This window comes from Manis pentadactyla, chromosome 2, assembly GCF_030020395.1.
Source record: "Manis pentadactyla isolate mManPen7 chromosome 2, mManPen7.hap1, whole genome shotgun sequence".
NCBI lineage: Eukaryota > Metazoa > Chordata > Mammalia > Pholidota > Manidae > Manis > Manis pentadactyla.
Window position 1 is genome coordinate 71,990,397 of NC_080020.1, and position 239,316 is coordinate 72,229,712.

General features: G+C 37.3%; 1 protein-coding gene and 1 long non-coding RNA gene across 19 annotated transcripts; both read left to right on the top strand.

Moving 5' to 3' along the window:
• The first annotated feature begins 45,592 nt into the window (after positions 1–45,592).
• On the top strand, positions 45,593–206,495 carry MEF2C (myocyte enhancer factor 2C). Of its 17 annotated transcripts, none has more exons than XM_057493577.1 (13): positions 45,597–45,789; positions 61,580–61,666; positions 91,188–91,277; positions 116,493–116,688; positions 134,210–134,413; positions 165,438–165,581; positions 174,894–175,080; positions 176,969–177,016; positions 192,927–193,099; positions 194,624–194,647; positions 195,522–195,651; positions 196,249–196,384; positions 201,797–206,495. In XM_057493577.1, the coding sequence occupies exons 4-13, from the start codon at positions 116,635–116,637 to the stop codon at positions 202,116–202,118; spliced, it is 1,422 nt and encodes a 473-aa protein (XP_057349560.1). In that variant the 5' UTR covers positions 45,597–45,789; positions 61,580–61,666; positions 91,188–91,277; positions 116,493–116,634; the 3' UTR covers positions 202,119–206,495. The 17 variants fall into 17 exon arrangements, with proteins under 17 accessions (XP_036781559.1, XP_057349586.1, XP_036781561.1 ...); XM_057493579.1 differs by having other exon boundaries at positions 116,496–116,688; XM_036925664.2 differs by lacking the exons at positions 91,188–91,277; positions 165,438–165,581 and adding an exon at positions 165,641–165,778 and having other exon boundaries at positions 45,593–45,789.
• A 21,936-nt stretch (positions 206,496–228,431) lies between these two features.
• On the top strand, positions 228,432–232,065 carry LOC130681185 (uncharacterized). Of its 2 annotated transcripts, none has more exons than XR_008994240.1 (4): positions 228,432–229,219; positions 229,436–229,622; positions 231,136–231,288; positions 231,736–232,065. It is a non-coding gene; the product is annotated as an uncharacterized LOC130681185 (long non-coding RNA). The 2 variants fall into 2 exon arrangements; XR_008994241.1 differs by having other exon boundaries at positions 228,432–229,141.
• The last annotated feature ends 7,251 nt before the right edge of the window (positions 232,066–239,316 follow it).

The window sequence follows — 239,316 nt, forward strand, 5'->3', positions numbered from 1 at the left end:
TGCCGCATCAGCTGTGAGTGCCAGCAAGACAACAAGAGAGGAGTGCCATCCTGAAAACCAGAGGTCCGGCAGGACAGCACACTCGGAGGCATCAGCTCCTGGCACCACTGCTAGGCTGTGAGAGCCTTACCCCTCTGCCTCACACCCAGACACTGCCTGGAATTGGTGCCTGGGCATGAACAGAAGGTTGAGAAATCTGGGAGCAAAGCATGTTTTCCTAAGCAGCAGCATTACCTGAAAGGATGGTTTCAGTTATTGCAGTAAACTGAATTTTAAACTGTATAGGACTTGAAGTTTGTAAGAGAACCAGAGTACTTACAGGTAAACTAATGCAGCTACATTTTCCAGACACATCCACATTGCTGTGTGAGTGAAGTCGATGTTATATAACCAACACAAAGAACAAAGTTTCTATAGTAAAAACAATTCCTTCTCCAAACACACATTCTTACATGCATACATGAACACAACATGGCATTTCGTGAGGAAAGACAGGTGGCTTTTTTGACTTGAACTGTCCACACTGCATGACTTGTTAATCAAACTGACCAAATAGACACTTGGGTTTCCTTTTTGTTATTTTTTGTGTATGTATTAGTCAGAATTACCAGTTTAAAAAACAAACACAAAACAAAACACTTGCTCTTTCTTGTTTACTCTTCTGTAAAAAGGGAATGCTAATACCTAGTAGAGTTACTGGGAAATTAAATGAGATGATTTATGTGAAGTTAAGTGTCCATTAGTGTCATGTCCGTCCCCTCCCCCAGGCCATCCTCATACCTTTGCTGAGATCAGCCAAGTGCAAACGTTTATTCAGCATCATTGACATTCTACGTTCCATCACCACCATTTCAGAACAGTGACCACTGAGCGGCCAAGTCTTCTTTGCTCTCCACCTGAAATAGTTCTTAACTTGCCCCCAGCTCCTTTCTCACTGCCATGACTTTCAATCCTGATCTGATTTCTTCCCTTTGGCACCTATGCATTCTAATCAGGCACTACCTTTGATCTGATTCCCTCTCACTTGCAAACTCCTGCTCAGCTCTGAGCTGGTCATCCTTTCTCCAAGATCTTCTCTATTTTCCTCTCTTCCTTCTTTTCTTCCTCCCTCCTTCTCCTTCTCTTTCTTTTTTGTAACTTCCATAAAGAATATAACACTTGAAATGTTGAACTACATAACATGAATCAATTAAAAATAAAGTTGAATAAAGATGAATCAAAAGGAACAGAGAGATAAATATTAGAAAAGCCTGAAACAGACCATTTCTGAGTTAAGGTCTAAATTTATCACTGAGCTTCATAGCAGCTCAAGTAAAAAGGGGGGTATTGTTATTGATGGTAATGAACCCAAAATTTTTAAACACTAAACTTTTTACTTAATATTCATATTTTAAAAATTTGAAATTTGTTACAGAATAAGTTTTTCTAAGGAAGTGCTGAAAATTTTTAATTTTTTGAAAAGTTGATGTCTTAGTAATATATATTGCAACATTGTAAAAAAATAATTAGCATACAAATTTCTTAACGTAATATATATATATATACACAAGAAACACCATTAATTTGAATCTAGTTGACTTAAATTCTTAAGTTAACCAAATTTTCCTTTTTCAACTCAAATGAGATAAGAGAAAATAAAAGGGGAAAAAGTCAAACAAATATAAGGTATTTCCTCAAGGAGAGAAAGTGACTTTTTCTAGGTGTGCCCTGGAAGATGCAACTCAATTTCCTGTATCATCTTATATTAGTTTTCTCTTTAGAGAAAATTAATATGCAAATTTATTAAACACTACATTCCTAACACATCTAGCACAGTATCTTACCCATTTAAAATTGTCCATACAATTTTGTTTTTGAATGGATGTAGACTCTCATAATGCTACAAACCCTTTTAAGACAAACCTCTTAAAATGAAGATTAGTCTCCTTATTTTATTTAAAACAGGAATAATAATAATAATAATAACAATAATAATAATACCTGGCATTCGGAGAACATAGACGTTATCAGGGTGCTTTTACAAGCATCTCCTTTGAACTTCTCAAGAAAACTGGGTTTCTGAGAGGTGAAATAAATTCACTGGGGTTACACATCTAGTAAATAGCAATGCCAGAGCTTGAACACAGCTTCACTAAACTCTTCACAATCTCAATCAGCTTCAATTGATTGATTAAGTGAGAGTGATTAATTGCAAGCAGCTGGAGCCTATATCACTGAGAGTGCATCTTCATTGCTGTCTCAGCCAGGCCCATTTTGATATGCTATATTGTCCTCATTCCTTTGTATCTATTTTAATCAGATAGATGGTAGAGGTGATAAATGAAGGAGTAGGTGGAGGATAACATGTTGCATGTGTATGATGTGTTTCAAAACTGGACAGATCCAACCTAACAGAGTATTCGCTGAGGGCTTCTGGGGAAAGATGTTGCTTAGTGTCCCCCGTGTCTCTGCAGGACGTGAATAGGGGAACCAGCAGCCCTGGTGTCAGCAGCTGTGGTCACCTTGTGACCATGGGAAGGCTCTGGAAGGCAGAGTGGGGAGACAGGATAAAAACAAGTTTTCTTGACAAAACAGAGCCACCTACATGACAACGCCTTTCAGTTGAGAGGCCTTTATGCTCCCGTGAAGCCAGTCTGAATTGGGTTTTCCACTACTAGTAACCAAAAATATACAAATTGATATACCAAAGAAATAGGAGTGGAGAGCAGTTTATTCTTGCTCACATATTTCAGATTCATGTGTAAATGGCATCAAAATGACACTGGAACTTCATGTATTAAAGTTTAAAAGTGCTTGAGAAGCTTTTGGATCCCACAGACATGACATACAAGACATGGATACTGAGGTCTGACCTGGGCGCGAGGGGAACGACAGATGCCTTTATAAGGGCCGGAGGAAGAAACCCAACAGCTCCCCTCATCCTCCACAACTCGGAATGTCAGTGGAAAGCCCATCTGGTTTACAGGTGCCAGAAACAAACAAACGAAAAGAAAGAAGTGGAGGAAAAATTAGACCAGAAGGGAATGTATAAGTGGCATATCCTCTGAACGGATCTCCTCTACTCACAAGGGATAGGAGAGGCTTTCCACCCACGCTGGGCATTCTGTTTCTATTTTCAGCTCTGCCCTATCCCAGGCCCCTCTCCCCACTGAAGAGCTGCGGAGAAAATAGACCTCACCAAAGCATGGGACAGAATGACCCACAGGGCAGTTCTGGAGGCCAGCCAGTTCCCCAGCATTGATGTGGCCCCACTCAGCTCCTCTGGGGTGGGCGCAGGCAGAGGTTTAGTGACAGCGAGCTGTCGCAGCAGCTGGCGTACAAGGCACTGCGTGGAATCACTGCGAGTAGGGTGGGCAGCAGAATGCTCCAGAAAACACTGCAGTGTAATTTCAGGCAATGCCGCATTGTTTGGGAATTCGGGAAACCACAGGAGTAAACAGGCCAAGCTGGCATGCAGCAGGCAAAGAAGAAGACAGGACTTTTTTTTCTGATCCAACAGAGAAACCAGATCAAAGATCTGCCAGTTGGCACGTAACTCCGGCTCTGCTGTATTGATTCATTTTGTCACCAGTTGTTTATCGTGTGCCTACTACGTGTCACATGCTCCTTGACACAAGAATACGGCAACAAGAAGGGCAGAATTCCTGCCTTTGATGCACACAAACCAGGAGCCACCAAACTCAGATGTGCAAAACTGTCATTTTATGATTTTTCCATAACAATTCATTTTTAATTTGAAGCAGATTCAAGGCCTTCTCCAGCCCCTTCTCCCCTGGGTTGCTTCTAAATTCCCGGGAGCTTTAAAAGTGCCAGGGCATGTGGAGAGCAGGGTGGGGTGAAGAATCCAGTCCTCCCGCAGCTTCGCTCCTCACTGGCGCTATGAGGGAGCCTGTCTGGTCCTCCGGGGCCTCCCCATCTCCTCAGCCCTGCCCAGACCCCACCGCCCCACTGTCTCACAGCTACTGGCTCACTCCTCTGCGGGATTCTCCTCTGCTTCTTTCCCCCTACGGGTGCTGCCTACACCCCTTCTCAGGGACCCACCAGCACCTGAGCTCTCTTCTCTCTTCTTCCCTTTTCAACTCACTTCCCTTTCCTGGACCTATGAAATCTTTACCTTGGGCTGAAGAGGGCATGACAGAAACCGACCCCTTATTCATTCAACTCAATTTTTTAAATTGAGACCTTCATTTTGAGTTACAAAAACAAAAAAGGTTGAGTCCTTTATTGCCATTTACTTTGTTTTTTGTCACTTCCCTAAAGCGGCCTAACTTCCTGGATGCAGAGAAAGGGTAGAGGTTATAGGAAATACTAGGACAGAAGCGCTGGTTAATATCTGAAAAGATTATCCACTACCATGGAGCTACATTCTTTGAGAAGATGAGGCATTTTTCACTGAAGACGCAATATATGAGCTAAGTCTCAAAAATAAGTGTTCACCAAAAGAAGAAAGTAAAAGAGGATCAAAGAAGTGAGTAAGACTACTTGTATTTTTAGATCATGAAATGGAACAGCATAGATTTAAGAACAACATGTGGCACCTCATAGAAAATGAAGGTTCAGTATCATTAACTGTATGAAGTTCCACCATGAGTAGAAAAATTGACCATACATCACTTCATTTTATGTAGTTTGATGTCAATTTGAAATTTACATCCGTTCCCTTGCTTTGAAAGTTAAAAAATTGAAATGCATTAAGAAAAATATAACTTGGTTAAGGCCCCAAAGCAGAGGTCAGAAACAAGATCAAGAACTTCATTTTCCTTTCCTTCTGTGGCAAGTGCATATGTGGCCAGAGGCTTTCATTAGAGGACCTGAGAAATGGAGCGCTGCCGTGTGTATGAAAAGAGATCCTAATCCCACTGCCACTTTTGAATGAGAAATTTGTAGATGCATGCTACATAACTGATTTGACCAACTCAACTGTCAAAGAAATACAAGAATACAATAGGCAGACGCAATTATTTTTAATTGTTCATCAACATAGAGTTCCCTACCAGTAATTTGTATCACAAATTTTATCAGCACACGTGTAATCTCCCTTTACTTCAGTAAGAGTTGTGTGAATGTTCCTGCACTGAAGAGAAGAATCCCACAAACACACATGGCTCTCCCCAATTTACATCTTCAGTATCCTGAATGTAAGCATGCTCAATGAATCTGACAGGGAGTGCTACTGAAGTCTCAACTCTAAATAAATAGTTTAAAATAAAGAGTTGTATAAATATCAGTCTGTGCCAATGATGCGGTTTGAGAGGGAGTGCTATAAACACAAAGTAAATTAAATGGGATCTACTTTTGTGGGGCAAAGGGCTACTTAGCCTGGTTATTATAGAGAAAATTTTGTTGTGTGGTGCGACAGCACGTACCCATGTGGCTAACCTACAACGGGTAGAAGAAATAAATCCCACCCATACCTAGGAGCCATGCCACAGCCAGACCACAACTCCTATGAGGGATGAACTTAATTTGCTGAAAATGAAGGCCAGGCTCTGTTGCAGCTCATTAGCTGGTTACAGACACACTGCAAGAGAAGAAAGTGGAATTTAGTAGATGTTCCAACTTCTACATGTGCTGTGAATAAAACAGACTATTGTTTTTTTGATAAAGAAGTATTGTTTTGAGTGTGCAGAGTGGCTAAGTAAAGCCAGCAGAATTTTTTGGCCAAATATAGTCTCTTGCTCACTCCTAAAAATCCTAGCTTTCAAATTAGGAGCTGAAGTCATTGAAAAAAAAAAAAGTTTACATTCCTGCAGCCTGCTGCAGCACAGCCAAACAAATGTTTGGCTTACAGCTCACTTACATCTCTTTCATGAGCCTTTTCTTTAACATGGGAGTTTGAAAAACACCATTTCTTTTATCAAGTCATTTAATGCTGAGTGTTTTGCGCACGCGCGTGCACATCTGTGTCTGTGTGTGTGTGTGTGTGTGTGTGTGTCAGCGACAGTACTATAGGGTCAGTGTAGTGGTTTTAATGCATGGGGGTCATATTTGAATGTAAAGCAACCAGGGTTTTACAGCTTCTGGCATAATTTAGGTCACAGTCACAAACTGTGATTTTTTTTTATTTTAAGCATCATTAACCACTGAATGGACAAGGAATGTGTTATTTTCAAGGAGTTTCTTTGGTGCCAGTTCAGGCAATAAAAACCTAAGGACAGGGTCAAACTGGGAGGGTAACCCAGTATGTAGTTGCCCTCCTGATGCACTTTTTTTACCAAAAAAAATCAACATGCTTTTTGGCCTTCAGTCTCTAAGGCCAAGCTGGATAACACAGAGTAACAACATCAGTTTGTTGGGCGCAGGCATCTGGATGGCAAGTTTCCAGACAGTCAGTTGGATTGGCAATTTGGCACTCTGAAGAGCCTGTTAAGGTTACAAAATTGTGGAACTGAATATGCAGTGGTCTAGTACTTTACAGGCTCATGGGTAGATTCTCCTCAGAATATTCTACATGGATCAGCCAAGTTTTTGCTATTATACAGTTGAGTTGTGTTATAATGATAACCCCCATAGAAAACAAATTCCAAGTCTGAAAGCAGAAAATGAAATGGTTTAAATCAATCTTCTTTACAACTAATTGGCAACTGACAATCCATGCCCACACCCGAGGCAAGGGGAAGCGGAGGAAGCTACCTGTCCATCATTCTTATCTCTTCCTTCCTCACTGTCTCTATGTTCTGCATGTTGGTGGCACTATTCTTTTTTCAAAAGTAACGTAGCATTGAAACTATATTTCCCAAGTGCAAATGATTGGTGTGTCAGAGTGAAGAGAGCAGAGAGGAAGTGTGCCTTCATGGTCAGACAACAGCATGTTGAGCAGCGGGGGCTTCCTTAGACCGGTTCTAGTTCAACAAGTAGTTAGATTGAAAAAAAGCAGTTTTTAGATGGAAAGGCAGTTGTTAGATGGAAAAAATAAATGAAGCACTTACTAGAAGACTTTGTTTAGAAATTGAATTCTCTATCAATATAATATCAAAAACACTAGCGTTTTTCTGGTCACATCCACAGGATCCCAAACTCTCTCTGTGGATACCATTTTTGTAGTGGCATTGGCTTTAAGAGAATTTTACCTGCGTAGATTTACCCACATAGTTTACAACATCAGTATAATAGTGAATATATCAACATCAAAGTAAGAGCAGAAGAAATGTTCTTTTTACTGTACATTTTTCCAGATAACCCAGATATCAATTCTTGTGCTTTTGATGAGTGTTTTAAGATATTACTATTTATCTACCAAAGAATATTTTTTATTTATGTCCAAACCTCTGAGAATTAAGTCTGGAGAGGTTATAACAGAAACAAAGAAGGTCACCTTTTGAGAGGATAGGTGGGGACTGCCTTCAATTCAAAACACAGTATCATATCATTAATGATATGGCCCCAGACTTGCATTTTTCAAATAAATGTTTGTTAAGTATATAAACAAATTAAACGCTTTAATTTCAGCCATTTTTATTAAATAGCTTCTATAATGTTTTCTAAATGCCCTTGCCTCCATTAAAAAAAAAAAAAAGGTTTTAGAACACAAATTTAAAATGTTTTGGCTCAAGTCATCTTGTGAGCCTCCATTACTGTATTACTTATTTGCATCCTGTTTGCCCTTAAAGTTGGCTGCTTTCCCTCCCAGTTCCAGGTTTCCAGTGAAGACTTTTCTACTGCTATGCCTGTGTCTACTATTAGTTCACCTTCTTCCTTCCAATCTGTTCTGAGATGGAAAAAGAGATCTAAATATGTTAACAATTAATGCTAAATAATAATCAATATGACTATTATTTAAATTCCCTAGAAGTTTTGCAACTGCATTTTCTGCCAAAAAACTTAAGTTGCCAAAAGATCAGTGATCAGGTAAGTAAGGAGGTATGGTAACACACAAGTCCTGAATATCTCTACACTACTTCAAAAAGTCAAGAAACCCATACATAACAACTGAAATTCAAATTGACCACCAAATGAATTTTTCCATAAGCATTTAAGTTTTGAGACTAATTTATATCCTAAGCATCTCCAATCCCACCTTACACCTGAACACTAGTTTATAGTTTATAATTTACACATAATGTACTATTCCATTTTATCTTCATAACATGAGTATATTTAGCTTTTTCAGGTAACAAAGAAATGAAACATATTCAAGCTATCTTAAGTTAGCATAAGGTATTATAGAAAAGTAAGGGATACAAGCATCTTTCAAACAAGGCAAACAGACACTGGATATTACTTAGGGACAAGAAGATTATTCAGAGTACAGTGAATCCACACAATCTGGTTATCATACTGCCACCTCAGCAACAGGAGCCAATTTCTCTCTTTGCTGTGGCTTCACCACTGCTCTCACCTATTTTCTTATTTTTGGTAAATTCTTAGTCATTTTTAAAGCAACAGAATATTTTAAAAATATTTTTTAGTGTTTAAAAATATTTTAATTAAATAAAATATTGCATTAATATTAAGTATTTAAAAACTATAAAAGTATTTTAAATATTTTCAGTACTATATGAAGGATTAAATGTTGCATACTTTAAATAACCCAAAATAAAGATGGTACATAACACTCACACACACACATGCAGAACGATTCACTAGTGAAAAGAAAAGTATTGAGCCTATGGGTGTGAAACATTTCTGGTAAACCACAAATAACTTTACTAATTCTATCTGAGTTTCCTTGTATGGTTGGTGTTCGATTAAAGATATAGACTTGAGATGTTATTGCTTTTATTTGGTCTAGAGAAAAGAGGAATCACTTAGTGAAACTCTTGGAATGTCAGAGTTCCTAGTCTGCTTGCTGACTTGTCAGCAAAACTGAGCATTCTCTTATATGAGGTGCTTTTACTTAGGAGAGACCACTTTTCAAGAAGAAAGACCCAGAAAATCTCAACCAAATATAGATTTGTCAGAGACATAAAAGTCAGCCAAGAAGTATTAACACCAGTCTCCTCAGGGGGACAAGTGAATGTAGAGCCATCACTACCAGTTTCTTGACCAAACCTACTTTTACAAAACTTTAAGTCTTGGTATCTTGAGAAAAGAAGCAACTCCAAAGGAAGTGTGGTGGAAATTTCCAAAATACAGAGCGTCTGTTTGGATAAAAACAGTGAAGACGGGTTTCTATATTTAATGATGGGGCCTGGGCTGCCTGTCTTCTGTGATCACTGGCTCTGTGTGGTACACTTTGGTGAGTTTATGATGGTGTAATCCTCCAACGAGTGAAGCACTCCCTTCCCTTTAGTGCTGTTTATTCTTAGCTTATGCACACAAAGAGCAAAGAAAGTTGTCAACAACACATCCAGTTTATACACTGAACACTGCGAAGAGCCAGATGACTCAGGTGAGCCAAGAAACGCTTGTATCCTGAACGTCCTTCATTCATTCATTCACACACAAAAATATTTACTCTGCACCTACTATGTGCCAGACACAACAACAGAAGAGGTTAGTTGAGGAAAAGTGAAGAACAGGGACATGGCAGTGGTAGAGAGGGAGGAAAGAGTAAAAAAATAGTTTGTGTTTGTATAAATAAAAGGGGAGATTGTTTTCCTGACATGCTGTAAAAATCTGTGGCTCTCAGTATAACTTGTCGCTCACACTAATTAAGCATTCATTTCTAATTTGAACCATAATATTCTGAGGATAGGACCCATGCTGATGAGCCCTCTACCCTTCTTACCGAAATTCTCATAGTCATTGAAAAAATAACATCAATACTAGTTCTCTAAAAGAATTTAAGCCTAAAGAATATATAATTCCATATATTTCAAGAGCAGAGAAGAAAGGAGATAATAAAATGGTTGTTTTTTATGAAAAAAAATAAATTTCATAATTATAAATACTACTGACTCCATTTTATAGTTAGAAAATAGACAAAGTGAATACTGTCACAGAACCTAAATTCTAATACTTTTTTATATAATCATTTGAAAGAACAACTGGAAGAGAATGGAAGACTAGTGTTTTTTGAGCTGGAGTTTACAGGAGTTATAGATCACTTCATATCTTATCTGTAAAAATAAAGTCTTGCCCTTAGGAGGAAAAAATTGGTAATTCTAGCCAATGGCAGGGTATTTTAATATCATCCTGTGAACTGGGACAGCAAAGATCACACTTGTTCAGAAAATGTTTTCAAGTAATGTTTCTAGAAGTCATCTCACTTATCCCTAAGTCAGAATATTTTCCTCCAGTCCATTAGAAGCAGGTTTTGCCTTTATGCTGTTTTCAAGGATTCCAAAGGTTCACTCACAATGTCAGACTACAATAAAATTCACCATAATGTGAACCACTCTATGATACTGCCTTTCAGTTATGCTGTTCTAAATGCAATAAAGGAGAAGTTGTTCTGAATGGGACAGATAGAGAAATGAGCATCAGTCGCAGAGTTGAAAAGTCACAGACTATAATATGCTAACAGCTTAGAGGTGAATTTTTTGTACTGATGGTTGGTTATGCCTGTTTGAACATCTGAGTAACTTAAAAAACACATAGGATTGCCTATTGAAAATTGTAGTGGTTTCTATTTGGTATGCATTCCACAACTGGCAATAAAGCGGTGCCCCTACCAGCTGCAAACGTATCCATGTGTTTTTCTGGAGAGCAAACCCCAGCAGCACGGTGGTCACAGGAAAGAACTCTGCCACTTGCTCTGCAGAGCAGCCCCAGTGAAATGAGGTGCTTCTTTTTACATAGTAGCTTGACTCTTAGCAACAGGTCAGAGCTAGGGAAACAAGCGCTGCCCAAGATATTCTGGGGGCTATAAACCCAGGAATGCTCTTAGAGCTGCCAGTAGGGCCCCAAATGATCCTGAGCCATTTGCATGCAACCTTGGCACCATACAGACCAGTCTCTGCATTCATTAGCCAAAGATAAGTTTCTTAACAAGAAGGCAGGAGCACATGATGAAGCTTAGTTTTCTATGCCTTTCTCGGACCCTCAAATAAAGCAGAAACTTGCAGATAGCAGCACTGATCTTTGTAAGTGAAGTCAGGAGCATTCCGAACAGGAGAGTCAGGTTTACAATATTCAGAGTATATAATGGATATTTTACATATAGTCGTCACCTGTTTATTTGAAGATGAAAAAAGGAACCGCCAGACAATTCTGGCCTATAAATACCACTAAATCCCATCATTATTCTAAGTGTTTCCTTCACTCTCTAAGAAAAACAAAGTAAAAAGGAAACTTAAAAAAAAAAAACACTGAAAAATAACATTTCAAAGTAATTATACTCATATTTTGAAGTAACTTATCTTAAGAATATGAATGATTCCTGTCCAGCTCACATCTTGGGTCATTTTGTGCAGAATTCCCACTAACAATCCCTTTGCCCAGTCCTTAAAATAAACCCGTCTATTCCTTCTCCCAGAAAGAAAATAACAAAAATCTCAATGGTCGCAGTGAAATTATCCCCTGTGACAGAGTGAGTCATCTAAGCCACTGCAGGCAAAAGCTCACTTACTTTGAAACGTCTTCCCCGTCTTCCTTCTAGGGAACCTGCCGCAATGCACAGGACTGGCAAACACAAAGCTTTACTGCACTCTGTGCACCAGACACAGTCTGCAGAAGGTTTGTTTAAAGTTAATGTTTTCGTATAAATTATATTTTCTTACTAACTTTCACCATAGAGGTAAAGCAATAGACCCACAGAACAATTTCTCATATCTTTGACAGTTTTCCTTTATTATGTAAGAAGTCACATTGACTATACCAATTTTATAGTCACTTAGTAAATGTTCATTGCTGGAAAATCATTCTGAAGATTTTACTGACTCGAGTTCACCAGTCTTACCTATTATTTCACACATAACAAATTCATTCACTAGCACCTTTTTCTCTTCCATACTACTCCAATTATTTAATTGTTAAGATATGCAAGTGTTATAATTTCTATTTGTGGGGTATCTCAAATATGATGGATTGATATCTTAAACCATATCCTTTTAATTTAAATCAATAAAAAAGCATAACAAAGTATCTGCTATTTATGACACACTTTACTTCATGTCAACAAAATTAACTTTCATAAAGCCAATCCATTTTTTTCTGGATATTGTTCAAAATTTTTTTCCAAAAGAGTCATTCATCTTAAATATTGAGTTTCTATTTTTCTAAATGCTTATTGGGAGTTGCACAGGCATTAAAAAAATTCTGAGTTATTCTAATATAAAATAAATGTATATAGCTACCAATATTCAAAGGGTCTTTAAAATTAAGAATTTTCAATCTGTCTAATTCTAAGCAGTGTATTTTCTGACACAGGTTTTAAGAAATACAACAGGACATATGAGTGAATATATTGTAGATCCCCCTTAAAGGTGTCAGTGCATCCCATTATCTCTGAAAATTCAGAAAGAAAGAGAATGAAAATCTAGGTTCAAAACCATGTGCTGAGCCAAATATAACTAAGAAATCTTAGATTCATGCCAAAAAAATAAAACGTACTGTACGGTCATCTTGGTGCAATCAGCTTCCTCCATCAAGACTTCACCCAAACTGATGCCCTCAGGGAGCTAAGCCACTGCCTCAGTACCACTGCCCAAATGAGACCCAGAACCCAACATCCTGAGAAATTTCTAAGGGAAGGAGCATAGGAAGGAGGGCTGAAAGGAATAGATATCACTGGTGATGAACTCACCTGTTTTCATGGAATAAAAGTTGGAGAAGACATAACATTTTATAATTTTAAAAATTAATAAATATTTAAGTTCAAATAAAGTCCCCTGAAATACAGGTCCTTTTAAGAACTTAGAGATAGCTCCAGCATGATTCAGCAATACACAACTAGTGTTTAGCAATTTCTATAACTTAGATAAAATGGACAGTAGACCAATTTAGAGCTTCCAGTTTTTCAGAATCTCTCTCTGCACCTTCTGCTGTCTCTTCCAGGCAACACTCTGTATCCTATTTCCTTAGGCCTATCTTCACCACACTGGCCTGCAATTTCAATTCAAGTATTAGCCTTAGCAGTTTAGCATGTTAATCCTGCAATTGGTATTTTCATGAAAGACTACAAGTTCAAGACCCCAAGAAATGAAGAGAAGAATTTCGAATAGTTGACAAATAATGAAAATAATGTTTAGTTCACAAAGGGCTGCAAACTTGTCCTCAGAGCTGGCCACTAGTCACATACTTGTGAAGTCCTGAGGGTGGAAGTTACTGGATTATGGAGATGATGTCTGCAACCAAGAGGAATAAGAGAGTTTTGCCAGAATTACTCAATTATGAATTGACCACTTCATAGAACTGGTAAACAATAATAAACACCACTCAGGGAATGGCACCATTCCTTCTCCAAAAGAGTTTCATGATGCAATGTGCTAGGAATTGGGGACAAGATCAGGGGAAAGTGTGCCTTCCCTCTTGAACATCCACATCTTATGAATTAAGCCATGTGTTGCAATTTCATCTAAGCAAGCAGGAATGCAAAGAAAAGTGCCTAAATTGTACCATAAGAACTTGATCTAAAACACAGGCATGGAACAGAGTAAGAATAGTAAATTATCACTAAGTAGAAGGTGGTAACCCTAGTGGTTCAAAATTCATAGTCAGCAAAGCAGCACTACACAAATTAAAGCCCCAGGCATACTCTTCCCTGGGGGGCAGAGCAGCACAGAGCCACACACCCAAGCTGAAGAATTCTGTCTGTGGAGGTTTGTGGCAGCCAGTGAGACAAGCAAAGAAACTCACAACATGGCATCTTTTAGGGAAGAGTCACTCTTTAGCGGGAGGAGATTGTCTCCATTGTAGTCCATGTCCTAAAGGACAATACCGTTGTGAAAATGCCATGATTTCTATAACAATCTTCACTGCTCCCCTGAGCTTCTCAAGCCACCTTTCATTGGAGATTTCCAGCAAGTCAGCTACAAAATCCAGAGTTGCTTACAAGTTATCATGTCAAGTTTCCCTAGTCACGTTGTCCAGAATTGGTCGGCAGTGGGCCATGCCCTGAGACCGGCGGCCCCACTGGTCTGGCAGGACAGGTGTTGGAGGCATCTGAGCAGCACCCACACTGAAAACCGCGGGCAAGCTGGAAATTCCACAAGGAACGAGTGGGGGCTACAGGGATCCAGCAGCACAGTTTACATGGTGCACGTGTGTACCCACATGTTTAGTTTGTATGTTAATAGCATGCTTGAATCTTCATGTGTGTTCACCACTAAATGTCTGCACTAAGGTTTTGGGAAATCAGATGGTGTGTATTTTAACAGAAAGGATCTTTTGAGAAGAGAATGGGAGAGACAGGTAGGTGTGTGAGAGAGGAGAGGAGGAGAGAAAATGCCTAGCAAGATGGGCTCTTAATGCGGAGATGAAGCTAGGTTGGCTAGAACTCCCACAATTAAGCCTTTTTATCTTCTACTTTTTTTAACATTATCTGACATTTCGGATCAGATTACCAACTGGCTCTTTGCTTTTCGTTCATTTGCCTGAATCTAGATATCCCAAATTTGAGTAATTTGCCCCTTTTAGTCTCTTCAAGGTAGGGAAACAAAAAAAAACCTTGTTAGAATTACAGAACAGGAATGTGAAGGTTCTATCTCAGCAGAGGAATGAAGGGCATTTGTACCATTATCGACACCGTGGACTTTTTTCCTTTCATTTTTATCCCCTTTTGATTCTTCCTTAATTCCTAGCTATGGTCTGAATGTTTGGAATATCGAACAGTTGTTGTGTGAGGTATTACTATTTCAGTCTTTATAGTTAAATTTCTCTACCAGCTTTACTTCTGAACAGCAATAAATACCTTTAAATAAAAACGGTGGGCAACTGGTTCTGCTACATCTTCATGAGTTGCAATGTATCCAAATTAGTGATATACTAAAAGCGATGATGCTGGCTCCAGAAAATGAACTGCACATGAAAATAAACACATCATTTAAGGTAAAGGAATCTTGTAAGGGCTCTGGAATGCCTGTGATATGCATGGAGGGTCTTTTATTTGTAGATAGATTTCCCAAATTTCTGGTATGGAAGAGTGACAACAGGTGAACTCTTACTAATGATCAGAGGCAGAAGCACAGATATTGTACAAAGCTACATCTCCATCAACAAATATTTACGTAGCACCTATCAGAGGCAGGTACTATGCAACATTCAAGGAACACAAAAATGGATATGGTATAATCTCCATGCTCAAAGGGCTCACAGTCTAGCGTGGGGGATGAACTTACCTTCCTGTACTCCACAATGAATGTATTTTTATACTGCAAGTGATGCAGGGTGAATAAATGCCAAAAATAAGCATAAAACAAGAGAACCTACCGACTTCCTTGGATGGTCAGGGGATGTCTCACCAAGAAGACATTGTTTGAACTCTGTCTTGGAAGAGTGAGTACACGTTCCATAGGCAGATAAAACTGAAATGCTTTCCTGACAGAAGACATTTCAGCTATGGTCAGAACACAGCTAATACTAATATACAGCTTGGTATAGCTATGAAGAAGTTAGTGTAGAAGAGTCTGAAAAGTTAACAATGCATGCAGTCTTTCTTCTGCATCACACTGAGAAATCTAGACTGTATTCTGTAGGTGCAAGCAGGCCATGGTAGCCTCTTAGTCATATTTGATAATCCGTCAAAAGAACAAAACACGATTTAAAAATTTTTGTGACGTACTTAGTTATTCCCACCCCCTTTACAAGTTGTTGCATATGACCGCTCCCTAGACATACAGCTGAAGCAGAGTGGCTCTGGGCCTGGAGGATTTGGGCCCTGGAGAGGAAGCCTCTCCAGTCCTCATGTGGCCATTTATCTTAGACCTGATTTTATTCCCAAACCCTGGCTAATATTTTGTAGCATACCCAAATGACATAGAATCCAAACCTCAGTGAAATATTTCCAAACACTAGAAATATTCAGTAAAAGGGATTTCATCTTTCACACCCCAGAAAAACATAATAAAACTTTCATATAAGTATTTATAGCATGATTGATAATATCACTTTTGTCTCATGAAATTCCCAGTATCATGAGAAAGTTCAAAAGCAAATGAGAAGCAGCCACAGCCTCCTTCACCCACCAGTAAAACCCAGTCACCTTGCAAACTGGAGTTTTATGGCCCTGAGGAGTGATGGAGTAAAGGGACGTGTAATTGTTTGAGCCACATACATGATACAGTTCTGGTATCTCACAGAAGTCTGTGAAGAACAACCTGCCTTCTTCTCTCCTGACAGCTACTGTATCAGGAGGTGAACTCGAAATGTGCATAGAACATGATTCTAAGTGTTTTCTCAGAGAAAGGAATTTCTTTTTATACTGTATACAAAAGTAGTGTTTTTTATTTTCCTCACATCCTTTGCTGGTGTCTATCAATGACGTATCTATAAGTGGACTGAATCAAAAGCTTGGGAAGATAATGGCAGTGAGATCTGAGTTCCAGACAAATTACGCACTTCTAGAATTAAAAACAAAATCAAAATTAAAGAAAAGACTATCACCAGAATTTCATAAATCTCAAAAAAAGAACATTGTTATCTTATTTCTAGTCCAAAAGCTGTTGTTTTCAAGCACAGAAAGCCATTATCAAAATAATTCTAATGAAAGTTTACAAAACAAAAATTTGTGAAAATGAAAATCATCAGGAAAAAGAAAAAGAACATGTCCATGTTTTTCTTACCTGCATGCTCTTCTCTATTGATACACATTTTTCTTCTCTGTGTTTACTATAGCTCTTCTTTTATAAACCACTCATGTTTTTTTAATCAGTTGCTTAATCAGAGGATCTAAACACTCTATGGGAAATTTCCCATCTTCTCCCTTGGTTACATGAAAATAAAGATGCTAGCTGTGGCAAGTATTTCACAAGGATTCTGCTTCCTAAAATGTTTAATTGACAATGGAAATAATATAGGCACTAAAGTTTATCATAATTATACTGATTTTCATTTTATTTCCATTAGCAACTTTTTGTTAACTTTTCAAATTATGCATTGTTACCTTGACGTATTTTTTTAGATGCCTCAGTGGATCTGAAAGGCAGTAGTTTAGGATTTTAAATTTGAACTTTCAACTGCTATATTTTTAGAACAGTCTAAAGGTGTTCACAGGAAAATGTGGATCTAAACTAGAAAATAAAAAGTTGTTTTAGAAAGTTATTAAACTTCTAGTTCAAACCTCTTTTCATCCCTAATTTTTCCTAAAAGAATATTATTGCTAATATTTTTAGCAAATTACTTGCTTGGGTCATTGGACTAATTTTATTTTATTTGTGGGTTTTCAGACTGTGTCCCTTTGCTAGCTACAAGAATGAAAATATTATAAATTATGTATACTAATTTAACTTTACGGTATAAATGTATACTTTTTCTATTATACTTTATCGCAAGGTTACGACACTGAACATTGTATTCTAATTCCTACAAGAAATTATTGAGATTCAAGAATCATGAACTATGCCTAAGTTCTTGGAAACTATGTGTCTGCTATGGTGGCTGTTGGCTCCTGTGAATGGAAAAAAGTGCCACAGGGAATTTCAAGCAACATGAAGCAACTGTTCCAAAGAATGTGGCTTAAGATTTTCAAAGGCAAGACAGACAGTTCAAGCATGCAGCTGTACTAGAAGGTGACCAAGAATAAGAATAGATGAATCACATAACAAATGCATTACAAGACAGGTCTGAATTGCCAGGACTAACTTAAGTTTTGTATTTTTACTGAATTAAAATAATATAAACATACAGAAAACCAATTTCAAAGCTGAGCAGTGGTAAATAAAATGGTAAATAAATAATGTCCAAAATCAAAAGAATTAGAAGTTATCAAAAGTTACCTTGACAACAAGAAATACCTAAATCCTGTATGTCCTTTTAAGGATAGTACATATGACAATTTTAAATTACACTAAACTTCAACTACAAAATTCTCCCAGAATAAATTAGCTTCTAAAAAATCAAACATTTTCAGAGAGCCTATAAAAAAAAAAGATAAGTGTGAAGTGTAGGCCTTCTGTGGAATCACCAAAATCTCTTAGCTCTTTATTCTTCTTTCTAAAAAGTTGCTCTGCTGAAATATAATTTAGAGAACATGCAGAAAATAAATGTAAGATGGGCCAAAAAATTATGAGGCCTGAAGCTCCAATGACAATTTAGAGAATATAAATGTTATTAAACTTCAGCTCATCTCTTTTTGGCAAATGCAACTCATTATTTCCTAAGGAAATCAGGCTTGACCAATACCATTGTAAATTACTTATATAAATTAAATATGCCACTTCTATAGAAAACTTTAGGTCAGCAGCAGATGTTGGTAAATTCCTACAGAAATGCATGCCCAGAGATTTTTTTTTTTTAAATGGCAGAAATCTGCTAGCTATTCCTGCCTTATCTGCAACAGCTGAGCAATCTTTCAGTGCCACGCGGAGACGGAAAACTTGGCTCAGATATAGCGTGGACAAGCTTGCCTTAATCACATTGCTCTTTTACATGTGCACAAGGACATCAACATTGACAGTACAGAGTAAAGCAGCCATTTGCTGAAAACAACTGTCAACGTTGTCAAGTTTTTGGAACCTCATAATGTGATTTGTATGACAAATCGTGTGGCATTTTGTTTGTCAGCAACAGTAGTGAATTTCCATGTATCTGGGAAGGCAGGAGAACAGTTCAGAAGTAGATTGGGTTTCTTTACAGACTGCGTTAAAGGAAAACAGTTATTAATTTTAAAATGACAAATTTCAAATAGATCTAGAATTTTAAACATGAAACTTCATTTAAAATATCATATAAATGGGGGACTCTCTTGTCCCCTCCTGGCCTGAGCCAGGAGCTCTGTCCTCTGGCTTTATATATATATATTTATATATATATATATATATATATATATATATATATCATATAAATGCATTTCCCCCTTCCGCTCAAAGGTTGAAAAATTGGAATAGTCATTCGATTTTCCTTTGTTGTATCCAGGTTTTGAAAACTATTACTGTAAAAATGTTAATATTTTCTGATACTGGATTCTGTAACAGCATTTATTAGGGTGCCTTCAAGTGCCCACAGTTGACTCGGTCCTTTCCTCAAGAACTAGGTGTGCACTGCCATATAGCTCAAGAAATCAGATGTGACAAGTTAAAAGTAACCTAGTGTACACCAGTGTTATTAAGAGATGATTACAGAGATCCTATGGTTCATTTGTTTTCAACATTTCCTTTATTCCTACTGCAAGCTGCATTTTGCCTCCAGCTAGCTCTTCCTTCATGTGCTTCGCTCTTCTGTGCTCAGCCAAGGTCTTCCTTGGAGTGGTGTGGCAGGCCCCAGGGGAGAATCTTTTGTATGCTTCCTCTCACATGGGTCTGGTTAGAGAATTCCAGAACAGATATTCTCCTCCTTTGTTAGGATCCTTTTCCCCTCTCCTGAAAATATGCTGAACATAATACCTAGAACCACCCTTATAAATATTACGTACTCAATAATTTCTATTGAATTGAACTGAAAGGACAGATAAAACCACCCCTCTACCATTGAAGAATGAATGCTTCAAACTCCATGATATCCAGTTCTCCCTTCTTCACCCCACCTCCTTTATTTTTCTAGAAGAGTACTGGATGAGGTGCCTAGTGTAGCAACAGAAATATAAGGCAAGCCATAACTGTGAGCCACATAAGTAAATTTTTCTAGTAGTCATATTAAAAAGTAAATAGAAACAAAAATTTTAATAACATATTGTATTATTCATAATGTAATATGAAATGCTCCTTTTCCTATGTAGTAAGGTTTTGAAATCTGGTGAGTATTTTAAACTTACATCACATCTCAAATAGGAGTAGGCACATTTCAAATGCTCAGTAGTCCCATGTGGCTAGTGGCTGCCATATACTGGACAGCAGAGTTCTAGAGATCTCAGTTCTAATACTACTTTGTCCACTTGCTTATGTGACTTCAGGTAAGTCCCTTTTTTATTGAGTCTCATTTTTTCCATCTATTAAGAGAACTTTAATAATTCCTGTCCTATTTTATCTGCAGATAGTTGGTAATGAATTCATGGAAAAATCCATTTAAAAATAGTTTGAAAATTAGGATGTTCTCTACAATTTTAACTTTTTGTTGCTGTTGCCTCTTTTATTCCCCAGAATTCCCTTAATTTCCTTTTCTTTTTTTTTCCTTTAGTTATTGGCTTCTAGTTAAAATCTCATGTGAGAAGGTTCAGTGTATTTTATGGGTTAAAAAACAACTGTCAAATACTTAAAGTACCAGTCTTTTTGTCCTCTCCATAGCAGTTTGCCTTCATGACACCCCAGGATTAGGATGATTTCAACAGCTTTCCTTTACTGGGACGGTCACTATTTCTAAGACACTCACATTTCCTACTTTTGGTATCCTCCTTCCATCTTTTAGGTGGGCTTTGATTTTTCTAGGCTAGAACGAGCTTAGCTGAGTGTCAAAGATAATGTAGAGATAAAAAGGCAGGACCTCTATAGAAAATTTATTTTCAACATCTAACTTATTCTCTATAAAAACACTTCAAATTGAAAACTATGCATATGGTTGAACTTTCAGTTACTGTATTTTTAGTTCAACCTAAAGGTGTTCATAGGAAAACTCAGACCTAGATGAGAAAAATGAGTGTGATGAAAGCAATCACCTTTTGTAGCTCAAGTCACTTGTCATCCTGATGTTTTCCTAAAATAATTTTTAGCTCATATTTTTAGCTGATTACTTGCTTGTGGGTAAGAATGGCTGGGCAGGAAACCCTGCCTCATATTCCTATTGTTACACTTTAAATTCTGAAGACCTTTGCCTTACCAAAATTCTTACAGGCTCTTCTCCTCCAGACTGTTTCACATGCATTACCATCCTCTCCCTCCTTCTCTCTTTCCCTGCCTGTCTGTCTCTGTCTCTGTTTTCTTTCTCTTCCCTGCATGAGTGTTTTCAGAGTAAAGCTAACCTGTAACCTTGCCCCTCTCCTTTCTCTACCTTTTCTCGAGACAGCTTGTATTTAGTACCTGGCAAACTGTAATTTGGTTATGGCAAAAGAACTTGGAACTGCTTGTTCATTTGTTTACCAACAACCATGGTCCTGTGTTCTATAAAAATATTCTTTTAAAAAATTATAAATTTACCATATAAAATATATGAAGCTATCAAACATAAATGAATCTAGTGGAATCTGGAAGTATCACTGGCTGCCCATCTCATCTACTGTCCCAGGAAAAACAGCAATCCATCTGAACAGTGATCTAAACATTGTAGGTTTTTTTAAATGCTTCTGAATACGATCTTAATCACCATTTCCAGTGATGTGTCTACATACCAGCTGCAGCCCTGCTGATTAGAACATCAATACCAATTGATTTTCTAACACATACTTGCAATGTCTATTGTATCTCATTGCACACTGTACACTATTGGTATTTAGCCAAAGCTAAGAGAGGAAAAAAGATTTTGTGTACAGAACACATGGGCCCCAGAGAGTTTCATAATTCCCAGGAGAACAGAAGAATCAGGTATTCAATGTCAGAGTAAATGGTTTCTTACGGTTAATGTGTTTGGTGGCCACAGGCTCAAATAATTCTCTTGTCCAGAGCCAGGGTTACTCAGCTGTATAATAACCCCTACAGTCTCTCCTTTATAAAGGTCTCAGGATTCATGGCTTTAATTTTGCCACTGATAATATGAAAAGTATACTCCATATAGTACTGAGCAAGCATTCACTCTCAGCTTCCACTATAATGAAATTCTACTTGTTTCTAAAGTTTAGGAAGGATAAAATGGTTAATCTCCATGATGACAAAAGGAAGCCAGGAAAATAAAGTGACACACTTGAATGAACTGTAAGGAAATAAAGTGCACAACATGCGATAATGCCATGACTCCGTGTTATTGCGCATTTCTGGGCTGAAAAGATATGGCTTGATGGGTAATTTGTCATGCTGTGCAATAGAGAACAACAGTAAAGAGACTTCAGACAGAAGAAAATTACACAAATAGTAGGGTGGAAAGGTATAATTGAAGATGGCAAAAGATTGAAAGAAAGACATTTTAAATTACTGTACTGACCTACTAAATGCACTTGGGCGTGGAATCCTGGCCTCACAAGAAGAGGCATTAAATGCCTGCGGGCTGTGACAGTACTGTAGAGTAATGCCAATCTCCCGAGCTCTTGGAGAAGAAAAATACAATGCACAGCCTAACTGAACAGCCTCGACCTGCTTTCTTTTCGAGAGGAGCCTAGGCTTCTGGCGAACTTAGGAAAAGTTTCCTAAGTAAGTTTGTGTGTGTGTTTGTGTTTTAATGATGAGTAGATTTAATTTAGTATATAGGGGACTTGACTCTTTAATTTTCTGAAGTCAATTAATCTGCACTCTGTAAACTGCAAAACCTGTGTAATATTTTTCTTAACAAATTCATGCAAAAGGATTTTGCTCCTCACATTTGGTTAAGTTTCTTCAAGATTTACAAGTCCAAGAGAGCAGCAAGACATTGTACAAAGCACATCCATAAGTCTAAGAAGCAGGAGAAATGAGCATTAGCCCCATCTCTTCTGCAGGCTCATTAACGATGTACAGCTCAGGACAAGTCTCTTAACCTCACCAAGCTTGAGCCCCCTTCTCTGCAAAAGGAGAAACATGGACCAGGTACATTCTAATGGACCAGGTACTTTCTAAAGATTTCCTCCAGTCCCATGAGTCCACTCCAAACAGCAGAACCTCCATAAAGCTTCCCAGTAAAGTTTATTTCCTTCTCCTTCCCAGGCTCAGAAAGTAGGGAATATCCCAATCTGCCATACTTTGTAATGACTCAAGTCACTATTCTCCTTTGTCCTCTTAAATCAGAGATACATGCCTTCTGCCTGTCATGTAAGATGATTACATGGGAAATCTGTAAAATTATTTGCAGTGTTGATTAATTATAAAGACCTTTATATTTCTTACATATAACTGCATAAACACAACTTACCTTTAAAAAGTTGATTCCTAATGGCAATAAAGAATTTATGTCAGAAATATGACATTTCTTTATATGAAGGGAAGTGTGATCTTTGATTATACTAGATACTAAATTGAAAATAAAGTAGTAGCATTTTTGCAATTTGTATTGTTACTATCACATTTACATTGCCCCATAATTTCTTCTGGGAAGCAGAAATCAGGGTATAATCACTGTGATGCTCCATGAACTCTCAAAAATGTCTTTCAATGGGAGGTATCCCAAATATGTTAGGGGTAGAGTAAAAAAATGAATAAATATAATTTAAATTAATGAAACAGTTATTTGTATTTCTTAAAATAGTTTTTTATAACCTAGAGAAAGCTAAATAATCTTAAAAATGAGATCTTAACAAAACCATTCTGTCTAGATGGCATTATAAAGAATACATTAAGAGATTTCAAACTTGTAAGACATATACATTTAAAACATTCATTTAGAAAGACTGTAAAACAGACTTGTGACACACTGGGAAAACATCTAGATTTGCCTTAGAGATCTTTAGTGGCCTTAGAGATCTTTAGTGGCCCACTAGAAACAGTGCTGCTCCACAAAAGGTCCTTAACATCAAATAGAATTTGGGGTTGGATTTTATCATAAGACATCATTATATTTTCTTACATTCATTTTCAAGTTAAACACTTCAGACTTCAAAATTTGGTATGTTTTATATTTGCAAATTATAATACTGATGATCATGAATAGCAGGTACTATATGCAACTGTATCCAAAAAGATCTATTCATTAAGTCATTTCAATACAGGATGTTTTATTTAAAACTTCAAGAGGAAAACGCTTTGTAGTGGAATCTAGCAAAATCTTTTCCCAACTCCAGTGCTCTATGATTAGTATATTACATATAGCAGAACAAATAGAAAGGTAATTTCTGACTAATGTCAATAAAATCATGTATTAATTAATTAGAAATTTCAAAAGTCATAAAACTAGAAGAAACATCAAAAAGTCATGTAAGCTAGAGCGTTACACAATGTGAGATTAATCTTTTGAATGTGGTAAGCAAAGACTCAGTCTTCTAATAAATGAAGATTTATTCATGCAACAAATAAGAGTCTTGATGACTTTTAAGGTCTCATCTCACTTTGGGATTATACAGTGTAGAAAAAGATAACTACAGTCAAGAAAATTCTATTCAAAATAGAAGTCTAATCAGGGCCATGAAAGTTACTATCATTCTTGCCAATGTGGGAATGAACGGGTCCAAATGCTGTCACTTAGCAGAATAATAAATCACTCATTTGCTAATGCAACTAATGAACATTTACAAACTGTCTGTGATATGCTGGCCACCATGAGTAGAGGGGGCAATTAGACAGACATGGACCCTGCCCTCACAGAGTCTAGTGGTAAAGAGCAGGCAGTTGAATGAGTAACAATAAAGTGTGGCAAGTGTTAAGATGGGAAAGTTCAGGGAATTGGGAGACCACACAGCCTCTGTTAAACCTCCTAGGGAAGACAGGGTGAAGCTGAGACCTGAAAAATGCACTAGAGTAGCTGCTTTTGTACAACGTACACTCTCACTTCTGTGTCTTTGCACCCGTTTTCCTCATGGTCCACACACCCTTCCCACCTCCTCATCCTTCTTATCCTGTTGGGTTTAGTCCGGGCAGAGCTCTTCAAGGACAAGGACTCCTTCCCCTCATCTCCACCAGTCTAGAGTTGATGTTCCCTCAATGCTCTCACTGAAGCCATACCCATCTTCATCCACCTCCTACAATTGCCTGTATAATCTTAGTCTCTTGAGCCAAAAAAATCCAAGAAGTTTCTTTGAAGCTTCTGGAAAAGCTTTCCTAGCTCTTCTAGAAGCTTCTGAAATAGCCCCTTTCACATGAGAACCATTTTGCTACTAGCCTCTGATGAAGCTGATCCACAGACAGGGTAAGGAAAACTGAGCCAAAACTATTGGATTAGAATGTCCCTGAATGTCACCTTACTTCTGACTTTCAGTGGTGTGCCAACTAACTGGGTTTTCCATTACCTATATAAAAAAAGCATAGTAACCAATAAAACACTATGTGTGGGAATCACATCTTTCTTCTATAGCATCCAACACAAGATTTAGCCTGTGGTAATTGTTCAATAAATGTTTCTTAAATAAATGAACTAAGTAACCAAAGAAAATGTCTGATAGCAATGAAATTATGGATTTTATACATACGTAAAACTGAAAACAAATTCAGTTTTCACTCAGGATTTTTAAAAGGTGTTTTAAAACTGTATTTAGAAAGCCTGCCATCTTTAGAGGTCTCCCTACATTGCCAAGAAAATTAATCTTGTCCTCTGCTCTTCTAAGCCTCCTCACTCAGAGCCTTTCATCTTACCCTTACCGTTCCCTTCATGCCCACAAGGCAGTTCCTCTAACTACCCAGTATCCTCTTAGTTCTCTACCCACCCACTTTCAAAACCTGTTCTCCAGAAAGAGTTGGTTAAGTTCACTCACACGGCATTCTATGGATCTGACTTAAACAAAGCATTAACATTTCTAAGGATATTTGCAAAATCCAAAGATTTTAATCTCTAATTATGCAACTTCAGGTACTCAGAGCAGGTAAAAGAGGCATTTGTAGGCCTGATAGCCACTTCTGTGGCCATGAAACAGTAGGATGAGATGCCTGATTTCCTTGCACACAACGGCAACTCCAGACATGGTCATCAATGGCCAGCCCTACAGCTCAACAGGGATCTTCTCTTGTTCCATTTTCTTAGAGCAAATAAATCCAGTAATCGGTGAACCATGTCCACCAAGTGATATTTGTGCCTCAAAGAAGTTCTGGCTATAGACTTTATCCCTGGGATCCAAATGGATACAACACCATCTGGTCTGTATCCCATTTGGAAATGATAAATTTCACAATTATAAGAAGCATCTATATTAGAAATTCCCCTATCTCTAAATCCTACCAGATAATTATAAACCATGTTTGATTTACTCCAATGATAAGCAAACTCAGGATTCTTTGTTACAAACCCCAAACTCAGATGAAAACTAAACTCTCTTTTAAAAAAAGTTATGTCCCTACATAATGTTCCAGTCTAGAGCAATTATAAACTGTTTTGGCTACCTTTTATTTTGCAAATCAGGTACTCCAAAGCCACCTTTATTGCCAAACATAAAAGCATCCCATTGCACACCTAAACAGAACTGCCTGTCTATCCTTAATGTCTTTCCAAGCAATTTTATGCAGTCAGCACCCTAAACATTAGGGAAGGAATGGATGTGTGTTCTATATATGGGTTTCTTATAATAGCGATGAACCTTCATAATCAGACCCATTCTTTAATTTTGCTTACTTTTTTTATGCAGCTGCATTAATACTACATTGCCAGACAAAGACAAGAATGAACATGAGACTTGAGTTAAAAAAAAAAAAAAAACAATACAGCCATCCAAAGAGCAAGTGCTGAGCTTGTGAAAAAAAATGGCTTTTTTTTATTAAATAATAGTGTTCATGCAGAGATGTCTGAAGTACTCTGCAAGGCTAATTAGGACAGATCAATGTACACTTACCTCTCCAGAAGGCTGAAAGGTGTGCAGTGACTATGTGTCATTAAAAATTTACTTGACCATGGGCCTCAGATGTGCATGAGAGAATGACCCTGATGAGCACTCTAAGTTTCCATTTTACTCATATCATCCTTGATGCATCAGAAATGCCATAGACACCATTACTATCATCCAGCCTCATAGCAGGTGATGTGCTATATATGTTTGAGAGGGTGGTATCAATTAACTATACTATCTATAAAACCATACTTGGCAATTACTACCACTTCACAATTTATTATTAACACATTTGGCATGTTTTTTTTCCAAAGTAACGTTTATTTAAAGGTTAATCAAAATTCTTAGAACAGCATTTATTATAACCTGATTTTTGATAATTGACTAAATCAGTGGCTCTTAAGAAAAACACCCTTGTCTCAGTCCTGCTCAGTATACACCATGGTGCCATTGGGGGAAAAGAAATACATATTACAAATGTTCATTTCAGACCTCGTCATGGAAGATCCTATATTAATGTAATCAGGTGGTACATTTACATGCTCATTAGTAATCCATCATTAGTCCAAATGCTCACTATTAGGTATAAATGTACAACGAGTTATTCAGAATACCCAGAAATAGTATTTCTTATTTAAATATTCAGAATAAGCTGACTGAAATAAGCGCACACCTTGAATTTGAACTTTCAAGGCACATCACTAAAGTCAATCAGTTATGTCAGGACACTCTTCTATAATAATCTCAATTATAAAAGGCCTGCCCCTCCCTAACAGGAGGGTTGGAGGGAGTTCCAAAATCTGAATCTCTCTAGCTCACTGTCACTGCAAAAATTTCCAATGAAGTGTGTGTTTAAATTTTATGCCTTAATACATAGCATGCCACTAAAACCACATTAGTTATGCTTTATGCTGTTTAATCATATGTCAAAATCCGTAAAATCTGTTCTCGAATGCTAAGGTAATTTAACTGCAATTAATCAATCAAGGAAATAAATAAATGCCAAATAATGCAACTTCTTTAAAAATAAATGACTTCACATTTATTCTAAAAATACTTACTAGCCAACGCCATTGAAGGAAAAACAGAGTGAAACCTAGAATTATTGAATCTTTTTTCCATTAGTAGCTAGCTTGTTCTAAATTTACAAAGGTTTTAAAGAGCTCTTTGGCATCATCTGACTTTTCCCTTAAAATGTGAGCAACTTGAGGGTCAAAACTTACCATTTTTTAAAATCCTCTGTGCCCAATACAATGTCTTCATCATAACAGGTGTTTAGAAAGTGTTTACTGCATGAAAGAATGAATGATTCAAATATCCACAAACTAGATTCTTGCCTCATAATGTTTAGGAACTAGAACAAAAGTCATCGTTTTTCTTCTGGTAAAAATTGTACATTATCCTTTACTGGTATTTAACTAACAGCAGCAGCACTCTCTTCATTAATCCCTCCCTTTTTTCAGAGTCAGGAACCAGCAAGGGAAGTTGGTGGATGTGTGTGTGTGTATTTCTTCCTCCAAATGAAAAGAGTGATTTTCTTTTCAAGGATGTAATTTAACAGCTTGATGGATATAGTTTTGGACCAAGACTAAGGCAGGCCAATTATAAGTCCTAGGTCCAGTCATCAAGAAGTCATTAAACACCTACTGCATACCCTGCAATAATGCTTGTAACTACAAATACACCAAAGGAGTCAGAAGTATGCCCCTATGTTCTAGACCTTAAATCAGAGGAGAAGACACACATATGTTCCTTCAACAAGCATTACTGACAATACTTTACTCCATGCAAGGCATTAAAGAGGACGACACACAGGAAGTCTGTTTTCAACAAGGGGCTAACAGAACAATGAACCAGTAACTGCATGTCAAGCAGAAAGTTACGAATATCACTGAAAAGCTATAAGCTAATTCCCACTAAAACCCTAGGAGAGAAAACTGGTAAAATCACAGAAATCTTAAGGAAGCAGGTAAAAAACAGATCAAGATAATTTCCCAGATAATATAAATTAGCACAATCACTAGTGATGAGGGAATTGAAAGTAAGGGTCCAAAAGTTTTCAGAGTAACTTACTCACTTTCTTGATAATGACTAAACCTATTTGTTCTTCTCATCAAATTAGTATTTGATGACATAAAGTGATAACTTCTGGATAAATGACTGCCTGGTATAAAGAACATTGAAGAATTTTCCTTTCAAGGTTCCTGATGGTAATTTAAGCTGAGAAGTCTCAAAACTGAAAGTTCTAACTGAATGTTAGAACAAAGGCGAGGTGCCTCTCCCACTGCCACCTCACCCCTCCCACCCACGTGGGGCTATGGAGCCCTTGAAATATGATGAGTACAAATTTGTATTATATGTATAAAATACAAGTTGGACTTCAAAGACTTAGTTAAAAAAGAAAAAAGAATGTAAAATGTATCAGTGATTTTTTTTCTATCGATTACCTGTTGGGATAATATTTTTGGATATATTGAATGGAATATATATATAAAATTATGCTGTGTATCTTTTAACTTTTTACAGTGGATACTAGAAAAAGGTTGGACAGTGCTAGTCCAAAAGCATTTTGAAGAAGAATGGTTTTTTGAAGTGTTTCATGCTAGAAAGGAAGGATAACATTGAGCAATGTGCACTGGTATTGTGATAGGATTCTCTGATATAAAAACTTTATGAAGTGAGCCACCCAATACATTTCTCCCAAAAACTGCACAAGTAGGAAAACAAGAGCACCTCAATGTGAATTCCTCAATAGGAATCCTGCCCCACTCTGGTCTGATAATAAGTGGCATCAGTTTTTATGCATCCCTTTTTCTCTGGCAGAATGCTTGCATCTAAAATTCAAGTTACTCAACTGCAGGTTGTTTTGGGAGGGCCTTGGTTTTCCCATTTAGCTTTATCCCATCCCCTCTTTATTACTTGCCTTGGTTCTGCCTCTTACTATAATGGTCTTATTTTAAGTTATAAAACAAGCTTTTGGGAACTAAAAGCTAAACAGCAAATGAGAAAGTGGGGGAGCTGCTCACGTGTTCTCTCGTCAGTGGGACACCTCTCCCCAGAGCATGGGAAGACTCATGGCATCTGAGGCCTTCTTACCGTTCCAGATAAGGCATGATGGATGCTTAGCAATACCAGGACAGCACTCATATTCGGGATCATACATACAGAGCTGGCCTCATCTATGGCTGGCACTGAAGGGTCAGTGAGATAAAGCACAACAATCGAAGGGAATAGTGAGCTCTGAAGTCATGCCTGCAGTAGTAGGTAATATGGTATCAAATCAGGCAGAGGAAAAGGGGACTATTCTGAACACCTAGAAAATACCTACAAGGCAGGTGGTGGTCATTATCAGATCTGATCATATTCTGTGGGACACCACAGACTGGAGTGAGGACATAGAGACAACATCCAAGAATCCAAGATGTCCTAGCAGAGGCCTGGTACCATAAAGGGGTACTTTTTGTGACTGTGGGGCCACATAGGCCCCTGGGACTAGGCTCAGAGTCACGTCCTCCCAGGTCTCGTGGACTACACCAACTTGAGTTCAGAGTGAGCAGCAATACGGGAGCCCGGCTGTTGTAGCTGGGCCACAAGAGCAACGTGCACTGGTATTGAGGAAGAAAAAGTCAAAGGCTATAAATATGCTTCCTATTATTGTTGGGTTTGGTCCAGAGGACTAGTGGGCTTGGCTGGCGGTGGGAGCATCATCAGTACATTCACCTCAGCGTTCCTTGGGCAGATGAGGGGCAAGGAAGGGAGACTGTGACAGTGCCTTTCTTTATATAAACCGGAGGAATTATATTGGTTCCTGTGCAACTCTCATTCCAAAATTAAAGTTTCAAAAATATTTAGGCAACTTGGAAAAAAAAAAACACTTTAGTTGCTTCTCAAATCTATGAAAAAGCCACTGCATCCTGTTAATCCCTACTCCTCTTCAAAAAATGTTTGTAATATTATTTAATAGTTTTATAGATCCAGACTAACATGATACAATCTTAAGGCTGTAGGAAAAGTTTAGAATATGTGGATTGTTATGTAACCTTAAGAATCCTTACAATAAGCACATTTTAACAAATAAGTAATAATTTTCTCACATATACAGAGATAGGATAGGATACAGAAAAAAATTACTTCCATATAGAAGTCAGGACTACACAATCACCACAGATCACCAGAAGACAGGAGAGAAATATTCTGTCAGTTCCACCATTGACATAGTCTTATATGTTTTCTTAAAAGATTTTAAAGGCTTTAGCATACAAGTAGTAAGTTTTTATTTCAGAAAATCAAAATTAATAAAATGCTAAAATGAAAAGTCATATACAATTGGCCACAAAATTAAAAAATGATGGAAAGTCTTAGGATCCGATCAATGATAAATAACCTGTTAAATCTAAAATACATTATTTCTATATCAGCAAAATTTGGTAAAAATGGATCAAGGCTCCCCATCCAACAATTTTTTTAAAAGAAAAATGAGTTCAAAAGACAGATGCAGGTCATTTCAGACAGGCTACTTTGTTGGTAAAGGTAAATGAAGAAACCAAAGCTGCCTGTATCCACACCTGGATATTCTAGTTCAGGGAGATTCAGATAAGATGAAAACTCTATAAATGTTCTGCCCAGTGACTATTCCAGTGTCACATGCAGGTATAGGCTCAGACATCCTTAGTCCAAAATAAGCACCAAGGAGCTCTTCCTGACACTGAGAAGAGGGGGTGAGCTTCTAGGACAACAAATAAAATCGAAGTACTTCCAGCATATATGTTGTAAGCCCACCTATTTATGAATTTGTAAAACTGAGAGAGAGCCTATAAAAACTCTGAGAGGACTGAGTTGTCACAATGTTACAAGAGCACAAATTCATACTGCATGGCCTTTCTAGTGCTTCCTACTAAATACCAGCAAAACCAGACTGTGTCTCCAACACATCAGAAATAATATATTTTCCACCTAATTCCAAAAGGGGAAGAAGAAACTTTATAACTTTAGAAAACTCAAAATATGTGACAATCTGTCACTGAATTAAAATAAGTTACAGCAAGTGACAATGTATACACAAAACCTATCGCAGCTGTGTGTTGGTCTTCACATACAAAGGCTTTTTCTAAGCAGGTCAGAGTAAAGCTTCGCCTGCTGGCAGTTGGTGACAGGATAAGGACGAAGAGCCAAAGCTGCATGTAATCCAAACTCATTGATACTTAAATTTGGAATGTATCTTTGAGCTTACATTTGAACATGTTGTGAGAACACAGACTCCTCTTACTTTATATATGCTCATTCTGATAAAATGTTTGCCCTTGTATGGTTAAGGTATTTTACTGAGGCCTTAACGAGTAGGCCTGTGTGTAATGGGGGTGGCGGAGGGTGGATAACAAGCATTGTGCAAGTTCATTGCGGCTAAGGCATGCCCTGCAAATAGAGGCAGGACCTGACTGGGAAGTTTTAGGGGACAAGGGAGTAGTAGAGACACTGTCTCTTAACTTGGGAATGAGAACAAGGTATTCTTCCATAGGTACACTCTATAGTACTTTCCCTTAACAGAGTAATAGTACAATGTATCTCAATTGGCTATTTAGTTCTTTGCATCCTCCTTGAAACTACAAGATTTTTAAGAAAAAAAATTTCATTTTGAAATAATTAAATATTCACAAGTGCAAAGAAATGTACTGTGTATCCTTTCCCCAACCCATCTCCTGCCTCATGTTAATAACTTGCACAATTACAATATCAAAACCAGGTAATTGACATTGATCCAATCAATAGAGCTCCTTCATATTTCACCAATTACACATGTACTTGTTTGTGTTTGTGTATGTGTGAACAGCTGTATGCAACTTTATCACATGTCCAGTTTAGAGTAAGGCTGGGTAGTCCTTAAACCTGAGGACTAAGAGGATCTAAACAATGATCAGTATCTGTTAATATCACAAAAAGAGAGAACCAGTAGTCTTGCCCAGCTTCCTCCAAACGAATTTGGTCAACTTCCTAGTCTTAATCACCAATTAACAGGAAAGACATAGGATAGAGGAGCTTATTTAAAAACTCCAAAGGAGGGATCTCTTGTCCCCTCCTGGCCTGAGCCAGGAGCTCTGTCCTCTCGCTTTTTCTCTAAATAAAACTCTCTGCCTTGCTCTCCTAAAAAAAATAAAGAATAAAAAAATTAAAAACTCCAAAGGAATGCATCAGCAAATGCAAACTGTGGAAAGCTCTCCCGCACAAACAATCCAGTTTCCTCAACAAATAAAGAGAAAAATATTAGACAGAAGGGAAGCCTAGTTTAAAAGACAGGAGAAATATCAACCAATTGCAATGTATGGATCTTACTTGTATTCTGTTTCAAACAGTAAAAAATTAATTATAAAAACTTATGAGACAACTGGGGAAATTTGAACAGTGACCCTAATTATTTGATAGCAATAAAAAAACACTGACTTTAAATGTGTGGTTCATTTTTTTGATGTGGTTCATTTTTTACAATTTTTAACAAACAATTTCTAATCTTTTAAAGATACCTATTGAAATATTAAAGGATGAAATGATTCACGTCTGGGATTCAAAATAATTCAAAATAATTTCGGATGGGGATGGGAAGAAGTGGGGATATGATGAAATAGAAATGCCCCTGAGATGACAATTGTCAAAGGTAAGTGTAGTTGTCTGGAGGTTCACTACACCATCCTCTCTGCTTTTTAATATGTTTGGAATTTTCATAATAAATAAACTTATAAATGCATAAATACATAATAAATTGAGATGGTGGTTAAAGACTCAGAGGTCACAGTCCATGTTCCTGAATGAAAATAATTTCTCAGGCATAGATATAGCAGAGATGATATTTTATGAGGACACTGAAGACTGATCTGTAGGGTTCCCACAATGGAGAACCAAGTTCTCCATGGAGAACACTGGCTTTTAAGCAAGAGTAGACTTTTTTTCTAAAGATAGTTTTGGCAATATGCAAGTGGTTGACTAACTGAGGACACCGAAAGACATCAAAGGAGACCAGAAAAACTGGGTCTGTAAATGTGGTTGTTACGTCTTCCTTTTCTTTTAATAAGGCTAGGTTTACGAGAAGCTTCCTAGATATGACTGCTGTACTTCAAACAGCATCCTTGCAATAGAACTCATCCAGTGCAATTTTTCCATTCTCACATTCCCTATTTGCTTATTGCTCTTAATTCCACTTTCCCCCTCACATTTTTCAGTTTTTTCATTTTGAGATGAGAGAGAACAATCTTTGGAGATATCCAAAATTTTTTTCAAGTTAAGTAATTCACTAGAACTTGTGTTTTATCTAGAATCTGGTTGTTTTGCCCTAAGAAGGACACACTGAGTAGCTTGTCCAAGGTTATGCCAAAAGAAATCTCCTCTCTTCATATCTGAATCCTGCCCATCCAAAAGGTTATACCTAAGTCCTAAAAAAAATGGAGTTCCTAAGATGAGTGTTATATATTCCATTTCCACGGTCTCTAGTTCAATATTTCACAAATAACTAATATCCTACCTATAACTCATTTCTTATGTAAGAATTTACTTAAATGTAATTTACTGATGTCAAAAAAATCAATGTAAAATTTAAACCCATTGTTTTAAGTAATTTTTCTGTCTCTAATATTACTGCATTAAGAATATTATTAAAACACCATCATGCATCCTAATGTTCATTTTTACTAAATGCCTAAAAAGGTGATTGGGAACACATCTAAAACCTACTATGTGTTTTGGGAGCAGAATCAGCATTGGGGAATCAAGGCTACTGAGCACTTTTAAAGGCAAGTTACATTTTAGGAATTATTTGCAAGGATGTATTGCAGAAAACGTAACTCAACTTTTCAAAATACTTACACCATAGTTAGAACTTTCATTAGAGTGTTTTTCCTTTTATTTATTTATTTATTTTTATTTTATTTTTTATTTTTTTTTGTGAGGGCATCTCTCATATTTATTGATCAAATGGTTGTTAACAACAATAAAATTCTGTATAGGGGAGTCAATGCTCAATGCACAATCATTAATCCACCCGAAGCATAATTTTAGTCTCCAATCTTCTGAAGCATAACGAACAAGTTCTTACATGGAGAACAAATTCTTACATAGTGAATAAGTTACATGGTGAACAGTACAAGGGCAGTCATCACAGAAACATTAGGTTTTGCTCATGCATTATGAACTATAAACAGTTCAAATATGAATACTCATTTGATTTTCATACTTGATTTATATGTGGATACCACATTTCTCTATTATTATTATTTTTAATAAAATGCTGAAGTGGTAGGTAGATACAAGATAAAGGTAGAAAACATAGTTTAGTGTTGTAAGAGAGCAAATGTAGATGATAAGGTGTGTGCCTGTAGACTATGTGTTAATCCAAGCTAGACAAGGGCAATAAAACATCCACGTAAGCAGAAGATTTCTCTCAGAACGGGGGGGTGAGGTTCTAAGCCTCACCTCTGTTGATCCCCAATTTCTCACCTGATGGCCCCCCTGCGACTGTGCCTGTCTTAGGTTGTTCCTCCCTTGAGGAATCTTACCCGTCTCTGGCTAACCAGTCATCTGCCGGGGCCATACAGGGAAATGTAAAGTTGGTAAGTGAGAGAGAAGCCTTATTGTTTGAAAAGGTTAGCTTTTTACTTCTTTGCATATTTATGCCCTGTGGCTTCTATGCCCAGCATTTGTCTTGAGGTGTCTTTACCACTTGGAAGAATTATGATACTCGGTAAATTCGACATGTGGCATGAGTTCTATTTAAAGGCTGTGATTAGGTAGGAAGAAGAAAAGCTATAGAAGTAGCAGGCAGAAGAAAACCTGGGAAGATTGATTATTTCTTTGACATATCTTCTTGTAGAGTAACTTCAGCATGTATAGGTTTTAAACTACTAATTAAATTGCACACAGACATTAATATAATAGGAGTATAGTTACATAACCAAAGCATACCTGTAATTACCAGCCAGCTCCAGTGAAACCAAGAAAACCAGTTAGGCACCTTAGGCATTTGTGAAAACTTATCTATGATATGGTGGATATTGTCCAACTGAACTTGAACAGTCTGAGAGAAATCAGACAAATTAAAACAACCCATTCCTGGGGAATGTTCACATCCTTTATGTTCTTTTAACAGTAAATAGTCTGTAGTTGTAAGATTTTGGAGCACAACAATTTGCACTTCTCCTAATTCTTGGTTGAGTTCCAACAGTATAGATCCAGTCAAATTTGTTGTTTTACTGTATGCACAGGCCAGCTTAGATATCTCCTTCATTCCGATGGCAAGTCCAGGAACTGGTGGGATAAGTGCATCTACAGCTGTAGCAGTGCGTGGATCTTTGTTGCGATTTTTTGATGATCATCTTCTGGCATGAGTCTTCCAGAGAGTGCTGATGTTGGAAGATCTTTTTCATATCGCATCTTAGTTCATTTTCGGGGTAGCCAAATTAGGCTTTGATCCTCTGTATAAACACAAACAGACCCTTTGCCTACACTTTTATATGCACTTTATACCCTTGTGTAGACCTCATTGGAGGTCGCCACACAGGAACTGCCTTTTTTTTTTTTTTTGGTATCATTAATCTACACTTACATGACTAATATACCAGGTTCCCCCTATAAACCCCTTTACAGTCACTGTCCATCAGCATAGCAATATGTTGTAGAATCAGTACTTGCCTTCTCTGTGTTGTACAGCAATCCCCTTTCTCCCATCCCCCCATTATGCATGCTAATCTTAATATCCCCCTTCTTCTTCCACCCCTTATCCCTTCCTACCAACCCATCCTCCCCAGTCCCTTATCGCTTTGGTACCTGTTAGTCCGTTCTTGAGTTCTGTGATTCTGCTGCTGTTTTGTTCCTTCAGTTTTTCCTTTGTTCTTATATTCCACAGATGAGTGAAATCATTTGGTATTTCTCTTTCTCTGCTTGGCTTGTTTAACTGAGCATAATACCCTCCAGCTCCATCCATGTTGCTGCAAATGGTAGGATTTGCCCTCTTCTTATGGCTGAGTAGTATTCCATTGTGTATATGTACCACCTCTTCTTTATCCATTCAACTACCGATGGATATTTAGGTTGTTTCCAATTCTTGGTTATTGGAAATAGTGCTGCGATAAACACAGGGGTGCATTGGTCTTTCTCAAACTTGATTGCTGCGTTCTTAGGGTAAATTCCTAGGAGTACAATTCCTGGGTCTAATGGTGAGTCTGTTTTGAGCATTTTGATGTACCTCCATACTGCTTTCCACAATGGTTGAACTAACTTACATTCCCACAAGCAGTGTAGGAGGGTTCCCCTTTCTCCACAGCCTTGCCAACATTTGTTGTTGTTTGTCTTTTGGATGGCAGCCATCCTTACTGGTGTGAGGTGATACCTCATTGTAGTTTTAATTTGCATTTCTCTGATAATTAGCGATGTGGAGCATCTTTTCATGTGTCTGTTGGCCATCTGTACTTCTTTTTTGGAGAACTGTCTGTTCAGTTCCTCTGCCCATTTTTTAATTGGGTTATTTGTTTTTTGTTTGTTGAGGCGTGTGAGTTCTTTATATATTCTGGAGTCAAGCCTTTATCGGATGTGTCATTTTCAAATATATTCTCCCATACTGTAGGGTTCCTTTTTGTTCTGTTGATGGTGTCTTTTGCTGTACAGAAGCTTTTCAGCTTAATATAGTCCCACTTACTCATTTTTGCTGTTGTTTTCCTTGCCCGGGGAGATATGTTCAAGAAGAAGTCACTCACGTTTATGTCTAAGAGGTTTTTGCCTATATTTTCTTCCAAGAGTTTAATGGTTTCATGACTTACATTCAGGTCTTTGATCCATTTTGAGTTTACTTTTGTATATGGGGTTAGACAATGGTCCAGTTTCATTCTCCTACACGTAGCTGTCCAGTTTTGCCAGCACCATCTGTTGAAGAGACTGTCGTTTCGCCATTGTATGTCCATGGCTCCTTTATCAAATATTAATTGGCCATATCTACCTGGGTTAATGTCTGGATTCTCTAGTCTGTTCCATTGGTCCGTGGCTCTGTTCTTGTGCCAGTACCAAATTGTCTTGATTACTACGGCTTTATAGTAGAGCTTGAAGTTGGGGAGCGAGATCCCCCCTACTTTATTCTTCTTTCTCAGGATTGCTTTGGATATTCGGGGTCTTTGGTGTTTCCATATGAATTTTTGAATTATTTGTTCCAGTTCATTGAAGAATGTTGCTGGTAGTTTCATAGGGATTGCATCAAATCTGTATATTGCTTTGGGCAGGATGGCCATTTTGACAATATTAATTCTTCCTAGCCACGAGCATGGGATGAGTTTCCATCTGTTAGTGTCCCCTTTAATTTCTCTTAAGAGTGACTTGTAGTTTTCAGAGTATAAGTCTTTCACTTCTTTGGTTAGGTTTATTCCTAGGTATTTTTTTTTTTTATGCAATTGTGAATGGAGTTGTTTTCCTGATTTCTCTTTCTGTTGGTTCATTGTTAGTATACAGGAAAGCCACAGATTTCTGTGTGTTGATTTTGTATCCTGCAACTTTGCTGTATTCCGGTATCAGTTCTAGTAGTTTTGGGGTGGAGTCTTTAGGGTTTTTTATGTACAGTATCATGTCATCTGCAAATAGTGACAGTTTAACTTCTTCTTTACCAATCTGGATTCCTTGTATTTTTTTGTTTTGTCTGATTGCCGTGGCTAGGACCTCCAGTACTATGTTAAATAACAGTGGGGAGAGTGGGCATCCCTGTCTAGTTCCTGATCTCAGAGGAAATGCTTTCAGCTTCTCACTGTTCAGTATAATGTTGGCTGTGGGTTTATCATAGATGGCCTTTATTATGTTGAGGCACTTGCCCTCTATTCCCATTTTGCTGAGAGTTTTTATCATGAATGGATGTTGAACTTTGTCAAATGCTTTTTCAGCATCTATGGAGATGATCATGTGGTTTTTGTCTTTCTTTTTGTTGATGTGGTGGATGATGTTGATGGACTTTCGAATGTTGTACCATCCTTGCATCCCTGGGATGAATCCCACTTGGTCATGGTGTATGATACTTTTGATGTATTTTTGAATTCGGTTTGCTAATATTTTGTTGTATTTTTGCATCTACGTTCATCAGGGATATTGGTCTGTAGTTTTCTTTTTTGGTGGGGTCTTTGATTGGTTTTGGTATTAGGGTGATGTTAGCTTCATCGAATGACTTTGGGAGTATCCCCTCCTCCTCTATTTTTTGGAAAACTTTAAGGAGAATAGGTATTATGTCTTCCCCGTATGTCTGATAAAATTCCGAGGTAAATCCATCTGGCCCGGGGGTTTTGTTCTTTGGTAGTTTTTTGATTACCGCTTCAATTTCATTGCTGGTAACTGGTCTGTTTAGATTTTCTGTTTCTTTCTGGGTCAGTCTTGGAAGGTTGGATTTTTCTAGGAAGTTGTCCATTTCTCCTAGGTTTCCCAGCTTGTTAGCATATAGGTATTCATAGTATTCTCTAATAATTCTTTGTATTTCTGTGGGGTCCGTCGTGATTTTTCCTCTCTCGTTTCTGATACTGTTGATTTGTGAAAAAATCACAAATTTCCTCTTTTCCTCTTTTCCTTTTAATAAGTCTGGCTAGAGGCTTATCTATTTTGTTTATTTTCTCAAAGAACCAGCTCTTGGTTTCATTGATTTTTGCTAGTGTTTTATTCTTCTCAATTTTATTTATTTCTTCTCTGATCTTTATTATGTCCCTCCTTCTGCCTCATTTGCTCTTCTTTTTCCAATTTCGATAATTGTGACATTAGACCATTCATTTGGGATTGTTCTTCCTTTTTTAAATATGCTTGGATTGCTATATACTTTCCTCTTAAGACTGCTTTTGCTGTGTCCCACAGAAGTTGGGGCTTAGTGTTGTTGTCATTTGTTTCCATATATTGCTGGATCTCCATTTTGATTTGGTCATTGATCCACTGATTATTTAGGAGTGTGCTGTTAAGCCTCCATGTGTTTGTGAGCCTTTTTGCTTTCTTTGTACAGTTTATTTCTAGTATTATGCCTTTGTGGTCTGAAAAGTTGGTTGGTAGGATTTCAATCTTTTGGAATTTACTGAGGCTCTTTTTGTGGCCTAGTATGTGGTCTATTCTGGAGAATGTTCCATGTGCACTTGAGAAGAATGTGTATCCTGTTTGTTTTGGATGTAGAGTTCTGTAGATGTCTATTAGGTCCATCTGCTCTACTGTGTTGTTCAGTGCTTCCGTGTCCTTACTTATTTTCTGCCCAGTGGTTCTATCCTTTGGGGTGAGCGGTGTGTTGAAGTCTCCTAGAATGAATGCATTGCAGTCTACTTCCCCCTTTAGTTCTGTTAGTATTTGTTTCACATATGCTGGTGCTCCTGTGTTGGGTGCATATATATTTAGAATGGTTATAACCTCTTGTTGGACTGAGCCCTTTATCATTATGTAGTGTCCTTCTTTATCTCTTGTTACTTTCTTTGTTTTGAAGTCTACTTTGTCTGATATTAGTACTGCAACCCCTGCTTTCTTCTCGCTGTTGTTTGCCTGAAAGATGTTTTTCCATCTCTTGACTTTTAGTCTGTACATGTCTTTGGGTTTGAGGTGAGTTTCTTTTAAGCAGCATATAGATGGGTCTTGCTTTTTTATCCATTCTGTTACTCTGTGTCTTTTGATTGGTGCATTCAGTCCATTAACATTTAGGGTGACTATTGAAAGATATGTACTTATTGCCATTGCAGGCTTTAAATTCATGGTTACCAAAGGTTCAAGGTTAGCCTCTTTAGTATCTTACTGCCTAACTTAGCTCGCTTATTGAGCTGTTATATACACTGTCTGGAGATTCTTTTCTTCTCTCCCTTCTTATTCCTCCTCCTCCATTCTTCATATGTTGGGTGTTTTGTGCTGTGCTCTTTCTAGGAGTGCTCCCATCTACAGCAGTCCCTGTAAGATGTCCTGTAGAGGTGGTTTGTGGGAAGCAAATTCCCTCAGCTTTTGTTTGTCTGGGAATTGTTTAATCCCACCATCATATTTCTGTGATAGCCGTGCTGGATACAGTATCCTTGGTTCAAGGCCTTTCTGTTTCATTGCATTAAATATATCATGCCATTCTCTTCTGGCCTGTAGGTTTTCTGTGGAGAAGTCTGATGTTAGCCTGATGAGTTTTCCTTTATAGGTGACCTTTTTCTCTCTAGCTGCCTTTAAAACTCTTTCCTTGTCCTTGATCTTTGCCATTTTAATTATTATGTGTCTTGGTGTTGTCCTCGTTGGATCCTTTCTGTTGGGGGTTCTGTGTATTTCCGTGGTCTGTTCGATTATTTCCTCCCCAGTTTGGGGAAGTTTCCAGCAATTATTTCTTCCAAGATACTTTCCATCCCTTTTCCTCTCTCTTCTTCTTCTGGTACCCCTATAATACGGATATTGTTCCTTTTGGATTGGTCACACAGTTCTCTTAATATTGTTTCATTCCTGGAGATCCTTTTGTCTCTCTCTATGTCAGCTTCTATGCATTCCTGTTCTCTGGTTTCAATTCCATCAATGGCCTCTTGCATCCTATCCATTCTGCTTATAAACCCTTCCAGAGTTTGTTTCATTTCTGTAATCTCCTTTCTGGCATCTGTGATCTCCCTCCGGACTTCATCCCATATCTCTTGTGTATTTCTCTGCATCTCTGTCAGCATGTTTATGATTTTTATTTTGAATTCTTTGTCAGGAAGACTGGTTAGGTCTGTCTCCTTCTCTGGTGTTGTCTCTGTGATCTTTGCCTGTAGTTTTGCCTTTTCAAGGTGATAGGAATAGTTTGCAGAGCTGGGACGAGTGATGGCTGGAAGAACTTCCCTTCTTGTTGGTTTGTGGCCCTCCTCTCCTGGGAGAACAGCGACCTCTAGTGGCTTGTGCTGGGTAGTTGCGTGCAGACAGGGCTTCTGCTTCCTGCCCGGCTGCTATGGAGTTTATCTCCGCTGTTGCTGTGGGCGTGGCCTGGCTCGGGCAGCTGCTCCAAAGTGGTGGAGTCGCGTTGGAGGGGGAGCGGCAGGGAGGCTATTTATCTCTGTAAGGGACCTCCCTGCTCCCTGCAGCCCAGGGTATTAGGGTGCCCAGAGATCCCCAGATTCCCTACCTCTGGATTAAGTGTCCCACCCTGCCCCTTTAAGACTTCCAAAAAGCACCCGCCAAAACAAAACAACAACCACAAAAATAAATAAATAAATAAATAAATAAATTTTAAAAATTAAAAATATATATAAATAAATAAATAATGGCCACTTGTTTTTCTTTGTTCTCCAGCGCCAGCCTCAGGTATCTGCTCACCAGTCTTGCTGCCGTGTTTCCCTTGTATTGGGGTCCCTATCCCTTTAAGACTTCCAAAAAGCGCTCGCCAAAACAAAACAGAAAAAAAAAAATGGCCGCTAACTTTTCTTATGTCCTCCGGCGCCAGGCCTCTGGTACCCGCTCACCGTTCTTTCTGCCCTGTTTCTCTAGTATCCAGGGCCCTATGCACATACTATGTCTGCACTCTGGTCCGGATGGCTGGGGCTGGGTGTTCAGCAGTCCTGGGCTCCGTCTCCCTCCTGCTCTGCCTACTCTTCTCCCGCCGGGAGCTGGGGCGAGGGGCGCTTGGGTCCCGCTCGGCTGGGACTTGTACCTTACCCCCTTTACGAGGCACTTGGTTCTCGCAGGTGTGGATGTGGTCTGGATGTTGTCCTGTGTCCTCTGGTCTTTATTCTAGGAAGAGGTGTCTTTGTTATATTTTCATAGATATATGTGGTTTTGGGAGGAGATTTCCGCTGCTCTACTCACGCCGCCATCTTGGCTCCACCTCCTGTTTTTCTTTTTAGACACAGTCTTCTTTATAATGGCCAGTTTAAAAGTTGCTACCCCGAGCTTATAAAACAATGTTATAATGTCTTCCTATCAAGCATTAAAACCATTCAACTCTGGGAAAATGTTATAAAGAAATTCCACTGCAGCAATAATTCAAATAAATGCAAAAAATGATATTGTATGATCGAATGCCAAAGGATTACAAATTCTTTGCAAGAGTGTACATGATGAAAGCAAAATACTAGTACAGCAGATACTAGATACACATGGCCTGTATAAATGTAAATCAGTTGAATTTAAATAAAATTCAAAATCCAGTTTCTCCATTGCACTAGGCACTTATCAAGTACTCCCTAGTATACATGGCTACTGGTTTCTGTATTGGACAGAGCAGATATAGAACATGTTTGTCACCACAGAAAGTTATCAAATAATGATGGTCTTTGTTAAAGACACCACTAATGATGAATGGATGTGCACATCTCAGCTCATTTCTATCAGGTCACTTTTTTCCTTTAGTATGGGAGTTCAAATTAAACCTATCAAGTTTAAATGATTTTTCCAGAAAATCTATATTCTAAGGTAAATAGTTAAAATTGGGCCACAGCACTGCAGTATAGATCCTTTTTCTTCAGGCTACAGGGACAGTGAAATTTCAAAAGATTCCATTTCCTCAAGCCAGCAAATTATAACATTAGCCAGTCTTCCCCCTTCAATTCACATTTTCTTTCTTTATAAAGATCTATTCTAACCCTGCTCGGCTTCCAACTTTACCCAGCAATGGACCAACCTTTATTTTGTGGCAAGGAATTCCTATTTTTAGAGGGCAATACTTCAGGCCTCATACTCCACACTTGCAAAGATTGCAACTAGCATTAAAAAACTCACTTTGTAGCCAGATCTACCTACTAGGTGAGAAGGCTCTTACACTCATTCAAAATTCCATCAAATTCCTTAGTCTAACACAACTTCTCATCTGTCAATTCAGAAAGGTGCATTTTGTAACATATATAAAAAGTCAGATACATGGAAATGCACAAACAGTACAACTTGATATAGCCATGTAAGAAAGGGAAAACTCCTGCAGTGAGACATTGAAAATGAAAGGAGAGAATTCAACAGAGAAACTGTGAGTGAGACCATTTATACTTGACAACAAACTATGCTGCAGAAAACAGACAGAAATACAAGAGTAACAAAAGTAAATGAAAGAAATACAGAAAAGCTCACAAACTACTGGACTACACCAGTTGCATTTAAATGCAACCCCTAAAAACCTTGATGGAAAGTAATATATCTGCATTTAAAACCTTAGATCAACCATATAGCTAATCCAGATGGTAAAGAGAGAGATCTATAATTACATGAGTATACAGAGAGTTTAAAGTACATTCATGGAAAAGTAAACAACAATGAGTAATCATTCAGTATTGAAAATAACTTGATTTTAAAAGTAGATAGTTTAAACATGAAAAATTAAAAATGAAGTCCAGGTAATGAGATCCTTAACAGAATACCCCAAATATTTTAGAAATGGATGTTTCTCTAGAATAGCATGTCGTTTGGAAACTAAATTTTCACAGTAGATTCCATAGTTCCTGAAAATTAATTAGAACCTTGAAATAAGCTACAGAAGTGTACTTAGTTTGGCAGCCAGAAAAGAAAAGAAAAATGTCAACCTCCCAAGCCTTTCTGTAAACAGATTTTTGCATCTTGGAAGTTACACTTGCATTTAAGATTCTTTGCATTGTTTAAATAGGTAACTTATCTCTTTGCTCACTTGCTCACTCCCCAAGCAAGTCTAAAACCAAATAAATGGCTACAAATGTTTATGAAATAAATATTATCTTACAAGCAATATTTTATCGATTTTTTAAAATTTAAGAAGTTTTATTACACTGTTAGATAACTACTCCAGGCCCAAGGCCTCTGAAACATTGTTCTCTCTGATACTAATCGGTCTTGGAAAAGTTTGAGACTCTCAACTCATTATGACTTTGAGTAGCTGTTTTGTATCTAAGAATGAGAATTGATGGAGAGGTTGGGACTAAACACATAATTTTATGAAATATGAAAACATAACAGTTTTGTTATGACGTACATAACAATCAAGAACCTGTTTCTTTTTAGCATGCCCTGAAAAAGTACCTCCCATATAATTATTAAATACAAACACTCATTTATTCAGTACTCAGCTAGCTTTTAAACCCTGAATAAGAGAAGTATACAGTGAGAGAGGTACTTACATGGTTTCCTTGGATACTGGATGATGCCATCCAGGCCTATGTTTTTATCTGAAAGTGGTGCCCTGTGGAGAAACAAGGCTCGGTGAGTGGCTGCTTATACATAGTAAGTAAATAGGAACTTTATTTTACAAAGCATTTTTTATTTTGACCCAGATTTCTTTTTCTAATCACAGCCAACCCTTGTAAAACGCAATAATATGGTACAACAGGTACTTTGAATGACTTGTTTTAACACCACTTAAGAAATCGTCATTATTAAAGCAGAAGCTCAGAAGATTTTGGCTGAGCACATTACTCCCTGGGCTGCTTTATGTATCTTCAGTACTACATTTATGTCATACATATCAATGAACACTGCCTGCCTCTCTATTTTCATTCAAAAGGAATTGTTCTCAAACCATCAATAAGGAAATCAATCCAAAATATTCACATAAACGATACCTGTCCTTACCTTAGTCAAAGAGGCAGAGGACTCTAGCTTTGGCCAGCTCCTCAATACCCAGTGTCTCCACGGACATTAGCTGCCATTTTCAGTGTCGTCGTGGGATCCTAGATTCCCAATAGTTCAAGTACTATGAGCACACAATTTTGACATGCAGTCTCTCAGAACTACATGCTTTCTAATTTTGGTAGCATGATTAATCCCTCTTATGTGATAAGTTATTTCTTTGGATCAAAAAGAACAACCGAGCTACAGCAAAAAATGGCAACTAACTTTAATGTTTAACACAGTTTAATAATCTGAAATGGGGTAAGTGTGTGCTGTGTTTCCATTAAAAAGTTTCCAGCCACAATTAATTGAACAAAAACTTGTCTTGTTCCAAGATTATTCTTGGAAATGTAATTTTAAAGTCTGTGTGAAATGAGGAAACTTACTTTTTTACCATATGAAAGCAATCTCATTTTTAGGAATGGTTTTTGGAGAGACCTCAGATTTGGTATTTTCCATTTGAACTCGCAGTGTAGGGGCTTGGGAGGGGGAGGGGAGGGACGCAGCTCTGTGTTCTCGCGCCAGCACTGACAAAGGTCTGGTTGTCAATGATACCTTTACAGCTAAATTTACTCCAGAGTGACAGCAACAGGTGCACCTCGGCCTGCCAGACACTTGTGCACAGGGATCACGCATCTTACGGCTTGACGATCAAGGGGGAAAGCCTGGGTCTTCATAGAAAAGGAGAGGAGGCAAACGCAGCCCAAACTGGGGGGTTTCTCTTCAAAGCCAGCTGGTCTGGCTTTATTCTACAGGAATTTTTTTACCTGTCAGAGTTTGGACAACATAGCCCTCAGCAGGTGCTGACGGGTACAACTTCCTGGAGAAGCAGAAAGGCACTGGTGAGTTTCAATTGCCAAAATATATTTTTTAATCTCTAAAAGTTGATTTTGTTATCTTGGAAGAGCCACTGCTGAGGTACCTACATTCAGAACACTGATGAGACCATGGGAATCAGAGCCAACTAACTCAATATGGGTTTGCCTCCTATAGAGAGTAGAGCTGTTACCATTTGACAGTTTTTTAGGTATTAAAACAAAAAGTTTTTTAAAGGAAATACTTGATATTTTTAATGTTGATCTCTTTCATTATCTTCAACATCTGCAAGATGAAGAATTAATTACATGTATATTAGACTATTTAAATAAACACATAAATATCATTCCTCTCTTCATCTAATTCTGTCATAATCTATTCTGTGTAAAATGTTAATTTTTTATAAATCTCCAAATAAAAAATGTGAAATGGTACATGCTCTTTTCAAATGTTTCAAGTGTTAGTATTTTTTATGCATGCAATGACAATAATATGATTAGAAGAAAATATGAAATTAATTATATTTTAGTACATTTAAAAAAAATACGGATTGCACAGGACATTTAACAATTAAAAGTGGCAACATTTTCTCATTATTTTACAAAGAGTTTCTTTTGAGAAAAAAACTTTGGAATAGACAACCGAGACAGTATTGAAGCATGTTTTTGCGTCACTGATTTCCAAAATTAGTACATGTATGTATTTGGTATTTTTGTTTTGTGAATTCAAACGTTTAGGCAGAAATATTTCTTCACAATAGGGTTTTAATTAATACAAAACATGGACAAATGAGACCACATGTTAGGGCATATTTTTAAAAAGTGATTCTATTTCAAGGACTCATTCTTTTAACTATGCTTCACAGCATTTCTCTACAAATTGTTTTACTATACAAATTGAAAACATTTATTTAAGCAAGTAAGGAGCTCAGAGCTAGGGACTATACATAGTAAACATATGAAACCATTTTAATAACCAAATTCCATATTCACAAGCAACATGGGCTAATGAATGTAAAAGACACACAGCACACATTGATCAAGAATGCTATAAATTATTATGCATAAAATCAATTTTCTGGGCTGTGGGAGGTAGAATTGGTGCTTAAGAAGAGAAAGGTTCCTACCAATATAAATTACTATGAGGCAATTGTTTTATTCTGATGATCCCATAATTTTCAACCTAGATAGTTAATACATAGTTATATAGTGGGAAAATAATATGCTCTGACTTTTTTAATGTCCACTGTATCTAAAATGATTTTCAAATCCATGATGACACAGATATGCCACAAATTTATTAGTATTATACTCTTTTAGACTGTCTTAATTGCTCTTTAAAATTATGAAATACTTGCAGTTTAAAAATTACCAGAAGTGATCTACCCAAACAAAAAAATCTAATGTTTTTAAAACATAATCTTATCTACATTTTAATGAACCTGTATTTTAAAAAATTAAAACCCAAATCTGATTTTCATTATAAATTATTACATGTGAAATATGGGTACATTTTATTTGTTAAAAAGGAATATATTGTGGTTTCAAATTGCTTTTTTTATGTGGTATTTTGTCATTCTTCATTATATTGATTTTGGCACCTGAGTAACCATGGTCATTGAACTTTTTGCTTTTATTGATATACAACCTTGTATTCGTTTCAAGTGTACAACACAATGGTTCACCAGTTACCCACATTATTAAATCCTTACCCCAACTAGTGCAGTTACTGTCAACATAGGAAGATGTTACAGAATCATTGGCTATATTCTCCATGCTGTATACTGTCATCTCGGTGACCAACTTAGATTACGACTGAGAATTTTTATGCCCCTTTATCCCCTTCTGGTCACTGAATTTATTAGATAACTTCATTAGTGTCTCAAAGAATGAATATGTATTACATGCACTTGATAATTTTTTCATTTATCTGTTCTGTTAAATACTATATTCCTAAAATATCAGAGTACTCGCTTTTAAAGATAACTTACCACTGCAAAACAGAACATACAATCTTAAGTCAACTTCAGAATTATATTTGTTTTTTGTGCATTACTGCTGGCTATAATTATTATATTGTTTGTCATTAAGTATAAGCAATATAAAAGCTTCTTCCAAACTATTTTTATGACTCCTGTGAATTATTCAAGTGTGACTAAACCAATGTTAGTTTCATTGTTAGAAGCAATTTAGGTATAGCCCAAATATCTCTAAATAACCAAAACGTATCATTTTAACCATGTCTCGCATTGTGGGCTTAATCTAAAAATCCATGATTTTTTCTTTTAATTATGAGAAGAAAGCTTTAATTCCTATTTTTACAAGCAGCTGCATGTTTGTCCTTTCTGATAAAACTTTAACTTTCATGTCATGCAAATACCTACCTATGCCAACTCCTTCAATATATGAGGATGGCTTCTTTTAATAAGTCTTAATCAGAATTGTGGCTTAAAGTTGCAATGACTCATACATGCCATAAAAGCTTAATTTTAAAAACATACGCATTTTATGCATTATTTGTAATACATCTTCATATCTTAAGGACAGCTTGTTTATAGTGGAGAAAAATTAATTATTCTCCTGTTTCAGAAAGACACTTGAAAAACATTTTGTTTACCTTACATATTCATAGGGAAAATCTTGATTCTTCCAGCAACTACCTTCAGTAAATATATTGTGAATATCAATCATTTTAATTTCAAGACGATGAAGTTTCTAGCTAAAATGGTTTACTTGTATTTAAAGAAACAAAATATTTTGGCAGCTTTATATTTATATCCTCATTGACCAACCACCTGACTGACAGCTGTCAACTGTCTGTGGGCCAAATGCAACCCAGTAAAGATAAAAATTACACATTACTCATCCCTGTTGATAATACCTGGTGCCAGTAGGTTTTCAAATAGGAATAACTAGACTGTAGTTATAAAGAAGTAAAAGGGGAATCATTTTGACTTCTTACCATGCCTCCTTCATAGTTAACTTATTTCCCCTTCCTTTTCTTATTTATCCCCCTTCTATGTCCATATCTCTTACCTACAAAGAATTAATTTCCTTAAAGGAACTTCAGATGCACATAACAGGTGTGTGTCTGTGAAAATACTGGGCAGCCAGATGACAATGCTACATATTTCTTTCAATCAAATCTTCTCTCAAGTTCATGGAATCTTTGAGCTGTGAAAAACAGTCTTTGATGCTTTCAAAGACTCATTTTAAAGAAAATGAAGAAAGAAACACAAAAACTAAATTCATCCAACGTCATCAACGTGAGGATGTAGATGCACCCTTGGGTTTGTCTCCCAACTTCATACCCACTGATTTTTCCCTGTTAGACTTTAAATATGTGGACTCTCAAACTATAAGCAAAAAAGAGCATATGGAAAATTAACCTGAGTTACATTCCTTTGGAGAATCATTTTCAGTCACCGAGTTACATTCCTTTGGAGAATCATTTTCAGTCACCAAACTTAACACCTGATTAGAGATACACACAGCTTATCAGAGCATATTAAAATATAGTATTAGAAAAAGAGCATAAACACATGAAAGTATCTATGGTATAATTTCTTTTTTTAGATTCTTTTTACCATTTAAACTGACTTTTAAACTGAAAATGTTGATAGTGTATGACATAGTAGAAATAAAAATGAATCAATGCAATATATATGCTTAGGAGATGAGTACAGAAATCAAAAGATCAGTATTTTTTGTTGATAATACTGCACAACATACTGCTTCAGTCAAGGTCATGAAAATATAGTCAAACTAGATACTTATTTCTTTTCTGACCTTCCAGAAAAGGCATTGTTTACGAGAGGTCTACCATGTCCTGAATTTAAAAGAATTTATCTTAACCTGGGCTTTGGAGCAGTAGTTGCCTGTGAAAAGTGTTTACTTTAAAACCAAGACTTGCAAGTGTAGTTTTACAAAAGTGGGTGGGGGCCTGCTCAAAACATTAATATAGGATATGGGAGTAAAGTGTGGATAGGGTTGCCCTGAAAGGGATTGGTCAAAAATAATTTCCAACAGCTCTAGGATACCATTTAGCAACCAAATTGCATATCTAAATTTACAAATGTACTTGCTTATTCCATTACATTTAGTCCAAATCAACATTAGTCATTAATCAGCAAACCTTTTAACAATATGCCATAACAATATGCAAATCAATCACAAGCAAAATAATCAGTAAATAATATCTATTTCTAACAATCATGAAAGACAGGGGTGCCAAAGCAAAATATGCAAAATCACAAGACTTTCAAATAAATTCAATCATCTCCCTGCATCTCAAAGTGGTGGTAGTAAATGACTTGTCCCTCATCTGCTTTGAAAGATCACAGGTTTCTCTTTAGAGCTGAAGAGTGCTGTCCAAAGAGTCCCAGACCAGTAGGCAGCTCTAAGTCGGAGTCTCTTTCACTGCTTAGTAATTTTGCAACTGGCAACAAGTCATGTACCTCTGCCAGGCTACTGAATGGATGAGACTTTTGTGCTGGCTCCGTGTAAATCATAGGAAAGGAAGTTTTAGTTATCCAGTAGGTGTTTCCTCCACTTTGTGTGAAGTCCCCAAAGGATTTAGGACCATATTGGTGGATTCCTATCTGCAATGGCTTGTCCTGCCTCTCCCTTTTTGCTGTAAGTAGCCCACCATGCTGGCATTTCAAATAATTAAATTAACACCAATATTTAGCCTGTGAAATCAGTGGGCAAAACAAAACTGCTATGTAATACACTACTGACCAGCTGGCTGTATTTTTCCCAGTTAGGTACCCTATTTACAAAACATGAAAGGTTCTCTCTAACCTTCAAAATTATATTGCGCATAGCTTTGAGCTTTCCAGTATGCTCTATAAAGCCAAGTTGACCCCAAAGACTTAATGGTCATTTGATGTTTTTAGTTTTACGAAATGGGAGAAAATTTTTAAAAGGGCGAAAACGCTCACCATACTCACTGCTGCAAGCCAGGATGAGAATATATTTGTTGGTGTCAGAAAAACACTGGAACAAGAAACTGTGCATCAGAGAACCCCTAATTTGAAGTGTTAAAAATATCTGGATCCAAGAGAGGTTCATAGCAGCAGCTGGGTATGGAGAGAGGCTACAAGGTTGGGAACTGGGATCACCGTTTTGCCTGAGACGGCAATGTTGTGAAGGCTCCTTATGATTGTTTGGCAGACAGAGGTAATTACTGAGGTGAGAAGGAGCATTTGCATTGATTGAAAGTCTCTTTAGTGAAACGTCACATTTCTCAAGTTATCAGGAAGAGTGATTAGTCCTGGTTGCAGGGAATCTGGGCTCACAATGGCTGACAGTCGCTGAGGCATGACCATGCTTGTGAGGTGTCACCAATGGTAGAGGTCTGCGGATCTGAAGCCCATTTTATATTTTCCTGGCATACCAAGATCCATGGAACATGTTCCAACCAAGAGATAAGCATCATCCCTCAGATAAACCAAGATGAAGAAATGTATAGAAATTTGAGATAAATGGGTCCCCATATTGCTTAAACAATTTTCTAAGTACAACGGGCAGAATATATGTGGCATGTCTTTTTTGCCTGTTTATGAACCAAGACAAGCACTGGAAAGATTCATATCATTTTGAACTCTCAGCCTTACTCCTCCGAAAGGCATTCACTAATTTTAAACTTTCATAAAACTTGTTAAGATTAGTTGAGAGAAGAGAACAAATAATGGAGAAAAGGTAAGGCTGTGGAATTAGGACTTGGGAGATCTTATGCTTTCCCTTACCCTAAGGCAGCGGCTTGCAGACAAAATTTACGTAAGAAACACCCAGGAGCTAATTAAAATGCAGATTGCTGAGACTGTGGCTCAGTAAACCTGAGGTGGAGCCCAGGAATCTGGAATCTGAGGCCCTCTGATAAACTGCTCCCTGTGCTACAGCGCTCAGTCCTCACAGGAGACTTCTCTTCTTGAAACAGTGGGTTCTCCTGCTCTGTAGTAGCAAGAAAACTATCATCTACCGATCTCAGGTCCTGAAAGGTCAAAGGGAATATATGGATACAGCCACAGACATTATATGTCCATTTTTATTAACTGTCTGATATAATTGTGCATAATGAGTTCATTTCTTTAATTCTTTTTATGTGGACTGGCAAATGATAAGGTCCACCCAATACTAGTGATAACCCACAAATCATTCTCAACTTCCACTTGAATTTCAGGCACTAAATACGGCTTGAAATATAGAAAAATAGCCTGAACTGACTCTTCAAGAAAGTCCTGAAAAATCCACACAGACAGGGCTTATTATGAGAATTATGTATGCATGTATGTTCAAGTTTTAGAATGCTCAGTTAATTATCACTGACCTGGGGTGTTTAAGAGGTTATTGCCCAGCAATAATGTGAAGGAAACCATAGGCTTTATTCTCCTATGTGCAAGTTATTTTTGTGGCCTCAGGCTACACAAACCAGAATCTTACTGCTGCATCAGGGTGAGGTGAGAATGTGAAGATGGCTGAACATAAATCCTTTGCAAATACTAGATAAACAACACAAGCACATACCTTACTTGCTGTGAGTTAATCATCATGGTAATCAAAGAGTAATTATAGTGATTAATAACAAAAATAATCATAGAAACTCTTCTATGACCATATTGTCTATAGTATACGTCATCGATTGTTAGAAATAAGCTCCTTCATCAGCAGTATTTTAATTTGAAGCAATTCAGATACATAGAAAAATATTAATAATATCCTATGGTTCTGAAACACAAAATGTAACTTTCCAAAGCATTGAAAAAAATCTGATTAAGACTAACTAGTTTTGTGTGTTTGGGTGTGTGTGCATGTTCATGCATTTACTGAATTCACAACTAAAAAATAAAAAGTTTACAACTGAAAATGAGATGTGGTAGGAAAGATGAAATAAGAAAGGAAATGAAGAAGGAAAAAAGGAAGGAAATGAAAAAGCTGGGAGTTAATCTGTTGACTATTCAGCTATCACTAACGTGGTCAAGAGGAGTAAGAAAACTAGAATGTTTCTTAGCCTCGTTAAAACATGTTCAAAATCTTTTACTTAAAATCGTATTTCATTTCAGAATCTCTTCAGAATGATGATTTTTAACATAAAGTACATTCCACTTAACACGGATGCTCCATTTGTCAGGTTTAATGCTATATATACAAAGTTGGGAATACTTAATTTACATGCCCCAGCTCTGCACACAGGAAGATGAATTAACAGTGATTTCATAGGGGAGATAAGGAGTAGAATATATTTTGGCCTCCAATCCTGAACCTCTCTTCAACCTTTCCAAACTCTTCCCCTCATCCAGGAAGCAACACATATTCTCATCCCAGGGTTCTTATATCCCCTTCAAGACGTTTCTGGAGAAATAATCACTAGTTATGCCTCTGGTGGCTTTTGGAGGGCAGAAAGGAATGCACACAGAGTGAGACCAAGTGACACCAAGGTTGCTATGCAACTCTATACAAAGAGGGAACAGAGAGCCACTGGAACAGCAGGTACTAATGTGGACTATGTTTTAAAGAAAAATAATATGTAGACAAATTTCCAAGGTGCATCATGATATTTTGTTGATAGAGAGCTTGCCTTCCAACCCCAACCTTTCTGAAAACAATAGGATCTCTTTAGGTAAGAGCCAGGCTTCCCATTGACTTGCATCCAGAGCTTATCTATAGGTTGGCAAACTAAATGGCTGCAGAGGGAGGGACCTAAGACATGCCGATATCCTGACCAACACAGAATAATGTGTGATCCTGGGGACTCCTTTGGATTCTGAGCTCTTTTCAGAAAACTCTTGAAGAGAAGTACATTTAAAGGAGTAACACACTGATAGTGTGTCATGAAGTAAGTTGTTGGAGCAGCTGGCTCCTCTGATAGAACACAGTCCAAGAGAATTCTGGAACATAAAGAGGCTGCTGAGGAATGAAGGGACCTTGTGGGTCAGATCACATCAGTGAAAGGCCATGAAGAGATAGAGGCACCCAATAAACAGCTATTATTGATTTTAACAATTGCTGCTGGGTGAGTGGAGCCAGACTGAAAGGGCACGTTGAAGGTGAGTATAGGAAAGTTGGTGAAACAAAGACAAGTTCAGCAACCTTACAATTCTGCCAATACCACACAGATACTGATTTCAAAAGACTTAAAAACTCAAGTTGAATAGGAAGACACTAATTTCGTATATTTATGCTGAGGTTCCTTAAATTTAAGTGTAAAATTATGTAGTCAATAAGCAATTTAGAAGTTGTCTGATATAACTAAAAGAAATATAATCTTGGAGCCTTATTCTGGACAGAGATAATTATTTTCATAAGTCTGATAAAATCTAATATGAATACAGAAAAAAGTTTCTCTGAAAAGAATATTATATGGAACACTGACAAGGATAACGTAAATTGGCAACCTCAAAATGTAAGACTTCTTGGTATATTATATATTGCTTTAATCAACATATTATCGTAAATATGTTTTATACTTATTTCCAATAAAATGTTTATTATGAAATAAAAACTTCTTCAAAGTCTGAAAGCTGAGAGAAAAGAAAACATCTTCTAAAATATTGCTAGATAACTAAATCATTGAGATGTTTTTCAGGAATATGAGCTAGTTGTTGAAAGTGAAATAGTATAATGGTGGTGAATGTTTATTGAGCACTTTCTACAGCCAGGCACTAAGTGGCTATAGAAGTACAAGTTCATGTCCTTCTCTCAGCAAAATATCATCCTGGGTAGATTCTGTACTTTCCCCATTTTACAACAAGGACATTTAGAAAATTAAGGTCAAATGGTTATTAAGTGTCTGAGCCTGGATTTTAATCCAGGGTCTTGATTTATGGCTCCCTGCCTGTTATACATTTGTTAAAAAGGTATTCCCCACAATGTTCATACATGATATGTAACTTTTAATCGGTGAAACTGACTTAAAAAATTATCGGACCTTTTATGAGTGTTCCTTGTCTCCTTAAAGTCTACCTCTTCCTATCAGGGAAACCCTTGGAATTACCCTTTTGTATCTATGATTAGTGTCAATTTATGAGCTAGATATCAAATAATCTGCTGCTTTATAATCACATCATAGTTTTCATCAATCACCCTGTTCACTACATTTGGTTTGGATTTAGTTTCAGGAACAAATTCATCCTTAATGATAATGACTTGCCAACAATCAGACTATTCTTAAGACTGCATAGTAAATTCCTAAGGAGATTCCTATAGGGACTTGCACAAAAACATTACTGAAATAGGCAAATAACCTCCTAAAGTATCTACCTTGAAAAGGATGACACACGTTTAGACATGTGTTTCTGAAATATTTTCTAGGGGGAAAAAATATCAATCACATCATCTCAGCTCTCATCATCCCTATGCAAAGGTTATGAGTATAAGGAAGCAATATAGCATTTTAGCTAAGGGCATCTACTGGAGACCAACAAGCCTGATTTCATGTCCTTCGGCTATGTGATCCTGGGCAAGTCATGTCCTCTCTCTAAGCGTTAGTTTTTAAAATCTGTAAAACGGGGAGAATAGTAGTACCTGTCTGAAAGGTTGTTTTTTGGATAAAAATATGTACAGTGTATAAAGCAGTTAATAAAATACAATTAAATTAATTAAAGCAGTTAATACACCACTGACAAATGGTGCATGGCATTAAGGTGTTAGCTAAGCACTTTGAACTTATTTCAACCCACATTCTAATAAGATGGTATTCTTTTTGCATTTTCTACTACAAATGTCACTGCATTGCAAATACGAGTATTATTGATCTAGAAATATTAAACCACAAATTTAGTAAAAAAATTATCTACAGGAAATCAGACTTCTTTGGTTTGGGTCTCTGATTCAGTGAACTAGTATACTCTGGTAAAACAAACCAGTTTTGATCACTGACTTTAATTTAAAAGTTTATTGTCTTTCACTTTTAATTCTCAACATATTCCAAAGTAATTTAGAGAGACTTCATCCTAGACAATGAAAAGTAATTCTCTCACTTCATAGTAAACTAGAATATGGATATAAACAGATGTTGTTAAATCTAGTATGTATTGGAAGCATATAAATCTATGCATGACTTTGTCTTCTTGAAAAAATTAAATTTGATATTATTTGCTTGGGTTTTAAAATTTCATCAATTAAATTTTATAAATTTAAAACTTATAAAAATAAACTATTTTAGTAATAATTTTGTAAGTTCTCAGCTAAGTAAAATACTATCATTTGGTCAATTACCTACAAAGCTAAAGGAAACAAGGTACATTTTGTAGCGTTGGTGGTTTTCTTCTATTGTTCTCCACTCCTTTGTCGTAACTTGGTGTTCTTAACGAGAGTCAGCATGAATATGAGATACAAATTGTTTACTGATGCTCTCTTAGTCTGTTTTTTTTCCTGTAATACCTACCTACACAAATCATGAAATCAATAGGAATCATACACATCCCAAGTGGGGCTTTATTAAAACCTAAAATGCAAAATGTTTATGGCTTCTGTTTTTTAAGAAGTGGTAATCAGTTCCCTACATGTAGCTGTACTGTTGATCATGTGTTCAACAAAGAACTACCTCTAGGTCCCTCTTGAGCATAATGCTCCATTAGGCATTCCACGGGCTCCCCCTTCCCAGCAGGTCTCTGCCCATTCCTGTTGCTATAGATGGCCATCAGACATTTGGAATGACATCACAAGATAATCTGAGCAGGCTCTGCCCTAAAGAATTCAAGCTAGCAGGAGACTGAAGATATCAATGTCTTCCTGGCTGACAACAACATTCCAAAGGTCAACCAGGGTGAAAAGAGAATGGACTTGGGAGTCTCCAGTGCCTTTTCAACAACCAAGCAACCAAGCAGCTAAGAAGTATAAGGAAGAATCCCTCAAAAAAAAAAAAAAGACAAAGGAAGCCTCAAAGTATCCTAAAGGCACCATGCCTGTGAAAGGGAAATAAGGCAACCTATGCCTTAACTCAGGAATCCTATTTTAGAACTGAAGAGGTCTCTGCCTCTTGAAGTAAAACTCACAAATAGTTTTCTTCTTGAACCAATTCCAACCCCTCTGACAATCTACTTCTTCAACTTTTTCTGCTGTGACAGCCCCAGTATGGGGTAAATTGTCCAACTTAATGATTTAGAGCTAGAAATTCTTTGCAGCAGAATAAGAAAGGTTGAATTTACTATAGTTTACCACTTTTCCAGTCCTGTGCTTTACATTGAGTAGCTCATTTCATCTTCATAACAAAGTTTTAAGGGTAGCACTTTATGTTCCACATTCTATAGATAAGGAAAATGAGGCAAAGGAAGGGTCAGTAACGTGCATAATCATACAGTTACCATGTGATAGAGCCAACTGGCTTTTGGCCACATGGCCTCTTCCTAGTCAGACCAGCCTTACAGTAGTCAGCCATGGAGAGGTTGAGGCCTTCTGGCACATTGGCATGCACTTACGAATTAAAAAGATTTTTCTCTTAGGCTATTAGGATTTCAGGGAGAATGGGAAGAACCTTTCCTATCATATGCAAATGGTAAATTAATACATGACATAAAGACAATTAATTCAAATATGCATCCCCTGGGGGGAAATCCAAGCTTTAAAAAACATTTCAGTTATTGTTTTAAAATTATCATTTGTGAGTACTCTTACCTGAACACTTAGGGGTCCTTCACTAAAGGTTAACTTAAAAGCTAATTATATAAACAGCCAGAATTAACACAAACATTTCACCCCAAATAACAATAATATAGAGGATAATCATGGCAAAAACCAAGCAAGCAAGCAAACAAAGCACAAAGCTAGAAAATTTATGCTTTGTTTCTAAATCTTCTGATTGTTCTGTTACCTTACATGCCTTAGATAATGTAATTTGGAATTAAGTTTTGCTCATGTAATTAGCATTTCTGGTCAAATTCTGCCCTAGTAATATCAGTCTTAGATATAACCAGTGTAGCTAATAATACTTTCATGGAATTTGAGGAAGATTCTGCTTTGCTTTGCTAACAATTTTCACCTTATGCAACACCTTTCCACCCTGACCATCAGTGTGGTTTTTAGCTCTTACTTTAAATGGATAATCCCGTTTCCTCAGAAATACTTAAGTAAAAGCAAGCACAATGTTACCCCATTTAGTCTTTTTAAAAAGGCACTACATGGATGACTCTATAGCATCTTACTACGCTGATAGACAGTGACTGAAATGGGGTGGGGGGTGAGGACTTGATAATATGGGTGAATGTTGAAACCACAATGTTGTTAATATTGTTCATGTGAAACCTTGACCTTGATAACGATTGTGTATCAGTGATACTTTAAAGAAAAAGGCACTACATGAATCTATGACACTACCAATAATAAACCTTTAGTTTGGTAGGTATGTACCTAATTATATATTGAATTGAATTTCTTCCCAGAGGAATGTTTACCAGCACTTTCTCTTGTAAAAGTGTATTCCTGTCTAAAATCTTCTATCAGGTTACCTTTCCGTAGAGTTAATTTGCCTAGTCAATTCCTGGCAAGGGGCTCTGGTCTAGCACAAAGGCACCTATCAGGGGACCTCACCTTCTTTCAAATTTATGACATGATTTGGGGACACACCTCCTAACTTCTCTGGGCCCAACTTCCCCTCCTGTACAAAATTAGGTGCTTGTGTTAAGTGTCCCCAAAGAAATCTTTCAGCAGGCTGATACTGACATTCTGACTTGAAAACTTTTCAAACTAGTGCCAAGAAATGCAGATGCCAAAAGTGTCCTGAAGTTTGGCTGATATGAAGCAGGTTATTTTAAAAATATAATTAGCATTCATTTAAAATTCTACCGCAGCATATTTCGATAGTCTTTTCTGCTATGATGGAAACATTCAACATCTCGCAGTCAAATAAGGTAGCCATTAGCCACCTTGTGGCTGTTTAACGCTTGAAATGTGGCTAGTGTAATGAGGAGCTGAATCTTAACTTTAATTTAAATTTGCTTCAACTTGAAGAGCCACATGTGGCCAGCTGCCTGCCATATTGGTAGCAGCTTCCACTTTCAAAAACAACATTTTACACCTTTGGTTTATTTAGCCGAGTACTCTACAAGGCCTTGGGAGCACTGTTCTTTCCACAATGGTTGGTGCTCTTAGTACAGCTCCACAGACAGATCAAAGAACAGCACAGACATTTGCATTTCATGATGGCATTTTGCAAGATTTCCCAGCACTGTTCTCACGTGCTAACAAATGAAGGGGGCTGGGAGGAAGGAAAACAAGTTTGTCGTTTTTCTGGGTTTTCTCCCTCGTATCCCATTTTTTCTTATAGTTTTGTGGCCTTTCCCTAGCCAAGACGCGCACATACCCACCAAGGTATCTTAACTACTGAACCAGCGGTTGTTGCCTAAATTTTCTAAATAATCCTGTATACCCCGAGGGCTTAAACTGATCCAGCTCTGGGATTCCGTCCTTTCTTACTGGTCTGTCAGGTGAAAAACCTGGCTAGCGGGCACGGGACAGGGGTGGCGGCCCCACGTGCGCGGACTACTCGCGCTCCCCATGGCTCGCAAACCGCTCGGAGCACTGGCGGCAGCCCGGCCGCCGGGCGCAGACCGCGTGCCAGCGCTTTGTGCGCTGTGCGTGGGTGGGTTCACTACGCGCGTCGCTCGGATCTCATCCCAATCTCGGGGAAACATCCCCCAAATTCCCAAACCATTAAAACAACTTCCCCGACACCGACACCGCCCGTTCCCAAGGCCCACCCACCACCGCTGCGCCTTCCTCCGCTCCCCAGAGCCCACCCCTCGGCCTCTTCGCCAAGCCTCCGGCCGCGTCCCCACGGAGCGCGTCACCCTAGCCCCGGCTACAGCCGGGCACACACCCCCACGCCAGCCCGCCCGCCCCCGGCGCACCTAGGCCCAGCAGGCCCCCCGGCGGCCGGCCCGCCTCCTCCGCGCCCGTGGCGCGGGCACGTGGCGCACTCACCCCCTCCTAGCAGCCTCCGGGCTCTAGAAACACTCCCGGGAGGGAGCCCCCGCCCCCTCAGCTCCGTCCGCCGGGAGAAAAGTGGGTGGGGGGAAGTGGAGACGGCCGAGAAAGGAGTATATAGGTGGTGAGAGCAGTGTAGGAGGGGAGGACCGGCAATAATTGGATGGCGTTGGGGCTCTTGCGCCTCTGCTGAACGCCCAGCCAGCGCGATTCACTTTCCACACAAATCAGCCGGAGGGATCCTTGCCGCCTGCAATCAATAACTCCGCGGAGTGAGCTGCTGAAACCAGAGGCGTCCGGGGTCTGGGTTTTTAAGGGGCCTGGGTCTTTAAGGGGCCTTCTGGACTGAATCCTAGCTCTCTGCTTCCTAGACAAAGAAGTGGGCACCAAAACGGCAGACGAGATTTTTAACCCTAACCCCCACCCCGATCATGGGTAAAGATCTTTTAAAAATTAAAGGGCACACACATAGGTATCTTGTAGAAATAGTTTAAAAATCAACTGTAAGCTCTATTCTTTGAATTGAAGGTTTCTGTGATGAATTTCAAGAAATGGGGTATAGAATTATTCTGATGAACATTTAACAAACTTGTAAGTAAAGGTAAAGTCCATTAAATTTAGCCATGCGTAAGGATACTTTTTAATATGCCACACTTTCGCAGGTAAATTACCGACGAAGCCTTATTTGGGTATACAGATCAAAGAAAAGGAAGAAATGTATCATAATTTGTAGTGGCATTTTTAAAAGCTTTAACATATCTTTCAGACATTATTTCATGAATATTGCATTTCTGTAAGATGAGAAGGCCCTGGGAGATGTGTATTATGATTCTCAATTAGTAGACTGTAAAACCAAGCAGAGCTAAGGAAAGGGAATTCACCAAGTCACCTGGTACTGCCTAGCAGTCACCAAGTTTACACTAACTCACTGTGGGCCTGGGCTTAAAAGACTAAATTCAGCTAACACCCTTGAAAAAAAGTGGCCAAATTCTTCACTTCTCCTTGGCTCTGAAGCAACTTAAAAATATAAATAGGTCAAAGGATGTCAATCCAAATATAGAGGCTTTATAAATCTTAATAGGTCTTCACTGTGAAAACTCTTCTTGCTCATACAAATGGGAAAAGGTCTATTGACCATCATGGTCTGATATGTCTCCAGGTTGGGAGGATTAGACCCATTCAGAAACCAAGGAAAATTCATTTGTGAGCTCAGTCATAGAAACCCAGTTTCAAACAGATTAGGACACAAGAGCATTCATCTGTGTTCAGTACAGTTAAACATGGCTGGAAGAATAAGGTATTATTGGTGATAGGATTCATAAAGGGTACTGAATCCATATCACGAAAACAAGAGTTTTTAAAATTGGCCTTTAGGCAACAAAAAAAATAAGCCCTTTCAGCAACTTCAGTTGCAACTTCAGTATCTCAACAATTTCTGTTAGCTTTTCATATGATGGATTTGACTTTCTTCCTTGAAGTCTTTATCAGATATAAAATTAAAGGTACAAAAATAAAGATAAATATAGGATCTTTAGAAATAAGATAAAGAATATGATTAAACCTTGGCTTGGAATAACAGATCCTTTGCATATTGCAGATTCTCAATCACAAGCAGTCCATATGGTGTATACTGTGCATGGGCTGAAGCTGTACCTAAAGAATTTTTGAAATTTATGTGCTTGGCACTATTTATAATAAAGGTTTTAAGTATTATCACAATTAATGATCATTTTAATTCTTTCACATTCAATATACATCGTTTGGTTTAAAATTAGAATTCACTTTCATGTTACTTCAGACTAGAAGTTTTAGAAATAAATTTGAATGTACTTTAATAGCATTCTTTAAAAAAATTTTTTTAACCATATACCTTGTTGTACTTACACATTTTAAGGTGCCAAAGAAGAGTTGCAAACTGTGAAGTAACTTTCATGAAGAGATGAAGTAAAGAATGGAAGGCAAATGACTGTATGTGTATGTGGTAAGTGCTTCACTTTTGTTATACCATCTGCTGCAAAGTGAATTCATAAATGTAAAACTGCCAAACTCTTTGTCATTAGGTATCTATAATGTGGACGTGGATAAAAGTGATAAAAGAGTTATTTAGCCATTATATGTTTTATATTATAAGCAGTAACATACCACTTTACTTAAAAAGTTCATGTCACCTTGTTGGGCCTACATTTACAAGTGTCTAACACTTAATCCATTTCAGGTGAAATCATGTATATAATTTCTACCGTAACTATAAAAAGATACATTTTTAATGCTATTGGGATTTGTAATATACTACTTTTTCTATTTTCTGAACTCCTATGTTCAGTTATCATGTTTGTGTTGAAAGTATTCTGGCTGAAGAACAAATACTATAATCTTGTGGGGTAGATTAACCTATTATCTTTCTTCATTTTAGGGTGGGTTGCTGTGGCAAACATACCCTTTAAAATAATTTTTTAAAGTTCACTTCAAGAGCTACACCCAGCATGGGTCAAGCTTAAAAGTAGGCAGAGCCAGTGCACAGGGTTTTCGTTGACTGCTAATTTAATGTAGCAAAAAGTAATGAGAGGAGGAGGTAACAGGGTATGCAACCCTGAACAGAATTTAGAAATTAGCTTTCCCTAGAGCTAAAGTCCTGAAGATCATGCTCTGTAACTCCTGGGGCACTTAAATGAAATATTTTGCTAAACAGTTCTTTTGGGGGGAAAACAAGTTAATATACATTTACATGTCTAACAAAGCACTTACGATAGTTTCTTAAAGGAAATGTTTGGTGATTGCAAAAAAAAAACTGGTCTAAATAGACATCAATCCTAGTCATTATTTTCTCTTAGAAGTGTCACATTTTATTTAACAGGGTAGGGTGCTAGCTTCCAGTTGGCTTAAAGACTATAAGGATTTGCTATTTTCCAATCATAGAACTGGAATAGATAGAAGAATTCATTTAAGGCATAAGCAAATTGAAGACCAGAAAGGACTCATTAGTTAGGTGCAAATCTTGAACCAGAGAATCCAGGCCTACTTGACACCTAGTACAAGCTCCTCCCCACACCAGAAAATATTCGGATCCTACGGAAGTACCATTAGGTGGCAAGGATCAAGATGATTTGAGTTAAAAAAAAAAAAAGTCCAGAAGTGTTTAAAGCATACAAAGCACATTTTGGATTAACCACTTTGTAGATTACCAATGAATAATTTTAAATCTCAGGCGATTTTCTATTGTATATTTTTGCACAACCTCTTCTCTTCTACTTCAACTATAAAGGAAGGCTCATAGGAAGGAAACTAATTCTAATATTAACTTAGGTCACTCATAATTCAGATGCTAAATGTGCTAACGGGAATATTATATATTTTAAAAGACCAACTCTGACACATTACAGATACAAATTATTTAAAATTACAGTGTGAGTTTATATGTATTTATGAATATTTGTGCTATCAGTAATAATTACAGGTTTGTTATATTGTTTATTATTAAATCTTTAAAATGTTAAAAGGTAAAATAATTATTTTTGAAGAAAAAACATCTAAAACTGAAGTGTACTGTAATAAGTAGAAATGCTCTCCATAATCCATCAAAAATAGTATGGTTAAAAGTCATGTATTGCCTGTGTCTATTTGCTCATGTAAAACTGGCTGTTTTAATTCATTACATTAATTTCAGGCATTATTATAATACACTTAGATGTTCCTGCAAATAGTTTGCTGTGTCAGAATGTTTGTGGATCTGGAAAAAGTTATATTAATTTCATTTTCATTACCATATGTAGGCATTTCTTAGTATTCAAAATGTCTATGCACCTTTAACTGTTTGGATCTGGTTTTTTTTAGAAGTTGTACCTTAAATGAAAACCTGACAAAGATTATCTCTATTGTATTATTAAAGTGAATTCATGGCAATAGCAAACTCACCAGAAGAAAAACAAACAGGCAAACAAATATAAATTTGTTTTTATACAAATTTATCAAAAATAATACTATTTCAGATGGTTTTTGCTGTGTCAGTTTGCCATACTTTCCTATAGTAACAGCAAGAGATCTAGTTGTACTTGCTGTAAAATCAACCTTCCTCTTTCAAGTGAAGCCTGGGGCAGATACCTAAACGTTGAGCCCTCTCTTCTGAGAAAAACTACTCTCATCAAATAGCCCCTGCAATGAAGCAGGAGGGTTTTTGAATCACATTGTCCTCACACATTAAAATAGTCTACAGTCATAGTACAGAACTTACAGGAAATGCAACTAGTCATTGGGTTAAACACATAGTGCTGAAAGGAATTATTTTAAGTGAGGAAATATCTTTAATTAGCTAGATATTTCAGTATGCTCCCATTGTCTGCTCTTGTACAATGTTTTTATTTCTCCAATGTATTTTCCCTTCTTCCTTTCACAATATATTTTTTTAATTTGGCTTAAACATTTTATGTAATCTATAGTTCTACTGGTATACAATTTTGTCCTTTCATGGTTTGTGTCCTGGTTGGGATATTTTACCTTTGGCTTTATTAGGCGTGGTGTAATTGGTTGGGGGGTGGGGGGAGATTCCCAACCCCTAGTAGCCTTTCCTAAATCTTGAATATTAACTTTCTTTTTTTTTTTGTAAAGAAAAAGTGTTCACTAGACTTAAACCTTAGCACAACTATCCTCCTTATCAGTCCCTAAGTCTGCTTCCTGTGCAGCTGAAACTCTTCAGGATAAGTGAAGCCATCAGCTATCGGATAGGAAAGCCTAATGCATTTGGGAAATTGGTTTGGTTTACATGTTAAGGCCCTGGATAAAATCCAGTAAGGTGTGGAAGAGATAGAGTGGTGGAGGGACAGGGAAATCTCCGAAGAAGCTGCCGCCTTGGGAAGTATTCCCAAACTGATTAGAAAGTTCATGGCCCCGCGATTAAGTCGAGCTTTCAATACTGGTAATCATTTTATTATTTTGTACATTGCTAACACTTGAGAAGCTCTTCGGCATGCTTTCTAGCCCTCCAAACTTTCAGGGCCGAAAAACGGGTATTCTGGGCGGGCAGGAAAAGCGCGCTGAAATCGAGTGTTGCAGACATCCTGGACGGTGGCTTTTACGCGTGAGTAGCAGACGAGCGCTCGGACGGATGAAACAATGAAGTGGTTAACGCGTCTCTTAACGGGGAAAAAGTCACCAGAGCAAGTATTAGGGTCGCGCTCCTATTGGTCAGAGGAAAGATCCCGACTTTAGAAGGACTTTCCTGCTGGCTGGCTCGCTGCGTCCCCGGGGAGCGAGCGCGCGGCAGCCGGAGACGGTTCTCCGAGCGTCCTCTGCGGCGGCGCCGGGAGAGAGCAGGGGGCCGCCACTCGCGGGGCTGTCTTCTTTCGTGCAATAAAGAATTGTCATTAGGTTTGCGTGTGGCATGTGCCGTTACCCCACCGTAAAACTAAAATTAGCAAAATGTCAGGAATGGAGAGATTGATTCACCAAGATGCAATTATCATTTAAAAGTGCTTGATTGAGGTACTGATGTTCAGTGATTTATTCTGCATACCATATACATAATTAAAGTAGTGTAGTGGAGTAATTTATCAATCTAGTTGAGACTGGAGGGGTGAGGAGGGAAATGCTGTATGTTTGTTTTATTAAAATGCTCCGAGGTCTGGTCCCGCCCCCCTTTTGCGAGAGTGAAACTGATGATTTCCCCAGCTCCCGAGGAGAGAGTCCGCGTTCAGGATAGAGGGAGCGAGAGGCGGCGAGGCAAAGGCAAGGGCAAAATAAAGGGAGAGAAGAAGGAAGAAGCACTTCTTCGGACGCGCTGCCCAGAACCCCGAGCCCGCGTGCTCCGTTTTCCCTGCCACCCCCGCCTCCCCTCCCAGTAGCCTTCCACCACTGCCCCCGCCCCCCGCCTTTTTTACGCGATGTTTCAAAGGCTGTGAGCGGCTCTCCTTTTCCCATTCGTCTTCTGTCACTTCCTTCCTGGACCCAGTTTTCTGGACGAGTCTGGTTACTTTTAATCCCGCCGGCCGCTGAGAGCCACTTTCTCCTCCTCCTCCTTCTCCTCTTCTTCCTCCTCCTCCTCCACCACCTCGTCCTCCTCCTCTTCCACCTCCACCTCCACCTCTGCCTCCTCCACCTCCTCCTCCTCCTCCTCCTCCTCCTCCTCCTCGCGGCCCCGGGCGCGCGCGAATGCGCGGTCCCGCGCGCGCCTCCCCCGCGCGCGCGCGCACACACACTTGGTCTCCAGTTCTCGGCTCGCTCTGCTCGCAGTCAGACACTTGAGCACACGCGTACACCCAGACATCTTCCGGCTGCTATTGGATTGACTTTGAAGGTTCCGTGTGGGTCGCCGTGGCTGCGTGTTTAAATCAGGTGGAGAAGCACTTCGAGGCTGGAAGAAGTAAAGATTATTGTTTTGTTTTGTTTTGTTTTTTTCTCTTTCTTAAGAAAGGAAAATACCCCCAAGGACTAATCTGATCGGGTCTTCCTTCATGTAAGTACCTCTGACATTTCTCGAGGAAACAGAAATAGCCTGGGTATTGTCTCTGAAATCCGCATCCATATATTCGGCACTGGGTCTATCCCTGTGCCTTTCTGAAGGCTGAAGTTGAGGCTTGTTGTGCATTCTTTTCGTTAGATTCCATGATTTCCCTGTCTGTGGCTAAAAGTAACTTTTTAGATAGTCTTCTCTGTTTGCCATCAGTTACTGAAATCACTCCTGACTCGTTCTTGTTACACCAGTGTGTTTAAAGTTTCATGAAGTTAGTTCACGTCATTAGCATGTTTGATATGGTGGAGCATGTGGAGCCTGGTGAATTTAATATTTCACAGAATGTTCTGTGACCTTGAAGTACATGCCTGAAGATTTAGCCGTTAGTTCACTGTGGAAAGATGCTCCTGTGAGTTCCCCCCACAAAGACTGATTTGCTTTGGGTTATGCTTATGAGCCACTAATTCTTGGGATTAGTTTGAGCTAAAGCATGGCTGTCTGTCAGAGTATATACCTTTGTGCATATCCTTCGTTTACCAAAGTGCTGCCTTGTTAGAGGGCTTCTTAACTGGTGTGGACAAGAAGTAATACCCTGGCCATGGTAGTCTGTATATTTAACACTTTGTGTTGCCATTTCAGTATATGCCTTGCTCTTTAGGTCAAGACAAATACATAGCTGTTTAAAAAAACAAACAAGGTTAAGTCACTCTAATTGCCCTCCGTTTCGACTTGGGATGAAAGTTACCAAACTCAGTGATAAAGTTTGGCCCAAGGAAGTGTATATAGACCCTGCACGTTGTTTATGGTATTACTAAATATTATGCAAGTATTTAAATTTAATACCATGGTTGTCTCCTTCCAAGAATATGGCTGTTAATTCTTAAGAGAAATTTTATATAGAAACATTTCCAGCTATCACAGGTCCAGCAGCTATCAGTTTTTGAGAAAAGCTCTTTTTTCATATTTTAGGAATATGTGTCTTTTGTATAAAATACCTTTATATGTAAATGCTAACAGTATAATAAGTAGAATCAGGCTGTCTGCCAGTTCTTTAACGGGTCCTTAGTGGAGGAGTGCATTGACATAAAAGTGTGTTTTACTAGCGTGAATCTGATGCTAACTCTAATAGTAACTGTCTTATGAAATGGTTAGTGATTGCATATATTTTCGAAGTGCTATAAAGGGCACTTCAGCCACCTCATTATACTAGTCAAAAAAGTGACCAGCCTCTTTTTCACTGGAACCTTGCAATGGAATTGTGGATTGTGGTTGCAGAGTAAAGATGTTTATGTGGAGTATAGTAACTCCAGTCCCTAGAGACTCGGTAGGACATGGAATTGTGACCACCTGTGAACCCCGTTTAACCTCTCTATTGCACACTAAGCTTACCTTTAAATAGATTAACAATCTCCAGTTGAAAACTAGAACATTGTATTTAATTTTTAAAATAATGTCAGTTTTGGCTAGTCTTTGCAAATGTTCAATATATATCAGTATGGCACAAGCAGTATTATTGTTTCTCCATCAGTTTCATTTAAACATAATGCAGTTAATAAACAATATTATTGTGTTACATTGTATGCATGGAATTATATTAAGTTAAAAACACTTCTAAAGCAGGTGGATTCAGAACTTGACAGGCAAAATGAGATCTACCTATCTAACATTCTATCTCAAGAGGAAAAAAATTCTCTAAAATCAGATATCTTGTTCTATTTGTAGGAAAGGACATTTTTGGCTATACATCAAACTGCTAATTCAATTGTGAAAGTTTTCATCTAAACACACTTTAAACTCAGTGTTTAAAATATGGCCCCCCAGTCAAGTTAAGGAGACAATAGTTGGCAGTTATCTTTACTTCAGGTTTTACTTAACTTTATAAAAATCTACTGTTTTTTTTCCTAATGTAATTCACATAGCTTTGAAGTATTTGTGGCATTTTTTCCATACTTTTTACTAAACACAGTATTTTACTTCATTCTTTCATAACGCTATTTACATTCTGATTGGTGTATATGTATGTGGAATATAGTGAAAGGCAATATTAAAAATGTAACTTTTATTAAATATTGATTTGTTCTTAGGTTTAAATAACAAATGATCACTTTCAAATAAAAAGCCAATTTTCCACTGTTCCTGAGCTGTTCATACTTTAAAAGAATGTAATCACATATATTCTCTTTACAGACTAGAAACACATTAACATTAAATATATGAAATTTAAATAGTAACTTTACTGTACCTTGCCTCTTTTCTTCTTTGTGAACATATTCAATTTTCAAAATTTAGGGAAAATGGTTTATTCCAATAGGGAAAAGTGCTATCTGAAGATTCAAAACTGAATCCTGAAAAAGCCTCATATTTTATATTTTTCAGATTTCTATGAATTTCTTCCTTTGCCCTCACTTTTACCGAATCAGTAAATTGCATGACACTATAACCATATGTTTTTAGTAAATGGCTTTTTTGTTTTTAAATTACCTTTTTTAAAAACCTGAGCTAAATAACTCCTTGGCATATTTTAACATCGTATTTCAAAACTTTCTTCTGTTTATTGTAGTACATTTTGTGGTCTTATTTCCCAACTCTACATGCGGTATATTTTGAGTCTATGAAATCTCAGAAAGTGACAAAAATGGGGAAATATCTGTGCAGAAACACTTGTGCTACATAACAATAACAAAATAGTTATTAAATAGAGAACCCTGGCTTCAGGGACATGATTCAGAACAACATGGGAGAATTTCATATGCAATTGAAGGTCACAGAGTAGACTTTAAGGAGGTTATTAATAAAGTTCTACTTTGTTTTTAAAAGCACATCCTCTGAGAAAACACCACACAAATTAATATATAAAACTTACAAAAATGCACATATTCTTTTTATGAATATAGTGATTTCCTAGACACAATGAAAAGATTTAATCACTGATGTTCAGTCTGTGTGCTGCATGTGAAGGAGAGGTGATTAAGATCCCCGTCCTCAGCGCTGTACCTTAATCTCACAGGCGCGTGGACTGCCCTGCTTTCAGGAAAGACTGACTGTTCACCGAAATCTGTCATCTTTAGGAAATCAAACCAGATTACTGATGTGATTCACAAAACCAGGAGCAACAACAGAGTCTGTGCACCTTACAAAAGGTGGATTACACAGTTCACATGTTATTTTGATAGGTCAAAGATAAAAGCTGATTGTTGAGTAATGGCAAGACACTCCAATTTCAAATGATTGCTCGATAAGTATACCACAACCCTGTTGCTTCATCATTATGAAGAGCCATTCACAGTAGAAAACTCAGTTTTCAAGTGACAGGCTTCCAATGTGAAGTAAGAAAAAACATGTCCTTATTTATGCGTGTCTTCGTTGCTTAAATTCCAAGTTCTATCACTTCTTTATGAACAGACATCAAGTTCTGGCTGCTTATGTGAAGCAGTTATTATAAAGCTTAATTGCAGTAGACATTTTCAGAGGCGTTGTAAAGAGCACAAAACAGAATTTGCCAGAAATAAAACATACACTCATGGTATTGAATGAGCAGAAAATGCATAGCAGTCAGTAACCATTATGTTATTCCGTTACAAATATAGTCTTCACAAAATATGTGTAATCATATAGTTACGAATCCATGCATTTGAAATATATCTTGATAGGTGTTTATTGGTCAGATTACATAAATGTAATGAATGTTTTATAAAGATCACTCTTTACAACAAAATATGTTTGGAGAGTTTATTTCGGAGGCTAAAGTTCTGGCTCACATCATCCTATTTTGAAAAACCCAACTTCGTAAATATCCAACTCTACAGTAATTTCTTGCTTCTTTAAAAATTGAAGTCCTTTTTTACCCAACTGATGCCTCCTAGTGTTTCACACAATAAAACACTAATGAGTCACTCATAAATGTAAACATTATATTTTCATTGCCTACATCTTCTGTGATACATAAAATTAATATTTATGTGTTTAATTTTCTGTGCATTATTATAATAAGATAGGAGATTCTAATGAATGAGATGTTTCATCTGAGTGAATCTGTGGCACACACTTGCAGGTTTTCTTTGACCATATCAATATCTTACTAAGTTTTAACAAGTTTATTACGTTCAGTTCCAATTTATATATTCACTGTTTATATTCACTCTTATTCCAAGTAGAAAATGTAGGCAGAATAGCAGAACTTCCATTTTGTGGGCCTGGAAATTATATAGCTGAGTTCATCCAGGAATGCCTGATAACAAATTGCGAAGAACTAGCTGTTTCATTTAAACACTAAGGTATCTTACAAGAGATTTAAAATTTTGCCTACTCTCTCTTTACACTTGCAAATTTCTATGTAAAAATGGAGTAAAGAAAAAGAGGGTCCAGAAAGAAATAATACATGCACAGATTTCTCACAAGCATTATATCACTTTATTAGAAAATAAAAATACTTGCCTTAGGAGTAGAGTACATTATTCTACATTATAGAAGAAAGACTTTTTAGAACGTAACTTCTCATGACCCACAGATTGTCTTAATGAGGAGGAAGTTAGTGGATACCAATTTAGGTGTAAGTTTTCTGTCATTAGAATGATGAGCTTAGACTTTCGATACTCTTGAACTTCTGTAATTTTAAACAGCTTTCTGATTCTACTTACAAAGATGCATACTTCAGTTTGTGAATGATTTTCTTTAAAATATTTATGAAAGGGAGGAGGCATTCCCCTAATGGGTCTTAAATTCAAAGGATGCTCTCAAAAACCTGTAACATTTATGGGACTCTTCCTGGGCTGTCATACAAAACACGCATGTGTCTCCAAACATTCACAAATTTCTACCACTAACACAATATTCTGAGCATCCAAATGCACTAGATTGAACATCGTTCATTTCTATTACCTATGTATGCATCGTTTTGTTCTCCTAATTCAAAACACGCAGCATTTTAACAATATTTGACCCTGATATAAGATTTTCTAATTGGTCAATAATACAGCGCTATTACAATTCTGTGCATGTTGGACACATTTCAAAGAATGTAAGGGGGTGTGTATTCCTTTCGTTCAAGGAAGAAAACATGTAGAAAGGGGTGGACCTTTCCCACAAGAGCCACATTTCTTCCCTTGGAGAATTGAAGCAAATATGCAGTATGTAAGTGAATAACATCATGCAGCATGAGAAAGAAAGTAATTTCTAATGGTCTGCCGTAGTTAGTGAGCAGGAAACTGGCAGGTTTTTTTTTTCAACAGATCTTACTGGTAACCTTTCTCACACTGAAGGTCGAAGAAAGTATATGGAAGTTCTTTAACTTTAACATTTAGCTTCTATAAAGTACACTAGAATTAATTTTACTCAAAACAAGAAGTCAACAGTAACCATTTTAAAGACATATTGAGGCAGAAAGAAAGGGAGATAGAAACATTCCCTACCTCTTTTAAGAATAAGAAGACAGCATCAATGTTCTCATTAATTGTTCTTGTCTGTGCAAGAAAAGTAAATTCTATAATAGAATACCATTGTAAAAAATGAGATTATAAGAAAGCTTATCCAATATAGTATCATCTCACATTTCTCTGATGCCATTTTAACGGTAACTGCAAAAAGAAAAGTCATATCCCTGATAAGTAAGAAAATTATGTGATACCTGTTATATAAATCCATGTTTTGATTTCAGGTGATATGAGTAACATTTATTCATCATCACCATAATGCATTTGTTGTACATCAGCTTTGTATTGCCCAAGTTAAATCTCTGCGTTTATTTTTTAAATATAGCCAGTATAAACAAAGTCCAAAGTACACATGAAGAGAATCTTTTGAGGACTTTTTAAAGGAAATTAGTGATATTACAAGGCATAAAAATAGTAATTAATTACAGGCAGATTTCTCTAGGAATATTTACTCTTTAATAATGCATGTTATCAAGACTTTATTAATTCTTAATGCCGTAAATTTGAAATGAATGGAGCAATGTTGTTCATCCTGCAAGTGGTTGTGATTCATGTAGAATGACAGTGCATGTCTTCTAGTAATGATTTAAATAAAGTACCTTAAACTTGTGTTTAGAGATTGCAGAAACTGATCTCTGAAGCAGCCCCTAGTGAGAACTTGCTTTTTCCAAATAGCATCCTGAGCATGGTCTAGTTTCCCTCTTATATCTTGTTGTCATAGATAAGATCCATATGAAGAATTCATATAAATTGTTCTCAGATACTATGGATCTCTAGCATACTCGAATTTGAAAAGTGATGGACATGGTCCTTTGATAGAATGAGAAGTGTTATTTAAAACAACTAACATCTACCTGTCTTTTTTCATGCATCTGTGATCCTGCCAGCAAGTTAGAATGATAGCAAGAGAATGTATCTTTCTCTGAACCCCAAAGATGAGAAGCTTTCGCTTAGATATGCTTATTTATTTACAAAATTAGAAAATAGATTTACTAATGTAAATAAGTGAGGACAGACAAGAAAATTAGTCTACTACTTAATAGAATAAACATGACTTTTTTTAACCTCCTAATTAATTGTTGACCATGCATAAGATGTACAACCAAAGCTTATTATGGAAAGCTGGTATTATTGCTTAATATAACATGAGGCATTGGGATTTCTGCAAAGTAATTTTGAAGATGTGATTATTTAGTAGAAATATTCACTGGAGCATTTTATTTTTAGAAATCATGGTCACACAAGGAAGCCTTTATAGGACTGACTACCTAATTGCAGTCAAAAATCTCTTTAATGAACACACACACACATACACACACAGAACACACATTTTAAGAACATAATGGCCCTATATTTTTCAATTTTTTTGCCACATTCTTTGTATCTGAACAGAACATACGTGTCTTAGCAGATGTTTTAAGTTATATCCTTCATGTAGGTGAGTCTGTAAATGTACCATTTAACTTAAATGGCTTTGTGGGAAGGTAGTTTGAGGAGTTTAAGAAGGAAAAAGAGAAACCCCAGTTACTAATAGCTTCAGCTTTTTCTTTTAAAAACAGTAATTACACTCAGGATAAAGAAAGAAAAATAAACTCTTTTAATTCTTTGTAACATCCACAGTTTCTGAGGTAGAGCTCTAGTGTATTTTTTTTTTGGAATATGCAGGGCAGGTACTGGCAGCAGAGCTACAAAAGGAAAACTTCCTGGCTGCAGACCAGATACAGTGCCCAGTGCCACATCATAAACTTCCCCTCTTCTGTCTCGGAGTGATTTCAGCCCTAAGTCATGTCCTTTTTTCCCCTTGCGTAGGCTAAGGAGCAAAGGGCCTTCTTCCTGGGCAGTCGTTTTGGGAAAGGAAAAGCATAATGTTTCCCTTCTTTAACCTGAACATTCTGCCTCTTAAATCACTAAGACATTAACTGCCAAGTGGGCTCAGTATGTTTCCTTTTTCTTCCCATACAGCAGTTTAGAATGCAGAAAACAATAGGTGTAAGATAGAAAATGAGACCTCTTCTCCACCCACCTCCTCCAGCACACGCAGGCCCAATCAGATAATCTGTTTTTTTGTTTTGGAGAGAAAAATATAATGGTTTGTTTTCAATGAAACCTGTGCCTTATATTCCAGATATGTTAGGTCATTTTGTGATGCAAATTAACATTGAGTGGTTTTGGTACTTACCTTGAGAAATAGCAATGTTCCAGCACAATATGTGGCACTGCAGTAATTTTGATTGATAAATACTTACACTTTTAGAGATTACTAGGTCAAAATAACAGAGTACAGAGAGAAAATATGGGCTTTCGTTTTCAGACTTGGTTTATGCTCTCATTTGAAAAGTACAGTGTAAGTCATGTGCTTATTACCATGCAAAATAAGTCAACTTCTAGATATCTGCATTAATATTCTTTGCATTTGAACCTGTAGTCTGAAAACTTATACTTTTCCTTGTAAAAATCAAGTAAAAATTGTTAAAACCAGTCTCTAATTACCAGTTACATTTTCAACCGATACCAATGCGATTTTTAAAAATCCTATTAAAAAACAATTCTACCTGCCATGGCTCCTTTCAGTCAGCAGCAGAGCTCTCATTTGTGTGAAATGTAGTCAAATTATTGCCAGCACACCTCTCTGAAACTGAGCCTTCTCTTGTTTTAAGTGAAAGTCTTAAGTAGAAAATGTTACTACATAATAACTATTAGCTCCAACTTTATTTTTAAGCTAAATTGTTGATTTAACAGTACTCAGATAGTATATAAATGTTATTTTGGTCATTAACCCGCTAAACCAATTATTAATTGCCCCTATAAAATTTACCAAGTCAGACCAACAGTTAAGCATAATTTAATTTTATTTTTCTTTGAACTAAAATAGGTAAGAAAGATCCTTTTAATAATTATGTTTAACTATCAAGCAACTATTTTTCTGTAGACGCAAATGTTTCCTAATAAAGTACCAAGAAATCAATACAACATAGACCTTAAACTGTGAAGGGTAGCTCGTAGGATCACAGCGGCCTGTTCTTGCCATAGGTATTATGAACAAGGGCCCTGTGCCTACCTGGCACACTTTCAAGTCCCATTAACAAGGGGAAAAAATGTTGAACTTTTGTTTGCATCAATTAATATGCATAGTACAAAGTACAATAGACAAGTACAAAGTACCGTGATTTTTTTGACATTTAATTTCTTACTAAATTAGACATTCTACTTAAAAACTCATAGCCTTTAAAATTATGCTTTTATTTAGGATAAATAAAAGAGACTTCTTTGTCTTCCTGGAATTCTCCTGAGCTGTAGGATAATTTGGATCATCACCACTCAAAAAATATTGCTAGACACCTGGTAAAGTTTCAGATGTTTAATATGTGTGCTGGTTAAAATTTTTTTAATAGAAAATGGATCATCTTGCTATTTAAGTATTATAAAACTACACCTGGTTAAAATATGAATCTCCTGGATGTTCCCGCAGTAAGTAATTCTCTGGGCAAGAATTCTAAGAAATTTTAACTGTTAACCAATAAATTACCAAGTACCTTTTTAAGGTGCCTGATTTCCATTAACATTTGAGGAGCCTCATGGTTGTTGGGTGGTCTTCAAGTAAATGTTTTGTGGTCCAGAATGTAGGTCTCTTCACCCTGCAAGAGTTGATTTTAGTATGTTGAAAAGGTAGAAATCCAGGCCTAATTCCATCATTAGCTAACTGAAGACCAACAAACCTGGCTACTAAAAAAAAAGTGTATGCAAGAGTTCATTTCTAGTTTTTATTGAAAAACCACTTCAAGTCTATATAGGTTGTAGGTTAAGGAAATAATTTTGACTACATTTTTCTTTACTTTCACATTCGAGTTTTTCTCCCCTTACACAAACCAAAAAGAAATTCCCGCAATGACATTAACCGATTTGCAAAGGGCTCAGTCCCATTGCTTGTTTGCCTGTAGCCTTTGGTTGAAATTAATGGGCAGTGTCCCTTCTAGGACTGTTTGAGCTTCCTTAAGTTCAGGCGAGTGCTATGTGACTTTTTTCCTTTTCTCATTTTATAGCTTCAAAATAAAAGAATCCTTGACGTCATCCTTTTTTCCCTTGATTTTCATTGTTTTTGGATTCTCTCCTGAGTTTCCTTTTTGCTTCAGAATATTTGGTATTGTGAGAAAGCAGGTGCATTTTTAACTGGCTTTGACTACACATGTGAGATCATAGAGTTGTTTCAGGTGTTAACTTATCTCCTTACATTTCAGAGATTGATGTGGTTCATTACAGCCCAATGCCATGCCATGAAAGTGTTCTAGACACTGATCTTGAAACAACAAAGGCGACAGGATGGTGTCTTTGTATGGAACCACTGACAGCTTTAGAGTCAGTGGATGGTACATCCGCAGTAAAAATGTACAGTATGAAGTTTCAGGAGGTGGTGCAGTTACTTGACTAGGTGAACCAGATTATGGCTTTCATGATGATTTGTGGAGTGTTGGCCAAAACTCCAAAGGTAGTGTGTGTGTGTAGGGGGAGTAGATGCAGAGGAGCAGAGAGTGTAAGAAACAAAAAGCATGAGAGGATAAGGATGAATGCAAGAGAAAGAGAAAATCGGTTCTCTGATTTGCTTGCATAGAGTTTGAAGACCCATGGTCAAACATAATAGCATTTCTTTAATTATACAAGTGTATGCTGTTCGATGAACAGGCTCACGAGCAGTAGAGAATAATGGTTAAAAGCAAAGACTGAACGGGGCTCAAAATTCTGCCTCCCATTTACTGGTTAGCAGCTTTAGGCAGGTTACTAAACCACCAGAAAGTCTCAGTTTCACCGTCTGTAAAACGGGGATGATAATGCCACCCACACCTTAGGATTGTAGGATTAAACAGGATAATACATATAAAAGTATAATGTAAGTGATACTAATTAGTAAATTATTGTCATAGCACTAGCACTATATTTTAATCATTTTATCTTCCTGCCAGTGACAATCACTTAACATACTTGGTAGGATAATATTTTGAACTTTTTTTTTCCAGTAATACTTTTACACTTTTAAAATTTGGGTTCTTAGCCTCACCAAGAATTCTAAAGGCTTTTTTCCCCCCTTATCATTAATATTATCCACTTTTGAAGGATACAGTAGTATTCTTTATTTTTCTTGTTACCCTATTTTGATTTTATGTGGAGATAGAATTTATGAAGAATGAGTATTATTTTGCTTATCTTTCTATTCCTTTACAATCACTCCTGCATATAACAGGCATTTTATAGATGGCTGTTGAATTAATCAATCATACTTACTCATGAAGATAAAATGCATTTTTTACTTGAATAAGTTAAAAATAAATAAATGGTACTCCTATCATCCTGTTTTTCCTGTGAGATTTCAGGGGCTGTATTTTAATTATAGCTTATCAACTTTGACATAGTGAACAAATGAACATCTTAATTTGGGGGTATTTTTTTTCTTCATGTGAGAAGAAATATGAACTAGTACAGAAAATGGACACTTATACCTGAGGATTACACTCTTTGGTAATGAAAAAAAAAATCTAAGTAAGATGTGGATGAAAATGAAAATATTTCTGGTCTTAGAGTCTGTTTACCACTTTTTTGTTCAGCTTTTATATACACTTAATTTCTCAAAGAAATTCATATTTTGGATGACAGGTAATGTAGACAAGGCCTTCCCAGTTTAGATAGCCTGTGGAGTTGCAACCCCTTAAAATTATTTTCAGGCTCTTGAATAATGCCCCTCTAGAGTGCACCTTGCATTTCAGCTTTCTTTTCTAGCCCCATTTTAATGCCTGGCTAAAGAGTGCTCAGCACAAGGAATACTTGCCGAGTGGACTTCCCTATGGTAAAACAGCATGGACAGCTCCCAGCACTGCAATCAAGGATGCCTCTAAAAGCTTTAATTTAAAAATAATAATAATAATAATAAGTCTGCATGAAGATGATGGAGCCCTCTAAGGCACATGGGCTTAGAGAATTATTCCCATCTGCAACCCCCTCCCTCTGCTTAGTAGCCCTTTCCAGGGTTATGATTACTGGAAAATGGCTGTTAATCACCAGATTTTTTTTTTTTGACTGCAGCTGCGTCAGTCAGACTACTAATCTATTAAACAACTTCATCTCCAGTTTAAAATTTTCATTGTACACTGTATAGAATAAATTTTCATTGTAATCAGAACATCCAAGAGAACTTCCTGGTATGATTTATAGAAGCACGTTTGTTTTTATGTATGGACCTCTCTAATGCTATTGAGCCAACTGTTTAAACAATACTGTGTATGATCAGCACATAATAAATAATTGTAGTAAAATAAAATATTGTAGCACTATTGAGTGCAAGCAGCGTTTACAATGGTCATGTTTGCAGTATGTTTGAATTGTGGCATCTCTGCCACTTGGCAGTATAATATCCACATAATTCAAAACTTAGCCCAGATATTTAAAATTTGACTTGAACCTGAAAGATTTTTAGAAGTCTAAAGAATTCTTGTACCAGATTGTGGTAGAGTGGTTTGGCCTCTTTTTCTACCCTAATGCTTATTACATTTGCCATAATTTGAAGAAATAATCCAAAACCTATGTCAATATTTAGTGCTAAGAGAGGACAAAACAGCTCTAATTTACAAAGGACCCTTTTAAAACACATTCTTACATGAAAATTGACAGACTACAAGAGGTGGTTGGACGAAGTTCATCATGTTGGAAAGAATGTTTCAATTAAAGTTGAGCACTTTCTCTTCCAGGTCTTTTTTTCTCCATTTTTTATTTGCTGTGCCAAGGTACCCATGTGCATTTTTCCACTGTCATCTGGCTCATTCCCAGCAGATGCACACAATCTGTTCTGCTGTCACTAACAGGGTTCGGTTTATGAAAAGAATGTGTCAGAACATGCCACTATAGTCACTTTTACAGGTTTTTTTTAAGAGTAACTGAGAATATATGCATTGCCCTAGTTTTATTGTACTCAGCCTTTAAGTGATTTCTAAGAAACTTTTATAATAGTCATAGACCAGAAGCTTTTTTCCAAACATATTTTTGACCAAATACTTTTTGTTAAAAATAAAGTTGTTTTTAAAGTTCACAAACATTTTTAATGAACAAAATGTATTCTATTTAAATTTAGAAGTAGATTTTTTTATAGGAATGTTTAAAATAAACCCAAGATTTTTACAAAAAAATCAAATATCCAATTACAAAGTTTGCTTCATCATCATTAAATACATATCTCATACTAAAAACAAATCTACTTACCTACTCAAATCAAGGCTTTACTTTAAAAATATTGTGATATACTATTAGGGATATGTCCTAAATACCAGTTATTTGACTTGATAGATAATATTGGTTTCCTTCAGACTTTGGCATTGTTAAATTATACCAAAAACAGTTTAAACCATCAAATACATCCTTATCCTGTATAGAGACACTTGAAAAATTACTTTTTCAAAATAATATGACATATTTCTTTTGTAAATGTTCACATTGTAAAAGCATAATGGCCAAATATTTTTTAATTTAAATTGTATTTATTAAAAGGTGTCTGTATTCCCAGCAACTACTGTAAATAAAAATTCAGGTTTTGCTGTCTTCATAGAAAACAATTTCTCTGGTTTTATATAAATTTTAAAATTTTGAGTAATGGAAATGTGCATTCATTCCTGAAAAAATAAGCTTCGTAAGTTAACAGAATATGAAGTTTTAAATATGTGTAATAAGTGCATACTGTGTGTGTGTGTGTGTATACACACACATGCAGATAGATAATGGACATATTTACTTTCATACACAGATCATGGTATTTATCTCCCAAAATTGAAGATTTCTAAATGCATTTAAATGCTACTTTTAGATATTTTAAACTATTTTTGATATGAAGAGCAACTCAAAGTTCAGGAAAATTAAGTGTTATCAAAGTTATAATTCACATGAGATAAAAATGAAGATTCAGAAAATAATGAATGGTCACTCATACATATTAAGCATTAATTTTATATATATACATGTAGGAAAACTAGTTATTAGATTTCTGCATAAAGACGGCTTATAAAATACATTTTAAGACATAATTTGTCAGAAAATGTTCTGATTATGAAACTGATATATTCTCGTATAGACAACTCAAGCAATTATTTTAAGAGACCTTTCTGAAAGCACTTTACACATCTTAGCAAGAAATTCTAGTTGGAACTCATTGCTCTGTTGTCACATCATATAGTTCACTTTTTTCTGTCCACATTTTAATTTATCAGTGACTTTACATGTCAGATAACTTAATTTTTTAACTAGTCTGTAGATAATTGAATTATTTAGTTTTTTAGTTTTGGTAATCCTGAATATTTGCTCTTGGGATAGAAAGGCTACCCTACACCAAGGATCACAGGCGTTGAACTAAAAAGAATGGTTGGTCAAATCCCATGGGATGTTGGAGCCTCTTACTCTTCCCTTGAAAGCCATCAGCAGCAGGGAGCAGAGATTGCCATCATACCTTACAAGATTATAGACTTAGCCTTGCTAACTAATTACTGCCATTCTCAGGGGAGGAGTCACAGGGACTGGAGAATGACCAGAATCTTCTTTACCATAATTTGAATATACATAAGATCATTTCAAGACTTACCTCCATGGGCATGCTTGACTATGCATATCCTGGATGATAAAATCATCTATTTATTATTGAAAGCATAAACACTACCCTAAATGTCACTGGGAATAGAAAAGCTTACTCCTCTTAATGACATTCACAGAACTTAAAGAATATTTGCAACCATGGTGTGCCTTGTGAAACACTTTTAAATACGAGATCTTCCAAAAAGTAGGCTCTTTTATTTAATAATGTCTTATAAAAAATAATCAGATTTTTTTTTCCTAATTTTATTTTTAAACCTTAAGGGAAGAGTAATTTTGAAATTCAAGATTTCCCTGCTTATCAAGGATGTGAACCATGGGGCCGATTTATCTCCAAAATACTGCCTTTGAATTTTGCCAGTTGCCTCAATTTCTGACATGGGTAACACCCTCCTTTGTGGTTAGAAGGTGATTCTTTCTTTGCATCTACTTAGTCATAGGTCTTTTTCGAGCAAAGACAGATTATTTTTGTGAAGCTGTCCCAAAAATATGTATTATTCATAGACTAAGAAACCCATCAAAGAGTCTCAATGCATGGGTAATGATAGGTTGGACTGCAGTGACCAGAAGGCTCTTCACTCAGCTTTCTTTAGGGAATTTAAAGACAGTTGTATCCTTTCTCCATCTGCATCAACATATGTTGACCATTTGGTTTTCAGTTCTTGCTGGCTTGGTGGTTGGAAGTAAGACTGATCTTCTATAAATATAATTGATACTTTTGACTGTGACTTAGGAATTCCACTTTTAATTTATCCAGCATCAGTACTCAAGATATCTTTAACAATGCTAATAACCATTGTAGTATGTGTAAAAAGGTTGTATTATTAATTAACAAGTATTACTAATTATAACTGTTTTTAATAATAGTCACAGATAACATTTTTTGAGAGCTTTATATCTGGGCACTGTTCTAAGGGCTTGAGACTTTATATGCATTAACTCATTTATTCCTCAAAACCAAATGAGATAGGTACTGTTCCTGTCCCCATTTTACAGATGAGGAAACTGAAGCGAAAATGTTAAGCAACTTGCCTAAAGTTATCCATTTTGTTAATGGCAGCTCTAGAACCTCAATGAGACAGTCGGTCTCCAGAGTCCACCCTCTTACCCACTAAGTCAAAATCTCACATACATTATCTCAGCTATTAGAAAAGAAAAAGGAAATGACTCAACTACAGAAACTTAATTTTGCATGGCATCTTGGGGAGAAGTATTTAGTGACCCCAGAATGACATGTATATTACTGTGTTTGTGTGATATGTTAGTAGGACTTTATGGAGAAGTGAATTAATTCTTGGGGTATGCTATAGTTCCACATTGCTAACCTGGAGGGAAAAAAATACATATTATCAATTATTTGATAGATCTTCTTTTCACAAGTGATGTCTTATTACTATTCGTGAAAATATGTTTTCCAGTTACAATATTAGCTTTAATTGAAATAAGAACAGGGAGTTTTATGTCGTCACTTGTCTAATAACCTCCAGTTTGCTTCTTATTTTTTGAAATGTTCTAATTTTTAACCTTTACTTGTAGGAATCAGTAATTTGTGTAATATTAATTTAAGAATGTGAACTGTATGATAGAATTTATAAATGGATATTAAGCAGATTTCAGGAGTTATCCAGTTAATTTAATTAATGCAGATAGATATTTTGGAGAATTTGAATTTGGGCAACGATTTTTCTCTTTGTAGTTAAGAAAGAAAACAACAAAACTTAAAACCAGTGATAGGTGTGAAATTAATACCGAGAAGTTGGAACAACTTGCATTATTTTTGAAAACTAGGAAATGTCCTATCAAGTTCCTTCACCAAATATATGACTTTTAATTTTTAACTGAAGATTTCTGTGTTTAGTAAATGGCCTTTTGAAAAAGGAAAAGGCTCACTTTTAGAAATTTTTATGAGAAATAATATGAACTTTCTTTCCTCTGAGAAACAGTTTTCTTATTTTTTCACAAAGGCATTACCGTGCTCTTTGTGACTCAGGGACTCAGATATTTCTGAATTACAAAATGCATATACTTTGGACTTCAGAATTCATAGCTGCCATATCTTTAAAGTCATGGATTCCTTGCCAAATTTCTGCAGTGAATTTTAGTAACTGCGTTCTGTTCCGCTTTATTTCACTGTTGAAGAGAATCAAGTGCTTATTTGGATTACAGGGCAAACATCAAGCTCATCTGTTTTCTCTGTGTTTAAAAATGCTTTTTTTAGAAATGTGACTTGAAGATTTGGAAATTAGAGTGTAGTTTGAAATTAATTGCTACAGTGATCAATGGCCTCCATGTCACTTGGCGGTACCCATGGTAGGGGGACTCGTGTGTACTTTGTATGGCATTCCGTGCCACTGGTAATGTTACTGCTCATTCTTCTCTTTCTCATGGAACCCCTGAGGTTAGTTATGTCCACTTCCTAATGTGACTTTGACTACAATTGTTTGAATTCCCTCTTTGGAAATTTCTAACTGTAAACATTCCCATAAGACTCCATAAAACACCAAATTTATATTTTGTATCCATTTCAGTTCTAAATATACAGGAAACAAGTATTCACTCTAAAGACCTGGATTTCCAAAGACATGGCTGTTGGCTAATAATATAAAAGATAATTACATAAAGTTATTAGTAATATTTCCAGAAGAGGATTGTGAAACAGCTAATACTGCATTTTGAAAGCCCTTTTGAAAATTTCGACCACCCAAGGACTAAAATCAACTAACAATTTCTCACAAACAGAATTCATTCAAAAACTGTGAACTGTAACTCATCTTAGGTATTATGTTAAGTGATAGGACCATAAGTATAAAGCATTGAGTGTCCATGCAGGTAGTTCAGAGCAGTGTTTCTCAATTCTGGTCATAACACGAGCTTTTTAAAAATACCAATGCCCAGGTCCAACCTCCAGATTTGAGTTAAAGTGACCTGGCATTTGGGCATTGCTGTTTCAGAATGCTGCCTGGGTAATTTTAATATGAAGCCTCAGTGAGAACACTATGTAGAAGATAAATGTGAATCTTGAACTTGGTCATACAACTCTGCTTTCTGAAAGTTAACAAAACAAGCAAGCATATAACTTGAAAACTTGGACTCAGGCTCTGCCCATGAAATGCCTGCCGCTGTGTGCCCAGCACTTCCGCTGGACACCATATCCAAATGTACTCCTCTGTCAGTTTATTCACCACGTGTTTGATGGGAAGTGGCTTGCGTAGGTATCAGGTATACAAAAGTGAAAGATGAGGTCTGCCTCTAAGAAATTCCATCTGCTGAGGGGAATGAACATGCCCGAGGCAGTTATGAATGTCATGTGACGAATGTTGTACTACAGGGATGCTGAAGGTAAAGTGGGCGCTTAAGGGTTGGAATGTTCAACTTTTTCAGAAGATGACTGGTCAGGTCAGTCTTCAGTAGAAGCAAGGATACCTAAGGTGAGTCTTAAATGAATCAAATCCTGACAGTATTGTGAAAAGGGAATTTGGGGGAATTTTTTCCCCTTCTGAAAGAATAACAGACTACTCTGAGTTTTCTTATATGGCCTGCCAGATTCTCAAGTTCCCATCCCCATTTGGAGAAGCTGACCAGGACTTGTGCAGGACTTTAGGTTCTTTTGAAACTGGGAGCAGCTAATGAAGCTGTGAGTATGGTACCAGAAGTAGGGAGAGCCTTGCTAATCTACCCTTTCCATTCTGCAGTGTAACAGAAGACCTCAGTCAGGGGTGGCCCACGAGGTAACTTGGAGGACTTGCTCGTCCTCCACTCCCACCCATACCCTGTATCGCAGACACAGCTAAGTGGAAGATGGCCTGACCCAGGTCCTCCCCTGCAATTAACTGTTTTGACAAGGGGTGTGGAATGAGGGAAAAGAGCACCAGCAGTGAGATACCACTGCAGGAACACTTGATGTAATGGAGACTCAACTTTTATCTCTTATAAAGAGTAATTTTTTAAAAATTCAAGCAGTATTTCTCTTTTTTTGCTTTCTTATTCTAAAAAAAGCAAAAACAAATAAATAAAAGTACTCTAGAGATGTCATACCCTTAGGAGAAAATCTTGTGGAATTTAAAAATACTCTATTAAATGTACTCTAGTAGAGGGGAATAAATCTGTAAGATAAAGCAGAGCATGGCCTTAAAAGACATGTAGAATCTAAAAACCTTCACTTGTTCCTTCTATGCTGCCAGACAAACATACAACACACACACACATACACACACACACACACACTCACACACACACACCAGCTTTTCTGTGCTTATCAGAAGACAGAAAAGGCAAGACATGGTGAGAAAATAAATATACCAGTTCCATGAGTTACATAGAAAAATGTTGCATTCGGGAAGATCAGCCACATCCAGTTTTATGCAAGGGGGTGGGGAGGAGCTTAGATGGTGGTCTTGGTTATTCCAAGTCTGTAAACTTTTTATTCCAGCTTCTAGACCATGTTACCTCCACAAACCAGATTCTACATGAAATGAGCCCAGTTTCATATTGGGAGGGAGGAGGGGTAACAGGCTGCACAGGTTGATAGTATCACTTCCCACTGACTCGAGTAGAGACTTAGTTATGAGAGACTGAGAACTTTGATCTGAGGGGTTGACATTTTTGGAAGTCATAAATGTACTGAATTTGATCTCAAATAGATAGTATGTTAACATCACATGTGCAATTAGAAAATTATCACCTTGAGTAAATTAAGTATACAGCATTGAATGCAATTAGTGTATTATTAGAGATTTACAAGTCAGTAAATATCATAAGGTGAGATTTATTTTTTGTAAATACAACTGGAAACCCTCCAAAGAGTTGGTATTATCTAGATGAAAATGAATAATTTTTAAGCCCATGAAAGCCCCCAGGGCTGGTTTTTCAGGAAAGGGGTGTATTTATAGAGCTTTGTATGATTGCAATGTACACACCTATTGAGAGTCACTGAGGTTATCCAGATGAGTTTTTCTCTCACATAATGCAATAGCTGAGAAGCTCTTTTATGGCATTTAGCTCATAAATGGATAGACTACAAGATTTCAAGAACATAAGTATATCCAAATAAGAAATTGCTACAACGTACCTGTATTGGGGTGTTCTATTTCTAAAGGAGTTTAATACAGTGGATTTTAGACATGGCTTCACATTTCAACTCTTGGAGAGCTTTTAAAAAACAACAGTGCTGAAGAACCAGCTCCAACAGTTCTGATTTCATTGGTCTAGATGGATCTATGTATTAGTATTTCTTTAAAGTATCCCAGGGGACTCATATGTGCAGTCAGGGTTAAGAACTGTTAATATTCAAAATCTTCAGAATTTTTATTGATCTTTGAACACTAAAGTGAAGTAAATAAGGAATATTAATATTACTTTCCTCTTAACTATAAAATTGAGAATAAAATTGATTTCTTACGTTAAAATGGGAAACTTATCACTTCCATAGAATCTTCCTTTTTCCAGCTTAGGAGACCAGCTGCATCATTCCAGTTTCTAAATTATTGGCATTTCTAAAGATGAAGTAACAGGGGAAGTGATGAACTTTATAAATAGACTGCCTAAAATATTTGGCATGAAGGGTCAAGATGTAGGCGAAGCTGGAAAAAGATTTCAATTTGTGTATTAGCCAGAGGCCACCAGTTGTTTAATTCCCTACATTTTCTTAAGAAAGGGAGGAGTAAGAATCGCTTTGGGAACATAATTTTTTTCTTCCTCCAACGTGTAGTCAGTAAAACCCAGAGGGGAAAAAAAATGTACCTTGCAAGCCAAAATTAGGTCATGCCAACCACAGCAAATTGGAAGCTCGCCTTACAATGCAGTCTTGCAGGATCGCTGTGGATCATCTTAATGTCATGCTCGTGGTAGGGCCGACACTTTGAGATCAGGGCCGCGGGCTCCACAGGCCAGCTCTGCTGATGGAATCCAACTGCCCCAGTCCGGCTGCAGTTGGCACACAGACAAGACCTAAGGTTGTATCTGAAAGGTTTGCTCTGGAATACGGCATTTTTTAAGGTGAAAAAAATTTACAGTTTCTAAAAAAAAAAAGCAAAGCAACAAAACAGTTCATTTTATGATCCTAAAGGGGGAAAATGTTAAAGGAAACGGAATGGACCAATCTAGCATTAATAGCCAACAGGCACAACTTCCTGGCAGTTAGGAGGAGGTTGCCAAAAAACTACCTTACCACTAAAAAAAGAAAGAAACCTGCAAAGTAATAATTTCATTCATTTATTAAACTGCTCACATAAGAAGTGAGGGGATTGTTCTTTTTGATCCTTGAGGGATGTGGAAGAAAAGTAGAAGGTTCTTCATTCATTTCCTTGGCAGTTATCATTATTAGAATGTCGAGCTACTGTAAAATGCAATGTATTTCCATTATTTAAAAGAAACTGCTGGTTTTTTTTCCTACCTGCTGAACATAATGTTTCACTGGTGTTTCTATTCATTATTTGAATGTTGAACTGGCCGTAAAAACGTAACTTATTTCCATTACGTAAAGGAAATTTATACTCTTTCCTACTAGCAGAAAGTATTTAATAAAATGATAAGGCCTGTAAAAAGCTTTTCATGGAACGCACTAGAAAACTTTCTCAAATTGTGTGTTTAGTGTTAATGTCTGTGTTGCATCCAGTGTATTTATGTTTATAAAGGAAAAAAGTGTATCTTTTATTGAACACTACAGGATTTATTTGCCTTCACACACACACACACACACACACCTCAAAATTTTCAATTTGTTTCTAAATGAGCAAATACATTTCCAGCTGAGGACTTCTCAGCCATTAGTTTTATATCTGTGTCATGTCTGCAAAAAGTTGTTTTCCAATAAGTACAATTAATTGCATCAGTCTAGTTTTTAAACTATTGGCATCTCTTAGGGTGAGGTAGCAGTGGAAAGATAATATTCTATCTGCTATGAACCAAACTGTGATAATACGCAGGAGGGTGAAAAAATAAATGCTTGCTTTCTACTACAGAATGCTGCATTCTTCAGTTACTTAATATACTAATGATGTTTTCCTTGATTTTTCTTGCATGCTGGTTCTACATTCTCTGATAACACAGGGAATCAAAGGCCCAGTTTGTACTGCATAAGGGTTCTAGAACTACTTCACAGAGTTAAAAAACACTTAAACTGGATCTTAAATGAAGAGCTTGAATGTGTCATGTCTTGTCATCACATCCCTTGCCTTGTGAATATAGTCAACATACCACTCTTTATGTAATAATACAGGCACATCCCCAACTTATAAAAAATTTGTGTCCCAAAGTCTGTTTTAAAATTGGAAAACCCAGGATTTTGTCTCATGGAAACCATTTTTTAAATGGTTCTTAGCTTCTTACATAAGGCCACAAAAAAACATTGTACAGTTACATTTTTAAAATAATAGGAAGTCATACAGATGTAATACAAATTGTTAAAATTTTCCTTAACCGGTAATGTCTAACCCAAGCACTCTTTGATGAGGCAGGTGGAAATTTTTGTGGAAATAGTGAGAACAATTTCTAAGTTTCCAAATGTAGTCTACCACACACATACCTCAGATTCATATGCAGTGTTCCTTCAAAGTGCAGATTTCCCACCTCCGCTTTCCTGGGGAGACCCTTCAACATTGTATTTAGATGATTAGAATGTTCATTGGAGTTTGAGGATTACTTCTTAAGGATTGCTAGTATTCTTAGTTTATACTTTCTTTTAAAAAATGCTTTTTCTGTTCTTAACGCAGATACATAATAAGCATCTCTCTAAATCTTTATTGATGATGGTTAGCTAACATGGAGATCCTATGAGAAAGAATTTCCCTGAGGAATAACTGAACAAGAACTAAAGAAGAGAAACAGAAGGGGATTAACAAGGACGAGTGCATGGATGAGAGTGCCTGAGAAGGATTTGGCTAAACTAGCCTTAGGACCCAGGCAGTTGGCTTCTAGACTCCTTACCTTATCAGCTACACTACACTGTCTTCTGTGGTCAGTAATAAACCTCCTGGGCTTCCTCCTCCAGAAATGTCCCAGGCTGATTGAGCATTGAGACACATTGCCCATGTGTCCCAAATCTAGACTCTGCCTTGCACATGGTTAATAGATATTCGTTAAATGAAAGAGCAAATGAATTCTTCCACCCCTTTCCTTCTGAATTATAATTTCTATGGAGTCTTATGCATTTCAGCATCCCCTAATATGAACAGGAAAGGACTTCAAACATAGTGTAGGTGGATATTACTCCTACACATGAATTGGCTTGAATTGAGGGGAAAAAAATTTGTGGGACTTGAATGAGAAACTCTTCTAGACCTTGGTCATGAGGTGATTTGTGCATATGGGGAGCAGAGACGTATGCATTGAATTTACTTGAATTAGACATTGACAAGATGGATTTCATTATCAGGGAATGCCTAAATTAGTTGAGACTGAGTTACTAGGAGGAGAGTACATTGCAGAATTGTATTATAAGTCAAAAAACAATATTCTATTAATGTAACTTAAATAATTTTTGTTGGTGGTGCATTATTAACTTCATTGTTTTTAAAATCCTCCTCTGAGATTTTTCTCTGCACCATATATAGACCATAATTTGTGCATACATTAAACTACTCTACAGGAAATGTGAAGGAAGGGAATGAAAATTCATGTAAAAGGAAGTGCATTATTTTATTCCCTGCTTTTTAAATTACTGTACTTATCAACTCAGGTAGGTATTTTCTTCTTCTCTATTAGAAAAAAAAAATCTGTGAAGAGTTAAGGAAAAAATATCCAAAGTTATTAGAAAGAATTGTACCATCTTATTACTCTGTGCCGTACTGTTCTTAAAACTTCAGTGTTGCTTTTCTGAAATTATTTGTTTTGGAGATAAAAGTATTTTTGGATTAAGAACATAAGCTTGAATATGGTATACATGTTTTTAAATGCTTCTCAAAGTATTTATACAGCATTTATTAAGACTCAAAGTCCCAGAATTTAATACTGTCAATTAAAAACCGAAATATAAGTCTGAGAAAGAATTCCAAAGCTCCTTCATGAATTTGTGTCTGTTCTTTAGATTTCTTCAGCAGGGATAGCTGAGACCTTTCCAGGGTGCTTTCCACCCTTTCTTTTCTACCTATCTGCACATGGAGCACCCTGGAGAGTAAACCACACCTAAACTGTTTTAGAATGGGTCAGTCCATTCATATAAATTCTAAAATTAGAATGTGTTCTCAGAAACACTAAAGTAAAACCGTAAAGAATTTACTGAAGACAATTACAATTCATTGCAGTCCTCTCCTTATCAGAATAGAATGTCAATTTTTGGGTCCTTAGTAGCCATGATTCTCAAGGATTCAATGAAATCATGTATGTACAATACCATTGTAATATGGAGATACTGTACAAATTTAAGTTATTCTTCACCCACATTAGGCTGTAAACTTGAGCTTGGGGACTGCATCATATTTGAATATCTTTGTTTTCTCTTTCATCTAAATGAGACTTTTACACTTAATAGATGCCCATAAATGTTTGTTGAATTAAATTGAAGCAAGTGAATGAAGGGTAATAATTGTTCCTAATTCAAATGAGAGACCTAGGAAAAACAATTAAGTACTTCCACCATGAGGCCTTTCCTCTTAGAGTTATCTTTTCCACATCTGACTTTTGGAGGACTTGATGTGTACTTATTTTGTAGTATTTATTCATTTCTGTCTTGTACTAAAGTTAACATTTAAGGCATCTTTCCCAATTTGGTTAAATTAAAGTTCTTTGATAGGGCAGAGATTAAGTACTCTGCACTTAATACTCTGTAATGCTGACCATAAACAATGTTGATCATAAACAAAGATCCTTCCTTTGGGTATGCATTCAGTTCTGTCTGAAATCCCATTGCTCACTACTCTATGCGCCTGTGGTAATGATATCTATTTATTGTATATTAGTACACATTTTACAGCAGGGGAAACTGAAGTTTCAAAGCTACATAAATGAAAACTTTGGTCTGATTAGAAAACATGCTTCTTACATAGCTACAGAAAGATGCTGTCAATGGCCTTTGTTTCATTTTGTGTGCAGGAAATAGAAGAATAATGATTCTCCATTTTTCTTAAATTATTACATTTCTCTCTCAAATTTTGCCCAATGTAAACTTTATGAATTTTTGTGGTTCTTGTTTATCTTGTGAGTGAAAGTCATGAGATAATGCGAGATAATGCTGTTGTAACTGATAAAACAATGTTGAAAGACATTTAATTTATGATTCATTAAAAGACATAGTGTATCTTAATGGCCTTCTTTGGAGTTTAATTTTTATATAATTCATTCATGTAAGTTGGGTTTGTTTCATTTATTTTTAAACATGTGACTAGGTTGATCTCTTATTTCTATTAATATGTGAAGAATCAAATACACTGGAAAATGTTTCTATCTTTTATAAATCCATTATGTAGACATCTAACAAAAGCTAACTCAAGCCTTTTATCTATTTCACTGCTAGTTAGTATCAGTATTTGGTGAGAATAAGAAAAAAAAATGATAGTCAAATCATGAAGTTTTACTCTTCACTAGAATCTTCATGTTTCTTTTAATAGTATTATCTAAAATGATACCCATTTTTATTTTGCATGGATTTCATTTATTCAGGCAGGTTCTAATTACTTGTATCCATTTAAGTCTAGTGACTTACTACTGTTTTCAATTTTTTGAACATCTAGGCATTACATATTTAGCAGAACAATTCTCAGTGGTCCTAATAGAAGATATTTGGCTACAACATGTACATAGCTGTTTGATAACAGACTCTTGTTCAAGAGTGTACAAAATCCAGCCTAGAAAATCTCATCATCATTCAGTACCCACCTGAGTTAGATCTGCATTTTAGCACTACATTCTTAATAGGAGCATACATAGCATTTTAATTATCACTTGGAATGTATGGTAACTATGATTAAAATCTTTGTTAAAATTTTTTTTCTTGTCATATAGTATACTTATTTCAAATGATGGTTAATACAGCCAGAAGTCAGTGTTTAAATAAACTGAACATTGCCTTGAATGTTCTTTTTCAGGAACTGACTTTAGAATGTGATCCTGACTACCTCTCTCGTTATATTTCATGTATTTCATCTCAGCTTTCATCTCTACCACGGGTACTTTTAGTATGTATTTTTTCCTTGTGTTTATTAATAGAAATAGGACTAGCTTCACTTACTTATATAGAAGAGATATAAAACACATGGTAAAAGAGTATGATTTTTTAATGTAAATTTTGATTGTTGCCAACAAATATTAAACATACACTTCAATATACAGCTCTAAACTTGTTTTAATCATATTATCATATCTAAGAAGATACTAATAACCTTTTGTTTGCAACTGTAATACTAAAGAATATATAGAATTCTGCATAAATTACCTCTATAAAAAATCACTTAGTTATTTCAATTTCCATTTGTTATCATGGTGATGTTGCAACCTAAAATACAAATACAGTTTGATAGTTTGCTTATAGTCCATCTATCTAAAGTACTTATGGATTGATTATATTATTTGCATTATAAAGCATCTAGTAATAATCATCCCAGGTCATTTTAGTACAATTAGAATGCTTTAATCTTTTTTGAAATGCTGAAAATAGGTTTTATGATTTCAAGTACCTCAGATAAGTATAGTATATACACAAAACTATAAATGCATAAGCTGTTACTTTAATTTTAAAATATAGGATAGAAAAGTATATATTACTAAATGTTGAATTTTTACAACTTAAGTTAGCTAGCTGGTCAACTAGAATGTGAAATTATTAATGTTGGTGATTGACAGAATGTTAACATGTAGAAGCTCAAAGTTAGTAGAAAAATTAACCAAATCTTAGCAGATAGATGTTCACACTGAGTGAATTCACTTAATCTATATCCAGTACTTGTTAAGAAAGTTGGTTGATATCAAAATAAATGAATGTTCACTGGAAGACAAAGCAGTCTTGGCATAATTGTAATAATGAAACAAAGTGAAGTTCTTGATTAAAAATTGTATTCTTCATTTTAAGGTACATAATAGGTAAGTTATGATATGTAAGTTATAGATACATATATACACACACATATATACATATATGTATGTATGTCAAAGGAGTCATCAAAGTCAGAGTGAGCACGTGAAGCCTGGAAGGAAGTTTAACTCACTTCTCCATGTTGAGATAAAGGGTGTTCTGGACATCATGGTGCCCCTGAAGAGCACTGGTCTTATAAGGTTTGCTTCAACTCCATATTCCTCCATTCTCTCATTTGGCAGTTACTACCACTCATGTGTTCTTAAAGGAATCAAAGTAGCTATCATTATTCATTAAAATGTTGGATCATTTTTAACATTATGTAAAGGGCAGACACTGCAGTCAGATATCATCATAGCTTCCAAGCCCAGAACCACCACTTACTACTTAAAAAGAGAAGTCCTCTTTGCCTAAATTTCCTCCTTTGTATAATGGATATAATAATGCTACAATAAGGTTATTATGAGGATTATGAGTTAATATATGTAAATAGAACAGTGCATGGCACAAAACAAGGATTAGCAATTCATTATCCTTTTTTAACTTTTATAATCAAGAAATTTTACATTGAAAGGTTATTGTTTTTGCCTTTTGGGAGGAAAGTCCAGGAAATAAATTTTATGATTACCTACATTATCCTACAAACTAAAGTGATTAAAGACAATTTACTATTTGATTTTACCTTTCGATATTTAAAAAAAAAATCTTGTAGTGGAATTTAATGGTTGCATTCATATTATTAAATTAAAATAGAACTAGGGAATACCAGATTTGCCAATTTCTGAAAGTTTTTTCCAAACTTTTATTGTAGATTTTTTAAATTAAGCCATAGGTAATATTTTGCACTTACAAAATATCACACTCATTCTTGGTGTATTTTATCATATCGCTATGACCCTTTTTTTTTTTTTTAACAAGCCTCACAATCTCTCTCAAGTGAGTAAGATAGATTCCCAATTTAATTCAATAGAATTAGATATGTGAATCTTTAGGATTAGGCAGTTGGAGCATGTGAATTTATGAATGCTTTTTATTTTAAAGTAACTGACTCAAAAACAAATAATAAAAGTCCTTTAAAGTGCTTAACACAGTCATATTCTTTCAAGAAATATTTTACGATATTGAAGAATTTTTGTATCAGAAAACAAAATACTTCCACATGGCCCACCTAGGACTCTAAATAGCCAGTCCATTGACACTCAGAATCTTTTAACCCGCTCTTTCACAGAGAATATTAGTAAACAGAATTTTTATCCCCATATATATCAATTTTAGATCAAAATCTGAACTTTATTTTTTCTCATCAGTGTGCTCTAGTGTAGATAGAGATGAATTCATGACATTTATTTTTAATGTGCTTCCCCAAGTTACAGATCACTAGTTAACAGCATGGAGTGAGAAGTTTTACTAACCTAAATCTTCAAAATATATCTGAGTTTATCTATCTTATTGTGACTAAAATAATTACAACAAGAATTAAGTAATATATGTCAAGCATGTAGTATACTGCCTATTATTATTACTATGTAGAAAGATGTAATTGTGTGAAAATGTACATTTTATCTTAAGGAGGTGGTTTTTGTGCACATGAGGTTATCCAATATTCTACAAAGTAGAGATATACATAACTAGAAGGTTGTATTCACTCAACCAAACTGGAAATAAGTTTGTTATTTTCTACTAAAATGTTTTTGTCCACTGTAGCTTTGGACTTTCAAATACAGATCATTATTAGGTTTTTTAATCATGCAGATTCTTTTCACCTCCTCCTGCTGCTTGCCTTTGGGGAAGTTTTTTAAAATAGCAAATTATTTGACATCACCTTTGTAAAATTTTAATAATAAGTTTATAAATCTCAGCTACAATATTATATATGAATTTTAGTTATATTACCCTGTGCACAATTACTATTTATAATTGTAAGTTTGCAGAATGAAATTATTATTGCACAATGTGTATCGCCAATTTTTACCCATGTACTTTATAAATGCAATACATTTGTATCTCATTTTTATAATTTAGGTAATAGTTGTTTGTACTGAATTTCAAATTTGAGAAACTCCTTTGTAATGCATTTGTGATCCAAGTCATTGCTGCATTGTGATCTGAGTCATTGGGTAAATACAAATGGGATAAACAAAATAGAAATAGAGACCTTATGTGAAAGCTATCGATTGGTGTCTGATCTAGTCTCCTAACTAATTATGTGTCTAATCAGCCTGTTAAAATTCTATCCGGCATTCCTGGAATTATCCTTTCTATTTTTTTTAACGTCATTGCTTTATAGATGAGTTTCTAAATGGAAAAAGAAAAGTGGTAATAGAGGAAGTTGGCATAGAGAATTGTCACTGTCCTCAGCTCTTTCTATCTTTTTCTAAATATAGCTTTTAAATATTGTTCAGGTCAGCTGATGTAAGCAGTGGAGTGCCTCTCCATGTGTTCTTCCTTTCCCAATCATGTCAATAATGCTTTGATGAATTAAGATATATAAGTAAAAAATACAAAGAAATCAGTGCCAAGTTCTAATATCAAGTTGAGAATTAGCAATTCCCCAGATATTTTTAATACACTGTTAATCTCAAGACCAGGACCAAATTGGTACTCCAGAACTAAGATGGTAAATTCTTAATAGAGATATCTTTTACAAGCAAGTCTTATTATAATATACTAGAATATCGTTTATTCTTTGAGGGTATGATTTATTCTATTTAAATATAAGCCCTGTAATGGAGATGTGTTAATCTATTTTTACTCTAAGTACATAAATATGTCTGCTACATTCTAGTCAGTAGATGTATTCAGAAGCCAATATGCCTACACTCTCACATGTCTTCTGTAAATGATGAATAATATTGATAAATGAAAATTACAAATCTGCAACAGAGCTTAACTATTAAATGCTAAATCATTCTGTTACTAACTCTGTGTTCCAATGACATTTTCTAGATTTAAAAAATGCCATTCCTAACATTTAAAAAATATCTTGTGCTTTTGCAGCAGTGTAAGCAAATGTGCATTTGAAAGAAAATTCACAATGCAGCCACAAATAATTCCCTCTAAAACTCAGTGCCATTTTCAATAATGGTTCAATATTCAAAATATAATATTTAAAACCTCTTTCATGGCAGACTTTACATTCCACATGTTCGGTACAATTAAAATAGAGAGTGGGGGAATGGAACTCGTCCATCAATATTTTGGAAAAACATATTGACTCACCTCAATTTGTCAGTGTGCATTAAGAGGTAGGTCATTATACAGTAAAAAAGAAGGCGGCGACTCTAACTCACATGATTGACATATACATGACATGGCCATTAATACAACTTGGCAGTGACCTTGGCAGTATTACAGGTAATCTCCTTGCAGGGATAAACTATTTGAATATTTCTACCACGTTAAGTACAAAGAGAGTTCTCCTTAGAACTTTACCACTTAATTTTCTTTTATCCTAGTAAAAATATTTTTAAATGATTCCTTAATGATTTTCTTTTTCCCTTTGCTCTCTCAAATCACAGCCCCAAGGCATTGTTGCTATCATTTTTCTGTCATTATGAGGGGCTGCTACATATTTAGTAGCACTTTCCTAAAGGGTTGAGTTTTATTTCATTTTTATCGTAAGTGTAGTCAATTTTATCATACCACTCATAACCAAAGTTCTAAAAAGCAGAAAGTAAATGTAGAGAAGATACAGGTTGAAAACTCAATATTCGAGAAAAGTCTTTATTGTATATATTATAAAAAGTCTCAGCACTATTTATTACTATTACCATTTAGGATTTATTTAGATTATGTAAAATAAAATGCATTTCATCACAATGCCTTGGATTTTTAATAGAAGATTCAAGTGCATCATCGCTTACTTCCTAGTTCAGATGAGTTTGTCACACAGAAAGGGAACTGTGGTGCATAGAAGCCCCAGGTAAATGAATGGAAAAGATCATGACAAATAGTAAAGTTGTAATCTTATTAAAACATTCAACTGCCACTGTCATCTCCTATTTAGTAATAACCTGTACTGAAATACCTATAATAACAAAGTTCCACATAATGAACTTTGGGTTTAATAAGAAGCCTCTAAGCAGGTCATAATTTCTTACAGCTGCATCTACGTCATATTTCAGTACAGGAAATGGGCAATGACTATGAAGCAACAATGTTTTTTTTCCCCATAATGCGAATCCATTTTTTAAAACTATTCGTTCCTGAATTGTTTCTGGGGTCTTTTGGCAATTTGAACCAGCTGTCAGTCACAGCATTTATAGGAGCTATCGACACTGGAGGATATCATTTTCGCTTCAGTGTTGATTATTTGTAATGTTTGTTCTAGTTTAAACTTTTACAAGCAGTCCAGTTTAGTTAATTTCTGGAATTAAAGCAAATACACTCATCATTAACATTTTTGAATATCACATGTATGTAGAGTATTGGAAAGCTGCTTCCAATTAATGGGTCATTTTAAGTGCACAAAGTGGATTATTTTCATATACAGAGCCCTTAAGAATCATTTGATAAGAAGGACATAGAAATTGATTAAGTAAGGCATATTCAGAAATTATAGCATACTGCATTTGTCATCCATTCACCTATAAATTTAACCTTTAGCAGTGCCTATTTCCAATTCATTGTCAACTTGATCTATATAATCAGAATTCCTTATTATGTTTACATTACTAAGGCATATACCAAATGGAGAACTAGAGGTATCTTATCCATAACTATAATTATAAGTAAATGACTGCTGGTAGCCTATAACCCTATTTTAAGTCTTAACAAGGAGAAAATAGTTGTTCTTGAAATAACTGTAAATAGAAGTGTGTAAAGAATATAATTTAAGTCAGAGGAAAAGTTACTTAGTATTTTTGGTGTGTTATATTTAAGCCACAAATAACGATATATTTTAAGCCAGTTTTCAAAGGATGGAGTGGAAAAGCCAAGCAGAAACAAAATGAAACACCCTTCTGTAATCTAGTGAGAATCAAACTTGGAGGTTTTTTTTCAGATAAAACTCAGATCATGAATGCATTCAATTTGATATATTTCACTGGCAGCTGATTTAGGACTTTAACATATAAAATTTAAAAACTAGATAATTAAAATATTTCCTTAGAATTTTGTAAGGCCTCCTAGCACATGTGACAGTAAAGCAGCGGAATAAGAGCTTGGAATCTGGAATCAGACACCTTTGTCTCAAAACCTAGTTTTGCTGCTTATATTGCAGTATAAGGTTGGGAAAGTCCTGTGTTTTTTTTCTGTGCCTCTATTTTTTCTGAATGGGAATATAATTGAACATGATCATGATAGTACAAACTTATCCAGGTATAAGTTCCAGTTAAAATAAGAGAAATAATATTTCTGGGATGTGTTACCACTGTCACTAGGATAATTAAAAATTATCTCAGAGAAATGAAATATCAGACACAAATTAAGAATCTGTTGCCAAAATTTCAATTTTATTCTTCAAATCTTTTTTTTCCATGTTTCTAATCTGAAATAGAATTTCCTAACATTATAATTTTCTGGATTAAAGAAAGTCAGATATTAGTTTCAATAGATAACAGGTCATAAATCTTTCATTAGGGATAGAAGAACCACATATTATTTAGTTAATATCTCTCACTTTGTAATGGAGAAACTCTTAGAAAAAATTGAATGAGATATAAAATGGAATTTCAGAAATATTAAGAATTATATAAATGTGACTGTGACATGGTCTACCTAGTAATTGGTCTGTCTCATTTTTACACAATGTTTCAACAGAATTCTAAAGATAGACTTTATTTTCTTAAAACTTAACTCCAACAATTTGTTGGTTCACTACTCATTTTTCAAGTAAAATTTAAATAACACACTATATTTTGAGTGATGGAGCATGTCTATGTTTGGGTGTTTAAACTTAGAATACAAAAGTTTTGGGAAAAGGCAAATGGCTAATAGAGCAAACAGACACAGATAGAAATGCTTTTCATGCCGTGATTTTTAAAAAATCTAAATAAAACATAAAAACTATGAAGAGACACGTTACAACACCCTGTGTCTGAAAGAAATGATAAGAAAAAGATAAGGTGAACAAGGCATTACCACCTCATATACTGGGATCTTCCAGATCAATCAGTCTGTTGTATCTCCCAGCCGGTTGTCAGTGATGTGCCTCTCGGACATTTCACTGCAGGATGGTGCCCGTCGTTAATTTCAAGGCAAGCCTTCTGGAACAGGAAAGTTGCTTTTCATCAAAAACCATCAAGTTCCTAATTTGAGTATCACCTTTTAAAATTATTATTGTTTACGTTCTCTTAAATATGTGAAAAATTTACCTAGGAGGCTGGCCTATTGGCATACATTTAGCTACACATCAGAGCTATGTTCTTCTTTATCTCACTGTTTTCTCCTACTGGGAATTTGTTAAACATATTATTGAAAACTAAAATTGTGACAGAAATCAAGACAAGAAATCAAGTCCCAATCTTTATTACTGTGATTTTGATGGCTGATGCTATATTCATAAATTCTCAGGAAAAGATTATTCTCACTGTGTATATTTTATTTTTTTCCATATGGTTGATGTCTGTAATAGCACTCCATTTCTAATGTTACCTTTTATTGTACAATAGGGAGTCACTGATCACTTGCTGTCATCCTAGTATAATAGAAAAAACTAAATGTTAGAGTCATAGGTTACTCACCAATACAGTCAGGGAATATGAAAGTAAATTTGGCTTTCTTGATTTATTAGAATTTTTTTCTCTTTCAATAAAGCTAAAATGATATTATTCATAATTAGTTTAGTTCTTTATCAAACCTGGTGATTGGCCTAGGATTCACAATATTTTAGGGCCTAATCACAGTCAGAAATTAAGGATCTATAGAATTCAGTGATAGAAAAAGATGAATTTTAATGGAGCACATTTCAGGGCACTTGGAAATATTTAAAAGGCACTCTTAGAAAATTTGGTATGTAGGATGGAGGATTACACAAGTGGTCAAATACCACTGTATCCTGTATCATAAACATTACAAAGGCAGGAGAGTATCTGGTTGGCTAAAGAATTGTATGAAGAGTGGAAAGAAAGTATTTTGAGAAAAAAATAAATTAAAAGTACTATGGAAGTGTAAGTTCTAAGTAATAGTGAAGGCTACATGTTTGATAAGGAGACTCCAAATTAAGATACTGTATTTACAGATTTATTCAGTTTAACCAGAAATCAAGAACAGCAAAGGATAAAATAAAGTGTAGTCCATTTTTCATGTGGAAAGGAAAGTAAATATAGATAATACCAGAAATATTGTAAGTTCCACAAAGGCATGAATTCTTGTCTGTTTTATTCCTTAATAGATCCCTTAGAATAGTGCCTAGAACATAATACTAGTTACTCAACAACAACAAAATATTGTTGAATGAAGGAATGAATGAAATGCTTGTTTTATTTTTTAACCCTTATTAAGCAGTGAAATGAACTCCTGCTTGTGGCCACATACATGAAATGTAATGTGTGTGTGACCTAGGGACTCAAGCAATACTAAGGAACAAAGCAAATGTCCTGAGCAGGTCCATCTAAAAGCTAAGATAGTTTTAGTCGCAGAAACTCTTGTAACATAATCCCATTACAGGGCAACAAGCTACTATTCTTAAGAATTTTTGAGGAAGACTAGAAGGTAACTCTCAGTGACAACATTTTTAAAAGAAAGGATGACACAGGGAACTACAGTTAGTAACTCTCTGATTTTCAGACTTAAAAATATACAAGGAAAAATCACAATGATTTGTTATATATGTTATACATCCAATTACACCCTTGTTGTTAGTATGAACCAACACAGCATCTTAAAAAACTGGTCCTATGAAAATACTTTAACCTCTGTATAGGTCAAGGGACAGGTATAATCTCAACTTTCCAGGGCTTTTGCTTTTGTTCTATGTGATATCTTTACATATCAATTGGGGAAAATATCCTCCAAACCACACAGATTTGAATGGTAACTGAAGGAATAGTGAAATAAATAATTTATTCATTAAGTTTATTAATGACAATACTAACGAGTATTGTTTGAAGAGAGTGTAAATTCTGGCCCTTGAAAGATAGGATAGGAACTCAGCACGACCTTGGTAAACTGCAGAGGTGGTCAGAAATCGTGAAGCCAAGGAGAAGCCAACTGTTTAAATTCAAAATGTGGAAGAGTTGCCTAGAAATCTAGGAAGGAAAAAAATGCAAAATCGGAATAAATGAAAAAGTAAACATTCACTTAAAAATTCATGCAGTCGGTGGATAATTAGAAATATATATATTTGATGAGAGTATATACAAGAACGTTTTTTGAGTACTGTGTATATTTTTGGACTCCAGAGCTAAAAGCAGATATGACCTGGAGAACCACAAAAATGGGGGAAAAAATAGAAAGTAAAGCAAGGAAAAGCTAACAAGAATAGGTAGGTATAATTCACTACACAAGCTTCTAGCATATGAAATGAGAACATGATCACCAAATGCTGTTCTCTGTACAGAGGCTAGAAGGAGAGTGGACATGAAGTATTATGTGAGGGATTAGCTATAAGTAAGAATTTCCTGAGAGTGAGAGTTTAGGTTAGTGAGGAAGATTATGTTGCTTTTTTCCGGAAGGCCTTAAAAATAGGAGAGGTGGTATCTTTGTGAAATAGTCTGGGGATGGTATTATCTGAAGGAGGGAAAAATGATATGACCCGCCTGTATTTATATACAGCTTTTTTACTCTTACCTTGGCTGAATAGAAATATAGATAACAGATTTCAATCAAAAAAATTTTTTTTCTCTTTTCTAACATGGCAAAATTTAGGTAAATTTTTAAAACAGATCTCATAAAGACCCAGTTGAAGGCAAGTGAAATTTCCAAGCCCATCCTGAAATTCTCCACAGTAAGTTAAGAAACATTTATTAAATATTCTTTTTAAGTGATTTTTTTCAAAGGAACTGAATAGAAATTGTGCTGTAGTCATTGTTTTCCAGTTCATAAAATACAAAAGATGAACATTTTTATAGAATTTTGAATTTTAGAATCTTTGGGAATGGGGCCAAATAATGATTAGATAATAATATGTGATGGGTAATGTCCAGTTCTCTAGCATCCAAAAGTAATGTCTCCCCCTACACTTAGCACACTTTTATTACTGGACTCACCCTCAGGCATGTGTGACACTGATATAAAAATTATTCCAGAGGTTTCTTCACTGTGAAAAACTATTTGCCAATGGATCATTTCTTTCTAAGTTAGACATCTCAGAGATTTCCTGTTTACCAAAAGCCCTCTTAGAGTGCATCGGCTGTAGAAGCAGCCATTCTGAGCTTTCACTTTGCACAGTCAATTGCCCAGCACCCTAAATTGAATTCAGGTCTGGATATAATGTGCCATTGTGGATTGTGGAATTTTAGAATGGCTCTGACCCACTGTTCTTTTCAACTGGTAAAACAACATATGTAAATATGTAAGTGAATATATTTGTACCTATATCGTACCACATTCCACCCATAAAAGTTGGAGAAAAGTCTGATACATGCTGAAAACATACAAACTATTACTTCCCTCACACTCTATAGTCTCTGATACAGTAAGGCTGTATGAAACCTTGTGAAAAACTGATGTGAACTTCTGTAATACAAGAAGTGTGTGATTTTTCTTCAACAGTTACAAATATATATTGCCAATCATGTCAACTGTTTTTATATAGTTAATTAGCATATTTTATTAGGTGTGTGTCTTATAAAGACGTAGCCATAAAATCACTTCTTAAATAATGGTATTTAAAAAGCTTGAATTGTACAGTTATACCCAGAGGTCTTAAACACAAAGAATTCTGAAGAAGTAGGTAAAAGCATTAAAAAAACTTCACTCATGTAGAAGAATATTGTAGTAGCCATAATTTGAGGCGATGAAGGAGAAGGAAGAATAAGAGGAGGAGCAGAACGCGAGGAGCAGGGGATGAGCAGGAATGCCAGAGTTGACTAGGTCCAGGTTAGACACCTACTCAAGGTGCGGGGAAAGAGAGCCCAATGACAGCCTCAGGCCTGGAGCCTTGGTCTCTGTACTACTCTGGGTAATTTCATCTTCACCATAAGATGAAGGTGGTTCTCCTGACCCACCCTCAGGAAGACCTGTCCTGATGGATTTTCTCAGGAGCCACGATGAATATGTACTAATTTATATACATGCACTCATCTTTTCTCGTCCACAACCACATTCATTTGTAGAAAGGGGTGAAAAAACAGCTGGTGCAGGAAATTCTGATATTCTGATGACAAATACCTAACTCACATGTCAATGTATTCCCCTACAGTGGAGTAAACTATTTTTTTGCCATCAAGAATAAGAGGGTGTTAGCAGAATTAAAGAACACTGATTTTAAAATCCTCCTTTGGTTCTACCGAATCCCCTGAACATCCCATTTTCTGCAGTATTTTAGCTTTTAAGTACCCTTCTGAACATCACCTTGCAGCATGGAGACATAGCAGGGTATGTGGTTTGAGTACTGAGTCTTGGGTGGGGCTCACAGGAGTTCAGATTGTCACTCTAGCACTAGCTGTGTGGGAAGTCACTTAACCTCTCTGACTTCCAGCCTTCTTTTTTGTGAAATGGAAATTATTATAGTGCATTCCTCATAGGCTTCTAAGGATTCGAGCTAATATATGTAAAGTTTTTAAAGCCATAGTGTTTTATAGTTTATAGCTATTATTTATTAAACATCAAAATATGATTAGTGATCCAAAGTGTCTAATGTAACTTTTGTCTTAACTGTTTGCTTCAGCCTGAAGTGAACCAACTTTTCCATGGAAAAAAAATTTTTTAACTTTATTTCCCTAGGCAGTTAAATATCTTTGTCAACTTACTGTTTCTTTAAGACTATATCCCTTGCAAAAACCTTCTGACCTCCTTTTGCCTTACACCTCTATTGAATTATACCATTTAGGAACTGGAAAGAGGTCTTTAGAGATTGAACCCAGCTCCCTCCTTATTATGTCTTAGGAAAATGAAACACAAAGGAGGTGACCAGCCCAAAGACATGCAGCTCATGGGTAGCAAAACCCAACCAGAAGTTTGATTCCAAATAGAGCTTTCTGTCCACTATATTCCACCACTTCTGGGTGCTTTAAGCTTTGGAAACAAATTACATTAATTGTTAAATATTAAATGGATAGGTTTACTTTAGAAGAATGCAGTTTTCTGCACCTAATATCATGTTTATATTTCTTTGTAAAGCTGAAAGGACAGTCTTCTGTTGTCAGTTATTCAACAGTACTGTTAACGTTTTCCTTGAGACAGGCACTGAGCTACTAAGCATCAGTTTGGGTCATTTCAGCAGTGCGGTGAATTCAGTAGACATAGGGAAGAAGCTTGTTCCTTTCTGTAAAGTCAGCATTTCCTAAGGGATACTCTAGGTAAATTTGGATATACTCCAGATTCCGGCATCCAGCGTAGTGAAGAATGTGAAAAGTCCTGCAGCAAAAAAATCTGTTTCCTCATTTTTTTTATTTCCTGACTTGATTGTGTCTGTGGGGTGGGAGACGAGGGGAGATAGCTTGTTAGCATCCTTAGGAACCAGTGATCTTTGGAATCCACTTTGGGATTTCTACAAAGTCATGAGCTTGTTTCCTCCAACCGGAGCTTTCTTTTAGATCCTAGGTTTTAGAGAATCAGGGTAGGACACTGGCCATTTTAGTAACTTCAGATCAATAGTAGCGTGGTCTTTTATGTAGGGGAAGTACTGCAATACTTTCTTTCCTATATGCCAAGGATGACTTGGGCTATCCTTGAAAATATCCTGGGGCAGAATGTGTGGACATGCAGAGATAAGGAGCCTCCCGCCAGGCCTTCAGCCTGCGAACCCCCCCCAGCTGACCCTGGGCCCAAGGCGCCGGCTCTCGGCAGCGGGCTTAGTCTACCCTGCCTGGATTGCGTGCAGGAAACATTCTGTTCATCTGAGAACACCTCTATTCCTAGCTCTTTGACAGTTTCACTTTCCATATCCCCTCGGCTCTAAACATGTGGAAAAAGAGATAAAGAAAGGTGATGAAATGAAAACATGGAGTGCGGAATGCTACAAATAGAGAAACGCTTGTGTTGGCCTGGCTGCTCCTAGTGCAGCAAGGGCTGAGTTTTGGGCAGGGGAGCAAAGTGCCCTCCAAAGGTCAGCATACGCTGTGGAATACCGGTCAGTGCTGAGAATAAAACCAAACACCAGACTGGCTCTTATTAGAATAAATATCTAGACCATGATTCATTTAGGAAAGGAAGGATGAAAAAACTTTAAAAAGTTTCAGATTTACAATTCTTTTGCAAGGCATTAGATCAAGTATAAATGAAAATAGGTTAGTGTTAATATAGGCTTCATGGTGCATTAAACAACTTAACCCTATTTTAAAACTGATAAATTATGTTCGCCAAACAGGAAACAAGAAGAAAATGATGAAATAAAAAATCAAATTTCTACCATTCCTCCAAAAAATGTCAGGGGAGGGAGAACTGGAAACATATACACATTGTTTCTTAAATAAAGTTTATTGCATAGGAAATTTTGACCTCTCCCCTTACTTAAAATGTTATACTGTTCATTGGACATTCGTATTTTACAACTTTTAAGATTAAAGTGTGTCTATTGCCCTTAACTCCCTATTTATTAAAATGCATAATCCTTAAATTTTGCATTCTTCCTCTTAAAAATCCTTTAATTTTAAAAAATACTAGATGATTCAATTTGTCTATCCATTGTAAGTTGGAAATTAATCTGTTTAGCTTGAGGCTACATAGCTTACTCTCATTAGATGGGATGTCCAAAGACACATGAGTATTTCCCATGCAGGGAGACACTGGGATTTTCAAAAATCGCTGAGATCTTAATCAAAACTGTGCTGATTGCTTGGGAGTTGGGCCCTATGAGAGAGGAAATAGATCAACCCAATGACTCAGTTACATTAGGAACATAAGATAGTTTATTTCTAAAAGATAAAAGAAGTATGATTTTAAAAATATAGTTCTATATCTTACATTTGATTTTTTTAAATCATCAGAAATTGTGCATTGTTTCTATCAGGTTGTTCGTGGTGCTATTCATATTGAGCATTGTGAAATAATTTATATCCCCAAGAACTATTTAAGCCAGTGGGCATTGCTTTAATGAAATACCCACATTTCAAGGGAAGACATAGCTTTGGATTAAATTAATATCAATTTGGAAACCTTTTGTATCATACCATATTCTCATATACCATATTCTCATAATTTTTATAAACTATAACACTGAAGTGAAGGAAACAAATTTACCCAGGGAATTTATGAAGTGGAATTGCGTCCAACTAAAGCTTTACAAATGAATGTGGTTCTGTTTATTGTTTGAGCCTTACAACCTCATATAGAATGTGTTATCATTGCCGTTCTTTAATATGGGTAAACTGAGGCTTAGGAAGCTATGACTTGGCCAAGTTTGTGCCACCAGGGACAGGCACAGTGCTGTAATATTCATCCTCCAAACACTGCCTGGCTCTACCGTTGTTTCAGTCTCTCCGTGGATGTTGTCTTCTCAACCTTCCCTGACAGACTCTCCACCCTGCCTTTTGCTATTCACTCACCCCACTGGCCTGTGTGCTGCTGTACTGTTTTCTTTATAACATTTCTCTATCTAAAATCATCATATTAGTGTGCTTGTTTATTGCCTTTTTCTCCCTGTAAAGTGAACGTTTTGGAAAGACCGGGACCTTCTTTATTTTGTTCACAGTGGTGTCCCTGGTGCCTAGCATCATGCTGACACACTTATGTCCCTGTGACTAATGATCAAACTTGTTCACTGATACATACCTTTTCATTGCATCCTGCTTTGACTCATGGTCTCCAACATTAATGTAGCCAGGATTTAATTGTTCACATGGTCCAAACTAAAGTTTAGTTTAAAATCTATGCTGAGAAAGCACCATGTACGTCTACTTACATGTAGCTCAGCTGCTCCAAAGCTGCAGCAGGTAGCCAGCATGGCCTCCCATGGAGGAGCTGCTCTATGTCCCTGTGCCGTACTCTCACTTCTGACATCTAACTGTCTCCCTTCCTGACCACCAACCCTGACAAAAGTTCTGAAGTATTAAAACCATGTGTTACACAGCCCCAGTGTGTTTTACAGTGAGTGGCAGTCATGTAGAGTCTTCTTGTCCTGGAGGTTTGCACAGATAAAGGGAGGATATAGTTTTGAGAGGAATGCTATAACTACAAAGTGCATCCTGAAGGCCATTTAGCTCACAATGAAGGTCTGTGTTTTAAAATAGCACTATAACAAAGTAACTACAGAGTTTTGGCAAGGGCTTCAACTATTTATAGAACTAAGTAAGGCATAGTAAATAGTGCCACAGTACCCAGTTCTCCCTTGCCATAACCCCAAACTTACGAGAAGAGCTGTAATTATATTTTTCTGCTTAAAAAAAAAATCATAGTAGCCATTATCAGTTTAACCATACGGAAGCTCAGGCTGAGATTTCTTTTTTAAATGCATAGTTTTGATTTTCAACAGCTGCACTGGGTCTTTAATCATATATTATCTTTATGAAGCCTTTTTCTAACATATGTTAATTGGCTGTTTTCTGTGACAAATTATGAGCTCTTACTTTGATGAGGTTCAATTGCAATCATGTTGGAGTCGAGTACGTAGAGTTTCCACCCCTGCTGGCTCCTCAAACCACTGCAAACATCCGCACGTCACTGCAGTGCTGAGTAATGGCAGGATTTGGGCTGGCTGATTTCGCTACAGATTTTTTTTTTCCACAGGATATTTTCAGCTTCTTTGTACTAAATCTGTTGCATGGTTTGCCCTTTTTAGCAGAAGCATGCTCTAAAATTAACATCAAATCTTATTGGAGATTACTATAATACAGTGAGAAAAATATTTCATAATACAACACCCTAGCATCCGTTTTGCTTTACTAAAATTTTAATACACTTATTGTTCACTTTTTAAGTCAGTTAGTGGTGAGATTGGTAAGTAGTGTCTAACTCATAAGCATTTTGTAATAAATATTTGTGATATTGCTCTTTTAAGGAGAACTGTTATTTATTGAGTAGATGATTGAAAATGTATTTAGCTCCCATGAAGAAAATGTCCATACTATTTTTTCTGAGTGCTGAAAAGATATCAGTATGTTCAAGATTTCACTGTATTTTCTTTTTTCATAGCAGCTACACCTATTGGTCAAGTAATGAAAAGACTTACTGTTCCATCAAGGTTAATGTCCTATAAGATACATAGCATCCATTCCAGTTCTCTATCCTAATGTCAGTTTTTAATGTATGATTAGGACAAAGAGATATGTTCTAATTCATCTGCTCTGAGAACTGTGACAGATAGCCTGCATCAGATACCAACAGATGATCAGTGATAACTATAATTAGATAGGTACAAAAATATAGTACATTTATTTATATTCACAGGAAAGTCATCAGGGTAATTGATTAAGGCCTTCAGAAACTGTGTGAAACACCAGTCATATTGGGATTAATTTAACTATGTTTCCACCTTAAAGCTAAGATATTGGACACTGTAAACTGTGGTTCTCTAAAGCCAACCTAGAGGTCAAATTTCCATACAGGTATTAGAGTTTAGAATAAGATGAGCCAGATGTGAGTAGGAGCTACTGTTCCTCATGAGGCTGTTTTTAATCAGCCATGTCCCTGGAGTAGCGCACAATCAGTGAGCTCTAAATCCTGAGGCTACCTGCGTTCATGGGAAGGCCTGGGAACATCATTACAGAACTTATGTGAAAAAATTAGAGCAGAAATTAAGGGTAAGAAAGGTTAACTTCAAAAGTTGTACTTTGGTACTGTTCTTTTAAGGCTCTTTTAAGAGGGTCTTAAAGAGATAATTTCAAGTGTTAAATAAAAGGAATATCTTATTCAACTAAATGCAGATAACTACTCTATTAAAAGATCATTGTAAATAAGCCAAATAAAAAGTTATTACTGATTTATGCTAGCCAGAACTGTTTAAACATGTATATTATTTTGAGAAGGTACATGCGGGTCAATTTCAGCATGAATAACTATAGAGAAAGATAGAGATATTTTTTTCATTAACAGCATTACAGTGGTTTCAGGAGTCCTGTATGATACTTCAGTGTGACTACAAAGTCCATTGATGCACTGTGTCTTGAGCTCCTATACACAAGGAAATTTAGTTCCACTTGATAAGATACATACTTAATTGGCTTTAAGAAAATAAACCAAGGTAAAGAATGATGTGCAAATGAAACAGAGCACTTGGCACTTGACTGTATGGAAGCCCATGAGCCATGTGGCTTAATTGGGGCCAGTTGGGATAATTTAATGATTGCTGTCACAAGATCAGATTTAATTCTCCTTGCAAGAAGACCACAGTGGGATAGAGTCAAACAAACTGTCATCAGAGGTTTCAGAGGAACAAAGCCTTAATTAGGTTGATTAGGATGCTGTAAAAGAGATGAAGAGAAATAGAAAAATTGATGAATCACTGGGTTCCATGTTGAGCCACATAAAACAGCAATATCAAATACCTGTATTTTGAGAGATTTTATTATGGCATCTTGAATATTATATATATATTAACATGGAAGATTTTTATGTTCACTTTCTAAATTTCTACAGTTTAACTGGAGACAAAAATAAATTACATGCAGTGTAAATAGCAGATGATTTATCAAGCATATTCTCCTTCATGTATAAGAAAAATATTACCAGGAGGACAATAGTATTTCTTCCCATTTTGCAGTCATCCTTAAATGTTAAATAAATTGGGAAAGTAAATAACAACAGAGGCTAGTTATTTTCAATCATTTAACATATTATTTGAATATAGAATAAAACAGAAACTCTACTTAGATTGTCCTTTTAATCATTCATATCACAGTCTTAATAAAAGGTGATTATTTACTGGTCGTGATACTCAGGACTACTCAGGTATCTCAAAATGTCCTCACTGATGTAGATGATGTCCATCTACACACAATGAAAAGAAGACTGAAATCTGTAGTTTCCATTTGCTACAGTTTTGCAGGAAAGTATTCACACTGAACATGCTCACACACACACACACACACATGTAGCAGCAAGGCTGAACACTGTGTCCAGTACATATCAGCTTTTGAGAAAAAAAAGTGTAGAATATTGCCATTTCAATAATGAAATATGATATTAAAGATTAAGAAAATAATGAACGTAAGATTTGATTTTTTTTTTCTGACAGGCTCACGAGATGCCTGGGAACTCAGTTTTTTGCCATACTAAGATGAGAATGTGTAATAGCAGCATCTCCTACTTCAAGCCTTGCTCACTTTGAAGGCTGCCCACTCTGTCTCACTGCCCCTGGTGTTGTGTAGTGCTTATAACTTGCCTTGTTCAGTAACAGCAGCAAAAGTCCAGCTGCATGTTCTTATTGAGAGGTTACAGCTGGGGAACAGAACACAATCTGTGATGCAAAATAGCGGCTCCTGCTTTGTGAGGAGACAGAGCAGGATTTACCTGTGTGGTGGTTAAGAACTGCCACGTCACTAAGTGGCCTTTCCAAGAAAATGTGGTGCCTGCACAGTTGGGAAAAATTAATAAAACAAAGACATGATGGAGTCCTGAATTAATTACTTTATATGATGTGGAAAGATTAAAAATTGTGGTGCGGTTGAATAGCAGGTGACTCGACATATTTAGACCATTTGAAGTTTATTTTGGCATGGGGAATAGAGAACACTTTAAGCTGCAGTGTGAAAAAATGTCTAAGACAAAATATACCGTGGATAATCATGACAGGGAAGCTGGGCTTCCCTCATGTCTATTAAATTGTTTATAATGCAGTACAGTTGTTTAAAGGTATGTGTCTACTAAATTCTAGAACTGTGTAAATAAAATGATTTATGTCAGTGATAATGGCAGGTTAGGCCCACTTACTAAATTAATTGCAGGGGTTTTCAAAACGAGTTCCTTTTTAGCCTTATTATATTTCTGACATACATTTCATCTCCTTTTGTCCTTGGGGAAAGATGTTAAAGTAGGACTAGAGGCATTAATGTAGAGTTTTCAGCAGCCATGGTCATTGGGAAAATTGACATATTTCCCTAGTTATTTCTACTTTTGCAGCCTGAAGCTCTTCCATGACTGATACTTATGAGAAACTTCTTAATTTTTCTAACACTGTACATTTTTTCTTCACATAATGATTATTGTTAAGGAATAAATGGAGCATTACCTGTTAGAAGTTGTGCATCATTAGCTTTGCAAAGTGAGGTTTTCATGGCATATGTAAGGACTACAATTCACTTGATAGCTTTACTGTATAATGTGACTTTCAATTTATACCTTAAAACTGAGGCATTAGTACAAGTAGTAGACCATGTTCCCAGTACTACCAAGGAGGCAGTGCTGCACATACAGCACTACATTTAATGATCATAACCATCCTGCCAAAGAGAAAGTATGTTCCCAGCTTTTTGCAGGGCAAGGGAACAGCAGTTCCCAGGAATTTAGTCATTAGTCTATAGTTAGTGACACAGCCTCTAGGTACCAAGCTAGAAATCAGACCCTCGCTTCCCAACTCGAAAATTCATTCAGCTTCCATTTCTCAGTATAAATTATTCTTATTCCATGTAGGAAATGTTATGTGAATGTGATGAAGGATTAAGTGAGGTTATCAGTCTGCTTCTGCATAAAGAAAAAATGACACCTTTCTTAGTGGTCGTCATTAAAAATAGCAACTGAAGAAAATACTCACCTGAGAGATAAAAATATTAATAAATTAATTCATTTATCATCTAAGAATTATTAGCTCCTATTGTATGCCTGGCACTGGGGTAGATACTGAGAATACAAAAGTGAAACAAAACGGACTTAGCCCCCAGTATTGAGGAGGACAGGCAGACATGTAATTGATTGTAACAAGTGCTACGAAGGAGGACATGGTACTGTGAGTCCTTGTGGGGGAATTTGATGTGATCAGGAAAGAATGAGTTGCTTCCTCAGGATGTGAAACGAACTGAGACAGAAAGGCAGGGAAGAAGTGAAGGAGGCACAGAGAGGAAGGAGAAACATTCCAGGCAGAGGGAATTATGTATGCAAAGGCCCTGTGGTAGGAAGTAGCATAGCAGGTGTGAAGAACTGAAAGGCAGTCAAATGACATTATTTATTATATGTTACTGAGACTTGAAGATAACTCAAAATTCATCATACTGACACTAATTTGAAATAAATAAATAAATATAACTTTTGTATTCAGCACTATAGTATTTATCCAATGGGAAAGAATGACTTATTTCATTACAATGAACTCAGCTTGCATTCATAGCTAGGGTAATATAACATTCTATATAATGCATGGTTAAGCTTAGAAAGAAATGGAGTGACTTTCAGGGCCAAGGAAATACTCCCCAACTCATAAGACATCATGTAGTTAAGTAAAGATGAGAATAATTATTATTATATCTTTTAAAGTTCAGTATACCTCTTAAGGGAAAAAAAAGTAAAAGTTCTACTTGTTCTTAACTAAAATATAATCACATGCATCATGTGTGTATTTCAAAGGTATCATAAAGTTAAACATAACTAGATGTGCTATAATGAGCAAAGCTTTCCAGTTAACTATGATACTGAATCATTTAATTGTTTGAATTAATAATACCAGGCTTGCAGCAACTGCACTTACCATCATTTTGTCCTTTACTAAGTATCCACCTTGTATTTGTTTAACAGTATAATTTATTGTGTGATATATACAATGCTTGGTTTTCAACCTTGAGTTTTTACAAAGCATTACATGAAGGTGCTAGCATTAGTGAGAATGTGAATCATTGAAAAAGTTGCTTGCTAATATAAGGAAAAGAATTCTTTCTTTGCAAAATGACATCACATATTTTAATGTTTTATCATTATTCATAGGTTTTTATTTAAGTGACTGCAGTGTGCTTATTGTGGCAAAATACGTGCCTTGCAAAGATAAGTTTAGCAGAAGAGACTTAATTTCTTCCCACATCTTTTAATGTGGCATGGCAGTCTCACTGTAAAATCAAAACACATAACTGAAGGTTATGTTTAATTTCTAAATCAAAGTGTTGTGGGAAGATGATTGAAATCTGAAGATGACTCAGATCCACTTGATATGTGGTTTTCTTCCTACATAAACTTTATGATAGACTGGCATTCCCATGTTAGAAAGAAACTAATAGTGATGAGACTGAGATAATTGTTTCACTCTAAACTGAAAGTATATGTTACTTACTTTGGTTCTAAGTCTGGATTTTTTAAAATAACTTTGAGAGCTTCAATAACATAGGAATCTATTCCCCCAATCCAGTATGTCTCTCGTTTAGCTGTGGGGGCAAAGAAGTAATCAATGTATTTTACCAACAGTGATTATTCTGGACAGTTTTCTTGATTATGTTTTTTACCAAAAATACAATTTGTCCATTTGGCTCTTTGCCTGCATGGAATTCTTCATTTGCCTCGAAGGGTAAATCAAGATTATATGGCTGCATTAACTGTGTCAGATGATTTTTGTGAGGCATGGTAAATGGTAATTGTGATGTCTCTTCTACTTAACCAAAGCCAACTTGTTTGTTTTCTTATTTTTATTTCTTTAAACAGTCATACAAAATCCTAAGCTAGAGCTGAATGGATTTTTCTCAGGTCTTTTAAAAATAGAAATTTTAAATGTCCCCATGTCTGGATTTCTCTCATTGTCCCTTATCTGAACCTCTCAAAGGCCTCTCTCTGTGTGGGGTACAGCCCAGCACACTCAGACAGTTCTGCTCAGAGAAGGAAGTGAAGAGTTTTGGTTCCCATTTTACACTTCTGGAACAGTTTAGGGAAGGAAGCACCTTTACACCTTTTATTGTTCGTGGTTGCTGACATCATATCCTTCCCTGACCAGTCTGTGCGTGTTTCCTGCCATTCTGTCAAGATTCTTCTGTGTTACTGGGAGGAATTTGTAAGAGGGAGGGAGGGAGGAGGGGAGCAAGAGTGAGGGAGGATAAGGGGGAAGCGGAGGAGGGGGAGGTGTGTGTCGCTCAAGGGAACTTGTTCCTAAATGAGAGAGCCGGGGTGGGACAACGATCTGTAGCATCTGTCCACAAGACACTCTTCTTAACTTGGGTCTCAAACCACTTTGCCTTCATCTGTCCTGCTTATGCCAGACTCAGAGTGAACAGAAGCCTGCCATAATGAAGTTCCCCTTTTTAGTAAGCAGCCTGATTTTATTCTTCTTATATTTAGGTTGGCAAAATGAAAAACCATGCAGAAAACTGTAACTCTATAGAGTGTAACTATGGTAGAGCATTTCTTTTTCTACTTTTTCCTTTTAATTACTGATTGCTTCTATGTAACTCTGTCATTTTCCAAGAATGTTTCTTTCATGTGGAAAGAAGTAGCCGCAAAGCTGCTGGAATTATTTTAAGCTTATGGTTGATTGTACATAATGAAAGTTCTCAGCATAACTTGAAATTCTACTACGTGTAGTTTAGCTGGTATATTCTTTTGTTCATATACATACAAAACAATTTTACAAGTTACCTAAGTTATATAACCTCTTTGACAGCCTTGCTAGGCTTCCTACAAATTAATACTTGTAACTGACCTTACAATGTAAGTTTTGCATAAAAATCAGGTTAAAGAAATACCTATGCTAAGCAAACAACCACTGAGCTATACATTGACCTTCCTAACTCTAAGTTTTTATTGATAGCCTTGAAATGTGACCCATAATCAAATATTCTAAACCACATGTTTCATGACACACTTTATTTCATGAAAATTATCATCGGCATGTATTAATCTGCATATGAATTTAGTTATATCAAATTTTGCATCCTAGATATGTTCAAAAGGTAACACTTAGAGAAGTACCCATTTTTATGGAAAATGAGAAAATATTTTCTATTAAACTTTAACCTTGTTTCTTTCTACATTACCTTGCATATTTCATAAAGGAAAATATATTCAATGGCATTTTATTAACTATTTGATATATACATATATATACACATATATATTTTGTCTATACATATAAATTCTTTCTGGTAAAGTATTTCCTATCATGTTCTAAGAATTTTTTTTAAATCCTTGCTCTGCTCTTTTTAGAAAGTGTCCCTCATTTCAAAGTTGTGAAATACGGGGTGGTGACATGAAGGAACTCTTCTAAGCATGGTGCATCAGGAACTCTGCCTTTCTGAGGAGACTTTCCTCCAGGGGTGTTTCTCTACTTGCTTTATTTGTATTTTGAAACCAGGATCTGTAGAACTTCTCATCTTCCCCGCCTTGTCACCACACTCTAATCTGTTCACCCTGACCTTCCACCTTAAAGTGAATAAGCGCTTAGGCAGTCATAGTCCTGTAAGCCGATAGTGCCACAGCCTCTGCTAAATGAAGAGAAAGGAAACTGTCCCATATGTGTTTGCTGTGGATTCATGGGTTGGCTTTTCTAGGATAGAGGAAGCCTGTCTGTCTCTTTGGGGTCTTGTGCATGCATGGGAAATACCATTCTAACGTGCTGCTTGCTACTAAGGTAAGACTAGGAAACACAGGAAAATTGTCCAGTTGACTGATATTTAGAATGTTTCTAAAAATAGATAGATGGACAATGTTTGGCAACAATGATTATATGATGCAATTGTGCTTTGTGAATTTTTCAAATTTTAATGTGATTTTAATGCATCTTATAACTCATTTTTTATGTGTATTTGTCAAATGTGTGTTACTTATATAACTTTTTAAGACTTTTGAACTGCTTCCAACATTTAAAATGACTATTGGAGTAATAGTTTTTGATGAGCACTGTGTGATCATGATGATACTCAACGTATATAGTATTCTCAGAGGCAGAACTGAGCTGCAGTTCAATAGAAAGGCATTGGGCAAAGAGAATGGATGGTCTTAGTTTTTAAGCAGCACTTAATCCACCAGAACTAATTATATTGTAATAGCTTCTGCAATCAATCACAAAACAACTTAAATTTTTAAAAAATTTACTTATGCCGATAAAGTATTTAGAAATTTAAGAAATCAAAAGATGATCAGACCAAGTGTATAACTGATTTCCTGTTCCAATAACTTTGAATTGGAGACAAATAATCTATTAAATATCAGGACATTAGCACAGGATTCCATAAAACATGGAAATTTATCAGGTCGGTTGTTAAGCACCAACTAAAATAAACGGAAATTCTGAGCAATGTGTAAAGTAGTTGCATTCTTTGACATAACAGGGGAAAGAATAATTGAAACTGTTGCTTGCAAATGAAGAAGCCATTGTGGAATACTTTCTTGTTAACTTCCACATTTTATAGCAATTCACTTTCCTTACATTCAGATATTTCCAGATGTAATTTAAAACAAAATGAAATACATACTTTTAATCCTCTGCATTCTCTGGGCTTATTTTACATTGATGATGATCATCTCTTTGGTTTATCTTACATTATTGATGATCATTTCCTTAATTCCAATTCATGACCTAAAGCTATCCCATACATGATAGCAAACTTCTGTGTTTTATATCTTGCTCCCCAAAGAGATGGAACATGTCTTTGTAAAATATTTTAGAGGATCAATGACTTATTATAAAAAGTATAGCTATAAATGAAAAAATACTCTCATTTTTGCACCATGTCTTTGTTTCCTATGAATGATCACCCTTTTCGATTCTAATATTCAAGATACAGCTTAAGGGCTTTCAAAAGGAAAAGGAGATCTCACTGCTGATAGGTGCTTGATATGTAAGATTAAATATCCCATATTATTTTTACTGTGTCCTCATACCAGTGACTTTTTAAAAATAACATTAAAGGATTTAGATTTAAATTAGTTGACATTTACATATATCAAATAGCACTTTCATAATAGTCCATCCTATTTGCATAACGAGGGACGTTATCACCTCTGCTATCAGAACACAAGATTGTTTTCCCTTCAGAAATGAATTAGCTGCCCTACTTAGCATACACAGGTACATAAGGGTTCATTAACTCTCTGATTTAGGTAATTTTTCATAAAAGAAGGGTGAAAATAGTCACCTAATTTCATTAAAAAGTATTAAGAAACTCTTTGCAAAAGATACATTTCAAGTGTTTGGTTTTAAAACAATAGTTTTCATCATTTAAATGACTTGTTAAATTACTTACAATGTTATTTTAATTATAAAAACAAACCATTCCTACTTGATATGCTCCTGCATGTGACATACCACATACATTAAAAAAATACTTATTCATTTGATTGGCTTACTTCTACATAGCTTTTTTTTTTTTAATTAAAATACGATAGATCTTATGAAACTGGCTTGCTGTTAAAGTGGTATTTAATTTTTCTTTTCCTCCAGCAGGAACGAATGCAGGAATTCAGGAACTGAGAAGGGCAAGTGCTGAAGAAGGAGATTAGTTTGGAGGAAACAGGAAAGAGAAAGAAAAGGAAGGAAAAAATACATAATTTCAGGAACGAGAGAGAGAAGAAAAACGGGGACTATGGGGAGAAAAAAGATTCAGATTACGAGGATTATGGATGAACGTAACAGACAGGTGAGTGCAATAAAGCTCTTTTTTTTAATCAGTATTTATATGGACTATTTATTGCATTTTCCCCAGATAGTTAAGGGTACTGAACACATTTTAAATTTATAAACATCCATTAAGAGAAGTTTTAGTGAATTAAATGTAGCCAGTTTAAGTGCTAATAGTCTTATATGTAAAGGGAAAAGCAATCACCTTTTCTATTAGACAAATAGTTTACACTTTTGTGATTATTCACTTTTTTACTTCACATGAATTTTAAGTGGAAGCTCTCCTTGTGTAACATAAATAGCTAATAATTAAGAGTTAATAAGCGTAATGTTGCTACATTGCACACATCGTCAAAGATGCTCTTATATACGGGGCCTTTTGTGGTCATCCATTTAAAGGTTTATAATTTGAGCTAAATATCCTGTACAAAAATGGCTTTCATTCTGCTCACAATAAAACACTTTGAAATAAATCCAAAATATTTAACATTGTGTTGACAGCAACAATGACACCCACACAAAATATCAGTAACTTAAAGTATATAGGCAAGAACTGTTAGTTCATTCATACCATCTTCTTTAAACCCTGTAAACACAGAGGCAGATGATGTTATAATTTTTCATTTTAATACAAATTTAAGACTTCTGTATATATATCATGAATATCAGTGATTTGACTCTACTTTTCATCACAGTTTGGGAGAGTGGATTTAATTGGGTGAGTTAAGGATAGCTGGGTGATTTGTATGCATTTCTAGTGTTAAATATCAAAAAACAGTTCCTGGGAGAAATTACAGTAGTGCAGATCCCAACCCTTGTAGATGGCAAATGGAACCTGCAAAATAGGCATTCCTTGACCATGGGAGAAACTAATGTTTTGCCTGTTGTCCATTTATGCTGGGGAAAGCTAAGAGGAAGACTCCCCACCAGACTGTAATTTCCCCCAAATAAAGACATTCTATCTCTCCTATTACCCCTATCTTCTTGGATATGCAAGTAACACTAGAACGGATTCATGGTTTAAATAATTTCTTTAATTTTTCTCCCAGTTTTACTGAGAAGTAATTGACATATATCACTATATGTTTAAAGCACACAGTGTGATGGTTTGATTTACATATATTGCAAAATGATTACCACAATATGTTTAGCTAACATCCATCTTCCCATACAGATAAAAGGAAAGAAAGAATAAAGGAAAGTTTTCTCCTTGTAATGAGAACTCTTGGGATTTACTCTCTTATTTATTTAATAACATTTTATCTCTCCTATTTATCATAAGACAGCTGGGTGGGCTCCAGTCCTCATTTGTACATTGCACCCCTGGTACTTACTTATCTTATAACCATAAGTTTGTGTCTTTTGACTAGTTCCTCCAGTTCCCCTTCCCACCGCCACACCCTGTACCTCTGTTAACACAAGGCTGCTCTCCTTTTCTATGAGTTTTTTTTTTTATTCCACTTGAAAGTGAGATCATCACACAGTATTTGTCTTTCTCTGCCTAATTTATTTCACTTAGTATAATGCCTTCAAGGTTCATCCATGTTGTCACAAGGTAGGATTTCCTTGATTTTTAAGGCCAAAAAATAGTCCATTGTGTGTTTGTGTGTGTGTGTGTGTATAAACTATACCCCGTAAGTTTTTTTCCATGTATCCACCAATGGACATTTACATGTGTAAATTATAATGAATAGAGCTTGTTATTTATGCCATTAAAACCAGTTTGCCATTAAGAGGTAATGAAACTTTTTATATTTTCAAGTTTATACTCCCTTCAACCATTATATTTAAGGTACATGTGACTTGAACTCTTTTTGGCTGAAAATAGAACTAATCCATCTTTATTCTATGACAGATTCCTTCAGTGTTTTCTTCCATGTTGTTCATTACTATGGGTCAAGTCAAAAAGCAGTAATTCTGTCCATATGAAACCATAGCATTTTGCTTAAAATTGAAATTAAGGCTGAAATATTGAACATCATGTACCATTGACTGTTTAGACCCTGTTATTTGGACTACAATCTATTTTGGGTGTAGTCAAAAATTATATGAATCAGCACCTGTACTTCATTAGTAATATAAGGTACTTCTTAGATTGAATTCACGAGTTTTCATTATGCTTTATAAAAGAACATAAAATTCTCACAGATACATAAATTTTAACACCATACTTTTTAGCTAATAATCGAAATTATAGATAATATCTACAATTGCTGTTACTCTCACCCATATTAGAAGTCATAACTTTAGGAGAGGTTCACCTTCACTTATCTTATATTTTTTAATCATGAAGATGAATTCCTTTGATTTTATTCTACAGAATTGAGTATCTATTTAATATTTTCATCAGTCTTTAGGTACAGTAGGCCCTTTAACTGAGTAGTCTTACTGGAATTAATACAATTAACAAACTGCCATGTTTGAACATGTATTTCAGTGGTTGTTTTAGATGGCTGTTGACAACCTTCAGTAGCCATCTGACTTACCCAGGTGTGTCATGCGCACCTCCCACCTGCTGCGAGAGCCCTCCTCAGAGCCCTTTGGATCGTCAAAGCTGGAGGTCACTTCTAATAACTGGCACCAACAAATTATAGCAGCATATTGTGGGAAGTGTGGAGGCTCTCCTAACCTGGGCTTCCTTTAAAATACATGTTCACATGTTGCACAGAAAAATGTTAACTGCTTAGCCCTTTTTGAAGCTTCCCTCACTGGGAGACTACCTGATAAAACTTCACACAATGGTTCACTGTCATCTTGTCTTAAATGAAGTAAAAGCCTGCTGTGCCATTGCCGCTGTTTATTTGGCTACACTGAGAACAGGCTGTGTTTTTACAAAATGAGAACTATAAATTGTGAAATGAAATATTACAGAGCAGATGTGATAAGTTATATATCATTAAGAAATAAAACTGCTGTAAAACAGAGCAGCTAACCGTTTAAACTCAGTTTTGCCCTTACTTTATCTTTCATAATGGCTGAAATTCAGAAGCTCCAATTATAGACATAAAGTAGTTGAGGGAAGGAAAAACTTAACAGCTAGTTGTATTTTCTTTAATTTTCCAGTTTCCACTTTTATGAAAACTACTTACTTCTCAACTTCTAACCTAAACAAGATGGATTTCTTAAGCTAGTATATAAAAATAAATGAAATCATGAATTGTCAATTTGTCTTAACAGAAATTTTTAGATAATAAATGTAGCTACATGCACCATGAAGCACATACATATATTATTCCACTTAATCCTTATTAATCCTATTTATAGCTGAATATCCATTTATTTATTAAATCAACAAATATTATTAAATTCCAACATGCCTAACATTAAGTATTTGGTGGTAAACAAGAAGAATCTCATCCAGCTTATTGTCTGCCACAGAGTCAGCAAACTTTTTCTATAAAGGGCCAGGCAGCAAAATTTTTGGCCTTGTGAAGCGTACAGTTTCTATATCAATTACTTGGCTCAACACAGGTCATGAAAGCAGCAGGACAATATGTAAACAAATGAATGTGTCTGTGTTTGAATAAAACTTTACTGACAAAAACAGAGGCAGGCTGGATTCAGCCTGGAGCACTAGAGTTTATGGACCCCTGGTCTAGTGGAAGGAATCAGACATGAAATACGCAAATATATAACAATTTTGTTCATATGTGCTATGAATGAAACTTTCCAAGTGCTACTAAAGAATAACAGAGGTGCTTTGTTTAGGTTGGGGGTGTCTGTGGAGATGCTAATGATGGGAGCTGAAAGATGAGTCAATTAGGCAAGTGACAACATTCCACAGGAACAAAATTTGCAACACCCTTCAAGAAAAGAAAGAGCTTGCTAAGGAGCCAAAGGAAATCCTGTTGAACTTGATCCTGATGTGTATGACATTAGAGAAATGAGAGAGATTAGACCCTAGGAAGGACCCAGATCATGCAAAGCTTTGCAGCCAGAGGGTTAATACTAGGAAGTGGTCAAGATTTGAGCCCAGATCTTTGAGACTGAAAAATAGAGCAAAACATGCTTTTCTGAATTATGTCATGCTGCATCCAGTATAATATAATGATAAGGAACATGGCTTTTAGTTCTGCCATCCAATAGCTGTGTGACCTTCCAGCAAGTGACTTACACCTTCAGAGCCTCTCGGTTCCATCACTAGTAAAGTGAGGATTAAAATATAGTACCCGTCTTTTCAGGTCATTGAGATAATTAAATTAGTGGATAAATGTGCCTAACCTATAATAAGTGTTCAATAAATTTATCTATTAACTATTCCTATTAAACTAATGCTCTTTGAACCATTCACTCTTATAGTTTATGTGATTTCCATCAAAACAACCCCATACTGTGTAGCACATTGAAGAATGGAAGGTACCTGACCCTTCATTTCAAGAGGATTTACCTTAAAAGGGTATCAGGAGGATGGAAGGAAACAGAACAGAGTAGAACAGGAGCACAAAGAAGCCCTTGGAAGCTAACAATGGGTGAGGGAATCATCTCAGAGCAAAAGCCGGCTGGTGGCTGAGGATGGCTTGTGGACAGGAAGGAGAATCACACAGACATCTGCAGAGCAAGACTTGTGACAAGGATGAAGACAAGTAGTTTCCTAAGTTCCATGCTTGTGGGACTTTTTTTCAGATATGCTACTGACCAAATTATTTTGAACTACTTATCACCATTTCTATCACTTCCAGCTTGCAGCTGATCCTAACACTAGTTTCAATCTCTCCATTTGCATTTTTTGTTTTTACTTGTTAAATGCCTTCATCAATCAGGCAATAATCTTACCCTTCTTCATATGGTACCAGTATTTGCTATTCTCCTGACACAGCCATATTTCTAAAAAAGTTTTGCACTTGTATAATTTTTCTTACAAACAGAATATACTTAGAAATCTGCTGTATCTGTTTTATCAAGAAGAAAGGTATATAAAAATTAGGCATGCTTAACCTGAATCTATTTAACCTTGCATGTTTGTACTTAAAATTTTCAGCTTTCCCACTCTGAAAGGATAGGAGAGGAAAACCTGAATTTATTTGTGTGGCTTGTTATTATAAAAAGACATCTAAATATTTGGATAACTATAAGGGGAAAATATTTGCCAAATAACACAATTAGTGCCTAATATAGTAAGTTAAGGGAAAAGGAGTTTTAAAAGTCTTAAGTTCTTCTCTTCTGTCAGATCTGGCACACTAATAGTTTTTGCCAGCAAACAAAATTTCATGTAATTATCAGTGCAATAACTGGAGCACAAATTAAAGACAATTAGCAGCATTCTTCTGTTAATAGAACAGGAGAATCCCCTTATGACTAAAAAGAATTCAGAGTTCATAACTGTTAAATTTTCTGACTTATCTCTTTTCTTATGTCAGTATCTCAGTTTCTTTATATGACTTATAAATTATTTCAAATGGGCTCAGAAAAAAAAACTGGAGAAATATGTTCAGGATAGATACAGCCTCTTATAGTTTCTATATAACCGATGTTTTTAAATGAAATATGGTATTTTGTAAAGTAAGCTGTAAAAGCAATGCACTTTCCTCAAATGACTGTCTTTTAAAAAGAAAAAACATGTTTACTACTTGCTTTCTCCTGTTTTCTGCTCTTTTCACTTCTTAGAATTTTAGCTAATATTTCTATGGACTTTTTACTGTAATGTTCTCCAAGGTGACATCCAGAATATCAGTAAGTAAAAGGCTAACTAGTTTTAAACTTGAGAGTTACAACCTATAAAACTTACTCTTTAATATGAGGGACTGGATAATTTAGAAATACAAGTAGGTTGCTTCAAGAAAATAACTTTGTGATGAATTTTGAACCATGAGTTAAAGAACAAAGGAACACAGTCACTCTGTTTTCTTTTGTCATCTGTACAAACAGAACTTCCAGACTTGTCAGTTGCTTGTACACATACCAAGCAAGTATATATTATTTGAGAAGAAGTTACACTTTAAATACTAGAGGAGAGTTATCCATGTTAATGAGTATCTGGAACCTTGTTTCAAATCACGTGAAGAGCAAGTTCAATCAGTGCAGAAGTGTTGATTTCTCTAAATCCACAATAAACCTGCAAATACTTCATAGTGATGATTATTATGCCTTTTTTCCTTCAGTGTCATTACTCAACAGCTTACTGCCTCACCTAAATTTGTATTAACAAATAGAGTGTACCATAGTACTATATTAGGGCTTAGTAGTTCATTTCAGAATTGAGTTATATGGTATATTGGTGCATCCTGTGGATGCCTTCTTAAAGGTTCCCCTTGCATTTAAGTTAAATCATTCTTTCATTGATCCTAAAAATCGCCAACAGGAAAAGTATTTGTTCAAAGAATTGGAGTTACTGGTGACTGAAGAGACTGAAAAAGAAAACCAGAATGGGGGAGAAATAACAAAGTGTACTTTCGTGAGTTTCCAAATCAAAGAAAGCAGTAGCCAGAGTGTGCAGATGTATGTTTAACAGTTATGACATCAGGCCATTCATTTCTATTCTATTTCTAGTAATTTGAAAACAATTTAAGGTCTTCCCTCTATATAGTTGAATCATAGCGATAGTGCGCCACACACTTACTATACTTCCCATACAGTACAGGATGGTTTATATTTATATCAGCTAGACCTTTTCCTTTACTGCCAGAAAAGAATTGTCTCACCTGCTGTCAAACTTGTTCATTAGCTTTCCTTTGGTAGGAAATGCAAGAGAGGCCAAACGTTTCATAAGGAAAAGCATAATTATCTCCACCAGAGTTCTGGATTTAAAAGCTCCTTCCTGAGCTTGAGGGCTTCAAGATTTTTTGTCATTTCAGTTTTGATTTGTGTATCACATGTAATTTCCATTTAAAACTGTATTTTAGAAATATTCTGATGCTTGTAGTTACTGCATCTCATTTTGTGGAGTTGACAGTTGAATGGCACCTTTTGCCCCTGTAAATGCATGCACACACCATTCTGTTTGCTTCTAGTTACCTTTTGCTTTACAAATGCACAAACTGTGTGACATTGTATTCCTGAGAAACCAGCACTAAAAATATTAACATTATAAATAGACTACATAAACCAAGAGGTTTCTTCCAAATTATAGATTAAGAAAAATGTTGCTAATTGTTTCAAAAGCCATGTCCCTTGCAGTCTGACTTCCTTTAACATTGTACTTTATTCATTTAAAATGAGCTCCTTAAAAAATGATTATGGTGAAAGTATTTTCAAAGTTTACATCCCCATATACTCTAATTCGGAACACTGCCAGCCACCCCCCACCCCCAACCCAGAATAATGGCTTTGCTTAGAAATAAATAAATGACGTAATTAGATTGAAGGAAATGAAATTACATAATATGGGTATGTATTTGTGTTTCTTTTGAAATATGTTGAACCACTAATAGGAATAAAAGAATCGCTCTATAAATGTTTGGAAATTTGACTTTTAATTTTAAATTGGAACCATTTAGCTTAAGAAATCACTAACATTTAAATAACATTTCAACAAATGCAACTGTTTGGAAACTACAGCAGAGACAGCCTCCTGCCTTCTGTCTTGCAAAGATCGATTTGGAAGGCCCTAAGGGAGAAAATATTGGAGTTAGGAGGTAAAACTGAAGCCATTGTGGAAAGGAAGAAGTTACACTCTTCCTGTTATGACAGGAAACGTAGACAAATGTGCTTCCTGAGCATTTGCTCAGCAGGGAATGAAGTAGTCTTTGACCTTTACCTTAGGTACATTTTGGCTTTGTTAAACTAGTAAACATGTTTTCCCCCAAAAATATTAATCTGGTTTATTTTATTCTTCTCAGACTGAAATTATATATTCTATGTGTATGAGGTACAGAGAAACAGAGGTATTTATTTTGTGACTGCATCTACAAATAAGATTCTAGAATGTACAACAAACCCAGCAGACCTGAACAGCACATACAAAAAATTAAAAACATTCTGTGTTGTAGTCTTCTCTTTGTAGAATCCAAAACACTCTTAGAGTTAAAATGGACCGCAATAAAATCTTTTAAATCCTGGCAAGTTTAACAATTGTAGTAATAATCTGTCATTAATAATTGTAGATCATTCTTCATCCTTTTCTTCATGCAGACAAATGCACCAGAAATCAGCTATCACAAATTTTAAAACCCAGACTCTGAGTTTGTTAATAAACACTTAAGTTTATTAATATGCATTCAGTTATTTAATTGTACTCTAACCCATTGTTTATTACTTATCCTCAAAATAGCGTACAATGCAGATTTAAAGTTTTATTTTGGGGTTTGAGATGTTGACTTAGAGTGAGGGATTGGTAGAGTTCAAAATTCCACACTCTAAGCCCCCTATTTTAATCCTTTTATTACATTCAGATTTTTAGGAACTGCCACTTGAAAACCCTTTGGAAATCCTACTACGCTGCAGCAAAACACGGCTCAATTTGCTTGAGGCTAACGAGGACAATAGTCCTCTTTGCAGCAGAACACACTGCTGTCTCATCCTTGCAAGTTATGCTGGAGGGTTACAAGCACATGGTAGCAGTCTGCTTAAAAGAGTCCCTCACTGCTCCTTAAAGAGCCTTTCATTTACGATGGCAGGCCCCGTCATTGTATAAAGGAGCGCTTGTCTAGAACACAAGTCGGCAGTGCCATTACTTCCTCCCACCGAGAGTAATCATCAAGCCTAAAGCTCGCAGGCCTTTCTAATGACAGACTGAATTAAACAAAATAAAATTGAAGAGGAATACTTCAGAACAGTTGTGCCATTACTTACTGTCAGGAACAGGGCAGGGGAAGAAAAAGAGCATTTAAGAGGGCATTTCCTTTTTTTCCAATTAGGGATTGTCATAGCCAAACTCTTAACTCCATCCCTAATCCTTTAAACACATGGGGAGACCTAATGGCTCTGGATTAGAGACTGCCTTGTATCTATCACTTGTCCGTCTTGTCAGTCATTAGTCACTCCATTTCATTAACCAGGAGGAAATAGAGATTATCTAGGCTGGGGGTGAGAGAAGTGGATCTAATATGTTTTCTTAGGATGAGAATTACATTAATCATGACTCTGTTTGGACAAAAAAATAAAATAAAACCTCAAAACTTTGAAAAAAGAATTAGCTGGGTATATTAGCCCCAAACTCATTCTAAAACAAAGAAACGAATATTACTTTAAGAGTCAAAGAAAAGAGTAAAAGTTCTGCACTTACTGAGCAGACTCACTGAGCAGTTCAGTTGCCATCAGGCCAAAAGTATTCTGGTCGGTGGAAGGAAGTATGGGGGCCTCATAGATAGAACGACTGTTGCTTCCCTTAGTAATGCATCTGAAGTCATTTAGAGGTCAGCCTCAATTATGCTCATAGATATGAGTAGCTGTTGTTTCCAAAGGTCTTTTTCCTTCATTTATTCAGAACTCTTTCCTGTAAGGTGCAAGGACTCCCACAGTAAATTTAGCAGGAAAGTTCTCCAGGAGACTTTATGAATGGAGCTGGGATTGGGAGGGTGAAGGGAGTAGGCATGCGTATGGCATGGAGACTCATTATTAAATGCCCTTTCTGTTACACAGTAGTCAAACTAATTTCCCTGCTCTGTAGGAAATGATACAGGACTTGTCCTCTGTTTTTAGAACTTGTTATTTACACTGCCTGCGTGTAAATCAAGGCCCACTTTTTTTTATTTTGGCTGTAAACAGACCTGTATTTGCGACCAACCAAAATGCATCTCATTTAAATAAACATCCATAAATATAGAACAAGTGCTCACTAGTGCATGCGTATGGTTCTCACAGGCTTTAGTGGGAATGGCTGGAAGTCTGAGAAGAGTTAGCTGGCAGAGTCAGTATGAAAAGAGCTTTGGCTTATCGTCAGAACCTAGGCATCCAATGTCTTCTCAATTTTAGTATTATTGGCATTACTTTTTTACTTTAACCTGGAAAGCTTTCCTTACATTAATTAATACGCTGTGCACTACTCTGCTTGTGCTCATCAGAATTACTGACAGTTCTTAATGTACCTCAGTGAACAGTTGATGGGATTCATGCTATGCTGAACTTCAGCCCCTGAAATGCACAATTAAGAGGGAAGGAACACTGACTAATGGATAAATAGGTGAAATTTCTGTGAAGAGGGTTCTATTTCTGGCTCATCCAGGGACTAGTTTTGTGACCTTGGGTAAAGTAATGCATGTCTTTGTTTACAGTGTCATCTGAGAAATGGGGATGATAAAACTGTGGCAAATAATAACTTCAAAGAGATCCTGTCAAATGTAGTGAGATAACTTATTATAAAGTCCTTGCAATTCTTAGGAAAAAGCCACCAAATAAAGTGAACACTCTTATCTAAAAACAGTTATGAAAAATATCACGTTCCAGTTTCACCAACAGACCCATCACAAAATTTGACCCAGTCCACTTTTTCTCTAATTCAGTATTACCAAATGAATGTTTTTACTCTAAATTAATACAAAAAAAAAAATGACTATGTACACTTTTCCTCTCTCAGTGGCAAACTTCCTATTAGCATAGTTTGAGCATGCATAGAAATTTATTTTTATCCGTTCATTTTGGATTGCAAGAAATGTGTAATTCTGCCATCAATCTATCCATTCATTCATTCAACAAATATTTAGTCAGGTGTTATTCTGGGACTTCAGGTTACAAGATCAGACAGGAGATGTTCCAGGCTTCCAAGGAAATCTATAGGTCCAGTTGAGAGAAACTATAATCTAGACATACTAATGGCAGCACAGGTTGCTCGGTCCTACAGGAGCAGTCTTTTACAGTATGTGACAAGTAATGAGCCTGACTCATCAGAGAAAAAAAATACTGCCTACCTTTTGTAGTGTTTTATGGTCAATGAGTCACACTTGCATGACATCCCTTAGTTTAATTCTCATAATTGTATAAGATGCCTATTAGTACCCCCATCTTACAGGCGAGGAAAAAGATTCGGGTAAGTTAAACAATTTTATCCAAGGGTACACAAGTCAGACATGGAAAAGCTCAGACTTGATTTTCAGTTCACATGTTTTTGCTTGTATGCCAGACTGCCCAGGAATGATGCATATATAATGCTTGTTTACAAATATTTTAATAATGTGAACTTCCTATTTTATCAACCTAGACAATTCTTTTTCTGTGCATTGTCAGCATTGTACAGAATTTAATATTCTCTACTCAAGTTCTTTGTAGTCTTTTTTATCTCTTCTAACTACAAAAATAAAGTGAACCCGTTTTATTTCTTGGAATGTGGAAATTAGGATGATTATAATAATATATTGATGAAATTAAGTAACCAAGACACAAGTCACTCTATAGAATGAAATTGCAGAAATAGTTTCTTATTTTGATTCATATTATCATTCACTGTAATCTTACCCTTGACACAATAGTCTATGCTCCCTAAGCATAGATTCTAAACATCTAAAATCTGAAATAAATATTTTAAAGGTCTCTAGTCCGGCTTCCTGCTTAATTCAGGAACACCTATACAGCTTGATGTGCAGCTCTGCTTGAGCATGTTCAGGAATGAACTGCTTCGTTCATCATGAGACTAGGTCCACTCTTGGATGGTTTTCCTCACTAAGTTCTATTTTGAACTTCTTCGATTTTCATCAGTGCTTTCTAATTCCACTCTACAGAACCAAACGGTCTCATCTGCCTCTTCACATAAACATAAGTCTTTAGATCTTGGAAAGTGTTTAGTATTTCACTTTTAACTCTTCTCCAGGGTTGAACATTCCAGATTCCCTCAATGACTTCTCATACAAAATTGTTCTCATACCCATGTCAACCTGTTTGCAATCCTATAGAGGCTCTAATTTTGTCAATGTCTTCTTAAAGTGTAATTCTTAGAGCTGAATGCCCTACCAAAGATTAATTAGTGCTGACTAATAAAAGGATCTTGAGGATAATTAATTCCCACCATGAAACACTGTAACTTTGAATCCTTTTCCCCAAATCAGCCATCACCTTGATTTTTCTCCAATGTGAGCTTATGTAATCTTTTTTTAAAAAATACAAATGAAGACTTTAAAATTACCTCTGTTTCATTTTTTTGTTTGTGACTAGCTTTCTAGTCTATAGAGTGAGTTTATGGATAGAGACTTTACCATTTAGTGGGTTATCATCCAGATTTGTGTTATATGCAGATCTGATAAGCATGTCATGTACATCTTCGTCTAAACCAATGCTGAAGATGTTGTCTGGGACAGGAAAGTTGGTGAACTCTGTGGCCCTTTACTAGAGACTTCCCCTTAATTTAACACTGAGCAATTAATTCCTCTTCAAATCATCTAAATTACTACCAGGCAGTCTCAAATCTGTAATATGGTGTTGGGGATTTCATCAGATACCTTGCCAAATACATTTTCCTTGAAAATCAGAACTCACTAGAACATTCAATAAATTTTTGCTCAATGAACAATCATCTCAAACATGTAGGTCCTCCCCCTTTATCTCTGTATCTTGTGATTGTAAAATTAAATTCTTATCTTCATACTTTTCCATCCCTCATGATGAGTCATCCAAACAAGGAATAAAAAACATTTTTCTCTGAACGTTTTTGAAGTACTTTTTTTCTTGAAGACCAGAACATATGTATGTGTATCTTTCTCTCCAGACATTTTCCAGCTTCTCTGTTACAGATTCTAAAATGGTATAATTTCGTTCCTGTCACAAACATGTTAAACTTTTTAGTAAAACAAGTATATGTACCCAAAATCTATTTTTGAGAGATAAAATTGTCCAAAACTCAAGTAAAAAAAAAAATCCACTTTTAGCTGAAAATTACATTGAGACATTCAGATTTTAAAATAGAGTATTTCCATTCCATAATCCACTAGTTCAGCAAATGTTCATTGTCCACTGGTCAGAGTCTGTGTGAGGCCAGAGGTGGGGTCTTTGGGGAACTAAAAAGCCAACCAGAGAGGCAGACTCATAAACTCCCAACTCTGTAATATTAGAATAAGTCTTACAGTAAAGGTTTGTAAAAAGTTCTAAGTACAACAGTGAGAGAGGAATGAGTTTTATCTGCGTGTGACAATGAAAGCTTCATAGAAGTTGGCATTTAAACTAAAGCTGTGCAGCGTGATGGGAGCCTGCCAGCGGCCAGATGGGAAGGGGGAGGGAGGTAATACCACAGTCAGTTTTCACTGAGTACCAGATAAGAAATAACCAATATGGTAAGTTTCATTTCATATTCATCTTGATTGGGTTAACATCTACTGCTGTTTTCTTGCTCAGTCTAGAGAAAAAGTTGGTTCAAAAACAAACACAATTTACCCAACTCTAGTTAAAAGATCATTATGCATGACTGAAAATACAATGCTATTAGCCAAGTAATGCATCTTGTTTCAAGAAAACAAAAGAAAGAAAAATCCATTTACACATTAAGGAAGTAAATGACTATTTTTTCTCCAGTCATGGCGAAGAGCCATGAACAAGGGAGAGAGATTCATATACAGTAGAAGTCCCTGCACCTAGCACAAGTGTCTGGCATGGAGAATGCTCAGTAAATATTGCTTAGCATAATGTTTGGCATGTAGAAAATTCTCAATAAAAACTGCTTGAATTATTTTTATGTTTCTGTGAATATATTTTCCTGATTTCTTTATAACTGAATTGTATGGAGATGTATTTACTGACTCTGCCTTTTCTCAATTTCAAATTCTAATTTCAACTCCTGATTCATACCTAGTAAGTTCTAGAGTAATTGTCAACATAAGATGTGTAATGCCTGCCCTTATGGTAGGATTTAAAACTTGAGATTACTATAAAACTTAATACTGAAACATCTTAATACAACATTATTATCACATTTGGAGCTAAGAGGTAAAGAAGAAAAGCATAAAATGATCAGTGTTTACAGAGTAATTTGCTTTCCATGCATATATTACATATTGTCTCTTTAATTTTGAAAACTAAATGCCAAGCTGTAGTGTCCACTTAAATAATACTGGCTTTGTTCTCTTCTCGGTGCTCCTTCATTGATGTAAACACTGGAAAAGAGCAACTCTTTGCCTGACTACTGTAAAAACAGTTTCCCATCTTACCTAACAATACATTATTGAAATAGAAATGGACTTGTCCCCATTCCAAACTATTGGCAAGTTATAAAAATGTAATTAAAATGCATGATCATACTTAAGTATAAAAGCTCTGAGCAGTCTTTGTCACTGAGTGGCATATTTTAAACGAAGAATAATATCATTTAGAAGTTAAGTTTAAAAAACTTAATGCTTAAAAAACAATTTTATCTAACTGAATAATGAGAAATGAGTATGCTGGGAAGAATATGAACATAATACAGAATTATATTTAGAACAATTAAGAGTAGATTTTGAAGATATTTTCTTATGCTTTATAGCATCATCATTTCATTTTGCAGTTTTAATGAAAAGTAGCTATATGCACTGACTTGTTAGACAGGTATAATTAAATAAGAATGCATTATGCAGCAGCCTACTTGGCTGCACAAAAGTTGAGGAATACCGAAAAGTAAACACAAATAGTGGCTTTAATGATATTTCTGTGCTGAAATGTACTTTGATGGTGAATGTTGTAATGTGCTAAATTCTGAGGTTTGAGTACAACAGAAACTGTACTGTATTGAGACATTCCACCTACTGTTTGTAGTTACGAAAGTCTGATTAAAAGTGGCTTTAGATATAGGAAAGTATTTTGGGCCAGTGCCATCTGGATTGAACCTATTGTGTAGCCTCTTTCACTAAATAAAATACCAACATGCAGGTACATTTGCATAACTAAATTACATCTAAAATAAACATTAAAAGCTGTTTTGTATAAACTATGTAATTTTTATATTTCTTCATCCATTCCAAAAAAATAACCTTTATTTAACTTATCCTTAATACCAATCATAACTCATCTGAATGAACCCGAATAAACATGTTTCTAAAATAGTATGTTAATCATATATGAAAATAAAACTCTAGGTATATTTTATTAGAAGTACTCTGGTAAAATAATCAACATAAAATAGAAGGTGAGATGTTGGTAATTACCACAAAGAAAAAATTGTTGAAGTTGAAATGTAAATAATTCATCTGAGTAGGTATTTGACAAGCTGATGTGGGCTGGTAAATCCCTAAATGCTGTATTTTCGTAAGAATGATCAGTGTTGATTCCATAGTTCAGCTTTTTTTATCAGAAATAGCAAAATCCTCAAATAGCCTTAGTAGACTCTTCCAACCACCAACACCAATATATTTTGTAAGTTTTTCTTTTCCTGTAAATCAACTAAGTGAGAAGTGAGAAATAAGATTTATTGAGCTTCTATTTCAAGCATTGGGCTTGGTACTGTACCTACATTGTTTTTATAAGTCCTCAAGCAGCCTTAAGTGTAGGTGTCCATTATATAGATGAGAAATCAAACTCAGAGAAAAATCAAATACAAAGAAATTAAGTGAATTTCTCAAGAGTAGTAAATAGTAGAATCAACATTCAAATCTCAGTCTTCTAAATTCAAACGCCATGTTCTTCCCCTTCTGTCATGCTGCCTTCAATGCAGCAGTACAAAACAATCATTGTTATATAGATTTATCTTTTAAAAATCTTATTTATGAGTTGCTAAAAAAATTTCATGGGAAAAGCTATCACAAAATTTTAGGTAACATACATCAATTTGATATTTCTAAACACTTACAAACAGTTTTCTCTATTTAGATTTTTATACTATAGGTCTTTACCATAAGCCCATATGTGTCTGCTGTTCTAGGCATTGGGGACCAGCAGTTAGTGAAATAAAAATGGCAGATGCCCCTGTGGAACATACACTGTAGTGGAAGACACAAACATTAAACAAATGATCACACATAAAATTACACAAACTATAAAATGTAATAACTGCTATCAAGGCAAAATAAAGAGTGATCAGTAAAACAGTGTTTTTTTTTTTAAAGTAACAGTGTTAACAAAAGTGTGGAGGAATGAGGAGACCAGATCAGATTTCTGTCCACTAGTCCACAGTTCCTGTCAGCACATCTATTTAGGTGTCTGGCACGGGGATTCCGAGTTTACTCTGAGGCCTGTAGTTTGGGTGACTGATTTTATGGTAAGGTGAGGAATCCAGGAGGGTGAGCAGATTCGAGGGTGAAGATGTAAAAGTTTGAGCTTTCGGGGTTTGAGATTCCTAGGACGTTCAGTAGATAGATGTACGACTGGAGGACACACATTGGATGTCTGGAGACAAAGAGAAAGATAAGGAGTTCAAATGTATACTTACAGATTATACACAAATAAGTACAGATAAAAGTGAGCTGGTCTCTTCCAGATGGGTTGTATTTGAAGGTCAAAAAAATTTAAGTAGTCCCCTTTGAGGGCAAAAGCTAAATTAAGTTAATCAGCTTTCCCAGGATATAGTCCTCAAAAACTTAGTTCTGAAGAATTATAGTAAGTGCTCTTCAAAATAAATATGCTAAGAAACAAAATGCTCTGTCAGTAATAGGCTTGGGAAGAGGGTTAAAGTTTAAAAGGTTTTTCAGCCTTTAATACACTAATGCATTTCATTTCCCAAATATGTTGGGCACTAAACTTTTTATCTCAAGTAGTATTTTGTAGAAATGATACTCTACAGGAGACCTGCTGGGAAACACTGGACCATATAAAGACCGATGATTAAGAATGTTCATGGTATTTGGTGGACAGACTGGAGTGTAAACAAGAGAGCCCTGAAATTGGGACTAAGGAAATACCTACTTGCATTTGGCAGCACTGGCCTGTAGGAAGTATTTGAAGCTAGAGGAAGGGAACTGTTGTAGATGGCGCATCAGGAGAGAGGCAGAGGGAGGAGTGAGGTTTTGAAGCTTGGGATGAATTGAGAGAATGATTTCAGTCAGGAAGCTGATAAGGATGTGAATGATAGAGCTGCCTGGGAAATAGACAAGAAAGTGTGAAACTGAGAAACATTTGGAGGGAGGAATTATGGGACTTGGTAGTAGATTAGATTAAAAAAGAAAAAAGAAAAGATAACAATACAGTTTCTGGCCCAGGAGAGGAAGGAAAATACACAGAAGAATGAAGCCTGAACCCTAATGGCATTATGGCTAAAGTACTTCCCAGCTCCCTCCTGGATTTGTAGAAAATAAAATACAACAGTGTCTGAAAGAGCAGCCCTCTCCGTTCGTTTTCAATGAAATGGCAAGAGACTAAACAGTTCTAAGAATTTTTGAACATGGATTAAAATGCTATGTTCATAATGTCATGTCCAGTCTTCAAGTGGACAGAAAAATGAAGCTCCAAACTTATAATTGGGAAAGATGTTAACCATGCTGAAATTAATTTTTTTAAATCTTAAATTGCTCAAAGAAACGCACAGTTCTCTGGTCACCTTCATTAAAATGTCCCACATTAAATCTGGCATTTTCAGTTCCACATTCAGCACTGAGCTAGAAATCATACTCTCCAAATTCTAAGCAGAAATTGGTTTAGATTTATTTGCTTTCCTTCCAAATGTGTTAGTGCCCAAGAGCTCTGATGACAAACTTTGTTTTACAAAGGAGAAGAAATAGTTTCCTTTTTCCATGCATGAATTTTTTTTCTTTAAAAAACATGCCTGCTTTTCTTCTTTCCAGGTGACATTTACAAAGAGGAAATTTGGGTTGATGAAGAAAGCCTACGAGCTGAGCGTGCTGTGTGACTGTGAGATCGCACTCATCATCTTCAACAGCACCAACAAGCTGTTCCAGTACGCCAGCACCGACATGGACAAGGTGCTGCTCAAGTACACGGAGTACAACGAGCCGCACGAGAGCCGGACAAACTCAGACATCGTGGAGGTGAGAGCATGTGCGTGGTTGGTGGGCCCCAAACTGACGGAACCGTGCGGTGTTTGGACCTCCCTCCTCCCACACTTTCAACCGCAACCTTCCTTTTCCTAAGATGCCCATATTCCCATATGCCCCCTCAAAATTCAGGTCAGAGTGACATAACATAGGGACATTGTAAATCTGGTCCTTAGTAGAAATCAGACACCACTGTCAAGTTACTAACCTCATCCTACGTGAGTCATCATTGCTCACCTCTCTGTCAGGACACCAGAACTAGGAACTGTGGGCAGGAGACAGGTCACCCACATTTGAGATTACTTTGGAGATTTCTTTTAAGTATAGACTAGTTGCCCTGTGTAGTCAAAGAAAAAAAATTTAAAAATTAGCTCACCCCAGGCTTACACTTCAGTTTTTCACTTTCTGTCTCTCCTTCCTAATTCATTCTTTATAATGCATTCTTGCTGAAAGAGAAAAAATATTCTCCTAGAAATATTTTCGCCAGAATATATCATTTAATATAGCACTGGTAATATACATGGAATCAGAAATCAGATGAAAATGAATGTCTAAATGTTAGCTTGGTGTTTTATCAAAGGCAGATTTAAAACATTGTTTTTTTATGTCAAAATAAGTAAGCACCATGTTAAAAATCAAAAATGTTTCTCATGCTAATGTTAATGATGCTAACATTGCCATACAATTGTGAAGGCTTCCTACATGTTTCCTACTTAAATGTTACGGCATTGTAATACCCTTCATGAGCAATGAATACTAAACCAAGAAGGAAGAGGTATAATGAGGACTGTCCCTGTCTATTTCCCTCACCTATCTACCTATTCATGGTTTCTTAAATTGTGTTCTTTCCCACAATTGAGAAAATTAGTAAGTTTTTCAAAAGTAGGAATTGTCAAAGGACAAGTCATTCCATATTATGAAAAAATCTAGAATTAATTCTAATCAAATTAATCTGCTTCTCACAATCCATCTTCTCCTTACCTATTGTAATTGTCTGAAACAAATTCTCTTACCTTTGCTTTTATTTAGAAGCTTTTAAAAAGTATTGAGCTGATCGATTTTTTAAACTAAAAAAAAAATTTTGCCTAATGAGGCCAAGCAAATAGTTTCAGAGAAACAAAAGTGAATGATAAGTAGACCTAATATGATATGTGTTTAAAATACTTTCAGATTTGCCTTACTGACCATCACTTTAGTTTTTCATTGACTGGTGATTTTAACTGTGTGCTTGCCTTGATCTTGAAATTTTAAGATCATTTATAAAATTGTATAGTACTTTATTCAGATATCCATACAAATGTGGAAATATGTAAACAACATGAATATGAACAGAACTAGTTTGTTGTCAAATCTCATAGGTGCTTTTGTGTGTGTGTGTGTGTATATGCACACACACACACACACACATATATTTAATGTAAGTTCCAAACACAAAACAACTCTATGCTCAAAGCTCTGAATTATCACCAGAACTATTACAACAAACGATTCAGGGTACCAGAAGAATTTGAGTTGGAATTTGTCATTAGACTTGAACTGCTCCTGTCCTTAACATGATGTGAAATTCAGTGGAACCATATTAAACTAGTTAAAAATTTGGTTGACTTTTAAATTTTGCTTTGTTAAAGGAGTTTAAAAATCTGGAAAGTTCACCTTCTGAAGGCCTTGCCCAGGATTATACTATATGATTTAAAGGTGACTTCAAATGTCACATACTCTGGACACTTTTATATTCTTAGATAGACAGGTTTCTGAGCCAGACTTCTTTAAAGGCCATGAGAAGACACTGAGTTGAAAGTAAGAAGGCTTGCATTTGAACCCTTGTCTTGCACAATCTAACCATGTGACAAGTTAGCTACTTCTCTGGGCTGAAATGTTCTCACTTCAAAAAGGAAGGCATTGAATTTGAAAGTCCTTCACAACATCATCCTTTAGAAAGCAATACTTTTAAAAGAGTGAAGCAGCAACTCCATTATCTTGCATTTAACATCAATAGATAAAAGCTCTGAATTTCTCAAAAGGACATTCTGGGGCTCCTAGACCAAAATTAAAGATGGCTTGATGGTTTGGATAAAAAGAACATGTTGTAAGTCTAACACATTGTGAGCCTGCCCTGCTCACCTGAACCACACATTCTTCACCTATTTGACTTTTCCACAGTTCAGTAATAATAGAGATGATGGACGCAGAAGGAAAGTGGGATCCCTAAGCTTGATAAAATTTACATCACTCTCATATAGAATATTTTCAAAGTGCAGTTCATCAAAGTCAGTATGCTTGAGATACCTGGGGGAGGACAGGGAACCTGGGTAGGAAGCTGCATTTGTAACAGGTTTCCCAAGTACTTCTTATACACACTAAGTTAGAAACCTCTGCAGCGCTAAGACATAAATCATGTTGGAAGCTAAGAACCTGTGATACCTAAGGGACTTGAGGAATCCATTCTTAGAGTGGATCTAACACAAAGTTGAGGATTAAGGAAGTTTACTACTCCTGGGTAAAATTTTAAATCCTATTTATTTTAATTTAACTGAATACATTTAACTGAGGAAGTTTAATGAGGAGCATAATATGTTTCATGAAGGGTCATTAGTTTTATAGTTCCCATTTGGACCATTACCCCTCTCCCTTAACCCTCTGAAAACAGTTTACTCAAAAGAAAAAAAGATTTGCACAGAGAGAGAAATATATGATTCCCAGCACTGAGACTGAAATACAAATTTCTGGGCCATACCAGAGTAGTGTTACAGGGTCATAGGAAATTGTGCAGCGTGGGTGTTGAAAAGATTCCTTCTTTTAGTAAAAAAGCTCTGCGTAATTATCATGTCTTTGCTTGATAATTAGCACTACTGTTACAATGGCACAAAGATTTACAAAGACTTAATAGACAGACTGAGATAGTTTTTTTTATTATTATATTATAATGCAGCTTGAATATCTGTTTAGATACAATACACAAATATGCCAGATTTAGTAAATGTGTTAAATTTTAAATCCATTGATTTAAAAAAAAACAAAAACAGTTATTGTATTAAAAGCACTTCCTTTGACAAAGTCCGTTTTATTTAACTCTGTGACCAGTATACTAGATATTTATCCAAAATGCTGGCTTATGAGGCTGCTGTAATCAGTAGGGATTCTTATGGTGTTAAAGAACTCTCTCCTTTGTCTGTTCCTAATGTCTAGCTCCACTCCTGGTTCTCTTAGCTGCTGCCTCCCTACCCTCTCAGTTGATGTTGGGCTCTATTCCTGGAAAAAGATGTGTTGTTGAGCACTTCAGGATGACCTGAAGAATGCAGGTCCCACAGGACATGCTTACAGGCCATTCCGTCATTTAGCAATGATTTAGCAAGGGCCGGCTAATGCTCAGCACAGTACAAGAGATTCCAAAACAGCAGAAGACAAGCATTCTTGTTACGATATAAAACATACAAAATCAGCTTGGGAGCAATTGTAGGGCAAAGGAGCAAAAACCTCATTAATGAGGTTCAGTAGCTTCAGTACAAGCTACTGAAAGAAGGCATAAGGTAAAGAATTTAACACAACTTGCATCCAAACAGGTCATTATCTCCAGATCATTCCAGACAATGCTTGGAGTTGACAGAAGGTTCCAGACAGGTTACAGCCATATCCAGCCCATGTTTTCTAACCACAAAACCCATATGGGAGTGTCTCTCTGGCCAAGAGGGAACCTCTCACCCCTCAGTGACTCACTCAGTGGTGATTTTACTGAGCTGCTCATCCAGTCTCAGCCAGGAATCTGATGACTCAGTGTGGAAGGGGGAGTAACACACAGCCCTGTGTGCTGCTCCCTAGGAAATCAAAAATATGGATGTAACTCCTGCAGAAGAAACCTGTGTTTCACAACTGTCTTAGTAGAGGATCATTAGCTTTTTTTCAGCTGCAATTCTGAGCGAGAAGAGTGTGTGTGTGTAAGAGAGAGGATAAGGGAGGAGAGGAGGGGGAGACTAAGAGATGATATGATGATATTTACATTAAATTTTATTTCCTGTCATCCAAATTCTGCTTGGATTTAAAGACTTACCAGAACAGTTGTTTCAGCAAAATGTTCCCTTGCACAGTAATAATTAAGGCCTGAATTGGGATTGGAAGGGCCTTAAAATAGCTTATAAACTTTATTGTTTCACAGTGCTACTGGAGGTTATCGAGACTAACTACCTTTACATAATGTGGTAGAAATTGATAAGTGCAATTTTTGTTGAAAAGCAAATGCAGCAAATGATGTAGTTGGACTTCTTTACAAACTCTGTATTACCAGATTTGGGGATAGAAGTAAAATATGAAAATGTGTCTTTTTTTAGCTGAGTTTTCATTATTTCTAAACCAATTAAATAGGTTCCAATTTTATACTAATAAAAATATAGATACATAAGACCATTTTATGCATGCTTTGTAGATGTATATTACACACAGATACTTTTCTTAAAAGAAAAAGCACATTCATTTATTTGGTCATTTGTTGAATTTTCATTCTTCATGGATTCACTGAACAAAAATTGGCAGAATTCTGCTGTGCGCTCTGTGCCAGCCAGTGCCTTGAGATAGGAACATAAACAAGGTTCCGCAAATACTTTTGGTCCGTAAGTTGTTATTGAGGCCATGCATGATCCAGCCCCTGTATTTCCCTTCGTCTGCAGCCGTCCAGCCTCCCCTTTCACTATTTCTCTCCAATCAAACTTTGCCCACCCCTCCCATCCTAGACTCAAGCCACATATTTATATTCTTCAACTTCTCCAATCCCTATTTGTTTCATCTTCAACATTCCTCACTAGGTCTTCACTTGGCTTTTATTTATCCTTCTTTCAAATCAGATCCCAATTTATGCTTTTGGAAAGTCATCCTTAAACTGCCCTGCTATTTTTGTTAGGTTCTTTTCCTTTTCATAGTTACAATATGTTCTATTTTCTCCATCAAAGCACTATTGAAGCTGCTATCCATTTGCCTGTTCCACACTAGATTCTTAAACTCCTGGAGGCCAGAAACTGTGCACATTCTGTTTGCCATTTTATCTCTAGGGCTTAATGTGAAGTCTAGAGAGGGTTATGTCCTCAGAATATATTTGTAGAATAAACAAACGGGGAGATCATTATAACAGGATATATCTATGTGACTACCATGTAGCATAATGTTATTCATTTAAAGAATGAAGAATGGCTTTAAAACTCTAATGAAACATTCATTAACATCTGATAAATTTTATCCAAGCACTATCCAAAAACTAAAATAATCTATATCTGTACTAATATCGGAGCCACTAGCTACATGTAGTGATTCATATTTAAATGAATTAAAATTAGATAAAACATCCAGTTCAGTTTCTCAGTAGCACTAGCCACCTTTCAAATATAACAGGGAAAACATAGAATGCACTGATCGTCACAAAAAGTGCTATGGGACAGCAGTGTGAAAAGGGAGGCATTTAAACTAATTGTGCTCTCAAATCAGCTCCAGAATTTGAGGAGTGCATTTCAGAAGTGAAGAACTGTGTAGCCTTACAATTTTAGAATCCAGAGCATAAATGTTCATATTGAGAGACACCAACTCGGATTCACCATGAAACTAAAAGCACACACATTTCACCCCAAAACCAATAACCACAGAGTTGATCAGTCAACTTGCTACCTGGTCACAAAGCACTTGCAAATTGTCTTGGCTGACAGAGAGCACTGCTGGGTAATGTGTGCTGTTTTTTTCTAAAATGAGAAGCTTGTGAATGGAAAGATGGTAGATCTTTCTTGTTATTATTATTTTAAGTTTACTTGAAGCAATGTGGGCCAGTATTTAACTTTATAATTAGTAATTTAATTTCCTCAGAAAAGCATTTTTTTTCTTTATGAAGGAATATAGGGACATAATATTCTTGAGGTACATTAAAAATCCTTCTTAGGTTACTGTAAAATATAATTAAAATAGTTCTTATTGCAAATAGCTCAGTAACTCTGCCCTGTCCTCTGCTAAGCCAAGTATATACTTGCTTTTGAACTGATAGTATTGAAAAATGAAGAAAGGATTAGTACAGTCCATAAAGATTTAAACCATCAGTGTTGAGGCTTCCAAAGAAAAGGAGAAAAAAGTGATTTTTGTCAAAAGATAATAAAGTTTTGTATATTTCTCCTAAATGGTAAGTTTATTTTTGTTTATATATCTTTAAAGACTTTTAGTATTCCCTGTACATCATATGTACATTTGTTCCCAAAGTCTAAAAGAAATAATGGGACTAAAAATGTATTCATATTTCTCATAATTACCACAGTGGATTTTTTTTTTTTTTACTGCAGTGGATTTTTATATATGAAATTTGGAGATCCACTCCTTTTTTAAAATAATGCTCTTGCTTAATTTGCATGTGTTTTGTAAACATGAAAAGCTGCTTTACATCTCATTTATTAAGAAAATGATTATTGAACTAAAAAAGTTCATGTTAGATTACTTAAGTTATATGCAAAAGGCAGTAAAACTGAATTTCCTTTCATCTCTATTATTGCACAGCTCTAATGGCTGCTAGGCATTAGTACTAATACAGTCAACAGAAAATTATTTAATAATAATAGGAGCAGAACAGACAATAGATTTCAAAATACAGCCTTTTTGTCAGTAATGTAACTTCTCATTATTAATTACACCATTTTATCATCATTGTTATTTTACATGAGTCTCCTTGAACTGGAACAAACCAAAGTCCTCTTGTTTTGTTCCCCTAACATCTGAAAAAGAAAGGGGAAAAATACTTAGCCTGGACTATAATCAATTTTTAATGATACTAACAGGTTTCGTGGCATGTGAAACTTAGTGTTGGACAGCATGTTTGAACCAAAGATTGCATTCTAGCCACTGATAGAAACAAAGTGAAAGTCACATTGTTTGGCTTTAAAAGGTATCAAATAAGATATCACAGAGTAGAGCATCCTTACTTCCTCAGGACTGGCTACAGATACCATGATGAAATATTCAAAATTGAAGTTGGAGGAATAATTCCAGAGTAGTCCTACCTAGAGTCAGAAAGGATGATGATTCTTTTAGTCAAGTGAAGTTTATTATTTCAATTACCTCACTGCATTAGTTTTTTTAAATTATTATTATAGTCTGCTTCCCTTCCCTGAAGAATATGATGATGTTTTACTTATCTCTGTAACTCCAACTATCAGCTCACTGTATGGCACATTGTAGACATTCAATAAATATCTATATTTATATGTGTATATATACACATACATATATATACTTATGTGTATACATACATATAAAACAACTTACTGATCATCATTAGAGTATAAATAAAAATAAAATTGGCCAAATTTTCTTCACTGGAGTTAGATATGTTCTTATAATAATAAAAGTGAGAATCTTTCAAGTGAACCAGAGATGAATAAAGGTTGTTGTCATATAAGGAAAAAAACAAATAGGCACAGGAGATCACAATGAAACACTGCTTTTAGTATTGGTGGGACATGAAAAACCTTCCTGTGGGGAGAGAAGCAAGTTGTTGGTACTTTGGCCAGGATCTGGAAGAGGGAGCCGTGGGTCTCTTGAGCTCAGTGTGGGTCGGTGGGAGTCTTGCAGGAAGGCTGATTCTGGTTTAGCGGGCGTGGGACAGGGCCCAGGAGTCTGTGTTTCCAGCAAGCTCCCCACTGATACTGATGCTCCTAGTCCAGGAACCAAACTAGGAGTAGCAGGGATCTAGACATCCCTTTCCAAACACCTGTGTCTACAGCGTGGAGTTTGAAAGTACAGGTTTTTGAACCTTTCTTCTTTGTAGCTTTCCTCAGAGTTAGAATCACACCACCAAATAGATTTTTTTAACTAGAGTTGGTGGAACTAATTCTTAAAAGCAAGAGTGTTAGGTGTTTGGAAGTGTGACATGAAAGGCCGGTGATCCCTCAGGGAGGAGTGACTGCCGTGCGCACTGCGCCTCCTGGCTGGTCCCTTCCCTGTGAGTGCCCACCGCTGGGTGTGGCTGCCCAGGGCATGCGTTGAGGAGAGTCTGAGTCTGAGAGCAGACTCAGCAGGCCAGTGCCATGTGACGAGGGGGAGGCGTGTGCCGTGGGCACAGACAGTAACATAGCTCTGCTTTCCTCCTTAGCCTTATGGTCAGAATAATTCATAGGACGTTCTGGGAAAAGACTTCAGACTGGATTATTAACAAGACTATAAGTAGGCAAATGCTGCATATGTGTACATCATTGTGTGGATAGACTATAATATTGAAAATACATCTCACTTTACTAACAGCTAGTTGGCATATTATCCAGTCATGTCTCAATGGCATTTAGTGTATTCTCTGTTACCCTGAAATTTAGCCACCTGATGGAAGTTCTGAATAAGGAAAAAAATTCCCTGTCAATTATTTCTAAAGGTCAGAGAGTTAATGACTAGCTGGGAGGTTAATTAGATTCTGAAAGCCTCTTCATATCAATTAAATCTCTTATATTTATGTTTTAGTAAATAAACTCAGTAACTACTTACAGCTCCTGTTTTAGGGTAAGAAACACTGTAAACAGTAAACTGTACAATGGGTATTAAGGTTTTTTCCCCCACATATAAGACAACATTATTAACAAAAAAAACCCTGATATATGAATCCATAATAGTAACTCATTCCAGAATTTCAAAATTAGATGCTTTATGTTTCAAAACAGCATGCACATTACTACTTGGTCATAAACAAATACCATCACTATGACCTCAAGAACACCACTCCACAGAGAAAGACTGAGGTCAGAGTTACCCTTAAGAATGAGCTGCAGATCTAAAACTAACTCCACTTCTGTGCCTTTTAGTTCCAGAAACCTTTCAGAGTTGCCATACACATTTGTGAATAGGTGATGTATTTAGTGCCTGTGGCCTGGCAATTACAAACCAAATCATTTCTGTCACATGAATTCTCTTTGGATAATATAACCAGATTTCAGAGGAAATGATACAGATCACAAGCTACTTATGGCATTTAAATCAAAATTAAGTAAAATTAAGAAAATGGAAAGTTCAGTTCCTCAGTTTCACTAGCCACATTTCAAGTGCTCACTAGGCTTCTTGTGACTGGTGACACCCACACTGGTCAGGACAGGAATAGAAATGCTGGTCACCCCAGAAACCCTTTATTGGACAGTGCTGATGGAAGGGGTGAACCTGGCTCGTCTAGAGCCCTTGTTCATGAGGTAACTAGCGTGACCGTTGATGGGTACAACCTAATAAAGGCATATAAACTGGAGGAACACACGCATGGCTGTGTCCTCACTCCTTTCTACAGTAGGCATTAACTGCGTGCCCACTGTGTGTCAGGGTCCATGCCAGAGCAGGAAACTCATCCAAGAAAGCTGGATCAGTCAGCACTGCCTCCCGGGGATGAATAGTCGTTGAAGTAAATGTGGTCTTGCAGAGCCAGGTGAGGCTGGAGAGAACACTGAAGGTGGAATTCGCCTGAGGAAGAAGAGAGAATGGAGACAGGGACTGAAAGAAGAGTTGTAGGGAAACCGAAAGAAGCTGGGTCAATTCGGGATTTCTCCAACAGAAAGGAAAAGAGCACACATGCACCCGGTTTCCTCTGACTTTTCCTAATTAGGTATGCAAGGAATTTTACCTTCATCCAGGCTTCGTGACTAGGTTTTCCTTAAATGTGGCGGTGCTGAATTAATTTCATGTGTAAGAAAAGAAAGCCACGCTGATTTTCCTTAAGAATGCTGTTGAAGCATTATCATGAGAATTTACCTTTTAAGTTTTGTGTTTAGACAATAGAACTTTAAAAGCCCCACATATTTGGAGAGAAATTAAATTGGAGTTACAGCAACCTCCCACACTAGTTCTCTAACCTGGGGCAAGTTATTTAACCTCCTTGGGCTTCAGGTCCCGCCCTTGCGTTGGTGTTTTCCACCCTGGCCAGCCTTCCTTACAGGGCTATCACAATGATCACAGGCTGTGAAAGATGTCAGAGCCATTGTAAACAGTTACATTATATATGGGGTTTTTATTTTCAACATCAAGGAGAAAGTTCAGGTAATAAAAGCTGTTTAACCACAGGAGAGAAAAGAAGCAAATTCTTAATTTGGGAATAATTATATAACATTTTGTGTTAATAAATATATCATGCAACGAATAAATATAGTGTTCTTACATAATCAAACATAGCACTTTATATAAATTGAGATCTAACAAAGGCCGATGAATTGACTTGCTTTTCCACAAGATCTCTGTGTACGAGGCGTTGTGCTGTGTATGTGGGAAAAGCAACTGTGATTAGAACACGTCCACTGCCCTCCAGGGTCTAGAGTCCAGAGTAAACCAAACATTTCTGATTCAGCAGACACTTATATGAACAGGAAGACCAGATGCCAAACGTTGTGCTGGTTACTGGGGATGCATCTGAGACTATCCTCCCCAAAGGGCTGAAACACAAGAGACATAGAGTGCAGTGGGCTGTCTGAGGCAAAACAAAGTCCTTACGACTGTGAGCACCTGAAAACATCTCATGGTAGATTATAGATGAAGGCATGACTTTGAATGATAAGTAGAATAAATTGATAATGCTAAACCAGTCTGCAAGTATGCCCATTTAAGGTGAGACTTAAAAAGGTAATGATATATAATCATATATATACATACATACACACACACACACACACATTTATGTATGTTCGTATACTGTGCAGCAGCCTTTATTCTGGTTACCCTTTGCCACTGGATTTTTTAGTACATGGTTTCTCTGTAAACATGTGGTTATAATTTTTAGAGAAATGCTATAGAATACAAATGTTTTTTAAAAATGTAGTGAATATAATTGCCTTTAAGTTTGATAAAAAGTTCTCTGGTGCAGAGAATGGAAGCCCTAAAGTTACATCCCACAGCTTTGGTTTAACTTCACAGATGAGGTTTTCTTACACCCCCCGCCCCCACCCAATTCTAAAAAATGATACATCTGGCCAAGAGGCTGGAAAATTGTTACATGCCTGTGTAACATTCTTATAACCTAATTGTTCTACAACTTTTCTCAAAGTTCAATCACTGGAGAATGTTCTTTGTTTTGTAGTCACTGTTTCACATAGTAACAGCTTGTTGTATTTTGGTGTGTTTGCCAGAGGGTAGGTTTATTTTTAAAACCCTGAACTCTGAATTTTTCTTTATTTTCCCAAGATTGAAAACAGCTGAAATGCCCGGAGTTACAGGTTGAAGGCTGCTTTACAATATGTGAAGGGAAGCTTCTTTCCCTCCGCCCTTTGTGTGTGTGTGTTTAAAATTTTTTCCTAGCAAATGTCTTCTAACTGGTAGTTGTCTAAAAATAGAAAACTGCCTAACTAAAAATAGCCTGGCTCTCAGTCGTGCCAAGGAAAATGGAGAGGAATAGGCGTGGAATAGAAGGCTGAGTAATCCAGTTCTGTTCATTCAGAGAAACCTTTGAGAATGCGGGCGATGATAAAGTGCCCTCAAAAAACCACAGGCCTGACTCTCTCTTCAGACTTCTAGGTGCCAATAAACATTTAACCCCAGGATACATTTTTTCTCATACGTTGTAAACATTTTCTGAAAGACAAGGCTTTGTTTCACAGAACCTGACAAGTGGCCATTACTAACTAACTTACCTAAGGTCTTAAAAATCCATAATTGTTAGATGTATTCTAAAAGAGCATCTTAAATGTAAGTATTATAAAATAATGTACATCATGTAATAATTAAAGGAAACTGTTAGAATAAAAACTGCTTACTCCTTGCAAGTAACTCAAAACTTTAAAGAGCTTCACAGAAAGAAAATTATTCCTGTGACTCATTGTAGCTAAAGAGAGCAGCTGACTTCATTTAGCTCCCTCAGACACAAAATCCCTTAAGTATATACCCCTTGATTTACCAATATTTCTTCTCTTTCTTACAATTATAATTTTCACATAAGCAAATTTTCACTTTTAATTTTTAAGTGGAGTAGAAATTATTGGGAAAAATAACATTTCAAGAGTAGGATAGCTTTGTTTAGAGAAATGGAATTCTGAGTAAGCCATTAAAAAAAATACATAGGCCAGTTTCGCAATGGTATCGCTTTTTTTTTGTTTTGTTTTGTTTTCATTTTGTTTTGCTTAAGTAATCTGAATAACCAGGTCAAACACAGCAACAGGGTGTGGAAATGTCAGCACAGTTCATGGGGTTGTACGAGTCTGAGCATTGTTGTGTTCAGTTCCTGTAATGATGCTGGTGATAAGACTCCTGAGACAAAGCATGATAATTGATAGAAAGAGACTTAAATCATTGCTAGAAGAATCGAGGTCCTTGTATCTGTGTACATCGACTCTTCTGGGCTCCTTCCGTCTTATAAAGCATTTTGTCGTCTTGCATGGTGGCCCCCTACTGCTCTTTGTAATGGATGCAGACCACAAGTGATTCCTTCATGCAGCATACAGGGTATAATTGTGTCTGTGTGGTGTATTAGTAATTACCAAGCTGAATTCCCATATTGTATCTTTACTGCAGGCATGGAAAATAGGACATAGAACCCTGCATAGCCATTTCCAACCTAGATAGTGAGCCGCTTAGAGCTACATTCCAGGGACAAAGCCTTTTTACACGCACAGTTTTTGAACAAAATTTTCATTGTTGAATCATTTTTGCTATGCAGGGTAACTTCAGTTTTGGAAATAATTACCTTTAATATTACATTCATTTTTGACTCTTTGCCCAAACCTTTGTAATATGGAAGATATTTTAATTTGTTAAAAATCCTTTCAATATTGCTGGATATAATACTGATATGAGCTTTATGCTGGACTACCATATAGAGATAATAGTGCATGAATCACTGCATATGACATTGTATAGCATTCATAAATCCTAAATTGTTTTAGTAGCATTTTTACCTTAAAAAGTAATACTTTCATATATAATTGATTGATCTTGGCTCAAACATTGTTAAACTTCAGAAAAAGCTGACAAAGAATTTTTGTTACAGTAAACAGATTTAAATTAATAATTAATTTCTATGCTATAAAATTTGCATCCATCCTTTATGTATTATGTAGCCAATATTGATTTGACTATCTCCTGATCACTGGGGATTTGAAAAGTTTAAAGTATTATTTATCTGTAATAAGGGCCAAAATAAGACAAGCAGGTTGGTTCAAGCAAGAGAAATATGTGATTCTGTGCATCAAATGCTTATAATAACAGTTAAAAACTAATACAATAACAAAGAAATAACTATAGCCATTTCATTAGTATAACCAATGACATTAGACTTATTTTGTACATTATTTATCAAAGCATGTAAAATTTTAACTCCATTTTTATCTTCAAATTTAAAAGTGACCTTCCAATATGTGTATTCCAGAAATTTACTTCCACTTTTATCTATATATTTTTTTCTTCTCGTAATAATTTTTAGACTCCTAGGATGTACAGAACTTTACAGTGATGCTGGGAGAGATATATAAGCTTGGGAGATACCAACTGTGACCTCACAAAACTTAGTCTCAGCTAAGGTAGAAAATGCAGGTGAATCAACTGGACAAAATGGCACAACAGGCATTACGAGCTATTTGGGGGAGACAACACAGGATCATTTCGGGAGCGTTGGTTCTGGAATTAGACTGCCTGAGTTCTTATCCCACCTCCGCTGTGCTGGTTATATGTCCCTGAGGGTGTTACTCAGGCTCTTTGCATCTTCCTTTCCTCAGATGTAAAATGCTTAGAACAGGGTCTGTTTTTTGGTGATGATGGTGATGATGATGATGATGATACCTTATAATCAAGTAATAACTTCAAGGAAGTAGAATATTTTAAAAGTTAGGAAAGGTAGCCATGGTAGGTAGTCATTTTTAGGCTCAAGCAAGTAAAGTTCAAAAAGAAGGACATGAATCGATGAAGGGATGTGGGTGAGCCTTTCAAAAGATCAATTATGCAAAGATCCACAAGAAGAAATGAGCAAGGGCATGAAAAATAATTAGCTTAGACAAATAGAATGTTCACATATAGAAGGAGCTATACAAAAAATGGCAAGAAAAGTGGGGAAGAGGAGCAGAAAGAGGAGACATTTAGGAAAACTAAATGTTTGGTGTGGTGTTAGATGCAGTACACTAGCTATAAGAAAGATACTGTATGATCTCAAGTAGTAGAATAGCATAATGACAGCCAATTGAAGAAGATTCCACTGGAAAATGTAACTACCTCTGGACAGAAGCGATTTAGTTATAAAAAGTGAAAGGGTGAATATTTTAATTTTTATAATACATAGCATATATATGTATGTGCATGCTTGAAAGTCTGTTACCTTTCATTATACTTCTATATCTCAAACCATTTACATCATCCCATAAACATCTACGATCATAATATAAAACAAGTTGTTTCTGAAATATGCATGCAGTTTCAGTTGGCACTGCTAATGTGTACATGCATTTCTCTGACTGGGGACTATTTGTCCATATATAGTCTCTTAAAGGAGCACATTATAGAGACCTCAGGAGGTGTGTTTAAGGTATGTAAGTTTATCTAGATAAAGTGAAAAAGAAATCTAAATCTAAATTTCAAAGCTCTTATTGAAGTATGTACATGTTCAGAGACCACACAAACAGATCAGGATTCTGGATACAATCCTGTCAAATACAAAAACTCCATCCTTACACTTTCCCGTCTATAGTGTAGAACCCAGCCTTTTCTTTGTAAGAGTGTGGTTTAAGAAAAAGGGCACATACAAGTTTTACCACTTTAATAAACTTGGTGTTCTTTGGCAAGTTTTGAAGTCTCCACCAAATTTCAGCTTCCTAAGTGGTAAAATAAAGATAATAAATCTCACTTTTATAGTCTTTTTGTAAAAATTAACTTATATAATATACATAGTCATTAAGACATGGTGGCATATGATACTCATAAATATGCTATTTTCTTTCCTGCTACTCCTTCCTGCATATGTAAATTTAGGTAGAAATTCTAACTTTACTGTCACACACACATACCTTGGACATTGAAAATCTTCAGTATATTTTGTGATTATATTAAAGCAAAATGTCACATTTTTTAAATTGTTTTAAATAATAAATGTGTGACTTGCTTGTGTAATGAAGTTTTGAAATTCTTCAGAGATAAGATCTGTACTCTGCATATTTTAAAACTAAGGAAATGGTAGAGAAAGGTAAAAACTTGGAGTCACAAAGTAACTCTATTAAATAAAGTCAAAACAGAAAAAAAAAAAAATAGGTAGAACCCTGTCAGTTAGAGGGCCTTGCCCAAGTTCTTTTGGTGAACTCTGGTAGATTAGAGTTAGGATATAATTTATTTCCCCGTGTTCCCTTTGAACTACTATGTATCCAGGGAAGAGCACAGTTAGACTGTGAAAGGGGGGATTAGAGAGAGGAGAGGGGCGGGAGGTTGGTTGAGATTCTAAGGCAAGCCAAGTAATTAGTAAAGCTAAGACAAGAGTTTCCCTATACTGCCAGTATCTTTTCTGATGCCAAAACAAATCATTGATTTCATTAAAATACTAGCCAGTCAACATTTTTTAGTGTGACGATGTTAACAATAAAATGTATCTATCTTAAGTTGCTTCTAGCGTGTATCTTTGCCCTGGCTCCCTCAGTACTTTGAGAGCAATAATGATACATACTCTTGGAAGTGAGCCAGGCACGCTCTAACATATCACACATTTGGCTTAGTTCTGAGTGAACAGGTGTTTCAGATATTCCAGTCACATACCCACAATGTATATAGCCACTGGGAAAAGGATGTCATTTTCAAACCACTGATGTTTGTTTGAGACTCTGTTCTGAACCACACCTATTTTGCACTCTGAAGATTTGGCAAAGAGGTAAAAATGATTTGAGGAAGGACAACCATCAGAGCTCTACTTTTACTGATAGGTGGTGTAACAAATACTTATGAACTCTGCACCTGACGTCTGGCTCCTGCAACCAAAGCATTTGCTGATCAACATTTGAAGGAACAGGGAAGCATTTTAGTGCTTTCCACAATTGAGGTCCTACAAATATGAGAGATTTTATTAGAGAAAAATGTAATAAATCACATGACAGCAAGTTATGTGTTTTATTATGATTAGAGAAAGGAATTTGTTTCCCACTACATACCATCATTCAGTTTGCAGACATGCTACAATAAAACAACCTAACTTTTCTGGGCTCTAAATTACAAAATTGAAATATTTCCTTCTGGAAGAAAAAAAAAAAGATACAAATAGCTATGCAGAAATAAATCTACCCAGAAATAATTCTGAAGAGCCTTTCAAAATTCTTAGCTGCATGCTCTGCACATGTGCTCACACACACACACACACATGATGCGGGGAGCTTTCTAACTTCTCTCAGCCACCTACTGTAACTTCATACTTCACCTCAGTACAGATTGGATTCCTCTGACCATTAGTCAGTAGTGTGCATTGACTCATGGAAACAAACTTTGAACCATGCTTTACTTCCACTCTTAATGGGGCTGTTTCCCCTCATGTTTTAACCATGGTCTTTAAAAAGAAGTGGGATTCAGAATGATGGTGATGGCTATTTGAGGCACTTTTAAACTATTAGGTGGTTAATATGTGGTTAATATTACTTATTCAACAAAAAGTTTAAACCATGTGAAAAGCAAAGTGTCATAAATGTAAATTTCTTTTAAATGTTATTCAACTTTAATTTCAATGACAAAAAACTCCAGTTTCCCGTCTGAGAGTCTTGTGTATTGGCCTGGCTGGGAAACCTCCAGAGAAAACAGGGCAGTTCAACCACTGCGGAAGCCGAGTGGCTGTGGGTGGCATTTCTCTGCTGAGTCAGGTCTGTGCCAGACCTCCCCCCAGCTTTTTCTAATACTACGGATTTTCTGACAAGATGCAAAAACCCAGGTCCTGAGGTTCTTGAAGCTGCCCTGCAGTTTCCCCGTTTTCCTTCGGACTTAGGGAAATTTTCACTTAAGAAGATCACCTCTCTTCCTTGTAACTGTTGAAAAAAATTGGGAATTTTTACAGTCATTTCTTTTACTTTTCCTCCCTTCTGGCTTATAAAACAACACAGCATTATCTATATCATTTTGAAACAAAAGAAAGGGAAGAGCTTATGTACCCATGTTTTAAAAGCAGAATTTTATCGTATGTGCAAGATTTCTCCATGATCCCATGACTTTACCCAGAGAGAAACAACAAATTCTCCATAAAAGTATACATGCCTCTTCTTCCCCCCAATCTACCCCTCAGCCCCAGCGAAATGCCATCCTGTAGTTACCAGCCTGGGCATCCCTTATCTACTCAAAGTGAAGAGATGAGTACTTACTTAGCTTGTGAATCTAAAGAATATACATACTGGCAAATATAAAAGCAAACTGTTTTTCTCAATGACAAAGACTTAAAAGTTCTTGCTAGTATTACTTTAATAATTGCAACAAACCTACACTTGATTTTACCCAGATAGAAACAGCCTAAACGTTAGTGCAGTTAGTCTTAAAAATGTAGGATTCAAAAAAAATTAAGCAACCTTTCTTTGTCTCAGGTTTTCAACAACCTGCTCTTCATTTTAACTAGGTGACTACAACCTAAATATTATTGAAGGGGCCTTGTCCCTCTATTGAGTGGATATTACAGTAAAACAATAGGGAAAACATTTTAGATGAGATTACTCATCAGAAAATGAATTCTATTACAAATATAGCCCTTTAAGAAAAAATAGGATTTGTCAAACATTTCATCAATTTCAGCTGAGAGTAAGTGTTCAAAGGAAACATAGACATAGGCGATCTTTGTAACTGGACAATTTACACCTCTTTTTCTTCATCTGTAGATTGTCAATCATAGGGGAAGAGTGGTTGTGAGGATTTTTTAAAAAGATCCATGCAAAGCTATAGTCTCAGTCCCTGGCACATAGTAAATGCTCAATAAATGATAGGTGTTACTGCCGAGGAACAGATTTATTAAGGGGAAAATTAATATTTTGATAGTGTAGGAAGACTGGTTTAATTTCCTCTTTGTGCCATAGAAGAGGATGTGTTTTTATAATCACCTAATGAATAATATGGAAGAAATTGTGCAAATGAAAAATGTAAGTTCACTGAAATAACAAAATCACTGAGAAATCCTAATTTATGGAAAGTGAAATGCCAAACTTAAAAACCAGGTTGTAGTACATTTTCAGTGATAATGCCAGAAATGATTAAAGCCTTCACGACTACAGAAGCAAGCAGCTAGCGCTATGGGGGCCGGAAGCCCAAGGCCGGAGACTCCCCAGAGAAGGCCATCTGAGACAGAGGCCAGAGCAGTCTGCAGGGCTGGCAGCTGCCACTTGACCTCCCTGAGGTAGGTAACAGGTGCCAGCCACTGCCAGGCATGGGTGTCAGGATGAGAAAGATTGCTAATGGCCTGTAATGGCCTGTGGTGAAGCTTTAAGTTAGATTATAAAGTGCTGAACCCACATGCAAAGAGCGGCCAGCTTGTGTACTGAAGAAAAACTTGATGGGCTCACTGGATTATTATTTCCCTCTCTCCTTCACAACACCATCAGCTTCTCTCTCCCATTCATTTGCATTCCCATCCTAGGGAAATCTCACTCCCTTTCCCCTCCCTCCTTCTTTCTTTTCCAATATCTGGCTGTCTATCGTCTATCTCTATATCTGTCTATCCACTTTCTCATTCTTGTCATTCCTTTTCTTAAACATTTACTCTCCATCCCTTTGCATTTTTCATCTGTCAGTGCTCTCTCTAGCTTTTGTAGCATCGTATGAAACCCAAGGCAACTGAATACAAAATCTAATAATGTTACTCATCTGTGTAATATATGAAGTCATGGCAAATGTGATTTTGTGAACTAGGCATTGGTCCAAGATTCTGGAACCATGGGTTCATCTAAGTATAACATTCATAGCGTAAGGGAAATAAATTGAAATGATTTTGATTTTAATTATTAGTTAATTTGGAAACAAATTTAGGAAAATTTAAACTGCACATAAAATACTAAGGTTGCTTAGTCTTAGTGGGCCTTGATCAGCACTTGCTGTAATACTAGGTTTTCCCAAATATTTCTTATAAATTGCATTTTTATTTAAAAGTGTTTAATCTAGAAAGAAAGATCATACATAATGGAATATATATTAGGTATTTTCAGAATCTGCTTTGTAGATGGCTTGTGTCCTATTTATTTCTAAGCATTACACTCAATTCATAATTGCCTACCCTAATGAAAAAGGACCCTTTGTATTAATAGTATAAAATAGCAGGACCTACAGTGTGAGTCAGAAGACAGCAAGCCCTATTAACAAATGAGCCAGGAAACTAGAGGGCAAGTCCCCAGGGAAAGTTGAGTAAAGGGTCTTAACTCCGAAAGGCTACTGACACTTTTGATGTCTGTCCCATAGATACTCTGTTTGGGTATATTTCTGGTACCAGCTGGAAATAATTACATTGTTAGGAAAGTACATAGAAGCCCTTTGATTAATGAACTCAGAATTCCCGTTAATTTATGGAATTCTAAGGGCCAGGTGTTCTGCTTGGTCCTAGGGAAAGCTTCATAAAAGGTACAGCCCCTGCCCTCAAGTTGCTCAGTGTTGTGTGGAGACTGAGGCTGTCGTGGAACTGCCCTGCAGAGAGCACAGCTGTGGAGGACTGCAGGGAGCGCTCTTTTAAGTAAAGTGATGTCAGTGTGCTTTGTAAATACAGCAGAAGCCTCAGAAGGAGGGCTGAGACTGAGCAAACTGCCTGAGGATTTTGAAGCACTTTTATTTTTAAGCAACTTTTATTAAGCTGAAGCTCCTTGATTACTAAGAAAGTACAGTTGTAACAAACTTTCTTCCACTGGATGCCTACCCAAGGCAAATGAACACAAAATCCACCACTTATAAAGTAACAGTGTTTTCTTCTGCTGGTTTGTCTGGCCCAGCCAACCTGTTATATCTTGGGCACTCTCTGTTAAGCAGAAGTTTTCTAATGTATCAAGCAACAAAATCAAAATAATTAATACTGCACTTACCAAGTCTCAGGGGATTTTTACATGGAAAGGGACAAGTTATAGGGTAAAGCTAGAGACCCAGGCTACCAGCCTTTGTCAGACCTGGTAAACATTACTAACGCTGAAGAGAGAGAGGGTTCTGCATTAAAGGAAAGGGAAAGCTTGGATCCACACTAGATTTTGCTTAATTTTTCTGAGCCTCCTTATTATAGGTCATCAGACTCTTCTTGGCAGTATATAGTCCCCTCCAGAGACCTGTGCAGAAAAGCCAACAAATTTTTTGGCAGCATTCTACTGTCAGATACTTCTCTAGTTGCCAAGGACAGAAAGCTCTCAAAAGATCCATTCTTGTCTATAGGCATCGTATAGTCTAAAAAAATGAGATAAGACAAGAATACAGAGAGCAACACTGAAATAAATGTAAACCACGAAGTTCTGGGGAGGCACAAAAGAGAGACTCACTGATTCCATTAACTCTCTAGCCCACATGATTCTTTCCTTTTATAATTTAAGGTCATGCATGAGGCTGGGAGATGGCGGGTGAGGGAGAGAGGTTGGTCAGGGCAGAAGCAGCCTGTGCTCTGAGTACAAGTCTGGCAGTTGCTCCGCATGTGTCTTCAGCTCCCATTGTGATTCTATCTTGAGAAAACTTGTGCCACTGCAGCCTTGGAGCCCGGTGGTCTCTTACTGACAACAGTTTTTATTGTGCATCATGCATGTGCTGGGCACAGTCCAGTTGCTGTAGGTAGAGGAGGAGAAGATGGAGTTTCTGCCCTTGGGGAAGTCTGTGCTAATACATTAAGACTCCTCCCTCTCTTGGCAGCTGCAGTAGCTCTGGTGCCCATGTTGTCCTCACGCAGTCTCAGCACTGCTCTGCCATCCTGCCTCCCACTCAGACACGCTGGAACTACATGGGTGCTGAGCAGCATGTGCTGACACAGTTGTTAACACCAGTCTCGCACCTGGCATGTCACAGGCTCAGGCAAAACCCTAAGAATTAGCATCAGGGCTGGTCTTCTTCACAGGGCCTGCTCACAGGTTTATAGTGTCTGGGAGATGGAGTACAAGAGCCCCTCTCCTATCCTGGCTGTCCGAGCACTAAAGAATAATGCAAATCAAAAATTTTCTATTGAAAAGTTTCAAAATAGAATAGCTTATAGCCACTCATTGGAAGGTAGGCTGGTTTATTGGGAGGAGAGGTAAATCAATTGGAAAAAAGATTTGAATGTAAGCTATTATGTGGAAGAAGTTGACTCCATAAATAAAATCTGTTCCCCTCCAGAATTGGTCTTTGAAAAGTTCTCTCTCTCTCTGCCATTTCATAAATTAAAGGATAGGAAAGAACTTGGCAAAGTATTTTCAGTGACACCCAGACTGAAATTTGTCCTTGGTGCATGTTGGTCCTGTGATGTAAGACATGAAAAGGATACTATCTAGAATGACAGCAAAGAAAGCATTCCTCCATCAGGCCGGCAGCCAGCACAGGAAAGAAGGGACCAGGTCAAGCCTGCTAGAGGTCTTTACCTCTCTTGAACCTGGCAAATGCCCAGGGTTGGCGACAGGTGTTAGGGAAGCAAGCAATTTAACCTTCATGTGAGGGTCCCTGACTGTCACAGAAATGAGGATTTGGGTACCTCTAGACAGTTTTCAGGTATGCACGGAGTGGTCTGACACAAAGTCAGTGAGTTGACCAACTTCAAATCTTTTTGTGTTGCCTTATCCAGTGCTCTGCTTTTCAGATAAGCTAGTGATAAACTACAGATTCCAGCTAACAAAGACCCTTTAAATTACATCAAAGGTAATGCCCTTGTTCTGGAGGGAAAGGCTCGAAATAGAGGAGGGGATGCACAAAAGCATCTCCTGCAGTACTTTGGGTCCTTGGTGCATCCTCCTGGTGGTCCCTTAGGGAACCAGGAGCCACAAGAGGCTCGGGGGCTGGAAAGGGACACACCATTGTGTCCAGGACTCTGAGCAGTTCTAAACACAAAGAAATCATATACAACAGTCTGCATCACCTCCACTGTTCAATACACTCCCACAGGAATGTCCTGTGCCACAGTCATGAAATGATTATAGATCTTGCTTTAACTTCCCAGAACTGGTGCTCCTTGCATTTTGACTTAATAATCTTATTAAAACAAATAAATAGTGCTGTTATCTTAGGAGACCACCCAACTCATTTCAATTAGTCTGTCATTGTTAGACAGTATGACTGTCAAGTTTGTTTGCTTATTCCTTTATCCAGTGAACACTTACTGAGAACCTTTATTGAGCCTACTACATATGTTAACCAGGCCTTCTGGTAGGAACCAGAGATACCCGATCCTTGCAGAACTCACTAGCGGTGAGACAGACTTGTTAAAAACTGAATTAGAATATAGTATAACCCATGTAATTTTAAAAAATACAAAAAATCAAGGACTGTAGGAGTACAAAGAAGGGAGTCCCTAAGTGCCTAGGAGAGTTAAGAAAAAGCTTCATGGGGCACTGATGGCATAGGGCAATAGGTGTCCTAGGATGCCTGAGGTCTGTGTAGCAGAGAGGACGAGTAACAAGACATGTAATTTTAAAAAATACAAAAAATCAAGGACTGTAGGAGTACAAAGAAGGGAGTCCCTAAGTGCCTAGGAGAGTTAAGAAAAAGCTTCATGGAGCACTGATGGCATAAGGCAATAGGTGTCCTAGGATGCCTGAGGTCTGTGTAGCAGAGAGGACGAATAACAAGATCTTCCAGGAAGGAATGAATGACACATGTCAAACCAGTGTTATTCAAGGACCCACCTGACTTGGGAAACAGTAAGAAGATCCCCCTGGACAAACACTGAGTTCTGGGGGAGAAGAGAGGAAATAAGGCTGAGGAGGCAGGAGAGCCTGCTGTGAACACTGGTAGGTGTGGCTGTTAGTTTATGAACTGCCGTGGTTTGTAAGGAGAACAGTGCTACCATTAGATCTGCCTTTTATTGAGACCCTGCCAAAGGTAGGAAGGATAATTGACTGGGAAGTGGAGGTCAGAAGACAAATAAACTAAGGATAGGAAACCAAATATAAAAAATAGTGATAGTTGAGTCAGGAGATGATGGAGTCAAGGGTAATTTCTGGGTTTCCAGCTTGAACTAAGTTGTGACGTTTGCTAGGAGAGGAAAGATGAACGAAGAGATAGGTCAGAATCAAAAAATGAAAGGGAAAATAAATGACATACTAGAGGAGACCATGGGAATCCTATAGAAGTGAGAAAGTGTGGTGACTGGGAACAGTAGTCCTGGGCTGACTTATAAATACAGGCAGTGCGGGCTACTCTCACATCACATGCCTAATCATTCATTGACCCAACTAAAATAAAAAGGCATTTATAACAAGATGAGAGCCTTCATGGAAAGAAAAATAATGATTTGACATCTGATTACTCAAGATAAAATATGAATTATTTTGTTAAAGTAAGTCATTAGTGGTTTATAAAAGATGCTGCAGTATGTTATTTTTAAAGAATCAGTGCCCCAGATGTTCTATTTTTTTAATCCCTGTAACCTATTTGCAAGTAAAATACCAAAGTCGATAAAGGTTAGTAGGTGAACTTAACATTCATATTTTATACTTTCAAAAATCCTGCTTCCTGATGTTTGTTAATTTTTTCTCCTCTCCTCTCTTTCTCAACCTTAGTTCAGTTTACAGTTGTCTTTTCTTTCCCTTCCTTATTTAAGAAATCACTACATCACCTATTTCTCAAACCCATCTACAGTTCAATCCTTTGTATTCCAGCTTTGTGTTCTCAATTTGCTTTACAGAGATTAGGATGAACTGCATATTTTAGCATGCATTTCAGGCATGAGACATTAAAATGGCCCCTTGTTAGTGTTTTACTTCAGATCTCCCCTGGGTTCAGGATGTCAGGGAGAATTTCATGGCTAAGTGTTTCAGACTTCCCCATCTCAGTCCCATTCTAGGCCAGCCCCATGATGCATGCTGAGACCAGGTTCCAGAAGAAGTGCTCTGGAAGAACCTTAATAAAAACACTAAACCCTCAGCCTGTCCCAGGAAGCTTGAGTTGTCTGAATGGCCCTAGAATTACCCTGATTTTCCATGAATCCTCCAGGCTAAGGCTGGCCCAGAATAAGGCCAGTGTCAAAGCCCAGAAGGACAGGAGAACATATCCCAGCATCCAAGAATGGGGAAAAAGACGAATCTTGCCCAAACATTCTGAAATGTGCTTATTTCAGATGAACAGTATCTGACTCACACTGGCACAAGGTTCCCCATGCCCTTTCCTCTAAGGTTTTGTTTTTCCTCTTCTAACTTTATGCATTCTGCTTAAAACACCATTCCCCTTTTTATAACTTAATGCTGAATGCCATGCCCTCCTTCCTGCTTCCTGTTTCTCGCTGACATTGCATGCTTATGGCTTTTTTCTCTTAAAGATTTCATGAATGCTTAGGTTTTCTGACACTCCATGTTTAGACCAGTAACCCAGTTTTAAAGTGTTGAATGATAAAAATCTCCTGAGTTGTAATCAGTCTCATACATAGTACAAATTATGCTTGTAATGCACTGCTTTTAACTTTAAAGCTGTACATTTCAAAAAAGTCAATTTATAAGTTACTTATAAAAACTAAAATAACAACTGAGTTTTAACATAATATAAAATGGCAAAATAAGAAATGACAGTTGCAAAAATATGCACCGAAACTCTTCCTCCCTGTAGCATCTGAATGTTCTTTCCTGTTCCATTCATCCATCCATTCAGTATGTCATTAATGCTACAAACAATGATTATGTTTCTACCGAGTGCTAAGCCCTGTGCTAAGCTCTGGTGATACAAAATGACTACTCCCTAACCTCCAGGAGTTCACATCTGAAAGAAAAACATGTAAACAAATTATCTTAGTCATATATTCAGAAATGCATCTTTGCCTCCAGAGGACACAGACAACACCTGACACATAGTAACACTTTATACATATGGATCAGGAGTCTGGAACCTACAGACAGTTTCTGCCTGGTTCCATCCAGTCATGGCACCTCTGCTTATATTAACATTGAAGTGGAAATGTGCATTCTGTTCATTCAGCAAGCGTTTATTGAGCACCTACACTGTGTCAGGTTCTGCTCTATATTGAAACTCCAAAAATGTATAAAGGAAGTCTCTTGTTAATTACCTCAGGAGCTAGTAAAGGAGACAGACACCTAAATGATAAATGTGATGAAGGATCTAATAGAAAAATGTGCACAATAAATGAGTGCATGAATGAGGGAGAAGTTCATTTGTCCCTGACAATCAAAGAAGCCTATGGAGAGGAAATGGTGTGTTGAATGTGCCTTGGAGGAGGATTGTCCACATCCGGGAACAGATACTAGTGGGCTCATTCCAGAAGCCCAGCCTGAGCAAGGACATGCGGTGTGAGAGGCCAGTGGCTTAGGCACCATTATTCTTCCCTTTCTGGAATAGATGAGAGTGGACTGGATGATCCTTCGTGGCCTCGTCCAGTAATTCTAGGAACTGTCATCGTCTGAATGTTTATATGAAATTATTTGTAGCTATTATGAGGCAGTGGGTGGATGTTTCTTTATGTTTTATACATTAAAAGTCTTCAAATCCTTAATCTTTTATTTCCATTATTTAAAGATGAAAAATTATTCAGTGAAAAAAATTTGAACTCCAATATTAAGATTATCTTTTGAGGAAAGGAATGAAAGCAAACAGAATGAAAATCTCTAGCTCTTCCCAGCTTCTCCCCAGTAGGAGTTAATGTCTGGTTAGAATGAGCATTAACAACCTAGAGAAATACAGTGTTAAGTTTTATATTTTTCATTTTTTATTAAATTTTTACCACAAATGAATAATGTGGGGTAAAATTTAATTTTTTATACTCTGTACTAGATATGATTTGCTTGTCTAATTAAAGTCTACCTACTGATTGTACTAAGTTCGCAGTATTTTAATGCGTCTTTTCATTTCTATATTAAGAACAAAGAAGAACTGTGGAGCAAGGAGAGAGAGCGCAGACAATGCTTACAGATTTGACTGCTAAAACCTATGGAGAAATTTCTTAGCTCCTGATCTTTCCCCCAACCTAAGTAATCCATACGAGAAATCACACACACAAAAAAAAACCATAATATTATAGGTTGTTTCACTGTATATTTAGTGTATATTGCCTGCTTCTCTAAAACAGAAGTGCACAAAACAGTCTCTAGTGTGTAATGGGCTTTTGATAATAGTTTGCTAAAAATGTTTTAAATGAAACAAGTTACTGGGTAAATTATATAGGGCCGCCAGTTCCCAGGACTGAAGGGACACACCACTGTGGAAGGGTGTTTACAAAATACTCTCAGAAACTTCATGTAGAGGCAATATCCATTTCAACTGCACTTCCTATTCCTATGTGCATTTACTACTTTCTAAAGATCATTCAGCTTGTTAAGAGCAGACGCTTATCTTCAAAAAGCTGTGAGAGACAAGCATAAAAATGATTTAGCATCCGAGAAAAGGAAACTACCTTTTCTAAGTTAATGTCTTTTTTTTTCTTGGCTTTTGTGTGAACACGGCATTCATGCAACTAATAGAAATAATTCCTGTGTGTGCTCTTGACACATCAATCCTCTAAAGTAAAGGTAATGCAAGCTGTACAAGAAAGAATGATTATTTGGATTTTAAGGAAAATTAATGAGGATTTTTGAGATTTTCACAAGATGATTTGAAATTTCTCCCGTACAGTAGGTAGGTACAGAAAAAGAAAAATGATGCAAATACACATTTTTGAGGACTAATCTTGCAGACATGGAAGGAAATTGGATGGTTGGAAGCTTTTAATCTGTGATGGTGGCTCTCTGAAATGCTGAATTTTACTTAAATAACAATAAAATAAAATATATAGCTTTCAATTAATTGAAAAAGCCAATATTCAGTTATTTCTTTTTCACTAACAAGAAATAATTAAGGGGAAACCAGTTTTTAACCATTGCACACAGATAGGATTTTCTAGTTGATAACATAATGCCTAAGACAAGAAATGAGAGTTCCATGTGGCATTTTTTTTCATTTATATGTCTTTCAATAATGAAATAGGATCTGTTCCCTACATCTATTTCATCAGAAATTTTGAAGCACCTGTCACCTATCATCGTCAGTTTATATGTATTTCAAGTTTTCCCAAGAACAAATGTAATAGCACAGGGTCCATATGTCCACATGTCTGGGAGGGGAGATTCCACGTGGTTTTTGGATTACCTGTCTGGCCTCTTTTTTCCCATTTATTGCTTGGAGTATGTCACCTTCTGTCAATCTCATTACTTCTCTGAGAAACGGCTGTTCTCAGCTCACTGCCTGACAATTGCTGCCTTGTGAAAACATCCCAGAAGCCTCTGCAGTCAATTGATCTACCCCAAAAGTGTCACTCTCACATGGAAAGCTGAATTCAGTGAACAGACTCACTCAAGATTTAGAGTTCTCTGAGGGAAGAGTGGCTTTAGATATGTAGCAAGAGAAGCTAGTGGTTTCGGTAGATCTCTTGCCCCCTCTTGACATACAGAATAAACTTTTTCAAAACATATTCAGCTGAGAGAAACTGAATATACACATCCAGGACTTCTAGCCCTTTAAAAGAATGATATAAGTGCTTACATTACCTGACCAGTAACATTTGTAGAAGATTAGAGAAGCTTTCAAAGGCCAGTGGCAGAGATTTTAATTTTATTAGAAAAAGCCCTGAAGGAATAATGCTTACTTATCTATTTAGTAACCGCTTAAGTTTATCCTGACTATTTATTACTGTGATAAAGACAGACTTGGCTGAATCTAACAGTAATTCCTTGGTCGTTATTAAACAGCTGTTGATTTTTAATATAATAAATATAAGACTGCTCTTACAGCTCCACTTTCACACTATAGTATTCACGTGTGTGCCTTCACTTCGATTTTCAGAGCTTTATAATTTTACCGTAATCATTCGTTCTTGGCAGAAATGTGTCCTTGAAGTTTTCAGCTAAGGATAATATTTTTGAACTTTTTCAGTGTTCCAGTTATGTGATTATAGAAATTTGGAACTCATAATTAATTTGCTTTTGCGTTTTGTGTTTATATATCCCCAAATGCTCCATTTTTAAATAACAGAATTGAACGTGAAACAAAAAATGTGCCATACCTTTTAATGTTAGAGATATTTCATTACTTAAATGCTGGTGGTATGAATATCTTACTGATGGTAGGATAATGTAGTCAGATACAAGAATTTATTGGGAGAAAATGAGCCAGTTTCCCACCCACCTCACTGCCGTTCCCTTTGTGATTTCATGCCACCTGCCTTGTTTGCTCAATAGTTTTTATAATTCTTCAGATTCAAAATGAGCTGTTGATCTAATTGATTTTTAATCCACAAACTGATGTGTTTTATTGACCAATAAGCATTCTCACTGACTAAAATCTGATGTCTAAGAAGTATTGATATGTTAGCCATATTTTCATTCTCAAAATTTTCCCACAGCCTGACTTTGTAAAATTTCTACCTAATTTATTTCCATGTTTCCATTGCTGTAGTTGCATGTTCATGGGACAGGTCTGTTCTGCACCCCTCACTTCCCCAGTGTAGGGAAGCCTGGACACAGGAAAGGTGGCCCCATGTTGCCCCCACCAGGGGGCAGGAGGTGTGGGCTATCATGCTTGGCCACGCTGGTTTGAGACCCGGCTTACGGTTTCCCTAAAATGTTCATGGAAGACTTGTGAGAGATAATGAGTTATTATTTGTGGCAATCTTTCAAGAAAGTGTAATTGCTGTTTGAATTTTATAAGCCAAACACGATATCTACCCATGAAAGCTTTATAAGAAAATTTAGCACACATGTATGTGCCAGATGGATTGTAATGACAGTTGATAGGCCTCTTCTAACCCTTGCGTTCTGTTGTCAAAAATCTACACATCAAAACAACTATAATTTTTACAACAAGATTTATTGGATAAAAGGTTTAGGTGCATATTGAAAAATTACTGTTTAATAAGACTATAAATTAATGTTAAATAAGACTTTAAATTAAAGGTTTATATAAGAATATTCTTATGGAAATATATATGCCTTATAGAAATAATAGGTGAATAAATTTTGAAAAATCTCCAGTAATGTTTTCTTGATCTTATATGTTTTTCTCTACACAAGTGAATTTTTCTGCAAATATGCAGAGTTTGATGCAAGATACTCGAATTATTCTTAAAAGCTCAAGATGTGGAGATCAAGGCAGAAACACATCATAATGCAATAAATAGTTGTCACCTGGAGTCTTGTGTGGAGATAATGCTAACAAAAGAATTTAAAACACAGGAAATTAAGTGAGCAAATAAAATTATTATTCTAACATCAGTGATATCATTTGTAGTATTACTGCAGGAACCCTCTAGGAGTACTATTCTGGGTGAAAAAGATGGCTGAAGAGCCACGATGGGGGACAGGTGGCCCCACCAATTATAAATTCCCCAAGATAGTAAATTTATATTTTATCATCTTGTGTCAAAATATTCATTTAATATTCAAACATTTTACCACGTAATAAGCTGTAACCATATGTTTGTTATATTATACAACTATAACATTAATAAATATTTACAGAGCCACAGTGTATCTTAGATGTATTAAAAATGGTAGCTTTCTTGGTTAGATTTTTAAATGGAAATCTTCAGTGCCTCAGAAACTAATTTTAAATAATATTGTTTGTTAAACATTGATAAGAGCCAGAGTTAAAATTTTTAAGACTGACACCTCCTTTTTAACTCATGTTGTTTTATTTATTTTCCCCAATTGCATGAATTAAAGATGGAGTGTTATCTCAGCTTTGAAGTCCTTAGCTTGACGTCGCAGCTTTCACTTTATTTGTATGTGAATTCTGTCTTTAATAAAGATGAGCTCTGCTTAACTTTCCACTAATGAATAAGAGACACTTAGGTACACAGCTCTTTATAAACAATTTTGGTAGTACCCGGAAAATTCAGAAATGTTACTACTCTATTAAAAATTAACATGGCAAGCTTGTGATTCATCAGAAGTTTTATGAGCTCTAAAAAATATAACATTATCTCTGTGCATCAGATGTGTACAATTAAATTGATAACCATCAGTTAAAAAAAGGAAAGAAAGAAAGTAAAACTCAGGACTCCTGACTCATACTTTTTCTATTACAGTGTTACCGTGGTATTTATGCATCTGTGACAGCTGAGACTAGACCAAACCCACATTCAGGAGACACAAGGTTCAAGATAAGGCATTAACTTCTCACTTTCATGTGTCAGGAGACAATCTCAGGGTGATCCCGCTCACCTGAAACCAGGAGGCGCTACTGCTAACCCGTAGTTGTTGAGGCGGCTGCCTGGTTGCCATGTCCTTTGGTTTCCTCACCTGGCTCATGATCATGAAGCCCTAAATTCAGCTAGTTTGACTTTTCTTTGAGCCTATGATTAGGCTGATAACTTCTGCATGTTACCAATTTCAATACAAATTTTCACACATATAGAACGTACTAGACTAAACACAGGTGATTCTCCTTATGATCACATAGTCTAAGCATTTTTAATGGTGCTTCGTGAGCCTGTTAGCCGGTTTCTCTTACCTCCTTCTGCTGTCAAGGACACATGCAAAGGGACGGCAGGACACCATTAGTGCTGACCATCATGTTAGACCCAAACTAGGGATCCGTTTCCATCATTTCTGCTTTTGTCATGGTCACAGAATCTGAAATCATTGTGTAATGTTCTTGACCTCTGATTTTTCTGTGGGAAGATAGAGTGTTGCAATTTGCCTCCTTATTTGTATTCTTCTGTAATTGTCTCTCATTAGATATTTGAAGTATGTGTGAATTCTGTATCATGAAACTTCAGCCCTCATACCATGTTTGTTCATTGACTGGATTTAATTGTGAAAGGACTATTTCCCTTTTATTTTTTAGTAAGTAAAGTAATGAGTGTGCTATGGAAACCACTCACAGTTTGAATGGTTTTTTTACCCTAATGTAATATAGCATGTGTAATAACCACCTGAAATCTTGGACAGCCTAAACTTCTGTAACACCCCTGAATGTCTCTTGCAGTCTTTGTCTAGGTTTGAACTCTCCAAATTATGTATTTCAGACGTTGAGAAAGAAGGGCCTTAATGGCTGTGACAGCCCAGACCCCGATGCAGACGATTCAGTAGGTCACAGCCCTGAGTCTGAGGACAAGTACAGGAAAATTAACGAAGATATTGATCTAATGATCAGCAGGCAAAGATTGTGTGTAAGTACTCGAAACACCCTTCATTTTTTTTACTCTTGATATTTCTCTGAACCTGGCAGGCCTTGAACAAGAAAGAAAACAAAGGCTGTGAAAGCCCCGATCCCGACTCCTCTTATGCACTCACCCCACGCACTGAAGAAAAATACAAAAAAATTAATGAAGAATTTGATAATATGATCAAGAGTCATAAAATTCCTGTAAGTACCAAAGGTAGATGGCTGGTCTGCTGATAACTGCTGCAGTAACACACCTTAACCCTTGCAGTGATGGCTTTCTCTACCGAGCATAAGCAGTGGAAAAGTCAAACCAATAAAATAGCCATCTCATCCCACAGGCCGTTCATTTAGAAAGCAAACCCTAAGGGGTGCTGAAAGTATGTAATCTGAAAGAGTTGCCATCAAGAAGTTCATTCACAGGAGGAAGAGAAAGATCTGTGCGACACACCCTGAATTTACACAATCTCTTAAACACACAGTCCGCACAAATCTCAAGACACCAGTAAAAAATGAGAATCTCCTCAACAGGTTTGAGTCTTTCCTAGCAAATACAGATGAACTTCTTACTGAGACCAGGTACACAAGTGGAACTGCAGTTCTCTCGTTCACACTGATGACCATCACCCAAATAAAAGCTTTTTTCTGAATAAAGCCTCAGCCCTTTCTCCCTAAACATGAAGCTCAGCAACACACTGAAGGGTTAAAGCTAATGCTCGCTGCAGGGAAACAGACTGCATGAAAACCTAATGGTAAGATTTCAACATGTTTGTGTGCTGGGGTGATTTTAAAGCTTTATCAGAATATTTGCTTTGCCTACACCAACATTTTCCATGCTTTAACATTTGGCTAAATTTTGTCTTAACCAATTGAAAAAATTTCTAACAATCAGTCATATGCCTTGCCAGATATTTAAGAGAAATAACTCTGCATGTATTATTTTGTTTACCCACATATACAGGGGGAAAGCACATGCCTTTTATTATATTCTGTCATCAGTCAAGTGATAATTCTGTGACATAAAGTGATGCATCTCAATGCTCACATACTTTCTGAATAACTAATGTTGGTGTCTGAACCCTCATTGTATATAAGCTCCTCAGTAGGTAATTCATTCCTTTCTCAAAAATGTCCCTTTTTTGAAAGTTAGCAGAATAGCCTAAACCTAAACCAGATTGAGAGAGATCCACTGAAAATGTGCCTCAGCAATTTCAAGTGCAGATATTTGGGAACAAAAGCTCTCAACCAAATCTTCAACACTGCCCTCACAAGATAAATTAATGCTTTACACATAGTAGGTGCACAATGAGTCCATGTTGGATTAAACCAAATACTTTAAAACTTATGTATAAAATGTATGCATATGAAACTTTCTAGTCTCATAAGTACATATCTGCTTCTTTTGTTAAGTGAAATAATGTCAGCAGTAGAGTTTTTGTTCAGTCACTTATTAATATACTGCATCATGAAGGAAAACTAAGTGCTGGAAATTCTTAAAGGTTTTATACTACATGCCAAGTACTTACACACACATCCACAGTGGGCCTTCAAGTGAAATACTTCCGGTCAGATGCAGCGATGCATACTTGTTATCCTCAGAATTCTTAAAGGATATACCCATTGGATTATATCTTTCCCAGGAGGAGGATAAAAAACAGCTCCTCTGGGCCAATTTTTCTTCTTAATGGCCTGAGTTTCTCTTGCCATCTACTGCTTGAGTTTAGAGCTGCTGGGCACGAAGGTTTGTGAATGTGAGATTTTAAGGTAAAGCCCCTTCAGCGTCTGAGATAGGAGGCGTCTCCTGCACAGTTAGGAAAAGGGCAGTGGGAGTAATACTGCTCATGGCTCTCCGGCAGTCACACCAAATGGGTGAGGAGCTTTAACCCCCCAGTTCTGGGAGAATGCCCATGTTTGCACACTGGATCATTTTCCACATGCTCTTGGCGGGAAGAGGTGTGATGCATACCTGGATTCCTTCACAGCATTTCATCCTGGCGTGTGAAGAGTTCAAAATCAGGATACATGATTTCTTAAGAGGTGCAGTGGTGTGTGGCGGGGGATGAAAAACCACATTAGAGTTTATAGGCAGAGCTATGAGAGGGAGCTACACAGCTCCGAGCTGGGCCTCCCAGTCTTCATCTCTTTAGTAAGTGCTTCCGTCTCCACGATGAAAAGCCCAGTTTTCGCACATCGCTCTCAGTTGCTGGAAGTAAATTTTGTTGAAAGTTTCCACAGCTGCTAAAACATTTACAGCAGGGCAAGGACACTCTGCCCTTTGTATGTAGAGAGTGTCTCCACCTCTTTAAAAAACATTACAAGACTGTTTTTCTATTTCAGAGACCCAGTTTGAAGAGTTTCCCTTTTAAAATAGAAAATCTAATACTGCAATCACCTGTTGGTGCAATTTAATTTATGCCCATATTCCTCAATTACATGAAATAATTCATGGATGGTTTGGAATCTTGTTGACCAGCATTTCCTCATGGGGTTTGCCATGGTTCATGCTGGGCTTCCCAGCAAGAAAAAACAGCTCCATTTGAGGAACCCGGAATTAGGAAATGGGCTGTAAGAAGGAGGGGCAGAGGCGAGAGGAGGGGGGAAGTGGAAATAGCGAGTAGAGAGCTTTTCTTCAGATAAGGGACTGTGAAGAGAAAGAAATAATCCTGTTAACTAGGATCAGGAAGGAGTTAAAAGGAAAGCCCTGGAGACTATTTATATGCACAAGAATACTTGACTGCAAGAAAAGCTCCAGCACAAAGGTGCAGTGGGGATAAATGGCAAAGCTCCTCCAGGAAGGGAAGGAGGGGGGCATCTGAACAGAACAGAGTTGCAGAGGGACCCAGGTATATGTAGGTAAGGTGGTAGGTGGGTAGAGTGAAGTTGAGTGGGTGACCACCTAATGACCTCTGTATTTCCTATTGATTTAGCTTCTATGGATATTGACATAGGGGAGCAGGTATTTGAAAGAGACCGGGAATGATGAAAGGCCAGACCTTGTGAGAAATTGGGGATGGAGAGGGAATGAACAAGTATGGCCCAGAGGTGTCCAGCAGCCTTGGGAAATTTGGATATCAGCAATTGGTAGTCACTAGTCTTTGGAGCTGTGTGATTTTTCTTTTTCTCTGATAGTTTTCAGCTGCCTGGTAATGGTTGATCAAAAGTGAAGGGTGTCATTAGTGGCCAAAAAAAGAGAGTCAGTTCATTCATTCACCTTAAATGAAAGAGAGCTTATTAACTAAAAATGTTCTATTAAAATTACCTTATTGGACTTTTCCTTGTGGTAAGTTTGGGAAAATAGAGGGTGTTGGATAAAAGTTCAGGTTCCTTTCTGACCATGGTGACACATGTCAGTAACCATGATCAGTTTGTTCAGGAACGGAAACTAAATGCTCTTTAGCTATCATGCCTGTATTTCTTAAAGCCGGGGCCAGTGTCATGGGTCTGTGAGCTGTGCAGTTCCACAGAGCCCTGCTCTTAGAGAGCCATGCTTGCTTAAATGTTCTGCTGTCACCGTCTTGGCATTCTAAGTAATTTTTTAATGAGGGGCCCCACATTTTCATTTTGCCCTGGGCCCTGCAAATTATATAGCCAGTCCTGCCTACAGCATTTTATTTATTCACCTGAAATTCCCTCTTCCTTCATGTCTTGAATGTTCTAAAATTTGAAGCCTGACCCTGACATCTTTACAAGTTTGGAGCTTTTAACTATTTTCTTGGCTTTCATTTCGTAGACAACATTTTTTTTTTAATTTAAATGTTTTACATTCCCTAATTTTGAAAAGTCAAAAAAAATGCCCATTTCTGGTAAACATTTTTGCATTAATATAGTCTTTGCATTCCCTAAAATGTTTTTATTATAAATGTTCACTGTATAGATGCAACCATTTCATGTCCCACATAAGGTAAAGGGACACTAAATAGACTTGCCTGGTTAAATGGCAATTTATTATACAACCTGAACTACCACTGAATTTTCTGATAGAAAGGCTGATGTTCTTTCTGATTCTCTGAGATATCTTTCCCGTGTGGTCATTTTTAAGCTTATTTGATTTCAAAATTATTTAGCCAGTTCTTGATATAGATAAGGAAACAAAGCAAAAGACAGAGTACAAAGGATATTAGTGTATTTTTTGAAATATACTCTGAAGCATTACATCTGGCTGCCGTTTAGCCAATCACAAGACAGTTTTTTAATAATCATCATCAAGTTGTTCACAGTCCAAAATGCTGGAAACCAAATAATTCTTGGGCCTGATGGTCAGAGGAAGGGCAGAGTAGAGAGATTTTCACTGAATTATTAGAGCAGTTCAGATTTATTAAATAATTAGTAATAATCCTCTTTATTTTGGATGTCATGTAATCACCCATGGGGGAAAATAGCCTTTGCTCTCTACTGAGACACACTCATTATTTTGTAGACTACTCAGGGAAGAAATAGTTTAATAGCAGATCCTTAGGTACCTAATAATAGTTAAGCATTTATAAGTATTAATAGTGAATACAAATTAAAACATTTGTAACCAAAAGATAGCTTTAAAATATCAAATTTGAGTAAATATGGAAGAGTGGGGTCTTTAAGGTTTATTTTTTCCCAACACTTCAGTCTCAAACTGGCGGTTAGCAATCAGAGAAAGCGCTCTCCAATGTGAATGCTCACTCACATTCTGTGACAAACCATTCAGTTTATGTTTTTGTGTTTCACAAATAATAAGCTACTAACATGCAGCCCAAACTCACTTCACAATATGATTTTTGATAGCAATGTTTTACTTCTATGAAAAAACTTATACTGTGTTACACAGTAATTTAGTGTCAAAAGCAACAGGCTCAGTCACTTCCTAGTTTGGTGACCTTGGGCCACTTACTTATCTCACCAATGTAAAAAGGGAAGAATTCCCAGGAATGGAAGTACAGCATAGAAAATATAACCAATAATATTGTCATATCTGGATATAGTTAACGGGGTAACTGCGCTTACTGTGGCAAGCATTTAATAATGCATGTAATCATCAAATCACTATTAGGTATATCTGAAACCAATATAGTATTGTATATCAATTATAGTCCAATAAAAAAATTTTTAAAGAATTATATTTGCAGTTAAGGGATGTTGAAAGGGTTAAATCATGTGAATGTAAGTTATATAGTACAGTGCCTGCTCAGTTAATAATATGCAGTAAGTTGTAAGTTTTTATTTTTGTATTAGTACAGTGTCTTCCTAAAAGTTCTTTTTGAAGAAAAATATTCAATCCATGGAATTTTACTCAGCTGTAAGAAAGAATGAAATCTTGCCATTCACATCAACATACATGAACCTAGACGGTAATAAGCTGTGTGAGATAAGTCAGAGACAAATCATATGATTTCACTTACATGTGGAATCTAAGAAACAAGACAAATGAACAAACAAAACAAAGAGACTCATAAACACAGAGTCAACTGGCCATTTTCACAGGGGAGGGATGGATGAAATAGTGAAAGGGACTAAGAGGTTCAAACTTCCAATTATAAAATAAATAAGTCAAGGGAAGAAAAGCAGCTTAGGGGATATAGTTAATAATATTGTAATATCCTTGAATAGTGAGAGATGTTACTTGTCATAGTGAACATTTTGTAATGTATATAATTGCCAAATCACTATGTTGTACACCTGAAACCAATATAATATTGTATATTAACTATACTTCAATGAAAGTAGAGTATCTGGGGAAAAGAAATATTTTTTTTAACAGTAGAGAAGGAAAAGCAAGGGGAAGAGATCAGGAGATTGGGTGGTGGTCAGGGCAAGATGCAGGACTAAATAGGGTGGTTAGGTTGGGCTTCCTTGAGAAGGCTAGATTTTGAGCAGAAGCTCCAAAGAAGTGGTGGAGTTAACCATGGAAACGAGAAACTGAGGGACAGACGAAGGCGATAGGAAATCACATAATGGAGCCTGGCAAAGGCTGGAACTTTCAGGGCTTCATGGAACAAAGGAAGAAGTTGGGATTACTTTACTCTGAGTAAGGTGGAGCTCTTGCAGAGTTTGAGTAGAAGAGTGCCAGCATCTGACTTGTACTTTTAAAAGATTGGTCTGATTGCTAGGTTGCAAAAAAAAAGAAAGAGGGCAGGGGTCGAAGCAGTTAAATCTGTTAGGAGATGACTGCAGTGATCAAGGCAAGAGACAATGATGCTAAACCAGGGTGGTAGCTATTAGAAGGTGAGAGGTGATTGGCGACTGGATATATTTGGAAATTAAGCCAGTAGGATTTCCTGATAGACTGGATGTGGGTGACTCCAACGATTTTATTCTATGCATTTGAAAGCATTGAGCTATCATCAGCTGGAAATGAGGGAAGGTATGAATGTGAAAGATTGATAGTTTTGAGATGCCTATTAGACATTCAAGTAGAAATATTAAGGATGTAATTGGATCTGTAAGGCTGGAATCAGGAGAGAGGTCTGAGCTGGAGGTAGGAAAGGGACGGTGGTACTCTTACACTCAGCGAGCCAGCGAGCAAGGAGAAGAAGAAGAGTCAGCAGCAAAGGCTGAGAACGAGCAGCCAGTGAGATAGGAGAGCAAGTTCAGGGCCTTGGGAGGAAGGGCAGTTTATCAAGAAGGAGTCATCAGCTGTGTCCAAGCGGAGGCTGGTTTCCATTGAATTTAGCAACCTGAAAGTTATTAATGACTCTGACAAGAACATTTTTAGTGAAGCAGTGGAGGAAAAAATTTTAATGGAGGTGAGAGAGAACCAGTGTGCTATATTGACCACCCAAGTCACATGAGCAGAACTGCCATTGATGAAATGATTTTCCAAGATGGTGAACAATTTATAATACAGTTCCATACAAAACAAAATAGAATATTCCCTTAATGTACACAGTACACAGTAATTGCATTTCTGGCAATTTAGCATATAATAATATCTAGGTTTTGGTGTATAAAAGATACCTTGTGTTTGCAGAAACAAAGTTAGTTCCGATTCAGATTATAAACAGGCTTTTTTTTCACACATCAGAATATCCAGTGGGGGCATTTGAAAGTCAGATGGAGTAAGAGACAATTCTTGGTTGTATAGAATTGTCCCATATATATAATAGGATATATAACATAGTGCCCAGCCATCCAGAAAATGCCAGTCTTACCCACCAATCATAGTGATACCTAAAAATAGTGCCACAGATCTCCAAAATGCTCCCCAAGGAGACCATCCACCCCTTAGAGAACCACTATCCTAGATCTAGAGAGTTGTAATGGCTTCAGGGAGAAACATGGCAAACTCAAAAGGGTCATTGAAGAGAGTTTAGTAAAAGGACGGTTTACAGCTGGGTAGAGTTCAGGGAAACCCGCGAGCAGTGAAGTACATCAGGGCTTACAGCCTAGAAGCTGTTACCACATCTAAGAGCTGAAGGAGCAAGAGGAGGAAAGAGACCCCAGAGCACAGCAAGATCTACATCTGTGGGAGAGAGGCTCACGGAGGGGCACGCTAGGAGGGGAGTGCAGCCTCTGCCATCCCGCGGCCCAGCAGGAGGATGCTACAGCAGAAACATCCCCTGATGGCTCTTCTCCCACGCTCTGTACTTTGGTGGTGCCTCCGCTGGCCCAGCTGAAGCCAGAGGGCAGGGGAGCCTGGCAGCGCAGTCTGGAGGATCAGCCTCCCAGGCTCAGAGCAGTGAAGGGGGTGCAGAGGGGCTCTACAAGGGCTAATGGCGAAGGCAAAACAGCAAAGACCCAGCACAGTTGTTTTCTTAGAAAATACCAGAGCATTTTTGGGGGGGCCTTTTAATAAAGGAATACCATATTTCATTCACTCAACAGATATTTTATAGCATACACTAATATTTTTTGTTGTTTAAAAAGGGTCTAGAAATCTGAGGATATATTCATTCTTTGATGTCTTATCAAACATTTATATTTCGTTACATCATGTGTTTATCCAAAATTATTTTTTGTTACCTGCTTACAACAGCAAAAGCCTAATAGAGAATGACTGTTTTAATACAGCACTTGAACATTTCTATTCCCTCTAAAACAATGAGGAATCAAAGACATGGGAAAGAGAGGAAACATTTGCTCTTATCAATATTGGCATGGCCAGATCATGGAAGAAAAGAAAAAAAATAGGAAAAATGAAGCAAAAGTGTAAATGGAGAATGGTATTGTGATCAATCATCACCAGGACAAACACAGACCTGCTCACAGAGCACGTACATGATGCAGGCCAGCCAGTCAACCAGTAAAAGAAAGCGGATGTTAGGGGTACAGAAAAAAAAGTAAAAAAATAACCCTGAGCCACATGCTCATATTCATTTAAACTTGAACAATGGCTTATTTGAGAATCCCTGAGGCAATGTTGTATATAAACCATCTATAATGTGTGTGTATATCATATATATATGATATACACACAGACATACATATCCATTTTTTATTAAGAATACTGTATGCTCTGATACCAGGAGTCCTCTGACAATATATTAAATAGTATTTTTATTTATAATACTAAGAATGAAAAAAGAGAAAGTTAACAACTATGATTATCTAGTTAATGCAAGTGGAAAAATCAGTGTGATTTTGCTTAAATTACCAAAATAATACCAAAAAAATCAATAATTGAGACTTGATTACTCTAATTAAATATCCACAGTTTCAGTTCACTAAATATTTGCTAATTCTCTCATTTGAGATATAAGTCTTGGATTTACTGGTGTCAGTATATCCTCAAGTGTGAAGTGTAACATATATTCTGAACTGTCATTTTAAAATATGAATTATTGAATGATATGTGCTCTCTTGAATCCTGTATCTTAAAATGTCTATTACCTTTCGAGTTACTTTCAAAAGACAGACTTTTAAAAATAATAAAGTATATGTGCTATTCACATGCTGGAGATTTTATATCATTAAACTTCTGCATAAATATGCTTCAATAAGCAATTAAATGAAAGGCTCTGGTTTGCATTTTAATCCTCCTTTTTCTCTGTGAAGTCATCACATTCATGTACCTTTGATCCTGCAGTCATTTCTGGCATCAGATTCAGACATCACAGATGAACGATTATCACTTAATAGAATGGAATTCAGAGACAATGGAATCTAATGAAATGGGGCTTTGTTTTAAACAAAAGTGAGACTTTTTCTAGTTGCAAAGAAAGAGTTCTAAGAACATTAAAGAAACCAATTTATGATCTGAACATCTTGAGAGCTCTTCTTAATGGTCTTCTAGACACCAAGCAATTTGGAATTTGACATTTTTCTTGGAAAAGTAAAGGCTTTCTGTACTCAAGGGCCTCTGTTTCTATATTTTCCTTTTACCCAATTTCTTTTTTTTCTGCTCCTACAGGCTGTTCCACCTCCCAACTTTGAGATGCCAGTCTCCATCCCAGTATCCAGCCACAACAGTTTGGTATATAGCAACCCCGTCAGCTCACTGGGAAACCCCAACCTTTTGCCACTGGCCCACCCTTCTCTGCAGAGGAATAGTATGTCTCCTGGTGTAACACATCGACCTCCAAGTGCAGGTAACACAGGTAAGCATGCAATATTAACAAATTATTGAAGGAATCACTCTGGGCAAAAAGGCTATTTTATCTACAAGGTGTTGAGTTTTCCAGTTCTCCACGTGTTGTATGTTCCTTCATTGTTTAGTACCCACCCCTTGTCAGGTCTTCCAGATGATAAAGCCTAACCCTATTAGCCTGTCTTTCAAAATCTTTCATAATCTGCAGCTTAGCTGTTCAGCCTGTCACCACTCTCCTCTCGTGGCTATATTTTAACCATATACTTTCAGAACGTCAAATATCCTGTCTCCATCCTTTTACTTCTGCTCTTTACCTGCCTAAAATGCCATTCTCCTTTTTCCTCCTAGCCATATACTACCTTTTCTGTGAAGTATTTCCTTGTGTTTTCTGATAGCATTTATCCCATTTAGGTTTGTTTGGTGGTGGGGCCAATTTTTTATATTTATACAAATATATTTTATACAGTAACTTACTTATACCACAAAGGATTTAAGACAGAAAGGAAATGTGATAGGATAGCATAATTAATAAGAAATGTGAAATAAAAACCAAAGAGCCAGAAATAAAGTTAGTACAGCATAAGAATATAAACACTTGCCATAAATTTGCCGTACACTTCTAGGAGACCCTTACTGTTGTAAAGTTCAGCCTCCCAGAGAAAAGAAATTATTTATTGGGAAAAGTTCAACCATTCCTAATACCCAGATCAAGCAAAACACAATGTGATATACTGAATTAGATGTGTCTCTTTTCCCACTGGATTTAAAGAACCTTGAAGAGAAGAATGTCTTGGTTTGCCAAGCTCACAGTAGGAACTAAGTAAATGTGTATCGATATAACTAAACAATTCCTTCATATTTCCAAAAGGAGCATAAAAATAGTTGTTTCTAAATTATATACAGCAAACCATTATATATTTACATTTTATTTTTTAAAAGCCCTCCATAGGAAATTTTTAGGCACACATAACTTTATTAAAAGCAATTCATTCATAGAAGAATTTTGTTAGAATAGTTAAGATATGTGCCTTGCAAGTAGAACTAAACTAGTATTAACTGTTTAGTACAGAAACTTCATCCAGAAAATACAATCAAAATCAGCCAAATAAAAAATACTTTGATGAATCTTGAGTCTGAGAGATGTGTATAAAGGACTTCATTATGCCATTATCTCTACTTTTGAATATAATTGAAATTTTTCATAAGAATTTTCAACAGTCATATGTATTCCTTTCAGATCATACTCAAATGCAGTTGAATTTCTTATTTGATGAACTTATGCTCATTTATTTTTACAAATTTCATACTTTGTTTCCAAAATATTATTTGATTGGAAATAATAAACATTCCCTTAAAATGCAATGAACATTGTCTTCTGATTCCAAAGCCAGAACCAGCTAATAATTGTGAAGTATCACTTAGAAACAATTAGAAAATAATCTACTGATAATTCTGTTCTTTTGGCTAAACCTTGTTCCTTAAAAACTAAGTACTTACTGTATTGAATATCTTACTGAAACATCCCAACTCTCATATATAAACATTGCCAAATTTTAATGTACTTTCTAAAGTTAGCAATGAATAAGGACATGTTCCTAATAAAAATTCAGAGGTCATTCAAACTCTGGCTTTCTAAAATGTAATCCTTCTTAGAAAAAAACACTGAGCCAGATGTCAGTGACTGAATGTAATTTTCATGTTTGAACACAGCACGTCACAATAAAATAAATGTCAGCCATGTGACTTAGGTAATAATCTAGTAATAATCTTAGGTAACAATCTTTACAAATCTAGGACTCTTAGGAGAGGAGAAAATCCTGAGGTTGCTGGAAGTGAAGTGTGTTATTCTGTGGGCATTTTTCACCTTTCTCCTGTTGATCTTCCTCTTTAATCCATAGGTGGTCTGATGGGTGGAGACCTCACATCCGGTGCAGGCACCAGTGCGGGTGAGTGGAGCCTCCTGTCCTGTGGTGTACATGTCCTGCAGGGTTCTTTCCTGGGTGATTTACAGGAAGTAAATCTTTTGAACCAAATAAAATTGACAGGTCTGTGAGAGGCATGGAAAAATGGCCCCCCAAAATTCTAGAGCATGTTTAAGTGTTGGATAGCAACTTAGAAGACTGTTTATTAACTAGAACTTCCCTTAATAAAACTTCCACTCATCAGCATAATCAGAATTGAGGGCTGTGATCAAGTCAGTTTAATCCTAGATACCATCTGTGAACTCAGAAGTACCGTTAGCAAGCCTTGCCAGTTGAGTTCTCTGTTAATCATTTCACATTAAACATGAATCAATTTGTACTCAAAGAAGTACTGAACTCCTGTACATTTCTTGGTACAGGAGAATACAAAGAAAAAAAGGGAGTGAGACTGTTAACCATGCAACACATTGTTAATAAAGTCAAACCACAATTGGCATTAAAATGAGCTCAGAGAATATAAATATAGTGTACCCCCAAAAATCCCCTTAAAAACATTTTAGCTCTTAAGAACCTCTTGCTGTGGCCAATTGTCTCATAGTCACACTTCTCCAGGTTTCCATATTAACTCATGATTGTGATTACTGACATAATGATATCATTTTCAATGCAGAGGTAAGACAATACAATACTTCTAATGCTGACTGCAGTTCACTATTGGCATAACAAGTAACCATGGTAATTCCTGCAGGTGAAACATGCTATACATTTAAAATAGTAGGAGGCAGGCATGAATGACACAAGGTTGTGTTTGAAATGTCAAAAAAAATCCCAATTTATAGAAATATCCACGGACAACTTAATTAAACTATTTTGCCAGGGTCACATATAATAGCCTGCTAATTATAGGAAAGAAGATAAAGAAAATTAGTATTTAAACACATTTTTATGACTATATCCATTTGGGGGTAATATTTCTCACTTCTAATGTTGGCCCTTCACTAACTCAGTGAGGAATGAAGAAAATGTCTTAAAACTATACAGTGAATTAACAAACAGAATCAATGGCACTAGCTTTCTATTTTATCTATCTTTTAAAAGTTAGAGTCAGATTAATGAGTAAAGTCAATATACTATTTTGCTGGACATTGAAATGAAGTGCTCATTTTTTTTCCCTCAAAAAATACTTTGGGGTTTATAACCTTAAAATTACAAAACCAGATCAAAGCCAAACCAGCATTTCTTGGATTCAAGTCTCTGCCAAATACTATGGTTAGAGAGAATGGTGGAGACTAAGAATTGTGTTGTCACAAAGGCCAAGCAATAGGTAATATAAGAAAAATTGCTTAGATGTTACAATATTTTATCCGTTATCTCATTGCACCAGTTTGCTTGCTCTTATGGCATCTGCCAGTAGTGGTGATCAAAGTTCTCAGAAATAGTAAAAACAATGTGGGGTTGGGGTAGGAGGTACTCACTTTGATGGAAGTGGCCTCTTGTTACTGCTTAGTAGCTGGACTGTTTTAGAATTCCATATTGCAAATAAGTGTTTGGTTTTTCACTTACACTGTCATTGTCAATCCCCTGACAATCTACTAAGCTTAATGGCGCTCTGGGACAGAGAAGACACTCAATCTTGTAAGCATACAAGATAGCCTCATATAGGCTATAGCGTCACTGAACTAAAAAAAAATCTTTAGAGCTTAGCAAATTCATCCCCCTACTTCAGAACCTCTGCCAGAGGCATGAGAATCTTCTACTTCAAAAATAGAAGGAAACAAAAAGACATTCAGTAGCTCTACCCTGATGATAATGAACAACATATCTTGGTCATTGCAACTTGTAGCCATTGGCATGTAGTTTTCATAGTTTCCTATACACTTGTGACAGAGTTACTTTCCCACTTTTTAAAAATAGAGGAAGGAGCCCTTTCTAACTCTGGTTCCACAGAACACCTGTTGCAGATGCTGCTTAGTCTTGAGCTGGACTGTCGTGTCCTGCTCACAGGCCAGACATCTTCCTCTTCTTTCTCCTGCTGGCCGGGATCATATGTTGAAACCGACTATATCTGCTGATGCCAAAGAGTCACATAACCCCAGGGGGAAAGAAGGCCATCCCAGAGTGTCTCTACATTTTCAGAAAAGAAAACTAAAGCAAAATGGCCAAAAGATACCTTCCAAATTTTGAATATCGTCATTGAAATTCAGAGTCTTAGATCAAGTTAGAAACTCTGAGGCCAGGTGGCAAGACTCTGCAATTAAGTTAAATACTCTTTAGTCTTAGTAATTTTTTTCAAAATCAAATCATCTCAACTTGTAATAAGGGAATGAAATGAATTAACATTTATTGTATGCTTTTAAATATCAAGAGACCAAAGAGGTAAGCATTCTCCTTTTCATCTCAGCTCTATCATAAAGTATAGCATTTTCCCCATCCAGTCTCTGAGGTACATCTCACCTTCTTCCTCTCATCTACTGAGTTATCAAGTTTTAACCAACTTTGCCTCCATGGCATTTCTTAAATCTCTCTCTTTGTCTCCATTTCTATCCCACTGTCCGAGTTCGGGCTCATAACAACACCCCAGGACTGTTTTCAGACCCTCCTAATGCATCTCCCTGCTCACGTTACACTTTTGTCTCCCTGTGACTGATAGTCCTTCTCACAGCCTTAAACTGCTTGTAGGTCATCATTCATTGTGCCTAAAATCCAACAATGGCTTCCCAACTCTTTCAGGATTAACCATGAGCCTCTTATCTTTGGTCCATCCCTACTCTCCAGTCTTAAACCTTCTTACCTTCTGCCACTGCCATCAAGAACCCTGCACTCTGGCACTAATACTAGCAAACATTTAAATTGTTCTTACTGTGTGTGCTTTACAAAAAATAACTCATTTACTCTCATAACAGTCCTTTAAAGGATATTCATTTTATGATATTCATTTTATGCCCTTTCTATAGATGAGGAGACTGAGGCACAGAGAATTAAAGTAACTGCCCAAGTTGGAACCCACACAGTCTGTCTCCAGAGGCTGTGCTCCTAACCACTTCACTGTGCTGCCACACAGTGTCCAGGGTGCTTGCCTTCATGTATGCTTTTCTAGGGCTCCTTCCCCTCTCCTGCTTCCTGCGACTGAGGATTCCTGTTACCTCTCAGAATTCAGTTCAGCCATTCTGAAAATTCTTTCCTGACTCTTCCAGGAGGAATTATGTGCCTCTCCTGCGTTCTCTCATGCAGCCTGTGCCCACATCACTTACCTGATTGCACTGTAATTTCAATGTCTGGGCACTCATCTCTTTCCTGGACACTCAGCCCTCTGGGGACAAACTGTATCTTAGTCAGTTTGTATTCCCAGCTCAAGACATAAGAGACAGCACATGGCAGCTACTCAGCAAATGTTTGCTAGCTGCATAAAGGAAAACTTGATCTTCTAGACATAAATTTGTAATAGTGTTGATGTAAAAAAAAGAAAAAGAAAAAAATACTTCAAAGAATAATGTAATTTTAAATACAAAAAGATATACCCTTGATGTATAATTCACAAGAGTAATGTATTCTTCTGAATATATTAAACTGTATACAGTGTATACACTGTATACACTAAGTAGTCAGTCAATTAAGTGGCTGAGCATCACTGGCCAATAACCAATAAAGTTTTGCTAACTTCTCTAACACAGTAGGAGAAACCTAAGGAACTCATATATATATAAGCAGTAAATGAAATGTGGATTGTTATCTCACACCATCACAGCAAGGAACCTCATCATTTAAATTGAAGTAATTTCAAAGGTGAAGACAAGTGGTTAAAAAAGAAGTATCAGGATGGGGTTGTATTCTCAGAATACAGAAATGTACAGCAGGTCATTATAATACGTTAGTAACAGTGACATTTCTAGGTTTCAGTTGACAGTTATTCAGCCACTACAGAATCCTTTCTTCTCAACAACCAAAATTGAAAAGTCACTGCTTTTAGAATACATTTTGTCATATCTCCACATTAGCTTTTAACACATTAATCTTAGTAGTTATTGATGATTGTAAAATCAAGCTCAGTTGAGTTTTCATAGTCATTAGATTTAATATAAATAACCATCAGCATAGCAGTGCCCTGTGTTGGATTATTCACTATCCTTTTATCATCTTTTGTCTTCATTTTGATAACATAGCTGCTTTTTATTGAGTAGAAATTACCGGTGTGCTCAAAGATTTACTGATTCATGATTGAGACAAAAAAGAAAAAGAAAGAAAAAAAAATTGAGAAAGAGAGAGAAAACTTTAGGAATATCTTTGAAAATTTAAGAGAATTTTATAATCTACATAGCTATTTGACAGTAAGGCAAAGGAGATTTATGTATATTGGTTAATAATTTTAATTGGCATTTATTGTCAATTAGATATAATTTTATATAAAAAGAAACTAACAGCTGTTTCCTTATTTTGATTGTTAATTGTTTACTACTTTATGCATGTGGTTGTCAAGCATTGTCACTTCTGGAATGCTTAATTTATATCAACTAAAGAATGGAGACGTGGTGGTGGCAATATACTGCTGTGTATAAATCACTGAGCAGTGAATAAGGAGACCTGGCTTCCAGACTCCAAAAAGACTTCATCCAGCAAGACCTTGGGCTATGACTTTGAACCTTTGAACTTAGTACTCACAGTGGGAATAAAACACAACACAATGTTTTATGGTCATAAAGTCATAACACTTCACTTAGATGACTTTTTTGTAGTTCATTTAGTATTGAAGAAGAAAAATTCAACATATTATAAAATGACCTGAGAAGAGAAGAACGTCACATAATGTTTAATTGTTCTTTACCAGTACCATTGCTTTGCATTTATTTGTTTTTGAGAATACTTATCAAAAATTTCTTGGCTGAATTTCCTATCAGCCAAAGGACTTCTCTGCAATACTTACTCAATGATTTAAAGTATCAGTGAAGTGCTAAAAACTCTATTTAAAAGGACTGGCTTTAACAAGTTTGTATTTTTGTTGCTAAACAAAACACAAATTCAGACTGCAATATTCAAGAAAGGGAGAAAGATAGTAAGTACTTAGCTGCTCTCAAGTAAGAAAGCTATTTTCGTTAGTATAAAAATATAATTTTATATTACTTTTTAAAATATTAAGCAGCATGTGAAAAAAACCTAAGGTAATAGTTGGATTCTTGATTTCTACTTTATTATCCTGTTAGTTTGAATTGTTCTGAATAAAAATACTGAATTCATTTGCAGTTTTACCTTGGGAGTTCACCCAAAACATAAATAATGATCCAACAGCATTTTTTTGTTATTATCTATGAAATTAAGTAACAGTGATATTTTTAACCCAAACCAAGGTTATCTAGATTTATTAAAGGAAAAAGAAAAACTAAGTTCTCTAGTTGGATGATTTACAGCATGTGATACTAAGCCACTGCCAAGAAAATCATTGTCCACTTCCCATATACAGGGCTTAGAAAATTATAGATAAAACAGTACCTTGACACCATTCTGTAGGGACCAATGTTGAAGTGGGAGAGTCAGGTCAAAGAGAAGGCAAAAGAATGGCACAGGCTAAGTCAGGATATCATAAAACCCACTTTCTACCCCTTTAGTTCAACTGACTTTTTAAGGAGTTTGATTTCTGGAGGGAAAAAAAAAATTTCAAGTTAGTAACTTACCAGGGAGTGTTTTAGCAGATTTAAGAGCCCTTTGTGTATCCTGATTTATGACCTCACAAATTAAACCCTTTTTAACCTCTATCCTTTTATATACCCTATTATAGTTATATATAACTTATATATTTATAATATATTTATATATCCTATTCAGTAAGTATATCAGATATATTTATATATCCTATTAAAGACAATATAAAACTGGTCTCTTCATTCATATCCCATTGATTCCACCTAAGAGTATGTCTGATAATAAAACTTGATCATTTTAAATATGAATTTAAGCAGTTAATTAATATTTCCTCCTTTAATACTAGTTTTACTGAAAATTTGTCTTTTTCTCTTAGCAGTTTTTTTCCTCATATGCTGTTGGTTTCTCTCTTCCCTGTTTTTGGCATCACCAAAGATTTTATTTGGAGATGATACAAAAAGAAAAACTCTTTTCAAAATCATCAGTGATACAAAATTGTGCATCAAAAGACAGCAGATGCTGAAGGAGGGATGTGATTTTAAAAAACCCTCTTTTGGAAATCAGTTTTGTACCTATCGGGGACTTTTCGGGGCTCCAAGGCTGTCAGACAAGAGTATAATTGCTGTTTTTAGACAAACCTTTGCTAGTCACATAAATTCTACAGTTAGGCTTAAATAGTGTGTTTCACTTAAATTTCAATTCAAAGAGTATATAGTCATGATACAGTCTTATATTTGAAAAACAAATCAAAGATATTTTTTAGTTTTCTTTAAACTAAAGGCAGCTTTTTCTACCAAAACCTTGGATAAACAGTTTCTATCTACAGATATGTTGATAGGTGCTAAGTGCTCACTAGGTTTATTTATTATTACTCCATTTCAGTTGTTTTAACTAAACTTAATATTAGCTTGTTTACCATCTCACTGAACCTTTGTCTTGACCCTTAGACTCCAGTTATGACCTCCAGTTACAGTAAAAGGCTGATGATGTTGTATTTGTGGTGTGAGGGAGGTAAAAAGCCCAGTTATAGTCATATAGGTTATTAAAATATAGTAACAATAGCAAATCTAAATCTAGTCAATTTATATATTCAAACATGATAAAATGAATTTACATAATGATCATGAAAAAGGAACCTTTAGTTTAATATTAAGTAACTCAGAAAAAACTATCAAATCATGGAGTGACATTTTTGCTCAAGCAGTATTTTTGGGAAAATATCCCAGTTGCAGATAATAAGGAAAATATACATGATTTACAAGTAATTTGGGGGGGTGACATTATTGCCTTTAGAAAGTCCGTGAATTCTCATTTGTAAGAATTGTTGTAAAAATTAAATGCAATAATAATAATAAGATAATGAATGCAAGGCAGCACTAGCCCAGTTTCTGCCCCACAGTGCTTATTAATAAATGTTAGCTATTAATAAATGTTAGCTTCTTAATAAATGTCTATCTTCTTGATTTCCTAAGCAAAAAGTACAGTTCAGTGTAATACAGTCCCAGTAATCAGTATTAAATGTGCAGTGACTGTGCAGTGCACTAGTAGGCTTCACAGAGATGTCTGCCAGAGTCCCTACCCTGAGGGTGGGAATAAAGAGGATAAATTACTAAACCCGAGGCAGAATGGGAGTGTAGCACCGTGCAGTGCAGCACACTTATTCCACTTTGAACGTTACCATCTTCTGCTGCATTTGCAGCAGTTGTGTAAATGTTAAAACCGCAAGTAATTATTCTTTCTCTTCTGTCACGTTCTAATTTGTACTGTCTCAATATTTTTGTTTATAAAAATGACTGAAAGAATGAGCGATTGTGTCAATAATGAAGACACCCCCTCATTTTTAACAAAGAGACAGCCCCAAAATCACAAGAACTGAACAATTAAGTGAGTCATCAATCTATCATTCATTGTTAAGTGGATTTTCTTTTTTAAGATAGCAAGGCTCAATATCATTTTTATGGTGCAATTAAAAACTATCCCTTCAGAAATCAAAACTCAAAGTAGAATGATATTTTGAGTGCCTTTGTGCACAGGAAACATCAGATTGTCAATTTCTTCCTTATTTGCAAATGGAGCCTTTATTTAGAGAAATACAAGGATGCATTCTAAATATGAAACATCTGGCCTTTGTAATAATGTAGTGGAAGCAGCTTGTGTTTTGGATTCAAATCAAAGCTCTCCCACTTACAAGTTCCAGAAGCTCCCTAAACCTCAGTTTCCTCATCTGTTAAAAACTGGGATGATGACACCTGCCCCACGTGACTGTTAGGACATATGAGATAGTGGTTTGCCAACACAAACCTATTTTTTGACAAGGACTCTAAATCTTCGGAAAAACAAGTAAAAAAATACAGTAATAAGTAAAAATTCTTCTATCTCACAATCCAGAGCCTATTATATGCACTCAGTGATTAAAGGTCATTATCTAGTTAGCAGATGGACTGTTAGTTTCACAAAAGATACTAAGCAAAACAAGTCCAAGAAACGTCAAGGACAAGCGAGGTAGACATGAGTGTCTGCTGCCCTCTGACTGGCACAGCCGAGAATAGTCTTGGCTTTGGTGTGTTCTTGGGGTATTTCTCTAAGAATACACCACAGAAAGACACTGAGGTTTCACAGAAGTTTTTCATAGTCTAACATTATGCATTATTACATTATTTCCCTAAGAAACCCCCAGATAGAGTAGAGACTTGATTTTATGTTTAAAAATCTGTAATCAGGAGTCTTAACCAGGATAAGAATCAGAAATCTGATTTGCCCCCATTTTATAGTAAGCATATTGAAATCTTCATCATTCCCAGATTTCTGACCTCCAAATGTTTTGTGGTTGCTGTTTCCCTTAGAGCAATCCTGTGAAAAAGCTCTCCTTTCCCCTAAAAAAAAAAAAATTGTGATTCACAACAGCTGAATAACTTGGAGCTCCTAGAACTTAAAACAGGGTTTCAGGCATTCAGGACAAAGTGAGTATAGGTCTGATGTCTAGAAGATCATAATATATTTTTCCACTAAAATCTATTTTAAGTGTGTTGCTTCCAGTAGAGTAGTGGGGTATATGAGCAAGTCTGTTGTATACAATTTAAAGTAATTTTCTATGAAAAGACATGTTTATTTGGGACACAGAACAATGTCCTGATAATAGAAACTAACTTATCTTAAAGTCTTGCAAATGTAAAATGTAAAATGAATTGATGGTAGTGAGCATTATTATGCTTGTGACAGCTCTAGTTTAACAACACAGTATACTGTAAATGTTTTCAAAATTGTTCCAATGAAGGGGAAAAAAAACAGGTTGGTAAAGCCTTTTGAAGTAAAAGCAGAAAATCAGTGTATCAGAGGTTCAGCTGTATGTTCAACATAATGTTTTCCTGTGGCAGTTTGCTCCAAATTCCCCAAAATAAGATCCCATTAATAAATTACTAAACAGAGTAAATTTTACACACCTATATGTTAAAAATTATTTTCCAGATAACAACTACTGATAAATACTATAAAATACTGGGCATTTCACTATCATTTTAAGTGGTTCTGATGAAAACTGTTCTCTTAAATTGACAGTAGGTGGATAAACATCTTCACCATCTGTTACAGAGGAGATTATTGACCGAAATGTTACAGAATCTACCTTTAAAGCGTATTTAATCATCCATTCAAAACAGCACCCTGAAAGTTAAACAGCTGCTCTGGCATTTAGTGTAGCTAAACCCAGTAATTTTTCCTATTTGTAAATATTTATTTCTTTAGAAGGAGACCAGAAATATGGTTTGAAATACCACCATTCTGTGCCTCTTTGTATACGTTCAGCATCTTCTGACCCAGAGGTGCTGTTTATGACTGCCAGGTCGTCGTGTCCCTCAAGCCCCACTCCCACCCCCCGTCACCGCTCGCCCCGGCAGGCCTTCCTTCCCAGATCCCTGCTCCCACGCGACACTCGCCTCCTCTCCTGCTCTGCACGCCCGGAATTCCGGAATGCAATTCGGCGCGGAGGGTCGGTTCTCAGAGCAGGCAGTGCCGTCGTTCCGAGCGCGGTCTCCGGACTCAGCGGGCTCGTTCGCGCTGTGGCCCCACTTGTGGACCGCTGGCTCCGGGCAAGTCAGTGGGCCTCTCTTTTTTTCACGTGTCTCATTGTGTATCACAGGGACACTATAAGTGGCTCACAGGGTTGTCATTGTGAGGGTTCAAGGTGTTTCTATCTATGCATAAGTACAAACAATTATTTAGCAGTTGTTAGGTGCCTGGTACCTTTCATGTACTTAATGTGCATGCCTGGTGTCGTTAGTGTTAGTGGTGAAGAATACTATATAAAGGGTTTGCTCTTGTTAATATTATTGTGCAGTCGTGGGTGTGGCTGCCTCAGGCAAGCCTGTGGATGTCTCTGATTCAGATTATTTTCATGCTTCACCCCCACTAACAAAGCCATCACCTAGCACTGAGGAAACTAAGGCTCAGTTTGGGTGAAGGGCCCTAATGGAGACCTCATCACTAGAACCTGGATGTAGTACTTTATCCTCCTTTGTCCTGGACTCCCATCTGCCTTCACGTCTTTCCATCTCTGCCACCTCAGTCAGAGCTCAGTCCTCATGTGTTCTATGGCAGATGTGTCCTAACTGGCCTCCCTCTGGCAGTCTAACTCTCTAACCTGTTCTTTCCCCTGCCTCTGTTATTTTTTTCCTAACACAGTTAACAATTCACTTCCACTTACAAACTAATTTTGGCTGCACATTTTCTGTAGTATAAAGTTTAGTATAGAGTCTACAGGATAAAGTTACATGATCTAAGAGGCTTCTGTTAGCCAAGGTTACCTTACCAACTTCTGAAAACTGCAGACTCTAAAGTGACCGATACTTCCCTCACACAGGAACGCTCATCCTTCTCAGATACAGATGTGACTTGGAAATGCATTCCTTCTTTTCCAGAAGTTCCTCTCAGAACCATCCAAAAAATCCTACCCACTCTTAATTGCCACCCTTCCGTCATTCTTCCTATCATGCAGCCCATCTTTTGGTGGAAAGTTCTGTATCAGTAAATTATTGTTGAGATTCATCTTGGCATAGAGTAACAGTAAACACTTGTCCGTATAGAAGAAAAGATACTGTGTCTCAGAGTTTTTTTTTTATCAGGTAAAATTTCTACTTTATTGATTCTACCACTTGCAGTTCGCTAAAGTAATGCACTGTGAAATGATTACAGGTTCAACAGGTGGAAAAGGAACTTCAGTTAACTTCATAAAAACAAACTTAGTAGGTCGGCACTTGCATGATTTCTTGACTTTAATAGTATGTGGTTGATAATCAGTTTGTCTCAATGGTGTACTTGGGTAATCAGTGTGAAATCATTATCTAAAATAGAAAATGGTCTCAAGTAGCACAGAGGAGGAGAGAGCCTCAATATTTGAAGTTAGCAAGTTAAACATATGTTCAGTTCTCATCTCACATTCCCTCAGTAGCTTAACTTTCAGTGCCTTTCCTGAATGATTCCTGATTTTTCCAGCAGAGTCTGTATATCTTCTTTGAGAGGATCTGAAACACTTAGATAACTAGTACTCTGCATGGTGTTATTTACCTCTAATTGCAGCAGAAAAATGTAAGCTCTGTTTACAGGAGAGTCGGTCTAAAGTGGGCTAAAGTTATCTGAAAGGCATCTTCAAAGAGCTGGGGCATTACCTGATCCATAAAAATGGATTTTGACTGAAATTGGAGAGGAAACACTGCAGGTTATTGAGATGCTAGAGCAAAGACTCAGGTGTATTCAGAGGATGAGCTTGGCTGTGGTCATTGGAAATTAGGTTGGATAGATAGGGTGGGTCAGACTGTGCACAGCCCTGAGAGCCAAGCAGGATGTTGAGCCAACAATGTTAAATATGATCTGAAAAAGGAACATGATGGAAGCAGCCTCTAGAAAGATTTTTAGAGAAAATTTTGGGACCGTACATAGATTTATTATCATACATAGGCCTAAAACTTTGTTTTCACCTTAAAGAACTCACAACCTTCCTGAAGCCCATCTCAGTTCTGGTGAAGAATCCAGTTGGAGACCATAGACCCAGCTGATATGTTATGGAAAAGCATTGGTAATGAAAGCTAAACTAGGATGGTGGCAGGGGAGATAGAGAGAGGCATTTCTGAAGAAATATTAACAAGATTGGGTGTCTGATTGGATTTGGAGTTGGAAGAGGTAACAGGAATAGTCAAAGATGATGATTTCAGAGACAAGAAAGAAAAGATTTGCTAATGAAAAAATTAACCCTGGTCCATAGAGACTAGTTCTGTTTTGTGTTTATTAGTTTTATATGCTTATTTATAATTGAAAGTCCCAGAAAAGAAAAAAGAAATGAGGTGAAAAGACTCATAATGTCTAAACATCCAAATAAGAAAGTTTCAGAACCTTGGGCTCAAAGAGAGGTACATGCTCAGTTGAGCTCTGTGAGACAAGGCAAAATGTCCTCCTCACATCATCTTAAGCCAGGAATATGTTCTTTGAATTTACAGCTTCTTAAAATAGGAGTCAATAAAAAGAAGGGGGAAAAAAGCAGCAAGTGTTTTCAAGTCAGCTAAAGAGAGAAAACTTTTTTTTTCTAATACCACATTTCAAGTTCTGTGTATTTACACGACTTTTAATATGAGTGTTTAGAAATGTGTAACCAATCGAGGTAGATTCTGTTAGCCTTTATACAAATTATATCATGAATGCTTAAATTGTTTTATTTTATGTGAAACAATATTTTTAATCAAATGAACCTATAAAACAAACTGACTCTGAAGTTGGTCTGTTCTTCATTTTCTTATAATCTATAATCAGGAAATCCATTCACTCATGCTTTATAATTTTTGTGCTTTTAAGTGGTCAGGGGAATGTGACATCTGCATGCAGTCACTTCTAAATTGATAATTGTCCAGGCAGACGGTAATTTCAGAATGTAGCATAAAGGAAGGTGGAATCTGTATATTAGAAGATTTTGGAAAGGCAGTGTTTCCCACCTCCCCAACCTTAACTTTGAATGAGACCGTTCTCTTTGGTGAATCTATCTGGAGTTAGGACAACAGCCTCATCGCAGGCCACAGGGCTCTGAGTGAGGAGGAGGCCACGGTTTCCAAGCCGATTTAAATGCAGGCTCTTCTTAGCAGTAAACCACACACATGTATTCGTCATTGATTTTCAAATGATAGGTTTCTGTATCACTGGTTTAGGACCCACAGTCTTGCATTCCTAAATCTATATTATGCCAAAAGAGTAACAAGTTGGTGACTGGAAACAGAAGTGGTTATTATTATACAGCTCCAAAATGCTAACTGGCACGATATGCTAAAAAAAAAAAACAGCAGAAATTCACCGGTAAAAGGCAGATTTTATTTGTTCTTAAAAATAACTTTCTGCTCTAAAAATATGAATTTAAGAAATGTCATTGTGGTTCAAAATGTTTTACATTTACTATGAAAACACCTTCAAATATGTGACTAATCTTCCAAAATGTCATCATTTCCAAATAACAGGAAATATTCCAAAAGAAAAATAGAATGCTTTTAAAATCATTTTTTTAAGGCATTTATTGGATGAAAAACTATAATATATGTTTACCTTTTTTTTTTCCCTGCTGCTGCCCCAAATCATTGTTTAAAACGCGAGCAGAAAGATGTAAGCTCTGTTGGAATTTCTCACAGAGTTCACTGTAGAAAATTTGTTTTTTTTTTAAAGAAAAAAACCTTTTCTCGGAGCCTCCGTGAAGCATTTCCATTTTCGCACACTGGCCCAACGCTTGTCATATCACAGACAACAGATTTCACAAAGCGGTTTTACTTCCCTTTAGCAAAATAACTCCTCCATGCAAACCAGTGCTGGCTTCTACCAAACCAGGGCTGTAGTTTCTTCTGATGTGTTCAAGCTTCATTGCACTGCTTAACTGACTTTTTTTTCCCCCACTTCTTTTGAAATTACCCAGCTAATTTTCATTTGATTGTTTATTTAAACCAGATCTCACACAAGCTTAACAGATAAGGGACATATGTATTCAGTGCGTCAGTCTGAACTTCGGCTGACAGGGAAGTAGGAGGCAAATGTTTGTCTTGGTCTTCTCATTCCCTTTTTATCCAATAGAATCTGTTACTTAAAACTAAAGCCTTAACAGAGTTACAAGAATGATTTAGTTAAGACACAGTAAATATAAAACTCCTTTGAGTGTTCTATTTTATCAACCATTTTTCTAAGTGAACATATTCTTTGTATTTCTCCTGGTGATAAAAGGTAAATGTTTTTGTTTCTTTGAATAACTTTCACCTCAGAAAACTGCCCAAGTGAACTGTAAAAGAAAATGTTGGCTTTTGACATATTTAGCTGGGTTTAGGGAATTTCATTGATTTTCTTGAATTTTTACTATGGAAGAGTAGTTTATATTCATACTCGATCAATGTTTCTTAAGCAGCTACTGTGTACTTGACACAGTTTGAGGGTGTTTGTTCTATTTTGGGTTTTTTCCTCCAGTAAGTTGAAGACTATTATGTATAATCCAGTTGAAAGATTTAATCTTGTAGTTATTTGTTATATATTCAGTCTTTTTATTCATGCATAAAATGAGACAGGTAAATGAATGGGATATGAAGAACTAATGTGCTCTATGCAGGTGCCTCAAGTATATTCTAATTCAAAAGATGTTCCCATAAATATCTCCTGCAATACGCCTGTGCTTTGCATTCCCAGTTCCTCACCACAGCAGTGGCAGTGGCTCAGGCTGTCGCAGTGGTTCCCAGGGCGCCAAGCCTTCCTAACGGGGCACCCCAATGCAAGCAGATGTCTCTGTCCACTGAGAAGCGGGGTTACACTTCTTCTCTGAGACCCTCACAGGCCCGCATCTCCACCATTAAACCCAAGATATGTCAGCCTGGACCGAGGTCTCCTCAGCCCCACCTCCGTGTCCCAGCAGGTCTCTGGCATTCTTCTCTTCAGGGGCCCCCTTCAGCAAGCTCCTCACAGTGTCCCTGACTGCTCTCTGAACTCCCACCGCCACCCTTTCCTAGGGCCTGCACAAGCCCAGCATGTCTTACTCGCAGTTCATGGTTCTTAGATCACTGTATTGGATAACCTCTTCCCTCCTGGGAAGTCAGGAACAACTGCCTGAATGACGCTGTGGGCGCCTACCCTGGCTGCCTTGTCTGGGTCTGTACATGTTACGCGTTACATGTGTGTATGTTGGATTGCCATGAAGGAATGCAGGGCCTTTGAGGTTGGGGTCTTCTCTGTACCTCATTGCATAGCACACGGTATTGTTCATCCTGGGGGAATAAATACTGTTTGTGGTAGTGATAACGACACCAAAGTTTGGCTCTCCCCTGTAGAGAGCTTCAGGAAACGGCTGTCTAGTTTTCCAACAAGGGTGTTGAATCAGGTCGTTGGCTTCTCTTGCTCTCCAAGCAGAGGCAGTGGAGGACAGCAGGTAATGGGGCCTCGGCTCCAGCTGCTTCAGCTCTGCCCGCAGTTCTGTCATGGAGCAGTGTATCTTGAATGATGAGAAATGGTCATCTTCAGACATCCATTTTCTGTTAGTGGGGGCTCACCAGCACAGACCCAAGAAAGCCCTTTTGGGTTCACTGTAGGTGGCCAGTCCTGTGCCTGGGTGAGTCAGCACTTGGCCTGGGCCTCATGCCTTCCTTTCAGTCCCTGAGACGGGGCCTGCCTTTTGAATTTGGGCATGAGTAAGAAAACCAACCATCAGGGTGCTGCATGAACTTAGTGAGGAGGGCAAACCAGACAGAGGAAAGCCAGAGGGAGAGATCACTCAAGAAAAGGGGGACTGAGCAGTGACCAGGGTAAGAGGCCACTCTTCCTGCACGTCCTAGGAGTCATAGTCTTGCTGGTATGCCCTTTCTTCATTTAAGGGCACACAGACACACAAAATAAAACCGCAACCATTGAACTGAAAGTGAGTTACGCCAGCTAGGCCTCTGCCACCACCAAGCTCATCAATTAAAGTGCAGGACCAACTCTGTGCTTTTCTTAGACCCTGAACGACTGTCTGACTTTCTTCCCGAAGTTCGCTACCAGGAAAAAAAAAGTACATGCTGATTTTTGAGCAAGTTGATGTGCATTAGCTCTCTTCATTAGAAGTTTTAAACCTTCTTGTAGAGGAATATTAAGTAAGTAAGTGACTGCGTTACTGTTCATGTTGTGGTTAGGCCAGTCATCCTGTGGCCTCTCAGTGTGTTAGGGTGTGTCTTATCCTGCAACGCTTTTGTTCTTAATCCCAGGTAGTGTATTCACTAGAAATATATTTGAATCCAATTTCTTCCTGAGTGCTTTCATTGTCTTCTGTTTACAGGGAATGGGTATGGCAATCCCCGAAACTCACCAGGTCTGCTGGTCTCGCCTGGTAACTTGAACAAGAATATGCAAGCAAAATCTCCTCCCCCCATGAATTTAGGGATGAATAACCGTAAACCAGATCTCCGAGTTCTTATTCCACCAGGCAGCAAGAATACGATGCCATCAGTGGTAACTACATTTTAAATAAATGTTGATAATGTTTTGTATATGTTTTGCTGTTTTGTATTTGTCTGACTTTGTGAATTACTTAAATGCTCCCAGAAAATTAACACATCAAAACTATTGCAGTAGCCTTGTTTGTTTTTAATTATTATTTCTGGTAACTGGTTCGCACTTCCATCTTCCATGAAAAAAGAAACAAACATCCAGTAAACTCCACTATAGGTTTTGTGTTCTGGGACAGAGAAAACATTCTGCTTTAAGGCCTCCAATCCATAATTAGACGAAAATTATCTATTACTCTACTTACGGGCTATATGATTTGACCAATGGAAGAATCAAGCTCACAGAAGGAGGTATTTCATAACAGATATTTTACAGTATTGAACTATCTATGTCCTCAAGGTGCTGACAAAGAAAAGTCTGTCCCGTAATTTTTAAAGGAACATTCTCCTGTTAATTGGCACCTCTTTCCTTAGGTATATCGCAGTGATAATGTCTGATGCATCGCATGCCTGTGCACTGTCTTACTTCATCTTTCCATACATGTGCTTCATGCCAATAGCTTCCTCAGAAGCAGGCAGATTGTTTTAAAATCATATCCATATTGAGAACAAAGGTTATATTTTACATTTTTAAAAAGTTGTAGCATTTGTAAGAAAAAACTAAATAAATGAATATGAAATAGAAATAGAAATAGAAATAATATCCCCAGACTCTATCATTTTCCCTTTTCTCCTGGGTCTGCAGGGCTAAGATGAAGATAATATTGTGGGACCAAATTCAACCACAAAGAGATGTGCATCCCTGTTCTCCAAATTAGCTTTGGTTAAGAGAGAGAACATTTCAAACCAAGATTTAGTAGACAAATTTAAATCATTCTGAAGACACTTTTTTTTTTTTTTCTGTGCTCGGTAGCAAGCTTCAGGGTAAAACAGTCCTGCAAGATGATTAGTTTATTATGGCACAGTGCAGATTAATTTTGAATATCAACCAAAAAAAAAATCACATAATGTGCAACATTCCCTTCGGAAAAGACTGGGTCTAATAAATAAAACCTCCCACAGGGCCATAGCCAACCAGTGTGGGCCATGCGTGACAGACTGTCTTTATCAGCAGATTTATCCCAAGTCCCTTAAAACTGATGCCTTCCTCAGGATTCTGTGAGGGGTCGTAAAGTCTCTCACTGGCCGCCGGGTGCAGTTCTCCCCTCCTCCAGCAAGTGGGGTTTCAAAGTACAATCTTTTTTTCTTCTTCTTTTCTTTTTTCTTCAAAATGTGGTGGTGAAATAATGAATGTTGAGACACTGACCTGTGCTGAAAACTGGATAGACTGTCTTCACAGTTGAGACAAACAGCTCATTAAGAGAAACAAAGAATGTCTTTGTAAGGAGTTATCTTTAGAGTCTGGGTTTTAAAACTGTTTAAACGGTTGTGTCTATCAGAAGATGCTTTTCCCTTTGTTGAAAATATTTTGCACAATTATAAATATTTACAGACACTAATTAATAAAACTCCTTCCCCATGCTCTCAGTCTGAGGATGTCGACCTGCTTTTGGTAAGTGTTGTGAGTGCTTCTCTGAAACGGCTCACCAAGAGAAATCCAAAGCGACTTTCAGGTGGAGTGGTAGCACCAGTCAAAAGGGAGGATTTCAAAAGTTAACATAGTATGTCAACATTGATTATATTTAAATACCATTAATTTCAAGTATCACTCGCAAGTGAAAAGAATGTCAGGTTATTTACCTTTCTGTCTCAACCCCTCTTAACTGAACGCTGTTTGCCATTTGTTTTAGGACTTACTTTATAATAACATTCTAATACACACACAAAATTTGAAACCATGAATATACTTATTTTTCTAAGAATTAAGGTCTCATGATCTTTAAATTTATGTGAGTCTTTAATTTCCTTGCTATGAGGAGTTAAATATTCACTAGCTGCTTTGCTAGTTTGAGGGAAGTTTGGAAGAATCTGAAAAAAGTGATGAGAGCACCACCTGCTGGTCAGAATATCGCATAAAACTCTACCCATCTGTTCTGCTGTATATAAAACTGAGCAGAAAAACCACCATGGTTGATTTTAATTTTTTTTTAATTTGCATTTGAATAAAAGCTGAAACAATGGAAGTACAGTATACATATTTCATCAGTTTTCAACATAGTCTGTTTTTACCCATAATAAAGCTATGCTACTTGTTACTAGTTCAGTTGCCTAGGAGATACTGATGTAATGGGTTGCTATGGCAACAACTGGTCTCCTGAAGGATTGTAAATGATAGGGTTGGCAGAGTTCATAGAGACACATGTTAAATGATTAATTTCATGAGATTTGCACCAAGTTATCTCTTTATGTGCAAAGCTAATACTGAAATCTTAATATTTTTAACTTTTTTAAAAATTCTATCAATGTCTTTTTATTTACTTTAAAAGAATCAAAGGATAAATAACTCCCAGTCTGCTCAGTCATTGGCTACCCCAGTGGTTTCCGTAGCAACTCCTACTTTACCAGGACAAGGGATGGGAGGATATCCATCAGCCATTTCAACAACATATGGTACCGGTGAGTAACCTTGCCATGTTCAAATAGTACATTAAATACTTTTTATTAAAAAACAAGATGAAAAAGATATTACATTTATTTAGTCTGTTAGGAAGCTTTATTTGGTACCTGTGTTATCCAGAGACTATACCATTACCGATTCATTACTAAGACACTGAATAGCCACATTTTTCTTTCATAAGTGACTGGAAGTTTTATTAACCCAACCTGAATTCAAAATAGAACAATTTGAAGGAACAATAGCTGTTATTTCTTTGATGTAATGGAAAGTTCACTTACTCAAGATTGTTTCAACACCATTTCTAGATCATCAAATATGTATATCATATAATACCAAAATAATAGTTCTAATAAACTAGAATTACAAGCAATACTACTTCGAAGCTTTCATGGAAAACTTATTTTTTTGGTATATAGTATATCTCTCTTAAATTAAAATTGTCCCTGATGTTTAACTCCTCCCCCCAAAAAATAAACATTTTATGACAATCATTAAATAATACAAATGGACTATTTTAAAACTTGAAAATGTTTATTCTAATCACTACTTTACAGTTTCCAAATTAACTGTTTTCTCTGTTTCACTCTTTGATCTAGAGTACTCTCTGAGTAGCGCGGACCTGTCATCCCTGTCTGGGTTTAACACCGCCAGCGCCCTTCACCTGGGGTCAGTAACTGGCTGGCAACAGCAGCATTTACATAACATGCCGCCGTCCGCCCTCAGTCAGCTGGGGTAAGCAGTTTTATTTCTCTCACAATGCACCTTGAGCATGCGTTTTCAAATGACAAATGGCAGTCTCTAAACAATGTGCTGTAATGTCCCATTAGGGGATGTAAAATTCTACTTTATCAAAATATGGAAGTAATTGTCAGATCAATACCATTCAAGTAGCTTAAATATTACTTTCTTAATTCTTGAAGTGGAGGGAAGCTCTGTGACAATCAGGTGAATTATTAACCTATTTTGGGGAGGACTATATTTGTTTTCACTTCTATCAATGGTAAATGTTTAAGTTTTCACATAGCTAGTGTAGGACATAATGAGACATTTATAGTTTCAAGTTCTTTAAGCTTTTGAGATATTGGAGAACCCTTCTCACTTAGCATAAACCATATAGTTCACACTAATGTTAACCTAATACAGGATCAATTAGTCCATCAATACACAGATTTCATGTATTTATAGTGTACTCATAGTATAACTGTATGTTTATAGATATTCTATGAATATAAATATATATATGTATGCAAATACATGTTCTAATTACCTAAATTTGGGTATAAAAATAATTTTTGCTGTTTTCTAAAGTCAGAAGATGTGTATTTCTGCCCTCTTGTGGTAGTTTTGAGATATGTCTTTATGACTCCCATCATTTATCTATGGAAATGTTCAAACCTTTTAAAAGCCCTGAATTCATGATTCACACTACTTGTAAAACAAATAGGTTTTTTTTTTTAAGTTTAAAACATGAATCAAAGACCTGCCTTTAAGTTCAACAAGTAACTCCAAAACTTCAATTAATCTTCAAAAGAAGAAAATACTAGGAGGACATAAAATATTTAAAGAAAACAAGTTTTATGTTTTAGAAACATTCTATATGCCTGTCGCACTTTTACTTTTCTGCTGAGCCACTTGGTTAGAATAGTTAACGAGGTCTATATTCTTATTTCTAGGGAGATAATAAGACTTACCCACTGATTAGAATAAAAATCACAGTTTGATACCACAACTTCTCTCTTACCCCTCCCCTGCCCTATTAGCTGTTCATGGGGAAATGATTTCACACATATTAGTGCTCCAGTAGTGGAAGCTTCACCCGTTCACCATTTGCTTATATGTATCCTATTTACTAATTGCTATTGCTGAAAAATCTATCATACAAATAGTAAAATTAATTCACATGACATTGTTGTTCTGCTTTCTTGAAGAGGTATTAAGTATTGATCAGCAACAGAGTTTCTCTTTTCAGGACATTAAATTTTCTCACAAATGTTTACCTATCCAAGTAGATATCTTGCAATAACTTTTTCAGGTAATTATCACTAAGTACATCTACCATTCCAGCAGTCCTAAAATATACACCACATGGCATAGCACTGCTGTAGCTCAGCAGCGAATCCACTGGACATGCTTCTTGGCAAAAATAAAGGTAGCTATTTACTTCTCATTTTTCCCAAAATTCATCCATTAGAGGACTAAATTTCCTTAGAAATTATCGGTGTCAAAAGCCATATTATTTTTTCTGAATGTGGCTTACTTTTGTTTTGAGTAACACCTGACAATTTGCATTTTACATATAAGACGTTTACTTATTTTTTAACCATACTGCAATTTTTAAATTCTCCTGTATTACATGGGAAGACTAATTTTCTGCTGCCCTTAATAGAGTCTTCATTAAATGAGAAAAGAAAAGGATAAACTAGAGAGGAACTGTGTTACAACAGCCAAGTATGAAGCATTTTGTTTAGTTCCAGTTTCTTTCAACAGTGATTCTCATGGTGCATAATTTGACTCTGAATTAATTCTGTGAGTTTGTATTGCACTTAATCACTTCCCTTATCCCTCAAATAGATAAGACACCCCTTCCAGTCCTTCTAATTTGGACCCAACTACCTACCTTCATTCATTCCTTCCTTCCTTCCTCTTTCTCTCTCTCTCTCTCTCTCTCTCTCTCTCTCTCACACACACACACACACACACACACACACAGAGTAGCTTTTCAAAAGGACGTTCTTTCAAATAGACTAGCCCATGCCTACACAATTAAATGTTAACCTGTGAAAAAAATATTCCAAGTTGTAATATTTATGTAAAATAAATGATACAAGCTTCCTTAATTCCTTACAGTGTAAATTAATCCATCGATATTTTTCCAGGCCAAAGTAGTCTTATATTCTTGTGTGGTGGGTTCACATTCTTTTGGATAGATAATGATGTTCAAAATACTGTAAATTATATTTCAGCTCCACCACAGTGGATATTCCCAGCAGACAAACGGTCACCACAATTCTTTTTCAAAATTAAAAAGCTCTTCATATTTTGTTCAGGGAAATAATATACTTTTAACACTATCTAGTATCTGAGTATATTTAACTAAATTAGATAGATGACATAAACTGATTTGATGTATGGAGCAGAGATGATGGCAGAAGGAACTTGTCACCAAGGTTTAGTTGAAGTAATTTGAATACTAATATTTGAGAAAACGACCTCACATTTTTAGGTGTTTTTCTCCTACCCCCTAAAAAAGAGGCAGCCCATTCTCTGGAAGCATTTCTCTACATCATCTTTGTTGATGTGGGTGTACAATACCTACCAAAAGAGAAAACTTTGAGTGAAGATGACTTTTAAAAGGTTAGGTTAAATATAGTTTGATAGTCTAATTTTCAGGCAGAGACAGTAAGGAAATTTGAATAAAACTCTCCAGTTATGTTTCATTTCTAAACAATTATGGGAAGGGTAGGTGTTGTACCCGTTGGAAGGTGTCTGTAGTAGATGAAAACTCGCAGTAGGACTTAATAACATGGCAAATTGCATATCTGGTTTCTAACTCGCCAGCCAGCTCTTTATCACTCACAAGTATGAAGTATTTCACAGTTATCTGTGTCTATAAACACTTCCTTCTCAACATGCTTATATCTGAATCTAGTATATATACAGAGAAGTGATTTTTAATGCTTTTACAGGCAATACTTCTTTAATAACAGATTAGCCAATTAAATTTCATTCTGTTTTGAATCCTATGTATAACTATCATAAAATGAAGCTGAATCCAAGATATTACTCACATTTCATTACTGTACATTTAGTGACCCCAGAACTATTCAGTTCTTCATATATGCTTTCAGTGTCAAAAGAAATGCCACCAAAAGATAAAATTAGGGACTAGGCTATTTATTTACAGGATGATAAAAAGTGTTACATCTTTGATGGGGAAGAGATGCAACAAAACCTATATAAGCCAGTTGACACTGACAGATACAATAAATAAGTAGATAATGCAGCTTCTAAAAGCAGTATTAGAGAAATGGAATTTTAATTTTTTTTGCTTAATTTATCTAGATTAACTGATTTATACTCACCCAACTCACCAAATATTTTTCTGATTTTCCATGTCACCCTGCCTGTGAAAACACAATTTAAATGTCTAAGGACAGACAAAAGTATTTATTGATATGCCACTTTATTTTCAGACTCTTAATTGTCATTCATTATTAAACAGTTGTGTGATTCATAGTAGAAGCATTTAATTAAATTTTAGTGAAATAGTCTTTCTTATCCAGAGCCAGGAAAATTCTTTCTTCCAGAAATCAAAAGATGATTTCCTCTGACATCAAAAAGAATCAAGTAACTCTGAACCAAGATAAAATAGTCTACCATTATGGATCCTTTTGAAATACACATGTCTCCCCACCATTTTAATATCTTCTTGATTTAAAGATTATTTAATTAAAATTCTTAGAAAATTAGCATACTAATACAGACTATATAATAACTACAGATAAATAACTACAAGTATAAACAGGTGATTAAAAAATCATACACACTCAATGTGATATCTTGATATATATGTTAAGACTGCTTTGATTCTATAAGATCATAAAAGCCAGAGAAAAAAAGGACTTATTAGGGAAACAAATAATTCTCCTTTATGTTATTCTTGACATTAGTTCATCTATTAATAAGATACAGAAAGTAATTTTTTGCCAGTAGGTGGTGCTTTTGTATAAAACATCACTCAAAGATAAACTCATTTCTGACTAATTTTATTTCTCTATACATCTTGAGCCTGAATTGCATCTCCCAAAAAGCCAGCCACAAGTTACTCCACTTTCTCCTCTGAAATAAATACTCATTTTCTCACTGCTCATAATGACATTTTTAATGCCATCTAATCCTCTCCATTAGAAAGTAACATAATCCCCTAGAGGTGTAGGTCGGCTTGCCTCCCTTTGTTTAAAATGGGTGTGTCTGTGCACATTATTCTTCACGGTGACTCTTACTCTCTAAAAGAGATTCATATAGTCTCCTGACAGTACGAGTGAGTAATGCTTACTCTAGCCATGGATATCAGTGCAGCCAGATGTAAGAATAGTACAAACATCTTAAAAGTGATGTCAGCAATGTTACCCTAGTTTACCCCGATCCAAAGTTGACACCTGAGGGCTTAGTGCTCTTCCCTCCAGAATTCAAGAATCTAAATTCTCTCACACTTTGGAAGAAGGGCAAGTGCTACTCTCCTGGAACAAATGAAGATTAAGGGTTATAAACACAATAGAATCACACTAGATTCTTCTTTACAGCAACCTCAACTAATGCCAATTATAAATATAAGAGGAGTGGTATGCTAAATACCCCAGCAGGGAGAGACTAGGAATATTAAGTTGAGGTAAATGTGGAAAATAGATAGTATATTCATCCTATGTAACTGAGAAAGAATGAAGAAAATCAAATTACCAATTTCAGTGGGGTAGGGAGTCTAAGTGCTTGTAAGATGCTACTTAAAATTTCTGCAGACAATTTGCAACCTCCTTCCCCCTCCCTCTTTTTCCCCCTCCCAAGCTTTCCACCAGATAGTGTTCTCTGTAGCATTTTATGGATCCCATTCATTTGCAATTTGAGCTCTCTTCACTTGTTCTGAAGACTTAATGTGTATGTGTTTATTAAACTGAGGAAAACGTTTATATCCATAACAAGCTTCTTACAATAGTTTTCAAACACAAGCATTAGTAAATCAAAGAAGTCTAAATCAAAAGCTAAACACAGTATCATAAGTCTTAGATTATACTTTGGAAATAGTCTAGTGAGAAAGTCCGTGGACATAGAAAATGCTTTAAATGGCGGTTCTTGTTAAATCTTTCTGAACCAGTAACCTGGATGTTTAGAGAGCCTGTCAGTGACTAGCGGTATGATTCCTGAGGCCCAGACCAGCTGAATACTGTAATTAATACCGGGCAATTCTACAAAGGCATCCTAAATCGCTGTAAAGAAGGCGATGTCCCTAAGTGCTTCAAAGCACGTTCTCCCCCCTCTGGCATGCTCTGGTGTCTATGCAAGTCTTTAAGCTGATGTTTTCTATAATTGTGAGTTCCTGGGGGCTCCGGGCCTCCTCCATCTGTAACTGGGTCTCCTTTCCTCCTACAGAGCTTGCACTAGCACTCATTTATCTCAGAGTCCAAATCTCTCCCTGCCTTCTACTCAAAGCCTCAACATCAAGTCAGAACCTGTTTCTCCTCCTAGAGACCGTACCACCACCCCTTCGAGATACCCACAACACACGCGCCACGAGGCGGGGAGATCTCCTGTTGACAGCTTGAGCAGCTGTAGCAGTTCGTATGACGGGAGCGACCGAGAGGATCACCGGAACGAATTCCACTCCCCCATTGGACTCACCAGACCTTCGCCGGACGAAAGGGAAAGTCCCTCAGTCAAGCGCATGCGACTCTCTGAAGGATGGGCTACATGATCAGATTATTACTTAATAGTTTTTTTTTTCTTGCAGTGTGTGTGTGTGCTATACCTTAATGGGGAAGGGGGGTCGATATGCATTATATGTGCTGTGTGTGGAAAAAAAAAGTCAGGTACTCTGTTTTGTAAAAGTACTTTTAAATTGCCTCAGTGATACAGTATAAAGATAAACAGAAATGCTGAGATAAGCTTAGCACTTGAGTTGTACAACAGAACACTTGTACAAAATAGATTTTAAGGCTAACTTCTTTTCACTGTTGTGCTCCTTTGCAAAATGTATGTTACAATAGATAGTGTCATGTTGCAGGTTCAACGTTATTTACATGTAAATAGACAAAAGGAAACATTTGCCAAAAGCGGCAGATCTTTACTGAAAGAGAGAGCAGCTGTTATGCAACATATAGAAAAATGTATAGATGTTTTGGACAGACCCGGCAAAAAGGGTGGCCATTGGTAGTAAATGTTAGGCACACGCCAGGTCACCTAACATCCCACGAACGCGCTCACAAACCTGCAGGCATATCATTGGCGTATGGCACTCATTAAAAAGGATCAAAAACCATTAAAAGAGGACCATACCTATTTTTTAAAATGTGGAGTTTGAGGGCTAACGTATTTAATTAAATAAATAAATAAATCTGGGTCTGCATCTCTTATTAAATAAAAATATAAAAATATGTACATTACATTTTGCTTATTTTCATATAAAAGGTAAGACAGAGTTTGCAAAGCATTTGTGGCTTTTTGTAGTTTACTTAAGCCAAAATGTGTTTTTTCCCCCCTTGATAGCTTCGCTAATGTTTGAAACAGTCCTGTAAAAAACCAAAAAGGACTTTTTGTATAGAAAGCACTACCCTAAGCCATGAAGAACTCCATGCTTTGCTAACCAAGATAACTGTTTTCTCTTTGTAGAAGTTTTGTTTTTGAAATGTGTATTTCTAATTATATAAAATATTAAGAATCTTTTAAAAAATCTGTGAAATTAACATGCTTGTGTATAGCTTTCTAATATATATAATATTATGGTAATAGCAGAAGTTTTGTTATCTTAATAGCGGGAGGGGGGTATATTTGTGCAGTTGCACATTTGAGTAACTATTTTCTTTCTGTTTTCTTTTACTCTGCATACATTTTATAAGTTCAAGGTCAGCTGTCAAAAGGATAAACCTGTGGGACTAGAACATATCACGTTGCAACACCCTAAATTGTTTTTAATACATTTGCTATCTGTTGGGTCAACTGACATCCATTGTATATACTAATTAGTTTCTTTCATGCTATTCTTTTTTGCTTGTTTTTGCATTATTACCAAATGCAGGGCCCCTTTCTGACCTCACCATTTTACCATGCCCCATGGAATTCAGTAACTGCATAACCCTAATACACAATAAGTGTGTATCCTAAATTATCTGGTTGACTTTTGGCCTAGAATTCTATAAGCTATTTAGAAATACACCCAGAATACAGAAGCTGTATTGGGGCACATGTCCTGCAAATATGGCCCTATAAACAAGTGATATGTAGTTTACTCAATGCATAAGGTCAGAATTCCCACAGAAGAAAAATGTGAAAGACTGGGTGCTAGCCAAGAAGGAAGCAGGTAAAGGGATAGTTGCTTCGTCATCCGTTTTTAATTACTTTAACTGACCCTCAACAATCTTGTCAGCAATATAGGACTGTTGAACAATCCCGGTGTGTCAGGACCCCCAAATGTCACTTCTGCATAAAGCATGTATGTCATCTATTTTTTTCTTCAATAAAGAGATTTAATAGCCATTTCAAGAAATCCCATTAAAGAACCTCTCTATGTCCCTTTTTTAAAATTTTTCAAGAAATGACTCTTGTCTAATATTCGTCTATAACGGATTAATTTTCAGACCCTTTAAAAAGTGAGTGCCATTTTAAAAAAAAAGTTAATCTATATTGTTTAAAAGAAATTTCAGTCTAGGAATGATTTTTCTTCTCTTGGAATGTGAAGATCTGTCGATTCATTTCCCATGATATGCATTGATATACACAGCAAAGAAGATATAGACAGTAAAACCAACACTGCTATATCATGTGTAGGACATTCTTATCCATTTTTTTCCTTTACTTGCGTAGTTGCTATGTGTTTCTCATTGTAGAAGGCTGCCGCTGGGTGGCAAAAGCCAAAAGACCTTACTAACTAGGCTATATTTTTCTTAACTTGATCTGAAATTCACAATTAGACCATAATGCACCTTTGATTGTATCCATATAGGATGCTAGCCTGTCTTGTACTAACATTTTATATACTAAAAACAAAACAAAAAAAATCTATCATCCATTTCATATATCCCAGTACTCAAGGTATCCATAGAACATGAAAGGAAACATTTATGCAAAGGAAAATCAGAAAATCATCCTTGAAAATATACACACATACATTCTTAGAGGAAAAATACTAAAAAAAATAATTTTCCTCACCATAGACTTGATCCCATCCTTACAACCCATCCTTGTAACTTGATGTGTATAAAATATGCAAACATATCACAAATGTTCTTTGTCATTTCAAAACATTTTATCAATATCAATAGAAACCAGTGGGTGGGAAAGGGTCATTATGTGAAAATATGAAAAAATAGCCATATTAATTTTTTACCTGCACTTTGCCTCAGCAACAAAGAAAAAGCAAATTTCTAATGCTGAAGATAAAGTAAGCTATTGTACCAGCAGAAGCCTTGGCTATTTATAGCAGTTCTGACAATAGTTTTATAAGAACATGAAAAGAACAGAATCACTTGAAAATGGATGCCAGTCATCTCTTGTTCCCACTGCTGAACTCCTATAAAGTGGTGGCAAGATAGCGAAGGGATAATCTTGAGAATTTTTTTAAAGATGATTCAATGAGAAGCACAATTTTGATTGTGATGAGCCACTTTCTGTAAACAACCGATGTCTATCTTAACCCTTATACCTTATCTGTAATTTACCATTTATGTATTTGCAAAGCTAGTATGGTTTTGGGTTTTTATCACAGTAAATCCTTTGTATTCAGGAGTTTAGGGCAGAGCCCTGAGGGAGTATTATTTCACATAACCCATCCTAGAGTAACACTGTAGGCAACATTCTTCATTGAAAGCGAAAGAACCATAGTAGCATTTTACACAGCTACAAGTATTGTTATGTCAAATCGTATTTTAAAAGATTTTTGGTAATATTAAGCTTAAATACTGGTAACACTGATGCTATATATGCAAGCTGCCCAACCTGTATGTGGTGTATTGGTGTGTGGAAGGCTGTTCATTTCAACCTTTTTGAAAATTGTGTTTTTTAGTCAAATGGCCTATTTTTTTCCCAAAGGTGGAATTTAGCATTTTGTAATGATGAATATGAAAATACCTGTCATCCTCAGATCATTTTAAGGCTAACTAAAATGAGATTTAAAAGAAGAAATTCCAATACACTCTTAAAAATAATCTCTGCCCTCTCCACACTTCTACATATTTTTTTTTCTTATATACCCATCTTTTACTTGGAGCATATTTTTGCCCTCTATCCTTTTGTTTGTTTTTCCAGAGGGCAATTGCTTTGTATATCTTTAAAAATTTTTTTTCCTTTTAAAGAAGAGCAACCACTGGAACCCCCAATAAAGGCTGTTGCCTAAGCACGGCCTCCTTCATCTGCTCCCATTTGTGCCATCTGCTGTGGTGTCGTCCCTTCTATGGCGTTAATTTCCTGCCACTACAGATCTTTTGAAGATTAATGGAATACTGGTGTCTGTTAGAGTGCTTCAGACTACAGATGTAATTAAAGGCTTTTCTTAATATGTTTTAACCAAAGATGTGGAGCAATCCAAGCCACATATCTTCTCCATTAAATTTGTCCATTTTGGTTACTTTTCATGATCGGGTATTGTATTTTGTCTTCCCTATTCATACCTCAAATTGATTCATACCTCAGCTGAATTCAGAGAGGTCAGCTAAGTGGCGCATTCTGTTGTGGTTTGAAGGTAGGACCAGTGTTCTCTAGGAGCAAGTAGACCTGGGGCACTGTAAGCAGAGACTTGGATTGCTTCAGATGGTTTGCTGTATCATTTTTCTTCTTTTTATTTTTTTGGGGAGTTGTTTCCATTAAAAAACAGTCATTAAAATAGCTTGTAAATGAGGGCATACAAGCATTTGCAACAAATATTCAAATAGAGGCTCACAGCGGCATAAGCTGGACTTTGTCGCCACTAGATGACAAGATGTTACAACTAAGTTAAACCACATCTGTGTATCTCAAGGGACTTAATTCAGCTGTCTGTAGTGAATAAAAGTGGGGAATTTTCAAAAGTTTCTCCTGCTGGAAATAAGGTATAATTTGTATTTTGCAGACAATTCAGTAAAGTTACTGGCTTTCTTAGTGATGCAGTGTCTGTGGTGCATTTTTTTAATGATGTTTTGCTGTTTAAATTTATTCCACTTTATCGTGTTTTTTAAAAGCAGCTTTTTGCACAAGCATGAGAGAGCTTTGTCAGTTTTCAACTCAAAAAGAGGGATATTTATATTTGGGGGCGGAGATGTGTGCATTGGATCACTTTTTGGGGGGTGATATTTGTATTCAACCAGTGTGGGAAGTTCAAGGTCCAGTGGTTCTATTTCTTTACCAAAACAGCTCCATAAAGATCTTTGGCAACTTGTTCAAATACACAGAATTTTACAAAAGTCATCGTGAAAGATACTACCATGCAGTAAATTAAATTATTTTTTGAACTGAAAGGTGTAGAAAGCATTTCCAGATTTCTTTCTTTTTTTTTCTTCATCAAAACAGTTTACTTAACCAAAAAAGGGTTGAAAATGTAGGCTTCTATCTGAGAAAATTAGTGAATTCAAACATTTTTAGAAACTATAAAACATACCCATTACCAAAATTTACTTACAATTTCTAAAAGAAATGTCCTTAGAAAGACCAGTGTGAATACTAATTTAGGGACTGGAAAGGAAAACAAAACTGGCCAGGCAGCTAGGGAACTTGACTTTTATCTTAGCAGTGATTCCTGCAGCCTGGGGACACACTGCCAGGAGCTTCAAATGAGCCCTACTTTCCTCTTTGTTCTCTTTACCATGCTTAGCAAACATTTATTAAGCAATTATTATGTGTAACTCATACAGTGGATTCTTGGGTGAATGAAGATGTGGCCCTTGCCCTTAAGAAACTTAGAAACTTAAAGGAGATGAAAAGACTAACTAGAAATAGAAAGTGTTCTCAGAGACTTCTGCAAAGTGTCAGGAGGGGACCCATTTGGCAATCTCTGAGACAGGGCAGAGGCCCCTGAGCATGAACACTTCATAATCTGTCCAGTGGAGGCAACGTTTGATTTATCTTTGGAAGGGTGGGTTAGATGCAGAAAGACCCAAATGGATGAAGACAGGGCTGATTAGTGGGCATACAACCTCTGCAGTCACCCATGGCCCCACACTTGGTTTCATGCTGCGCTGTCACTGTCTTGATAGTCTTCATTTTATTTTTGAGCTTGTGCTTTGTAAGTGAAGTTTGATAGGACAATAGCATATATGTATGAATGGAGGAGATAACAAAAAAAAAAAGATTGAAGTTTAGTACCTTTAATGGCACATTTTTCCTGCTTTTTAAGAAAGGACATTATCAATTTTGACTAGGCCCCACGAATTCTGACTCCAGTCCTGGATGAAGGGCTACAAAGAGGAAATAGTAGGTACAAAGGCACAGAGATGGGAAAATGAGAGACAAGATTTGCAGGAATGGTAGACCATCCTGCTGTACAGCCATGGGCAGGTGTTGGAGGAGGTCATTGGGAGGACACAACCACTGGTTGGATCTGGGCAGTTGGAGGCTCCTCAACCTCTCCTTCGTTCTTGCAATTTTTCCCACCATTCCCACAACAACAGTCTCTTTAAAGGCAGCCTTAAGAGAGCAACGTGTTCTTAAAACCATCTGGATGGTATACATGACTGAACTCATTAAGGCCTCTATGTGCACTTAAGATTCTGGTGGATGGGTGCAGAGATGATCTCCTTTTGCAGCCACCCAAGAAAAGCCTCATATAAGTTCCCTTGATTATTAAACCTGCCACCTACCAATCTGGAGCCATCTGCCTCTTCAGTCTCTCCCTCCTTCCATGTATGGAGGCCAGGTTCAGATTTCACCTGGGAAGCTCTCAAGGTTTTGAACCAACAGTTTAGGAGCAGTAAGAGGCAAGACTAGAAGAGTTGAATGGGGTCTGGCAATATAATTGCGAGTTAAAAAGTCTAGGGTTTAAGCAACCAAATGAAAGATTAAGAAGAGTAAAAATTGTCAAAATTCAGCCAATGATCAGGTTAATGGTAGAGATAGGATAAAGAATTGTTGAAGTTTACAATTTTAAATAAGATCATAAGAATGTCTAAATTAGAAATGAAGAGGTTACTGCTTTGTGAGAAAAGTAATTAATTCAGTTTTCAGCATGTTGAATTTGACTTATAGCCAAGCAGAATAAGAGAATGTAAATATAGACTTGAACTCAGGATACCAGTTAATGCTAAAGATAAAGTTTTGGATGTTACTAACAAGGGGGTGATATGAAAGCCATGCTGGTGACTGAGCTCATCAAGGGGACGGGGAAGGGAGAGGGAAGCAGGCCTGGAGGGAACACCGAGGAGGGCAGCCGGGCAGAGGAGGAAGGTCCCGTTTGGAGTCTAGAAGGCACACTGAGCCGGAAGGAATCAGTGCTGTCCGGCAAGGGGAGAGTTCAAGGGCAGAAAAAGGAAGTGGTCAACAGTGTCGAATGCTTTCCTGGGGATCACAGAAGAGGCAGAGGGAGGAAGGGCAGGCCTTGGGTGATACCTGAGACTCATTCCAATAAAATGGTGTGGGATGGGGGAAAGGGGGGACCACAAGGGGTTAGCTAGCAGATGCTGTGAGATTTCAGGCAGCAAGTGTGAACTAATCTTTGACAATGTTTGTGATTAAAAGTGAGCTGATATGAGGCAGTAGCAGAGCCAAGGACAAAGGAAAGGCTGTTCAAAAGCTGGTGATACCTGAATCTGTGTACCGCCAGCTCAGGGCCTCAGGGAACAAACCACAGACAGGAACCTTCCGAACTAAAGCCCAGGGCATAATATTCATGCCCCGCAGGGCCAATTTGCATGTGATTCTTTTATTTTAATGATGTTTGAAAGTCTGAATGAAACAGTCGTTGAATTTGATAAAGAAAAACTATCTGAAAAGAGCATCTGAGTTTTGATTTCCTGAATCGAGCAAGTCCTTTATCCATTTTGTTTGCATATTCCTATGGCATTTTCCCTGTACGTTAGCCTTGCAGATTGACTTCTCAGCAAGATATGGTGACGAAAGAGGAAAGCCGCTTCCACTTCCCACTCCGTGGTTCCCTTGAGTCCCCACTGCCCTTATTTCCTGAGAACAAATGTCTCTTTCCCCAAAAATGAGGCTATTCCTTTAACCTCTCCTCTCGCAGGCACAGTCTCTTTCCTGGGGGACTTCTGCCTGAGTAAAAGCTAGAAAAACATGGAGGAAAACATCCATAGTTTTCTGGCCCAGAGTAGTTTCTGGTTTCAGCAGCAGCCTTGCCAGGTCACGAACTTCACCACACCTCCACTGCTGATCCGCTCAGGATTGAGGAAGAGCCTCCAGTCCCATCGCTAGCAGCCAGCTTCGCTCCAGGCCGCAGGGAAGTGAGCCGCCCTTTGGATTCAGTATCAGTGTGTGTAGTGTGCTTTCAGGGAAGAATGTGGGAGGCGTAAAGAAACCAAAAACAGTTACGGAAGTGATGAGGGTTGGGAAAAGGGATGAGCAGGGTGGAAGCCACATGCTTTTTAATGTCGTTTTGATTATTGAACTATATGAATCTGCTACTTATTCAAAAAAGAAAAGGCATTACTTAAAAGCTTTCTAAACCAATGTAAATGCCACATAGAAAGGATTTGTAGAAAGCTCTCTTGTGACTGAAGAGGCCTTTGCAAAACACCAGTGCGGAGAGCAAAGCTCAGGACTGGTGGGCTTGCCTTTGGGATTGTCCAGGTACAGAAGCCTTCAGCTGGATGGCAGGAGCAAAATCTTAAGATGATGAGTTTGCTTCTCTTTTGACTATACTAGCTGGCCAAAAACTCTTCCTAAAGCAAGCAGTTTCCCATAGTTAAGTCACAAATATTCTTTCCTAAGAATGTTTGGGTTTTCTTTGCCACTTTCCCAGCCACTTAACTTCTTTTTTTTTAATGAAATTAAGAATTCATCCCATAAGATTTGATTTACTCTGTTGAATCAAGAATCTATTTATCCTATAGCACTATCTAATTTTAAGACTGCAAAACCTAGGATCTTGGCTGGATTTCTTTTAAACTTACAGCCACCTTGCTCATTGTCATGGTGCGGTGTTCCCACATGTGACCAACCCAGCTATAGTATTAGAATACAGAAAACATGTCCTCCTCTCCAACTTCTGTGTCCATAGCAGTAATCTGGAATAGCATGGACAGTATGTCATTTTCTGCTAGTTTCTAGCTTACCAGCTATATTTCTAAATAAGATATAGAAGACTCAAAGTAATGTAATGTGTTCATGATTCCCTACCTTCCTGTCCTCTGCATTTACTATCCTGGTGTATGTTCTTTGCATGCACAAAATTCTACCATTAAAACATGTCAAAGAAATTATTTGACCAATCAAAAAACATATTCCCTACTTCACTCTTGACAATAAAGGATAATACTTTCTACCTCATTTCTCCTCAAACTCTGAGTTAGTGATGGTATTTTTTTCCTTTGAGTTCAATTATTAAGAAATAACTCAGAAAAATGGTGTACTTGTTCTAAACAGTTCATCCTCTCCAAAATCCTCTTTAAAGATACTGACAACAATGTAAGAACATATAAAATAACCTTTCAGTGTTCACCTGCCTTGGTAAAGCCCAGTTTTCTTCCTGCCTTTAATAATGCATTTTGTAAAATCTGAGACTAGAAGAGAAAATTACTGTAAAATATACAATCAAGAAATATAAGACAGGATTCACCGAACTACTGCATTTAGAAAATTATATACAACTAGTTATTAGATAAACCAGAATATTACCAATGTTGCTACTAATTGTGATGATAATTATTAATACGCTACTCATTAAAATGTGTGTGATGATTTTGTTTAGTGAAAGCACACTGAATAATTCCATTTATATGCAGCCTAAGACCAGGCAGAATTCATCTATGGTAATAAGCGTCAGAACAGTGGTTTTGGGGGTTGGGGACACACTGGAAGGGGCACAAAGGGACTTTCTGGGGTGATAGAAATGTTCTATATCATGATTGGGATACATTGTCAAAATTCATCTGACTTTATGCTTAAGCTGTACACTTCATTCTGTATAAATTTTACCCTGATTAAAAAATTGCTTGTGTGAAGAGAAATCTCAAATTCAGAATATTGTATAAGAGTTGTAGGAGGTGGTACTCCACAGCGCTTCCTGTTGAGATGTAGTAGGACTGCTTCAGGACAGATGACCCTCACACTTCCATCCAGCCTCAACTCAAATCATGATAAGCTGCTCAAAATTATTTATTCTTTTAACTACCCTAAACATACTCCCCCACAATATCATGGACAAATATTCACGATGTTCATAAAGGGAGGTGAACTTCAGTTCAGTCCTGACCAATGATCACAAATGCTAAAGTGGAGAGGTAAATTAGTATGGTTACACTGAGACTGGTGGTGTAGTGTAACAATGCACATCAAATAAATGGACTATTTCAAGGCTGAAGGTGTTATGTATTCCAGAATATTAAATGACTTGATTATTTTGCTATTGAGAGTCTTATACAATATTCTTACCAAGTCTTTCTCAATAAAACGTTTAACTTCACAAGAAAAAAGAGAGTAAGAAAGGTAGAATGTTTATCTTCTATCTCTAGACTGTCCAAAAAAACATTTGTTTTCCTCTTGGGAAAATTATTTAAAGTTGCAATATGTGTAGAACCAAAAGTGATAGTCAATGCAACCAGTAATAATGAACAACTTTCCTAAAAAAATTGATCAACCTTCTCTCAATCCCTTGAGGGTTAAATAAAAGACAACACAAATGAAAATAAGAGGCCCAGGTGCATTTTGAGGTGCACTTAGTGAAATTAGATGCAAGGCCTATCTGCTTAAGTACCATGAAGCTTTAGGGATATTGAATATTTTCCTTAATTTTTAAGAAAAGATCCCAAAATAGTAAATATTTGCATAAAGCATTAGGGACTATTTGTTTTTATGCATTTAACTAAATACATGTATATAACTGATTAAAATTCAGTATTTATGCACACATACCTACACATACATATATATGTATATATATACACACACACACAAATAATTTATATGTAGTTAATGAACATGAATCAGATTGATACAATAAAATAGCAGAAAATAGGCTATTTTGTTTACACAGATATCTGTCTCAGAATATAAATTCTGTGACAGCAAAATATTTCCCACCTTGACTTTTGTTCATTCCCCTTTGCCACCATCACAAAGCCATGCATAGCCATGCAGCTAGTCAGTGTTGGAAAGCAAGCAGGACAGCATTAAAGATCTTCATTCTGTGATGTAGGTATATGGGCCTAAGTTATAAGGCCCCTGGCTTGCTGCTCTAGTTTTCCTGGTAGCATCAAAGAGTGATTCTTGTATTACCTTGCAGTGTTTCTTCATACTAAAGAAGAGGATATAAAATTGCACATGTGTAAAAAAAGGTGAGCAAGCAAGGGTCCCACAGAAATACAAAACCACCAATATGCATTTTATTACAAACTATCATATAGATTTAAAGAGTCCCTAGTCTTGGTCTTGTGCTATTTTTGTTATGTAATAAGTAATATCTTAAGTCACAAAAATATGATGCCATTTATTATGTGTTAAGAAATATAATCTTCATGGTCTCATTTACAGTGTTGCGAACATTGGTAAAGCAGCAGCATGGTATGTTCCAAAGATTAGACTTTGAAGCAAACAAATCTGTGTTTGAGATCCCCCTTGGCCAATTACGAGCTGTATGGAAAATTGTTTAACCTCTCTGTTGGTTTCCTCATCTGTAAATGGAAATAATAATATCTACATTTAGAGATAGAAGGATTTGAAAAATTATATATATATGTATGTATACATACATACATACATACATATAACTGTGTATATATGTAGTTTTTATATGTAGTTATATTTGTATATGTTACATATGTGTATGTGTATATATGTGTATCAATAAGTCACTCAGTGTTTACTTGACTGTTTTAGTATACTATATAAAATACATGTTCACAACATCTTAGGGAAAAAGAAATATATTCCAATGGAGCCAAAAGTTGTCAGGAAGTAACTGAGCATAGTAAATGAATGTTTTCCTTACCTGGAACTAATGACTAGGCTAGTGAACTAAATATTAAAGCATTCCTAAATACAAACTAATCATGCATTTTTAATTAATTTAAAATGTTTTCAGAAATATTGGAAAATGAAACTGTTATGAAGAATAATTGTTGGGATATAGTCTTCCATGGATATCTCCATTGATACACATCTTGTTAGGTCTTCCAGGAATGTAAACCTGGTTTTCTTTACCCAGGTTATTCTTTACCCAGGCCATTTCCCAGGGTTGTGTTTGCATCAAGAAACTCTGAGGAATGAGGTACTCTCTGTGAGACAAAGAGCGGGCTTCTTTACTACCTGCTATAAATGTGGTGGACTCCCCAAGCTCAGTGTTCCTTAGGTACAACACAAACCCACAAACCATCCATGTAGGTCACATCACCCCTACTCCCAGCACACCACTGCCATATGACTATGGACCAGGGTAACTGGTGCAAATATGTTGATTCTCATGCTGCTTGCTGTACCATGCATAATGAAGTCCTTTGCTTCGGACCCAAGAATCTAAGGTCTTCTGCCAGCATCCATGAAACAGTAACAGGCTAACTTGCTAGCTTGTAAGTTTTGGCAAGGGGAATGGGATGGCACAGAAACATACTACTTAAAGAGGGAGGACAAGGGCCCCCCAGTTTCCATTTGACAATGAAAAGGCTCCTGGAATCCAGTAGCTATTGTACTTGCCCAAGTGGTAGATGGGGGAGGGTATAAGGATGGCCACTGTTGTACCCAGTAATGAGGCTAGTGAAGCCAAACAGTGAAAAGCAGGATTGAAACAAGCCAGAAATGGTGTCTTAGTTGCATGCTCACTCTGCTCCAAATGGGTGGAAGAAGGGAAATTGTCATAGCAGTGGGGCAGCAAGCTCCAGAACTGCAGATGAAAGACAATGTGGTTGTGGCTACTGAGTGCAGGAGCCCCTAACGCTGAAATAAATGACATCAAACAAGGAAACTTTGCTATGAGATGTAGATCTTTGGGTGAACTGAAAACATTAAAAGTTTGTTTAAGCCCTAAGCAAGGAGTCTCTCAGAAGCAATATAAATGTAAAGCTTTGCCAGATTGTGCAAAGCCAGACATGCTTATGAACTTGGTCTTTGCCACAGCCAGACTGGGCCAGCAACAATGATGAGGCACTGGATGCAGGTGACTGCAAGGTAACAGGACCAAATGAGGTGGCATACACAGGGGAAGAAAGGGGCCTCTGGGTGCAGGCACTTTCCAGATGCTGAAGGCACACAGGAAAAGAAGCAGCAACAGCGCTAAGATATCAACCCTAGAGCCAGGGCAGGGAATAAAAAGGCTGACAGTTCTGTTTCATCTCACCAGCCCCACCAGTGAGAATGGGACAGGCCCTCCGTGCCCCCTAAACTGCACCCCCAGTGGAGGAGCAGCCTGCCACTCCCATGACTGTCTCTATGCCCTCTGACACACACGTGTCAGACTCCTTGGCCTGTGTTCCATAAGGGAAAATCACTTCTGAATTGAACAAGCACGGTTTGGGCAAGGTTTACAGTTCAGCTAAAAGTGATTTTATGATGGAGTATTTAGGCTGATACTATGTCCTGCTGTGGCCTCCATGTCTGCGTCTATATTAGAGTTGATATCTTATTTGCCTGTACTTCCCTGTCCCATCAATGACAAAGCAGACCCATACAGTGAGCTCTGCATGCACCATCCCCTTAAGGTGATCAAGAACAATCAAATCCCAGGAGGAGGAAAGAAATTACAGCATTCAAGACTTACGGCTCCAGGTACTCAGAGAGGTCATGTCTGAGGACACCACCTCCTCCTGCCTGACACTGTCAGCTAATGCACCCTTGTGACCCTCCAGCCTGCCTTTCCCATTTTGGGGTGGATCAGCTCTAACTTATTGACTAACAAGGCAGGAATGCCCAACAGGCCTCACTAGTCAAATAGAAATGGTATATTTAAGAGTGCAGCCAGACAGGCCCTAGCAGCATTTCAGCTCTCCATGGAAAAGTGGCAGCTACCCTTTGAGGACCTTCTTACCTGCCACTCCACCACATGAAGCAAAATGAGGCCATCTTCATAGAGTTCTCCCTACACCTTTGGGCCTAGACCAATGATGATTTGGTGAAGTTGAAAGCTGATGGTATCCCCTGGGAGGCTGCACCATCCAGCCGCAGTGACAACTCTGGGAGACTACGGTAAGGACCTGACACTGCAATGAGCTGAGCTGAAAACTATTTCCTGGTCTTAGACAATAGTTCTAAGGATGAGGCATGATATGCTTTTACTGACTCTTGATCTATTGGCATCTGGTCTGGCACTTGGGAGACTAGAGACTGGCAGAGTAAAGCCAGCTCTCTTTGGGGCAGCAAACTGTGGAAACAAATTGTGGCTGCCAATCAGATCATCTGGGCCATTCAAGTAGACGACTTTGTAAGGATTCATTTTTTAATCAGACTAATTGGAATCAAGCTGGAACTCTCCAAACAGCCACCAGTGTCACCTGGATCCATCACCATATCACACATGGCAACATGCCCTCCATCATGGAATGGGCACAAATTAAAGAATGACACATTTCTGGTACAGATGCCACCACTGCATGCCAGACCTGTGACTGCTGACAAATTTGGCCCATTTTTCTTCCAATGAGGAGAACCACTATACTTCAACAGGCATTGTCCTTCCTGTTCCTGGAATACGGACTCTGATGCGTCTTTGACCCTCTTGAGACCCCTACTGATGCCTTATCACTACTGACACTTTTTCAGGTTATGATGTTGCTGTTCCAGGCTAATCATCTGACTTTGGTCATACTACTGCAGTCCATGAAATCAAGCTATGTTATGTTTTCAGCTTTCGAGACTACCTACTAGAAATATATTCCCTTGGTCTCAAAGGTCACTCAACAATGGGCCACAGGTCAGGGATGTAATGGATATTGCAGCCAACCATTCATAGACACTTGGTATTGGAGAGTCTTTTAAAAAATCAAAGATTTCTAACTCCACCACCTTCACCTTCACCTCCTCACGTTAGTAAGACACTCTGGTCTCTGAATGTAGCTGCCCACAGAAAGATGTCCTCTCCTTTTGGCTGACTCTTGGATAATGATCAGAAAAAGCTGAGAGGTTATATATACCTATTTGAAAATGTAGGAGTCCACCCTGACCATTACAAGGTATGATACTTCTTTCTTTCTCTTAACAGCACCTATAGGCTGGCCCAACTGGTATCCTGCTGGTGATACCCTAGCCAAAATGGGGCTGCATCTGTTTTGTTCACTGTAGCATCCTAAGCTGATAGAAATGGTACCTGACATAGAATCAACTCTCAACAAGTATTTATTGAATTAAGGAATGAATGATATGAGTAATATAAAGTATTCCTTAACTTTTGAGATTTTTTTAATTGGTTAAAAATAAGCTTAACATTTCAATACATTCAAATCTAGTTAATTTTTTTAACTCCTGATAATATTTCCTGTAAGAATAAACAATAATTTTTCATTCTCTCTATTGATGGATAGTTAGTTTGCATGTATCAACAGGGAAAAATCTTAAAAACATAAATTTTGGAGAAAGGGCAAGTTTCTGGATATATAAATATATAGTAAAAACTTTTTTAAATGCACAGGAAAAATACACCTAACCTTGGGATAGTGGCTTCCTCTGGAAAGCAAGGTGACGAAAGGGGATTAGAAGATGGAGGCATAGCTAATTTAAAACTTATTTCTCTTCTTTAAAAAAAAGGAAGATTAAGCAAAAATGTAAGCTCTTTCAAATGTGGGTGGTGATTATAAGAATTTCTGTTATTTTGTTTCTATATTTTCTGTACACTTGAAATATTTTATACTCAAAACTTAAAAATAATTTTTAAAACATGATAATGTTTTCTGGCTTTAACAGTGCCTCAGAATATAAGGACTTAAACTCATCCAAATAAGAGCGCACTAACATAATATTTTCACTGATGCTCAAAACAAATAATTTATAATATAATAGTGTTTATTTTTATATGCATAGAAATAAAATGAAATTAAGTTGAAATTTTAATACTATCAGTTTTTCCATTTTATTTGTAGTCCTGTAATCTTATAGATATATTATGTTAGTATCATTTCTCATATCTATTATTTAAGTGGCTAGAAATGTCCCATTCCTAGTTAATTTATGCAGAATATCCAAGTAAGCTTAATTATACACAGGTATTTAAGGGTTACATAGTTTTGTGAGACATTATCCTTCCACTCATAATAATAAATCCATAGAAACAGTGTTCCTCCTTACTAACACTTTATGCATAAGCAAAATCATGTAGATATCAAGGGTTGTGTTCTATTTACAAACCTAGTCCCCTGTATGTCACATCTTATTTTACCTAGACCCCTCAGGGGACTTGTCTGAGAAAATTCTACCTAATAATGGAAGTCCATTATGCCAGCAAGAACTGGTATCTACAAGCAGAAAGAGGCCAGAGTTCTTTAAGTTGGTTAAAATAAGTCTAGTCAAAGCAAGTTAGAATCTTTAAACCAAATTAGAATATTTAATAATCTTAAATTGAAAGACCAGATACTATAACTCATCATTTTGTACCTGATTATTACACATAAATGTGAACCCTAAATAAGAATAAGAGGAAGAAGCAATTACATGGTGTCATGTGTTCATTTAGATTTTTTTCCCACAGATCAGCATCCTTGAATGGTGAATTTTAAGGATTTTTGAAGAGTGGGCTGATGCACTTCTTGTTCTTCCATTACAAAACGCATATATTTAGGAAATAGGGCCAACATGATGGAAAGTTTGAGATAACTTTACAAAGGTTTCAGGTGAGTGAGGATGTAAACTTGCTTAGACTTATTGTTTCTTTATTGAGAGGATGTAGATGGACAAGATGACCTCTTCAGTCATTCGAGACCAGAGGGCGTGACTGAGAGAGGGCTGTGATGCTGTTTTGGTTTTCCCTTTGCTAAGCAAATAGTTCTTAAATCCTAGGTACACAACACCAGTATTTTAGTGCTTTGGAAAATAGGATGCTTTTTATAAAGGATAGCTCCTGTTGTCAAGGCATTTTGAAAGTAGAATGTCAGGAAGAGTTAAAAATATCATCTGCTGATGTGGCATAGAGCCAAGCCAGCCAACCAGTCCCAACTGGACAGAAATCCAACCACATATCTTGGCTGGGTTACTCTCATCCTCTGCCAGCTGAACCAAGTAGTTTGTATGGGATAGTGGTAGTAACACATGGGTTATAGCATAAGCAGATCTCTAGGTAAAGATAAAATATATGCTATAGAGGTAAGCAAGGAAGGAAACATGATAGCCACAAAAATCAAGGCTTTTCACTGAGCAAAATGCAAGTGATTTTCTCCTACTTCAGTTAAGTGAGTTGCATCTTCCCAGAAACAAAGGTATCAGATTACCAGCTGTAAATTAATGAAAGCTAATACAAACTGCTGTGTATTAGTGTCTGTGTTGTTGCTGTTTCTTGTTTTGATTATGTGTTTATATACCTCTTCTGGTTTTTTTTAAAATTCAGTATGCTAGAATTTAATTTTAAATTGTGATGGTAATGATTTTAGGTTGGTGAAACACTGCATTCCTGGAATGACACATTTTTCTGTTGTATTTATTTTATACAGAAAAAAAATTAATTTGCCAAGTGGAGGCAGAGAAGTTATTTGAGCCCAGCTAACACGTGCTTCCCTTTGGGCACACCGAGTCTCTCAGTCAGTGCTGGGTGAACAGCAGGAGCTGCTTTTTCTTCCTCAGAAATGTCACAAGGAGGAGGGGTAGGCTGGATATTGTGACACTATTCTATGTTGATGTAATATTGAGTCCCTAGGCTTTGTGTTTCTGGAAGTTACTTAACGGTGTGGAGTATTATCCCGTGTTTTCCTTCTGCCTGTATTTCTGAAGCCTGTGTGTGTGCTCACAGATCACTGTCTGGGTAGTCTTGAAGTTAAAACCCTCACGTTATACTCTTGTTATCACTTATCTTACAGCTGCTTCTCTTCCTTGTTTAAGAAAGTCGTATTTTGTGTAAAGACACCAGCAAGACCCTGTAGTAACAATGTAGTTACATCTTCTGACCAAAATGACAAGACTCAACAATGAGCCAGAATACAAGCTTAGTACACAAAACATGTGACAGGCAAGAGCTTGGTGTAACCATCCTTGAAGTAAAACTCAAGACTGGGACAGTATTTTTTATAATAGGAAATCAACTGAAGATGTTCATATGTAATATGTAATCATAGCATCGGTTCCAGAAAGCAGTAAGAAAAACTATAGCTCTCATAAGGCCACAAAGTGCCTTTAGGTAAAAGTCACTAAGCCCTTCATTAAACCTTCCTCTCCTCTGAGTCTTTAATAGGCAATGCATCAAGGGACAACTTAGTCAGAATACTTGTCCTGAACACTTGTGAAGGGCCAGGCACAAAGCACATGGCAGCAAAGATGTCAGGGTGCCACACAACACTTTTTCTTGGAGACCCTTACGTAGGCCTGTGCTTCAGGCCATTCATACTGACTCATGGGATAAAAACCTAAATATCTGTGTCCACTTTACCAAGACTCTATCCTCTTGTGTTCCAAGAAACAGATTCATGCCATAATAATAATGATAATAAATAATTGACCCTACCCAAGAGCTTTCCATATGCCAGACACTAAGTACTTTACATTTATTAACTCACTGAATCCTCACAACAACCTTGTGAGGTAGGCACAGTCATTAAACATTTTTGCAGGTGAGAAAAATTGAGGCATAGATTGGTTAGGTAACTTGTCACAAAGTCACCCAGCTGGTAAACCAGGAAACCAGGACTTGAATGATAAGTCTATAAACCCTTAACTTGTAAATGCTGGGAAATAATGTGTTGACCTTTCCAAGGTGCCTACCCCTCCCCCAACCAGTGTAATGAGGTTCATTCCAAAGGTAAGAATTTTAGGTATGTTAGATCAGTGTGGAGCTTTACAAGCCAGTGGAATTATAAGAAAATCTCCATTATTCCCTCATGAGCCAGACGGGACTCATGATGCCATGAACTGGCTAATTTCAAGAACTCTTTCTGATGTCCATTTAAAAATTGAAACTAGGAGATATGAAATAAATGTTACAAAGAATGATAGTTCTTTTCAAGTAGTTGAATCCTGGGACCCATATTAACTGTAATAAAAGAGAAATAGGAAAACAGCCAAGATGTTCTACAGGATCTGAAGGGGAAATCTGGATGGCAAATACACTTATTCAAGGCAACTGTTTAGGCAAAGCCTGTGTCAGTTTCAGTCTTTGTGACAAGGCATGGACAACTGGTAAAAGTAGTTAAAGTGTCAAATATGGTGCACAATGAAAATCAGAAAGGGGAAAATGTGAGAGTCAATGTTTGGACAATTGACATAAAAAATATGGGTACAATATGGCAGAAGGTGAAAGAAGGTAGTCTCCCCTACAAATGCAATATGCTCCGTGAAAGAATGTTTTATCTGGGCATGTCAACAGTCAGCCTAATCTGAAAACCCAACCATCAAGTGCCAGATGAGGAGTGCAAAAATGCCAAGAAACATATCAAGAGGTAAAGAGAGCCAATAAAAAAACTTCCATCTTGTGGCAGTTTTATGAAAAGGATTTACATAGAAATCAAGGGCTAATAATGAGAGCATACAAATTACTGTGGAAAATGATGATTAGTGATAATAATTGTTCAAGAAAACATGTGTGTCACCTGCCTCTAAATGGTAATTTACATTTGACTAATGAATAATTCAAGTCCTTAGGCTTAGGACAGCCCCTGCTGTTGTTTCTAACTACAGGCCAAGGAGGCAAGGCTGCAAGATCTTTTTTTTTAAGATCAACAAAGGCATTAATGGAACAGAGAAGTTACTCTCCAATGAGAGGTGTTATGATATCATCCTCAAAAGAAAAGAGCTATTACTTAAGGACAAGGAGAAAAGGCCTGATATAAACTAAGTGTGTCCATCCAAAATTCGTATGTTGAGACCAAATCTGCAATGTGATGGAATCTGAAGGTGGGGTCTTCAGGAGGTGATTAAGTCATGAGTATGGAACTTTAATGAGTTAGATTAGGGCCCTTATAAAAGAGACTCCAGGGAGATGGATCCCTTGCCTCTTCTGCCTCGTGAAGTTATAGTGACAAGACGGCAGTCCATGAACCAGAAAGCGGGCTCTCGCCTCACAGAATCTGTCTTCATCTTGGATTTCCAGCCTCCAGAACTGTGAGAATAAATTCCTGTTGTTTCTATGCCACCCGGTCCATGGTATTTTATTACAGCAGTCCAAAGAGACCAAGACAAGGCTCAAAGTGATTATTTTAAATATATTTGAGTGGCAAGTTTCCACACCGATTACTGTCCTTAATGGAGAGTCTACATGACAGTTTTAATTAAATGAGCACAAATTAACTTGGTAAAAATCACCTATTCAATCTCTATATCTTTCCTCAAGGTAAGCTACAGAAATATGTAGCTACTATTTCCCTTTGTTTAGCTGTTTTGTGGTGGGGGTTGTTTGTTTTAGTGGAAGCTAAACATTTCTAAAGAAGTCAAAAAAAAATTTTTTTTACAACATTTCCTGTATCTTCAGACTATCCAGGAAAGAGAGAGCAAGAATGAAGGAGGAGGAAGAGGATGGTGAGAAGCAAGGGAAGAGGGAGGAAGAACAGAGGGAAAGGGAAGGAAAAGAAGAGGACATACTAAAAGTACCCTCTCTCCAAACGTTAAAATCATTGAAGAAATCTCTACTTGGTTTTAGAACTATCCATGGAGTTCTTACATGTTAGATCTCACAGAAAAATCCTTTTGCTGTTTAATGTCAAATTCTCAAAGTTTATGAATACACAAAGTAAGCAGCATCCTAGGTTGCTTGATTTCAAGGACACTGGCTTTAAAAATAATCCAACCTTCTCCTTTCTGGTTTGGAAATTCCATAATTACAGATATTTTCCTTTCCTTTCTAGTTAGATTTGATGTAAGTATCTCTAAGAGATAGCCAGTGTAAATCTTTCACACTTTACAATGAAATGTTATTTACTTTTCTACAAAAGATTGCAGAACAGGGAAACCAAAATCAAAGGGTGCTAAAAAGAAGGGGAGGAAAAGGAAGGCAAATGGAGAAAGGACAGGGTGCACTGCATTTAGTTTCCCCTCACTTTGTGGTTTTGCCCAGAAGGATGGCAACTAACCCGGTACTGCTCTAACCTATTGGAACGGAATCATATCCACTATCTTTATATGCATAGCACAAAATGTCGTGGAGTAGCCATGCTATGGAGGTTTGCTGAATTAATGAATAAATGAATGCAAGTATTTAATGGTTAATATATTCTAATTTCTATAATCTATATGCAACACAGTCTCTTCCCTTTAGAAAACTGACTTCTGAAGACAGGGCACATATATTGCAACTACTCTTTCCAATTAGCTATTCCTCTGCATTAATTTCTAAACTAGGTTCTTTCTCCCACCCCACCCCTCATCTTAGTTTTTGGTGAGGAATTTACAGTATTATGCAAAAAAGTAAATCAGAACAGGCATCTTTTTGTGGACATCAGAATGAAGAGTAGCTAATGATAGAGACCCCAAAAGATGATCCACATTATAGATAAACATCTTTAGTCATTTATTCAATATTTACTAAGTACCTGTCATGTGGAGAATAAGGGTGATGACTGCTGGAGTTTATATTCTAAGAGAGGTAGACAAAGAAAAAAAAAAGGTAGGCAAATATAGAAACAAAGCTCTTTCAGAATATTATGGAGTCTAGGTAAAAAATTTGAATGTGGCAGAGAAAGACTAATGGGGTGGAGGGTTTTGCCTGGGAATGCTCTCTGAACATGCAATGAGAAGGATGCAGTCATGTTAATTTCTGGGGGAAGGGTTCCAGGCATAGGGAACAGCAATTGTAAAGGCTATGAAGAAAGTATAATAGGGAGAAAAAGGTGAATATGGTTTTAACATAGTCTTATTTCCAACACAAGCCCAATAATTTAAATTGTTATTGAATGTTCTTTTAGAGTTAATGTCTAAGAGTTAGAAATTGGTCTCCTAGACTCTCTAAATTCTAATTCTGTCTTTGGCATTTTTTTGCTCAACAGTCTTATGGTCCAGAGATGCATGTTCCAGTTTTTTCTCTAATGGTCATTCTCCATAATTGCACTGATGAGTTTAAGCATAAAGACAGGCCAGCCTTAGAAAAATGAGCCTTTGTAGGAAAACTATGAAGCCATCACTTGAAGTTAGACAACAAAAACAAGGGTATTCACTGCAAACATTTTCATTAGAATTTTCATCTGAACTGGGAAGCTTGAAGGGACTGTGGGCCTAGGATTTGGAGTCTAGGTAAAAATCATGGTTTCATCTTATCACTTGATCTAATCATTGACTTGGAAGGTAAAGAGCAAGACCCTAAAAGACAAGAAGAAAGCAAAGCTAAGTTTGGTTGATGGAGACAAAGTTTTGCACTCAAAATTTCAGCCATCCTAAATAGTGATTCTAGAGTATTTTTTACATGAAATTATAAGTGTTTCCTTGATGCAATAACATATGTGAAACTACAAAAAAAAAGAACATTTTTTGTCCTTTGTGTCCACTGATGATTGTGTCCTAAACGACTTTGTGCTTTCCTGAATTTTAAAAGTGGCTGCAGTGCTAAATACATCACAATGTTAGCTTTAAAATGTTAATTTTTAATATTATGGTATCCTCTGTTTTAATTTAGTGTTAACCTAATAGTAAATCTACTGTAAAGCAACATCTTTAAAAATAGCTACCATAGAAGACCTTCTTTGGGATTATATGTACAGTGCTGAATATCTGCAACAGTCAGAAACGGTACTCCAATTGGCATATCAGAAGATATTTCTTTTTTTAAAAAAATACCATTGGAAGTAAAAATAAATGAATGTTCATTTTCTTGTGTGTGTCAGAAATAGATTCCAAGTACAAAAGGGATGGGAAGAAGTAGAGGGGGAAAGGGGAGGAGGAGAAAGAAAGGGTGATAAAGGAGAAGAAAAAGGAGATCGAGAAGAAAAAAATCCATATACATTATAGAAAGCAACTTTATTCACGTAAGTACAGAATCCCCCCAGCTGAATACTTCACATACATATTTCGACATATTTATTTTTAAATTTAAAAATTCACTTTATTATCACATGTCATAACATATAAAAAATGAATCTCTATAATTTTATCTCATTTATCTTAAATTTGATACATAAAATACAAAAAAAACTCTTTGAATTCAATGATTCTCCATATTAGAACTGGTAAAGTTAAAAGTAATTCTTAAAAAAATGAAATTTCCCTAAAGTGTTACTCAATTTTCTCTGTATATTGGCATTATTACAACAACCTTTGAGGGACTACTATTTTCTCACCTTTATTTCTGGTACTTGACTACCCGCTTTTTATCATTCGGTTACATCCACACTTCTAACCTCAAATTTTATAAATACACCACCAAGGAGAGAAAAATGTTTAAGTTTCTGGCAGAGGTCTGAGGGAAAGACCAAGAGATAGAGCCAGAATTAACATCACACAGGGTTTGGCACTGCCCCTTACCAGGAGCACTGACTAGAGTGGGAATGTGAGAGGGGCTCAAGCTTCCTGTACTGGAAGTTAACTCCGTCTCAGCTCCCCACAGCTTTCCCTTTTAGTGGCAAGCCGGAACCAGGGCTGGAGGGTACTGGCGAGGACTGCAGGGATGTGGCCTGACCGGAAACCCTGCTGACTTCAGATAAGAGCTTCCACTTAGGGGACCAGTAGATGTGCTTAAACTCTGCCTCTGCCGCTCATTAGTTCTGCACCTTTGTGAAAACCATTTAATGTCTCTACACTGCAATTTTCAAATTGGGAGGAAAGGAGGAAGGGAGGAAGAAAAGAGAAGGAAAAACTATTCTATATGGTTGTTGTGAAACAGCATAAGAAAACTGTATAAGGCATTCGGCTCAAGTCCTAGTGCTTTAAAATTACGTAAGTGGTAACTGCATTACTCAGCTAAGTTTTTCCAGATACTTTTATTTTTAGATCAACAGAACTAAAAATCAAGTTTAAAAAAAGTTTTTCCATTAACAGAAATACATGGGCAGGTAAATTCTGTCTTATGCATAGTTTTGTGGTTCTTTTAAATTAACTCGGCGCGGGGGAGGGGGGAGATTTACAATGTTTTGTCCAGGGCGTGGGGACAAGAGATGTATGGGGTGGGGGGAAATCTATTTAAAATGAGTAAGTCTCCTTAATGTTCATCTATAGCAGATGGGAAGGTTGAAGCCAAGAGGAGATTCGCACGCTCACGGTGGTGGCAGAACGGCGCCCTTCAGGCTCTCGCCTCCGCGGGGAAACCGCCCCACTGTGCCCTTCACCCAGGTGCCCAGTTCCTAGGACTGCGGAGTCCTCGGCGCCCTGCCCAAGTTTCAAAGTCCGCCTCTACCCCAGGTTCAGCCCAAACTGCAGCCTCCCCTGGGCCGTCCTAAATGTGTTTTTGAACCTCACAGTGAAATTCTTCTGGCAGAGCAACTCCAGGGGTGGGCTCGAAATAAGCACGTAGAGGGAATGGAACAGGACCAAGTTGAAGGGTTGGTGCGGGTGGCAGCGCCTGGATGGGGGTGAAATGCTCTCAGGACGATTCTTAGGTGGCTCGCGGGGGTTCCGAAGGTGCCGTTCCTGAAGTGCGGAGGAGGTAAGAGGAATCTTCAACTCTCATTCAAAAGTTTCAGGACAGAAATCTAAGTTCATGCGATTTGATTCCCAAGTTTTTCCCAAAGTGCACGGAGGATGAGCAAAATAGACTTACATTACTGCTCAGATTTTCATCATCTTCGTTTAACATGGAATGACACAGTGAGGATAAAATAGGTAGAGAAAACTTCACTTTCAGACTTCCGGTCCCACGCGTTCTTCTGGCCGGTCCACTACCCTACCCTCCACCCAGGCGCTAAAAGTTGGCAAATTGAGAAAGAGAAAAATAGGGAAAAGAAAACACAGAGCGCGAGGATTTTCAGGTTCCTTTTTTATGTAAGACAGCTTAAATAGTCCAAATTTATTTTCTAAATCGCTCCACACATAAAATCTAAAGCCAAGAAGTAAATGTAATAGCTGGCATCCGACAGAAAGATCCAGCGACCACCCTTGCGCAGAGCTCCCGCGCTGCTGCGGGCTCGGGTCCCTGGCTGCCCACTTGCTCCCTGGCCCCGGGGCTCGCCAGGCCTTGGTCGCCAGAGCTTGCGACAACTTCTCAAGGGCCGCAGGTCACCTGTTATCCCAGACTCCAGATTTATTTATGTATTTATTTTACAAATTTCCCAGATAGACTACAAAAGACAGTATCTCCGATTCCTAGCGGGCCAGGGGGAGGACGCCCGAGAGTGGGGGAGCAGGGAGTTAGTTGCCCTACTTTTGAGTCTTTCCACCCCCACCAGCGGCTGAGGGAATCGAGGGGTGAGGAAGGAGATGGTGGCCACTGGCTAGCCAGGTTCTCAGAGGTTCTAAGGGCCCATTATTCAAATCCAGTCTCTTCTAGATCTTATCCGGGAAACCTGAACATGAATCATGTGAGAAGAGGGGTGACCCCTTTAACAGCAGTGCCGTGTTGCTAGATATTGTAAACCAGGAAATGAGCGCTGCCTCTCCTACCCTAGGGGAGATGTGCCAGGGTCTGAGATAGTGAGTGGCCTTGGGTGCCAGGACCACGCCGAACTCCCGAACCTCATTATTTTGATTCTCCAGGACAAGCGTGGGGCCGGTATTCCTCGGCGCCCACTTAGAAGCTGGCTGAGGAAGGCTGCTGTGAGCGCCACCAACAAAGCTGAAACTGGCACGCTCAGGCCTGAGACGGGGTCCCTGGGGCTTGGTGGTTCGGGTTTACCCTGGGCAAGTCCCAGCTTACAGGGAGGCGAGCGCACCCTTTGCCTCTGACGGCAGGGCAAAAAGGGCTGCTACGTGGCCAAAGGGTTTTAAACCAAGTTTAAAAGGGTCTGTACGCAGGACTCTGATTTTGAAGACTACTTGAACCTAGGTAAGCTCCCCGCCTCTGGCCCCACATACGCGGCACCCCCAAGCGGTGTCAAGAGTGTTTCGAGCCATTTCCTGGAGGCACAGAGTTAAGCAAGAGGATCAGGAACGCGAGTCGATCCTTGCTGGGAAGCTCCAAGTTTTCTTCTATTTGATTTCGAAGTGGATGGGTTTTTCCACCTCGGGTTATAGGGGACACCTGCGGCGCGGTGGAGAGGCGGTCAAGGAAAACGTCTACTACCCTGTGCACTATTGCTGTGCGAGTCAAGTCTGGTGTTTTAAAATTGAAAATTGTTTACTTTCCTGGTTATTTTACTGATGAAATCATTTCTTAAACTATTACAATTTGCTCATATCTATGAAAATCTATTATCTTTATTACAATTCACTCTTACCTATTAAAATTATTATTTTATTGTTGTATTTTGTTGTAACATATATTTTATATTTGGAACTTAAAATGCTCCTATTTCACTTAAGCAGCTCTCAATTCTTCCTCTTTGGTCTGCAATGAAATAGAGCTCTTTGAAATCTTCTGTCCCATGGGTTCATTTTCCTCGTGCATTCCTTGCCCTGCTGAGAGCAGTTTCCCCCCAACTTCCACCCCGCCCAGCAGTTTGACAGCCTTGCTGGGGCGGAGGACAGGGGGCGGGTAACTACTGCTACATCCCGGGGCTGACTTCCAACTCCGGACGGTCCCATTCACAGGGACCAGTTCACAGGGGCCCCTCAACGTCTCTGGCTGAGGAAGGAGCGAAAGGGAGCTCCCTCTCTCGGCGGAGCTAAGCTAAGCCCCCCCCACACACACACACACACGTGCCCACAGTCCACTCGGAAATCCGGCCACAGCCCTGCGGCGCGAGGCCTTGCTCCTTATGCAGCCTCCCGGCCTCTGCGACTTACTTCCAGCACATGTCCGAAGGCGCAAAAAGAAGAGCGGAAAGTTCGGCGAAATTACATTGCCTTCCTCCTGGGCCCCACGCCCAGTTCAGCCCTTCTCACCCCCGCGATCCAAAGTTTATTCTGTCCACCAGTGTTACTGTCCCTCTGGCCCCGCTGTCTCCCCAGGACCCTGAGGTTCCCAGACACAGGGCTCCAGAAGCGCTTCCTGTGATACCTGTCAGCGCAACCTTACAATTGCGCTGCAGGCGCGGATCCTCAGTCCGGGTGTGAAACCAGAACCACGCCGGTTGTGCTCGAGATTTGGGAGAAGAAACGCCTTGGGTTCCCCAGCCCTTAAGGACAGAGTCCCTCACCGGCTAACAGTCTGGTACAAAGGGGGGAGGGCCCGCGACAGGCTGGAGGCCACTCCCGGGGCGGGGATCACCTCCGGGTTCCCGCTCGGAGCTGCTCGTAATTCGGGCTTCGGTCCTCGGGGGAAGAGTGCCTGTGAGGAAAGGAGACTTAAGAAACCTTCAGATGCCCTCAGGAGGACCCGGGAGGAAGCGCCCAGGCGGACCCTGTGGTCGGCGGAGTTTAGCTCAGCCACTGCCAGACGGCGGAACCCTGAGCCGGGCGGTGGGATTTTTTTGGGGGCCTCGCCAGCTTCTGCGTTCTGCTGAGGTGTGCGAAACGGGGGAAGATAAAATGCAGGATTCTATATATTCAAAAAAGGGATTTTCGGTCTAAATTGCCATGGTCCATGTTTTACTTTTGACGCACGCAGTGCCGGGACAATCTTTTTCAAAACAACTTCTGCACTAGTTCAGTTAACTGGTAAAGGGAGAGGGCAGGTCGTTTTATCCTCCTGGACTTTATTTTTATTTGTGAAAAGGATCTTTTGTATTTGTTATTAGTATTTATGAAGTGTTGTCTTTTTATTTGCCTGAGGGGTGTGAACTCAGAGGCATCTGCGCTGTTGCACACATTTGTTCTCTTGCTTTCTCTTGTTAGCCAACTAAGCTGTCTTCTTTATTTCTTTTTTCTTTAAAGAAAAATAGGTCATAGCAGCACCGAGGAACTTCATTTACAGAGGCAAATTTCGACTCCTTTTCCTGACTGGCTGAAGACCCCCGGAACTTTGAAGGCCCTGCTTTCCTCTAGGTTCAGAAACCAAAGGTCTTGAAACTCGCTTCGCCAACCCTTTCCATAGCATCTTCCTCCCTCGCCAAAAAGAACGGTAAATAAGAATTTGTGTGTGTGTTTTCAAAGCGCAGTGGATTCAGATTTCAGATATATCAGAGGAGCTAATTCCCTTGCTCGACATCACTTGCTGAGGGCCCTTTCCCGCTTGGATTAGGGACTCGTGTCTTTCTCTGTCGCGGGTTTCAGAGGAGACACCAGGTTTCGGCGCAGGCATAAGATTTCTCGGCTACGAAGCCCCGAGTGCAGACTCGCCAGAGCTGCATATCCCCTAGTGTCCACTAGAGGTCACTGGCCCCTCGCGGCTTGCCGCACGGCCGGCAGCCCCCCACTCGCTGAGCTCAAATTAGCCGCGCGTTAATTAACTCCCGAGTCCATCAAGGCGCGTTCCTCCGAACAGTACTCCAGCAGGGCTTATATAGGGAACCCAAACCCAGCCAAAGCAAACCTCCCCAAACCCAACACTTCCAGCATGTCCAAAATGGGAGACAGGCGCCTGAGTAACCCGGGGCAAGGTATAGTGCCATCGCGCTTTAACTTCTGTTTGTGGGGCTTGCTAATTGCTGTGAAGATAGCTTTTTTTTTTTTTGCGAGCGCAGGTTCGGTGGGGCCCGGCTCTGAGCTCCAGCTTTCTGAGGCTGGGCGGAGCGCGTTCTGGTCCCTCCAGCACACTGCTCCTCGGGGCGGATTTCTCCAACTCTGTAGCCACGGGGAAAAGGGGGTCAGGTCCACACCTTCCTAGGCGCACACGAATGTGAGAGAATATTTATTAAGATGCGAAGTACAAAAAAAAATGCCCAGGTGCCTTTGAAATTAGTACGGAAAAGTAATAGAAACGACGACGTTTCTCGTGCCTATGGATTTGGTCTGGGCAAGGGGGCTGGGGTGGAGAAGGACGCCAAGAAATTGACTCTGGTGGTCTTAACACGCGAGGAAGGGGGCGCCTGCAATGTCCCCTGAAGGTCCCTGCCTTTTGCTGAGTGCGCGTGGTTTGTTTTGTTTTGTTTTGTTTTGTTTTAAAGATCCACACGGAGCTTGAGATCTAGCTTTATTTTTTTTCAACCAAAGCCTAAAAAGTATTTTCCACCTCGGACTGGGGAGACTGAGTCATTTCTCCAGGGCTTCCATTAAACCCCTAGGAACTGCATGAAACGAAGCCTGGGTTTGTTCCAACAGTGCTGTCCCAAGTTCATGTTCTTTGTAAGCCACCTGACAAGTTCCTGTGATACGATGTCTTGGCGGGTGGAAAGGTCACCGGAGGAGCTCGTAATTCTTTTGGAGAAAAATCTTGGAAACATTAATAAGGGTTCTGAAAGAGCAGTGTACCCGGTCCGAGGTCCTTCGCCTTAGCCGGGAAGCTGGAGATGGTGGATATCCTAGCAGTTTGGGGACTGGCCTTTTTTCACGGATTATTAGTGAAGACCCCAAAGATCTAGACATTCAAGTCTTTTGGGCGGGCTTCAGTGCGTTAACCACCATTTACCCGACCTAATCAGTTGCAGGCAAAAGATGCCTGCCGGGACCTTATTGCAGGATTGGGCTTCTCTTAGGTGGTTCAATGACCGTGAATGAAGCCACTGTCCGCCTTCGGGGCAAAGGGCATCATATCAGGGCACGCCGTGGGTACCTCCAAGGTTGGAGTCAATAGCACCCAGGAGGCAGGCCCGGGCCGGGAGCGAGAGCTCCCTGAGGCCGCGCAGCAGGTGAGTAGCCCGCCCTTAAAGAAGCCGGAAAGGGGCGCCCCAGGGAGCCCACCCCAGCCTGGGGCGGTGAAGGGTGTCGGATGTCCCCTGAGAGGACTCTGAAATCTCGAAATCGAGGCTTTGATTTTTTCCGTCCCCAAGGTATTGGGGAACCACCCTTGAAGCCTCCCCTCCTGGATCCATCCCTCCCACCTTGCCCCCCGGCCGAGGCGCTGCTCCCCAGTCCGAAATTCGTTCCTCTTCCCGTTGGCCTTTGGCCCTGGCGCCGCGGAGCCAGCGCTCCAGGCCTGAGCCGCTGCCAGAATCCGACCCAGCTCCAGCGCCCGCACAGGTGTCAGCTTGAGCTGGCATTATGTAATCGATTTGGCAACCCGGGCTCTTACCAAAGGGAATTAAGGAGGGTGGGGTTTTCTCTTTTCTTTTTCTGTTCACTACATCTGGTGTCAGGTGTACCTGATCCGTGGCAGCAGGTGTGTTTTGCAGGAAAGTACCAAGCGAGATGGCCGCCCAGGTCAAAGAGATCGTGGAGAGGCACTTGAACAGGCCTGCGGGCCCTGGGACAAACCTCCAGAGTCCCACCCCATCCCCGAGTCGCTCACCTGAGGTCTTCCGCCGCGGCCGCGGGTGGCCTAAAGTCCAGGCGCCAGGGGCGTGGAGGGGGCCCGACCACATTCGCTCTCTTTTCTGGCCAGAGTCCCTCTGGTAGAAACTACAAGGTCCCACCCCATGATTATTTGCCTTTTATTAACCTATCAATCCCCCTGCTAATGTGGCTAAGTGTGAGTTAAGACGCAATAGCCAGAGATTCTAAGACGCAATAGCCAGAGATTCTAGGTAAAAGACCTCTGCAGGCGACATGGAACCCTGCCTTCATCTCGGTAGCTTTACCTGAGAGCCCTCTGGGCTGGCACAGGTCTCAAAGTCTCAAAATCAGCCAGAGACAGTCGGTTCATGACCTTTTCTAAGATACAAGACCACCGGGACTTTTGCCCAGTTAGAATGTTTAACTTTTGCCAGTTTTGGTAAGCCGTAGAAGAGGATTTCATGTATTGTCTCCCTCCATTTTATTTGGCAGAAACGAAAGAAAATTTAGGAATAGTGGCATCTCCATCTCTAAACCTTCAGCCTATACTTGTGGACACCAACTAGTTGCCTTCAAGGAATTCCGCCCTAAGGGCTAGGTTTGAACCGTTACAGACCTAAGGATGGGTTTGAACCTTAAAGAGCCAAATCCTCCATTGTGGGTAATGGGCTTAATTTTGAATAATAAAATAGGGAATATTGTCTAAGCGACCAACTCGAAGGCTATTTGCATCTCCCCGTTTAGTCCAGAAAGGACTAATTCGTGTCATCAAAGATGATATAAAAGTTAAAAGCAAAGGCTCAGAGAGTCATGACAGTAACTGTGAAGTCATGGCCAGGGGCTAGGTGTTCAAGTGGTTATTTCCAGAAGATCTGGGCATTATCCCAACTCCTTAATTCAGACTGATGAATTCAGCTGAAAACTCACAGTTAATAAATACTCCAGTTGCAGCTACACAAATAAAAACGTGTCTCTCTCTGAAGCAGCTTCCATTTACAGACATAAAGCTTGCAGGTGAAGCTGGCAGACCCTTTACACGGTTATTTACATGACCTGAAGTGCCCGTGTACCTCTCTGTTAATTGTAGCACAACCCCAGCAGTGAGTTCTTACAAATAAGTTTTTTTTTAATCTGGTAAAAGATAAGATAAGCAGGGAGAAGAGTAGGAGATGCAGGGGAAATTTTTAAACAAAGTTTAAACTAGCCCCTCTTAATATGTCATGGCCAAAACTTTACTAGTGAACTCCTACTTGCCTCGGTGCTGCGGAAACCATTGCTTGTCATCACAGGAGATCTCAGCAAGAACAAAAAAACAGAAAAACAAAAAAAAATATGTATCAGGAAGCAGCACCTTCCCACTCACCCCCCTTTTGAAACCCACTGGAGTTTATTCAAGAATCCCACTTTCTGGATCTCATGTGCCAGCTGAAGATCCTGTGGTGATCTGGGTAGGAACCAGACCTGACATGCAGCCGTCTGTTCCTGGGAGGGACTTGGAAATGTAACTATAATTTCAGCCAAAAAGACAAAAAATGATTTTGCCCAGAATCAGGCTGTGTGTTCAAGTGGCCTGTCCTGTCTAATCACGTGATACTTAAAGGATTGATAAAGCAAACTCCTGAGTTCATTCACCACTGAACCAGTTTCCATTTGGAGGTTTTTCTTGAGTCTCATAAAAGGTCCCACATCTTTGAAAGGTACATCATTGGAGCATCAGTGGTTTCTTGCTCTCTAATTCAAGCCTTTGAGGGCATTTTGCTAGTAAGGAAGAAAAAATCTCTGAGGTTGTAAATGATTTAAAAGGAAAGAAAAAAGGAATGTAATTTATAAAGTTGACTGCTTAAAATATAAAAAAGTTTTTGCAAACCGCTAAGCCATACTTAAATATAACCCGAAGTTTTTTTGTTCTCCTCTATCCATCAGATAGTCAAATACTTAATTTTATGTGAATTGTTCTGTACCTCAAAGCTTATTGAGCTCCCTCCCTCTCCTCTGGAGAACCCAGCTCTGAAGCCCCATTAGAAATAAACTCTGCCTAATAGCCCAAAGGAAAAACAAATTCTCTAAAATGGCATTCAATAAGTAGAGAAGTTTAATTATTAAGCAATTTTTAAATAATGAAAAATGAGTTCTGTCTTCTTCATGCCTTTGTACTACAGTCTGAACATTGCCCTTATACAAATACCACTTCTAAACATGTCATCATCCTCAGAAACCGAGCCCCAACCTCAAGGACTGAGGTGTGGTTGTGCTCGGAGTGTGCACTCCTGGCACATGCAGCCCCCAGGGCAGGCCGGGCTGGGCTCTGCGTGCTTCTTCTGTCCTCTCCTATCACCACTCTTCCACAAGAACTTTTAAAACTCCACTTTGGATTGGTAAAATATGTTTCTTATTTAATAGATTGCACACCGACTTGTTTTGCTGAAAAGAAATACTTTTATTTGCCTACAATTAACAATTTTTAAAGAACAACTGGTTTGTTCCATTTACCTTCAAAACTATGGTGGGCACAAACTAACAACATTTTAGCATCCTTATTCTAGAATAAGACTTGGCAAGTGTAGGTTCTAAAACAACCCAAATATTTAACAATTTCATATTTGCAGGCTTTTTAATACCACAGGATAGGACTGTCAGTCTTTAGCAATAATAATCCCTTAAGTAAATACACAAATGCATTATTCACCAAACCATCCAGTGGTTTCACTGGAGTGGGAAAGGAAGATGGTTATTGTGACATCGTTGCTATTATTTAAATTAAACTGTTATGAAAGAATATACTTGTTAATAAAACCTCCCCACCCCTCAAGATTTCCCTTCCCCCTCTGGCATTTTATGACATGCCATCCACGGTAAATGTAAGCAGAATTATGTCGATCCTGGTACCTACTGTGTATAATGTCACACCTACAGGTCAGCAAGGAAATGCAGAGGAAAATTATATATAAGGATAGTTGTTTGAGAAAAACATACTTTTTTATTACTTTAGGGTGCTGGAGTTCAAACTTTTTATAAATGAGTATGTATGTGTACACAGAGTTCTATAAATTCTTGTGCACACCCTCTGTAGTAGTATCCCCGTGTTTGTACATTAAAAGCTGCCATGTAATCTGTCCATGGGGCTGGCTTAATGCATTTAAAGAGAACTAATGGGTCGTCTATGCCGAAAAGCATGCTCCTATTTTTTAATCCCATCACGTAATGCATTGTTTTTTTACCGGTCTGAGGCTTCCACCTTTACCCATCGTGGATGCCCTTGTTCAGGAAAACCATTTCAATCACTTTTGGTTCCTGACCATTGCTACTATGTACCTCCTTTCTCTGAAACTATTCTTTATTTGTAGAGTTTATTTTCGTATTTAATAATGAGAATAAACGGCCCTTGCTGTATAGAGACTCAGTTGAAACGATCCGGTGACCTCTCGCCTCGGTTCTTGCTGCGTAATCTAACAATCTCAAATACTGTATATGATCGGACTTGGTCATGGGCTCCAAGCTGCAGGAGACCGAAGCTACTTTTTCGTGCCGACATTTCACCTTGGAGCGTGAGCGCTACACACACACACACACACACACACACACACACACACACACACCTCCATAAAAACAAGCTGAAGGAGTGCCCTAAATGAACTGAGACGCGCGGCTAAGGCTGAGCGCGGGCGGTGAGAAAACTGCCCGGGTAAGAGGCACTAGCACCACTGGCTATGGCTAAGGTGGGAGCCGGCGGCTGGGTGAGGACGCGCGGGGGCTGCGCGGGCTTCCAGCTCTTGTCTGAGACGCAGGCGAGGATGGCCAGGCGCCTGGGAATGAAATCAAAGTTCCGTGGAGCTTGGAGCCCCTAGACAGTTACCACTGTCCGGGAGGAGGAGAGCTCTCCGCGGTTCGAGCTCGAGAGTGGGGCGGCCTCCAGCGCTCGGTCTGCCTGGGTAGAAGCCCGCGAAGGGGGTCCCGCGGCGCTTTTGTACTGCCCCGCCTAGGCCAGCTGCGATCTGACGCACCGGCTCCCCCGGGACGCTGGGGGCGTCGCACTGCAGCTGGGTGGGGAGCAATTTATTCCTCGCGGTCCCATCCCAGCCCATCTTCGGTTACTCCACCCTACCCCTCCCATCCCTCCACCTCCTCTTCCTCCTCCTCCACCTAAGCCTTCACTACCTCTGATTCTCCACCTCCTCTTCGTCCTCCATCCCCCTTCTACTTCTCTCTCCCTTCCCCTCCCCTCTCCCTTTCTCTCCTTTCCTCTTCCCTCCCTCTCTCCTCTGAATAAGCAAGCTTTTGCCTCTAAAAGTCACAAGTAATCAGAGAGAGAGAGAGAGAGAGAGAGAGAGAGAGAGAGAGGCGCTAGCCTACCGAGAGGAGCGGCAGGCAGGAGGGGAATCTGGCACAACGGCTGGGAGAGGAAACTTGATGCTTCTGGGCCACCATTTGCCAGGTCCTCGCTTGGGGTAAGTACTCTGGGGGCAGCAGAGTTCGATTCCTGGCAGGAACGAGCCTCTGCCCAAAACCCAGGCCCGAGAAATGGGTACCATTACCTAGGGCTGTTCAAATGATGAAAATGGGGTGGGGTGCGAGCGGACTGGCTGAGGTGGGAGGCGGCCGGCAGGGCTTCAGCCTAACGGCTGGCACCAAAGGATGCTGTGCGCCTGGAAGGTTGAACCCTGGACTCTAGCCCTGGGACACCCTGTGTATCCTGCCAGGATTCCAAGCTACTATGGGGGGCTTAGAGCCACTCGATTTTCCTTCCTATGCTGCGCGTTCCCATTGCTCCCCTTTTACACAATCGCGTGCAAATGAGCTCCTGCTCTATGGTGAAGTGACAATTTGCGCCTAGCTCAAACCTTCCAAAGGGAAAGTTTGGCTTGGCGAGAACTGCCCTGCTCTGCGGTTCCCTGGAACCTAAACTGGGAACCCGAGACTTGAGGAGAAAATTTACAGTTCTCCTATTTTCCTTAAAAAAAGAAAAACCTTTAACGAAAAATTTTAAGTAGTCAAAAAGGTTATTGGATTGCTATGTCTGATCAGCTGCTGCTGACCTACCAATAAGCGTTTTAAATACACGCGTACACGCGCGCGCGCGCACACACGCACACACACATGCACACACCAGGGGCTATGTGCAATGCGGAAGGCCGACACAAGTAACCAAGAATTTCAGAGTCGCGAGGGCTTTAAAACGCGTAAAGGCTATGTACGTGTCCTCCATGTGTACAGAGAGCAGAGGGAGGGAGCAAAGGGAGTTGCGGGTTGGCTTGGCGTTTTCTCTGTGACTGTGTGTTTCGTGTGTTGTCAGCTGGCTCTGGTTTCTAAGCGCTGAATGCTGCCAGGGACCTCGGCACCCTAGTGGCGAAACAGGACTCATTTGTTTGGTGCAGAGCGGTGACGACCTAGAAGAGACTGAAGTGTGGTTAGGTCGGCCCCCTGCCATCCATTACACCTGCGGCAGATGGCTCAAGTGATAGAATGGTTTTGTTTGCGGAGATCAGGAAGGGAGGAGTGGGTGGTTAGAGCCTTGTCACACTCTAAGGAAGTACCATGAAAAACCAAAGACATGACAGAAGCCATATTCTTACCATCAAAAGCAATAATGTTGCCACAGTTCATGAGTGAACCTGGGGCAAGTTAGTGACCTTGGTGACTGACCCCAATTGATGACATGGCAGAATTTTAGGAGCAATATTTTTGCAAATGAATTTTTGATTAAGCACCTAGACCTTAGCTACACAAATTCACACACACACACACACACACACACCCCTGCCTCCAACCAGATGCACACAGGTGTCCTTGCAGCTCTACTCACTGAAGCCAAACGTCATCAAGCCCTGTGGATTTCACTGCAGTTGAAAGGGAGGCCACTCCAAAAGCAGGAAGCCTCTCCACTCTGCCCAAGAGATTTATGTCATTAGCCTGCCAGCTACCACACACAAGTCTTCCCTCCCCAGATAACCACCTAGCTGGGATTTAATGGGATTTCAATGTATCCATCTTGTTTTCATATGCAATGATGCGCCTGTCTGATCAATATTCTTGTCCTTGCATCCATTCCTTCCATCCTTCATGCTCCTCAACAAGCAGGAAAGGAAGTATTCACAGCCTCGAAGGCAAGGCCAGAGGAAGGGCAGGTGTGACAAAGGAACACAGACACAGTCTAATGATAATTTAGCCTTTCCTCAATCCTTAATTTTCTTGCTAAAGAAGAAGAATTAAAAGAGAAATATATTCAGGAAGTCCTAAACAAAACAAGCAGGCTTGTCTGCACCCTTCACACACATTACAGTAACAACCATGGGTCTGTATTACATTACCTATAATATAATATAATAATATGTATATATTCATATTTTTTGTGGAATAAGAAACAATTTCCTTGGCCTAATTTTCTGACCCAACTCAAGAAACAGTCCTTTAATTAGTGTTTTATATGCTTGTGCTTTAGAGTTGACTAGGTGTACAGAGAAATTTCATCATTTTTGACATTTAAATTCTTTTTTCTATTTTCTTTAATATTAAGTCAACAATTTTCATAGTCAATAAAACCACAGAATATCAATCAACAGTGGAACTTATTCTAGCTAAGGTTTTCTAATCACAAATATACATTCTAGAAACCTAATGTTTCCTAAGAAAGGGGAAAATGTCAACCCCTGCATTTTTTAAGGTTCTTTCAATAACCAAAGACATCTCTGAACTGGGTTTGGTTGATAGGTGCTTGTGTGCTTAGTGTAATTTAATTTTCTGAAATCATTTTCCTTTCCTATGAATATTTCCATTTTATAAAGAGAAAGTTGACTTTGATATGCAGTGAGGTGCAGGATTCATTGAGAAAAATGCCATTTGTATAGAGCTTTGTTTTATTCATTTTTAGTAATTAATATAGGTTGATTTGTATATCATACAAACTGTTAAGGGCCTGCTCTGGGATGAGAATACATGTATTATCAGAACACATTCAGATACACTTGCAAGAAAATAAAAACCCAAGAACTACTTGCAAAACTGAGTTAAGGAGCAGGCTTCTTGAGCATTTTAGATATATATTTTTTTTAATAAAAAAAGAGGAGGAGACTTGATCTAAAACTCTTGGTCTTAGGAGCACTAAGAGATTCCAATTTTATTTAAACAAAATAGAATTAGCAACACTTTTGCAATTGTGAAAAATGCAAACAAAAATTTAGCCCTAAAAAGACCCCTCCCATTTTTCTTCAAAACACTTTAGACCATAGTTCTAACCAGTATCTCAAGCTAAGGAAGTAATTTCTAAGATGATCTTGAACTCACAATAAGAAGTTTTTTTTTTATTCTGGAATTTTTGTTGAGTGGTATTTTAAATGGAAAATCTCAAGGATTCAAATTAATTCAATACCCCTCTCTTTCTAGAAGAAGGAATATATTTTAATACTCAAGCAAGTTAACACCCCAGTCACATTCAGTCAGGTTTTTTGGCC

Coding starts and splice junctions, on each gene's coding strand:
- MEF2C (XM_057493603.1), top strand. CDS start 116,635: ATGGGGAGAAAAAAGATTCAGATTACGAGGATTATGGATGAACGTAAC. Junction 175,081..176,968: donor TCCAAGTGCAGGTAACACAG/GTAAGCATGCAA, acceptor TTTAATCCATAG/GTGGTCTGATGGGTGGAGAC. Junction 196,385..201,796: donor TCCGCCCTCAGTCAGCTGGG/GTAAGCAGTTTT, acceptor TTCCTCCTACAG/AGCTTGCACTAGCACTCATT.